This window comes from Argiope bruennichi, chromosome 4 (genome assembly GCF_947563725.1).
Source record: "Argiope bruennichi chromosome 4, qqArgBrue1.1, whole genome shotgun sequence".
Taxonomy (NCBI): Eukaryota; Metazoa; Arthropoda; class Arachnida; order Araneae; family Araneidae; genus Argiope; species Argiope bruennichi.
In genome coordinates this window covers 66,376,541-66,620,333 of record NC_079154.1, presented here as the reverse complement: position 1 = coordinate 66,620,333, position 243,793 = coordinate 66,376,541, and the positions used below count along the sequence as shown (strand labels likewise).

General features: G+C 28.6%; 6 protein-coding genes across 7 annotated transcripts; 3 read left to right on the top strand and 3 right to left on the bottom strand.

Moving 5' to 3' along the window:
- The first annotated feature begins 251 nt into the window (after window positions 1-251).
- LOC129966345 (neurogenic differentiation factor 6-A-like) lies at window positions 252-1,037 on the top strand. Its single transcript, XM_056080766.1, has one exon. The coding sequence runs from the start codon at window positions 252-254 to the stop codon at window positions 1,035-1,037; it is 786 nt and encodes a 261-aa protein (XP_055936741.1).
- A 9,049-nt stretch (window positions 1,038-10,086) lies between these two features.
- On the top strand, window positions 10,087-27,248 carry LOC129966048 (rab-like protein 3). Its single transcript, XM_056080401.1, has 7 exons — window positions 10,087-10,281; window positions 12,669-12,760; window positions 14,006-14,123; window positions 18,379-18,487; window positions 20,059-20,212; window positions 24,657-24,728; window positions 27,005-27,248. The coding sequence occupies exons 1-7, from the start codon at window positions 10,236-10,238 to the stop codon at window positions 27,107-27,109; spliced, it is 696 nt and encodes a 231-aa protein (XP_055936376.1). The 5' UTR covers window positions 10,087-10,235; the 3' UTR covers window positions 27,110-27,248.
- A 7,008-nt stretch (window positions 27,249-34,256) lies between these two features.
- LOC129966789 (blood vessel epicardial substance-like) lies at window positions 34,257-120,719 on the bottom strand. 2 transcript variants are annotated; one of them, XM_056081352.1, is made up of 6 exons: window positions 120,480-120,719; window positions 88,233-88,300; window positions 49,404-49,994; window positions 41,190-41,298; window positions 38,608-38,947; window positions 34,257-36,705 (listed from the first exon to the last, which is right to left on the bottom strand). In XM_056081352.1, the coding sequence occupies exons 1-6, from the start codon at window positions 120,498-120,500 to the stop codon at window positions 36,602-36,604; spliced, it is 1,233 nt and encodes a 410-aa protein (XP_055937327.1). In that variant the 5' UTR covers window positions 120,501-120,719; the 3' UTR covers window positions 34,257-36,601. The 2 variants fall into 2 exon arrangements, with proteins under 2 accessions (XP_055937327.1, XP_055937328.1); XM_056081353.1 differs by lacking the exon at window positions 88,233-88,300.
- A 19,222-nt stretch (window positions 120,720-139,941) lies between these two features.
- On the bottom strand, window positions 139,942-200,314 carry LOC129966162 (popeye domain-containing protein 3-like). Its single transcript, XM_056080558.1, has 8 exons — window positions 200,212-200,314; window positions 170,743-170,980; window positions 167,532-167,713; window positions 165,667-165,797; window positions 164,916-165,024; window positions 164,241-164,393; window positions 162,222-162,318; window positions 139,942-140,942 (listed from the first exon to the last, which is right to left on the bottom strand). Exons 2-8 carry the CDS (start codon window positions 170,957-170,959, stop codon window positions 140,875-140,877), a joined length of 957 nt encoding a protein of 318 aa, XP_055936533.1. The 5' UTR covers window positions 170,960-170,980; window positions 200,212-200,314; the 3' UTR covers window positions 139,942-140,874.
- A 1,052-nt stretch (window positions 200,315-201,366) lies between these two features.
- On the top strand, window positions 201,367-207,880 carry LOC129967108 (uncharacterized). Its single transcript, XM_056081783.1, has 4 exons — window positions 201,367-201,581; window positions 201,694-201,862; window positions 204,599-204,765; window positions 206,597-207,880. The coding sequence occupies exons 2-4, from the start codon at window positions 201,709-201,711 to the stop codon at window positions 207,806-207,808; spliced, it is 1,533 nt and encodes a 510-aa protein (XP_055937758.1). The 5' UTR covers window positions 201,367-201,581; window positions 201,694-201,708; the 3' UTR covers window positions 207,809-207,880.
- A 1,772-nt stretch (window positions 207,881-209,652) lies between these two features.
- Window positions 209,653-216,639, bottom strand: LOC129966132 (zinc finger protein 593 homolog). Its single transcript, XM_056080519.1, has 3 exons — window positions 216,307-216,639; window positions 212,077-212,139; window positions 209,653-209,782 (listed from the first exon to the last, which is right to left on the bottom strand). Exons 1-3 carry the CDS (start codon window positions 216,498-216,500, stop codon window positions 209,668-209,670), a joined length of 372 nt encoding a protein of 123 aa, XP_055936494.1. The 5' UTR covers window positions 216,501-216,639; the 3' UTR covers window positions 209,653-209,667.
- Between the last annotated feature and the right edge of the window lie 27,154 nt (window positions 216,640-243,793).

Here is a 243,793-nt window from a genome sequence, read left to right as displayed (position 1 = left end):
TAATCTCTAAGCTTTAATACAGAATTTTTAAAAAGGAATTTGGGGGAGAAGGAAGGATGACGATTTCATGTTATTAACATTTTTTATTTACTCTTCAGTGCTCAGTATAAATCAAAGCATTTGCAGATCCCTTTATTTTTTTAATTATTTAGTTTCTAAACATTTAACAATTTTTAATTACAATATCATTATTAAATATACTATTAACGCATCTTTATTTTATATTCAAAGGTTGACATTTTGTTGATTTCATGGAAAGTGATGACCAACACAAGATTGACTCGAAAAAGAAAATGCCTATCAGCAAGAAGTCCGGAAGACGCTGGAGATCGTGTAAGAGAGAATCACCATCGAGTAGCCGATTCTACAAAACCAGAATCCGTCGCCACAAAGCTAACGCCAGAGAAAGAAACCGGATGCATAGTCTCAATGCTGCTCTAGACGCTTTACGAGAACGCATACCCATCCAGAAGAAATCTCAGAAACTTTCCAAAATCGAGACTTTAAGGTTGGCCAGGAATTATATAGTAGCTTTGTCGGAAACCTTGAAAGACAGCACGAGGATGGACGCTTTAGCATTTACGAGAATACTCTCCAGGCAAATGTCTACTCCTACCATCAAGAATATTGCGAATAGTTTCAACGTTGACTGCAGCTTTCTGACAACGGATAAACCCAAGTCCAGAAAGCAGACTTTGTCAACTTTATATTTCACTGGAGCCTTTGATTTGATTAGCGACACGGATTCAAATTTCGGATTAAATCTCTTCGATGATCGTCAAATCAACATATTTTCCAATGAAAGCATGGCACTTCCTGCACCCTTTTCAATATTAAGTGTGAATAATTCCTGCAATCCTGGAGAATTATCTCTACCTGGAATTAATTATGTTCATGATCCGAAATTATGTTCGGAAACTGTTGAAACCGTACCGTTTCAGAAAGAAATAACATCGGAACAGCTTCTGTCAGTAACAGAACAGGATTGCTTAAAAATAGATTCTTGTGATTTGGAATTTGACAGTTTCGAAGTGTAAATCCTATTTTAGATAAAATTTATAATGTAGTAAATATACTTACATTGAAAAGTGTATTTCTTACGATATCAGCTCTATGACGTAAATTTAATGTATCTTAATAGTTTTTACAAACAATACAAATTCCATTATAAGTAATCAAAATGCCCATTAAAAGTATCGTACATTTATTATTACAAAGTGCTGAAAAGAAATAGGAGTATTTCAACTATCTAAAGAATACTGGCTATTTTGAATAAAATTCAATTCAGATAAAGAGACAACTAGAATTTCTTATTTTATCACTAGTTAAGTTGTCGTTTGATGAGACATTTAATGCACATTAGCGAATAAAACATTTGATAGCACCATTATCCTTTTTAATAAAATGAAATGATTTAAACAAAATTTATTTTTCTTTTCTTTGCAATATTTCTATATTAGAAGAAAATATTGGCAAATAAATAATTATAAAATTTATTTTTCTCTTGATTCACATGTAACTTTTATTGGGTTTTCAATCTGGCATCCTTTATTTAATGAGTCATTTCCTAAAAAAAAGGTGGAAATGCTCCGACAAAAACGCCTGCGAATGCATTACATTTCTGCCAGTAATAGAAATGAATGTGTGTATTTGTGTGTTGATGTTCTACGAGGTGAATGGTTAGACAGACTTATTCAAATGCGACGTAAATATACTTTAGATGATGTAAATATGTGTATCGAAATATTTTTTGTTTTGTTATTATCAATTGAAATCTTGATATTTTTCTGCAAATATTTCCAAAAACAATACAGAAAAAATTTGTTTTCATATCATTTTAAAATTCATCCCATTTTTAATCATATCAGTGTAATAACAGTTCCATGTTTAATTGCTATGAAATCATGATAAGGAATTTTTTTAAGTATTTTTATTTTACTAATTTCTTTTTAGTGAATTTTAGATCTGTCCATTTTTTTCTACAAATGAGTTATATAAAGTTTTCTTTCCAATGTTGGTAATCAAAGTAATAAGGCTTTTTTTATTTTATTTTAGTTATTTATTTAATTCTGGGAACAAAAACATGCCTCTAAAATGTTTTTTTAATGGTTTAACTTTAAACGTAAGAAGTAATAAACATTTCTTAGACTTGGACTATTTTCAAATATCTTTCTCTGCAATAATAACTGAGTATATATATAAAAAAATCGTCTCCGTTGGCTTGAAATTTATTATTCTTATTGGTACATAGACTTTTTAACTTGAAAATTTATTGTAATTGTCAAAAAATTCCGGACTGAAGAGTATGACAAACCTCCATGTTTCAGACCTTTTTGAATTCGAAAAACTTATTTTTAGTATTGTGAACATAACTAAAAAAATAATGCGGATTAGTTCAGCACATTGAAAACCTTACCTTCCGGAAAAATATTTCTAGTTTAGTAAAATATTCATATCATAATAAAACTAGTTTTCTATCATAATAAATCTAGAAAAATAAAACTAGTTTTCTATTGATGACAAATATTAACAATAATTTCAAATAATAAAAGAAAATAATATAGTCTGAGTAAAAGAAAAGAAAAAGTGTTATTTATCTCATACAATCAATATGCATAGATTTTTTGTCCCACACTATAATAAAATAATACTGATTTGGGGATCCCACCACCAGATAGATCGATAGTCGAGAATACTAAATATGTTGAAATTCCAAATACCAATGAATACTAAGCATTCTTCGAATGTATTTCTGCTTAACATTTTCCTATTATAGGATTCAATAAAGATGACAGCTTTCATCTACGGATTAAACTATTTAATATTTTTTCGTATTCAAATAAGTATTTAGAATTAATCTTGAGAATATTTAAAGCACAGAAAACGTTTTGGTGAACACTAGGACAATTGTATACGCTATTAGAACCTAATATGGATTAATATGACAAAAGTCATAGTCAATATTATATTTTGAATTTTTATAAATTATATGTTATTATCTGCTTATTGGATTACATAAAATATTTAGTTAATATAATTAGTGTATCTTGAATAGTATTCAACTTACGAACTGTGACAATGAGAACTTGAAAGAAGTAAAAGGTACGGATTTATATAGAAACAATTATTGTTATCCCTTGTTTCCAGATGTAGGAAGGAAGGAAGGAATGAGGTTTGTTTTCCGGCGTATGCTCCTGAACGGATTCTTAGCTTGTGCCGGGTTCACAAAAATCAAAACTCGAATATCACAAAAAATTTTTAAAATCTGTCAGAAGCCACAAAGAAAGCCAACATAGCCTTCACTTTATCACGACCCTGTACGGAGAAATCACAAATCCAGTCAAAAGAGAGTGGAACACAACCCAACTTAGCACGGAGAGAATTTCTCGCTGACTCGTATCTACTGCAAGAAAGAACAAAATGTTCACAAGTTTCTGGAATCTGGCAATGGGCACAATTTGGTGATTCAATGAGCCTACATTTATGAAGAACTGCATTTACTGGAAGAGTCCTAGATATTAATCGTAATATTAAAACCTCATTACGTCTAGATAAATTAAGTTTTTTAAGATTGAAAGAAACAAGCCATTTGTATTTTTCATAGTATTTAGAATTTTCCCATTCTAAATCTTGTTTATGTCGTACGATTTTAGTGTAAACTGAACAAGTGTCTTCGGGCGAGATCCAGTCACAAATATTTGAAGAAGTTAACGCTTGCTTAGCTAAATCATCAGCCCGTTCATTTTCTGCAATTCCCACGTGGGCAGGAGTGTATATCAGTTCTAACGAGGAACATGTCTTTAAGGCATCAAATATAACGCGGGCCACAAAAAGGGCACTTTTGGGAGAATGGAAATTTAGGCATCTCAGGGCTGTCAAATTAGATAAACTGTCAGTCAATAAAATATAATCTTTATGTTCTTTGACAAAGTTCATTACAGCCAGAGCTATAGCAAAACCCTCCCCTGAAAACACAGAGTTAATGTTGTGAACCGTTCCCTTAATGACTTCCTTCGAGGAGCAGTTTATAGCCGCCACCGCAGTAGAATTCTCATTCTTGGATGCGTCTGTGGCCAGTATAATTTGATTTGGGGATAGCTGTGATTTGAACTCGGCGAACAAACGTTTAATTGTAGTCGAATCCAAGCTCTTTTGTTGGAAGCCGAAGTCATGGGTTTTAATGGTAAAATGTTCACAATCATCCCAACTAACCGGGACCATAATCGGGATTATTTGGTCCAGGGACAGGTTTTTTTGATGGCAATATTCTTCTAAAGTGCCTGCGCAGGGAAGTCTTTGGAAAATGCGGTTAGAGATTACAGACTTCACCTCGGAAATTGATCTCGAAACTTCAGTGTATTCGCGGGCTGAGAACTGATTAACAAAGAATAACACGTTTTTCTTTTCAAACCTAAGTCTCATATTTATTTCATTTGATATTTTAAATAAAATTGGGATAGGTGTCCACCGTGGGAGTCCAAGAGCAAAACGAAGGATGTTGTTTTGAATCGTTTGTAAAGCTGCAAAACCAGCTTTATTCGTCATGCCAACCGTATGTGCTCCAAATTCCATGGATTGTGTAATGCACGCATTGCAAATGTTTATCAAATTAGATGCGTTTGCACCCCATCTGGGAGCAGCCAAACTTTTGATCACATTTAACTTTTTAAAGGCTTTAGTTCTGATCTGGTCGATATGTGAACGGAAAGACAAGGTTGAAGCAAACTGAATGCCTAGATAGCGAACATTATTAGACCAAGGGATACTACAGCCGTGAAAAAGGACTCCAAACCCCACTGGCGATTTACGAGATGAGAGGTTTATAATATTACTTTTCTGGGGAGCAATATCCATATGCCATTCGTCGCACCAGCTTTCCAGTTTAGTAACACAGAACCGCATCTTATTTTTGATCGCTTCGATATTGTTTTCTTCAACTAATATAAAAACGTCATCTGCATATATAAAGCAAAAAACATCATTGGGTAAAATGCTATATATGTCATTCATAAAAATTGTGAAGAGCAACGGAGAAAGAACACTTCCTTGCGGAACGCCCCTTTCGTGCTTAAAAAGTGAGGAAGACACTCCTCTCCATGAAACAAATGCTTTCCTTTCATGTAAGAATTGTGAGATCCACAGGGCAATCTTACCCTTAATCCCCGATTTTAAAATTTTTAGCATCAAGCCGTCATGCCATACGTTGTCATACGCAGACTTTAGATCAAAAGACATACCATACACAAGTTTCTTATTAGCTCTGGCTGTTAAAATTTTATTGAGCAGGGCTGCAGAGAGGCTGTCACAGCCTTTGTACGGGAGGAAACCAGCATGAAAAGGAGAGAAAAATCTTTTTTCCAAATAATACCGCAAAAGCCTGTCCAGAATAATCCGTTCAAAAATCTTTCCCAATACTGATGTTAACGCGATGGGTCTGTAGGATGTGATCTCTGCTGCATTTTTCTTGGGTTTTAAAATAGGAATAATCTTCGCTATTCTCCAGCTTTCTGGAACAATCGTGTTCGCCCATAAGTTATTGAATAAATCGAGAATTTTAAATTTATTTTCATCGGAAAGACAAGACAACATTTTCTTATTTATCTTGTCCATGCCAGGGGATTTGTTTTTCGTTCTTTTTAATGCGTTTTGGAATTCCCTATAGAAAAACGGACGGTTCAAACTCATTTCATCATAATTTTCTGGATCATCTACTGAGAAATCTAAAGGAATACGCACATTTGGTGCTCTCTTAATTAAGTTAGCTGCAATTGCATTTGCTTGAGCAGTCGGCGCTATCAGAGTAGTACCCGAAGAGAGAACAAGATTGGATTCACAGGGAGACTCATCTTTGTTTAGTAGGGCTTTAACGATGCTAAAAGCCTGATGGGAAGAAGCTACCTCCTGACAAGTTTTCTCCCAAAAACTGCGTTTTTTACACTTAACATATTTTCTGAGAGCTGCCGCCATTTCTTTGTATGCAGTCCAGTTTAAGATGGAGGGATATGATTTCGCCTTTCTTAACAATTTCCTTTTGAGGGCCTTAAGGTAGTTACATCTAGCGTCCCACCAAGGACAGTGCGAGTGTGTTGATTTAGAAAACGAGTACGATGATGAGTTTGCGCTTACCTGGAAGATATTGGTAAGTCTATCAAGGGAAGAGACATCCCCATTACCTTGAAGAAGAGCATTGACCTTCTTTGAGAATTGGCCCCAATTGATGTATTTTCGAGTATAGATAGACTTTGCATCTAAATTGCAAAAGGAAATAAAAATGGGACAGTGATCGCTGTCATACATATCATGCGAGATCTCAATATTAATCTTATTAATTATATCTGCGGAGCAGATGGACAAATCTAATAACGAAGGGGCTTGAGTCCCCTGGTATCTGGTATATTGTTTCGTGTTAAGCAAGCACATATGTTTTGTGCTAATCCAATCCAGGACCCGGTTTGCATCGGAAGATAAATGATCGCTCCCAAGTGCTGGATGGTGTATATTAAAATCCCCTAGTAAAACGAAAGGAGAAGAGATTTGCGAGTACAAGGATTCCAACCAGTTGTCATCAAATTTACCTCCAGGAGAGTAAAGATTGATAACCGTTAGTGGGAATTCTGAATTTGGTCCAATCCATATTTTAACCGCTAAGACCTCCACTGTTGACGGAGGAAGTGAGTGTGACAAAACCTGGGCAGGGATATTCTGTTCTACTGCAATTAACAATCCACCTCTAGTAGAATTTTGTCTTTCAGCTCGAAAGATTTTTTTGTTTTTAAGAGAAAAGGATGCAGACTCATTGAGCCATGTTTCCTGCAAAATTAAACACTGGGCCGCCGAAAAAGGGGGGGCCTGCAGCCAAGGGATCTTATTTTTGATCCCCCTAACATTCCACTGAATAAACCTCATGGAAAAAAATAAATAAAAAATAAAATTAATAAAAATTATAATAAACAGTAAAAATTTTTAATTTTTCCCCTTTTTTTTTTAATTATCTGATACCCGAGAAATCCTCCGCAACACTGAAATGATTTATTTCAGCGAGGGACCGTTGATCGTGCACAACGCCTGGGCTCAGAACGTGACTATATTCAAGATTGGATTCCAGAAGGGCAATTTTAGATTGTAGCGAGTCAATCGTTGCCCTTTGAGTCTCGATTTGTTTCCGGAGAGTAATATTCTCTTCAACTTGTTTCTCTAAATTTCCTTGAGTCTCCCCAATACGTGCAATGCACTGTCTGTTGACTTCTTGGAGTTTTACGAGTTCATTCCCTTGGGGTAGAAGAGCAGAAATTAGTTTTGTTAAGTCTTGTAAAGCCGAGTAGAGGTCCGTTATTTGTTTTTTGGGGATTTCGGTACACTGGACCGGCTGATCGCCCTTAACCTTTTGTGCAAAAGATTGCGATTTCGCTATCCTCCTTGCTTCCTGAAATGATATGTCTTTTTCTCTAACCAGGTTTATAATCTCTTTTTCTAGATTGTAAAACCTACATTTTTTGTCGAGAGCGTCGTGAGTCTCTTCGCATCTAAAACATTTAGTGGGTACCTTACAATCCTCGGCATGTGAGCCCCCACAATTTTTACACCTCTTATCTTGTTGACACCGGAGTTGTGTATGACCAAATCTTAAGCATTTGTAACAAACTTTAGGGTTTTCAATAAATTTGGACACTTTGAAGATAAGTCTGCCGATCTTTATTTCGGATCGATTTGTTTTCCCAATTTCTTCAATAAGAACAATTGGGATAGGTTCTGCCGTCCCCTTCTTTTTAAATCTAACTATTTTTGTTGCGATGATATCCTGTGAAGATAGTTCTTCATTAATTTCCACTATGCTGTAATCCGTGTCAACATCACGGATGATGTATTTTGTTACAATATTCGTATCAATGATACGAATCCTTGCTTCCGGAACACTCTTTACAAAATCAGTTACTTTCTCCACTGAGCTTAAGTGCCGAGTAACTAGAACCAATTTTTTGTATTTGTTTAGGGAAAAAGTGTCTTCTTTGTGGGTCAGTGGTCCGAACGTGGCATTGATTGATTTGGGTTTAATCCATGGCGACGGGCCATTATTACTATCAATGCACAATTTTATTTTGGGGCAACCCCTTTGAATTGCAATGTTTGCTTTGTCCCACTCCGAGAACTCATTTGTAAGAATATAATTTAGTTTCCTATCCTTATATTTCCCCTCTGACTCAAAATCTTCTGGTTTCCTCTTCGTCATTACTGACGAAGAATCTAATACGATGCAGCCAGAATCAAAACTAGTAGAAAACGAAACAATTAAAAGGAAAAACTAGAAAAATCCTACCTTTATTTTCCAGAATCCAGTGCCAGCCACCTTGGCACCCCAAAAATAAAGAGAAAAACTTCAGCTGAAGTCAACGCAAAAACTGAAAAGCAAGCTAGGGAACCACCCCCAACAGAAACGCCATAATGGATTTGTTTAGAGAAAACAAAAATCAAAAACTGCGAACAAACCAATGGCAAAAACAAACACTCGAAACAAGCACAGCCTTCACTTCTAGCTGCCTTCCTTCCACGCACCAAAAATTAATACAGAAAGTAGAGCCGGAAAAACACAACCTTCTACCTTCCTTCCCTACCCCACACCTTCCAGATGTAGATAGCAAGAAATTTCATCTACAAACACAAAAGTGCACACACATACAAAAACAAATAGAAGTTTCAGTCAGTTAACAGTTACAAAGCAGTTCCGTTGATGCGATTTAATCCATATTCAGGTTTCTAAACTTCAAATGAAAAGGTACAATAAAGTGTAGAGTTCTTACATAAAGGAATCGTGATAAAGTAAGCATACTTTTTGCACGAGAGAATTATGTCTTCAATATCATTGATGCTATTACATTCGTGGCAAAGAGGATCATTTTGGAGGTTCAAAACGATTTCTTGGGTACCACAGCTTGTTACACAATATTGTACAATATTGAGCAATATTTTATGATATTAATCAACATTCCACAATATTATACAACATTGCGAATATTCATCATTTTATTACAATATTGTACAATATTTGCGTGCTGCTAGTGTCAACAGTCCTGGTGTTATAATTGTTTTGCTGATTAATCTGGCCAAAATAATATCTTTCCTCCAATTTTTGGACCAGGAAGAGAGTGCTTTAATGCTAGAGATGTCTTATAAGGAATTGAAATATTTGCTGTTTCTATAATTATTGATTGTGATCTGATGTATCACTTTTTTGTGGCTTGAAATAATATCTTCAGGAGGAATAATAATGAGAAGCTTAAGCAGCTTCATATGTTTACATCTACGCTATGTCTACCTATCAGAGCACTGAATGACATTATCGTAAAATATCTGATTCTAATATGAGGATTAAAGTAGTTTGTTTATATAAAAGATCATTCTTATAATCAATTTTCTTTTAATAAAACCAAAGCTTTTTTATGTAAAAATTTAATGATTAAGTAACTTTCCATAAAAGAAAGGCACAATCAATACGGGACATTTTGAAGCAAAGAACAAAAACCGATTACCAGACTGAGGTGGCATGTCTCGGGCACAGCACGGAGGAAAAAAAAAAAAAAAAAAGAATATGCAAGCATTATATAATATTATCTATTATAGCATTCAGAGTATTGCTTTTAAAATACTGTTCAACTTAGTAAACCATAGAATTTACTGAGTAGTACAGTTTTTATTTTAGTGTTGATTTTACTGTGTTCGATGCTATTCGTAATATTCAAACTTTTTTTTTTTAAGAAAGACTTAATCCACTCTATTTTTTAACCAATACCTTACAAGATTCTTACACTAAATTTAGTATTTTTATGAGAAGATTATATCCATAATTTTCCTAAGTCTTCAATCATTGGAAAATATTGATATATATTGTTCACATTGTCGATGTTACAATGGGTAATTCTCTTTTTTAGGGAAGGATGGTTCGTTTTACGAAGTTGTGTGAATCGATTCGGCAAAGTAATCGAATACCAATTTAACCAATGAGAATCAAGATTGTTTTGGGAGAACTTGCTATTTCTAGTTGTAAAATGGAGCAAATTGATTACGTTCTACCTCACTCTTGCATCATGCATTTTATCCAATCGGATTTTTATCAAACTCCTGTTTCTATCTTTTGCTTTGTTTACGTTTCATGGCATCGGTAATTTGCGGATTATAATAAATGTATTGTTGAAAAGCATAGAATGAAATCTTAGTAACATTCTACGATTTTGAAAAATTAAATGGCTTCTATAGAAAAAGTTAAAATATTAGTTGTAGGTGACTCTGGTTAGTACTATAATTTTTCAGTACTGTTTTTACAATAGTTTATCTTCATTTCTTTAAAATTGTTTATGATGACTTTCCGTTTTCTGACCATATTCAACAAATCAAGAAAATAAATTAACTATTAGTGGATGCAAATGCATCGATGTTTTTAAACTTTTATTTATTTTTATTTTATCATTCTATTATCAAATTGTTTTGTATTAATAGCAATATCATTAATATATCAATTTCTAATGTGCTAATGTCTGTATATTAAATTTTCATTTACAGAGGGAATATAGATGCTAAATTGTTTTTAGATATTAAGTACGGAAATTAATATTTGAGGATTGTGTGGTTAGGAATATTATCTTTACCATGCTTTAAATATATATATATATATATACAGTGTCTCACAAAAGTGATGGGACACTTGTGCTTTACAAAAAGAAACTGTAAGAAAATAAATAAATAAACATGTACAAATTTTTTTGGGTGTGTTTCATATTTAAAGTTAGTAACAATTATTACATAACATACATTTTGTCAAAATATTAAAATATTAATTTAATAAAAATACAATTGTTTAGAACGGAGCAAAAAATGGCTCACATAAGTGATGGGACACTTACTTTTCCATCAAATATTTATCCAAAAATGTTACTTTTTAAAAGGTTTTAATATTTTGTTGGATTTCCTTTTACTTTTAAAACATGATTTAATCTTCTGGAGTGATTTTACCCCATTCTTCTTAAAGCACCGATTTTAATTGTTGTTTTGAAGAAATGGTGTGTTTGCGAATTCTTTATTCCAATTCTTGCCAAATATTCTCTATGGGATTTAAGTCGTGAGATTGTGGTGGTGTTTTTATTATTTTAGGACAGTTATACAGCTGCCAGAGTCTAACGTTGAAAGCACTGTGCTGGGGTCATTGTCCTGGTAGAATTTAAAATTGTTATGAAGGTTCAATTTTCATACTGAAGATTTCAAATTTTGCTTTAAAATGTCAATATACTTGTACTGATCCATTATACTGTCAATAAAAAACAAAATTACCAACTCCAGCGGACGGCATACACCCCCATACCATAACTCCTCCTCCAGCATGTTTTACTGTTGGTACCAAGTTCTGTTTGCGAAATTCTTCCCTGGGTTTTCTCCACACCAAGATTCTACCATCAGAACCAAATATATTAAATTTACTCTCATCAGCAAATATAACTTTATTCCAGTAATCAGAATTCTTATATATGTTGGATTTTGCAAAAGCTAGTCTTAGTTTTCTATTCTTTTCACTTACGAAGAATTTTGTCCTGGCTACTCTACCATGATATCCAGCAGATCGAATTACCCTTCTAATAGTCTCAGGATTAACAATTATTCCATATAATGCTTGTAAATCAGCAGCAACTTTAGGAGCACTCTTTCTTGGATTTTTTTTTAACATTTCGAATGATAATTCGCTTTATTCCATCGGATAGCTTTGATGGTCGGTCAGGTCTTCTTTAATCCTGAATAATATGATTCTTTTTATATCGTTTAATGATATTGAAAACTGTTGAATGACTGAAGTTAACTGTTTCAGCAGTTTTTCTAATAGATTTTCCACGTTCAATATGTAAATTAATAACTAATTTTTGAATTTCAGGCGAAATTTCTTTTCGTTTAGCATTCATGGCTGTACAGAGCTAAAAAACAAAAATTCCGAAACAAACTGGAGAGAAATACTGCAGACGATTTTATAAATTATTGCCAATTGCTTTTGAGTAAAAATAAAACCACCAAAAATATTTTTATTGCTTATTTCGGATGATTTTTGTTGCATATCTAATGGCATCCCATCACTTATGTGAGCTATTTTTTGCTCCATTCTAAACAATTGTATTTTTATTAAATTAATATTTTGACAAAATGTATGTTATGTAATAATTGTGACTAAATTTAAGTATGAAACACACCCACAAAAAATTTGTACATGTTTTTTTAATTTATTTTATTACAGTTTCCTTTTGTAAAGCACAAGTGTCCCATCACTTTTGTGAGACACTGTATATATATATATATTTGGCATTTCATTGTTTGTAGTGATAAGAGATTTTTTTCCAATATTCTTAACACTTATTTATTATTCTTAACACTTATTTTGTACATATATGAATTCCTCTTTAACATTTTATATATTCATTATACGAAAATAAATAATCTGAATTTTGTTTATTGTATAGTGTAAAAATTTAAGTGCAAATGTATAAATGCAAATACGGTTTTATGAAAGGATGAAAAAATTATTATAATTAAATAATTGCACTTTTTACTATATGGATTATAAAGTATTTACTTTAATGCGTCTTTGCTTTAGTGTTTAATTTTTTTAATACAATTTTTATTTTATAAATTTATTTTATTAGGTGTAGGAAAATCATCATTAGTGCATCTTATTGCACATTCTGAAGCTATTAATAACCCATCATGGACTATTGGAAGTTCTGTAGAAGTAAAGGTATAAAAGTATTCTTTTTTTAAATGTTCCTTTTTAACTTAATGTAATATTTGTTGTACTGTAACTTATTTGAGTATAAGAAATAGTATTCAAACTTGTTTTTTTATGATTGTTGTTGATAAATTTTCATTATCATTGGCTGTTATTTTCCAAATATGACTTTATTTATTTCTTTTTGCATTCATTAACATCATTAAGTAAAAGAACATTTCATAATGTTCGTAAAGTTCGTCCTTTACAAATTTTATGAATTTGTCAAACAAAGACAAACAAGTAGAGTCAATTTTATGTTGTAGAACAATGGCTTTAAAACAGAACATGGAAAGGTGGGGACACAAGAAGCTCCCTGTCAATGACCACCAGATTAAGTGTGCAACATGGATTCATTTGAATGCTACTTTATAATAGCACAATAATCAGAATGCATAAATTACAGCATTGCAAATTTGTACTGCATGACATGCACTAGTTACAATTGTTGCTTTAATTTTGATGGGGGGGGGGATGAGCTGAACCAAAGAATGATTTTAAAAAATAATTTTCATCTAGAAGATGATATATTCTTAAATACATTTGCTTATTAAGCCTCAAGGTGAAGAGGTACTGCACTATTTTCATGCTGTCAGTATGAGAATAGTCAGTCAATTAGTACTCGTAGTGAAGTTTCTATTGACAGATTGAAACAAAATTTGAACATAACTACTATTGTAATTATAGTAGTACCAAATTTCATTGTTTATCATTGTATTGACATTTGTATGAAAGCACAAGGTCAACTCTTTGACAGAATTTTGATTCCTAATTTCATTAGCATCTATGGTTAGGTGTATATGAAATTTAATGTGTGTGGTTCTTTGCATTTTGTAATTATCAAATCCACTTGTACATAAAAATTATGAATTTAGTTTATGTGCCAAATTTTAACCATCTATCTCAAAGCATTTTTCAGTTGCAACGTTTATAGACATAACACCAAAACTGTTTTTTTTTTTTTTTTTTTTTTTTTTTTTTTTTTTTTTTAATTCAGGAACATTTGAAATGTGAACATTTGTCAAAATTTTGGGTTTGAGTTCAAATTTAGTTAACATTTTAAATTTATTTTATTTATTCTAACATGATTTAAGTTAAAAAGAAATCTTACTGTGCATGTTAAAAAAATTAAGATGAGAGTTTTCTTTGTTTAGTTTTAATAAATATTAGTTGTAATAAAAAAAAAATTAATATATTTGTATACTTCCATTTTAGCTGCATGAATATAAAGAGGGGACTCCATTTCAGAAAACTTACTTTATAGAGATGTGGGATGTTGGTGGGTCAAACAGCCACCAAAACACTAGGCATATTTTTTACAATTCTTACCATGGTATGTATAATATTGTAATCTTGCCCTTTTTTCCTCCAAAATTATTAATAGACTTTTATGTATGTAGTTGTCATTTTTTATAATATTTAATGGATTTGAAATGTACTTTGATTAAAGAATTCACAAATAATAAAAACATAATTTTTCGTCTTGAGATTTGACTTTGAAATGTCTTTGTAATTCATTTTTGTTATCTGAAAAACTTTTCTTTATATGCATGAAGGACTATGTATCAACATTAAAATTGTTTTATTTATTGTTTATCATAATAATTTTTTTGAAAGTTGAACTTTTAGCCAGCCTGTTTCTATAATCTCCTGAAATGTTTGATGTGTACAAAGCACTCTTTGTAAACTTGTAATCACTGCTTATAAATCCATACTTGTTTTTTTCTAAAGTCATCTGAACATGTCTAAATTGTTTCTGAATCATAATTAAAGTTATAAATAATGTAAAAGGCTAAAAATGCAGAGCAAATGTTGAATTTTTATGTATAGCATACTTCTTAAAGCTGCCATTTATTCTAGTCAATTAATATGTAAAATTGCTATTTAACAGATATGAAATGCATAGTATTTTCCCCTCATTTTTTTTGTCCACAGTTATATTCTTCTAATTTTTTAAGGTAAATTCCTGAAAGGAAAACTACCTAATTCAATTGTTTTCACAATATGACTTTGGGAAAAAATTTTCTCTATCTGTACTGATCATATTCCCTAGAATCCAAAACCACCCTTTATTCAAAAGGTTTTATATATATATGTGAATAATGCTTTGTCCATGTTTTCTTGCTAACAAAATAACTAACATAAATTTGACTGGATTTTAATTGGTTTGGAATATGTTGTAAGGAATGGAAAAAGTTCAGAAGAGTTTGTAGATGGGTAGTTGTCTAGCTCCGAGATTTTTATTTCCCTATAACTTTTTTAATACTGAAGATAGAAGAATAAATAAAATTTGCATCTCATTAGAACAAATAATTTTTGTATTTAAATCTATTCTATAGCTACAATTGCTTAGGAGCTAAAATGTAATTTTCAACATGTAATTTTGACTGTTTCTGATATCAACAATTTATGTTGAAAATTTTGAAAAATATGAAAAAAAAAACTCTACCTCCATGTATTAAAATTGTTTAAATGCATGTAGACAATAGATTAAAATCTGGAATAACACATTTTAAATAAAAATAAAGGAGAAATATTTAATGACAATATTATATAAAAATAATCAGTTTAGAAATTTCCAGAATTTGTATGTTTTTCTTGTTTTTTTTTTTTTTTTAAATATATTTTATATTGTTTTTCTTGAAAGCGAGAGGGTCAGTTTGTTTTATTTCTCTGATGAAATAAGAGAATCGTATACCAGCTTTCCCACCAAGGCTGAAAAATATTTTAGCTAAATCTATCAATTTTCCAAATTATGCAATATAATAGGAAATTAAGATAAACGATTAACACATTTGGTGATTCATTGTTTAAAATAATTATAACTTGGCATCATATGCCAACATGTACTGGATTCTTTTGTACAGCCATTTCTTCTGTCAAAATAAAGTCATGTGCAAAAGCGAAAAATCATTCATGAATCCACTGTTTATGAGATTTCATAGACCATTAGAGATTCAGTTGAAATTTACCAGGTTTCTATTTCTCTGATAGTGGATTTTTTCTTTAAATGTGATTATATACTGTTGGAAAAATTTAATTTTTACTTTGATATCCAAAGAAAATATTTATCATGGAACTGACTTTTATAGTGATTAATCAGCTTACTAACCTAGAGAAAATCATTATCAAAGCAAAAAATAGGTTGTTGCTTGAATTTTGAATTACATTTTGCAATATTCATTATATTCTGAATAATTTTTTTAGTAAAATTCTGCATATTTTCTGCAATAAATACAAGTTTTGTTATTCAATGCATATGTTATTCCGGAGCATTTGTAAATATGGTGGTCCTTTTATTTTTTTATCAATTGCATTGCTGGGAGCATAATGTATTAAAAGATAACCACCATAGCTTATTCAAGTATGGGTACTTATTTTAAATGTATAATAGCAATTAATTGCCAAGGATCTGTTACTCTATAAACTATGTTTGCCACGGGCATGCAGTTAAGCCTGCAATTCACCAATAAGTTCTATATATTCACAAATACAGTTAATATGCAAGTACCAAAGAATATTTTTTGAAGAAAATCTGATGGTATATTCCCTTTTGCACAAGTTAATAATTGTTATTGAAATATTCAAAAGTACAAGAGATAGGATCTTAATTCCAATATTAATTAAGTGAAGCAGGCCATTTTTTTCATCCAGTATAATTAAAAAGAATTAAATGATAAATTTGTATTTTCTAACATAAAATAGTATTCTCTGAATTTTATTGAAAGAATAATTGCAAATGATACTTAATTTATTCCTTCAAATATATTTAAAATGCAAAAATAATCTTTGAGTGTCTTGATAGCTGTTACAAACCTTTGACATTTGCTTAAAAATTTCAAAGCTTTTCAACAATATAGACAAATTTATATTTATATATAATTTTTATAATTGTTACCTTAAATTATTTATTTTTCTGCAAATAAAATACTGAATTATACAATAACTATAAATCATTATATGTGCTTCAAAATGTACTATTTTATTGTTTCTGTTTAGGTATTGATAGGAATTTTAAAACAGTGGATGATAAGGAATCTATTTACCTTTGCCTTCCAGCTTACTGAGAGAAAGTTTTCTCTCCCCCCCCCCCCCACCCATTTTTTTAATTCAATAATTTAAAGTATGGTGAATGAAATATGGTTGATGCAAGTTTTGTACCTTGACTTGCATGCTAGAACATGTGCTGTACCATTAAGTGATTACAATTTCTCTCCTTTCTCAGTGCTAATTTTATAAGTCTGTAATCACCTCTAATCACTTTAGAGATAGTATTGCTCCATAACATGCATGATGAATTCAATTATTCCTAAACGGAATCATAGAGGTTCTCTCCATTTTATAAGCATGTTTTGTATATTGTTGAGCCATATCTGATCACTAAAGATTTGGCAGATCAACTTTGCAAATAATGTTGAAAATTAAAATACTTAATCATAAAAAAACTATTAAACATATATTCTATAAACTATAGTATTTGTATATAAGAATTTTTTTTCTCTGTCCATATTTCGCTGGAATTTTTGCTGAGTAATTAAATAGCTTATTTTTTTGCAATTTCTTAATTAATTTTTAATCAATAATTACTCTTAAAATAATCAATATTGATTTTTTTTATCATTTTAACAAAGAAATGTTAAAAGTTAAAGCAATTAATAATTTAAAGATAACATTTTATTAATTTCTGTAATAAGAAAGCTTTTTTTCAGCCACTCTGAATAAATTTGATAAAATAATTTTTCTGTTTTAATGGGTATTTTATTATTATATTTCTGTGCTACACTCCAGAAAATATTGTAAAAGCTAGTTAAAAACGAAGAAAAGAATAGCATTTTTCCATGTACAGAAGATTCAAATAGTTTTAGGTATTAATAGAGCAACTTTAAAACTGTACATTTAAAATATTTTAAAGGTGCACTGTCTTCAGTTCTTAAATATAAACAAAGCTTTATATTTTTCATACTCTTTTATTCTGGCAAATACTAATCAAAAAGTTAAATTCTTCTGGGACAACTTTTTTTTAAAATGAATTTTGTTTCAGCTAAAGTATGAATGTATACATGAAATGAGGGTCTAATAGCAGTTTGTATGAAATTTACTAATAACAGCCATATGGTGAAAAGCATTAAGGATGTATGATCACAATACCCTCTTGAAATTGTAATTTTTGGCTTGTTTACTGATAGATAAACATAACTTCTTAGTACTCTTCACTTAAAGCAATTAGAAGTAGTAATCAAGAAAATGATAATGGATTTAATGTTAACAGTGAAAATATTTTATTTAAAATTATAATTTACGCCTTAATGTTTGAAATTTGTAATTTTATAATTTTTGAATTAAAAAAAAATCCTTAAAATTTTTTTTAAAAAGTTCATTTTTTTTTTTTTTTTTTTTCTATAATAATGTTATAAAATTGTTCCATTTGTGTGTGTACATGTCGCTAATATTTCTGTTTTTAAATATAAAGACATTCAAAATAATATATCAGTTTTTCTTTGTTTTTATAAAAGTATGCAGTAAAATGAATTTGCTCAAGGTGTATATGTATAACTTTGAATTCTTAACTTGAATTATTTCATTTTTAGGTGTTATTTTAGTTCATGACTTAACAAATAGAAAATCAAAACAAAATCTTAGGAAGTGGCTTGCTGAAGTTCTATCTAAAGATAATCCAGGAAAGAAAAATAATGGTTGGTAAGTTCATTTTTATATATATGGGCATATTTAAGACTATCTATGTTTTTGCTTTTGCCCTTTTTAAAAAGTTGAAACAAACAACTACCACTAATTTATTTCTCTTTTAAATAAAATAAGGAAAAGTTTTTTATTCTGTTTGAACTTTTAAAAGAAATGAAGGTCCTTGCTTGTAAAAAGTATGAAACAATTAAACAAAATTATATTTGTCTAATATTTAAATATGTTTTCTTGAAAGTAATTTAATTGGTTAAAACTTTTTAGTTTTTATTTTGAATGTTGGATTTAAATTAAATTAAATTCTTTCAGTTTAAAAATTATAAATATCTCATTTGAAAAGGATAATTTAAATAATAAATTAGCATGCTTAAAAAATAATTATATCAGGAGTCATAATTTCTATTAAGGCTTTTATCTTCTGATATTATCTACTAATTACCTCAGGCAACCAAGGTCATTCGCTAGGAATATTAATTATATTTTATTTCAGATAAATTGGTTAGGTATTACATGCCCATCAATCAACCAAATTGTCTAATATTAAAGCCATGTTATTTTAATTGTCTTGCATATGCTCTGTTGAATTGTGTATATAAACCCTTTTAATGGAAACAATCTAATGACATCATAACACAATTGAAAACAAAAATGTATGATTCATCTATCATCTAAATTTTATATTATAGTAACTTCACTTTTTTATTCATCTTATAAACAATACGGATATTAAACAGAATTCTTCTTCTTTATCTTTCAACAATGAGTAAGAAAAAAATGGTGAAATATTTCATGAAATTTGAAAATAGTTTTAATTTTACGGTAACAGTGTAACATATTATGGGAAATTAATCAAAAAATTCTAATATAAAATTTTAAAAAAAAATTGGCTCCAAAATAAACAACAATAAAAAACATTTCCATTCATCATTGATTAGCCTCTTTTTATTCTTAATTGATTTTAATATTCCTTAGACTTTCCTGGACAGTATTTTAGAAACTTAGAAAAAACATGTTTTGTTTTTGAATTGTTTACTTCAAAGATATATTCTGAAAATGAGATGTTATATGTATTAAAAGACTAAAATTTCCAAGCATTAAGAAATTACTGAATTGCTCCAGTTTAATTGAAATTACAATTTAACTTTCTAAATAAGAATGATTTTTTCAGAAAACCACTTTTAAAACTTTTGTCTCAGTATTCATTAAATAGATATCAAAATTTTGTAGACTATTATGCATATTTTTTAAAAACATTTCCGTCCAATTTAATATTTATAAAATTATAAATAATTTTATCTAATTTTTAAGGATTCTTTGATTTTTATTTCATAGTTTTCCTTATGTTATTCTGAGGTATTATATAACAATAAGAATATATATATTTTTTAAATATAAGTTATTATTTCAGTTACATTTGTCATTCATGAATTTTAAAACAGTCTTGCCTTTTAAGATCTAGGAAATTTGAACTTTTGTAAAGATTCTATCTCAAAAAGAGAAAGATTCTGAATTTTAATTTGATTAGATATTCTCTTAACATTTAATCATTTTAAACTATTATATTTTTGAAGGTATAATTACGATTCTGAGCAGTTCATTGATAATCCTGTTCCAGTTCTTGTAATTGGTACAAAACAAGATCTTGCAATGGAAGTCTATCCTCCTGGAAGAACTAAACGAACTGCATCGATTGCAGAAGAATGTGGTGCTGATGAAATTTATGTGGTAAGTTGATATACAATATTTTCATAAATTTTCAATACATTCTGTCATTTTTTTTTTTTCCTGTTTGCCCTCATATTGTTGTAGAAACATTTACAAAAAATTTTTGTGACCAGTTACCTTATCTTATATAAATGACTTTTTAAATCATTTTATGTCAACTCATTCTTATGTTGATGTTTTTAAAATTGATTCTTACTTTTTAACTAGATTTATGAAAAATCATATACAATATAAAAGACTTTTTCTCTCTGACAGTCATTACTTTGACATTCCCACTAGTTAAACCTTCCTTTTGGGATATGTTTGGTGATGAGCCATTCTTTCATGTTTAAACTTGAAACTTTCCCCTTGTCAGTATATTATTTGTCTGATTAATCTGCTCCAAATCAATATCTTAATATATATTCTTCTTTATTATATTGTTAGTTTATTTCCTGCATGTAGAAAAATATATCATTATACAATTCAGTGATGTTTAAAGGATTCTTTATTGTTTAGATGCTGTGTATAATAAATTAGTGTCCAGTCCCATATTTGTTAGACTGGAGAGAGTCTACTATAGTTTCCTAAATATAAACATTATTTTTTCATTTCTAAATAAGCAATTTATACAGCTAAGAATAAATATATTTTTGTAAACATTATTAGTGATAACTCATCCAGTATTCTCAGTTTTGAATTGTTTTTTGAAATTATTCTCCAATAAAATTGAATTTTGCTTAGTACTTGCTGTGTGCTTAATATTATGATTATATATATATATATATATATATATATATATATATAATCGAATGAAATTTGGTGTGCATGTTCGTTAGGATCTAAAAGGATTAGCTACTTTATTAAAAAGTTGTACTGTCCCTGGCATAAGGGGGGGGGATAGAAAGCATAAGATTTTGTTTTTGTGCCACAACTTCAAATCGTATCATTGCAAAAAATAAATAAATAAATAAAATAAACTATTTTTACATCATCTTTCAATAAAAAAAAAATTAACATTTCAGTGATTGAACTCCATTTCTGAACAATTATTACTCTTTAATCAGTTTTTCAAAATTAATTTAAGCATAGTGGTGTTTAACAATTCCTTTCTTTGTTGAATTATTTTATTTAATTTTATCTATGCTTTGAGGATGTTACCTATTTTAAATTTTTTCAGCTTTTTTTTTCTTTTTATTATTTTATAGCAAGATAAGATATATTATAATAATACACGAGTGCAATAATTTTCTTTAAATATAGTCATTTAAAATTGTTCTAATTTCCTTTACTGATTTGGTTACATTTATCTCATATTTTAGCACAACTTTTTATTTTGCCCAATCATCATAACAATGTGTTGTTTTACTATTTTTTTTTTAACTTGAATAAGCAAATTTAGATTTTATAAGAATTGATTGTGCTTTTTTTTATAAATGTCTCAATTTTTATTTAATTATTATATATTTTATCTTACTATCTTCAAAATCGTACTTTTTTAAAATTTGCCAATTGGCTCTTTCATTTTGTGTAACAAATTACTGATTTTTGGCTTCTTTTTGATTTCATAATGTCTAGAATTTCAGGCATTTTTATTCCTCTCGTAACTATTATTGTCATATCTTTCTGACTTAAAATTGAAACATTGAATTTTGAATATTTAACTCTGTAGAAAATTTGAACAGTAGGAGTTATGAATACTAATTGCAAAAATTGTCACAAAACCAAAAAATTTTTCTTCCTGAAAATAAGCGCATTCAGCAAAATTTTTAAATAATGTAATTACTTTCCAGCACATTGATATTCTATTGAGTACATATTGTATCTTGCTCAAAGAAAATTTTTTACTTGGGCGTTACTTGAATTCTGTTATTATTGAAATTTGGTTTTTAGTAAGGTATGATATTAAAATACCTACCTATGTTATTACATCACAGAAATATTAAGTATCTGAGACCAAACAACTTTTTAGGAGGTTTTCTCTTAAAATTGTCAGTATCAATTAGAAACTTTGTTTTTGCCATGACTAAATATATTTTTCCAAACTCTAAAGTGGTTTCAGTTTTTACATATATGCTGCAAATGATGAGACCAAGGATATTGTTTATCTGAAAACTTTAGAGAATAGTAATTAAGTTATTTTTAATTGGAGTTGAGGATCTTTATTCTTCTTAAGAGTTTGATTATAAGAATTTCGATTGTTATACAGCTTAAAAGTGTATATACTTTCTTTTTTCTTACATGCATATAGAACTAATAAAAGGAGATGAAGCCACAGGATTTCTTTTATTTAAATTTTTTTTAAATCTTATTTCTCTTGCTGAAATTATTTTAAAGGTAGTTTTTTCCCCTTCCTTTGTATGAATTTTTGGATCATTGAATTTTTTATGGTATTTCAATCAGTTCTAAGTCTTAATTCCTCTGTATTTAAAGTTGTTCTACCAAATGTGACATGTATATATATTTTCACCTTGCTTGCTTACTCTCAATATACTATTAGTTGTCAGTTAAAATAGTGAAAGTTGCAGTCAGAGTGTTTAAACTCATATTAAAATTTATTTATGCTGCCAGAAAAAGATGATTCTTTATTTAAATTATATGTTATATTTTATTATGAGATTTTATTTTGATCAGTTATTTTGTATAGCAACTTCTTCCATGCTTTATTTATATGTATACTGTTTTAGAAAAAGGTTTATCATTAGTTACAATTTAAATTTATAGAAGTAAATAAAGAAAATAGTCTTTCTATTCTATTTTCCAAATTTTCATACATCACTATTAATTTGAAGATCAAATTGTTATTAGAGGGGGGAAAAATACTAAATTTTTATAGAAAAGACAGTTGATGTTAGTATAATATGCTGTTTTCTTTTATTTATTTTTTGAACTAAATTGCCATTCATCATTAGAATAAACCTTGATAGAAACCATTTATATATATTTCACATATATTTTATTGATATTTATTATATATATATTCCTTCTCCCATTTGAATTTTTCAATTATAAGTTTATTTTATTTGTTAATTTTAAAGTAGAGGTGTGTAATAAAAATGCAGTACTTTTTAAATTTTATATTTAATGTGAACAGGAATGTTATGTTTTTTCTGAAATTTCTTAAAGTGGGAACTAGGAACATTGCTACATTGGGAAATTTTCTATGAAAGACTTATTATATTGCTATTTTTCATAAAAAAATTACAAAAATAAATAATTTAGGTTGTTTTTTTTTCTTTGTTTATGTGTGTGTGTGTGTAATGATATTTTAAACTCTAATTTCAATTTAATTAATTTCCAAGGTTTAATCTTAATTTAGCCCATAGTAACTTCATACTAAAATATTCTCATATTTCCTGATCTAATTCCACTTTCTGTACTTAATTAATTCAAGAGAAGCTTTGTAAAATTGCTGAATTGGCTAAAAGTCTAACTTTTCCACACCCCGAGTGAAGGGACAAAGTACTGCTGACGTGACAAATTCTTTTTTAAAAGACCCCTGTGTTTCCCCTGCCTTGTTGGCGCGTGTAGCGAAAATCCTTATCGAAATCTCATTGTATATAAGCACTGTGGAGAAATATTTTCCCTATCAATATCTCAGGTTATATAAGACCAGGGATAAAATGTTCAAGAGCTTTTTCCTTGTTTCTTTCTGTGTTGTGTGTGTTGCTCGCCGCTCCTGCTTGTAAATAATGCTTCTTCTCCAAGATGAAATAAAAAGTCATGAAATCAAAAGTCTCTTCACTGTCTTCGAAACTGCATTCTGTTTCATATAAAATAATGCTCATTTATTGGTATTTAAGTTCTCTCTATTTTATTCTTCAATGGTAGAAATTTTAATATTTTTGAAAACTATGAGAAGTGAAAATATGTTAGAAATCCTGAAACTGCTTTTACTGATAATTTAGTTTAGGATACTGTCGATATGTAGATTTGTTCATTGTTAGAGAATTCACTGCATCTATGATTTCTGGTATATTTATGTAGTGTGTTATATCAGTAAAAGGTTGGGTTTTTTTTTCTTTTAATAAATGTCAACAGTGTTTAGAATGCTAGCCTTATCTATTATCTGCCTGATCATAGTTAAAGCCTGTATAAAAAAAAATGTCTGTCTTCCTTTTAATGTAAAATCTAATGTTTTAAGTTTATCTTAAAAGAAATAAAATGAACAAATTAGAATTTAATTAATTACGGAAATTTGAAATTGCATCTATTCATTTAGTAAGATTTTATAGAATATGTTTATAATAAGAAATTGATCCCCACCTCTTTGGAAGTTTCTTCCCCAATTATGTATTCTTGACTTTTCACAAAACCGCTCCTATTATTCCCCTCCCTCCATTTTTGATATTATATCCTAATATGCATCATTATTTACTATAATGATATTGATTTCATTGAAAATTCTGTTCCTTATTGACTTCTCTAACTGCAAATTTCAATAATAAATATTATGTCTATGTAGGATTGCAGGCAGACTCGTTCATTTGCACCAGGATCTAGCAATGCTGTGAAACTCAGTCGATATTTTGATAAGGTAAAAATATTTTAAAGTTAATTTCTCAATAATGTATCTTACATGATTGTTTAAATTTTCCTAGATTTCCCAGTAATATTTATCAAAGTATGCTTTCTCTTATATTTTATCTTGATGTACTAAGATTTTTTTTTTATTTAGTCATGTAAATTTTTTAAAGAATCACATTTTTATCACATCACAAAATTATCACATTTTTTATAGTTATTTGAATTATTCAATCCAAAACCACTATAATGACATGAATTATAGTAAAATATATTTTATAGATTTGGTAATTGATTGCCGATATTTCAAACATAATTTTCGGCTTAATGTGCATGTATACTATTTAAATGATAATTTAATGCTTAAATACTTATGTTGTGGAAAAGGAAGTTTACCTAAAATGTTTTTCTAAATTATGTTATATAAGTATGTGGTAATTTGATACTTTTTGTTGTAGAGAGAACCACAAATAGCTCTGATCTATTTTGAATTATTACTAATGATTTAATAAGGATGAACAAGTGATTTCAGTCTTACTAAATGTTATTAATAATAAGAATTAGAGAAAGTTTAAAACATTTGATAAAAAAGGGATAATTTTTTATAACTAATTATTTGGTGTGTTTTTTTTTTTTTCAGAATGAAATTATGATTAATTTTTAGAGAAATTTCTGATTTAAAATTAAAGCACTTTCAAAAAGAACAAAATCTCTAACACATTTTAAGAAATTAAACAAGGGAGTGTTTTAACTAATTTCTTTTATTATGATACTTGCATTTGTATAAATTTGCCTTATAGTTTGTAAAACCCAAGAATGTCTGTCTGTTTGTAAGTCAAACAGTATAATAATCAAATGCTCAGTGATAAATCTCCTCTAAAAATTTAAGAAATCTCTTGTTTCTTAATGGAGAATCTAAAAGTAAAATGTACTAAAAATTTATTAGCAAAATCGACAAATGTTAAATATTTTCCTCAAATAATAATATTATTAATTTTTTAAATACCTGAGTAAATACAAATTGAGTTTTCTAAAACACAAAAAGCATGTTGAAAATTGCATGTTGCTTTTGCATGAAACTCAAAAGCATGTTGTTATCTTCTAACTGATGATAGAGGAGAGAAATCTCGATAATTAGGTGAAACCTTCACAGTCTTATCAAATAGAAATACATTGATTATCATTCTTTGGTCCTGTTCTGACACTGTGAAATATTTTATGAAATAATTTGGTTTATTTTGATCAAATGATATTTTATCTAAGGTTTCTGCATCATAATAAATACCCATTATATAAATCTTTAAAATAATTTTAATTCTACTGTATCAATTCTTATACTAAACATTTTAAAATAAAAGAAATCTAGAAAAAATTATATTCTGTAATAAGTAAAAAATAGCTTAGCTATGATATTAAATTTTTTTTTTTTATTTGATAAGATTCTACAACAACAACAAAATTACTGTGCTAATTAAAAGTGTATATACTATTAAATAAAAGTGGAAGTGAAAATCCTATTTCAGAGTTAATATTCAAAGACAGCAATTATTTTATCTTAATTGTAATATTAGCAACAGCCTGTGATTAAATGTTTTGATACATCTGCATAATATTGTAGATTGCTTATTAAATTAAGAAATGTTATTAAAAATAAGGGGGAAATATACAGAAATGTAATTAATACCATTAAATTGTATTTTTTTAATGATAATGCAAACATTCTTTATGTGAGATAATAGTTTTGGAAGAATGACCATCAATCTCCATTAGTAATAGTCCTTTAATCATAAATCCATCATAGTGATTATCTATCTGGCGATTATTAGACCTATTTTTGCTCTCAATTCAACTGTCTGATGCCTATTTCTTGATTTCTTTTATCTGTCTTTTCTTCTTACTAAATGAAGTATTTGATGACCCCTCTCTTAGGCTTTTCTATTAATATTTTATAGCCCCATTAATTAGTTTAGTGTTTGATTAAATGCATTTATAAAAATGTTCAGTGAATGAAGCAGTCAAAATTTTGTATGATAGTTTGTTGACATTTGACACTTGCCATTTGAAGTAATAAGGGAGATTTCTGTGCCATATACATTAGTGTCTTATGTATATAGATTGGTTCTAGAATAGCTAACTTTAATTAAATATGCTGTAAATCAAGCATGTTTATTTCTTATATTTTTGCTTTAAAGTTGTAGTTATATTGACCCTTCGTAATTCTATGATTTAATGTTGCATTTATTCGTTGTTTCATTGCATTTATATATTTTTAAATCGATGTTTGTATAGGTTATTGAAAAGAAATATCAGGGTCAAGGTGGTGGTTTTGTGTCTTCAGCCATAGACAGAAGGCGATTAGCATCATATTCCAACAAACAATCTCATGTAGATTAATATATTTATTAACTGTGTATAAAAAGAAATCTTGTGTGGTATATATGTATTCTATGAAACAAATATTTTATAATCAAACAATTTATAACGAATTTATATTTATTAAAATAGTGCATTATTAAATTTGTTATTAAATATTTGTGCTTGTTTTGATTTTCAAGAAAAATTTATTTCAATTGTTTTTTGTTTTTTTAACTGAGCTTCTGGTGAAGATTTTATTTTGATTATTTGTCTAATATTCATCAAAGGTTTATTCGTTCCTTTCATTTTCATGAAAAATTGATTTCTTTTTTTCTGGAATTGCTAAATTTTTAATTTCATTTTTAAAATTTAATATATTATTCATAAAAATTCATTAATTATATTATTTATTCAAACAGAATGAAACTATGTTCATTAAGCATCAGAATAATACATGTTTGTACACACACTGATTTGTGAAAATGCTGAAATTTTTACATTGTTGCAATATATAAAGAATATATCTAGTAAATATATTATCCTCTTTACTATTACATAAAAAAATATTCATATTTGATAAGCTACTTTGATGAGTATAGATTAAATATTATTAGGAATTATAGGTTCAAAGAAAAATTGATTTTATTTAAGACCCTATTCAATAGTAAGGAGAATGTAAATAACCAGATTTTGAGTTCATGAAAATCATTGTAATTTGAATAGGCTCAGTGATTATAAATATTAAATTAGTTTATACAATCTTCAAAATTTATAAACATTTTCATTACTGTGTTACTATCAGAAATCGTGGGAAAGCTCTGATTTAATGTTGTTGATATTGCTATAGTAATATTTATTATAAACAATTTAATATTATTCTAATCATTCTTTACAAATATTTCTGTATGCTTATGATTCATGAAACATACTCTTAAAAATCTGAAAACAGCAGAAATATCATCTCACTACTCATATTAAATATTTCAAGATATGCCGCAGAATAATTTTATAAAACAAAATTGAAACACTAGCCATACCAGAAAATTTAATTCTGGATCCTGAAGATCCAAATGGAATAATTCATTTGGTATTTTCGAAATTCAAGTTCTTTCATGGGCTTTCAGAAGTTCTAACATAAATATTTTTGTTGTAACATTAAAAAAAATTGTTTGCTTTAAGGGGATGGTAGACTCTAATAGGCACTTTTGCGAATTATACGTTTAGGGTTATGAAATCTTATGCATATGTATTAAAATATAGATACATCAAATATTTTTTTTAAAAATATCTTTCAAATAAAATATTTTATTTTTAAAAAATTAGAAGAGGTATAATTTAAAAAAAAATTTAAAATATTCCTGGCGACTTAATTTTTATTTTTTTTCTGTTATTTTTTTTCTCTTTTAGAATGCTATATTATTTAATTTGAAACAAAATTGTGTATGATTTTGTAATTTCAATTAAATGTTAATTTTTTAAAAAATATTTTTATGCACACTCTGAATTTTCATAAAAATTTTATGTTTTTCTGAACTAAAATTGACTCTTAACTATCTAAAAAATATTGAATTATAAAATGCCCCTGTGTTGTTTTAATGTTTTACCAAAATCTTTATTATCAATTTCATTTAAATTCCACAAAAATTAAGATATCTTGAACATTTCAAAAAATATTTAAATCTAATTAGAATTCATTTTGTGGAAAGTCATTAAGATGTTTTTTCTTCGTGACCTTTAAGTATTCATTGCATTGTGTAATACATTTTATAATGATATTTTAGTTAAATGTAAACATATATTTTGATGATAAAACAAATAAATTTTCATATTTTCTTTTATTTCAATGTCCACTGTCCCCTTAAATATCCCACATAAAACTTTTAAATATTTGATGTTATTTTCAGTAAGCTTCATTGTGACTAAAAGAAATCTAATCAATCTGGCAGAAAACATTCAGTGGGATAATTTAATTTTTTTATGTAGGCATTATTTTGCATCATTATAAATTAATATTTAATGAAAATAATTTCCTTTCTAAATGCAGGTATCATAGTCATGTTATACATATTTCTATATATTCCTCTCATTAGCATTAAAAGAGGTTTTTTTTTCTCCATATTATTAAATATTGTGCATGTAATCATGTGTCATATGCAAAAGCTGTAAAACCCAAATATAAATTTATCACAATTTGATATCAAATAGTTTAAGATCTGATGAAAAGCTTTTTTCCCCCCTTTTTTTTATTTTTATTTGTAGAGATGACTGAAAATTAAGATATGGAAGTGTCAAACGAAAACGATTCATTAGGTATTGAAATAATTTTAGTTCGGTCAAAATATTTTCAAGAGCTCATGAAAATAGAGAAGGTATTTTATCAAAGTTTATCATTAATTGCTAAGTTGGCAAATTGCACAATAGTTTTGAAAGGAAGAAATATATAAATATAATATATAGGAATACTCATTAATGAAAGCTACTTATGCTTAGACATTAAATCCGAGGAGCTCCTAAAAGATAGTTTCAAACTAAAAATAGGCTTCCTATTTTCTCAAATGGTGCAGCAGTGATTCTTTATAAGGATTAGTATCAGATTCCATTCAACTTTTGCCCACAGTATAGAAAATTTGCATGTCTCCGAGGACTAAGTGAAGTGAGTCTGGGCTGAAACTTCAGCTATTTTATAAAATAAAACAATCTATATCGAAATGATTTAAATTTTCCTTCAAGAATAATATAACATAAATTCTACCATTCGTGTATCATTAAAAAAAAAAAAACTTATTTGCCGTCTTAATTGGTAGCATCGGCAGTTTAATTTAAGAACAGAATCAATTCGTTTCATATAGGTAAGAAAAAAAGACAGGTAATTGCCGATTTGTTTATGTCTTGATATTGTGTTCTACATTGCCCTTCCTGTTATACTGAAGAAGTCGTGATGGAGATTATTGATACTTCAAAGATTACTAAATTAATTCAATTTTTTAGCGATATTAAATTTGAGTTCTTTGCTGAGGATGTAAAACAACAGGCTTTTAGAAATGTGAATTTCTTTATAATGGAAGTTGGGAAGGGGGTCAGATAGCACAAATAGCTGTTATAATTTGTCAAAAATCTCCAAACCTAAAGAAAAACTTGGGATATTAATCATTCAGTTCATACCATATTGCTTTAAGCACTGGTTCTTAGTAATGAATAGTGTAAAACTAACTACTTCCTTCGAATAAATATTGGAATAAAAAGTTTTCTAACGTAATCATATTGATAACTTTCAATAAGAATTCAATATTATTTTTTCCCGTTCATTGTGTAATTAGACCGGTAAAAAAGTTGCTGCATTTTTTTTATTTTTTTTAGTTTAAATTACAAAAAAAAAAAAAAAAAAAAAAATCTTTTATTCAACCAGTTTTTTTGAAGGAAATGCAGTAGTTATAAAAGAAACTATCTTAATTTTTTTAGATGCATGTTTGTCGTTTCTTTTCCCTGCTTCTCACATTCTTCAACAAAAGCCTTGTCACTTTGCTTGCAGGATTTTAAAGTTTGTATTTTCTTTCCGACGATGAATCAGCATAAAATGGATTTTATTGAGAATGCATCATTATTTCACCGATGACATAATCCTATATATGGGCAGAAGATTAATGGAAGAAAGAACTGTGGATCAAACAACGGCTTCTACGTCGAATAGGGGGGAAAAAAAAAAAAAAAAAAAACCTTCTGAGTTTTAAAAGAGATCGATTTTGTTAATGACTGGTGTAATGCAGTTTAAATTTTTATGTACTCATATTGCATTACATTTGAGCTATTTTAATGTGAACCATTCCATGATTCTATAAGATTTAAGACCTTCTTTAAGGATACCAAAGATGGTTTCAATGGGTGTTTTTTTTATATCTTTTAGAAAAGATATAAAAGCGAAAAAAGAATATTTGTTAAAAATCAGCTATAATAATCGTGAGATATTTTATACTCTATAATGGCTAATTTTAAAAGTTTTTTTTATAAAATCAAATTCATACATATATATATATATTTTTATTTAGTATTTTGACGGGGAAAAAAACCCTTTGTCACATAGCGCAATCACTTAATGAATCTAATTGCAATAATTATGATATGCTGATAGATGAGGTCTTTTAATTGTAATATTTCTGTAACAAAAAAAAAAATCCTTAAAAATCGGATTATATTGTGAATTTCATGTCTGTTTAAGATACCTTATTTTTGGTCATTTTTATTTGCCAACAATAAATTTAATTTATGTAAATTAATAGATAAAAAAACAATTGGAGATTTAATTTTTGGAGGTTTGGTTTCATTTTTATCTTGAATGCGTTAGCTTGGAGGTGTTACACAACCATTAGCTTAAAATTTCATTGCCTGCTGCTGGTATGTGCTTTCCTTTTTGTTTCCATTACTAGTTTGAGAGTTATTATATGATTATTTTGTGTTATTTTTGTTGTTGTATTTTTACTTATTAGTGGTTGTATTCTAATTTATTGTTTTGTATTTTCCTTTTTGTTAAAATGGTATATCTCTTAGGCCTAATTTCAGGGGATTTTCAGGTCACGAGGAATCGTTATTAGACTGTTTAGTCTGAATTCTTTCACAGAAAAAAATCCCTTTTTTTGAATCCCTGCCTGAAGGTGACCCTTGAAAAAGTCTTCAGGCCGGATTTCTTTTTTTATTTGGTTTAATTTTGATTTTTTCCTATTAACTAGGTTTTTTTACTTTTGTCTCAGTTTATCTGTGTATTAGTAGTTATTGAATTTGCGCTTTCTAAATACTATGGTGCTTTTCCTGTTCCTTTTTTGGTTTTTGTTTGAATAAGAAACAATTTTTAATTGCAATTCCGAAACTTTTAGTTTCGTTTTCAAAATATTTCTAACTTTAGATTGGTTACTTATATATATATATATATATATATATATATATATATATATATATATATATATATATATATATATATATATATATATATATAACTTCTTTTTCTCTTCTATTTCAACATGGAGTAAGTTTGATTTGTTTGACACCCCTATCCCCAAAAAAGATTGCTTTTTAAATAGCATAATTTCGAAAGATTTTAAGTTTTAATACGAAATGATATTTGTTCGCGAAAAATTGTTTGTTTTGTTTACTGCTGACGTGAAAAAGATTGCCTAAGCGAGCCATAAATATCATTATTCTCGCATTTAGCTTTCACCTTGTTGACTAAGGAAATCAAAATGGTTATTTTGTTGGAACCAAAAAAAAAAATATTAACTTTCTTAAAACGTAATCATAAGTTTTGCAGTTTCTAAAAATATTCTTTTATACAAAATAATCAAAATAAATAGCCGTGATAAAAAGAAAAAAAAAAGATGGCTGTGACTAAGCGTATTTTTTTTATTTTAAATAAATTGATTTACAAATTTGAGGAAATTTAATGTATTTAAATCTGTTATATGAAGAAATATATACAGATAAAAAAAACAACTTCCTATTTTTCTTATGTATTATTTTATAGCCAAGAATGACCATCTACATGATAAAACATACTTTAAGAATTTTGTGTATGTTTCAATTTATTCGTGTTTATATCATTTAATTTAGAGTTACCAAATTTGTGTACATTTATAATGTGGAGAGAAGAAATGCAAGCATTGGAGAGGGAGGGGATGATTTTGATTAATTAAAAATTAAGCTAGGTGTTGACATTTTCCCACGATAACTCCAGAAAATATATTTGTATTAAACAATTTTTGCATCATTCTAAAATTTAATTTTTTTAAAAAATCTTAATTTAACAGTAATGTTTATTGTCGCAATAAAATTCCATCCGTTATCATAGCTATATCAATATTAAATTTCAAATCGAATTTTCTTCCAAAGTTGAAAAATAAGAAGAAAAGATTCTGTTGCCTAAACAGTTTGAAGGAAAAATAAGAAATTGAGGTTAGACTACCGCAAAAGGCAATGTGCAATTAAAAAAATAGATTATTACATTTAATTTTTAACAGTAGCTTGCATTGATTATCGCAATAAAATGTAATCAGTTTTCATAATTTCATGAAATATTTTATTTCAAATCGAATTTTCTTCCTCTGTTGAATGATAAGAAAGAAAGATTCTGTTATTATTTACGCAGTTTGAATTAGAAATAAGGAAATAAACTATCTCAAAAGACAGGCGCGCTGTTAGAAAATAGATTACCTACAGAGTTATGCTTTTGATGATCTACGATGTAAAAGAATTTGAATTCCTTAAGAACGACCATGTGTAAAAAGAGTGAGAGCCAGTTTAATGTTTTTAAAATAACACGTTTTTAAGTCTATTACAATTTAATTATTACATATACTCTGTAAAGAGAACCGTACATGAGTAATTGCATTGAAATTAAACATGTTAATATTCCAGGTGAACCCAGTATCGGACTTTAAACACTCTAGGGAACATCATGTAATGCAAGTCTCGGAGCCGTCTATCCTATATCCAACTTCCAAAACCAGATATTTTTCTGTTGATTTTAGTTTTAATCATTTTAATTATAATATAAATAGTTTTGAGTAGTAAGTTTTTATAAATTGAAAAAAAAAAGAGAATATTTAATTTCGGGTCATTTTCAACTAAGTTGAATTTAGCCTATAAAAAAAAATCAAATTTACAATTGAAAAATAATTTTAAACATGATAGTTAAAATGATAAAAGTTTTTTAACATTATTTAAATGTCATTTAATTATAGAATTGGAAGTTTCTAATTATAAGAAAAATACATATGTTGTTAAAATTATAAAATATTATAACATAAAACTTGCAAAAGATAATTAGTTAGAAATGCTGAAAAAATATTTCTGAATTTAAACGATACTTAATTTTATTTGAAAGAGTTCGAGTGTAAGACACTTAAAAATAAATAAATATTTAATGTAAAATTAATATATTTAAAATATTTTTTAAAAAATTCTCGATTTTATGTGGGTTTTCTAATTTATTATTACCCACTAGAAATGAGGGATTTCTAAACAATTGTCTGCTTTTCCTATTTAATTATCCGGCCTTAGGTGAAGCAGTTTGTAGCCTAAGACGGCATGTGGAGCAGCCATTTTTGTCGTAAATTTGTTATTCGGATTTTCCGTTGGATTGAAGTAATATAGACCATGCATTGTAAAAGGGAATTTAAAATTTCGAAATCAAATAAAAACCTTGTAACAAAATGTTCCTTTATTACACTGAGGGAACCAAAAATACATGCAATAAACATTTTCAAATGAGTTTTACGTAGAAAAAAGAAGCTTTTTTTTTATTTTTGGAAACTGAAACATTTCCAAAACTTCTGAGCATTTCCCTTTATCTTGAGTTTCCATCGTTGTGCGTTTCGCTCTCCAAACCAATCAGGGGACAGGAAATTAGGCAAAATAGATTCGTTGCTCTGTTATTCCGTTGTGTTCAAAATTAACGATTTTTCTGCTCTAATAACTAAGCACTTACAGCCTATGTACAATCTCCTCGCTACTACTCTTTCACAAAATACTTTGCATAGACCGCGTCACAAGTTCCTGCGATTGTGATTGGCTTGCAGTGACTCGCTTTGTCAGCAATCCGCATGCGTTACAGTCATGTGATTCAAAAACTAAAGGAACAAAGCTGATATAAAATTATGAAATATATCTAACATTTTTTTGAGATTTATCTTTCTAAATTATATGATGGCATTCCAAAGAATTTTGTTTATCAAAATTCTTCAGAAAACTTCCGAATATATTTTATGAAATAGTTCTCTGTTGTTACTGGCCGACATTTAATAAATTTCAATGATAAAAACAGAGATTTCTGATTGTTTCTAAGATGATAAGGCATTTCCGTAATTAGTACATTCTGTATGAATTACTTTGTAGATGTGTAAATGGTATGAAATAGAAACTGACGTTCAAATGAATAGAGAAAGATTAAAGTGCAATAAAAATGTCTGTTTAGTTATTCAATTTACAAATAAGCATAAAATAAACTCGAGAAGTAGATAAAAATGCTTAAAGTTTTTGAAATATATATAAAAGCTTGATATTTAAAATTTATTATTACAAAAAATTCACCGAAAATTGCTTCTGTTTCTAAAATTACTTACAAATTATATAACTGAAATTTTCTCATCATTATGAAGACTGAAATTTTATCAAAATTATTTCATAATTTTTGTTTTTCTGCGGTAAGACTATTTTGCTAAATTTTTTCCAACCATATATTTTAGAATATTAATTCTTGTACTGTAAATATTAATCAGAATGAAAATTTTAAAAATCTGTTTCATCATATTGAGAAAAAGTACAAAAATTTATTTTGTTTGAAAACCAGCACGCATTTGTAGATAAATTGCATAGTGCAGATTTTTTGACAAAAATGTCGTAAAACAAAATTAAAAATCTAGCTTTGCATTCAAACATGAAGATTATGAAAAAAAGGGCAATATCCCTAGAAAATTAAATTGATTGATGTAAAAATATAGTTTCTTTATATATGAAAAAGCTGTTTATAGAAAGTTAGTGCAGCGTAAATCACTGAAAAAGTAAAAAGTCACACACTTTTTCGCTCGGAAACTACCCAGAGGCGATTGATTGCTTTCACTAAAAACGTCTTTCTGTACAGGAACAGTTTTAAAAAGAAAAGTTTCTTGAGATTGCAAAACGAAAATAATATCCATCAGGCAATTTTTGATATTTTTAAATAAAAGAGCGTTTTTTATTTTTTTTATTTAAGGAAAATATCCAGTTCTTACTAGAGCGCAGCTACCAGGAAATTTTGTAATCAAGTACTATTTTGTATTCTTATTCCAAAATGTTTTATTATAAGAAAATTATTGAGGATAAAAAGATAGAATGTTATTTTATGGTTTTCTTCGTGCTGTTGCTCATCAATTTTTATAATAGTGATATATTAATGTGAGGAAATTTAAGCTATATTAAAACTTTTACCATAATTTGTATAATAACGGCGCAAAAATAGTAAGTATGTTAAAATTGAAACATGCCGAAAAGGGAAAGATTGAAAATATCATCTGATCATCGTTGCATGCAGTACATGAAAAGACAAAGAAATTGCTGAAATCTCCGTAGTTTTATCTGATTTATGCCATGACTTTTTTATCCTATAATACAGTCTTTATTCCCCTCAATTAATATCTTTTCTTTGCCGTGAACACTTTGAAATAGATGACATTTCCAAAATCAAGTATATACGGGAAAAACGCATGTTGAGAAGCTGACAAAGCGAGAGACTGACACTCATTCCACAAGTCTATTTATCGATATTTATGTCATTGGAGTTCTCCAAATTATTGTTCGAATGCACTCAGAAAGTCAGTGAGCACGTCTGTTAGAATATCCCATTAATGTTCATCGCAATTCGAATGTTTTATTGAAAAATACCGAGAGTCATTTGTCTCTCTCTTTCTTCCTCTCTCTCTCTCTCTATCTCTCACACACACATGAAATGCAGTCTCTTGTCTGCACAAGCTTCCTTCGCGAGTGTGAAGCAATGGACGGCAGGTTCGTCGTTCAGACTGGCGTTTCGTTCTGCAATTCATCTTCTTGAAGCTGCTTTAGTTTCCTCTTGCTCCGCATCGGACCCGGGTCTGAGAAATTGGATGTGCGAGAATCTCCTGAAATGAATAAATCATTATCCATTAGACTTTTAAGTGTTTTATATTAATTATTCATTACGAAGTACATTTACTATTTTATATTTATTATCGTATCACCTACTTTATGCTCAATTTTATTTTTTTCTTTCTTATTTTTTTCTATCTTTGATATCTATCATGAACCATGAAAAAAGTATTTATAGGTGGTAGTACCATCTATTAAATATACAAAGACGATTATAGATTTATTACTCCAGGTGGCGCTGTTGAATGTCATCTCGTAATTAATTGATGTAAGCCTTGCTTGACTTGTGTGGCGGAATGTAGGGCTGGAAGATGCCGGAGTAGCGTAATAATTTACTCCCAAAGCAAAATGACCGTACATAGTGTATATAGTTTCCAGTAACTTTCAAGAATAAGTAATTGAAAAGGCAATTTGAAATTCATGAACCGTTGGACCACATCTGTATTTAACTGCTGTTATTTGACAATGTATTAACAATGTATACTTAATGTATTAGTTGACAGCTATATTTAACGGGATCCTATCAAATGTGAACACTGGATTCATTTCCATTGTAAATCTACTCCGGGAAACATAACATTTATACTTCTGCAATAATATACGTAAGCATTTTTTTCGAATTAGAAATTTTGATGAATATCTAACTGTTAGAACGTACGTGAATTCTAAAAATACATTTGTGAATTATGCCTGTCTGTGAACACGATAATTTATTAAAAACGACTTTGCGTTAGATGGATCGAATTTGACAAACGATTTTTACACCAAAATTGTAGATTCATCAAATTTTGAGTGAAATCCATTCAGAAGAAATTTGGTTTCACTGACTCTTCGAAAATATCTTAACATGATAAGTTTTGCCGTTGCCAAAGAGAAATAGATAAATAAAATTTTATAGGTATTGATAGGCACACATATTTAACGTCTAAAGTGTACATGAAGTAAACCATCAAAGAGCTGACCATCAGTCTATCTATACTTTCACAAGCATGTAAAAGTGATAACACAAAATTGCAATGGTTGAAATGTTTGAAATCTGATACGTGATTTTTTGACTACAATGGTAATTATGAACTAAACTTTAGTTTCAGTCGTTCGGAAGAGAAAGAAAACCAAAATGCGCATTCGATGTCCTGATGCTTGTGTCGTAACCACAACAGAGGATTAATCTCCAAAACAGTTTCTAAATATTGTACATTAATAGCCTCTCCAATTACTATTGATCACCAATAAAGAAAGGTTGATAATTACAAGTATATTTATTACAGATTATAAGTAAAAGTTTGGGAGTGATTGCTCCCATTAGTTATAGATAAGTGCAATTTTCCATAGATCATTTTTGAGCGAACAAGCGAAACAACTTAAATAGTCCAAAGAATATTGGTATTTAATTTGCAAAATTATGAAATAAAAAGAATGTAATTTATTTATCGTCTTTTGAAACATTCATAATAAAGACTATCATTGTAAAAATAATATTCAAGAGAATTCAATTAAGCAACAGAAATTAAATTATATAGAGTCTGCAATCCAAATACAATTCCTTCAATTCATCTTTTCATTTGTAACTTAAATATAGCCCCAGTAACTTTTAGTCATACAATTAAGAAAATTCAACTTAATAATTCATCTAAAAACATATCACTACTGAAGATTCTTATCAATGGAAGATTTTTATCAAATTGTATCTCCTTTGCGTCTTTGATTTCTTTGTTGCCTTTACAAATTTGTTAAGAAAAATAATTCTTGTTACAATATATCTAATGAATCCTCAAAGATAAATCCACAAAATTCTGTAAGTAAACTTATTGAAATATCTGGCTTAATTTTAAAAGACATAATCATGATTGAACACTTAATTGATTTTTCTAAACTTCTATGACTGTCTGACTCACCTAGATTCTCAGTTACTATAGACCTCGTCCTGCGTTCTCTTCTCATGGGTTTCTGCCAGGTAAGGGACCTGACCTGTCCCCTCCTGCCTGTATGCAGCATGTCCAGAGAGTGGCTGCGGATGACCGGTGGGCTCCTCCAGAACTCCAAAGAATCGGCGAGAGACGGCTGCTTATCATGAAACCGATGCTGCTCGTTCAAAGAGTACAGTTTGTGCGTGATATCCTTGCCTATAAGGTGGTGCATCACAACTTTCAGAAAAGGATTGCCGTCCAGTAGGCTTAACAGTTCCTTGCGGCCCCAACATAAGAGCTTGCAAGGCTCGATAGCGGTTAGAGTAACCTGAAAATATGAAGACAAACAAAAAAAATTTAACTTGGGCAATTTTTTTCAATTGGATATTTATTTTACTTTCTAGTCAGCCGGCCTCCTGGCTAAAGAATAGCGCGTCTTCGCCGTGATCTGGGTGCCCCGGGTCGAGTACTGGAATGGTTGTTCTCTACCCTGTGTTCTATCCGTGAGATGTGTGAAAGAGCCCCCCTCCCCCTCCCCGTCTTATAAAAAGGGATTGTGCAAGCGAGATTGTGAGTTTCATCTTCATATGAGCTAAAGTTAGATTTCTGTCCTCGGGTACTCAGGGGTCTTTACCCTCAGAAGCTAGTGCACCCCTCCTTCCCGATTTCTTGAACTTGATTTCAATTGGAATTCAACCCATGGAGGATAAGCAAGAACAACAATTTTAATCATATTCTTTTTATTATCATCTTCCAAGTTAAACGTTATAAAAACTTTTCTATATTTGAAAATAGTACAGTTGGTTTCTTTTTAATCTCTCTACTTTATTCTTCTGCAGGTAGACGTCAGAGAATTATTGATAGAAAGTCAACATTTTCAGTATTTCCTTTCCAGGTCATTTGAGGCACAGTAAAAATATTGTCGTTAATCGATGCACCCCCAAAGACTGCATTTTCCATTTGATGATGGATGAGTTCATTGCATGAAGTATCTACTAATGTGCCCATATTTTGCATGTCATAGTCCAATGCATGGTGGTCGTATTTTTCTCAGTGCTTTTATATATGGACTCTTTTATCTCAGTGAGAGTTTACTAATGCTTTACCTTTTAGTACTGTCTAATTTATTTTTATATGTTAGTGATACATTCGAAACCTATCAGTTTTGATGAATGACATACGATCATTCATCAAACGAATGGAATAACATATGAATGAGTTCATTGCATGAAGTATCTGTTGATGTGCCCTTTTTTTACATGCCATAGTTCCATTTTTAAGATGCATGATGGCAATATTTCTATTAGTACATTTCTTTATGGATTCTTTATTTCAGTGAGAGCTTATTAATGATTTATCTTTTAGCGCTGTCTGTTTTTACATGTTAGTGATACATTTCGAAACCTATTAGTTTAGATGAATGACATATAAACGTTATAAATTTACCTAAACAAATAGGTTACGTCATTTAAATATTTAGGGACATAGCTCGCTGAAAAATTCCTAATATTTCCATTTTTTTTATGCCTGGTCATTCTTTAGTGATTTTTTTTATGAAAAAAGTTTAAAGAAATATTTTTTATAAAAGAAAGGCATTTAATATTTCAACTTTTAAATGAATTTTTCAAAAATTAACTAGAACATAATTTTTTTTGGTCAAAAATCAACCATTCTGTATTTTGTTTTAAGCCTGTACCATTCCAGTTAAATTTGATGCTCTCGTTTTAAAATACTGAAAAATTCCAAGATATAATTCAGAATATATTTATCCAAAAATTTTTAAGTGCCAACTCTTTTATTGATCTGAACAATTGCATTTTTAATTTCTCCTATAATAAGTCTACAAAGAGGAAGTATTATAATCATCAAAAAATTCTGCCTCGAAAATTTTGCGAATTTTCAAGTTTCAGACTTTCCCGAGACAGAAAAATCTGTTATGTTGTCTGTGAAAGTGAAAATTAAAAAATGCTTTCAGTTTTGAAGTTAGGTATATGTATTTTGTGCCAAACCTATGAGATTTCTATTAAATTTTGAACGAAATCCAGCCAGAGGAAGTGCCCGGTACTGGATTTGTATTCAAAAACCGGACTATGTATCCGGTTTTTGAGTACAAGTGAACAAAATAACCATTAAATGATTAAAACTTTGTAGATAAAATTTGGTATACAGATTTTGCATTTAAAGTGTAGGGATTTGGAACCAACTTTTCTAGGAGTTGACCTGCTTTGTACTTTTATATGCATTAAACGGGATAACTCAGATTTAAATAAATGAAATTTGGAATACAATATTCTGACTACAGTTGTAGTACAATATCAAAATTTTGTTCCAAGGTCGACAAAAGGAATTCAAAATACACTCGGTAATCTGCTGTTTTCGTATGAGTCACATCCCTGCTAGGAATCGCCAAAGATCGCACGCTAATATTCTTTCTCGCAACTATAGTTCTTTAGTATTATTATATAGCTAATAATGCACATGTACATTGGTTTGAGAGTACACACGGAAATTATGAAGATATATTACTCTCGTATATGTATAGTTTACAAGGTTCTGTCATATCAAATTACCTGGAAGCGTTTATCTGTATTGGATGCGCAAGATTCCCACTCGGGCGAATCCACAAACTCCGTGGGCGACAAATAATGTAAAAGAATCTCCTCGCAAGTCACTTTCATCCTGAAAAAAAAAATGATTTTCTTATTTTATACTTTTTTTTGAGGGACTGTAGTAAATGGTAAAAATTTATAGACAGTAAAAGATCCAGAATAAACAGTTTATTTACTTGTTATCGATTATATGTTTTCGAAATGAAAGAAATATTTGGTTATAAAATACTATATATTATATTGATTAATAATTGATAATGATTCAACGTTTTCTTTTCTTTGTAAATACTTTTATTTGAATAATCTTTTGAAACTCCTGTAATAGTTTCACTTATCAGAAAATGATATTTTCTTTTAGATTCGCCTTGATGCGGTGTTTTTGAAACTGTAAATAATGCTTAAAAAGTGCATAAAAAAGTAGTTACAAATTTTCTCGGAGAAGGCATTCGGATATAAGGACCTTTTCAACAATGATCCTGGTTGATTTAATTACTTAATTTTTTTTAAATGATTAGTTAGTTTTAAACTCTTGATGTATCTGATAGCTCTAATAAAATTATTATTGATTTCATAGGAATTTTACAACCCAATAGCTGAATATAAGATTTTTCAATTATTTGAAAGAAAATTATTAACATCTGAAAGAAACTAAAATTAACTTTTGAATGAAAGATTCAGAGTACAGCACATTGTACAGTTCGTCATAAAGTATCCGGATACTTGTTATTACTCGTAATCTATAAATATAATATTCATGGAAAAAATGACATTTGATTTGAAAAAAAAAAAAAAAAAAATGTCTTCTTTAAAATTATGTTAACTGCATTCGCACAAGAGGCCATCTACATATTTATATTTAGATAAATATAAGCCTAATAAAATAGCCATTTTCGAAAGAAAAATTCTATGAGCCATTCTTGGTGGGATAAAAATCAATAACGTTTGGAGAGAAGAACATATAACTTTGAGTTATATAAAATCTAAAGAGGGACAGATACTTTAAACTTCATAAAAATAAATTGGATGATCTGAGTGGACCATATATTTAGAAAAGATGATGATTCCATATTAAAAAAAAAATTCTTTTAGATAAACCTCTAACAAGTAGGAAAAGGGGTAGACACAAAATGGCATGGATGAAGTCAGTGGAGAAAGACTTCCTGGTTATTCTGGAAAGAACTGGCGCACATAAGTAGAATGCGGTGGAACAGAATTCAGAGGAAGACACTGGCCTACCATGGGCTGTTTAGCCAAACATGATGATGAAAAAATATAAGAATAATCTTCACATTTTCCAATAACAAATCTTTTTTTTTTCCCGTCTCTTAACTAATTCCGCTTGAATAAGAATCGCAGTTTTAAAATTTTAGATAAATCTATTAAAAATAATCGGAGACATATAAGAAAAATTTTTAAGGCATAATAAGGAATTAATAAGCGCAAATTAACAAATAGCATTCTATTAATATTTTATTTTATTAAAATTTTCGTTTCAGTCGTTAATATGGTAATTTTAACGACAAGATATAAATTTATATATTAACTTTTCTCTAAAAAAATTACTTTTTTTATATTTACCTTTATTAGCAAGATTAAATAGGAAATCTATATCCATGCTTTGATAAAGAACATATAAATAACTTTTTAGACATTCACTTTGTTTAAAAATAATCCAAAGTTTTGAATACATTTAGCAATTAATATTAATAAAACAAGCTAAAATTAAGAGTTTTTGGAGCAGCTAAAAACGAAAACTCATATATTTATTTTCTAAAATGTACCTTTATAACTGAAATATAAATGAAGTCATAGCGTTTCGATTTTCGATTTGAGCGTTAAAATTTCCACCAAATGACACTTTAAATCATTTCCATGAATTTGTTGTTCTAAATCTCTTTTTACTATAAAGCATATTACATAAGAAAAAGTTAATGAAATTTTTATAAATGCTCGTTCATTTTTAAAGGTATTTTATGAAGCTTGCATTATTCTCACGATTATTCACGAACCAAAAAATGTTTTTCTATTTTATCAATAATGTTTTATTTATTCATACTTTCACTCTATATAAATATCGCACTTGATACTGAATTGTCCTTTTTGTATTTTTTTCATTAATTTAAAATCTTATAAATCATTTCTACTGTTATAATTGGCTTCCATGCGACTCAAGCAAAGTTTTGCTTGAAATGAAAGCAGAATAGAATTTGTTACAGTCATTGATCTTTTCCCTCCCACCCTGACATCTATTTTGAAAAGAAGCAAAATCTTAAAGCAGTGTTAAAAAACATGTTTTGTTTTCCTTTCCTTTTTAACAATTTTTTTTATTTCTACCAAAGAATACTTTTGCGAAGTTGAGATTTCCCCCAAAAATACCAAATTCAAAAGATTTGGTTTAAACCAAAAAAAAGTTTTTGGTTTTTACTACATATCTTGAAAACTATTTCACGGAAACATATAACATTTGAAATAGTGATGTTTTAGGTTCTAACTTCGACCGGCTTAAAATTTTAATGAGTTTATATTTGAAATGTTTAACTTGGAAATTTAAAAATTAATTAAAAATATAAAATATGCTTCAATTTTTTAAAAAAATATGTAACTTTTGTTTTACTTATTAAGTAATTTAAAGCATAAACAGAATTATTTTCAAAGATTCGCCATATTTGAAATATATTGAAAAAGAAAGCGGGAACTACCTTTTAATATTAGGATTTCTAATTTTCAGTTCTTTATACCTCATCAACTGTTTGCTCAGTATTATGATGCGTTATAAGTACTTGGGCTATTTTAATCTAGAGAATTCAGATATGAATTCGAAATTCTGTGTTGCAATTTGAAAAGATTGAGTTTATGTAAATCTAAATATGGAGACGATACCTTAGAAAAAGAATTTTTTCATATGCATATAAAGAATATATTTCTACCGGATAGGTATTTACAGTATTATTGTGCTGTAGTTAGATTAAGGGAAAGAAGAATGTCAAGATACTTTTTTGTGGGGCTGTACATTCTGCACGTGCATTATTTGAGCATAATTTATTAACATATCATACAGGAAGTTCATAAATGAACATCCCAACTTTGTAGGGATAGTAAAAATAATAAAATACAACCTTGTTATTCATTAAAAATCAAAAATCAAAATTAATGTTTTAAATTCAATGCGAATTCCTCCAGAATTACGAAAGGATGTCAAGATGGTCAACAACTCATACCACATTTACTGCATGTCTAGTGTGAAATTTTGAACAGTTGCAGATATGTGTGTATGGCGATAGACGAGTGGCTGTTAGAGTGAACGCTAAAAGTTTTACAAATGTGATTTATTGCTCGCTGTAACGAATCTGTAATGTTGCTTCCCTGCACTGTTCGTTTCATAGTAAGTCAACTAACTATCGGACTCTCCGACTCGCTACGAAAGCACTCGGATTTAAACCATAAAACTGAATGACCGGACCGCCGCAACAGCAACAATGACGGGTTGAGTCCTAAGGGCCATCACCAGCCAAGGTACAACCCTCCCCAAAGGAAGTACGTCCCGTCATCGATGGGAGGAGTCAGATCCCCCACCTATTTTTGTACCCTCCAGGGTGGCGAGATCCAACCACCATGCCGGAAGCATCTCATCCTCATTTCAAGGTGCCCACCGGGGGTTTATCGTCTCATAGTAAGGAAGAAAATTTTACAGATATTTTAATGACACTTGAATGAATGCCAAATTAATGATTCCATAGTCTTGGCGACTTAAAAATGTGTCGAATTTAAACTTTCAAATGTTATTTTGGTTGTTATTGTTGACGCAAGAGTCATTCTTGTTCATACTGCGCCAAAACTGTTGTTTTGGATTTCCGATAAATAATTAAGTTATACTTTTTATATTCTTTTAATAGCCCTGCAAAGTTAGGATATTAATCTATGAACAACTTGTAACCCGCCATATTGAAGAAAACATTTTGACCCTATTAGAAAAGTACATTAAACAGTATCTCAATATATTCTGAATGACGGACAATGTCTTCAAAATACAAGAATAATAGGGTTAAGCATTTAGAGCTAGAAGAGAAACTATGATCATCAGAATGATATGGCTTCACTTTTTCATTTTCCCAGAGTACATATCTGACTGTTATAATAATAATAATTATTATATATATATATATATCGTGTATCTCGGAAACGGCTCTAACGATTTGGACCACATTTTATATTTAGATAAGGTTTTGCCTTTTAAGTTTATCTATATAGGTGTCTTTCCTGAAAAAGCGTGATTTTATACACAAAAACACTTTTTTGTAACTAACAATTAGTCTTTTTCTATCTACTCTCCCACTGACAATTTCATTTAGCTCCATCTCAGATCCATTTTCATCAATGGTACAACTGAGCATAAGCTCAAAAATAAAGTAATGATTGTTAAACTTTAAAATGAATACTATATTATAGTAGATTGGTTCGAATAACATGTTAAACTAAGTGCATTCATGACTTTTTAATTTAAATTATTAGTTCATTTGTAGGTAAGATTGAAAAATATTTATATGTAATCAATATGTGTTTCGTATCTAAATATTTTCTCCGAAAAAATACAATTTTACAAACAAACAAAAAACTGCCAAGCGGGACTTGATTTTCCAGATATTAATAATAATGTTTGGCATCTTATGCAGTTTGAAATCAAAGAGAATCGTTCTTGAAATCTTTAGTACTTTCTATAAGCACCAATAGTACAAAGACGAATAAAATACAGAGTTGCACATTTTTTTTTTCATAAAAAGGACTGAAAATTATTGTATGGATACTGATTCTCACTATCAAAAACAAGTCTCATTGATTTCTTTATGTTAATATTTAGAGTCGTACCCGGATCTGAAATAAAACGATACACATAACTCTCATACCCACAAACTACATATTCACGAATTCATGCCATAGATTTGGACATCGTCTTCGTGGAAAAGGCAATATCTTAACACATTATATAAAAGACTTTGGCAAATATAATGCTGAAATATTTCTTTACTCCCCCATGCCTGTAATGGGACTTCTAGCAAATTGAAAGAAGATAAAACGGTACTATATTTTATAAATTTGCTTAGGTATTCTCTGTCTTTACAAACGTCCTTTCTAGAAAAATGGTTTGAAAAAAAATTCTTAACATAATCTTCTCTCCTCCTGCTGATTTGAATGCATGGATTTTATTTCAATAAATGTCATTCCAGATCAGACATACTGAATGTTGTCATTAGGCTATAAATATTCTTTGCCGCAGCTGCATCTTTATACGTAAAGGAAATTCCATCATAATATTCCCTAACTGCATTTGCTCGCCTTTTTTTATTTTCATCCTCAATACCTTATAGATGTTCTTTTTTTATGATAGCCTTTAAGACAATGTATATGATAATTCTATATTTTATTATCATTTATCTGCAAATACGGAGCAGTAATATTTAAAATATTAATCTAAAAAATAAACCAAAACTTTTAAAACAATACCAATTTATTATGCTTTAAATTCTTACACAATAATTTTCACTTTTATGAAATTTCAAGATTTTATCAATGGTTTTCATTATCAAATCTTCCTTGCTGCCCCTTTGGCAGAACAATCGTATTTTTTTAGAGTAACTGCAAATTAAGAACTAGTAATGTCCTAATTATTTTGATGTACGGAAAAACTATTGAAGTTTCTGCCTTGCAACAAAATGAAAAGAGGATTTTTGAAAACGCTAGATGATAAGCTGACTGGAATTCTTAAACTGAATTCTTATACTGAAGCTTAAAAGGAAAGAATACTCTGTTAAGGTAACAAAATAGGTTTGACCAGACAAATATCATAAAATCAATAAACATTAAGCTCTGTATGCGCGACTAGTTTTAGCCGATACAGTGCTTCAGAAACTGTACTAAGTAGATTAGTAGCTAAATGGATTACTTCATGGAACACAATTGAATAAGAAAAAAGAGAGTAATTACTCAGAACAAATATTTTGGGAATGATCTTTCTCAGAGAGAAAGAAAATAAGCTGGGCCGAAATGATGTTCAATTTTTAGAGATGCCTCAGTAAAATATGTCAGTACTTCTGTATCACAACTGATCGTCCATCTGATGATTGCTACCAGTAAATAAAGTGTCCGTTGAGAAAATTGCCAAAACATCATGCACAAAGCGTGCTACTTACACGACAGCATCCCAAAAGAACAGCGAATGAATCTGCATTAATGAAACATTAACACATAAGCAAATTTCACACGAGGCCAACTATTGCGCACAATAGAAGGTAACGCCTACTTCAGGAAGATCATGTGACCGCAATAGGGCAATGGCAAATAGTTGTCCCGATGAGACAACTATTTTCCATTGTCCCGTTGGTATCACGTGATGTTCTTGAAATAGTCGTGGCCTTTCATTGCGCGCAATAGATGGCCTCGTGTGAACGCTGCTAAACACTTTTCGAAATGGTGGAACTCACTGATTTGTCTTTTTATCAATATGAAATTATGTTGATTTGTCAAGAGTAAAGCATGCCCATAATAACAAATCTTTTAGTATGGAGTAAATACTGACTCCACATCGACAAGTGATTAAGTATTGTATGCCACTACTTTTCTTTTACTTCAGTTTCACTCATATTTTAGAATGATAGAGCATATCACAAAAGCAGTTGCAATGTCCGCAATTTCATAGTTTATATCACCAATAAACCCTCCACTATTCGCAATCTACTTAGTTGTGGTAAAGAACCTTTATGATATTTATAACTCTTTAATTGAAAATTACTGTATGGTACTTCTCATATTGCAATACTATATACTGAGAATTTGACTGAATATGTTATTTCTTCAATGATCAAGACACTATTGCTATTGATTCAACGCCACTTCTGCTTCAGCAAGATGGGACTTCCTGAACTTGGATAAAGTGAGTTTAATGCTTTCAATCAATTTTTCTGTATAAAAGTGCCAAATTGTAATTCTGGCAATATTTTTTTAAGTACTGTATTTTTTTATGTATTAGCATTTTTTGATATTATAATCTGTGGTTGGAATTCAACGGTTAATCTTTTATAGTATCGCTACACCGGCATTGGGTTCATGCATACTTTAGCCTTAATATGTATGCTACACTGCTATGTATACTACAATGTACAGATATGTACATATACAAGTATTAATACTGGTTGCATCGAAGTAATTGTATTGTCATTTAAGGAATTTAACAGTAAAGGCTACCAGCAAAGTATCTAATTAGTTTTCAGATAGAAAGGGAGGATTAAAAGTTAGTCTTATTAAACTCATATGTTAACTGCATCTTAGGAAAGAGACAAAATCTTATTTTACTCAAATATAAATTACTCTTCAATTATTTTTCATGGCATTTTCCGGTGTTGCATCTATTTAACCATAGTTATCATTAAAGTTCATAGTACTTTAAGCTTATAAGGCCTATTTCAGTCTAATTTTCAGGATTTGAAACAGTTAAAGGTGTATTTGTTATTTGTTTTGGAAGCTAAGTGACAAAAATTGGCTCAATATTGCCGTATAAGCCACAATAACTAGCATCGTTGTGGCTCATTCGGCAGAGCATCTAGTTTAAGATTGGATGGTCCGTGGTTCGAATCGCAGCCAACCGTGTTTCATCCAAGGATTGGAATTTTTTTATTTAAATTGTTATCTATTGTTTATCTAAGATCTGATTAAATATTGGATTGTTCTCGAACATTTTATACGTGTATAAAAGCTGAGTCTCATGAGTGATGGGCAAGTTCTCAGTCTCGTACCGTTGCGAGTTGCTTTGTTCTAATAAACTAATGGTTTGTTTAAACTAAGGGCGTGGTTCTTTACATCTTTGTGACAATATATCTTTAGTAATAAGATGTTATTCTATTGGTTCAAATTGTATCAGAGTTCCAATATCTTCAACGACGAAACTAATTTATCTGTGAAAAATCCTATAATCTGGCATTATGAAAAGGGAAGTGCGTGGTGAAAGCAGCATTCTTGAGAGTAATAACTTTTTTTTCGAATACATAGCAGTTATTTCCGATACACTGAATGATCACAATATATTTTATGAAAAATCAAACTGCTTCTTAAAGAGAAAGATACAATTTGTTTTAAATTTTCAGTTACTTTGAAGAACAGCCACATCTAAAAAAGAGAAGCTCTTACTTTCCAGTAAGTAGAACGGCTAGTCTTTGATCTGTTAATGTGATTCCCTCGACAGCGTAATGTTCCCCAGGTTCTAAGGGTTCTGTGTGGGCGTGCCTCACTAACTGCCTAAACTGGTCCTTGCCAACCTTAAGGGGCGCAAACACTTTGAGGTAGAGCTCCTGCAATTCCGGTGCAATTCTTGGTGGCAGCCTTCTGTAGACAATGTAAGCTGCCTGGGCGCAGTTGGCCACTAGCAATGTGGCGTTCCAGGCGAGCACGTCGGGACCCGTGCATGAGTGGAGGGCGGCCCAAGCTCCGGCAGACAGGAATCCAGCACTGAGCAGGATTCGGGATGCGAACTGAGCCAATGGTCGGCCGACGGTGGGCATAACAAAGGCAGCCGCCAAACAGATCTGCGCCCCCTGCAGCAGGAGGTGTCGGGTTTGCGGCCAGGGCTCGCAGAGTCGAGGCCCTACGGGAGGTGGGGTGGCGAAGGACTCGTTGAGGGGGTGCATCGAGGAGTCGTCGGAAGGGATCTGAGACAGCTCCTCCTCCTCCGCAACGCCATCTGGGGGCACGGGCTGGTCACGCGAGAAGGTACCGCAGCATCTGAAAATGAAAGACAAACATTTAAATAAAAGAATCATTATTCATAAAAAGAAACAACAGCATGTGATTATTTTTCACCTGCGCCTACATTATATAAAATTATCAAAGGAATATAATTTATATATTACAAGGTGTATCAAAAAAGAAATGATAATACAGCTAGATGAACCGTAATACATGTCGTAAAAACAGGGCTTGCAACTCATCCATAGCGTCAGAAAAATAGCTTAATAATCAGATTAAATGTTAGCACGGCGTTAAAGATTAATATTCTGAAACAAAACTGAATTTCGTTAAGTGAATAAAGTTAGAATTTACTATGATATTCTCTTGCATACTGGTCGCATCAATCGAATCGAATACACAGAAGCTATCGTAAGCGAATTTCTTTCTCAACTTCATCAGGTTGAGAATCTCTCTACTTTCTAATGCTGCTTGCAAACTCCCTAGGTTCTCTACCCTCAAGTTTGTCATATTTAACTCAGGAAAAAATATAACCAAGCAATGCAATTCATTACCGGGTCGTGCGATGTGGATTCTCAAAATACTAGACAATTATTATGAGAAATTTAATACATGATTTAATTGACTGAATAGCTGTCTAATTTAACTATGGTAAGAATAAGATACATGCGAGAAATGGACCTCCATATCCACTGACCCTAAATCTATTGACTTTCATTTACTAGAGATGCATGAACTAGAGGGAAAACACCTTTGGATTCTACTGAAAATTATACCTCTGTTATTCTTCAATAAATTTTGTTTATGATAGCAGAAAACAATCGATGAGCTCCTTAAATATTTATATACCGATGATTATATTGTATTTTGCAATTTCTCACATTTCCTCTTTCAACAACGGTTTCCGAGTGACGCGACTGGACTTTTTCCACCAATCTAGAACAAATGTCTTTAGCTATAGGAATAAGTGGAAACTTCATGTTCAAGTAGACATTTGAACTCCCATGAATGTGTGATTTTTTTTGGTACGTAAATAATGTTTTAACTTATTTTGAAACATTTCTTTTCTGAGTTTTCTTCTAAATTCTTCATTCTAAATGGATGGAATATGTCATTTAGTTTTAGTATTGAAATTGCTTATCTGTGCCAAATATTAAACCAGATCTTTCAAACTACTGTCCGATGATCTACCTATTAGTGCATATGGGAACAAAATAACTCAAGACATGACAAGCAAAATAAACAATATTTAATATTTGACCTTCGCATTAAAGCCGAAAGCGACCCAAAAAATTGTTAGACCCTTTTCATTAATATTACGAAGCTAAACACAACTGCTATATTGTGTAGGTACAAAATAAGATCGAAGGTAACAAGGGTAATGTTCACAGTTCTTTTTTAGACATTATTAAATCATTAATCTTTGGAAACAACCATTAAGTCAATTAATCAAAATGGATCGATTTACTTAACCTAAAAGACAAAAAAAAATTAATTTGCTAAATTGTGTTCTAGAACAATTAGCAATTATTCAATTTCGAATGAAAATGAAAGACTTCAAAAGAAGGGAGAATTGGAGTCTCTAATTTTTTTTAAGTAATCTTTATAAAAAATTTCAAAAGATTCTTTTACTAATTAATTACAATACTACAAATTAAGAGGTTTGATAGTTTCTTTTTACAACACGCTTATAGATAGTAAGAAACACTGATTTATAATTATCGCTGCAATTTCCATTAACTTTATTGACTTAATTCTCTTTTTTACTTGGCATTCAATACTTAGCAAAAGTTTTTGTGATGGAAAAATGGCCGCTTGCCAATCCAATTAAGACACCAATCAGTAAAGACGGACGAAAATCTAATAAATAAGCTCAATATCAAGCATTAGGAAACTCAAGGCAGAATATCACTTCATTCTACTATTTAAGGGCAAGGAAAAAATCCTAATCAAATTCACTAGAAATATCCTTTTTGTTATTTACAAAAAAAAAATCATAGTATATGGATAAAGAGAAAATTAACTGAATTTTATTTTATACTGATACTGTTTATTATCATCTTAACTAATTATTCTAGCCAGAGCAAATTAAAAGATTTTGTAAAATCTTCACCAGTAACAACGGACATTTTTATTAAATTTCAGAAATAGGGAACCGTAAAGAAAATAAAATTTCATTAATAGAAAACTCAAATAACATGTTACCAATACTTTTTAGAATTTTAAAAAACATTTATAGCACAACTTTCTTTCACAAGAAATGGTTTTTTCAGACCTATTATAAATTTGATTCAAAATGACGTGAGATCCGTACTGAAATAGTTCCCTTGTAGATAGATTTAAAACGTGACGTTAATTTATCAAATAAACAAACTGTCGCAAAGCGTTTGCAGACACTCATTCTTTCTAAATTTATCCTTCTTGAAAAGTAAAGTGCATCATTATCATTTAAAAGGTAGACAAAATAAGCCAGGTAAAATTTCATGAATTGAAAACGATAATTTTCATTTAAATCAAGATTTCATCTGTTTAGAATTTCTTTTTATTGGTTAGAACTTTTTTTTATGTTGGGAAACAAATTAAAAATGGAGAAAGATTGGGCAAACATTGGTAATCAGTTACGAAAAAATACCCATGCAGACTGTGTTTTTTTCCCAGGAGCATGGGAAAAGCATTTTCATCTTATTTATTAAATAGATTCAGGGGCATAGGCTTTTTTATTTATTAAATAAGTTTTTATTTATTAAATAGGTTCCTCTATTAACCTACTTATTTAAATAGTTAATAGAGGGGAAAGGTAGGAGAGAGAAAAAATGCCGGTTCTTACCATGACTTGGTCAATTTAAAATATTAATATTTTCATGGTGTCCAATTTACAATCATGATCGCTTTCTATCTTGTATATAATTTATAAATGATTTTCTTTTCAACTGGAAATTGAAAAATTGCATTTCCTACAAAGTCTAGTGTTACACCATACGATCGAAGAGGTTAGGAAATATTGAGAAAGTAATGAGACAAAAAAATGTAAAAGTATTTAATAAATTCTAAAACACAAAAATGAAATTAAAAAATTACGAATGATAATTATATATAAAAATTTTATCAAGATCCAACTTATTACTTCCTCGTATAGATAGTATAAAGAAAGTATAATAATCATCCAAAAAGTCGAACTCAAGATTTTGATTAATCTCCATGTTTCAGACCTCCTTTTGTTCGAAAAATACATTTTTGAAAAATATCCGCCTGTTTGTTTGTGACAATGATAATTGAAAAACGATTTTAGCTGGAAAGATGAAATTTGGTATGGGGTCTTTGCACCAAATTTGTAGATTTCTATCACATTTTGAGTAATAGACGTTCAAAGGAAGTCTGTCTGTCCGACTATTGTAATTTAACAAGAAAATTACATAACGAAGATGGCTAAATAGATAATGTTCGGTGCACAGATTCAACATCTATAGTGTAAACATCCATCAAATTTTGAACCAAACCCAATGAGATGTTTACCGTCTGTCGGTCTATACTTCTAGAAACATATAAACGCAATAACTCAAAAATGCAATGAGTTAAATTTGGTATAGCACTTTTGTAACTTTCATTCAGTTGGGAAAAATGCATCTAAATTAGAAATTCGATTTTAGGATGTTAGTAACCGCAAACTATGATTAATTGCCAAATAACGGATTAAAATCAATAAAATAATCAACAAAAAGGCTGAATTTCCGCCAATGATTAATATTTCGTAACTATTGTATGCCTGTGGAATGCAAGATGTTCTTTGGTATAAACCTTTTTTAGAGAATATGCGAGAAAGTTTTTGGAAGACCAATCCCACTGGTTTTTACGTATAATAATACATTTTACTGAGTTTCTTTAAAATAAATTTTAGTCCATATATTTACTTTCAGGAATTTTAATTGAATCCATTTTTTTACAACATCACAAATATCGATTTTATCAATACGGTTTTTAAAGAAAAGAACAGCATTAATTAATTCAAAGATTCATCATTTATGCCCATTTGAATATGATTTGAAACCAACTTTAGTATTCTAAATTATCTTTCACAGAATTCTGAAGAAGATAGTAATATTAGAATGACTCGAAATTTTGAACATTGAAGATGGATCATTTTTTAATTTAAATGCTAATTTTAAAATATCCATAAGATTAAATATTTCTTTTACTGAATTTAAAAGCATTTTTAATTCAACATACAAACAGCCTTATGCTCCAACAAAAAATTCTGAAATGAGATTTTGCATTGATTTTACTTGGTAGAAATCAAATTTATTCAGTAGAATAATTATTTTGAAAATTGTACGATGATTAAAGATTTAAAATGAATTTGTTCAAATCATAGAAAGCATTCTAATTCATCTACCACTATTATAATGATACATTTTTCGATACATTTTACTTAAATAAATTCAGTGTAGAAAAGTAATAAAGTTTTTACGAACGTGTATTTACGCGACTCATTCTCTAATATTTTATTTAAAAAAATAGATTTTCTGATTTGAAAAATTTAGGTTGAAAGAAAAAAAAGTTTTAAAATATGATAGAAACTGGATTTTCAATCATTGAATTTTTTTCCCAAATAACAAACATCAGAAATGAATACGAACTATTAGATATCGAATCACTCAAAATAAATTCGAATTAAAAACAGCATTTTGACAAGTTTTTCTCTTGTCCTTTGAATAAGAAATTCAAGGCACTAGAGTAAAAAAATGCTGATAAATGTGATTAAAAACTTTTTACACTACAGTAAAAAAAATGCTGATGAATTTGATTAAAAACTTTTAACTCGCTGGGTGTTATTATGTCGACAAAATCATTTAAAAAAGTTTATAGACATTGAAAAATACAGGGTTCGCAAAAAAAAAAAAAAAAAAAAAAAAAATCCCACTTCAGAGGGCTCTAGAATGTTTCCTATTGGTCGAAATGAGATAAAATTTTAACAACATACAATTCAAATGAAGCATTTGGTATTTATTAAATGAAAAATGTTAGTACCAATTTTCAACAATAAATGGCGTTAACACAAATGGTCTTGGTTTGTATACACTGAAAATGTGAAACATCATTTCCGTTATGATGCATGATTATTGACATCATCTTTTAGATAAAATGAAAACGGTAAGAAAAGATTCTGCATGAGCATTAGTTAGTTCTCAGCACATCATGTCCGCATTACAAGAAAAAGAAACTAGTTCTAAGGCTGTTCTACCAAAATCATCAGAACTCTGCTGCTGCTGCTGCTGCTATTAAAAAATTCCATCATAGAAAGCGGATACGAAGAGATCCAATGTCTCTATATGTCCTATGTAAAATGATACAAAAATTTAAAACTATTGGGTAATTTGGTTTTCTTCCAGATTGAGGACGAATTCAAATCCCGTCTTCTAGCATTGGAAATATCGCTACGACAATTGTTGATGCTAGTAGTCAGTCTCTACCGGGTAGTGTGCTAGTTGTTTCCCGTGTATTGGATACGCTGTATGTCACTGAACGAAAATCTTACGAAGATTTTGCACTTTTATCCCAACAAAATGTAATATGTGCTGTCGAATTTGGGCAGCGGAAAACCTGCGCTGTTAGGATCAACCTTACATCCTGACAATATGGTGAAATCTTACTTATCTTTATCTGTAAACCGCATTTTTTAAAAGAGATAATTTATATAAATACGTACCGTCATAGAACAACGGTACCATGACATACTGAGGGATTCTGTAGTCTCAAAACCTCCACACCGTGGATGTCTTCAAGACATCAGTTCCTTGCAGGATGGCGCACCTCCTCACTAAGATTGTTGTGTAAAGCAATTGCTAAGACAGCATTTCACAGATGTGCGGGCATCAGTCTCATTTTCCAACAGCATGGCCTGCTCATTCGCCGGATATCACCCCTTGCTACTTTTAATTGATTATTCATCCTTAAGGCTTTCAACACCATCATAAAATTTATTGACACAGCCATTGTGTTGCTCTTTTTATTTTAAATATTTTCTCTGTCTAAACTTACTCTTAAGGTTAGGATCAATTTCTCTTGCTTAAGTAAAGTTTAAGCTCATTACACAAATAGTAATCAAATTTTCTTTATAATCTCAATTTTTAACAGGTTAACAACCAAGAAAATGCTTGAATATAACTACTAATACATAACAATTAAAATGCTACTTCCATAATTCTAAACAGCCTAAGCACGAATGGAATGAACACGAACAGAATTAAATAACTGATTTCTCCGAACTATAGTTAAAATTTACTGGTAGAAAAATCACAATTATTTTTACTCTAATCTTATATCAGCCTTTTTCTTTGACAGTAAAACCGAAGAATCGATTGGGCCGTGGTTGCCTGATTAAAATCTCGGCTTCGGAACCGGAGGGTTTCAAGTTCGAGACCTGATTCCACCGGAAAACCGTCGTGTAAACGTGTCTAGTGCACGTTATATCCGTCGGTGCCAAACATCCTCTCACTGGCGTAGTGTGGAAGTTGGGAGAGGTTGGGCCAGCTCAGGTGTCGTCATCGTCATTTAATAGCGGTTCAAAATTACGAGGTCCGTAACCAAACTTTTTAACTACACTTTTTGAGATTAAATTCTAAACTGTTGCGCAGTTTCCAACAACTGAAGTAAATGAGAAGAAAAAAAGAACTTTATCGGCCCTGAGGTATTTCCTCGTAAGTTAAATGAAACGGCAAGTCTATGATCTTTCAAATCTTCTCAAAATATTAAAATCATTACTCTTTCTTCACCACAGATTTCTTTTTCAAAATATCCGAAAGATAGCGTTCTTCGCATACTTATCATCGACAGAAAACTCCCTAACAAAAGCCGTTCGCTCGCTTTTTAATCTTTCGGCCTGGCTCATTAAATCAGATATGCCACACCTACCACAATTTCCGAACTTTCTTTTTTCTCCCCAATACACAACCCTCTAAAAATTTTTCTCCCTTTTTTTTCTTTTTGGTCGGTGGTGATGGACGGAAATTAAACGGCGCAGAGAGAAAGATAGCGCGTGACGAGAGAAAAAGAAGTGAAAGAAGTAAAAAAAAAGGAACGGAAAGGATCACCTAAAATATTAATTACTCGGACGGACAGGCAAGAGTTTCGCGGGCGATTTGCCAAAGTGCTCTGTCACATGCTATTTGTGACTGCTCTGCAAATATGCATTTTTCTGCGGAAATTCCTTTCCTTTTTATCGCCCTCGAATTGCTCGTAAAAAGGGAGAGGTTTGAAGAGATTCGAGGACTGAGAAGTGAGGGAAAGAAGGTCAGTCACCATGTGCATGGTAATGGGTAACTTCTCGAAATTTTCTCCTGCAACTCATGAAAAGTTTTCTATGATTACAACAGTTTAAATACATAAAAGGAGTATTTTCGAGGCAAGAATATATCAAACCGTACGACAGAAAATGTCCGTGGCCACAGTTATAAAATCATACCAAGATTTTAATAGATACACAAAAGAAAAATAATGTTAAAGTCTATTTTTTTTAAAGAAAATCTCCCTGTATTTTTTAATTAATATGCATAAGCTGTTTTAACATGTTGTTATAGAAAAGAATGAACTATTGCTGTTATATCTAATTCTTTTTATATCGGAAAAATTTATAATATTAACATGTTATAAAAATATAATCTGCTCTCTAAATAAAAATATAAGTTTACGAGTCCAAATTTGTTCTTTATAAATGATTTCTTTATAATGGATTTATTTTAAATTCGAAACATATATATTTGGCATTATCTTAATCCAAATTTATATAAGTTTAATGTGAAATAAGAGGAATTTCAAAAATTTACTATCTAGAATTTTATATTGAAATTTGCAAATTTTAAAATGGTTTTCATTTTTCTTTCACAGATGGCAACCTGATAAATTTATAAATAGCATCGAAAAATCATCGTTTTTAATTCCTCTTTATTACAAAGAATTTCCCATTGAGTAGATAAATGGTTGATGATGCGACGAAGTCAATTAAATTGAACTATAGGAAGACGATGAGAGTGAAGACTGCTTAATACTAACACATTATAAAACAATTAGTAGAACCCTTGAGTTTAGTTATATTAACGCCCCGTTTTAAAGCTACACTAGGGCTATTTTGGGACGGACCTCGTGATTTTGAACCGCTGTCAGATAACGAGGACGACACTTGAGCTGGCACCCCCCTCTCCACACCACGCCAATCCAGCGGGAGTAGAATCCTTGAATACTGTTATATATTCTGCTTTTGTAAATGTATTTTGAATGCGGTATTTAGAAACTATGTGATGTGTCTTTACGTTATTATTTTGATGACATCTGAAAAGCAAGCCTGCTTTACTATAAACAGCTCATAAAACTTTCTTTTAAATTTGGCACATATGTATTTGGCTTTCGACACATATTATAGTATATTTTCCATTATTATAGTATCTGTCTATTATTTTAATTATTTTTATTCTATTATAGTATATTTCTAGTGTTCTTTATTTATACTATCTGAATAAATTTTCTACTGTAAATGTATTTCAGGAAGCTCGGTGACGTAGCTTCGTGCTCCCAAAGCACATGTCCGAGGTTCGATCCTCGGCTGAGCAAGGTCGACTGAGCCTTTCATCCCTTCAGTGGGTCGATAAACTGAGGACCAGGCATGCTTGGGAACTGAACACTGGGGGTTCCGCGTTGTGCTGGTCACCTAACCGGGACGTATGCCTTGTATCCCAGAGCCCACGGTCAAGAAAGCTGATATGGGCACTATAGGTCTTGGACCACATAGACTGTCATGCCACTTAATAGTTTTTAATATATTAACTTAGTAATAGTAACTTAGTAACTTTAATAGTAACTTAGTTTTTAAATATATTTCAGACAGGTATCGAAATTTAGATGTGGGCAGTTAAAACCTATTTTTTTTCTGACAAAGCTTTATTTTTATTTTGAGTTCATTAAATTTAGTAAGCTGTTTCATAAAAAAGCATGATTGATTTTTCAGAAATCATCGAAATAATAACTTTAAAGATACATCATATAGTTTCTGAATATCGCATTCAAATTTTGATGCCAATTTTTTTTCCCCTGTTTCGAAAGTTATATCAAACAAAATTTCCCTTTCTTATCAATTCGTTGCTTATTTTGAATTTCGTTGCTTATCAATTAGCACTTCAGTTTCGAAAACCGTTCTTTACATATGTAATTTAAAAAGACTAGGGGAATTAAACAAAAAAGGGTTTCCAGTGTCACAAAACTTTGCCATCCACTAAAAATCGTCAAGATATCTTGATCAACAGGATTGTTATCCAAGAAATTACTTCGCACATTCCTCTTTAAATGTGTTTTATCCTCTTCTCCCAATAAAAATTGTGGACCTAGAACAGGTTCGTGAATCCATGAGAGACCAGATTTTTATTTTTGACATTCCACACATAAGCATTTTGTACACCATAATATAGAGAAAATAATCTAATATCATTCTGGATATCTTTTTTCTATTAAAAACAAAATTTGACACATAACTACAATTTTAGTAAGGAAAATATATACCAAATTTCATTTAACTCGGTCCTTGCCTTTTTTGTGTTGTCTCCTTTATATACATGCAAATGCAATGACATACCGTCAACTTTTTCACGTATTTGGTTCAAAATTTGATACATTGTTAATACTGTATAACAAATATTGTTGATCAACCTCTTTTCGAGATATTGTTATCATGTTCATTTGCATTTACATCATTTACATTTACACAGACAGGACGAACTTTTTATGGATCGGTTTCGCTCAAAATTTGATAAAGCTTTCAATTTTGTGTAAAGTTCACATACCAAATTTCATCCATATAACACAAAACACTTTTGAACTACCGTTAATCGACAAACTCAAGGATCGTCAAAACCTCGAATACGAGTTTTTTGACGATTACCTCTTAATAAACTTTATATAAAAAGTAAAAAGTTAGATATTTAAAGCAAACCAACTCATTAACTATATTATACCTCATCATGTATCTTAAAGATTTTAACCTTCTCGGGTTTTTTTCTTCGCAGTTCATAAGTATTCTCAGCGCTTAGAAAAAAAAAATCAATTACCAAATTACCAGAGAAAAGAAATTTCCATTGATGTTACAAAGATTGCCTTGCCTTTCGAAATCTCAACAGAAGGAAATGGTGGGTGCTGCTGAGTGGAGGCGCATCCATTTCATCATCGCCCTCCCTTTGTTTGGAAAACATTGCCGCCATCCTCATAAATAGAGTGCCTGCCGGCGCCTGTTACTCGCATCGAAGTAAATACGTCATCCGGGATCCTTTGTGTCCGGGTGCGATCCCTTTCGTCCATAATTCATTTTTACTCCACTGGGCAAAAATACTTCTCTTGGTGACGCCCGCCGAACATAAAATTGCGGAAAGACCTGCTTTAAGCCCGTTTAAGTCTAATGAGGATCTGCTTATCATTTAACCAATTCTTAGTACTTCTTTAAGAAGAATTTTAAACTTCTTTATGTGTGTGTTATCTCTGTCTCCCCTAATCATAAAATGCAGAAGAGAATCAAGATATTTTGAAATCCTTAGTAATCTGCATTGTGAGGATCTTCTTTTAACAAGAGAGTCAGTTAAATTTCACATTTCAGCCCATTTTTAACATTTTAACGGTTTATTATAGCATTTTTTTTTATTAACCTTATGAAAATGTATGTGCCTTTATTTACCTATCATGATTCCAGGCTGTCCGATATCCTCTTTGGACATAAAATTATTGAAGACAAGGGTTGGTTATATGAATATTCTAATAAATAAATAAATAAGTAAGAGTATTAAAATTTATAGGACAATAACTTATTACACTTGATAAAATATTAATATTATTTTAATAATTTATCCTCCAAAAAAAAGTTGTATTTCTTTACAAACATTTAATTGGCAACTCGGAAAATGAAAGTATTTTAATCGACTAGCTTGCTGCCTCCTTGCAGCATGGTGATCTTGTCAATTGTCTAGTCTGCTAAAAGAACTATAAATTTTCCATCAATAAATGTCTCTAGGGGAAGCTTAAAGTCGTTTATTAACAGAAGTCGGCTACTGACAAAGGTGAAAGAATGTGGGTATGTATGTGTGCTCTAAGGACAAGACCTAAGCTTAACCTAAACCTAGAGCTACAAATTTGGTACAGATATTCGGAAGTCATATCATATCACTGACTCTCCGACCTGCCAGAAGGCACACAGATAAAGAAAACTGATTGACCGGACCGCCGCAACAGCAACACTGGCGGGAACTGTGGTTGAGTCCTAAGGGCCATCACCGGACCGATACAACCCTTCCCGAAGGAAGTACGTTCCATCATCGATGGGAGGAGCCATATCCCCCACCTTTTTGTGTAGCCTCCAGGGTGGCGAGATCCAACCACCATACCGGAAGCAGCTCATTCTCATTATGAGGCCCCCCCCCGCCGGGGTTAGATATACTTCGGAAACTGGTAATATGCACCTAGAAACGATTTTTCAAAAATTTAATTAATTAAAATTAAATGAATTTTGGCATTTTTCCACATTTTATTTGTAGCTGACAAAAACAGGATAGCTTTGTATTTATTGTTATTATAGAGATATAATGTATAAAGTAGAACGGGAACAGCTACATATTTTAAAACAGAAAAAATAATAATACTATGAAACGCAAGTTGCGATGTTTATGTTAAGTTACGAGTACATTTTTTTAAATATCTAATAAATATTTAGTTTATCCTTTTTTTAAAAAATATCATATGAATAATTTAATTAAATAATTAAGTACAAGAGAAGTTAACACACAGTAACATTAATAATAACTTTTTGTTAACTTCTGCGTTTTCTGAAAATATAATGTAGCACTAAAATAATTTTTAGATCGTTTTGATATTGACTTTTCAATTATGCCATTTTAATTGTCGCGGCTGCTTTTTTTGAATTTCGGCACTTTTTAAAGGAAAACTATTTTTGGGATAGTTTTATTATCGATTGATTATAGATTTCATAGTTGAACTGAAATTCAAACCCTTTTCATTGTTCTGATAAATATTTGATCGCGTGATTTCCTTCAGTTAGTGAAAACTTAAGGAAGAGGAATTCCGTGTAATATTTACGTAGTTTGCAAGAGGAATAAAAAAAAGAACAATTTCAGTATTGCGAAAAATAGAAATTACATTATCTGAAAAATTGCATTTTTAATTTCCCTGTGATGTCATGGAAGTTCACTTAATTAGGATGATTCAAACTTACAATGAAAAGAACAGGTGTAAGGTTACTAAAATTACATGGTTTTGATAAGTTTCACAATTTGATGCTTAAAAATATTTTCTTGAATTAATCATGAATATTCAGTCCTACTACATAAGAGATTTAATTGAAAATAAACACAACCAATACTCCAGGAGAATCAGTTTGTCGCCAAAGGCAATTAGTTGGTAGCATATGGAAAAGACACTGCTAATATATCGAAAGAATTGTAGTATTGAATGATATTTTATCATATAATTATTTTTTTGAAACTTATTTAAAACATGCTCTTTGAAATACATGAAAACACTGTTTTAAGCCGTAAATTCTCAATCTCCATGATGACCTCTTTAAGAAGACAACAAAAACAAAAGTGGGCAAGATATTTTAAAAGAAAGAAAATGAAGATAATACTTCTAAAATTATTTAACCTACAATGCATCGTGTAACCATTTGGCTACGCGTGTTTATTTCCATTTATAAGCTTCACATGACTGTTCCAAAAGGCAACAATGTGTGTTAAGAAATATTTTTTTTAAATACTTTTTTATAAACATGTGTAGAATAGACCAATATAAAGTAATAGTGGTAATAGAATTAGATTTAAACTGGAAGCTTGGAAAAACAAGATGGCTGTTGTATGAATAGTTTTATCATTAAAAATACTATCAAAATATTTTTTTGCTTTGTAAAAAGGGATTCTTTATTTATTATTTTTTTGATGAATTATCATTATGTGATTTAAATCACTGAGATGTTGTTTAATTCATAATGTAGACATTGGTACATTATCTTAAAATTTCATAAAAAGATTTAAATTTTTTTTTTTAATTTTCTTCTATTATATGCAATTATTCAAAGCGCATGTATTTTTTGTGTAAAAAATATAAAATCATGCATTCTCTGGTTAGTGTAAGAAAAGAAATAATGTGAAAGTAAAATACCACTCTTAAAAATAGGTAAATACATTAAGTAAAAGTATATTTTAATTGCTTAAAATTCCAAATTTTGTGGGATGAAAAGTTTGACTAAAACTGGTTAGGAAAATTAGATTTTAAATATAAAAGAGCTTTGATTTTTTTTATCTGTATAAATGAAAAGCGCAGTTTGACACAAAATCATGCCGAATTTTTAACGTCATTTGCCAACAGCTCGTGTGTACAGTCTGTTTATATGATTGCGGGAACTCTGAAACCTCAATTTTTCTTTTGCCGGGGAGGGGGGGATAATATACAAAAATAAGTTTAATTCCAGCATCTTCGATTATAAATCGAAATTGGCGAAAATAAGAAATTAAAGCAAATGAAAGCGTTGAAGAATAATTGATAAAAAAACTCCAGACGGAGTATTCGAAATACAGTGCAAAGCGTTTGTATGTATAGTGCGAAATTCTCGAGTTACAAGAGCAACGCCGATTTTCCCATTAATTTATCTATCCACTTTGAAGTACAGCTACACAAAATACTCAATCATTATTACTCAAGTATAATCTAAAATAATATGATAAAAGTAATATTATATCGTTAAAATAATACGGCATCTTTTTTGTGATAAGAAGTATCAAATTTGATTGAAATGACTAAATTAAATTTTATTAATAGCAGTCATCTCTACGATTATTTCAATATTATGAACATTATATTGATCAATTTCAATGAAATGCATTTTATCAAAATAGGATACAGAAAGTAAATTCAATTTTGAATTTTAAACATCTTAGAATTATATATATATATATATATATATATATATATATATATATATATATATATATACTTGTTTTCTAACATTTACATATACTATATCTATCTGCTATCAGAAAATTTTAATTTTTCCAATTGATGTTTTAGTTATGAATGAAAAATTGATGTTAATAGTTAATGCAATTTAAATAGTTTAAATTTTCTATTAATAATGAATATATTTATAATTTCTTATAACTAGCAGAAATGCATAGCTATATGGCGAGTGAACGGGAGTATGCCAAAAAATCACAGCTTGATTCTGAGGTCGGCGAGTACAGCGAGCAGGGATATACAGTATTTGTTAGTTAGAATCCTAGTATATAATAATCATTAATTCAAAACTATTCTTGGCATGAGAGCTGAAAAGGATTCAGTTCTATATCATTTTTATCAGGGGCCAAATTTTGATTAATGAAGACTATAATCACAATTTTATTTGAGCTTCTGATTTTTTTGGATAAGGCAATTATTCTGAAATTATCTAGTATGAATGCTCTAATATTAATAATCTTATTTTGGCAACACTTCTAATCAACAGACTTAACAACCTGCCATTTGTCTAAAAAAAAAAAAAAAGAGTTCATCTTCACAAAAAAAAAAAAAAAAAAAAAAAAAAAACCGAAATGGCATCTTATACGAACAGTTCGTGGTGTCCGTCTAAGTAAAAAATGCACACTCATTTTAAATTTCTTTTATCTTTTTCAAATAACCTGAATTCTTAAATAAGCGTTGTTTTAACTTCAGGAACAAATGTCCAATTTTAAATTCGAGTAGTATATAAGAGAATCTGTAAATTTTTAAGATTACGAAAATTTTCTTAAATCTACCACCTTTTGTTTACTAAATAATTATTCGGTTTTGCAACCATTTGATTCGCTGGGATAAATGATTGCTAAAAATTTTATTAAATATTGTTTTTATTTTTAAACTTTTGTCTGCTGTTCAAGATGTTTTTAAACGTGTCATTTTGATAAATTGCTCATATTATTTTAGAAGCCTTATATTTTTCAGCTTATTGTGTTAAATATTTCTTAAATTTTGTGTGTATTTTTATATCTACAATTACATCACAAGAAAAATACATTAGTTAAAAAAATAATAGCATTTTATTTATTATCTTTTTTGTCATTCTTTTGTTCTGAAATTAAACCTTAGTTCTAATCATGACAATGTTTCAAAAATTTTATGAAAAACGCGCTTTTTACTAAAACCAGATCACCGTTCCTATTAGTAATAAAGATGAATGCGTATGTGTATCAGTTCCAGTATGTTTTAGCGCTCTACAGACCAGACCGTTTGATTTACAGCTACAAAATTTGGCACATATATGTCCCTAAGAGTGTGAATGCGCACTTCAGAGAGATTTTTTTTTTCGAAATTTTAATTAATTAAAAATTAAACTTTGGCATTTTCTATGATAACTTCTAAAAAGTTATACCACAGAAATAATTTCTGCATTATCATAAAATTCAAAAAAAAATATTTTTAATAAAAATTATAATATTATTTTCTTTGTTGCCTTAATTCAGTCGATTTCTTCCATATCACAATCATTTTCAAAAATAAAAATACTCGCCAACTAATAAATTTCGTGATGACTAATAAACCATAAAATAAACTGTGGTATTACATTTTTTTAGCTTCAGGATCTACATAAAACTAATTTTATAGACTGTTCTTAATGTAAATCATATATATGAATATAAATTGATTCTATTATAAATGTTACACACTTTCATTTTCTGATATGAAATAATAATACAAAAAATTCTACTTGGAAAAGAAAGTATGTACTTCTGATGACTTTTGACGAATCTCGGAATTATCCTTCGAATTCATCACCAATCAATGATACCAATTCATACTAAAACATATAAAAATGATGCACCAGTTTGATTTTGGAATCCATTACTGGAAAATAAAGGATGCGATGCAGAGTAACACAAAGCAGAGTAGCATATTAAATCTTATTCATGTTTCTGTAGCGACACACACATACCACACACATAATAATGCTGCACTTTTGTATGGCCATAATCTAGTAAAAGTTCTTGAATTTCAAAATCAGGATATTCATATTGCAAACAATTTCTTCTTGATGCAGCATGTTTGATTCGATTATTGGAAAATAAAAAAAATACTACGAAATTCAGAAAGCAAATGTTAGAATAGAAACTTATGAACATATCTTCTTTATGTGTGTGTTATCTCTGTCTCCACTAATAATAAAATTCATAGGCGGATTAAGATATTTTGAAATCCTTAGTTATCTGCATTGTGAGGACCCTCTTTCAACAAGAGAGTCAGTTAAATTTCACATTTCAGCCCATTTTTAACATTTTAACGGTTTATTATAGCACATTTTTTTATTAACCTAATGAAAATGTATGTGCTTTTATTTATCTATCACGATTCCAGACTGTCCGATATCCTCGTTTGTACATAAAATTATTGAACATCTGTGTCCATCATAAGATCCGAGATTCATCTTTATCATCTTTATCTTAACTAGAATTAATGAAAAAGTGTGAACATACACGACTTCATGGAAATATTATTATACTCAGTGGAGGCATAAAACCATTCGTAGTGTTGGAGAATCAATAAAAGGCCGACTATAAACAAATACCCCGACTATTCTCAAGCGACTAATATCTCTTGCCATGACTAAAATTTCCAAGCTATTTTTTGACTCTAGAGAAATTAAAAGAAATGTAACATCATAACTGAACAAACACTGGCCTCGACACATTCGTTTCTCTGTTATATGTTTCCGCTGTTTTCATTAGCATAAACAGGCTTCAAGTAATATGTATTAATGTCAGTTCTAGAGCTTCACAATACTGTCTTTCTTTCAAACTCATTACTTAATTGAAATGTTGCTTTACAACGAAAGTAAAAGAATAGAATTAATGAAAAGTGTTCTATACAGACGAAATATCAGACAATCCATGCAAGGCAATTGCCAGTTAAGTTTATTATTGATGTCTTGCAAATTTTCCAAAACATGGAATCTACATTTTTTTTCTATTTTATCTACATATATATCTACTAATTTACATTTAGTTGACTATTTTCAATTCATTTGTTGAGGTTTGACTTAATAAGAATTACTGAATGTTATAGACGTTTGATATTTTTATTTAGTATTAAATTCGACGAATCTTTTTCATTTTACTTTCTCGTATGTGAAAATGTTTTCTGTTCTAAAGCTTTTGGAACATATATATATATATATTTTTTTTATCAAAGCTCATTACTTAATTGAAAAGGAATGGAATCGACTAAAAACTTCAGATAAAATCCGAAACTATACAGGGTAATTGACATTAAAAATAATTGTAAAAGTTTTACAAATTTTACAATCTATGGAATCTGGATTTCGTTCACCAATTCATTTACCGAAAATATACTATGTAAAGAAGAACAATTGAAAGGGATAGATATTTCATATTTGCATTAAAAACTAAATTTGATGCTTTTTCTTAATTTTACTTTCTCGTGTACAAAAGTTATAAAAAGAATGCCACATCCGTCAACAATTTTGACATCGAGACTGGGACTAAAAGGAAGTCTGAAATGTCACTAAAGTCTCTAAACTTTTTAAATTATGTTTGTGCTTCTGTTTTTCCGTGAGTATGAGAATATAGTTATTGAAAAATGCGCATTACAGGAGGAAAAAGTTAAAATGTGGTTATTATATCAAACTCGTCCATTTGTATTGAATTTTGTTTCAAATCCAGTTAAAGAGGTGAAATAATTTTTTGTACACATAATATCTTCCATTACTCTGCTGTAAAAATGTAAATGAAAATTCTGTGAAAAATATTGCGGAGATTTTAATCATTTTTATTTGTTAGTCTGCGCATTGCTATTGATATATAAAGTATTATAAATATTTGTTAACACTTATGTTACTATGTAGTTTCTCCATGCGATGAAAATATAAATGTATTTATGTATTTGTAGGCATCTTATTATAATAAAAAAAGCATATATATATATATATATATATATATATATAATATATAATATAATATGCCGTACGTGGCATAGAAATCGCTCTTATTACTTATAGTTGAATGGCAACAGTCAAATGATAACAAAGCATCATACAAATGTTTCAGACAGCTTCGTTTTACAGTTGCACTTAATTCAATATTCCGTTTAACTAATTAACGGAGCTGCAAAATATAATTAAAATTTCTAGGATGTAGAATTTCCGGATATTAGAATTATCTGTTTCCCTAAAAACTTTATTCAGTCAAAGAAAAAAATATGTAAAAAACAGTTCAAGATGTTAGAAACAAGAATCAAACAAAATTTTATTGAATGCAAAATTAGGCTTAACAATCTCCAGATAAATAATCGCTATAACTTGCCTATGAAAATTGGTTTTAATATCTTCTAAAGCAATAATTTCCCAAAAGTGGTTTTTTTCATTATATTAAAATTCAAAAAATTACCTTTTTAATGATATCAATTTCATTTTTGTATAATTCTTTTCTTTATTTTGAATGCATGTATTTTAAACTTTACTTTGGTTCAATGTGATGAAATTCAAACACATCCATCAAAAATCAAAACACTTACTTTGCCAAAGTTAAATTTAAAATAAAATTGTCATCTTTAGGAATAGAAGACAATTTTTCACATCCGCTTTTATTTGTTAGTATATATATTTTTTTAATATGCAAACCAGTAATTTATAGTAAACTGATTAAATTAAAATCATGTCTTACAGTTGCATCAAATAACACGTTGGAATTTTTTTAATCATTCCATATTTAGCGTTTCATTGCCAATATTATTTTTAGAATTTAAATTCAATTATTAAATCAAATATATATAGATTCATAATCAATTATGCATTCATAATAATTTATATATTTGGTTTTGATTCATTTGAAATTTTATAATATTTACGATAATAAATTTGAAATTAAAAAATAAAAATTCGGAAGCAATGAAATTAAAAAAAATAATCCTTTTTTACCATGCTTATAAAAGTGTTCTAGTAAAAACAGTTCGGCTTTGCAACAAATATGATACAAAAATGTTTGACATCATGCTAAATGCATTTCTATTACTAAATGCTATTCTATTTTTCTAAATGCTATTCTATTTCTATGAGAAATAATATATTTAATTATTTCTTAATAATAATTTATTTAATTATTTCTTAGCAAAATTCAATTTTAAGGTGCTATGAAATTCTTTTCTTCCCTGTTTAATAAATTTTTTGGAGTGTTAAACATCCAAATTTTCTTAAGGCTGTGTCCCCAATTTGACTTTTCCCACATAACAAAACTAAGCCAGGTAGAACTTAGAAATTGCTCACCATCATACATCACCTTATTTCTTGAAAAACACTCGGTAGTATTTGAATTCAGTTGACTTTCAAAAATAAAGTTCAAATCCATTGAAGTCTGAGGGATAGGAAATTACTGTCGATATTCATTTACACCTTCTTGAAATGACCGTTCAAATGAGAATGACAGTTCTCTCTAATTCCATCCGTCCGGTGGCCAAATAAATGAACAACCAGTCAATTATCTTAAAACTGGAAGCTTTTGGCGATGTGTTTATTCGGCCGGAGTATTGACATTCCTGTCTGTTAAACTGCCAATATAGAATGCATTTATTTAAAAGCTCACTTCGTTATTTGATAAATCTGAAAACTATTAAAATAACGGAATCTGTTACAACAAATTATTGTGCGTAAAAATTTAAAAAGTGTTTACAATAAGAAATGAAGGCAAAAGTGAAAATCTTAATTTTAAACTAGTGTCTAAAAATACATTTTTTTCTAAAAAAACTTACTTTTAATTTTGGCAAAAGTACGCTGTTAAATTGTTTTATAGAATAATGAAATTTGAATTTCATCATAACAAGAAAACATTATTTTAGATTTTATATTAAATCAATTTTTTAAAAAAAATTATTAAAATTAAAGAAAAACTTGCTAGAAAATAAAATTGGTATCATAAGGAAGGTAATATTTTGAGTTAAAAAATAGTGTGCAATTCATTTTCGTTCAATAATTCCTTCGAAAAATGTAGCTGTGAAATATATATAAAAAGAAGAAAATTGCTGAATTTTTAATTAACATATTTTAAATGATTTTTAGACTTAATAAAAAAGTTAATAGTGAGCTTCCTCTTGTTTTGGAGAATACAGGTGCTAAATTTCATTAGACTGAACAAAAGCTTATTGTTTGTAACGTATAAACGAAAAAATCATCTTTATATATAGAGAGATTTGAGAAAATCATCATGGCTGCAGTATCCTTGTGGGTGTTTTTAACTTAATAAATCTGAATAGTGACATGAATAAAAAAAAATCTATTTTATAAATATGAATATTTCTGGCATATTTGTCAATTTCAACGGCATTTTTCAAACTTCACACCTTCTAAACACCGACTAAATACGCTAGATATTTATTATAACACATATTTTTTTTATTTCTCTGGAAATACAACAAAAGTATTTTCTGGCAGTGCTCCACGGGAACAAGATCAGCACTTGACTAACGCTGAACTTTTTTCCCACCTTTTCTCCGGTACTTTTCTATGCCACTATTGTACGGAAAGGACTCACTCTTTTATCTTTGGCATTTCACGGGGGAAAGTCTTAAAGACTGATCTTAATCTATTTCTGTCTGTGGTTATGGGGGTACATTTCAGTCTCTGTTTATAAATTAGATTAATGACTTCTCTCACTCCTTTCTCGAAGGACAGCAGTGGCTCAGAACGAAATGGTAGAATGCTTTTGAATGGGGTCTGTAGAGAATTATTTATGAAGTTCGAGTATCGAAGACTTGAGAAAAGGTTTTGTGCCCCATACTGTGTACAGCAGCGACTTTAGGATTTAAGATACAGAGTAAAATAATGGTGTAAAGTCTTCACTTAGTGAAAAAGGAGGTATAAATAATATTTAAATTTTTAAATAAAAAATGAGTATATACAGGCTTTATTTATATCCAAAAAGTGATACTACTAATAAATTCACATTAATTCATAACACGTTAATATAAATAAAAAATAAAACTTTATTTTCTAAATTTTTGCGAGAAAAAAAAACAATTCTTATATTTACGCTAAGAAAGACGAAAATCTTATAACGAGGCAAATATTAATTTATTGTTATTCACAGTTGGAATATTTCATTGTCTAAGTAGATAATGTATAACCTCCTTTGTTGAAATCTGCAGTTATTGTATAGCATTTATTTTTAATTTTAATACAGGTAGTTACAGTTTATTATTTTTTTTCTCGTCCTGGATAGGTGATAGATATGTATAGATAGATAGTATATAGATGATAGATAGATAGATTTATTGCGTCAATTTTTCTTCCACATGTGTGCGTAGTGTTGACTTGGGAGGGCAAAAATTCATTGATGCCATCCTTTTATAAATGCATGCATAAGGTAGCTTGGTGAGAGGTCCCAGGTATATTATCCGGTAGATTGACTTTAGAGACACCTACCAGTTATGTTTGCCAATAATTAATTGTGAAAATATATATTATATCTTATAATAATGGAAAATGAGATAGGATAATAAAGGAACAGAGGATTTATTTGAATGTTATTTCACGACCTGAATTTTTTCACTTATAAACCTGAGTAGATTTACTTGCTTACATTATTATGATAATTTGCATTAATAATGTGAGACCTGAACATTTTTAAAATGTATTTTATATTTCCTTTTTTATTAAAATTAATTGATTAAAAACTGTAATCATTTTTATTAAAACTCCTACGTACGCCTAGTCAAATATATATTAACTGAATAATTTTATTAAAAATTTGTCAAGTTATTAATAATAATGCAATTCAAATATATATTACGATGCGTTGCAACATAAAAAACACTAATCTAAAAAGAAATTTTTAAAAGTTAAAGTAACTGAAGGAAATAATTGCATCCCAAAACTGTCATTCATATCCTCGAAATCAAATGTAATCTAAGTTGTATCATTAATTTTCATTATAAATTTTTAGCATATATATAAAAAGAAGTGAGAAATGGAAAGGAAAGGAAAGGATGAAATATAAAATTTCAGTAATATAATTTCAGCAAAAATATTCTCCAATTGTTGTGGCTGAAAAGATTACTGTACAAATGCTTGCAACAGGTACAAAATTCTCAAGAAACGAAGAAAACTTGTGAAGAAATTCAAAAACGATCTCAGTGAATAATTATATGCTATTATTTATAATTGAAAGTACTTAATTTTGAATCACTAATTTATTTCAAAATTATTAATTAAAAAAAATTCAAAGTTCTTGGAGTATAACAGTAGCTATAATTATTTTCATAATTATTACATTTAAATTACAGTTTTTATCAACGGCTGTTTATCGTTATCATCTTTACTCTGAAAAAAGACAAAATTGAATTGTACAGAAAAAAAACGAATAAAGAAAAATTATTTGAAATTATCAAAGATCACTTTTGAAATAAAGTAAGAAATTCGTTTCAAAGTTTAAATTCGTCAAAAGAAATACAAACTCAAATCCTGTAAACAAGTGCACTAAAAAAACGATAGATGTATAAAATTTGGTGCATTTTTTATTGCTATAATTTTATTATTAATATATTTGATGTCTTACATATTTTTGCCATCATTACCGAATAAAATTCACCACTCCGTATAATTTCTGACCACTGATCGTCTGTCCAATTAATGCGTTCCTTTGCCCACTGTAATCTTTTTATACGCTACTATAAACTGAGATAAGGACTTTTTTTCCTTGAATTCTACATCTTAGTCCAACATCTAATAATCTTCTCTCGATGGTTCTTGAATGACAGAAACGTCAGCATCATTCAATTGACTGCTGATGGCCGCTGATGACTTCTACCTTGGAGACATAGTCTTTTTATTCTTCTGACATCAACAAATGTGGTGCACCTTTTTCAGCTATTTCCTGCTCTATTTTTTATTGAATTTGTCTCCTGATATCGTAAACAAAACTTTCGGACACCAAATATAGTCATTCAACCACCTACATGTCTTGTAATTTCAGCATAGGAAAGACCACATTCATATAACACAATAATCTTAGTTATCTTTATAGATGTCCAATCTATTCTTTTATTTGATGTAATTGCTTCTTGACTAAATATTAGAAATATTTACAAAAATTCCTACTACATATTAAAAAGTTTATCAAAATTTCTAACTTGTAATTTGATTACATAAAAAACAGTCTTCATTCTATGGAAAAGAAGCCCAATAACGACTTGTTCCAACTTTAAACATGATGTCAGCTTCGGCTAGCAGTTATTGACATTTGATTGGTTCTCAGAACAAGAACAGTGATTTGTCAGGAAAGTTAGAAATTACAATGCACTTCATCACTGTATTTTTTATTCAGATTAAAGTAAGAATAATTTTTTTGTATTGCAAATATTTGAATTTTGCTTTTTGTATTAAAATCAGCATTAAATTCTCTTTAAAATGATACATAAGAGTTTGTATTTTGTGAAATGTAACATTTTTTATAAGCATACAAAATTAGAAAACATAACCATTTTCAAAAATGTCCACAATTTTGGCTACCACTGTATAATGATATAGATAGGAAATTAGTAAAGTACGTAATACAATTAACAGAACTGTTTGAGAATTTTAAAATAGGATGAATTGTACTTCTTTCAAGATTTAAAGTTTAAAATTACGTTGAAGTTAGAATTAAAAAGTTAAGTTATTAAGTTAAAATATAAGTTAGAAATTAAGACACAGTTACAGAAAAAAACTCTAGAGCTTAAGAACTTTAAAAACTCTCTTTCAGAACTTAGATCTTCAATTTCTTGAGCCAAACTAAATTTTAAGGGAACAAATCCAAAGGAAAGGATTTTTTAGCTAAACTGACTATGCATTTATGTATTTTAAGCTTATGGAAGTGATTTATTTTAATTCTCTGCCTATTTAGTCAAAAACTTATTCCCAATTGTTGACAGAAATGTTCCTGAACTATTTTGGTGGGAGCTGTGAAAACCATTCCCTGTTTTTCTTCTCACTCTTTCTTATAACAAATTAGTGAAACCACTAACTAAATTTGTTTAAGCAGCATACTTTTGTCAACAACAACTCTTTTTAACTCTTTGCTCATCCTTTAAAAAAGCAAGTATATGATTCGTTTAATAATTTCAGTTTATTTTGCACTGGAGTTACCAAGCAATGTAAGCTTATTAAGATTACTTACTACTGTATTACGCATATGGTTCATACCCAATTTTTGTGTGATAAGCAGAATGTTTTTATTTTATAAATTAAATTATTTTATTCATTGGACCAAGTATTTCTTGCACGATTGCACCTCTGCATCTAAAACTTTTCTTATTGTCGAAATGTAGACTTACACATGAAACGTCTAAATGCAATTTTAATGAATAGTAAGAACTATTATTTTCTTAATTATTCTGTACTAACTATCTATGACAACAGCTTATTCGTCGAGATTAATGATTGAATATTTTATACAATAAAATTCAATGAAATTGTGAAATAACTCAGACCATTATTGAATAAAAAATTTTCTGGTTCAAAAAAATTCAGTGTACTACGATACGAAAACAATATTCAGGCAATAAAAATAATAATGTATTTTTATATATCCAATAATATTATATTGAGGAATAGCAGCGATTAAAAATGAACACCTTTTTAAAAGTTTTACCATTTCTTTGCATTTAAATCTTTTCTTAAAGACAGCAAATTTCAAAAAGTATACTAAAGACGTGCTTTAAATAGAAACCTACTCATTATGGAAAATGAGTAACAATGGAAGAATAATTCAAGGTAAAATATTTATAGCAACAGTGAAAACGATTTAAATTTATTTACAACAGTAAAATATAATTTTATAATACATGTTTAAAAATTAAAACAGATTAATAATTATACTCCAATTAAATTGGTATCATTGAAAAATTAATTTTAAAAATGTTAAAATTATGTAAAAAATATTTTATATATTGTAATAATTTCCGAAATTATGGTGGGAAAAGACATCAAAACTTAAGAGAGTTTTAATCAATTAAAATCAGTATTTTTTCGGCCTTAAAATGATATACTACTTAATGTCAAATAAATGAAAAAAAGGCAGAACTATAGACAATCATTTTTTTTTTTTTGAATATTCGTTTTATTCAAAACTTAACCTACAAAATGTAGTGTAAAGTTTAATGATGCAAACTTCATATAAATTGGTGGCAATTAAATGAGTGCGGAATCTGTAGATAGATGATTTTCACACATTCTTTTATTTTTTTCAGTTTGCTTGAAGCACCTAACTAGTACTATTTTCTTGTTGTTTATATTTTCATCTTTAATTACTGAGAAAGTTGCATCGATAGGTTTTTTTTAATTTCGCTTTTATACAAATTTGAAAAAGGAAAAAGGTAAGCGCATTTCAGACATATTTTATTGCATTATTTCTAAAAAACTTTTTTTTTGCAAACACAATAGAAATTGTATGCCATATAAGGGAAAGAAAGGCAGTGTCAAAATTAACTTGCCAAATTTTGTTTTGGTAATTTATTTACTTAAAATACACTACGAACTGGTCGTCCAGTTACAATTGATGAGAGCCGTATCAATGCCATTTTCGATTCAGCTCGTCATGCCACAATACGAGAGATTGCAGAAAAGCTTAATATATCGCATCTACATGTTCAAAAAAATTAAAACAGAATAAAAAAACTAAAATAACTTGATTTACTGGTCCCTCATCAACTCAAGGAGATTCATTTAACGCAACCCATTAGCATCTGCGATTCGCTTCTAAAACGAAACTAAAATTATCCATTTTTGAAACGAATGATTGCTGATAATGAAAAGTGAATAGTTTATAACAACATTAATAGAAACAGATCACATGTGAAGCAAGATAAACCAATCCAAACAATATCAAATGCTGAGATTCGCCAGCAAAAGTTTATGCTATCAGTTTTCTAAAGGATTTGTCGTACTTTGAACTTTTACCAAGAAATCAAATAGATAATTGAAACTTCTACGTTCAACAACGAGGCAAATTGAACCATGCAGTTCGAAAAAAAGAATGGACAGAATGGCAAATCGTAAGAGAGTTGTTTTCCAAAATAATAAAGCAAAAGCCCCCACACATCTTTGTCACTTGCCAAAATTTATTGGGGATAGGTTAGACCGTCTTATCGTATCCACCATATAGCCCTGACCTTTTACCTTCCGATTTCTATTTATTTTGCTCAATGCAAACTCTTTAAATGGTAAAAAAATGTAATGACACTGATGATGAAAAATATTATTTAATTTAATTTTTTTTTGCAACAAAAAATCAGAGGTTTTATAAATATGGAATTATGACGTTATCTAAAAGATAGGAAAGGTCGTCGACAAAATCAGACAATGTCTAGTGTATTTAAGTTATATTTTGATATAAAAATTTTTGATTTTTCCTTCATATTTAAAATCTGAAATTATTTAGTTCCAAACCCAATAAATAAAAATAATAAAGCATTATTTTTATTTCATTATTTGTTGTTTGAACTTTAATAAATGAAATTGGCATTTGATTGAAAATTGTTTCCTTTTTTATCATTTATATTTGAGAACTAATGGAACGGAGCAGTCCCAATGGGAAAAAAATAAAAGCATTTTCAAGATCGAAATAAGTAATTAAAAAAAATACATAGTCAATCAGAATCTTTAAAAATAAAGTTTCTCTATATTTCTTTTCCTTCAGGTTTATATATCATCTTAAAACAAATGACTGATTTGGGAATTTGCGCTACCCTTTTTAAATCAATCATACCAAACATTTTAAATAAATTTTTAAAACAATAAAAATCGAAAAAGTTGGGTTTTTTGCATAAAAAATACAATTGAAAATTCATTTTCATGAAACTCTAACAAATGTCTTGAATTTCTTTACTTTAAACAATTTTCCATTTGGCTCCATGCCCTGAAGAATTTTGTTTGTTCGAACTTTCTTATTCTGAATTCTTAAACACTTTTACATTTGCAAAACTTAGGAAAAAGTTGACGCCGTCAGAATGGGTGTTAAAACTTTAAAGCTGAGTCTATTTCAGATTTGCTTCTGACTATTTGTCATTTAAAGTAATGTCTATTTTTTGACCAATTTGTTTTTAGCTTGAATTGAAATTTAATGCACCTATTGTGTACTCCTTATCAATTTAAAACGAAAACTTTCTAGAATGAATATGAACATTATATCATTAAACAATAAGAAGTATTTATCTCTTCTTAGAAATTATTATCTTTCCTATTTAGAAAAATTTTCATGTATATTAAATAATTCTATTTGTTTTTTTTATACAGTTCAATCGACATTATCTGAAATGAGCTTTCTATTTATATAAATCATATAAACATTTGTTTCTATGATATTAAAAAGAAAGATACCAGAGAATCTGAAGAAAATTTTATCTTGAAATGCAATACGAAATCCATAATTCATATTCTAAACAAAGATCATGATAGGAGAATCTCAAATAAGAAAAACAAATGTAACGTATGTGGACTAAACTTTTCAGATCTAGAACCCTTTCCAAATAAAAAACAAATGTATGCGGGGTAGATATTTTACGGCAGTTGATTTTATTTCTTACCTATCATAAAATAATTATGACACCATTTTTTAAAAAAATTATTCCTGTAATAATGGCAATTTGAATTTGTGGCTTTTTTTAAATTTCCGTACCTTTTTAAAAGTATGTTATTAATTAATTTGAACGCCAATTATTATTTCCTAATACTATTTTTTGAATTATCATGACTGATATGACTCTTCAGCATATAGTTAGGATTTAGATTCATTTGTAGTAACATTATAGAACTAACATCCTGGCAGGCACTAGGGATCATGCATAAAAAAACCCATTAAACTTTGTAAAAATTGCACTAAAGTATTAAAATAACATTTATATTTATATATCCTCACAGAATAAGTTTGTACCCCAATACTCATTTTTCAACCAGTTTATACAAAATTCTATGGCGATCAATGTGTTTAAAAATAAATTTAAGTAACGACACATCAATGTCTCCCTCACCCCATATTGAATACAGTAAGAGTCAAAAGAAAATATCCGTCCATAGAGGGAATTTTGGAATACTTTTGTTGATGTGGTAAATTTGGCGTGATTTACATAAGTATGAACCGACTATATTCATACTAAATTACAATTCATATCTTTTAAAAGATTTATTCCTAAAAACTGAAATAAATCCATATTTTTTCTATGTCTCCTGCTTTACCGAAGCGATTTAACCGCTACACATGAACTATATCTCATCGTATCAAATACATTTCAAAGTCTGATTACCATGCAGCAGATCATCCAGTATTCAGCAAACCAGTAATCCAACCACTGAACGGGAGCGAGAACACGTTTCTGAAATTATTCTAGCTCTCTATCGATCTCGGGCCAAAAGTCGGGCAGGCATATTTCCGTCGTCGAGAAATACTCCATGAATTTTAAGTGGGAACTTCTATTCACATTCATAAGCAACCGTCTGCACGACTTTTTTTTTTCTTTTTTATGTTCCCGATCTTTTCAGATTGTAATAAGTTCCGGAAGAAAATGGGTGCGAGCAGATTGTTTCGTTTTGTGAAACATACTATTAATAGAACATTCAAAAGAAGTTAATTATGTAAGGCTATTTTTAAGTTGAGTAAGCATCAGACGAAGAAATGAATATATAATGTTCGTTTAACCTTTGAATAATTATAACATAAACAATTAATAATATACAACAGATTTTTTATAATTCAAATTAATTTCCATCAGAATACATGTTTTCATTCATTGGGTTATGAGACATTTGAAGATTTGATGGAATTTTGATGAACTTTTAAAAGAGAAAGCAAATAATTTCCTCCTGACTCAGTGAAGCTCGCTCTCAAAGGTTAAGAAACATTTGAAACATAATGTTTAAAGCTCAAGGGGGCTTCAGTCGACAATATAAGAGCCATTAGTGAAAGAGACAGCGGTCAAGTACCATTTGATCTGTTTATCGATGTTTGGAAATTCCATTCGATAGCTTTGTTGGCAGTGCTTGGACAATAACGATCAACATTCCGAACAATTTCCATAATTGATAAGATTTCGCAATTGTATATTTTATGACATGTAATATTTTATGATGTGACATGTATGTAATATTTTATGACACAGGTATTCAAAATGTGCATGCATTTTCTGAATATCTTGCAGATATTTAAAGTTAATGAAGCCCTGTAGCAGTTCGTTCATTAGAGTATATAGGATGTTGTAAGTTTTACTATAATGTGCGTAGATGCCCTATGGGATTGTTTAGATTTTGTTTTATCCTAATTAATTTTGAATAATAGACAATAAAAAGCAATAAATAAATTTTTTGACTTGATTTAGTCAAAATTAACAAACAAGTAACTATACAAACCTTGAATAAATTTTAAATAAATATTTTTCTTACCTTCTTTACTTCCATTTAAATATTTTTACTAAAGTGCATTTGAACTCTAAAAAAACATCCATATTCATATGATAATTAATTTTGAGTATTACACTTTACTATACCAATAAATAAATAAAATAAAAATTATATGCAATATGCTACTTTTATATTCATTTACAAAAAAAATTTTGTATTTAAATATTTTTAATTCATTATTTATTACCAATTCCTTTCATCTTTTATATATATTCAAAACAGGATAGTGAAAGAAATGTTCTTCAGCTGGAAAATGTTTAAACTTTTCTTATCTAACGTCTTTGGAAGAGTTTAAAATCCCAACAACATAATGAATACGCTGCGAAATGGCTACGCTTTGTCACTGCGCATGCGCAACTTCCGAAATCTGTACTATTCAATATCGCAGTACCCTCTTTCTATGAAGTTTTATTTCTCTACGAAAACAGTCACATCGTTTTCCCTGTGTTCAAAACTTTGAAAAGAATAGTGTAAGATTATTGATGAGTTTGTATATCGCATGTAAAGTTGGATAAATAAGACAAGATTTATACATGGATAAAAATGTGGGATGTTGCAGTTCAGCAGTGCTTGTGCATGATGCTACAGATAAAAGTTGTTTAGAAAATAGGATTTCACTATCGGATTAATTAGTTATTATTGTCGTCGTGATTTCATCCAATTCCAATGGGGAAAATATTGAAATATGCCAGATTTAGAGAGGAATGATGCCTATTAATTGCCTATTTGAACCATTTCTCTCTACAAATTCCTTTACTGCTGTAGCTTTCCGGAACATAATAACCACATATGATTTGGTTAAGATGCATTAATCATAAAATAATTATTAACAGAATTCAGAGTCCATAAAATGTCATACGAACAGGGAATCCATAATGAAAAGTAACGCAAAATCCTGTCTTTTTCTTTCCTTATAATGCAATATTTTCAAACTGCCTGCTGAAGCTACCATTATTTATATCATAAGTATAATCAGAGAATTCCATTTAATGTTTTACGCTTTAAATAAGTGGACTTTATATCCTGTATCCTTGTTTGGTACCTCAACTATGAAACGGCACAATAACAGAAGTAACTTTTGACTCTATCCAAATGATGGAATGTCAACTAAAAAAATATAAATCTCATTAGTACTTTATGTTAAATGCTGCCAAGCGGAAACAAAATTATTTCCAGGAAAAGTCAGATCACGCAGCAACCTTACCTTTAATATATAATTCTGCATTCGAAGCAAATGTTCATAAATTATAGCTCAATGATTAAATTCAGTTGTAAGTTGGTTTATCTGTATTCGGTAAAATAAGAGCACCTCCTGAAACCTACTGAACGGAAGCAATAATCAGAACTCTGAACTCTGATGTCGCATTTATCTATAACTGTTTTAAGATAAGCGGTTTGCAATGTCGTTTGTGTTAATTTAAGGTTCTCTTGTATTCATGATATACGAAATATTGAACTCTAATGGTGGTTTTATTCATAGCAGCCATAATAAATTAACGATGTTAAATTCAATGCCAGAAATATTATTGTCGAAGTCTCCAGGAACGAATTACTTCTAGATTTACAGCAAGTTCCAATTATTTAAATGTAAATCATTCATCTTTTTTTCTAGGGATTTATTTTTACCTATTTACGGATAACATATTTGCAGGAACATTTGTGCTGAGTTTAGAGCCCATTTATGTATATATTTTTTTAAATACATTATTATACGATAAATATTATTAAGAGTGCATTATATGATGCAATATTCTTTTGTAAATTGTGTAATGACCATCACCAACAAAAACCAATTTTTTTTCCATATAGAATGCTTTAAAGAAGAACACGTTGCCATGAATGTGTTATGTGATAAAATAAAATGGACATGACAATAAAAATATCAAATCTTTGTTATATAATTTTTTTTAAAATTTTTTTGTCCATTATTATGTAAAAAAATGCTTATTTGTTTATTTAACCTTTAAAATTTTCTATTAACACTGTAATTATCAAGCGCGTTACTTTATTTTCAGCATAAATAATTTAAGGTAATAATAATAGTGTAATTGACACTTTCATCGCGGCAATGGCGCGCCTTTCTCCTACTCTCTGCGCTAAGATATATATGCTTATTATATATATGTAAACTTTATTTTATGTGAAGCAGGATGCAGTTTTGTAGACAGTGAAGATACTTTTGATTTCGCGACGTCGTTTTATTTCATTTTGAAGAAGCAGCCATATGTACAAGCGATGAGCACACAGGGCGACACAGAAAAGGAATGAGGAAAAAGCTCTGGGACATTTTATACCTGGTCTTATATAACCAGAGAAATGGATAGGGAAAATATTTCTTCATAGTACTAATATATTACGAGATTTCGATAGGGATTTTCGTTACATGCGCGGACAAGGTAGGGGAAACACAGTGAGATTTTAAAAAAGAATTTGCCTCATCAGCGTTATTTTGTCTCTTCATGCAGAATATGGGAAAGTTAGGCTTTTAGCCGATTCAGCAATTTTATAAAGCTTCTCTTGAATTAATTAAGTAGAGAAAGTGGAACTGGATCAAGAAATAAGAGAATAAAGTTACTATGGGCTAAATTAAGATAAAATCTTGGAAATTAATTAAATTGAAATCAGAGTTTAAAATATCATTACATATATATATATATATATATATATATATATATATATATATATATATGTAACATTATTTGTTGTGAAGCAGGATGCAGTTTGAAGACAGTGAAGAGACTTAGTAATTTTTAAAATTCGATTTATTCTCTCCGGGAGGCAAGCAAGAAGGCACGGCATCGCACGTCCGCCACAAAGTGTTGCAAAAGCAGAAGTAGGGAAGAAGGGCGAAATAAATTATCCCTCGTCTTATATAACCTTAAATTTTGATAGGGAAAATATTTCTCCACAGTGCTAATATATTATTAAGATTCTGATAGGGATTTCTGACGCATGTCAATCACATGTAAAGGAAACACAGGGATCTTTTAAGAAAGAATGTGCTTATTGGACTTATGGAAAGACTGGAAAGAATGTGCTTACTGTGCTTTTTTTATCTATTCACGCCGAGCGTTTAGCTGATTCAGCAGTTTTATAAAGCTTATCTTGAATTAATTAAGTAGAGAAAGTGGAATTGGATCACGAAATAAGAGAATATTTTTAGAATGAAGTTACTATGGGCTAAATTAAGATAAAATCTTGGAAATTAATTAAATTGAAATCAGAGTTTAAAATATCATTACATATATATATATATATATATATATATATATATATATATGTAACATTATTTGTTGTGAAGCAGGATGCAGTTTGAAGACAGTGAAGAGACTTAGTAATTTTTAAAATTCGATTTATTCTCTCCGGGAGGCAAGCATGATTATTTACAAGAAGGCACGGCATCGCACGTCCGCCACAAAGTGTTGCAAAAGCAGAAGTAGGGAAGAAGGGCGAAATAAATTATCCCTCGTCTTATATAACCTTAAATTTTGATAGGGAAAATATTTCTCCACAGTGCTAATATATTATTAAGATTCTGATAGGGATTTCTGACGCATGTCAATCACATGTAAAGGAAACACAGGGATCTTTTAAGAAAGAATGTGCTTATTGGACTTATGGAAAGACTGGAAAGAATGTGCTTACTGTGCTTTTTTTATCTATTCACGCCGAGCGTTTAGCTGATTCAGCAGTTTTATAAAGCTTATCTTGAATTAATTAAGTAGAGAAAGTGGAATTGGATCACGAAATAAGAGAATATTTTTAGAATGAAGTTACTATGGGCTAAATTAAGATAAAATCATGGAAATTAATTAAGTTGAAATTAAAATTTAAAATATCATATATATATATATATATATATATATATATATATATATATATATGATGCGCTGCAATAATATAGAAAAACCTTGAGTAAAGGACGAGTTATTTCATCCCTCGCGCATAGCGAATATTCCTGAAAGATGAGTTATCTCGTCCCTCGCAATGAAAGGGTTAATAACGTAAAGTCTAATATTTCCTGAAATGCTGGAATACTTTACAATTATTTATTGGCTTTTTAAAAAATGTAATCATTAAAAATATTTTGATAAGTGCCCAATCAACATCGAAACATCCAGATGCTTCTGGTAATACAGGACAAAAAAAAGGCCATCAATAGTTTTTAATTATTATTATCATTATTATACTGTTATCATTGGGGATTTCTATATTTAAGTGCAACTACAAAGATTCCGAAGACTAGCCAACTTGCAGTTTTTAAATTACTTCAATTTCTGTTCCTATTTTTTCAATTGTATTGTTTTTCAAGACTATTTTTTACTATTTATGTTCAATGTTGTCTACAGAATAGCAATGACAGAGAAGTATTTTTGGGGTTATTTAATCCTTTCTACTTGTTTCTATGCTCATAAAGTTTTGTCCATGTCATATATATATATAGATTGATGAAATATTGAAAAGGGGCATCTATTATTAGTCTCCCACGGTCACCTTCTCAAAGACTAATAAGTCAAACTTGTAAGACATGGAAAACATGTTTTCATCTTCGAACAATATAGGCTAGCTCGCCGGAAATAATAAACCGCTTTCCTGACCCTGCTCATGGGAAACAAAACTCTTTATCTTTGTCGTATTCCTCCCTCTACAAATTTCCTGTGTTACGTGTCCAAGTAACAGATGACCTCTTCTCAGTCGAGGATCATCCCGTCACGAGCAAGACTGGAACAGCAAACGATGTCATATTGCACATGCGCAAGATGTTATAAAAGATCTTAACATTATTTTTCAAAGAGACAAGAGAATAAAAACGGATAAAAAAATTATATATCAAGAAATAACTTTATTGAATGTAACTTGCTTCATGAAATTGAATCTTTTTGTTCTCATAAAAAATTTATTCAAAATAAATCATTTATAGCATTTCAATGTGAAAATCATAGACAGGTGTTTCAAAAGAATGTACATTGTTAAATTTTCTCTGTGTGATATCTCTACATAAAAGTAATTTATTAATATTTGTGGCATGTCATGTTTAAAATCATCCTTTTAAATTTCAAAAGCATTAATCAAGAAATTTTTGCATCCATACGAAATTTTGCATATTTAACGAATTTTTCTTTTCTTTCACCTATGTATTTAGATTAGATTATTTTTTAAGCAAAATGTTTGTTGAATTAAGTAATATAAAATATTTTTTTATGTGTTTTATGCATTTTCTAATAGTAACTATATATTCATCCCTAATTATTTAAAAGTTAGCAAATAGAATTGGGAAATGATTAAAGTTGACGAAAAGGATGTCACAATAAATGAAATAAGAATTTATTTCTCTAAAGATTGTCAGTCAGTCTGTGTTATTTTTAAAACATAAATTTCCAAAAAGAAGAAAATTACAAAATGTCCTTAAAGAAGATGAATAATTCTGTCGGAAAACATTTTGGCTTCTGTGGAAATTAAAAATGAAAAATTGTTATATTATTATTAATTTGTTATATTATCCTTGTAGTGTAAAAAGATCAATTTGTAAAAAGTTTCTTTCATATTTGCAAGGCACGCTTCCTTCAATAAAATTAACAGAGATACGCTTATTTTTATATTTAGAGGAGCTAATGAAAAATGCAGATGGAAATGTTTATTTTAGATATGCAATTTTTTTCAAAACAGAAAAAAAAAAGAAGCCCTCATATGTAAATATTTGAATAATAGTACATCATCCAATTATCATGAAGAGTTAATGTTGTTCGTTTTGATAGTATTGTAGTTATAAATTACGACTTTTCTAAGTGTAACTATACAATTGCCTATCTAATTTAATGAAACTTTGCAATTGGAAGTGTACGTTTAGGTGCAATATTTAAAGAAATAAGCTTTTACTTCATTTTATGAGGGCAATCTATTAGTTAACAATATTATTTTTTCTGTGAATAGTATTTTTAGGTAATTTTTGCATTTAAGAAAAATATCTTAGTAAGGATTTTTTTTAAATTGAAAAAAAATAATGTATGCAAGTTTTATTTTGTCCGAAAAAAAGAAAAAGTTTAATATGCATCAAATTTTTCTTTCTTTTCCTTCTTTTTTTTTTTTTTTTTTTTTTTTGTTGGACATTGTGAAATGCATTTTAATTTTTTATTATATTTTAATAAAAATATCCATGATATTAAGTATTATCTTGGCATGCCATCAACATCATATTAAGTCCTGTGGAAACCCTTAGGCACTGCGAATCTTAGAACCTCAGTTCTTTCCGCTCCAGCTTCGAAACTCAGATATATTTTTTAATAGAATTCAATTCACTCTTTCCATAAAACATTTTTAAATTGCAATTTTTAACAAACTGAAATTTAATTGCCTTTCACGTTCAAGATAACTGTTCTAGAATCTCTCTATAAAAATATAAAAATTCAATTTTAAAACCAACTTTAAACATAATAATAAAAAAATACAAAAAATTCTTGAAACTATAGAGCTGGGCATTTTTTTAAACAATAAAAGCAGTATATCATTTTAGAATCATAGAATAATGCAATATAAAACTCAAATAAGGTAATTAATCAGAAATTTTGCTAGAATAAGTTCTGAAATTTAACCGATATGTGATTTTAATTTAAATGAATTCCAATGTGCGGCTCAACTAAATGAGAGCACAAAAATTAAATTTCCTTAAAAGTTATTGAAAGAAAATACCGGGACCCTTTAAAGTTGCAAGACTTTTAAACAAATTCCTACTTTCCCTAGTTGATAAACTAGCTGAACATGTTATGCATAAATACTAATACAATTTGGGATATATCGAGCTATTCCTTTCTTTTTCCTCAAATTATCTTAAAGAATTCTCGTTATTTTTTCCGGGGAAAAAAACTTATGCATATTTTTTCTTCTGGTTCTGGCTAATATAAGATTGTTGCTTTTGATGCAGAATTTCTGGTTCTGATTACGATTTCTCCAAAGTTTGTTCATACGTGATAAATCCACACATAAATTATCTTTGAAGTATCATTTTAAACTTAAATTTTATTTTGAACTTTTGGATGAATGATTTCCTCGGACATTGTAAAGCTGCTTGACATATTCAGTACATATATATTGCTTATGATAAAGTGATATCTTTCAAGAAATGAAAAATCTCTGGCGCAGGCGTATTCTTTCAACTTGGACTCCCCTCTCCTTGCACAGGCGGGGAAAGAGAGAGTGTTCGCGTGACTTTCTCCAGTGACTGCGCGCCCGTGATGAATGACTAAAGCGCGGTGTCAGTGGGGGGATCGATCGTCTGCTCTCTCTTAGCCACCCCGCCAACTGCGGAAGACGTTTCAGGTTTGTTTTTGCTGGCGTGCATTGACCGCACGACCACCTTGCGTCGGAGAGCGTGTCATCGGAATAATTTCCCTTCTCCGAAAGACTTTTAGAGCAGCTAAGTTTAAGTTCTAGAAAATGTTAATGTTGATCTGTGTTTTGAATTGCAAATGAGAGCATAGTTAAGATAAGATGCACGGAGAATTTATCTATAGGAAACTGCCTGAAAGATAAATTAAGGTTCAGAATTTTTTGTTCAGAAGCTGAAATTAAGATAGCCACCAATGGGTAGTATCAGCAAAAAGTAATATGCACTCATATTATTTAATTACTTCACAATTATCATAAAATAACTAGTTGCTTTTGGCGACCAGCCGGCTCGCCAAGAGTAATGCACTTTAAAATTTCCAATTAAATATTTGTGTACCTTTGTCTCTAAGCTTCTCCAGCAAAATATTTTTAAGCTTTGAATTTTGCTTGTTATATAACTATATTATTATAGAAACCTTACGATATTCAGTTGATTGTACTAAATTTCTCTCTAATTTGCTGTTAGATTTCGTAAGATTTAAATTTGAATTTGAAATGGAAGAGATAAAACTTAAATATGAAATATATATATATATACGTATATGAAACTTTTTTCCGTCAAATTATGTTTTAATTTGAGCTTTTATCAATGTGGTAATAACTCGTTGATAAAAGCCTTTTTTTTTTTTTCTCGAGCAAGGGAAACGTGCACGTGCGGTGAAAATATAAATATTAATTGAAATTGGTGAAAATATAAACGTGCATGTGCATTGAACGTAAAAAATATAATTAAAATATTTTTTTTAATTCATTGAAAATACACGATTCTATTTTCGGAAGTTATCGAGAAAAACGCCAAAATTTTGCTTAATTTTTAATTAATTAAAATTTTAATTCAAAATTCAAAAAAATCGTTTCGATGTGCACATTTCCGACCTCCAAAGTATACATATGCCAAATTTGGCAACTGTAGATCAAACTTTCCAGCATGTAGAGCGCCAAAACACACACATATTTACCTTTATTATAAGTATAGATATAGATAACATCATGAAGTTATCAGTATTTTAAAATTAAATTAGTGTCAACAAAAGTTATAATATTTACTGACCACGCCTTTTGCTCTATTTTGATGCTATTTTGGAAACAATTCATTACTTTTCGAAATGTTTACAACTGTGATTATATCATTAGAATATTAAAAAGCCACTATTCCATATATGGACTAATATTAATTGATAAAAGACAGTACAGTGACAGTAATAAAACATATTTAAAGTAAATCACATATTAAGTCAAATATTACAATTAGTAATACATTAAAAATAGATTTTTCTACTACCTAGTATAAAAAATACATAATCTAACAAAAGTGCTATACATGTAAAATAAAGTGTAAAAGAAATTTCAGGAAATCTACTGATTAAAACTGTGTCTATTTGTTAAGCAATGCAACCTACCTGCGATTGTCAATGCTTATAGAAGCGAATATAGTATGCCAATTATTCGTGTAACAAACATTGGAGTACTGAAAAAGAAGAATGAACGATATAGATGTCAAATATTTGTACCATTTCATCGCATTTTAATGGAAAATATATAATGACAAGAACTTTCAAAAAATTTCAAGCTATTTACTACGTATTGAGAGGGTTTCAACAGAAATGGAAGTATTACGAAATAACTATATACTCAAGCTCTAAACTATAAAAAAGATCAAAGAACGATATCCATTACACTATAAAATCATGAAAATATAATAATTTGCACTTATTATAAATCATTCGAGATGTAAATATATTAAATGACATTTAAAGCTAACGTTTAGACTTATATGTCAACATATTCTCAAATAATGAGTACTCATATATTTTATTAGAGTTTCCTTAAAAATATTATTTAAAAAATGTAAGCAGAGGATGAAATTATTTGTCAGGAAAGCAAATGACTCCTTATATGATGAAAAAAAAATTTCTGCATCAAGCCAAAACTCATCCAGAAATAAAAAGTTAGATCTAAATCTAAAATATAAACTGTTTTTGTAGAGAATATAAGTGCAAATTCCTTTATCCTTGTCGTCTCTGCAATCGATTTGCGCAACCCAATGTTATTCTAATAAAAGAGCATTTTCACAAGTACCATCTTTGCTTTTATTATTGGAAAAAAAATCTATTTTCTTTTTCTTTTTCCAGATAATCCAAGCTTGTAGGAAAATATTGTTTTTCCCCTTTTGCAAATATTATGCTTGCATTATTTCCAAGATAAAACAAGAAACGATCTTTTTCCTTAGCAGATAAAGCAGATTTGGATTTACTTCATCGACATATTTTCATTATTTGTTGTCCATTTTTTTTTCTTCTTAGATTCAGTTGGGTTAGACTGGATAAAGCTTTTTTTTTTTAAGGCTACACCTAAATAAAATTTTCCTATAGAAGACAGGATAGGAATATTCAATTACCTATTATCATAGATTTTTTAGCCACCATTTGTAATGTAAGTAATTTATTCGCTCACATTTTTTTGCCATAGTAATCTTAAAGATATCTAAAATCACAGTAATTAATTTACTATTCTTATACATATGGTTATCTGGATATATTTCATACTTTATGGATTACGTTTTTCCATTCCAACGTAATTGCTTACAGAGAAATTTTCAATTTCTGAAAGCGTTCTGCCACGTTTAAATCCATTAAATTTTAATTTTTTAGATTATACCATGTGATTCCAGAAATAGAGATATCAAGAAATATTTTGGCAAATTACAATTTTTGCTTGCATATTTTTTCCGAAAAACTTCTGTATTAGCGAGATAGAAAATTAAAAAATATTTATATATCATCTTTATTAAAATATTTTCATTAAAATGTAGCAAATAACTGTAATCTATCACACTTCTTTCTTATAAATTAACGTAATTAGTATATTATTCTGTTTTGTTTTCCATGTATAATCAACAGTGTTGTATTCTCTTGACTATACAGAAAAAGAGAATTACTCACATTTAAAAAACACCACTTTAGAAGTATAATTATTTTAATGAGTGAGAAAATATAGTTCTAGTAATTTGTATTTTATTAAAAGGAAAACTTTTCGGGGAATGGTTTTATTATTTTTGCAGTAGTTATGGCGTAACAAATTAGTTTAAATTAGTTACATAGCAATCTCTCAAAAAGAAGTGGTGTAATTTATAGATATTATAGACTATATATTATTACTTAATGGTGTATATTATAGACTTTCCACTAAATTAAAAAGTGAAAATAGTTATTTATAATAATTGCGGTATCATCTCAAAATTTATCAAACTACAGTTCATATACCTATTTCTTAAAATGCACGCTGAGCATTTATGTACTAGATGTTTCAAAACTTCTGGTACAAACTTTAAAAGTAGATAGGTCATATCTAGACAAGGGCAGATCAATTATCAAACTGCGAAATACTACAGACGGTAGATGTTGTGTCCATTATATTTAAGAAATATGTTTAAGGATTTAAACTACAGAAACTGCATTCAAATATTACCACCAACAACAACAATGAGACATTGTGCTGAGTATAATTGAACTAACAAAGCACATTGCGCAAAACATCAAGCTTCATTCGCGTGGCAGCTGCAGATACAGAAGTTGTGATAAATCATGCCCGATAGGGCTATGGGAAATAATTCGTAAATCTGGATATTTTACATCAAAAATTAATAGTATAATCAAGCGCTAATGAGGTAGCATTCCTCATTATATATTGAATGGTGAAAGCATATGGGTGATTTAAGGTTTGCAAACAAATGAATCTATTTCGCAGAAACAAAAAGGTCTATGTTTATCTGAATATATTTTATAGCCATTTATGTGGCATCAAGTTTATATCAAGAATTTCGAAGGACTTTATATTCATGATAAATCCTTCAATGAGCCCGGATATTTAATATTTTCATTATATTCGATGTATATCTTTCTCTGTACCATCTCTTTTTTTCAAAAATGGTTAATATCCGAAAATTATTCAAAAATACTTTCACATGGCTCAGTTTTCAACTGGTTTCAATTTCATACTCCATTCTCATTTCCATGGTGCATTCAAAAGAGTTCTCACAAATATCAAGGATTTATTCTTTCATGTTTTGCTTTAAATTTTAACTGAAGCAAGATATTGATTGTATTTGCTTCATCTGTCTAGCTATTAAGGCAAAGTGTAAAAATAAGCGTGACATAATTAAATATATGAGGAAACCTGTTTGAATGACATATGATACTGAAAAGAATGAATAAAACCTAGTCTTTCTTCACTTAATCAGCTGACCAGCAGCGATTAGTAAATCAGAATGATGCAATAAAAGCATCCCTCATGATTACCGGTATGTATAATTATTTGTTTTGTTTCACATGTATAATACCTGCTTCCCTTAATAATTTAATTTTTCCTGTTTCCTTCTATTTGAGCATGTACATTAACGAAATAGTCTCAATTTTTCTATTTACTCAATAAACATTTAATTTAGAAAGCAAACAACATCCAACAAAGAAGGAAAACAAAAGTGTTTTAAAAGTTTTTCTCCATGAAAAAGATTTTCATCAGAAGAAGCATGAAAATAAATAATAAAGAAATAATTAATGTCAGATAAAAATTTATTGATACATTAAAAATGATTGCAAACAAATTTGAATATTTTTTTTGCACTCAAAATTAATTTTTCGATACCTATTACTTACAAATTTTGAAAAATCTGTAAAAAAGGTGATTGCAAAATTTCTCCCATCTCAGCATTATTCGGCACAATTTTATTTAGGATTGTGAAAATTAAGATTTGACTTACAAACACATGTATACATACGACGTATACTATACGCATACTTTTGAAAAAACGTAGCTTTTCAAAGAATATCAAATAAATGGTTCTAGTACCACATGTTCTGTTAAGTGCAGTCACATTAAAAAGTGCCTCAGTACAGCTGTAAATAAATATAATGCTAAAAATAATAATTTTTTTATTCTTTCTCAAATTTGCTGTATACAAATAAAAAATATCTTAACTGTCTAACTTTTGATCCGAGAAATTCTCTTATCAATATTTTGAGAGTTTCCCACATTTTAGTAGTTTCGAAGTGCATCATTTTCCTTCTATCGAAAAAAAAATTGAAATTATGTCAATTTGTGTGTATATGAACATCATAATTCAGAAACCAAAACAGTTAGAGGAATGTAATTCTGTTGAGATCTTAATCTCAAAATTGAATCTTGCATCAAATCAATCATCTGTTGTCGTCTGTATGTTCGTTTACTTCTTTAATTAATTCGGTATTCATATGAATATTAAGGAAAAAGTCATTGATATTATCGCTAAAAATTATATAAAAAAAGTAAATTTTATTTTAAGCGTTTTTATAAATTCCCAATAAACAATATCTCCATTTCAAATATTTTTATGGTAACTTAATGATTTTTTCTTCCTTATGTTTAAACACAGTTATCCAAATTCTTATAAACGAAAGTATGTGCGTCGAAAATCAACTGAGAAAATCAATTTTATATTAAATACTTAGTAAAATGTATTTGTAATTTATTAATTGAACTTTTGTTGTTAAAATAATTTGTGTTAAATTAATTTTAAAAAAATACTCTTTTTAATTAAAAATAAGTAATATCTGAATTAAAATTAAAAAAGCATTCTATATAAAATTAAAAAAATTAATAACAATTTTCAATAACTAATTGTTAATTTATACAAAATTGATTGAAAATTAATTAATTTAAACTACTCAAAAATCATCACTACTTATTGCAGAGCTTTAAGTGCATCATTCCTACAATAATTTAATAAGATCTGCCACTGCAGCAGAAATGACTTAATATCTGGATATAGAAGAAAATGAAGGCGAAATTCTAACGCTTAAGTCAACATTTGAGAGAACGGAGTGTATTTAAACTTTGAATGGATGCTACTTTTCTCCATCTATATTATATTCTATGGCCGCAAGTTTTTGCGGAATTATAACAGTTCTTTATTTCCATAATAGCGTAATATTTCCAAATAGAGAAACTTTATAAATAGTTTTATCATTGGATTGCGTGTTAACTACTGCTTCTGATTTCCTTCATGCAGTTTCAACGTAAAAACGTATGTAACTCAAATCGTTTATCTTAATAAAATTGTAGTACTAAGAGCTGCTACAGCTATATTAGTGTGTTTAATTTCTCTTTCTCATGAGAACTGACTGAATGGATACGGAAGAGAATGAACGTATATTCTTGTTTTGAGAAAAGTTGTTTCGATTTATTGTCACTTTTGTAAATATCTAAATTATCCTGTAAATTCCTATGTGGGTAAAAATGTTATAACAAATTGTAGATTTTTAAAAAATAACAAAGCTTTGGGCTGGTTTTTCAAGAATGCGTTTTCTCCCCATTATGTTGCTAGTAAGAAACAGAAAAAATAAGGACATCAAGTCCTTAATCCAACACTTTTTCGTAATTTTGTCGTGTTAAAATATCGTGTATATATATATATATATATATATATATATATTCCTAATTACTTTTTTTTCATTTTCAAATAATGATATCTTTAATATATCTCTGATATTGAGAATTATTTAAGAAAAAGAAGCTTATTCAGCTTAATAAATAAAATTAATTATATAAATTAAAAATTAATTAACAAATCAAGATAAGTTGTGGTTTGAAATAGATACTAGATCAAAGTTCTTGTTTCAACGAATAATAACTTATGCCTATTTATTTTTCAGCATTATTGTCCCAAAACAATAATAATAAATTAATCAATAATTAACATGATTTAAAAACACGTTATTGGGTGTAAATGTTTAATAAGATTTTTTTATGGTTTTTGGAGTTATCAGCTTAAAATGAAAGATAGTGAAATTGGACATCAAACATGATTAATTTGAGGCTAAATATACTTCCAACGATCGTCGAAAAGGTTAGATAATGCTTTAAATCAAAATGAAATATGTTGGCATTAAAGTTTTTATGTCAATTTTTTTTTAATTTTTTTCTTTCTTTTTTTTTTTTTTTTTTCTTTTTTTTTCTTAATAGCTAATTGTATATATGAATGCTTCATGACAAACTCACATTTAAGTAAAACATTAAAAATTGTCATTCATTATCTTTAATTGATGCATTAAGTAAATGTATTGACTTTCAGAATTATTTAAATGAAAAACAAATCGGAGCTCAGCTTTCATGAAGGTTAGAAGAGATTTCTTTTGGTGTGTAAACCCATTGTAAAAATATTGTATTGTAGTAGCATAAGTTCACGCCAATTCTACGTTTAAGAAAACACTGTGAAAGTAACAAAAATTTAGTATTAAATCAGAGTTTATGAGAGGACTGAAATTAATAATAAATATAATTAAACTAATATTTGAAATATTTTAATTAAATAAATGGCTTGAAACAAAATTCTGTTGCAGTTAATTTCAAGCTCATGATGCGAAGATAAAACAAATGTGTGATGATATCTTAATATAAGCGAAATTCCTTGATATAGCTTTACGAAATCCTTACGAGAATACCCAATTATAATCAAATTCAAATCCAGTTTAACAAAAATCTACAGTTCTTTAATTCCACATATCTATATATTTAAAACAATTAGGAAAATCAAACAATAAGTATCTTAGCTGCATTACTAATTCAATTTCTATAATTTTTATTTTATATGAAAGGTCATGATTTCTAAATACGTCATCAGTGGTCATTTGTTCAATACCACCAACTATTTTTGAAAAAACAAATCTCAAAGCCATTAAGTCTCAACACATTTTCATTGGAGGCGGGGAAAAAAACCCGATAATTGTTACTTAGATTCAAGCACGGCATATCGATTTTATTATTTTTTTTAATCATTTGGAAGTTCATGACATTTAAATAGTCAACAATTGCCTATGCCCCTCATTTTGGAGAGATATTGTAAAATAAAAACTTGATACAGCCTACAGTCCCAGCAGTTGGACTTTCGCCTATAAATTTCGGTAATTTTATATAGCTAATTAATCAGAATATTCTATGTTTACTGTGAAAGTGTAATTTAAGAAAATCGTTCATTTGCTGTGATAAGACATAGTTCGTTACATCTGGCTGACGCGATTAAATGAATGCTATTAAAATGATGTGAGAATACTGATCATTGTAAGTGGCTAGCACCTATTAAAAATAAATTATCTAAATTATATTTAATAAAATTAATTTAGTATTCATTATCTAATTACGAACATATAAACCATAACACAAAAATAATAGTATTTTTATTACGCGAAAGGGGGAAAAAATGCAGAAACCCTGTGAAAGGCATAATCTACATACGCTTATAATATTCTACCATGAATTTCAGCTGAAATTAAATTCATACTTTACGTTTACCGAGTCCTAACAAACTACTAGTGATCCGATATTAAAAGCTAGCAGAGCGGCAGATGATATGGAGAAAATCGATTTATCATTGCTTCCCATTTAAACAATGCCTTGTTAATTACAGGAAGCATCCCGCTTTCTACAATGGCTTCATTATGCTGAACTAGAATCCAATCTATCACACCCCATTCGCCATGCTTAATGCACATTTCAGAGAGGATTGTAATGAAGATTAGCAGCATTTGCAAGTGCACTGGCTTGTTAAGCAGCTATCTTTAGTTAATAACCATGCAATCGAAAGGCGATAATGTCATATCATTGTATCTGTATCTGATATACTTTTATATTATGTTATATTATGTAACCTGTTATTGCATAATTTTTATTTAATATATTCTAAATTCGAGAAGTTATATTAAGAAATTGAAGAATTAAGTTTGTGCAGCTTTAAAATAGCTGATGAGAGGGGGGGGGATGCAAAAGGGTATAAGGACTAAACAATTATTCTAACGCAATCAATAGTTCAGACTTTGCCTCTATTTTTTAAATAAGTCCATTTTGCTCGTGTATAACTGGATAAAAAAAAATTAAAACATAAATATTAAAAATAAAACAAGGTTTGTATTTTAATTAAAGAGATTAATGTTTTAAAATAAAATAAGGTTTTAATTTTGTATTTTTAATTATATAAGTTCATAAATCCAAAAATTCAACATGAAATTCTAATATAATTAGCAAAATTCGTAACAGATTGATTCAATGTTAGTAAATTATCATATTAAAGACAAAACATATAATTAGATCCTTTCATATTCTGAATAAATAATGTTAATTAAAAAACGAAGCAATAAGTGGTGTTTATTACCTCCTTACAACATGATATTTTTTCTCTAATACCTAAATGGAATACATATACTTTTTGAAAACGCAATCGGGTTTTCATCCGTGAAACCATTTATTAAGATCTTGAGATACTTGAAAATTGTATGCCATTTTCTTAAATAAAATTTACTAGCTAAATTTTATACAAAATTTAGAATTCTACTATTCGATGCAAGATATAAACTCGTTATAAAGACAGACTTGCAGTAATAATCAAAGAATATAAAATGAGATTCTACATCACAAGACAAATTTCAACTGTAATCAAAGATTTCATCAAACAAATCATTTAAGACGGAAAAACGGGCTGCTAACATAGTAGCCGTCTAATAGGGGTTCTTTGTAAATGAATTACATTAAAGAACTGGATATACCAGATAAAGCGTACAATATAGGATTAATGGAAAACAAATTTACAATAGTACAGCTTCCGCCCGATGTTAGCACAATATTTGAGGGTGCACATCTTTGGGTAAAATCCTTTGTATACTTTATTTACTACAAAGACTTGTTGTTTAAATCCGTCCTACATGCTATTGTATCTGTCATGTCGCTTACATCATGTAATGAAATTAATTAAACAACCACAATGGTACGTTAGTGTAAATTTGCATTTCATTAAACCTGTTTGCACGTTTGTCTAATGTATCCTTTTATTTTATTCACTGGCAAACAGCATTCTATAATAGCCACCCTCTGCGTTTGCGATCCCATATTCTATAATAAATAACTGGTTTCCGTATTCCTGGCTTTCGCTTAAAGTTTCTGCGCTGCTTTTGGAATCGACATGTATCTTAAATTTTATACATGTGTGAACGTTCATTTTAATGTAATTTTTTTTATAATATTGATTTTATTTAAAATCTAAGAAGTAAGATGAAATTTCTTATTCTTTTTTCATTACTTTTATTACTTTTAGTAAGTAAATTTACTTACCGAAATGTTTTAAAATGTCTTCAGTACTTTAATTCAGAGAAAATAGCAGTAATTAAATGACATGCTTAAATCTGAAGGGCTAAAGGGGTCTACCTCAAAATCTATAATTAAATGAATACATGCTTGAAAAAAATGCTTTTAACAATTAAAGCAGAAAAAATAATAAATCACTTACGATATCATTTCGCAAAACACTCATTACATTTTTTAAAAAAAAGGATACTCGTAATGTTTGTATTGATTCCATCAGAAATATATGCCATTTGTTTCTTCAACTCTAAGCTCGATTACTTCCAAACAATACTTCTAATTCCTCCCTTTCCCAAATTAGATTCTCCAACTACCACTTAAAGAAAAGTTTCCTTTGATGGAAACTTTCATTAACTGTAACCCTAACCGAAATTCCGATACCAGTAATGCTTAATGGCTTTTGGAGCTTTGCACGACAGAAAATACGAAATCGATTTCTTTTAGGAAGGGAGGGGGGAAGCAGAATTGGTGAGAGGAGTGAGGGCCGGTCTGTTATTACTTTCGGGTCCCCTTCTTCGCTCAGAAAAGTGTCATTTGATTATTTTGCAGCGAAACAATAATTCCGTGAGAAATTGCATTGGACGCATTAATCACTCAATAAATTGAATTTTAATAGGAATTTCGCTTTCTTCTGTTATTTTTTGATTGACTCCTTCAATTACAGGAAGCTAATGGAATCTTTCATTTTTTTTTTAAAGTAACTGAATGATCAAAGGAAATGAGATGTTAAAAAAAGGGATGAAATAGTTTATTTAACTGGTTCAAAAAGAAAACTAATAAATGAGATCAAAAGGAACTAATGTTCATTTAGAAACAATGTAATGTTTAAGTAGTTTCTGTAAAGAAATAACAAAAAAAGGTGGCAGTTTAAAATTTGTAATGAACTCACAAAGCATTAATTAATTTAATATTCTGTCAAATAATTACGTAAATTTGAACCTTACACAAATTTTCAGCATCGAGTTGGTAATATAAAATTACATTTCTGAGTAATAAATTTTTTTAAAAATCTACAGTTTTGTTTTTTTTAACAAAAAAATGCCAAGCATAACAAATCATGAGCGTAAAATTACGTTTGTGAGAAATGACAGGAAAATTTCAGCAATTGTGTTTTTTTTTTTTACGAAATATGTAATCTGACAGTGTGCTGACACAAGCTATTATATTATTTACACTTTTGACATTTTAAATACGCGACTTCTTTGCAATATTGAAAAACCTAAGAATTTATATTCTTATTAAACACATTATTCACATTAAATTCTTATGAAACTGACATTTATTTGACAGTGTGTAGAAATTAACAATTATATTATTTACACTTTTGACACTTTAAATACATGACTTCTTTGCAATATTAGAAAACTTAAGAAATTAAATTCTTATTTAACACATCATTCATCTGCATTTACGTGGATAGCATATAATCCAAGTAAATGCGGCTTATAAAAGTCTAGTAATAGTAATAGTAAGTCTAGTAATATAAAAGTCTAGTAATAGTCACTTAACCCTTTAAAGGGCCATTTTTTTCTAGTCATATTATGTTAAAATATTTTTAGGCTTAAAATTAGAAAAAGAAAAGGGATTCATTTAACTTATTAGATAAATTTAATTTGATTAATTAATTAATTTAGTTAATAATTAAGTAAAAAATAAAGACACATCATTTTGTGTAAAATAAAAAACTGGAGCATCTAAGTTTCTGTCTTTGTAAAAAAAATTGTCAGAACATATGCCAACCTACATAATTTCATACAAATATTGATAAATTTGGGGGAAGCGTACCCCCACGGCCCTAGAAAGGGTTAAATGCCATCAAACTAGATAGAAATTATATTTATTTAGATTTCATTAAATTATTTGCTTCTAGTTAGGAAAAAAAATAAGATTTTTATTTTAAGTTCGAAATGAAATTATCTACTTTTTCTTTAACATTATTCAATCATGATGTTATGAATTGTATGAAGATATTGAAATAAAATCATTCTGCATTAAGCGGAAATGAAATACTAAAATAATTGTAGTTAAAGAATTTTGAGAACGAAAGGGCTTTTTTTAAAATATTTGCAATGGAAGATGAGGAAACTTCTAGTTTACTCTTTTAAATAACCTTTCTGATAAACGCTTAAGACACTTAAAAAATGTGAATTTAATATGGATTTCAATGTTATTGATAACTTTCACTTCTCCATTTATCGATTCTATTTTGTAAAAATATAAATGCACCATCTTCGATATTTACATTTTAATGCTTCAAATTTATTTTTCAAAGTGCAAATAGGTCATGACAAAACAACGTTTAAATAAGAAAATAATGTGAAGCTTTAAGATAACAAAGTATATTATAGGTATACAACTCAGATTTAAAGAGTGGGGATTTTTTTTAACAAAATAATCATAATTTTTTAAATATTTTTTAAAAAAAATGTTGCTAAAATGCAACGACAGGTTGATACTCCACAGTCAAAACAAATCTGTTACTTAAATATCTTGGGAAGAGGAGGTAAGATTTATGGCTGTTAACGCCAACCCAAAATGTTGTTGCTGTTGAAAGGTGTGTTTGTGCCAACTTTCGGGAAAAACTATCTTTCTTTGATGTTATGCAATCTCTCATTGGCCTCATGGACAAACAGTTCTTTGAGTAAGGGTTCAGCCTGCATTAAAGAGTACGTTGCGAGACAAAAGAAAGATGCTTTTTGGCAAAAAACACTGAAAGTAAGAAAAATGTATTTCAATTGTATTTCGTGAATATCTACCCTCGGAAACTCTTAAGAAGTTGTTAATTGTCGGAAATTGTTAAAATAGTTTTTCGTTAATGTTAAATAAAATACTAGAAATATGAATGAAAATATATTGCATTACTGATTCTTCCTGCATCAGATATGAGTTTTTCAGAGCTGTTTCTGTTACTAACTTTCATAATTTATCGTAAATACGAAGATAAATCTTCTGATTCTAAAACAGCATTCACATTATATATAATTATCATTAAAAACATTTATCCTTTAGGAAGAGGATTATCAGAGGGATTTCAAAATAACTCTGCAATCATAAAATTCTTCACTTCTTAACTATCCTCATATGCATATTTCGTCACAAATGTCACCGCTTCTTCTTAGCATATCAATCTTCTTACCAGAATCGCCTTGATTCTTAATTTCTTAAACAAAATTATGTTTCATATAGAATAATGACAAATATCTCTTCATATTAAACAATTGGATTTTATATATTCTAGCTATATAAGTTATTTTTTAAGTAAGTTATAATTTGCATTATTAGGACGTGGAGCAGGATAGTTGTTGTTTTTTAGGAAGAATAAATCTCCCAATAGCATGTAGAAAAAAAGCAGAATCACAAAAGTCAATTTCACCCGGTAAAAAGCACTGTAAAATCACTTTGTTAAATAAATACATACGTCCAAATATTTTATAAAGAAACTTTAAAAATGAGTTTACTTCATATTTATCTCTATGGATGGAATCAAATTTATCTGAAGGCATTTTATAAGATGAACTCCTGTCCAGCAATCATTACGCCATGCAATGTAGTTCCAGCACTGTTAGGTCGTTGTCATATAAGACATAAACCTGAGATGTATATAATGTGATATTTTGATAATATTGAATTGAGCATGGTATTATTATATGATAACATATTTTACTACCATATCTATCCTTCTTCGGTTATTTCTGTAGTGTCATCCCAAAATTTTGACATACGGAAACTTGTAGAGCTTGTCGCATGAAGTGACATAACTGCCAAAGACCTCTAGGATTTTCCAGAAATCTTACGGAATGTTCATAATTTCATGTATAAAAGGTATCGAGCATTCTCGTTAAAATATTTCCACCAACCTTTTCGAATTTCTCAAATGTACTTACTTTAATTTATAATGAAGAATATTGCTCAAGGACATCTCATTTCACAGGCATTCTATACTCTAATACACGACGTTCCCTCGCCGTGTTTTGGCAAAGTGGCTTGCATTTATATAATCCAATAAAAAGACATAAGCTTATTTTTCATTAATTGCATATGCAATAAAATTCTGACTAACAGAAAAATTATACTATGTTTCACAATTTTATGTTTCATAATTCCACCGACTATATATTAAGTTTAATAGATAATTAACTTATCTTTATATAAAGCCACTAGATTTAAGGGAAGTCAATAATTTCCAACTTTCATATTCGTTAAGTAAGTTGTTTCATTTATTGAATATTCAGTGAAAAATATTTTTAACTAGATTTTTAAAAAGCAACAAACTAGTAAACTACTTATATTGCAAGCTTTCTGGAACTATTTTCCATTCTAATCCTCACTATTAAAAAAAGAAAACTTTAATCAATGTAGGATTCACAAATTATCTGTTGTGGAAAAACGAGAAGTTCGTTATATGGGACATAAAACAATATCATTTATCTAATGTTTTGTCATTAAAGCCAATTTACCATTTTTTTTCAAATTACTAAATTTTTTATTTGCCAAATTTTATTTATTTTCAATTAAAAACTGCTGCTTTATCTTGGAGAGAATTTCTGCATCAAAGTGACAGAAACTTTTCCCGTCAGTGATTTTACTATAAAATATTGATAGGGATTTCTTTGCCACTTGTAAACCTAGAAAAGAGAATCTTAGGAATCTTTAAAAGAATGTTGCAAACATTAGGGATTTTTTTTCTCATCGCTCGAAGGGAGGGAAATGCGAAAGTCATCAGTTTTCTAGAGCGAGTGTAGAATCAATTGAATAAAAAAAAAAGTGTGAAATAAAAGGACCTTTTAGAATGAAATTAGAATGGACAAAATTAAAATAAAAAATTAGGAAATTAATGAAGATTTAAATTAGATTTAAAGATATCATTACACACACATACATACGTATATATATATTATATGCAAAAGTATAAAAGTATCTCACGCTTATTATATTTAATTTGCATTTTATCACACTCATGAATTGCTATTTGACACATAAATAACTGTGCTATTTAATATCAAAGTGGTAAAAGTATAAAAAGATAAAGTAACATTAGAATTTTATTTCTATTAAAAAAATATTTCAAATTCTAGTCATATAAAAATGTTGTACAAGATCTAATTCATGTATCAAACATTAGTCCTAAGAAAGCAACAAAAAGCAAACGAATTATTCCAATATTCCTTGTTATAGAGCTTTGTACATCACTTTGACCAACAATCAGAACAAAACAGAAACAGCAGGAAGTATATCTCTAAAATTTTCTTGCATACTCTCTAATATAGGTGTTATTCCCCTTTCCACCCCCACCCCCACCACTACACATAATATGTGTGACCTTGGGACAGGGAATGCCTTGTATATATTATAATATACCTTGTATTAATTGCATATAATAGTTACGAGATATTGATGTTTATATTGAATATTGAATCTAGTCTTTGACTATATTTATCTTGCAAGTATATAGTTTGGACGCCTTTTCTTTCAAATAAAGGGTGATAAAAATCAAATTAATCAAAAAATAAAGGCAAAGGTTGATAAAAATCAAATTAACCAAAAAATAAAGGCAAAGGTTGATAAAAATCAAATTAATCAAAAAATAAAGGCAAAGGTTGATAAAAATCAAATTAATCAAAAAATAAAGGCAAAGGTTGATAAAAATCAAATTAATCAAAAAATAAAGGCAAAGGTTGATAAAAATCAAATTAATCAAAAAATAAAGGCAAAGGTTGATAAAAATCAAATTAATCAAAAAATAAAGGCAAAGGTTGATAAAAATCAAATTAATCAAAAAATAAAGGCAAAGGTTGATAAAAATCAAATTTTGACACAGAACTATAAAATCACATGCCAGTTTCAGATTTTTTTTATCCTTTGAATTCTTGAGTTATCGCATTTACATACTTGAAGTATATACTGACAGATGATTAATCCCTTGACGAATTTGGTCCCAAATTTGATACGTATCTACAACTTAGATGCAGATATATATCAAAGATAGAGTTCTGAAAAGTAGAGGTTCGTCAAAATCTCGAGTTCGAATTTTTCGACAACTAAATATTTTCTCGGTACATCGAATACGAAAAAATAAAAAGGACAAATCAAAGTCTCTCTCTCTTTTACTTTACTCGCTTTTTCTATTTTTTTAGTAAGTTCACATCGCTTCTTTTAATCATATCCTAAAATGAATATCATTAACTTGTCCGGCACTTTTTGGAAGAATGAAAGAAAATTATTCTTTCCTAGAATCACCTTGCAAGTTTTTGCAATAAAATATTCCCATTCTGTACTTTTAATGAACATTCTTTTAATGATGTTTTGCCCTGCTCTTACAATAATCTTCACGGGATAAGAATAAAATGACATTTTTTTTCTAGGAGGACAATAGGGTGAAAGAAATCAAATTCTGAACTTCATATGACTGCAGGAATTTAAAACCTACTTCCGTCCGATTCGTCATAACAGTTATCAAAGAATTTAAAAATTGTGACCATAATGGTTCATTCTGCAACATATCCATCTCTATAGAATGATCTGGAGGGTGGAGCTGAAGTATAAATGCTCCTCTCTCCCGCTGCGAGCAAAAAGTTAGAAACCGTTTAAAAGCGATCATTAGTGCCCATTACGAACATTCTAAGAACCTGAAGTTCTTGATGATGTGAGAGAATGTTTAAAAAAACGTATGAAAACTGTATTTCTTATAATGTCCGGCGTGGAAAAAGAAAGCTCTTTCTTGTGAAAATTAATTACTATTTTAAGCAATGAGCCGCAGGTTTTGCTTCCTCTATTTTATTTTTACATTGCTTTCCTTTTGTGAAATGTCTGATTACAAGAGACAGATTTTTTTATGCAATTGATCCCCGTCTTTAAATAGTAACTACATAAAAAAAATTCATCCGCAAAGAAAATTTTAAATATAAAGAATTCTTACCATTTTTGAAACAAATCAGTAAAATTCTTTTTTTTTTTTTTTTTTTTTTTTTTTTTTAAGAATTAGTGTTCAACAACTGAAAAAAAATGCAGACGCTAAATATTTTCATATATTTTATTAAAAACCTCCAAAGCAAATATTTAAAATATTGAATTTTCATAATCGATACCCTCTCGTTTTTATTTTAAGGGAAGGTTTTTATTTAAGGGAAGGGATTTTTTGTGATAATTATATCATATGATGCAACTTATACTTGTGTTTAGTAAACACTTAACGATATAATATTATAAGTAATTATATTTTTGATTGTTTCCAAAACATTTCATTATTTTAATCAATAATTTGCCAATTCTTTTGGGTTAAAATAAACTTAAAGTAGGCTTATACTTGATTTTGAAATATTCATTCATAAAATTTTTGTTTGTCTGATATTGGATATGGAAATAAAGAAACAAATATATATAATTTTATATATATAGTTTTTTATAGTTTTATATTCTATATAGTTTTCTTATTTTAATTGCTGATGATTATTTTTATCTCTCTCACATATTTTGTTGATAATTTATCTAAATAATAATCTTGCAATGACAGACGCATTTTTATTTCTTGAATTAATTTTTTAAACATCCCTTTGTTTTTGTAATATAATATAGCGTTACTTAACTAATAATGCTGCCCATCTCAATTTTTCCAAGTGCAAAAAAAAACTGAATTTTTTCGCAAGTAATAACGAATATTTTCGAATTTGTGTTCACATCTAGTACAAAAATATGATGTAATATTCATAATAGATAAAAAAAATAAACTCAGAAATATTTGTTACATGTTGTGAAAATTTCAGTTTTTTTCCCTAGCTTTTGCAAAACTAGGAAATTTGAGATCGGCGATGCTATTTATTAAGCGACGATACAAATTTAAATACAGCAATTTTAACAATTTGCCTGTTATATTTGATTATATATTTACTCCACATGCCTTTCGCTTTTAAGATTATGATTTACTATTCTTGATTATTTGTTTCTAAATTGGTTAAATTAACTGAAGTGACTTGTTACACGTGCTTACTGGATATTATGCGTGACTTTTACAATAATTGCTACTTATTGTTCTATTTAAAATGAAATTTTTGAAATAGATTAAATATGTTTGTAATAAATTTAAGCTTGTATTGCGTTTTCTTTATAATAAAATTATCTTCAAGCTAAAAAAGGCACAACTTGTGGTTGTATCGATCATAAAATTTTATGATTTTCTTGCTAAAACTTCTGTCAAAACCTAATATCAAAACTGATATCAAAGTTAGATTTGTTAACGCATATTTAAATAAAAACTACTTTCCCGGCATTATTAATTTCATTTCATTTTTTTTTCTTATTCTTTTATTTAGATATATTCTTTAATTTTAAAAATTAAGATATAACTAATTTTTAAAAAAATTTCTTCTTTTCTCTGTGAATTACCGTCTTCCATGAATTAAAATTATAGTTAACGATTCCGTATTGAAAAAATTATTCAGTTTTCTTGAACAAGTTTACTTAACAATCTGTGCTCAGTTGGGAATATTCTAGTATTCTAATTTTATACTTATTTGCATATATGAATCTAAAACTTTTTACGTGCAAAGAAATATAAAATTTTTAAGGGTGCATTTCATTTGCTCGATCGATGATGAAAGCTCTTAGAATATTTTGGATCAAGAATGTTTCTAAAACAAAGCGTAAAATCCATTTTTAATTCTAAAATATGAAGTTTCCTAGTATTTTTATTTACTTATTGATTATAGGTAACAACATTTCTAATTTCGAAGCATAAAAATTCAATAGAACCTGCTATTTCCAAAAAAACTTAATATTGTATATTGCAGAAAATTCCTCCAATTCTTAGCGGTCATAATTTTCTTTAAATTCTACTTTAAGTTGCTCATAAAATTCATAGTTTATCGAAGCATTATTACAAATGCTTCGCATAATCTCAACATATATATCATGTCATACATTAGAAGAAGAAAAAATTATCTTTCAAAAGCTTTTAAGACAAAAGATAAAGATGAATTAATATAAAAAGAAACATTTTAAATAAAATGGTTAAGTTAATTGTAATTTAAAGTTAACTATTAGCTAAATTTGGAAACTAATTTAATATTCATAATGTTACAAGTTAACTTTTAATAAAGCATATATAATGCATAAAGTCGGAGACATTATTAAAAGAGCTGAACTGACAGGTACAAAATGAATGAAGGGCAATTTTGAAAAAATAAAACATATTTCCATCTAAGAAATGGCATTATTTGATTTTTAAAAACTTCTAAAAAGCCTTCTGATTTTCTTTCAGTATTTAAATGAGTATAAATTGCCAAATGGACTATTTAAGAACATTTATCTAAACTTTTCAAGCTTAAGCGATATATTTACACAGAAGCAAGGAGATAAGGGTTAAGTCAAATATTTGCGCCACTTATTAACCTAGACAGATAGACATTCTTTTCTCTGTTAACCAAAGCGAATATTCTACTAGTCCACATAATAGATGCGATGAGACAACTCATTTTTTATCTTTCATCTGATCTGAGAACACAGACTAGACTGAGTTTTATTCTCAGAGTCACATTTCGGGAGGGGGGGGGGGATATTCGGTGTATTGTTATGTCTAGTTTATCATTATTCCCCTCCTTTATATTTGGCCCGGTTCTCATGAATTAAATATTTTATAAAGTGAGCTCGCCAATTTTCTACGGAAATGAAGACTGGACTTCAGTCTGTCCTTGCTCTCATTGGCTTCTTGCCTGCAGACGTTTTCCGATTTAATTTAGATATTCGGAAAATGAAGGGAGAAAACTGATTCAGAAAGATTTCTCATCCCATAGTTTGGACTATGAAGAATTCTGACACTCTGTTAGAAGTTTAAGTCTAAAATCTATCTTTCAATATTTATTTTATTTTTTCTTCGGACGCAAATTTTTGTTATTATTAATCATTTTTGCCTGTGATAAAAGTAAGTGATAAGGAAGACTATAAATGGATATTAAAACTGAGGCTGTTTTATGAAAAAAGAAAAGCAAATAATGTATCTTGAAAATAATCTATTTTTTTTTTCCTTTGGATTCACCAATTTGTGCTGAAGACTTTATTAGTAGATTTTATTAGTACTAGTATTAGTACTAGTAAATTTATGATAAAACTTTATTATTTTCAAATATATTATGTTCATCCTTTGAAAGAAATTTTATTTCGGTTTTATACAAGAAATAAAGAATCAGCAATAAAAATCAAATAAACTCATACTATAAAATGGAACTCTTTACAAAAATATAGCATTTAATAGCTCGCTTTTTTTTAATCATTTTCCACCATATAAAGAGTCAAAGAATGATATCAAAAGATCACATTACTTGCTGAATCCCAAAATTCCAACTGAAAAATAAACTAAATTCTTAATGTGCCTCAGTTCACCATCCATGAAAAGCAATTGATTTTATTTTTACTTTCAAAGAAACCTTTCATTTTTGTTTTTGAATCCCCAATTCTTCCAATGCAGCTTTATATATCTGAATGTTATTGCGACGAATAAAAAAACTTCGACCGACTGATATCTCAAATATGTTCGAGAAGAAGGAGACATTGAGATTGAATCTCTAAGGCATGGAAAAAAAATCTTCAAGTCTTGCCAGAGGGAAGATTGCAGTTCAATATAAAACCACAATTTGTATTTCTCTGTTTTTGTGGCAACATAGCTGTGGGCAAAATAAAAATCCAATGGTTAGTTATTGCTCTTTCACTGCTTGATTTGTTGCCCACTCAGAGGGGAAATGAGAGCAATTCCGTTGCCTTTTCAGCGAAAGATATGACTTCGTCAAAGGACTTGAAAAAAGAGCCAAAAAAACATTCTGAAATAAAATTTGAGGCAGATAAGTGGTATTTGGTCCTCAAAATATAAAATTTAATACTTCTCTATCATTTATTATTTACTGGTAAATTTTTATTTCAAAAAATTTGAATGAATAAATTCTCAAATATTGATTTTTAGAAATCCCTTACTTTTTTCTTTACAAAAATTATAAAATTTGCAAAATAAATAAATAAATAATTTTTTACAAATTCTTTACATGTTTAAATGGTGATTTAAACGATCAAGCAACATAGCTGTGGAATAGAAAAAAAATCCAATTGCAGTTATTGCCTTTTCCCTGCTTGATCTGTTCCCCACTCAGATGGGAAATAAGAAAAATTCCATTTACGTTGTTGTTGTTGTTCCAAAAGACTCGAAAAGAAAAGAACCAGGTCACATTCTCAAATAATATTCGGAGAAGATAAATAATATTTGGTCTTCAAAATATATGTAATGCTGCCATTTCATTTATTTTTTACTAGTAAATTTTTACTACAGAAAAAAATTGAGTGGATAAATTTCCAAATATTAATTTCAGAAACCTCTTACTTTATTCTAAAAAATAATAAAATTTCTAAGATAAATAATGTTTTGTAAATTATTTACATATTTTAACAATAATTTAAATACTGTCATTCAGAAATACAATTTTATTTTGATGTCTATAATTATTTCCTTGCAAGTTCTGTAAATCCTGGAGTTTTGATCACGAGAAATCCCTTCCAAAAAAATCATCCTAAAAACTCTCATCTGTATTTACAAAAACACTCAGTTTAAGGGAAAAGTAATATTTAGATGTACTATCTTTACTTTTAATATTAAAGTTTTACTTATATTAAATGCGCAAATAGATTATAAGAAGCATTATAAATATTTTATTTTAATAACATATCTATATCAGCCACAACTTTTACATCACTAGTGGGGAACGAAAATTTGAAAGTTTGGAGAAAAGGATGGCAGTCCAGATGTTGCTCTCATCACCTGACCATGGTTCAGATTTTTATTCGTGCATCCCTAAATAATCTTCATGGATTCTAAACAAATCATTAATGTAGTTTAAATTTAAAAATTTATGATAATTTAAAATATATTTTATATCATTATATATCTCATTAGATATTTAACAGTATATTATTCTTAATAGATATTTTTTTTTCAATGTAGATATTTGTACTTACTTGCTTTCGTTATGTTAATGTTTTAATATATTCAGCTTTCCTATAAAAAGGTTAATTTGTTTTCTATTTCTTTGAAAAATGGGGAAGGTTTCAGGATTCTGAGTAACAAATCTACAATGATTGTGTTTTTATGCTGTTAAATTATTTTACATTGAGTTATACTGAACTTTTCTATGTCTAATTTTTTAAATGTATTTAAAAGATCCGTCAAATTAGTTCGATCATCATTGCCGTTGAAAAGAAACATAAATCTAGTAAAAGCAGCATTAAAAGCTCATTTTTTTCTGGTATACAAAAAAAATGATATTTTATATTTTAATTATTTTCTGCTTTTTACTGTTCAATTTATTATTTATTATTATACATCTTATGGAGTCTTAAAATCAATTATTTTTGAAATTTTTTATCCGCCGTGGATGTAAATTAAAAGTTTAATTACAGTAAAGCATTGTTTATCGGTCAAAATGATGTATAAATAAAAAGATACATAATCGAATATTTCAATAAACGACTTATTTTAAAGTTCTTTAAAATATTCTTTGTACATTATTACACGATAAAATAATGATTAAATTTTTAATTAAACATTAATTATGAAAGTGGGAAAAATCATACTCTTATTGCAAAGCTTGAGAACTAGTTATACATTCATAAATATCAGTTTTATTTTTTTTTTAAATGCTTTATCTTTCGAGACATTTTAAGTTTATGAGAAACAAACAGAACAATAATTCAAAAAAAAAAATTCGGATGCTCAAAGATATGTGGACTTGATTGAAACAAATGAAAATAATGATTCATTTGTTAGACTGATTAGTCCGATGAAGTGGACTTCCATTGTTCTACTTCATTTCCCAGACATGGGATATTTCTAAATGTTCTACCCTCTCTGTGCCCTTTGTTTTGAAAAGATAGGGAAGAAAAGAAAAGTATCCAATTTGCTTCCAATGAAAACTTTCTCCTTCAAGAGGAACGAGAATATAATAACTGAGAAAAGTGTTTTGGAATTTCAGAAAGGTTGAAAACGACCTATATCCGAAGCTTTATATCTTATAAAAATAGTGAATGTAGTTATGAAATGAATCAAGACTCTGGAGAAATGGTATATAAATATTAGCGATGTATTAATGAGAAAAGATCAACAGTGGTGTATTGTAAATAAATCGTTAAGTGATCGTTAAGATCTCAAAATATTAAAAAAATTTGCTATTATTAACAATGCACAAATGTACAAATTTTAAAATTTTAGAACTATAGAAAGACAATGAAAACAAATCTTTACAAACATGAAACAAATCAAGTTGAATAAAAGTGCATAAAAATGTGAGAAAGTGTTAACTATAAATAATTATCCTACTCGACTGGGGTCATTTGACGCACTACGCTATTCCAAATTTTTATTTCGATGTATAATTTTTTTATTTAGTAAAAACGCATATTAATGTCAACATGTGCTTTTGCTTCCTGAGTCCGAAATATTAGTAAACTGAGAATTCACAATACAGATTTTTCTTTCGGTGTTGCAAGCTGCATATAAAGTATGTTAATACTTCTTTGAAAAATCTATCACTTTTACTCCATTGCATAAAAACATTTGTTACAATATTAATTTTCGAAAAATGCAATATTTGAATTTTCGCTTTAAAAATGTCATAAAATTTTTTTAGATGACTCTCTATTACACAATTGCAATGAGTTATATAACTTAGCACTGTCGATTTGACGGGTGTGAAATAAAAAGTTGCATGATATCAGACGATTTTATTTTGAAAAATTAGAAAACTGCTCTGAAATAAAATTTACCAGGTCTAGTCGTGTTTCCTGTTACACATTTCCTTTCTTCGTCAGCAAAACTCTTAAGAGAAATAAGAATAAAAAAACATCGAGTACTCTATGATTTCTCCATATCCTTTATTCATTTCATACTTTTTTCCCTCTCAGTAAATACATTTATTTGTCTGAGGTATAAAGCAGCCGACAACTCAACAGAAATAAGCTAAATAGCGAAAATTTTATTAAAAATTTTAATATGCCCAAGTATGTTAATAAATATATAAATATCTTTCAATTCTCTTTAAAATTATCAGAGTAAAATAAATATTTTTTATCTGCATTTAAAACATCTGATATTTACATAATTTATTCAATACTAAATTGCCGACATGTGAAAATTTCTAATTCTATAACAACAAAAATAAATACTCATTCTCTGGAAATAACGGATATGGTTTTAATTTATTTTTATTTAGAAGTCAAAAATACGATCTTTATAAAGTAAAAAGTCTTTTAAAAATCATTTTTAAAACATCTGAAAATATTTTCTGTAGAACAGTCACGGAATTATTTCACAGACAATTGTACGTTTCAAAAAGTCTCGTTTATTTTGGAAAAAGAAACTATTTTGTGGCTTTACCTTTCTTCTAGATTTTTCCATTCCGCAGTGAAAGTTTCGTGTGGAGTGCTGAATAAACATTTGTCTGACATTTTTTTTGGAAAGATATGTCGAATTCAAGAAACTGGATTTCGTGTGAAGTACATGAAAAGTAAAAACTTTAAGATCTATTTTAAGGTAGGTTAAATGGGATGGTAAAATAATATAAAAGCATACAAATGCAAAAATTTTATTCATACTGCCTAGAAGCTTAATTCAAAATTTTTTTAAAAAATAACACTATTCTTATTTACTTATATGAAAGGGGAATTTTTTTCTGTTTATCGCTTTATATAATCACTTTTAACTGTTTTTTTTTAATTTTTTATTTTATTTTGGATCGCATTTTGTTGTCATTTACCACAACAAAAAAGGCAATGAATTGATTTCTTCATTTCAAAATCATGTTAAAACCATTTTCATTATAAAAATAAAATGTATAAATTTTATCATAAATATAAACATATATAAGGAAATCAGCTTTTGAGAGCCTTTAACTTTTGTAAAATTGTTACTAATTGTAATAAACATCACAAAATCAGATTTTACAAAAGTGATGCTTGATTTATTGTTCAGCTTGATCTCATTGCAAATCTTACAGGTTAAGCTGCCAACATGGATGGATATGATACGTATGCAGTCGTCTGCTCTTCCATCAATTTATCTATTAATTCCTTAAGTAACTGCAGAGACCCAACATTTCTCTTCACGGCTCATTTCAGAAAGGTTTGAATCTTGATGACGCTAAGATTAGCTGAATTTGCGAAGAGAAATGAGGTTGCAAACATTCAATTCATATTCTGCGGAATAGTTCTGAATATATCTGACGCGATTAACAGTATATTTGTCGTCTTAGTAGACAGATTCCTTACAGAAGATTTACATAACGATGTTGGGATAATATTAACACTTCATAAAATATAATTTTTTAATTTATTATATTTATTATTTTTCACTACGTTTGCTTAGTTAATAGAGTTTTTATGAATATAATATTTATATTCAATAGTATTGTGCAGAAAAATGGATGCCGAATAGTCTGGAATCACGATTGATATATAAAAACACTTATATATACAAGGGGTGTTCAAATGAAAAAGTGCGAAACGTCGTAACAACGAGACCGTTAATATATTTGCCTATGCCGCTGTGAGAGAATGTAGCGAGGCATCTAGGGATGAGATTGGAGTCTTCGGCGTAGATTAGAGCATATGCAGGCGCAGAATAGAGCAGAGGCTCTTATAAAGAGCGTCTTCCAAATGACGTCGCAGTGCATGTGAAGATAAGATGGCATTCAAATTAACTCCTATATGTACTATGAAACATTCCGAAGACTACGCAGATCCATCAAGAACAAAAGATCGGGACTACTCATGGAGGATGTGGTTTCTCTCCATAATAACGCGCGTCCACACGTCTCAGGATCACACACACGGAACTGGCAAGGTTCAAGTGGGAGCAGCTGGACCATTCGCCCTACAGCCCGGACATGTCTCCCTGCGATTTTCCTGTGTTTGGTCCCCTAAAAAAAACATCTGAAAGGGAAGTGCTTTAACTCGGACGGCGAACTGAAGGATGCTGTGAAAGACTGGGTCTCGTCACGGCCGCAACAATTCTGGGAACAACGAATCCTTCGACTCGTTAATCAATGGGATCGTTGTGTTCATGCCTATGGTGTATAAATAAAGTCTTCATTTATACCCACAGTATCGTTTCGTACCTTTTCATTTGAACACCTCTTGTACATATATATTCACACATATATGCATATTCACAAATTTAATAAAATAAAAAAATATAAGTCTAAAATAAATTAATAATAACATGTTTAAAATATGACGAAAATTGCCTATCTTGTTAAAAGAGATGCATCATAATGTGTATTGTCTAAGATCACAAAATACTTAAATATGCCATTGACTACACTAAACAGTCTGGTAACGCTGGAGTATTTATTATCATCATTTAAATCAAAGCATGAGACGAATTTTATTAGTATTTATTTTTCTTTTAAGATGCTGTAATCTGAAACTGTCGCTGAGGTACACGACAGAGTAATGCTATAAATTATAGCTCCCATTACAAATATACACGGAGTTCTAAGTATTTAGTTCAATACAAGTCTCTGAGATAAATCAAGAGTTCGTATATGCTTCAATTGCAGATTAATATAATGCCGAAATGTCTTAATGCCGATATTGTATTTCCGAAATTGTCTATTCAGGAAAAGACTTATATATGTTAGAAGGTGTTATCCTAAGAAAAAAAAGATCTAAATATCTGCTACTATAAGGTCGTTTTTGTAGTCAAACACTCTTTTTATTTCCTCATATACGAAGTATACGAAGAGAAAGTACTGTAATCTAGAGAAAACTAGACATTTTGACTAATCATTATGTTTTATACCTCCCAGAATATGCAAACAAATTTTTAGAATTATGTCTAACTGTGAACATGGTAATTCAAAAATACTTTGAGCTAGGCGGATTAATTACGTGCATGACCAAATTTGTATATTTCTGTCAAATATTGAACGAAATCCATTCAGTATCCGAGTAACGAAATGAAGAAAGCCACACGGATAAAATTTGGTGCACATATTTAACATCTAGTGTGTGTGTGTGTGTGTGTGTGTGTGTGTGTGTGTGTGTGTGTGTGTGTGTGTGTGTGTGTGTGTGTGTGTGTGTGTGTGTAATAAACTTGAAACCAAATTTCAAGGAATTGCCTATCTGTTAATCTGTACTTTTACAAGCTTGTAAACGCAATAACTTAAACATATAAATTTCAATAAATGATTTTGTGTTTAATTATAGTTCTGTGCAAAAATTTTGCTTTAAATCGGTCGGAAAAGGCGTCCGAAATAAGCATTTGGTTTTCTGGTTTGTATTAGCCGCAACCCAACACTTAATTGCCAAAAAAATACCCTACAAAGTTTATTTATTAATAGGCTCTTTCGTAACTATTTTTTGTCACTGGTATGCGCTAAATAATTGACAAGTTCTTTTATTAGAAATTTTGCGAGAAATTTCAGTGTAGATTATTCCAGCAGGTTCATTTTTCACTAGTCGATGATGTCTTGTTTCTGTCTCATTTTCAAATTTAACATTTTGCACACAACATCCACATTTGCTTTAAGTTTGGAAACACGTTTCACATGCTTTACGACGTTTCGCATATTTCCTTTCTGCATGCATGGTATCATGATAGGAAAGTACTTTTACAGTAAAAAGCCACTGTAAAAGTACTATCATCACTATAAAGTCACTGAGTTTTTTATTAGATAGATATATTTAATTTGCCTCTAGATGAAGATACATTAATAAAAATATAAAAAAGGAAGAAAGAAAACCGCTACTTTAATGCCTCTCCCTTTCTTTAGTATTAGCATTCACAGTAAAATGAATATGTATTCACATCATTATAAAAATGATATTTTACTATTATTTTTATGTTGAATTGAAACATTGTGAAAGGATTTTTTTTTTCATATGTTGAAAATGAAAAGCTTTAATCTTTTGAACAAATAATATTTTTAGCTAGGTCTGCCATTATAGAACTAAATCATCGGAGAAAAACGATGTAATTGAATAATAATTTTTTTCCTTCAGTTAAAGCAAAATTGACTTTTCAGGCACTAACGAAAATAGATTCCAAATCCCATTTAAAATGCAGCATAAGATAGCGTATTATATGTAAATGAAGAAAAGAAAGGCAAGAAAAATAATCCCCTCCATTTAATATTTATGATTCTAAAATTATCCAATTAATAAATTCTGGGATGAACTTTTTACGAGTTTATCCAGCAATTTATGGCTTGAGTAAACTTGGTTAATTATTAGTAAAAATATTACATATTCAATTGTATGTGTTCTATAATTAACTAAGAATCAAAATGTTTTAAACGATTAAGCTTATGTTTAATACTAGTAGTCTCAAGCGACTAATTGGTTCGGCGGGAATATTGGTTATATTTGGTTTCAGATTATTGTTTTTAAATTTTAATATTTATAGTTCCTCCAAATTATCTGATGTTAAAATTGTAATATTTTAATTATCCTAGTTCAGTTCTATTTATTATATACATGAAACTTTTCTAATAGAGACATGATAGTATTGTTAAAAATGTAAATTACTATTAAATGCTATTAAAATCCTAAATAACTGGTTTATCCAGTTTCCGAATTTTGCGATATTCTAACTTTGCTTTTTATAGTATAAATTACACTGATGTACAAAATTCTCCTTTTTTAGCTTTAATCAATGGTAGAAAATCACGTCATTTAATATTTCACGAAACTATGAAATATATATTGTTGGAAATTAGGCATAAAAATATTCTTCTTTAAATTACCCAATTTCAATAAAAATTTCCATGTTAATAAAATCGGTGTCATCAAAAAGGCAATTTTTTTTATATTTTAAAATAAAATAAAATTCATTTTTGTTTACTAATCTTTTCAGATGTCATTGCGGAAAAATACCAAAATTCGGCTTTAATATTTAGCTATTTAAAATTTCAAAACAAAGTCGCTTCGACGTGTATATTTCCACTCTCCAAGATACATGTCAGCCAAATTTGGTAGTTGTAAGTTAAACGGTCTAGCCTGTAAAGCACCAACACACACATTCTTTTTTATTTTTAGTTTAGATTAGATGTGAAACCTTAATATCACAGAAACTGCGTAAGTTAAATTAAAAAATATTGGTGGTTGTCTGCACGCGCATTTTCAATAATTTGAATGAATAAAACCCCAAATTTGCAATCCAGTTTTACTGTAAAGTTTAATTCAAGCACAAAATTTCTCTAAAATTAGCTTTTTTTTTTCATTATTTTAACAGAATGTTACATTTGAAAAGATGTTCACATGGTGGTTCTTATTTGAATTCTTAAAATATCAAATTCTTATTTAATCAATTTTTAATTAATTTTTATAATAATAAAATATAACTTTTCAAGGCAGTTCCGCATCAGAACCCCATTAGCCATGATTGCATTGATTACATTTATAATTAAATTTATAAATGTAACTTTCGGTTAAAATAATAAGTCTATATATTTTTATAAGACCTGTTGATTCAAATCAAGAATATTTCAACAAAGTACCATTTTCTTGAAAGATTACTCTGGTTGAGGAAAATCAGTTGAAGATTAAACAATATTTTTAAAGACAAACTCAATAAATATAAATAATTTATTTAAAAACTAATTAAAAATTGAAACAAAACTTTCCATAAGCTCTGAAAAAACATAAGAAAATATAATGTGAACACATTTCTCATAAAGTAGCTTTAAAATTTTTTGAAATTTTGCTACACAAGAAAGGTTTTTTTTTCCACATTTTTCGATCATATTTTTGTGCTTTTTAAGGTAATATTTCGACATAATTAATTTTTTTACAGTTCTAATCAGAAATGAGGATATTTTCTAAATATGCTATTCTGATTTATATTCTTTTATTGTAAAAAAAACTGTTATAGATTTACTTATAAAAAGCATCAGTAAATGGAACATTTCAAGGTTATTTTATCAAAATATTTTCGAAAGTAAGTGTATATATTTATGACTTTCATTTTTTATTTTCAATGATTTTTTATCATTAGTATCATGTTTCGTCCCGATCAATTTAAAATCTAATAATCTTATGGTTGATCTTAATCATTTATTTTTTTTATTTTCAGATTGAATAAAAAAACATAAATTCTTATTAAAAAATAAGAATAATCTTGAAAATTCTTGCGGTATGCGATATTCAACAAACCGTTTTACATAATGAAAAAAATTCTCATTTAAAGCGAGTTTTTTTTTTTCTAAAAAAGGAAAGGACATCTTCTATTATATTATTTTCAAAGGAACTTCTTTGGCAAAATCTAGATTCTTTTGTTTTAATGAAGACTGCTATCGAATTTTTTCATTATCTACCCACCACCTTTGGAGACTAGCTATATCAATCTAATCCTTTATGCATAATTTTATACTCATGGTTCCTTCCAAGAGCATTTTGAAAATAAAATTTTTGCGTTATTTTAATAACCTTTCAATGTATATTTTTTGAATACCAATATATATATGAATCTCTCTACAGGAATAATGTTACAAGACCTTTGAGTAGCGTGAAAAAGATGAATGTGCATGTTTTCTGTGCGATGTCTTAAACAGTGATGTAATTTCACTTTCATATTCCTTATATAAAAAAAACTATAAATTCTAGCATTAACATCATTCGACGTATTTTACTTATATTATTTATTAGTCGCCTTTGGCTATCAGCTGATGTGCCAGAGATATTGATTATATTTAATTTCAATTAAATCGTTTATATTTCACTTCATGTGCATGATTCCATCAAACTGTTAGATATTACAGCCGCGTTGTTCTGATTGTTTTCTGCATTTTCTGTTCATTTTCTATGTGAGCCTATCTAATGGAGACCAGTACCATGATATCATAACACTATTAAAAAGTAAATACCCTTTGATCTACTTTTGTAGAATTGTAAATTCACTTTTTTATTCGTCTTCCAGATAAAAACCTTTTACTTGCAATTAAGCATTTGATGAAAAAAGAAAATGAAATAATTTGAATTTCAGCACAAAAAAATAAATTATTTTTGGAAATTAAGCACAAAAAAATGCAAAAATTCAGGAAAAATTAGTCCAACTATTAAATTGATATCATTAAAAAGACAATTTTTAAACTTTTGAATTTTATATTATTTTTGTGTAATAGTATTTTTTGAAATTATCATAGAAAACACCAGAATTCTCTTAATTATTAAATTTGTAATTTAAATTTTAAAAAATCACTCCAAGATGCACATTCAAACTTTTTTGGTCAAACAGTTTTGTGTGTAGAACGCCAACATACATCTGGATTATATATAACACGGTCAGTTGGATTAAAAAATACTGAAAAAAATTAAAGAACGGCACACTTATTATATTATTTATTATCTTAAATTTCATAAAAATGTGATGAAATGAAATAAGAAAGTAAAAATTCAGTACAATATTGCCAAAGAATATGACAATTATGTAGAGCCTTCATTCTTTTAATTTTCCGGTTTGGAAGAAAATCACGTGATGAAATATTTGCACAAACAATAAATGGTTCAAATTTTGTTGTAACAACTATAAACTATGTTACAAATCATGCTTAAAAATATATTTTTAATATAATTTCCGAAATTAATGACAAATTTCCATGAGAGCTAAACAGATATTACTAGAATGTTTTTTTTTTAATTTAAAAGTACTATAATATTATTGTTCTGTAATAATATTTTTGGAAGCTATCGATGAAAGGCCCCGAAAATATGCAGATTTTTCATTCATTAAAATTTCTAAAATAAATTGCCATGAGGTGTCCATTCTCAATTTATAACTATGTTTGCACCTACTTTGGTACCTCTAACTCAAATGGTCTGTCCTGTAAAAGAAACAACAATCACGCATTCACTTTTAAAAAATTGGAAAAAAAATTGAAGTGTAGCACGCATTATAATATGTGAAATTGTTTCGCTGCTGCTGTCAACCAACAAAAACTACTAAGATATATGTGCAAGTATATGAACTAAATACACTGCCAATCGCTATCTTTGTATGTTATTGAACAAATAATAATTTTATTGGCAAATTAAATGCTAAAACGCATGTTTATCTTTTTAGTGTTTTTCTATTATCGTTAAGTGCGTCGGGAAATCGTAATCGTATATTTACCTTTTATTGTAAAAACTATGATTAATTATTCTCTTTCTACCTGTGGCATCTGCTTTAAAAATGTTAGCTTTGTTCTGAAAAAAAATTATTTTAATTTTACGAAATAATTTGCGATTGAATACAACTTTTTAAGAAGCTAAATAAAGCTGAAATAATTACCATTTATTTCCCATGCAACATAACGAATAACAAGTAAATATGTTGCAGCCTTATGGATAAATTCTACGCTAAGTCTATTTTTGCAAGAGAATAATAAAAATTTGCAATTACTTCCCTTAGGAAAGAAGAATGATTTATAAAAATTTGCAAACACGAAACACTAACCACAATTTCAATAATGCATGCAAATCAAGCAATTTTTTTATTTTGCGCGTTTATCAGTTTAAAGCATTAAAAAATAGTTTTTTTTTCTTTTTGCGATTATAAATCTTTATAATTAGGTAAAAATTATCAATTATGATAAAAAGTGGATTTTTTTCTAATAAAGATATGTGATAATTGATTCTTAATGCTTAAAGAAAATTCAAAATTTTGAAACTCATCAACAAGTATTCATCAACATGACTTTTTTCACTCTTACTATAAATAATATTTTTAAAATCCTATTTCCTTAACCTTCAATAAATAATAATTAACACAAACTTCACTTTTATTCAATTTAATAGATACTTATTATATATATTGTTAATTTGCAATATTTTTTACATTAGAAATTAAATTGAATGTTTGCTAAATTGAGAAAAAATAATAAACATATTTTGATTACTAAATGCTATTTTAATAGCTTTATTTTATTTCCAAATAATATTAAAATTTATTTCATTTTTTAAACTAAAAAACTTTAAAAGTCAATAGAAGTAAAAAAAAATTACAACTACTATAGATATTTTACTGAAATCTTAATGTAATATCCACACTTATTTTTAATTTGAGAAGAATTCATTTTCTTTTCAAACTATATTTTGCCTTTATAATATAGAATTAAAAATAAAAATAATTCAACCTTGAATCCAAAAGCAAGTTCAACAGTTACATTAAAAAACACTTTTTTTTTCAAAAGGTCACCTTTCAAAAAAATATTGAGGTTCATAAAACAAAACGTTTCTATTGTATTTGAAATGCTAAGTTAAATATGATGATTAGACTAAATAAGTGTTTTTATATTATAAAAAGTTAATAAATTAATATTATCGATAAAAAATTTTATGAACGTGGGGAATTAAGAATACAAAATATCTATTTTCTACAAAATTCCTCACATCAAATGTTAATGAAAAATTATACATGTTTTTATACATTTCGAAAAAAGCTACTCGTTTTTAAATTTCAAAAATAACAGATATCTTACCTTTCTGAATTCTAGTAACATCTAGAAAGAATCACTTCCGCAAATTAATTCGTTCTTTTTTATCATAGCCAATCGATCAAATTCAGGTTCTAGAATTTATTTTCACCCATTCAGCGCTCTTGTTGCCATCTCACATCAGACAAATAATATCCATTACATTCGCGAATGAGTTGGTATAACTTGAAGAACTAACACTCAATATTATTCTGTCCCAGGAATCGACTGTGCATTTGGATCTGCTGTCACTGGGATAGTGCGAAACGCAGATGATACGGAGATCGTTTGGCGCAGGAGTTGCGCATGCGCAGTGGCATTCTACGGAGCCTCTGGCAGACGATAATATTTTTGCAAGCTATTTTGCGTGAAGTAATCGTAATTTTAGAAATATTTTTTAACCTTAATGAATCAATTTGAATACTGAGATGTAAAATTAATAAAAAGAAAAGATTTCTTTTTTGCTTTATGAGGTCTTTAAATCTAGCTCATCAAATTTTCTAAACATCAAAAAAACAAAGTTTATGGGAAGTTTTCCAAGTTTGTTTTTTTCTCTTGAAGTATTGAATTTATTATGAAAATAAAATGTTAAAGAGTCATTTTCAAAATGCAAAAATTAAACAATTCAGTCGATATAAGCGTTTATTATTATTATTATTATTATTTTCCTATTTATGTGCTCTTAAACTAATCAGATTTGCATGAAATAACACCTTTTTCACTGATCAGTTTTCAAAAAATTATCCAGTAGCCCGACAGTTAACTAATTTTCATATATTTTTACACTTTTAAATGCCAAATAAAATTTTCGAAATAAGTCTTTCTAAAAGAAGGAAGAAGAATCAATATGAGACGAATTTAATTTTAACAGACTACATCAGATAATTAATAATGTGGCGAATTAATATTTTCAATTATAAAATCATCAGACTTCATTTGATATTGTTTGTGGAATAATGCATTTAAGTACCAAAGAAAATTTAGTATATTTTTGTAGCAGTGTTAATAAGCCGCGTAAAATGCTATCATAAATTGCCTATCCCTGTTTTTTAGTCATTTATAAATTCCTTAATTTTAAATTTGTTTGTAGATAAATTTAAATCTTTGAAATGACCTATGCTAATTTTAAAGAAAGTAATTCATTCTTCGATCTTTAAATCGGTTATCTATTTTTTATCATTACTGAAATTTAAAAAATGTATGAAAAATGCTTTAAGGGATAACTTGGGGGATAAAAATAGGGAGGGATAAAAATGCTTTATCTTTAAGGGATAAAAATGCTTTAAGGGACTTTTGATTGTAAATTTTACTCACTTTTACAAGATTATGAATTACTCTTTATTGGCAAAGCTATATTTCATTAAACATTAAACAATACAATCAATGCTTGCCCATGTGATGCACGAATAATGATCGCGACAAGTTAGTTGAGGAATTCATCGGGCAGGTTTCGGGACAAAATGGTTAGGATATCACTGCATATCTTAAGGCAACATATAATTAGGTAGTAGACGATATGTGCTGTTGTTTGTATTGTGATTATAATAGAAATTGATTTCATTAATCCTATTTACTGCTCTTTCCTACCAAATCTCGAAATATTTCAGTGTCTTCAAAATTACAGCTGTAGGTTTTACAGAATTACCTAAATCATTCGTATTTTCAAGACATATTTAATTTATATTCAAAAATTTAGATAATCAAGAAATTCAAATTCGCAAAATGTAAAAGAATGCGTGATGAAGTGAATTTTAAATAATACTTTAGACAGCAACAATTGTCCTTAAAATATTTTTGATACCTCATCTTAAACTTTAATAAGCTTAATATTAACTTAAGACTATGGAATGTCCACAGATAAGCTTTTGAGGATTAGAGAGAAGATTTCATAAGTAACAAGAGATTATTTTCTTTCAAGAATGCTGAAATTACTCCCAATTTTTTTTTCTCGGTGGCAGAAACATTCGGTTCTTTCTAAAATGCAATTTCATTTAATAACCTTATTGAAAGTAGAGAGATAATACTGATAAGATTATGGGATTTTTCTTCTTCTTCTTGGAAAACCAGAACAGCCAATTAGGACTGGATGTTACTGACTGTATAAGAAATGTAGATCAACATTCAGTTTGATAATAAATAAGAATACGTGCAAAATTTTTAAAAAAAAAACCCTTCATGTTTAAGCATTTATGATATTCATATGACCTTTTTAATTTTAACGTGTTAACTATTTTAATATAAAACATTCAATACCCTTATTTTTAATACCCTTATCTTTATAAATACTTAATGCTTATTAAGCATATGAATTCCAATTTTCATTTAATTTGCATGTGCAAGAATAACTCCAACACCTGTAAGCGAACACAACATTTCGGAAACATTCCGCCAAAAAAAAGGAATATTAATGGAAAAACTAATTAATTTTTCCGCTTCTGTTCCTGAATTCTTTCCAAATCATTTAAGAAATAAATGAGTTTCCAAATATACTCCTATATTTAAGAAAAAGGAATGAAATTTCCAGGGTATTTATGTCTTTTTCACCCAAGATTCGGTTTTCTTTCGCCGATTTTTGCTTTCCATTAATTTTATAAAAGCATTTAGCTTCCGGCGTTTCAATTCTTCTTTAAAATTCTATCACAGATTTCATTAATACTTTTCGAATTTTTACGAACTACCTTAGGCACAAATACATTTAACTATTACATCTGAGCCATTTTTAAAGGTACACTTTTTGCTTAAAAGAAAGGTTTTTCAAAAAAAAAAAAGTTAGTAGCTAAAAAAGGCTTGCAAAAAATTGTTCTGTTATCATGATTAATCTTATGTTTCCAGGATTCAATATTATATTTCATTCTGATACCAATACGAACTTCCCCTTGATTTATCATAAGAATCTTTCTTTAAGTTTAATTATATTCTCGATATTGCAAAACCTTTTTACATTCTTAAATTTTTTGTAGATTAACAGTAAGTTGGGAAATCTAAATCTGTATTCTCCCTCTTGTCATTCATTCTTCTCATTTCTCCCCCGCCCCTTTATGAAGTAGGAACAGGGTGGTACATTAAGTAGAGACAAAAAGTTCGAATGCACTAACGGTAATAATAATAGAAATGTGCAAAGATGCATGTACAAATGGAAAAATAGAATTTCATCTTTAAAATAAATAGATAAATACAAATAATCAGCAAAGATATACTGAATACTTGAAAAAGCAAAAATTCCTTGGAAAAAGTTGAACCTGGAATATTGAAAGGAGGAAATTCATTGTCATAGCAACAATTAATTTAAATTTATGTTATTTATTCCGAGGCTACGATTTGCAAAGAATTCAAAAGTAAAATTAGAGATCATAATTTTAATTCATATTCAGAATTGATATCTCAGATTCTAAATCCTTATTTATTTATTATTAAAATTCTTGTAGTTGGGAGTTTTAAGTCTGAATAAGGGACTTAAGAATGGAATAATAGTAACAATTATTATTACAAATACAAATACAAAGGTACAGATAGTAACAAAATATTAGTGAAAGAATAAATGTGCTATGAAGACGGTATTTTTAAGCTAATCAAGCTGGTATAGTATTGCCTATGAACTTTGACATTTATTAGCATTGATTTTTGCAGTATGAAAGAATATATACCGCTACCTGTGGAGCACATCTTTATAAATGAAGACGTTTTATATAGATTCGTTAAAAGAATGTTTTGAATTTTAAAATGATTTGGTACGAATCCTTTATAATTCAAATTTTTACTTCTTAGACATATCAATTATGAAAGCAAAATTTTTTCTTTTTTATAGAAAATAAGTAACAATAAATGCATACCACAAAAAATAAGAAATAAGTTCTTCAAAGGACTGTAATCAATTAATTGTCCCCATAAAAATGGCAAAAAGAGCTCAGACAAAAATGAAAACTATTTAATAAAAATATTCCAAAAACAATCCTCAACGTTGTAAATGTTAGCAAGAGAAACGGATAAAACTAATCAATTAATTGCAAATGAGTTTTGAGAAGGTTTCCAGTTTAAAAATTAACAAAATAAAAGATAAAAGTTCGATTTTTTTATTGTGTTTTTCTTTGTAGCGATTCATTTTTCCATAAAATCGATATCATTATTTTTTACATAAATAATTAGATGGCTGCAAATTATCGTTTGCTCATAAATAAATAATTTTTAAATCTACTGGCAAAGTATTATTTTTAAAACAATATTTTTAATAAAATGCATTAAAATTATCTATTTGTAATTATAAAAATATTAATTTCATTTCTCATAAATATTGTACAGAATTTAAATTCTACCAGTTAAAACGAAATTTTAAATAGTTTTCAAAGACAGACGATTGGTTTGTACTTCTTTTCAAATTTTTAATTACATGCGTTGAAGCAATGTTTATTCATGTCTTACGCACATCGCAATAACTTACGAAAAACGTAAATTATAAAGGGTAAATATATGTTCTCTTTAGACGTCTAGAAAAGTTAACTTTCATGCACCCCATATTTCTCATCAGTTACGTTTGCTTTGTTTTGAATGTAAAATGCTTTTGATTAAAACATTCATTTCCGCCTTTTGAGCAAGACGCAAGCGAAAGTATTTGTGAAAATATGCGTTCCTTTATTAAAAGCGTTATTCTTTCTTAAAAGGTTCGCTACATTATGTAAAATTAAAGAACGAAACGCGAAAAGGGCATTTCATTGCCCTTAAAATTAAAAGTGATGTAGCCTAAAGGTTTTTTTTTTTTCAAACATTAATAGTGAAAGTTCTTGCCATTTTTTTTCTCCGAAAAAATCTCGAAGTAAACTCAATGGAATTCGCTTTTTCATACCTAAAATGCACAAAAAAATCTTTATATTTTTTGTATTTAACTTTTTTCATATGTATCAAAATATCTGTGTGATTTGTGCTTTTATTAAGAAAGGTAAAAACTATAGCAAAGTTTTAATTATTTGCGTAACTAAGTGTAATTATAAATAATAAAAATTAAAACATAGAATAGAAAATAAAGCTATTTACAAAATGAGGGTATTGGGGGTTCTGGTATATAATCACTGAAATCAGTGAAGAGTCAGAAAGATAAAGTAATTTTTAATAGATGACATATATTCAGTTATTACATTCCGATGTCACAATTGCAAAATTACTAAATTTTGAACATAGCGTTTTAAATAAAAAAAAATCCATTTTTTTAAAATTAATTCTAGAAATTTAATATAAAATATAATCTTGACCAGTAGTTCACTTCTAAACCATTAGATATACACTTATATTTCCAGTTGAGAAAATATTTTAAATGACGTGAAAAATTATATTTTATGTTATTTGTGTCAATAAATGCAATGCTGAAATCTCAATTTTTATTAATACTAATATTTATATGGACTAAATATTTATATAGTATTAGACACATTATTAAAATATTTATATACAATATCATTTAAAACAAAAAAGGATTTTCATATACCTGCGATTGTAACTGGCTGTGTTCTGAAACTTTGATTATCACCATTTTACAACATTTTGGACCATTGCATTTTCATTTAGACCATCTGTCTGCCTCAAATAAACTTAATCAATCAAAGCTTAGTTCGAAGAAGAATGTAATTTTTTGTTGCTGTTGTTGTTGTTATAATGTAAAATACTAACTATTGGGTCACGATTATATTGGATACTCTATATAGTTTTCTAAAACTACAATTAAATTAACTAAATGGTCTAAAATGTTGGCTATAAAAGACTCACCATTATTTTTAGAATCCCATTTTTATAATTTTAAATCTAATAATCGTGTTTATGAGCTGGATTGCTTATTAGAACTGTAGAAAATGCGAATACTATCAGCACAAGGCATTGTATATCTTCACTTTATTATTCGATATACTAAATGTAGCTCAGGATATCTTCTTGATGCTGTGAAGATATCTCAACAATATTGTAGATCATTTTGTGTTATTAGGGAAGTACGCATGTTCGGCCTTAAAACATTACTTGCATCCATTTAATTTTTTTTTAAAAAAAATTGAAATAATTTCATTTAGGGGAAAAATTTTTCAAACTAAAACCTTCAGATATTTATTTATAAAGGATATTAAAAATAGATCTAAAAATATTTTATTGTGTGAAATTCTCAAATAAATCCGATATTATATGTACCATTTTGATAAATAAGCTGAAATTAATTTAAAACTGCCAAATAAAATTTTCAAATAATATCTAATCAGATTTATATGTTGAAAAATATATAATCATTTTATATAATGTTAAACTTTGAAATTGCATAATGTGAGAAGCGGGTTTACATAATTGATTCTTCCCTTTCCTTAAATACTAAAAACAATCAGAAAATTGTTGTACTGTATTTTTTAAAAAAAGTTTTAAATGAAAAACCTTTTAAAGGGCGTCCCAAAATTAACTCAATATCTGAAATCGCCACCATTCGTGCAGTAAAGAATTGCCAGCCCTATTAAAAAAACCATTTGACAGCTGATAACTTAGGGTTAGTAAACATGGAGCGTTACACAATAAAACAACTTGTTTTCATTGTAGATCAAAACTTTAAAAAATAATGAAAATCTATAGGACACGGTTCGAAATTTTGAAAATTGACCCCTTAGATCGTGTAATTTAACATCATCGGATTTCTCTTTATTGGAGGTCAAAAGTCTATACCAAAATGCACACAAGCATTCGGGCATTGAAGGAGAAAATTCAACACTGCATCAACGAAATTCAGCCACATTTATGCAAAATGGTCATGGAAAATTTCCACAGAACAGTACATATGTGCCAGCAAAGCTGCGGAGTCCATTTTCCTATGTGTTATTTCATACATAACCCTGTCCTGTGTACTTTATGATTCGATAAAAATATAACAATTTAAAGGTAAAAAAACTGTGTTTTTTACTTAATTCAAATCTTATGTTAACACGTTGTTCTGTCGGGTGACGCTCCATTTTTGAAAATCCTAAACTATCAGCTGTCAAATGGCTTTTTTAATAGGGTTGTCAACATTTTACTGCATGAATGGTGGCAAATTTAAATCTTGCATTAATTTTGGGACGCACTTTATGAGTTGTAATGATTATAATTAGATTCTGTTTATCCTGTCCCGTTTCTCTATGTCATTGTAACAAAACATTGTATGTTAACAATAAACATTGAAACTCTAATAAATCTATCTAATTGAATTTTAATTGCTTTATTAAATATACATAAACTCACAAAGGAATAACGAGTGTAGATGCAGGCATGGAACTAAATACCATGCATAACAGAGTATTCCAGCTAACCATTCATTTCTGTAATTACAGACAGATCAATCTTCAGAGAGGGAAAAAATTGTTGACAGCCTGATTAACTGTCTGAGCAATGCGTCACTTTTATCTTTCAAAAGCAACGAATGAGTGAAAAGAATAAATGCATTCAGAGAAGCACCCTGATTTTGATTTGTTCGTCTGCCAAAACAATTAAGGATTCTTCATTCAATGGTGGCATATAAATCGATGGAAAACCAGACACATTTGTCTGGTTTTAGTGAATAAAGTATTACAAAAGAGAGAATGATGTGTAAACAGATGAAAAATAAGACATATGAGATAACGTGTAAAACAATATTAATCATATGTGAATTAAAAGTTTTCAGAATAAAACCCGGATTAGATGAACAGAGTGATAAGTTTTGAAAGATTTCCTGTTTGTCTTATATTGAAACGTTTAAATCGATTTTATATCGAGATATTTTTTAGATAACTGAAGCTCTTTTACGTTTCTTCTACAATAAAAGGTATTTATATAGAATGCAACATTTTTATTCCTTGTAAGAGCATTCCATGAAGGAAGAGCGTAAAAAATCCCGAAAGAGAAAAGAGCAACTGTAAGAAGTAACATTAGATGCTTTTCCGCGAGAATCTGAAGAAGTATAATGTTTCCCTTTTTATTACATTAGCAGCGTTCTTTCATGTTGTATTTCTTATATTTATTTTAACAAAAGACTTTATTTTGTACCATTTTGTTGCGTTTTGCGTTTAGTTGACTCTGAATACAATTACACACGTCTTTTACAATAATTCTTTCGCCTATATCAAATAAATCTGCTTGTCTTTATTTGTTACGATGCCATAAATCATTTTTATTAAATAATATGTTATGTTATTTAAAGCATCCAATGAGTTCAACAGAAAAAGAAAATTCGTAATGTGTACCTGCTAAAAAAAAATTTAATTCATTATTTTGAGCACTCACTTTTGAAAAAGAATTGATAAGTTAAAAAAGAATATTTTCTATCTTACTTTTTTTTTCAAACACGAATCTTTAATTCATCTTTGTAAATATCTACCGTTGTAACTAATATATTCAAGACATTTGATTCATTGGACAAATCAGCTTTTGTAACTACTTATTCTGGTAGTGTACCAAGTAACACTGAATTATTGAAAAAAATACTTATCCAACATTCTATCTTCAAACTACCATACTGTTTTGGCAGAACACATTACTCCACAGCAAAATTAAAGCACACCATGTCTACATATATGACTGATTTTAAAAGAATTTGGTTTCTACACTACAGCACGACCACCCATCTCCTTTATGACAGATTTAACATATATAGCTTTCCTTTATGTACGGAGGATATAGGGTAGAACAGAGACCTTCAATATTTTGATCTAATCTCAACAAGAACATGAGAGATGCGAATGCAACATTAAAGTATAAAATGATTTTTAAAAATGAAAATAAAATATACTAAAAATTTCTGAATAAGAATGCATTATTCAAAATTTTCTTCCTACTATTATTTATTAATTCAATCTATATCTTAAAACATCTGATTTGAAAGGCTAGTTTCTCTCCTTATAATTTTTTACATCTACCAATTTTTTTATGATTCCTGTGTTCTGTAATTTCCTTTCTGAACTACTTGATATTTCATTCTTCCCCAGAAAAAAAATTACAAGATGGCGTTATTTCATTCTACATGTTTCAGATAGTTCAACAACTCATTGCTTATATTCTTACACTAGAAACTTGCATCTTTCAATCTGAATTCGCATCTAAATATTTTTAGAAAGGCTACTGAAGATAATCAATATTTCACATCTATTGTCTTTATACATTCCAAATACATATTTTTAGACAGATTTAGACCTTTCAAATAATCAATCAGAAGGCGAATTAATAGAAATTATGATATTCAAATCTTCAATAAATAATCAGTTTTTATTTCAGAAAAATTGAACTTCTATGAATGCGAATGGTAATAGTATACTAAATTTTATAAACCCAAATTTTAAATATATAAGTCCCTGGTGTTCGATTTATCGTATTTGAATCTTTTTAAAACATAGGCCATGCAGATGATAAACTAACTCCTTAACGCATTTTGTTTTAAATTTTTTAAGTGTCTGCAATTTAGATATTAAATCTATGTATCAAATTTTACCTACCTGAGTTTTTTCGTTTTGTAATTATCGTGCTCGCTTGTACTCGGACTCCCGGACATACATACTTCCTCTAATCCTCTAAGTAGATTTCGTCCAAAATTTGATAGAAAGCAACACATTTGGTGTTAAGTCCATATACAAAATTTCACCTGTCTAGCCCAAATCATGTTCGAGCTATCGTATTCTTAGAAATACAGACATAATTCAAAAAATTTGTTTTTTGGATTCAAAAGAATCTACAGTGTGCAGATTCATCAAGTATGAAGTTCGAATTTGTTTTACGATTACAATACTTTCTAATCATAAAAAATTAGAAAATAAAAATTCTGTGTGTCAAGTACATTTTAGTAAATATAACTAATAAGACCGGGAAGTGCATAAAAATTTGGCATCACAAATTTTTCAGCAGTTGACTTACTAGCTCAGATAGGAAAAAAATATAATTAACTATTTTATTAGAGCATCTTTTGGGTATCCTATAAATTATTTGTGACATAAACGTCAGAAATTGACAACATTATTTACGATAGCATATTATCTAACTGAACAATATTAATATGATAAGGCAAAACGCCATGTAAGCATGCATTTCATTATCGTGTATGCATTTATCAGTCTATTTTAGATTAACTTTGAGCGTCTGTAAGAAGAACAGCATTATTTATTCCCTCTTATTTTGTTCTGTAATGGAAAAAAAACCGGTGCCATTATTATACTCCTTAAATCTTTCAAATTTTCTTTCAAGAATTTGATGAGATTCCTAGGGGAGACTTGTTGGAAATAATAGCGACGCTGGGACAAAGAAAAAAACGTAAAAGACTGAATCTTTTATTAGTTTACGAAATTCGGACATGCTGAAGTGACAGGCTCGTCCTCGCTTGTTTTTGTACTTATCCAATCTCAAAACAAATATAAAAAAAATGTCTTTTCTGAAAATGCGGGTTGTTTTATCGCTTTTAATCTTCTCAAGCCGAGCTCCCTAAATTCGATTTCGGAATTCTAATTGAGTTGGAGAGAAAAAGAGCAGTTTTGTTTTCGAAAATTTCCTCTGAAAGTGGGTTTTTTTTTCTTCTTCGCGGATAATAGCAAGAAAAGAGTGTAAAAAAAATAACAAGATAGAAAACACTCATTGATACTTAATTATCGGATAAGACAAACAACTTAAAGGATTATACTTGCGATTTTGCGATACTTAATTGAATCTTACTTAATTGCAATTTTGGGTATTGCAGGAAATTCATCAATGGAAAAAATATACACTCTTATTAATACCAAATAATTAAAATTATTTCCCAAACCTGAAACATATTTAAACAATCAAAAAGGACTTAATTACAGCAGTAAATTGTATATGCAGGTTGTATACAATTGAAAATTTGCTTGAGTACTTGTTGAAGATAAAATGTACTTATACTTTTAATTACATTTCTTTTCTTTTACTTGCATGCAGAGAATAAAAAGAGAAAATATCGCAATCACGGAAAACTCAAGATTTTGATGAAACTCTATATTTTAGACTGCTCTGAATAATTAAAATAAAAATACTTCTGAAATTCTGTCTGTCTGGGAATACTGTAATTTTTAAACATAATAAGTTAGAAGTATGAAATTTAATACTTAGCGTTTGGTTTTCTTTAAAATATGAAAAAATTACACTAACTCTCTGTTTTCTATTCACGTGTTTGCGAAATCTATAACTCAAAATGCAGTAGGTTAGATAAATGAAATTAGATATGGCACTTTGGCATCACCATTCTAAATTTGTCTGATTTGTCAAAGGACAATTCAAATGCATACTTTATTCCTCTAACTGTACTACGAATTTTTAACCCTTTAATTGGCAAATGGCGATAAATTGTATTAAAAATTTACACATTCTTAGAAATTTTTAATTAATTAGTAAATTAATTCTTAGATTTCTTTATTTATTCTAATTATTACTCAGAAACCTGTGTACGAAAGTATGCTTACAATATTCACATAAAGTATTTTGATTTGTAAATCTCCTATAAAAGCTTAAAAAACGTTTCTCTTGAGAAACCGTACCAAATAAAAGGTTAAATAGCACCATATTGTGTAAATATCTGAAGAGTCGAAGGGAGAATTTTCTCACTATTTCTGAATTTTGCAATAGAAGTTAATTTGGTACTTCTATTGCAGCTAATCTCTAATATTTGCTTTATAATAATAGGAAATCAAATTTTTATCTTAAATGATGTATAGTAAAATTATTCTATCAAAAAATATGTTTTATTCAAAAATAGTAATTAATTTATTTTTCTATAAATTTAATACAAACATTAAAATGCTTCAGATCAGATTATTAAAAATTTCGAGTAACGAATATTATGTTCACAAACTAGTATACGTGCAAGTTTTTTTATTGAAATTAACCAAGAATACCATAAGATCCATAAGACTTTTGTATCTCTTCTCTGTTTTCTGTTCCTCTGCTATCTCTGCTAAATCACTAATGGCTCTCTATATGCTTTTTTATTTTTTCTACGATTAATTCTCGATTCCGGAAACCTCCAGTTATTGCTTACGAAAAAACTCTGAATATCTTCGAAATGTGTCACAACGTTTTCATCATAATTGCTGAGATTTTCTAACCTGTAGCACCGGAACTAATCCGTTTTTTATTACTTTTCTATGCTTTTAATTTGCCCTTTTTTTAGCTTTTTTATTTCAAATATGTCCTCAACATTTTTTAGTACTTTAATAAATTATAAATGAGCCCTCACCAGACTATATTGAATCACATAGTATCTCACATTGAAAGGAGCTAAATCTCTTCCTTTCATGAAAATCCCCTCTTCAGCTCTATATCGAAAGTCGATTTTATCGTTGTTTCGAGGCGGGGAACATATTGATTGCTGCCAATACGTAGTTCGTAAATTTCCTTAATGCACATTTTAAAAAGTGCAAGGGAAATTTCAAATGCCCCGTATATTTAGTTTCCCAACTTTACTTTGTTTTCAATAGAGTCATTCTGATGTGTAAAAACAACAAAATTGCATATAACAAACACTAAAAAAATCGTTATTGCTTTTATAATTTCAATATTTTCTACAATTTAATCATTTTTTTAATTATCAATTTACACCTGAAATTTTAATAATTTGCTAAGACTCCTTTGTAATAACTTTTTGCTACTATTCCAAATGCTTTGTAGATTGTTTTTGTTTGCATTACCTGTATAGATTTGAATCTTAAAAGATATTTACAGATGTTGTTGTTTCATTCATTTCATATTAAACCTTTAACCCTGATCATCCACTAAATCAGTCTTAAAATAAAATTGGCGAAATCCTATCAATAACAATTCATAAATATTTTTCCCTCTTTCTCATATGGCAAACAATGCAAGAGGACACCTCTTGTTATTTTGAAACTCTTTCGATGAACTCCATGAAGTACGTCTGGCAAATCTCCGCCACATAAAAGGATCCCCCTTAAAGATTTATCACCTGTCTGAGACAGCTCATCCTGTGAGAAGTAGACAACCTGTCAGCGGGCAAAGGAATCATCTTCTTCCCTCTGCACAAAAATCCCTGTCAGGTGTTGCTTACTCCTTGTCCCGTTCTATTCCTCTTTTGTTAGCTGTCGATTGCTTCGAAGATGCTGTTTTTCAGTTAGCGACCGCAAATAACAGAAAGCTGTCAGCGGTTTTGTTCGATAAGTTATTCTTATTTCAAATATCGATCAATAGTTCCCATTAATGCATGGCTTTCTGGCTTCCGTTTCGTTTTGTGAAAATAAAAGTTATTATTTATTCCCGAGGAAATCGGAAAAAGATTAATTCGTAACAAAAAAAAATTCCATTTGATAAATAGTATTTACTGTGTATGATGTTTAGTTTTAATCCATCTTGTCTTGCATTGCGAATCTACAACTCTTTCAACTTTTTTCAGGTGTATGAATATTATTACGAATCTGTAATTGCACTTCCTTGTAGTATCAATCTTTTAGTAAAGAAAAATTGTAAAACTGGTTTTGAGAAATTGTTAGTTTATTCAGAGTAAATTAGAGAATTTTTTAAACAATGAATTGCTCAAAAATCCGCATTTAATTTGGATTGAAAGGAAAAAAATTATCAATCCTGAATTTGCTGAATGGGTTAGAGAAGTTCCGTAAAATCCGTTTGCAGCTTACTTTTCGCTTTATAAGAAGACAATAAATTTAAGTAATAGGATTAAACAGGCACTTACTAGTCATGCCAAAAGAGAAAAACATACAAATCTATATGCCGTTTCAAAAGAGTCGTCACTGATATTGGATTATGCATTTAAAAATAATACAGGAGAAGATGACATATCAAATCCAAAAACATCAAATTTAATACCTGCAAATAAGCCGATTTTGAGCTTTTTAGTTCAATAACAATCATTTAAAGCTGAACTTTTATGGGCATTAAAACTTATTCCGTCATATTTGTCCTTTATTTCATTCATTGATATATTGGAAATATTTTCACATATATTTACTGATAGTGAAATAGCTAAAAAATATAGATCAGGCCTTACGAAAATTCGTACATTATTTGTTACGTATTAGCTACATTTTTTCAACAATCTCTTAAAAATTTTTATACAAAGTAACATGCTCTGATGAAGCTCTGAACTGTACTTCATAAAAATGCCAAATAGATTTTATTGATTTTTGTTACTCTTCGATGTTAATAAATCAATAAAGTATCCACAAGATATTGGAATTCAATATTTTTAAGGCATACCACTGCTCAAGAGCTGTTTGAGAATCCTGAAGTTTTCGACATAGAGTTCACTTTTATAAAATTAACATAAATTGGCCAAAAATAAATTTAAAAATTATAAAATGTCAAAGAGCTTTCTGCAAAATGACTAAAATTAGAAATCTAGGTACTTGTGGACTACACATAATCCATGGAGCACTTCTACTGGATCCATGGATAAATCTACTGGATGGAAAATACGTAAGTATACTCTAAGAGCAATGTATAGAATTTTTAAAGACAGTCCTGTTAGACGCCCTGATTTCCAGGACCATTTTCCTTTTAACTCTTCTTTTAAAGTTTGATTCAATTCGCTGAGTAGAAAATGTCGTTATTTGCGAACGTGCTGTAAAAGTTTTTGACAACATAAAGAAATACATAGATTTCAGTTAAAAAAACTTTTCCTGAATCTGCCACGAGTTATAATATTATAAATGCTTGTCAGTATAAATTGATTCTGTTAAAATTAGCTTCTTCTCTTACATTGCTAATATTCTTCAACTATTTCTTAAAAAATTACAACCATCTGAACCAATAGTGACTTTCTTATAGGAAAATCTTTTCATTCTTGTTAAGTAGTTGAAGAAAAATATTGGTAAAAAAAGCATGATTGAAGAAGAAAAAAACATTAGATAACTTATTTTTTATAGAGCATGATGATCCTACAAAAATCAAAGATTGAGCAAAAATATTGATATTCCAACAGTGACTACAAATTACTTGATTACTAGTGGAATTATTGAAATTGAAAAAAGACGCTTTTCAGCAGAATGATTTATAATTAAAAAGAATACTATTAAAAAAATTTTGTTGTTTTAAAAGCTGTATCCAGCTTAAATCCACATTTATCGAAGAACGAGCGATTGATGTGCTTCAATTTCTTTTTCCAAAGCACCAATTTTCCCGGAATGTTCAGAATGTGCAAAGATCCACTAAACAGTGATTTCCTGGGAAAACTAAAAAGTTATTACAAAGAACAGTGTGATCCGTTGAATGGAAAAATTTGTTTGGGTAATTTCTATTGCAATGTTTTGAAATCCAAAAAAAAATTCCTGATTTTTGAGAAGTTGTGAAAATAATTTTTTTGTCATATGGCAATGCGGTTGTGGAAAGTGAATTTAGTATCAACAAGAAAATACTGGTTGAAAAATCTGAAAAAAGGATTCTTTAATTGGTCTAAGAATATGTACGATTCATAAACTTTTTTGGAGGTGTTTTAAATGTTACTATTTCAAAATATTTGTTTCAGTATGCTAAATTGTGAAGTATTATGAAGTTTTAGAAAGTTGAAAAAAGTTAAAGAAAAGGATCCAACAGATGCGAAGCAGCATTGCAAATGAAATTGTTACAAAAAAATTTAAACTGTTGACTGAAAACTCTGTAGAAGCTGTAGAAATTGATGCCCAAGTATATGAATTGGCAGAAATAAATAAAAAGTAAAATAAAAAGTATTTTGCTTTGCAAAGTTTTTTGTTAAATAATCATTCAATGTTTTGTATTATGGCAGCAAAAATGCTATTTTGTGTTTATTACATTCGAGTCCTTAATTATGCATAACTCACAATTAAAGAGCATGAGACATGCTTTATATCTTTTCCCTCTCCCTTAATTTATAATTTTTTGTCTTACTAGGTTATACATAAAGAGGAATGGGGTTTTTTTGTATGTAAATATAAACATTTTTTTAATATATTATTATTTCGAATAATGTTAAATTGTAACTTTCTTTCCTTGCTTTTTCCAATCATTAAAACGATGGAGTATTGTTATTACATTACAACCAGCACATGAGGATATTTCCTCTTATATTGCATATACGTACAGGGAAAATACAAGGAAAATGTATTGAATTTTTTTTCCAGATTTCAATGACAACCTTGTTATATTTCCTAATATAAATTTTCTTTATTAAATTAGAAAATAAAATTAAGATAATTTATTTTATTTTAACTTAAAATAAAGTAAAAATGAGTCGTTTCTTCGTCAAAACTCAGTTACATCAAATTTTTAAAAAAAACGCATTATTTTTAATATGTAGTAATTGAATTATGAAAGTTGAATTTAGAAAAGATAAATCTAAGCTGAAAGACATCAAAACGTGTTGAGAAGGACTCCTCCACGACTGCAATAAAATAGGCGGCATTGTTTTGTTGGCAACAGAAGTTTCATGACTTCATATTTCATGAACCTCAAAATTCTAGTGAAATATGCCTGGGTTTTATTTGAGTTTTTTTATAATGTAATTATTTGGCCTATTTTTCCTTAATATTATACTCGTGCATCTTCATCACACACTGCAATTTTAATATTTGCAAGGTGGCATCATATATAACGAATGAATCCAGTGTAATTTCAAATTTTTGGCCTAAGTAGATATTCTTTTGTGTAACAATTTTCGAAATTTTAACTACTTTGTTCAAATTTCGAAAATAAAACATTCTAGAACATTGAAATGTCACCAAAATTTTTTTTAATTTTTGAAAATGATGTCTTGTATGATGCAATGCGTACTGATGAAAGGGAAAGGATACAGTTATCGCTGGCACCAATATTATGGGATCCCATGTGTACAAAACCTTAATGCCAGCTTTTAAAGCGAAATCTTGAGAGGGCGAAAAAAACTGATAACCTGGGTGTCATTTACGGTCTCTATGTTACTGCACATACCTTCCATGATGCAAAGTGATAGTCGTACTTTTTCCAAAGATAAGTAATGTATCGAGGTTTAAGAGAAGGCAATTAATGAAAAGATGCCCCAGCGATCAGTCACAAGGAGGGATGAAAACATTAGTGGACTTATGACACTTATTATAAAGGTATAAAGTATTATAAAGGTAAAGTAAAGAAGTATTATAAAGGGACGAAGAAATAATATTATGCTCCACTGGCCATTTATACTTACTAGACCAATGAAGACGAGCAGTGACAAAAACAATATATTACATCCCAAGCGCCAATTATTCTTTCTATGTCGCAGGTGCGATAATGATTAATTGTTAGAAAATATTTCCTAGGAAAACTAAATTTAAAAATTTTAACTATTTTTTCATATAAATATTTTTAAGAACTTGATAACTATTACACATATAACATCATTTTATTCATTCCATATATATATATATAGATATTTCATATCAATTCAGTGCATTTACATAAATTGCAAAAATGTTGACTTTCACTGCACAAAAAGATATATGGTAAAAGACCCAGAAGATAACTTGAAAATATTTTAAAATTGAAGGCTCAGACCATCAACTGTTTTTCAAAAATCAATTCATTGCATTAAAAATGGTTGTTTCTGAAAACAATGAATTGGTATGAGGGAGGGGATATTGCATGCATTAGATGGCTGGAAAGAATACATTCAATAAGAAATTTCTTTTACAATAACAAAGGGAAAATAAGACATTAAAAAAATTCTACAACTAGATTGTATGTTAAATTATCATTTCAACACCACAAAAAATTGAAATTCATTATTACTACTAAATTAAAATAAGTTTTCTACATTTATAGAACTGACTTAGATATTCGGATAAATGTTAGTGCCAGTGCACTTATTTTTAAACACATGAATACAACTTTGCAAGAGACAAATAATACACTTGTGAAGTAAATAATACCATGTCGCCATCTATATCAGGGCTTATAGAACTGAGCATCACCAGTTAAATATAATCGCGAAAATTTTAAATTCCTGTGAATTGATTATATACACAAAATTAAGTGGCGAGAAAGAGTGATGAAAACAAAAATATTCATATTTATTTAACCTTCTTACTCTCTCTCTACTTTATTTGCACAATTTCATCACAGTTAAAGAAAAGGGTAACATTAAATTCGGGAAGACTCCATTTAGATAGTGGTCCCTGGATCTTTTATCGTATGAATGTATAAATTCCACATTACCTCAATGAAAATTGCAAATTTTGCCGCTATATTTAATTCTAACATAATTTTTTTCACCACGACAAAATTGTATTTGAGAAGACTCGGTTTAGATAGTGGTCTATAGATCTTTTAACAGATGAATTTGTAACTTCCATATTTCCTTAATGAAAATGGCAAATTTTGCCACTGTATTTAATTCTAACCTTTTATATCTTTTTACCACGGTTAAGAAAAAGGTAAAATTAAATTCTGGAAGACTTGGTTTAGATAAAAGTATATGGATTTATCAACGTATGAATGTGCAACTTTCACATTTTCTCAATGAAAATGGCAAATTTTGCCACCGTACTTAATTCTAACTTTTAATTTTCTTCCCATTATCATTAAGAAAAGGAAAAAATTAAATTTCGAAATACTAAGTTTAGATAGTGGTATATGCATCTTTTAAGTTATTAATGTGCAACTTCCTTATTTTCTCATTGAAAATGGCAGTTATTTTCGCCATATTAAATTTTTATTTTTTATTTTCTTTCCATCACAATTAAGAAAAAGATAAAATCAAATTTCGAAGGAATTGGTTTAAATAGTGGGTTTCAAATCTTTTACCGAATGCAACTTCCGCATTCCTTCTTCGGAAATGGAAAATTTTGCCCCAAACGGCAAAATATAAAAGTTTGGAAGGAAAAGTCAGCTTTATTTGGCAATATTTTGTGATTAAGTCTTGGTGTCAAAAACAAAACGTGCTCATAGGATATGACAAATATAAGGCCAAATATGACCGTATGTATAAATATAGTACAATATGAGGCCATGATAAAACGGGTGGATAAATTTAGTTTCTTCTACATTTCGAAACAAAATAATAAATTCTTCAATAAAATTTAAAAATTCCTTCTTAATCTTTTCTTTTTTTAAAAAAGTAGGATATCTAATTTTGAGCAAGAAAAAAAAACATGAATCGAATAATTATAAATGTAAGATGAAGGCAATAATATTTTAATCAAAAAAAATACAGAATAAATTAATCAAATTGTGCTAGCTTTATTTTGCACTTATTTTTCTTATTCCATATATATATATATATATATATATATATATATATATAATATCTTTTACGGATATTTAGGTATCTCTAAAGGAATGTTCTAAGCATTAGGGATTTTTATCCTTTCACTCCGAATATGGAAAAATGCTCAGACTTGCAGTTTTATAGAGCGCGTGCTAAAAGTAATTAAATAAAAAATGGAATTGGATCAGGAAATAAGAGATCATTTTAGAATGAAGTTAATATAGGCTAATTTTAATTAAAACTTAGGAAATTAATTAAGATTTAAATTAAATTTTAAAATATCATTATATATATATATGTGTGTGTGTGTGTGTGTATAAAAATGTAAACATATTTTAATAGATGTTGGCGAGAAGAAGTGTCTTTTAAAATTTTAACTTCGCTTTATTTCACTACGGGCAACATTTGATGTACAAGAAGCAATTAAAAAACTGACACCCATTTACATCGTGATACAAGTACAAAGGAGAGCGAAATTCTTTCCTCCACAGATTTTATAATGAAATTTTATAAGAATTTCGTTGACACGTGTCTATTTAGAAAATGGAATCTTATATAGCTTTTAAAAAATGTTGTAAGCACTAATTAATCTCAAGCTTTGCCAATGGAATAAGAAAAATAAGTGCAAAATAAAGCTAGCACCATTTTATGAATTATTATTAAATACGTACATTTGAGATCTCGAAAATTTCAGCTGTTTTAGACAGTGTTCTGTTTATAAACCCTGGTATATATATATTTATATATAAAGCCTTGATATATATGTAAAAAATATTTAACGTTAAACATCAATTCAACATCAATACATCAAATTCAACATCAGTATATCAATTCAACATCAATACATTGATTAAAAATCAATACATCGATTCAACATCAGTATTAGACATCATCACATGATCGATTATTTTCTGTATTAACTACCTAAAGCATGCAGTAAAATTCAAATAAATATTTGTTTATAGTAGAAAGAAAAACATTAAATATGATATTTCAAGAAATAAGTAATAACACATTCTGCGCAGTTGGTTTCTTGTCAACTTCGATTTTCCAATTCCCTTCTTCTTTTTGATATTGGTCTCTCAAAAAAAATAAAGACTGGGGTTTTACAGCATTTCATTTTAGACAAAGTAACTCCAGCATGAAAGCAAACTTTGCAGGGCTCTTTCCTTTGGGAAAATGACAACTCCGCTTCCCCGCAAGATTGCAAATGTCTTTCTTCACATCTGTTCCTTTTCAATCCGTCAGAAAAGGCTGCATGTGCCCGTGGGCTCCCAAAGGCACCAGCTCTCGGCATCCCAACACTAAAAAAGAAAGTAAAATTCACGCTTGAGAAGACAAACAGGCAACCACTCCAAAAGCAAATAGAAGCACGTTTTCGGAGGTCTCCCTCAAGGTTTAAATCTCGTCTCTGTTATGTGCAACATTTACATCTTTGACGTGTCCAAGGTTTCATTGGAAGGCTTTAATGAAAAGTTTTTATTGACGTGAAAATGGAAATATCTTAGAACAAAAAAAAGTAAAATTAGAAGAAAAAATAAAATAAAAAAAAGCAAAAAGTTGTAAGAAAGAAAAAGAAATAAGCTCTCTATAAAAGTAAGAACTGCAAAATGTAAATTCCTTCCTCTTTCCTACTTGGGGGGAAAGGAGGAATAAATGAAGTTTTTAAGCAAATAACCGAAGAGATATTAAAGAAGGCCATTTTAAAAGGAGAAAATGGGAATTTTATGCATGGGAAGAAGGAATGGGTCGTTTCTTTCTATAACATTTAAGAAATAATATGCAATCTTTTTTTTAATGCTAGCTTCACAATATTTTAAATCATTTCACTGCCTAGCACCTTTTTCTCCCCTTTCAGAGAGGATAAGGATATTTTCTGTAAAGATAATGTAAAGGAGCACTGAAAATTCAGAATGTAGCAGAAACAGTTAATGCGTCGTATTTTCCAAATGCTGCTGAATATTATACAATTTTTATGCCATACGCATAAACTGCATATTATTTCAATGGCTTTTCTTCAAATTTAGAAAAATATTTCCATTCAAATACTTTGATTCTAATAGTCACTGAAAAAATATAACTTTATTTAAAGACATATTGAGAATTTTTCCTTGTGTATGGATATAAAATTTAACTATTACATTCAATTCATCGATAGTAAACAAAATTTTAAATATTTACTGTTGCTGAGAACTGAAGATTCATATGATAAATTGATTATAAGAAATGTAAAAAATTATTCTATTCAACGATTAGTTTCTAGTGATTGTAGATTCATATTTTCGAAAATGAAGATGATGTATATACAAAAAATTTATTCCTGAAAATATGTTGAAAACATAATAAAATGCACTTTTCAACAATGGTTATAAATTGGTATTAATAATAAATGCTGGCTAATGATTAAAAAATGCATCGTTAAATCACCACTTTTAATTTAATTTTAAAATTGCGTGAATACAAGAGAACTAAATCATTCCTTCATTATCGCGCTTTAACTTTTTGTTCCATTTATAATCTGAAGAAGAATTTCTGTTTCCTAGTTGACAACGATTCAGTTCCCAAATTAGCTCATGTGCATTTCAAAAAAAAAAAAAATTGAACTCAATACTTTTAATTCAATATCTTTTTCTTAAGTTTCATTTTTATCATGTTTTGTCAGCAAATAAATTATTATTATTTTTGCTTGTATTTAGATTGAAATATATTTGCATTTCCCTAAAACTTATTTATGTTCACAAACAATTAAAAAAACTGAAAATATTACATAGAAACAAATTAAAATTTCCTGTTTCCCCAAAACTTATTTATGTTCACAAACAATAAAAGAAATAGATAACTTTTTGATTCTTGTTTATAATTTCACATACATAATTAAAACAAGCAAAAGAAAGATTTTAATAGATTATACAGTTTTATATTCCATTCATGTTATTCATTGCAGATTATATCAAAAATCCTAAGAGAAAAATAGTTTCATTTGAATAAATCATTGAAAACATTATTTGAATTTACTTAATCTTATAGAAAGCATTTTAAAAATGAAAAGAGAAATTTGAAATAAAATTAAAAACAACGTCTCATTTTCTCGCTGTTTCAACAATGAATAATAGTTCATTTCAAAAACTTGTAAAGAAAATTGCACAGAAAAAATTTTGTCGTTTTCAGGGATTAAATAGTTTATTTTATTCCAATTACAGTAACAGCACCAATTTTATTTTTTGCTCTATTTTCTGTATACTACGTATACAGAAAATAGAGGAATCGTTAAAAAATTCGAAGTAGAGATTTTGACGAATCTTTATACGTTTAAGATCTCTTTGAATCCTAAAAACCCATTTTTGGAAAATATCCGTCTGTCTGTCTGTTTTTGAGCTAGATTATTGAAAATAGTAAACGTTCTTTACACTACATTTGCAATTAACATAATAATTACAAAACGAAAAGTGCTAGATGAATAAAATTCTGTACTCAAATTTAATACCAATAGAATAGACATCTATTGAATTTTGAGCCAAATCCAACTGCGGGAAGACTTCTGCGGGTCTGTATTTTCAGAAACAAATAAACACGGGATAAAGTGAAGAATAGCGTGCCCCCGAATTTGTCACCAATATGGCGACCCATCGGAACGCTCTTCTAGCAACCCTAATGTAGTTTCGTTTACTATTTTTTGCAATGGTTGAGTTGTACATAAACTACAATTATATTAAGAAAAATGTTAAATTAAAAATATTAGAAAAATATCGAGTAAAGATTTTAATTTTGTTCTTTATTATAATTAAAAGTTTATTAAATAAAGAAAGTTAAGCTTATAATTAAAAGTTATTTTCTTCTTTCTTTTTTTTAATGTGAATATGAACAGAAAATATTTATTCTTTTGCAATTTTTAATTGTTAGTATGCGCTTTAAAAAATCGTCTGCATTCTCACTTTAAAAGACAGCTGCAATGGAACTCTTCGCAGTTCTCGTAATTCTTTTGGTGTTCTAACGGTTGGTTCCATTCAAAATTTGTATTCGAATTATGTATTTATGTAATTATGAATTCGAGTATTTCGAACCTGTAGAATGGATGAAGGGTGAGTTAAATATATATATATATATACATATATATATATACAGTGGCTCAAAAAATTGAGAGTACACCTTACTTTTACTTGATAAATTTGACTTTCAATATAAATAACACATTACCTTGAAGTGCAAACATGTTTTTATTTTTACACATAACAAATGGTTTAATTTAGTGTAAAAATAAAGAAAAATCAACGAAAAATTTCTAAATTGAAAAGTTTCAGAAGCATTTTAAATAAACATACGCAGAATTTTGCCTCAAAAAATTGAGAATACACCAATGAAATTATTGCAATATCCCGCATAGAAACAAAGTGTCACTATTAAATTGCATGTCATTTGGCTCTTATAATGGCCTCTAAACGTCATGGTACCGATTTTACCAATTTTTGGCGGTATCTGAAGATATTTTACACCTTCTTCTTGCACCACTTGTTTTAAATGGGTTTTGTTTCTAATTTTGTATTTTTGAACCACTTTTTCGAGTATGGCCCACGAATATTCAATGGCATTAATGTCGGGGTACTGTGGTGGTGTGTATAACTGCTGTTTACAATGAAAAAGACACCATATTTTGACGTTACGTGCATTCTGTTTGGGGTCGTTGTCCTGCTGGAAAATGAAATATCCATCTAAACCAAATTTTTAGCACTTTCCTTTAGATTGCTGCGAAGTATATACAAGTAAACCATATCATTTATAATGCCATCTATAAAAATTATATTTCCTACCCCGGATGAAGCCATTGTGGTTACAAATCATGACGGAGTCACCATCATGTTTAACAGTAGGACTTAAATTTTTTTTATCCAAAGTAGTATTAGGCTTTCTCCATATAGTAAGATGGTTGTCACTGCCAAAAACGTCGAGTTTTCTTTCATTACTAAATATAGCTTTCTTCCAAAGGTTATTGGTCTTCAACTGATAAGTTTTTGTAAATTTCAAATGCTTTTTCTGCATTTGCAAGCTGATGAACGGTTTCTCTCTAACAATACGACTTTTATATCCAGCTTGTCTAATGGCATTTAGCACAGTTTCAGCACTTACACTACTGCCGATGATTTGAAAAGATTCTGTAACAAGTTGGATGAACCACATGGTAGCAACAATCTAAAGGAAAGTGTTAAAAATTTGGGTTTAGATGACAATTCCATTTCCCAGCAGGACATCGACCCCAAACAGAATGCACGTAACGTCAAAATATGGTGTCTTTTTCATTGTAAACAGCAGTTACACACACCACCACAGTACCCCGACATTAATGCCATTGAATATTCGTGGGCCATACTCGAAAAAGTGGTTCAAAAATACAAAATTAGAAACAAAACCCATTTAAAACAAGTGGTGCAAGAAGAATGGGGTAAAATATCTTCAGATACCACCAAAAATGGGTCGAATCGGTACCACGACGTGTAGAGGACATTATAAAATCCAAATGACATGCAATTTAATAGTGACACTTTGTTTCTATGCGTAATATTGGAATAATTTCATTGGTGTATTCTCAATTTTTTGAGGCAAAATTCTGCGTATGTTTATTTAAAATACTTCTGAAAATTTTCAATTTAGAAATTTTTTGTTGATTTTTCTTTATTTTTACTCTAAATTAAACCATTTGTTATGTGTAAAAATAAAAACATGTTTGCACTTCCCGGTAATGTGTTATTTACATTGAAAGTCGCATTTATCAAGTAAAAGTAAGGTGTATTCTCAATTTTTTGAGCCACTATATATATTTACGAGTTGATAAAGTTAGGAAAAGATGCTTTTTTGAAATTTTGTATTGAGAATGGTTTGATATCGAACCGGCAGAATGGATGAAGGTAGAGTCGAATATATTTTTTTACGATTTGATGAAATTGGGAAAAGTATGTTTGTTTGAAATTTTGTATGGAGAATGTTTCGTTTGCTTCTTTCTCCGTTCTTTCTTTTCTTTTGGTTATGTACTTTTTCTGTTATTCACACAGTCCTTATGTTCAATGTGCTAGCGAATCTACTAGGTTCCCGCTCCCGCTGCTAGCGAAGCCGTAGGATGTTTTTTTTTTTTTTTTGAGTTAAAAAATTCTGTCCGATGCCTTCTACAGATGCCGAAGGCATCTGTAGAAGGCACCGGGCAGTCGGAAAAAAAAACCAATACTTATCAGTAAAAAGTCCTAATTATATGACGGAAAATGGTAACCGTAACTGTTCCGCGGTAGTATTTGTTTATTTTGTCCGCCATCTTTATTGGCGACTTGGCATTGTTGGCGCAGCAAGGGGCACACTAAAATTCACTCTTACCTAACCACGATAATTGAAAAACGCAAAAATTTAAATATATCAAATTTAGTAAGCGATTTTGTGACTGAAAGTACAGTTTTGTGTCAAATTTTTGTTTCAATCGATCGAGAAAAACGTGTCTAAAACACAAATTCGAGTTTTGGATACTATTAACCCCTTCCCAGGATTAATGGCCCAAATAACTCGTCTAGAATGACTGATAGATTCAGTAAAATTGCTAATTCACGCCAAAAGGTAATATTTCGTAAATATTGTACGCCAATGTTATGCCAGGAATTCCCTGGCGTGACAAATTTATTAAAAAGTAACGAGAACGTTTTGGCGAGGAAACTGCCGTGGTTTTAAATCGTTGATCTGCGAATGTTCTTAAACAAGTGTTTTGCAAATTTCTGGAACACCAAACCCTTTCTATATTCTTCTTCATTAATCTACATATTTGTTCTTGAGCCAATGCTTTTTAAAGCTTTTAAAACATCAGACCTTTTTAAATCCGTTTTTATTGTTTTGCAAATGATACTTTTACCATTATACTTTAAATCTTTTAAAATGTTGAAATAATAGAAATGTTTCAATACTACTTACAAAAAAATTACTTTGTTATTTTCCTAAGCAAATCAATGTGCATTTACGAATTCACATTAATCAAGTGTAAAAAGGATGTACCTACTGAAGAGAATAACTGCAGAATCATCTCTTAAATATTCGTAAATACAGAAGTAAAGCGAAACTATCTTCGCAAAAATAATTACTTTCTTCTGGATGATTTCCAAAGAGAAGGAAAATAAAATGTCCCATAATTTTCTGAAGACATAAACATACAATGTAACTGTTTTCGATTATTAAGTAGCAACACGTAACATTAGTATAATTATTTTAACATGTGAATAACAAAAGCATGTCAACATTTTAATAGATTTTCTGAAATAATGGAATTTAAACGGAAGAATACATTTTTAAAGTATCTTTTTAACAGAAAATTTTTAAGATGTTGTATAATTGTTACATGAAATTGTAAATTCGTTTCTGAAAGAAAATTTATTTAAAAAAGTTTTTGTGACGGACGAAATCTAAAAAAGCAGCATAAATAAAAAGGGGACATTCTTTTCTTCATTAAAAAAATTCCTTTTTTACATTACTAAGAAAAAATTTATAAAATTAATTTACAGCAGTAAATTTTATTAAAATTTGACCTGGAAGATGCATGTAGAAAAAATTATGAAAATTAAAAACTATTATTTCCTTGGTTGATAGTACTTTACGAGTTTTCGATTTTCATTACAGCGACTATTATTTCTAAAACTATAAACTCATGAAGCAACATTAAAATAGTAACTTTCAAAAAGAAACTTCACCTGCCAAATTATTTCCATTGACTATTGCTTTCACAGGCTTATTATTATTTATTTATTTATTGCAAAAATTCAAATTACATATTTGCTAAAAACAAATAATTTGAAAATCAATTTAGTGAGGCCGAACTATGTACTATATTTCTTCATTTTTGCATCTATTAAAATCTAATTTACAGTTTATGATTTACACAATGTGTTCAAAACAACAACTGGAAATTTTTAAATATAAAATTCACAACCTTTTCACTAATATCACTACTGTGACATGAATTTCAATTACGTAGCCTTTTAGAATCAATGCATTCTTAACTTATACATCAAGTTGCCAATGAAGAAACTGAAATTTGAAGCTTAAATAGGCAGATGGTAAGAGCAACTTTTAACAAATAGAAAATGACGCCGAATAAATATATAGTCGCAATGCGATGCAATAATAAATTAATTTTAAATATATTCTTACTAGACTGACATAAAAATTGTTAACGATGTTTTCAACAAGCAAAAAAAAAGACAATTTATGATGATGTATATTGCTGTGTACTTCTTTGTATATTTATGAACCTTTTTAATACAATGTAGTCATAAATAAAAAATAGTAAAATCGTGTAGTAAACAGCACTTTCGCTCTCTGTTTACAAATTAAAAGAAAGAAAAATAAATTCAACCTCATAAGTTTCTCGTTTGTTTTTGTAGAAAAAATAAATTTATGACTGCCATGTATATTACGCATTTAATATCCGCAAAAATGAAGACGCAGTAAAAATGACTTCTTCCATTTATTTTATAATACCTCAACTTATGCGTTTTTATCATATCTAGAATAGTGACATTACACTGACTGTTGCCATCAACAATTAGGCCTTTAAGGCTAAAAGCAATAATTTAATTCTTGTAAATTCAAAGAAATCAAATTAATATTAGAATGCAAATTTAATTGCATGTTTAGATTTTCCTGTTTGGGGCACCGTGGAATAAAGTTCTAATGTTAAAAGAAACCAATGGTAATTTTTATTTTTATTGTAATAGCTGATAGCTCGGATTGAAAATATTTTCATGTCTTTTTTTATTAAAGATATTAACTATTTAATTTATTGTCACGAAACCTTCAATTACATCTTTTTTTATGACTCACTATATTAGTTGTGGGTAAAATTTAAAATATTTATTGCAAAATGTGCAGATATCACATATGAAATCAGTTGCTGAGACTACATGGTGTAAATCTTCGGATGTGAGACAGTAAAAATAAATTTAATATTAGCACATGATGGCATGTCAATATGGATGTAAAAAAATGCTTTTTTAAACATACTATATAATATTATTAATAAAAACTATACTTTCATATAAGATGGCATAATACTCAAGAATCATTTAATCGTCTGAAACTTAATTTTTAATTAAATAGGGAACATATTATCTAACGAATAATTTTAATTAAACTCGGAAAATTACAAACTGTACCAAACGATTTTTACAAATTTCCGAAAGCTGATTTTTTTTCTTTAAATAATTCATCATTTTTAAAGAATGAAGCAAATTTTAATAAAACATATCGCGGAACAACTCGATGGCACTTAAATACAAGTTTTAAATACTGGTATACTCGCCAGCACTTTCTTTTTTATTTTTGTATATTAAAAAAAATGCTGGCGAGTATAGCATTCGAAGGAACAGAATAAAATATTGAATGTAGGTTTTATACAGCACTCACTTTGGAATGAGGCGAAAAACAATAGTTCTGCACTCACAGTTGCAGTCATAGTGAAAAATTTCACAATTTTCAAGGCAATTCCTGCTTTTTTTTTTCAAGAAAACGTGATCCTCATACTAAAAAACTTAAAGTGGAATAGGAAAAGTATTTTTAGCGCAAAAAAAATTCACCCTCACATTATAAAAAGATAAATATAATCGAAAGATATTTTACAATAATAATACAAAAGACTTTAAAATAAAATCCACATTTTTTTTTCATTTTGTTTCTAAAGATAGGGTGGAAAACTTTTATCTTGTTGCTTGCATGGCTATTGAAAAAATGCTATATCCGTCGGAAACAAAATAGCTATATGTAACTTATCTTGATTCGTCTCAGGATATATTTTCTTCTCCAAAAACTTCAAAAAAGAAGAGTTCAGAATCCGATGTAATAATAGAATTGCCAAGAAGAAAAAGAAAAATGTATTTATTCTGTTACATCTCTAAAAGAAGATCAGCGACATTTTGAAATCGGAACACACCACTTATAAGTATTCTTTAAAACTTTCTATTCCTCGAAGCTAACCATGTTTTAATCGAAATTGGAGCTTCTTAAACTATAAATCTTGATCAAAAAAGAATAGTTTAGAAATTCCGTTCAGATTCATTCGACATTTGTAACTAAAAACTGAGGAAGAAGTCATTCTGATTGCAAGAAATTTTTTTCAAATGTAACTATTACAAAAAATTATTTTCAATTCAGTTTTTATTTACCAATAATTATCCTTCATTTACTTATTTACTTCCAAATTTTAAGGAATCGCAAAAACTTTCCTCGGTGGAAAAATAGTTGAAATTCTGTTTTGAACATCATCAGTACGGTCCACCTTCACAACTATTCCTCACATTGAAGACCGACTAGATAAACATAAGGAATTCCTATGTTCAATAACTGCGCCTGTAAACAAAGTTTTGTTCTGCGAGGAAACACAGTACCTTTTTCATTAATATTTATTAATTGTCAAATCGTTAGCTTCATAGAATATCGACGTTTGTCAATCAGTTTTCATTACTTTCTGATTCAAAAAGGAAATCATTTTGAGTAAGAAATCAACATACAGTAATTCAATATTATCAGGAATATATTCATCTTGAGACAAGCAAGATTTTATATTCAAATCAGAATCGTTTTCTCATAAATTCCGCAACACTTGTAAAAGAAATTTCTGAAAGATTTCTTTTAGTGAAAGTTCTTTGTGGCATCATGAGGGGAATATATATATGACGAATAAGTGAAGAAATGAGTGAGTCAAAATGGGTAAAGCTAATGCTTTCAAATATAAAAAGAATTGTAGATGACCAATAGGTGCTTTTTACCATCGTCTCTGTTTATTTATAATCCTTCCAATCAAATTACATTTAAATGCCTGTGAAATAAAAAAAAACAAATATTGCGTGATAATTTTAAAATACAATAGAAAATACAGTAAACTCTCGAGTATCCGGTTCGCGACTATCCGGCTTCCGTACTATCCAACCTAGTTTTCTTTTATCGTAATTGTTAGGCATTACAGAATTTATGTTAAAATGTGTATAGTTTATATCTTTAACTTACTTTTTCACTTATAAATTCTTGAAACGTGCAGTGCAGTATATAAACATATATAAACTACCAGCACAGGGCTCTCAATTTTTTTCTTCTCACAGTACTGGCAACTGCTTCTATGATTCACCGCGGCTTGAGATAAATGGAAGAAATGAAAAAATACATATTATAACAGTGAGTTTCGGTATAAGAACGTTGTCTTCTGGTATTGGTGGGCAAAGAGATGAGTTTATAGAAATCCGACTTATCCGGATTTTTTTGTTATCCGGCCTGCCCTTACGCCACATTAGGCCGGATACTTGGGAGTGTACTGTACGGTATAATCTGTACTATTTTTTCGATAGTCAAAATAACCGCAGTTCATGTTTCTAGATATACACATTTACAGTGTAGATAATAAGGAGCAAATATAAATAATTTTCTTTCTGCAAATTATTAATTATCAGAAATGTCAATGAATAAATAAAGAATAGAAGAATAAGAAAGAAGAATATGAAAATTTGAAATTTGTTTGAGGTCAAAAGTGACCAAATGCTAAGCAATGACAATTAAATAATAAAATTCTACATAGACAAAATGTTTTGTTTTAAAATTCTACATTGAACAAACATTCTGTTTTAAAATTTTATAATGAGCAAATATTTTGTTTCAAAATCCAGATGCTTCTTCCCGAAAAATCGATAACGAATACACGTGCGTTATTTGTCGACCGTTGCAAGGTTCATTAGACTAAAAGCTCAGTTCCGAATCAACGCCCGTGGGAATTAAACTTATGAATTAATTTCTGTCAAAATAGGTCACGAGTCAATTGTTAGAAATTCCGGCAAAGGAGCGAGGAGCAGAATGCAGAATAGAAGGTCAGATTCGACCATTTTCGTAATTGCAGAAAGAATTGATCCATAAATTTCGCTTTGGGGGAATGTTCGAAAGAATGGAAACTGGGGAATTTAGTAATGAGATGTTTGGATAGTAGATTTAAAATTACGGAAAATCTTTCGTAACTGACTTTCATTTAAATGGCAATGTCAAAATGACGGCACATTTGAAAGTATGAATTTAATTCTGAAAACTAGGTATATGATTTAAAATAAATATGTGTTGGGTTCGTGTAGAGGAAGTGCAGCATCCTCTGTATCATTTTATGCATTTGCCATATATTTTAGTGTGACTTCATATATATTTCCTTAGTATCAATCAATATCATTGAAACATTGAAAAATATCTACATCATCTGAAAGACAAAATATTCAGTTGAAATTGCAAATGCAGCGGGAAAGTGCACATAGGGCCATAGGGGAAAGTAGTGGTATAGTTAGAGCGGATTATTAAATTTGGAAATGGCAAAAATCACAAAATATAAAAGACGAAAATGAAAAAAAAGTTATCGAAGTTTTCTTCAACGTGTTAAAATCAGACCTATCAGAAATCCTATTGTTTTGCAGCGAAAACAGTGTACAATCCAGGGGAAGTGGTCTACTCTAAAACTTTCTCGCAGACTCTCTAATAAAGTGTTATACCATAGAACGCTTCGCATGCCATTGGCTTACAATAGTTACAAAATATCAACCTTTGGCGTGATTGTAGCATTTTCACTAAATCTATCTTGTCATCATTGGCGATTAAGCCCCGGCATGCGGTTAAGAACATCCGAAAATCGAATCTGTATTTTAGATTCGTTTTTACCAATCGATTGAAACAAAAATTTGTTAAAAAGCTCTACTTGCAGTCACAAAATTTTATATATTTAACTCATCGCGTTTTTTAATTATAGTGTTTATATGCTTCTGAAAGTACAGACTGACAGATGGTCAACCCCTCATTCACAGATGTCTACACTATAGAAGTTAAATCCGTGCACCGAATTTCATTCAAGATTGCTTCGTTTTGTAGTTATCGCTTTAATTTTTATCGGAACAGCGGGAATTGACTTCCACTGAGCTGATTTTGCACAAAATTTGATGGAAATCTACAAGTTTGGCGTAAAGACAGTATACCAAATTTCATCTGTCTACTTTGTCACAGACCGACTGACATTTTCCAAAAATGTGTTTTTTGAACTCAGGAAAGTCTAAAACGTTGAGATTCGTCAAAATCTGTTCGAATTTTTTGACGATTTCTATACTTTCACTATACCACGTATACGAGAAAGTAAAAACTAAGCGTTAACGTATTAAAATATTTAATACTTCTTGAAGACAAGAATTTGTGGAAATAACACACTCGCATTATGCGTACTTAATGTAGCATAAAGAAATTTGTGATTTAAGATTATACCTATCTTCATTTGAATTTAATTTTTTGAAATTCAGATCCACGTAACATCAGGGATAACATCGGAATTACCTACCATTTTAATAATTGAATAACACAATTAGTAATTATTAGCCCTCATAATGAGTTCATTCATAATAAATTTAAGGGTGTCTTTATTTGCTAGGATGTAGAAATATTACTATTATAAAAAAAAATTGAATAAAATGTGAAAAAAAATTAAATCCTGTAAACGTTATTAACTCGAGCTCTTAAACTCACTTAAGCCCTTAACATCATTAAGAAGAAATCCTTTGTGTAAGAGGATGGTTGAGGGAGGAGATAATAGTTGGGGTTACTCAAAAATAAAAAAAAAGATTAATGCAAAAGCATAAGAGGAAATAAAGTTGCGAACTGCTGATTTAGAATACCAATAATTAGAGAATAGGTACAAGAAAATAACGTCCACATTGTAAAAAAAAAAAAAATGCTTTCCTTCTATTGAAAAACTACAAAATTTTCATAAATGATTTGCTGCTAAAGGTATCTGCCGTAAAATTTTTATTTCAAAAGTGTGCTTATATTACATATATTTTAACTAAGCCACGTTTTGGCATATATTTCAACTTCCGAAAGAATTTAGCAAGCTTAATTTTTTTTTTTTTTTAATATTTTTACCTAATATGTAAACAATTTCTCATTTACAAAAAAAAATTGACTTATCGACTTTTAATAATTTATAACTTTATGCGTATCCAAGATTGTTGATGCCTTCTCCTATAATTTAAGAAATATTCTCACAATATCGGGATCTTTTCCGTGACTTCGCCCATTCTGATACCTTTTCATTTGCTCTGTTTTTAACTCCCTTAAGAATTACTTATCCCATTTATCAGCTTTTCCACATTCATCTACGTTTTTATTGTCCGTCCTGTGTTCAAAATTTCTGACGGGTAGAAAGTCATTGAATGATAAAGTTTGATTAAATTTTTTCTGCAGGAAATTTTGCGATTTTTCAGAATTGCACTTATTAATTTTCTAATGATCATGTAAAAGGCAAAAAATATTGATTTAAGACAAGAAAAGCAATGAAACTGCAGAATATCACGATGGGCTGATTTTTAAAGATTTTTACATTGGGAAAAATTGATTGATTGAGAAAATGATTGAGATTGATGAATATGCTTTCAAATATGAATTTTTGATGATTCAATCTTTAAACGGAATATATTACTAGGAATACTGAAAAAAAGATATCATTCCGCACATAGTTATGTATAAAAAAAAAATTTCAAATTTCATAAATTATTTTAAATATTTTTTTCTGTGTTTTTGTAAAAAACATCACAAATTATATATCAATCTTCAATTCACACAACATTCCAATTTCATATTTTCACTTTAAAACGAGTGAAAAATATCCAATTACATTTTTTAAGCTTCAGATTGTAATAAAAATAGTAATATTTTAAGAATTTTGCATCCATTCCTTTAATTGCTTAAATAAAATTTCTTTTTGCAATCGTGTCCCATTACATCATAACGCGATTTTTAAAAAAATAAAAAACCTAACTATCATGGTCACTAGGTCTGCAGACACTTTTTACAGGTAATGTGATTTCACTTTCTGATTCCTCATGTAAATTGCGCAAATAATAAATAGAACTTTTAGTATTAAACGATGGAAGAAATTATGAATTTAAATATTTGATGTAACAATTAAAACGTTTGGAATTTCATCGCAACAGTGAAAATTATTTTTGAAAATTATGCCAAAAAAAGATTATTTTAATGTCAAAATTCGGGGGGGGGGGGAATTGCAAGACAGCTAAATTGGTATTATTAGAAATATAATTTTTTGAATTTAAAATGTTGCGAAAACAAGTTTCGTTTAGCACTATTTTCGATAGTTATGCTACAAAAACTTCAAAATTATGCCTAATATTTAGATAATTAAAATTTTTTAAAAAACATTTGAAACACATAAACTCAATCCATTATTAGGAAAATCACTAACAATGATTTTCCTTATTATTATAAATAGCTTTCACTTTTGAAATGCTTACCACTTTCTTCCAAGCTTTGCAATAATATGTATAGAAATGATGATATAAAAAATAATTCAAATTAAGCAATAAAGTGAAAAGGAACGCTTAATTCAACATACATTGGAAGCTGCTTACTGTGATTGCTTTAAATGTTGTTAATCGCTTTATATTAACCAAGTCCTCTGGTCCCAAACAAATTTTAGATAATTAATGGATTCTTCATTTTCAACCTACGTAGAGGGTTGACTTTTATAGAATTTTTTGTCCCCTCTTTTTGTAAGGAAACATTTGGGAGGCATCTTTCTCATGCGATGGAGTTCACATTCTTTCGTCTAAACTAGACCGGATATGACAATGGTTTAATGGGAGAGGTTTTGATAGATTGGTCTGGGTATAGTGATAAATGAACGAATAAACTGCCTGACCAAACATGAAATTTATTAATAAAAAACTCTAGACCACCTGCAATTTCATTTCGATAGCAAAATGGATTGAAATATGCATTTATTTGAGTTGTAAAGATAATGTTTTTAATAATAATGTTAAATTTAATAATTAATGTTAATATTTAATTACAATAGATATAAAAATTTACCTAAAATGAATTAATGCAACGCAGTTGAAAATTTTACAGGTTCTCTACAAAAATTTTCAAAATCGCAAACTTTTTGTGATTTAAAACATATTTAATTTTTAATGCATTTTCCACACGGAATTGCAAATTCATTGCTTTTCTAATTCAAAGTGAAATATAGATTCAAACTGCACATTTCAATTAGCACAGCATTTTTCGAAACCAATTTTTTGTGAAAAGAGAGAGCTTACTTTAGTTTAACAGGGCATTATTAAATTATAAAAATAAAACAGTTCTAAAATTTGTTTAATAATTGTTTGTTAAAAATAAAAAAAGTTATAAAATAGAGTTTCCTTAACGTACTAAATAGTAGAAAGTAATCTTTTTTCTAAAAATATAGACACCAAAACAAGCCCATAAAAATCCAACACGGTAATAGAAACACCTTAAATAAATCTGAATTTTATTCAGATTTATAATGCATGTTTATTTTTTATAAATGGGTAGGAATTTTCATGTGTATGATATTCCATGTGGTTTAAAATCTTTGTGGCAGCTTTTTTAGCTTCACATATTTTCACGATTTTATTTTGATCTCCATATTTTATGATGAAAATATTATTTCTTATTTTTCGTACTTTATAAAAATTATATTTTTATCATTTTTGTTTAACTTAATAAATATAATCTTTAAACTGATAAATTTTGTATTCGATTTTTTCCCCTCAATTTTCGATGCGCTAGATTTTTGAAAATTTTACTCGCTTGTTTGATCTCGAAGGCAAAAGTACAAATTTCATATTAATTATCAATTATTCAATTAATTTAATCAGTTTTATTTAAGTTCCATGACTCCATCTGATGCTGAAATTAAAACAATATATTATAAAATAAAGACCTAAAATGTAGAAAAATTAATAAAATGTTTTTAAAAAATTATACTTTCTAGCATTCTAATAAAAATATTTTTTGAAAAATTGTTTATGAAATTTATTTAATATTTATCATCTTCTGCTATTTTGCATATTTATATAATTTTTTGCTTCATATATTATTAGAAACAAAAGTAATAACAATAACAGTTGAGTTTCCTATGTCAAAAGTTTGTAAAAGAGTGTTATGACTATATAATCTTATTGCTCTCCACAGATCATGATAAGTTTCACAGTTTCATGGTAAAGAAGAGAGTTTTGCATATATTTTAATGGATGGGGAATGAATATCAAGTCAACAATTTCCTATCTTAGCAACAAAAGTGGCGATCATTCGGAGGGAAAAAATGACGGTTCCAGAAAGTACAAGAATTATGTCGATATCTTTATTAGATCTGATCTATCGATTTTTCTAAATAATCCCATACCTTGTGAAAACGTGAAAAAAAAATCGAGTCAGTCCAATAAATTCATTCTTCGAAGCGCCAGCTCAGGTGTCGTCCTCGTCATCTGACCGAGGTCCAAAATTACGAGGTCCGTCCCAAAATAGCCCTAGTGTTGCTTTATAACAGGACGTTAATATGACTAAACTAAAACTAAAAAAACTGCAGAATGGTCAATATATTTGCACTTTGTAGCTGCAGCAGAACTCTGTAGCTCAGTAGCCCCATTTTAATAACGATTTCTGTTTGCATATTTACTACTGATTTCTGTAAATGTTATCTTTTCATACTCTCTCACAGTTTATTCATTATCTTGTTTTGTGCGTTTTTTTTTTTTTTGTAGAATAAAGCGTCATTATCTGTTATTAAATTTGTTGGGCCTTTCACCATACAATTTCCATAATAATATATTTTTTTGCAAATATTTTATTTACATTCTAGGCTTTTATAGTATTTTAGAAAATAAAATGTTGACATCAGAATTAATGTATAAGATAAATGCTAAAGAATCTTGTAAATATTCTTTTCAAATCTACTACCAGATGGCGCCTCTTGTAATGGATCAAAATTTAATTGCAAATAATTGGTTAAATGATTATTTTAATGATGAAATTATTGTTATGATATATTGAGCTTTATACTAAATTTCACAACTCTAGTAGTTCAACAACTGGGAAACAAATGAAATTTTGATTAAAGCTATCCTCTTTTACAAGCATAAAAACTTACAATGTTAAATAAAAACATACAAAATGATTTTTTTATGTCACCAAATATTTAAAAGAAAATGAATAACCGTATCTCTAAAAAGTTAACCCTTCTTTATCATTTAAGCCATTTGATATCGCTTAATATTCTCTTTCACCTTCGGCCATTAATTAATTTTACTCAAAACCTGATGGATGGCATCTCTGAATAAAGTCTCATGAATGTTAAATCCTATCAGCTGGACACATAGTGAATGATTTATGAGTCTCGGAACTGTCACAACAACAGCAATATTCAAGAGACCTCACTTCCATAATTCATCAGCGGCGCACTTTACACTCACTTGCTCAGCAAAACACAGCGGAAACCCGAGCGTGTGCCTGGCAGAATATCTTTCTTCTTTGTGACAAAGAGCCTGCCTTTGCGCAATCAAATAAATTCACCAGCCTTATTTTGTGTCAGTTCAGCTCTTCCTTCCAAGTACCACCCAGCTTTTTTTATGAGCGTTGTGTGATTAATTGGCGTTCTAAAAATGGAATTAAGAGTTCCAGGATTATGGAAAAAAAAAATCGATGGATGCGAGTTACTGGCTTAACTCCTCCAGGATGGAGAAAGAAAGTGAGCAATATTTCTTCGAGGTTTAAACTTAATGAGAGGGAAAGGTCAATTTCTTATCTTATTGTGCAACTTTCTGTCTTAGTTATATGTGGTGTATTTAAACTGTCTGAGAAGGAAATGAAGAATTATTGATATTGGGTCGATTTAGAAAGCTTTCTTTTCTTGAATTATTTTATCAATTAAATGTTTCCAATTCATTTTGTACCTTATATAAAGTTTTCTAGAGTAAGACCATATTACGTTTTCAGCATTTAATTATTTAATTCTTTTTTTATAGTCACTTTCTAGAGCAATTCGAGGGCTACTAAAGATCTTGAAGAAATCGTAAACTCATCAAGCTTATTCTAGCTCGATAATGTTTATAGGCTGGATATTATTTAAAAATCGTTAGATGCGATAACCCAAATTAGAAATAAATATTAAGTTTAAAAGCAAAAAGAATAATTAAATGAAATAAAAAAAAAAGAAGGCAATGAAGAATCAGGTCTGAAGACTTCATCAAAGGTCATTGCCTTCATCACCCTCAGGCAGGAATTCAAATCAGGGATTTTTTGCTAAAATCTTCTGGCAGGATTCTTCATTTCCTTCTTTTTTATTTCATTTAATTCTTTTTTTATTTTCCTTTTAAACTTAATATTTATTTCTAATTTGGATAAAATAATTTGTGTTTTAGATGTAGCAGCATTATCGTGCTCTAAAATACAATGCATCTTTTTTAATAGTTTTGAATCCGGAAATATTTACTTTTAAGTAAATTTCATATAAATTACTTTAATGTTTGTTAGATGCAATAACCATAATTCTAAAATCACTCTGCAAGCCAGAATGCTGGACCTAATGCAAACAAACTAGATAGGTTAGTGTTTGACAAGAAAAATTATTTTTTTTTTAATTTTTAGATTTTTAATTAAAAGTTATTTTAATTTTTAACTTTTTATTTTTGCAAAAAACTTCAAAGCTTGTCATTGCACAAAAGCCATCTTTTATGTAACAATAAAAAAATTAACTTTTCAATGACACCAATTTTATTTCCGTACAGTTATTTTTCTCATTTTAATAATTTTTAAAAACATATTTTAAGTATCTTTTGAAAGTTTTATCCTTCCAATTATTGCATTTATGGTCTTGTTGGTATGTTTATGGTCATCTTGCTGCATTGGATGCAGTTAATTGCGGAGGAGTATATCAATAAAATGAGTAACTTCCACAACCTAGTACTTTACTTTTGAAAATTATGTTCATCTCGATTAAAACCGCACGGATAAAGAATAAAAAAAAATATCTTGAATATTAAATACCTTCGTTAGCTGTCTAGAGGATGAATTATATATCTCACAAAAACGGAAACGAAAATATTTGCCTCGTCACCGTAATTCAACAGAAATGTTCTCAATATTTATTTGTTTAGCAAAGCCATAGCGGAAACCTCAAGGTATGTGTTTGGCAGATGAATATCTTTCACCTATGTAGCGAAACGCCTCTGGTAAGACTCCATTAAATAAATTCAAAAGTGTAAATAAGAGCTCTAAAAAGCAATATTTATAATCATTATTATAGACTAGCACTTTTTCGTTTTAAGTAAGAGAATTTCGTTTTTAAAAGTGTGTGCATTGTTTGCAAAATGAATGGGTAAGTAATAGATTATAAAATAGGCATGAATATCAAACCGAAAATTTTAAAAAATTTTAATAAATTTTAATGAGGGGGTGAGGGTCACTTTGTTGCGAGAAATTCACTTTTTCCCATTTGAATGACTATGATAATTATTCTCATATTTTCCAGATAATATTTCATTCGAAATTTTATTGTGTGAAACAAAACTTCTTAAATTGTAAAGAAGAAAATCTTGAGCATTAAATGCAAAAAAAGCAGCATTTGAAGGTTCTTTATTGGAAATCAGTAAAAAGTAAAGTATTGAACAAAATTATTTTAATTAAAAAGCTCCCATGGTGTATTGCAAAATAAGGAGAAAGAAAATATTTTTTTATAAGTTCTTTCTCTTTTTATTGGCAAAATAATTAATAAAACCATAATAAATTGAGCCATATAAAAAGACTAAATAGAAAGAGATTCTTGAGAAATTTGAAAGAATCGCCTAACGAAACAAAGCGTACTGAAATTTAAGTGCATCATAAAGAATCCTGTATTTATGCTTTATAAATAACATAGAAAATAACATTAACGGAATTAATTAATGATATCATAATAAAATGATAAATGTCACCCCTAATATGATCCAAACGAGTGATGTCTCATCTTTTTCCATTCTGATAAAGGTGCATTGAATCGAAAATGGGCGTGGCGCATTTCCTATGCATCGCACAATAATATGATTTGTTTCTTTTATATATATATATATACTTAATAGCGATAGAAAATTTAATTTGTTATTAAGGACTCTTGATTTTACTTATTTAATGGTTTTCAGCGTAGACTACTTCAAAGATGCAATAAAGATTCTCAGACAAAAAATAAAAAAGGTAAAAATTTTAAATATAAATATAAGAAAATAAAATTTTAGATTAGGATAATAAAAATAAGAATGCAGGACAAAAAAAATTACCAACAATCTGGATTCTTTCTACAAAAATATGGATTAAAAATTAACAAAAAAAAAAGAAACTCCAATACATTAGCTCTCACAACATCATTATCTTTATCGTGATAAATAGATCAGGAAATGTGTTAGCATTTTTATGATTTTTTTTCTCAAAGCCAGAGGGTAAAAAAACATAGAAAATTAATTTTCACAAACATCATTATCCTATTTACTTTCTAGTATGGCAAAAAAAATGATGTATTCCTCACGTCATTTTTAACCAAAAGAAACACCACTTAAAAGTAACAGGACAACCTACTTAATTAATTATTCTTAGCGAGTGATTAAATTGTGTTATCACCATTACTGGTTAAAATAATCACGAGCTCTATATGTGAGTAATAATCAATAGGGAACAGCAAAATTTAATACGCATATTACAAACAAATATATTATTTAATACGCAATATATTATTTAATACGCATATTACAAACAAATATATTATTATTATTCAAGCTGAATAGACTTTTTTTATTAGTGCCTATCCTTATTGACATGTTTTGAAGCAGATTAAATGATGGCTTTCTGTAAAGGCTGACAAATTCCGGGACACTGTTGTTCGTTAAATCAGAACGGATGCTTTTTTAGAACTAATTAATTTAATATCTGGGGCTTAGGGCTTTTGAAAGATAATTAAAAATAAGCTTAAAAAGTAAAAAATAAGGATTTTCCTCTACAAGAATATTTAATTGATTGATTTATTATTTATTTAGATGATACTTTTCCTGTTTTTATCGTAGAGAAGATTGTTAAATTTCTTTTTCCATCCTTTAAAAAAGATTGATTTTTCCTATTTCCATATTGTCATTATCTTTTCGTCATTTCTTTGAATATTAATATTTTATGTTGTCTACGGTAATTTTTATTCTTTTTTAACTAAGTAAGATTTTTTCTACCACGTTTTAGTCTAATTAGGCGGCCACCTAGTTTTCGGGAGTATTAGTAGTATTTAATTTAAATTAAAGGCGAAACTTTGCATTTAATCGAAATTAAATTCTTATGCAAAATTTTGTTAGACTGTCTTAAGCAAATGCTAAATTTTCTGTGCAAATAAAAAAAAACATATTTTCGTTGACGAATAAAAAGTTAAAAATAATACAACTTATTACTGATAAGAAAGACTCGTGCCAGAAAAACTCAAATTTTTCAGTGGGATTCGGAGAAAATTGGTGCTAATTTATAAGTTTTTCGAAGATGATTGCGTTTGCATAATTTAATACTTTTTGATGAATGAAAATAATTTGGGAAAAGTCAAAGTTTCAGATTTGTTACGAAAAATGATAGTCAACGGGTCATCACTTAACTTAAGAGCTTCTAATTAAATTTTTCCAGGCTTTATTGAAATATCGCCAATATTTTGAGAGGCATGATTATACGCATTAGAGAAAAAAAAGGGGGCTCACCTGACTCGGTAACTTTCTTGGCTTCCTCCTGGGAAGCAATGGATCCAGTGAAGCTGGGAAGACGGATGTCCAAGTGAGATCCTTTTTCAGTCACCATCTAGTTATAGAAATTATAAATATCATAAGATTAAAACTTCTTTTTCTAAAACATATAAAATATCTTTTATTTCGAAGAATTAAATCTAAGTGTTGAAAAAAATCGACGATAAATGTCGCTCGATGGTTTAATACTGCTGTGAATTTCTTAGCGTTACGGCATTCAAAATTTTAAAAACTTAATTAAACAAAAAATCCGAAATTTTGATGAGGCGTCTTGAAAATATAAAAAACATTAACAAGCAGGTCATAAAAATGCCCTAACCTTTGCATCATTTCTAAACACCAGCAAAATTGGGAATCTGAAATTAGTAACTCCTAAAAAACTGTCACATAATTTTTTTCGTTAAACGTGGTAATTTTCTTGACTAATTTAAAGTACACAATGTACATAGTACCACAACTAAACTAGAATTTTTCTACAGCAGTATCTCGTCAAATATGATAACCCAATTCATTTTTCTAATTTTAAAAGCAAAACGCTGTTTCCTAAATGGCAGACGCTAGACTAGTTTGATTTGGCAGGATTTGGCATACAATGACAAAAGTCCGGTACTGTACATTTAGCTTTACACTTTCTTCTATATATAAACGCTACTCGATAAATTTAAACTATGTATAAACGCTACTAGATAAATTTTGACTATATATAAACGCTGTTAGAAAATTTTTGACTATATATAAACGCTACTAGATAAATTTTGACTATATATAAACGCTACTAGAAAATTTTTGACTATATATAAACGCTACTAGATAAATTTTGACTATATATAAACGCTGCTGGAAAAATTTTGACTATATATAAACGCTACTAGATAAATTAGACACTTTCATTTTGCTGTCCATTACGCGTCTTGCACCTTTTTGTTTGCACTAATGCCTCGGTGACCTAATGGATAAGGTCTAGGTTCAGAAACGAATGGTTCAGGTTCAAAATTCAATTCCAGCAAAATTGTGTCATGTAAGTAGACCTTGTTTACATTAAATCTGGCGAGATCGGTTGAACCGGTTGATGTTATGAGAAAATTTGGAAGAGGGGAGATAGCTTGTGTCGCTTTCAACATCGGTTCAAAATTTCGAGGGTTGCATACATAAAGCAAAATATCCTTATCTTTGTTCTCACATAAAACTAAACTAATTTGTTTGTAATATAAATTATAATTTAATGTTGGATAACATGTAGTTAAATGATATACGTGATGTTATATGTCACATATTATGACTTCACATGAATGCCCCCATTGTTTCTCAAAAGATTTAAGATTATTGTTAAAAAAATTTGTTTTTGTAACAAAGGATTGTGGATTAGGAGCTCCTAATCTTACTGCGTGTAATTCCCGTAAAACAAGTACGAATTTCAAATTTAAATAAAGATCGAAAAGCAATTATTTTTGTAACTTCTCCTAATAATAATAAAAAAATTTCCTAATGCCATTTATTAGAGATACTAGTATTAGCCCTAGAATGAATGACTTTATATAATTTTTTTACTAAAAAATGTGTTTTTTGAATAATTGCATTTAATTGAAGGAAATTATTAAGCAACAATTTCAGTGACACAAATCAAAATCAGTGACAAAATAACAATTTTCCAATAAAAACTTTAAAAAAAACCTTTTTATCAATATATTTTTACAATGCAATGAAAAAATATTTTAATGGTATTTTTAATAGTAGAACTATCCATACAATAGTCAATTTGGTATTTTTTTCAAGCTTCCAGAAAAAAAATCTTATTCTAGTACATCTATTGCCATATATCGGTCTTTTCTACAAATATTTATCAAAAAGGGTTTTCAACCATTCGTTGCTGCCCTTTGGAAAAGCCATGTGAAGCTTATAAATGGAAATAAAAACTTGTAGCCAAATGGTTACACGATGCGCTGTATGGTTAAAAAAAACTGCTAAAGGGGAAATCACCTTGTCGTTCATGGCGTAGAGTTTCCGGGTGATGTCAGTGGAAAGCAGAAGAGCCAAAACATTGGACAGGTGAGTCTCTTTAATCAGGAGGTATTCAAGACTCTGACGCTGCCAGACTATGGCACGGCAAGGAGTCGTTGCGATAATAGAGACCTGAAAACACATTAAAAAATACTTCATGCAATGGCATTCATTCATTTTCTTTGTTTAAACATTTGCTTTGTGTATTTGTTTTGTTAAAAAACTGACTGCAAGAATATGATTGCAAAAACTAATCGAATTTCAAGAAAATTCGCCAGCTAAAATTTTTTAAAAATGCGAAATTATTATTATAAAAGTTGTCATTAAATAATATTTTTTTAAAAAAAAGTGTTGCATAATCTTAAAGTAATTTGAGTTTTTGTTCGAATAAAATCATTTTATTAATTTATCATTTCTTTTTTTTTTTAATCTCACTCTAGTTTTCCTTCTAATAATGAAACACATATTTAAAACAAAGAGAAAAATGTTATTAAACAGAGGAACTCAAAACGATGTTTCCTTTCTTTTTTTCGGAAATTTTATTGATTTTAATTTATATTGTAATTATTCGAATTTTTCATATTTAGCACTTAATTTGCTTTTATATTTAGAATTAAAAAAGAATTACTTAAAATAAATTTATTCAAAACTCACTTTAAACTTCTCTTCAACTCCAGATCTGCTAGACTCGAATTCAGGAGAATCGAGAAACTCATTGGCATGAATCTGATGCAAGAAATGTTGTCCTGAAATCACGTTAGCCCTGCAGAAAGAGAAAAAGAGATGTACATCTTAATATTAAAAAAAAGAATACTTAAAACATATTTGAAACTTATAGTCTCTTTAAAGATGAATACAATAAAAGAATACTTACAAGCATACATAGTAAATGAATACTTACAAGTATAATAAGCATTCTTGTATAAAAATATACAGGAATACTTATTATGCTTGTTACTCAATACTTACTTCGAAGATTATTTAGTTTAAATATAATAATATTTAAACGTAATTTATCTATATTTAGTTTTTAAAATATGTTTTAATTACATAATAGTGATAAAATAGGTTAAAAAACAGATATAATCGGAATTGTCTGAGGTAAAAATCCGGTTATTAAACAAACTTCAAATTTCGAAATAATATTTTTGAAAATTTATCAAAAGTAAAGAAAAAGTTGTACGGAAATTTAAAAAAAAAAGAATTCATCTTAAATTCTGGAGTGCTTATTTTTCAGAATTTTAAGAAAACCATTTTCTTTTTTTTTTAAATCAAGTGCAACTTGGTTTTGAAATGTAAGTTAATACATTTCATGAGCTTATGGAAAATATTTAAAAAGATATCTATTGAATTTATTTCACGGACAACCAAAAAAGTTTTAAAAAATAAGCTCTTTCGTACATACTTTCCTCTGACGAGCAGACCTAATCTGTCAGTCCTGGTAAGCCCCTGCATGGCATACGCCTCCCCGGGATGCAAGTTCATCATCTGGGCACATTCAGGGCCTACCAATTTCTGGAAAGATAGTCTTGACACCTATAACAAAGAAGGCATTTATATATTTTATAAAAAGGTAAAAAAACGACTTAAATGCCTCAAGGAGGAAAAATTCTTAAACTGATTCAAACAAAACGATAATTAAGTTCAATTAAAAAAATATTTTAAAACAAAGATTAATCATAACATCTTAACTCTAGGATCTCAGTTACAGAATTTTTAGTATTAATAATTTTTTAAATAAAAATATTTTGTTTTAATCTTAAAAACTTCGATGATACTCGGATTTCATGAACTATGCTTAAATGCTTTGACATGAGGGTAAAATAAATGATGAAAGCTAATTTAAAATTTAATACTGTCTCATCTTGATAAACGTATAAACATTCGTCTGCAATCAATAGGACAGTTCAAAATAACTACTTGGCGTGTTTGTAATTTAAATAAAGTAGCATATTTTCTTTAATCTTTCAAAATTTATTGATCTCGAATAAAAATTGGAAAAGGCTAAGTATTTTCCAATGCCTTACAAAATGCAGATTAAAAATACGTTGTAAAATACTCTAAAATATTTATACATTGTAAAATGCTCTAAGTTTTGCGAGCGTAAAAGATTATTCTTTGGGAAAGAAAAGATAAGTACTTTGTTATGTTCTCTTTTATATATCTGATCTAAAATCTTTATTACTCAGCCAAATGCATCATTGTGGACCATTATATTTGATGGTAAATCACTGATTTAAACTTATGGCCTTCTAAAACGCTAAATTATTGAATAATTCAATAGTTGTTATAATCTTGTTACGCAAAGCTATCTACTTTCTTCAGATAATGTTTGTCTGGACATTTTTAGTTAGTAAAATTTTGTTTTAAACTCTTTAATCAGTGTCAGCTTAAAAAAACCTAATTCGCCGAATCGATTGCAATTCTGAGTGTAGTGTCTACCTATAATAAAATGAATAATTAAATGTGTGTATCGACTGCAAGGTTATATTATTCAAAAATCTCTTAAATATAATTATTTAAATTGAGTTTCAACTCCCCTCCACCTTCATCCTAACTTTTTAGGGGAAGGGGAGGAGAGAATATGAAAATTCCTGCTTAAAAAAATTGGAAAAGTGGTGTTGTTTTGATATTTGCCCTAAGCGTCATTTTATGTTGGTAAGCCTCTGCTTATAATTGTTTGTTGCAAAAGCATTATACTGGCTAACTGCAAAATGTGCAGAGATAAAATTGAGAATTTAGATTTGTATTGCCGATGTTAAATACACCTACTGACAACTAATTCATTTGTTTAAATTTTCGTGACATAACAGAGTTGGAAAAGAACTAGAAGAAAGAAAAAAGAAGAAATTATTATTAGAAAGAAAAAAGAACAAACAAATTTTGCACATGTTCTATTTTCAGCATTCAAGTACACAAGAGGCCTTTCTTTTCTATATTACTTCATAACGGAATTCCTGGTCGCATTTCTTACAATTGCTGATATACAAACCTGAACTCGAGAAAGTTGGATTTGGTGAAGCTGAGTGACATATCATAAGGTAGAGCATAACATTTTACTAAATCTGCATAATACATATATAGAAGCTCACAAATTATCTGAACATCAACGGACTTCAGTGTCCGCCCTGTATAATTTTCCCTTGTTAGGACATGAAATTTTGAGATCCTGCATCTACCTCAAGGAATTAAAAATGTCTGAAGATTTAAGCAATTTAAAATTTTTATAATATTTGACTTTATAAACTTATTCAGAGAACTGAGATTTACCTGAAGTGGCTGGAAAAGTGTTCTGTATACTTCTTCCAGTTCCAAGGGCAGCTTTACTTTCCTCATGGAGTACAGGATGTGCAGCACTTGACCCAGATTGAGAAGAACGAAGAAGAAATTCCATGAGAAGATGTTGGGAGAACACACAATATTCCATGCCCAGATAGCAAACAAAAAGAAGCCTATTTATGAAGAAATAATTTGCGTTTAGTAAGCCAGTTTAAGTTTAAAAGAAAAACTTTCTTATTTATATAAGCAGCAATATGAAGAAAGAAATGTAAGACTTTTAAACAGTAATTCACCGTAAAACAAAAAAAATTATGAGAGTTATGAATTAAGAAATATTGTTAATTTTTTCCACAATGTCAAGAATTTATAAAATGTATGTAGAATTTTTCAATGTTAAAAAATTAGTGATATGTGGCATTAAAAATGTATTGACATTTTTAAAATAAGAAAATGAATCTGTCATTTTTGTTGAGACTTTTTACCCAACAGTGCTTAGAGCACAAACGAATATTTAAGACAGCGAGAAAAAAAGTAGAAAAGAAAAAAATGCCAATTTTCAAGACAAAAGTTATATATCAAAATATACACACATTATAGTCTACATTTAACGAGCTTCCATATAACGAAATTTCTATATTAATGAAATCTGCAAATCCTTGACTGTGAATGATATTTACATATTGTTAGCTTTCCATATTACAAAGCTTTCCATATTCTTTTTAACAAAATTTTTTAAGTGTTTCGCGTTTTCTCATCTGTCGACATTCTAAAAAAATCGACCAAACTGCTTACTGTGAAAAATGGCAACATCTGAAAGACATAAGAACTGACCAAAAAGATATAGAGTTAGCTAATTTTCTCCATCCTTTAGTTGATGAAGGCATTGTGGCTGCTGCATGATATATTGCAAAGTGATACGAAATGTAATGACGATATTATAGTGAGTAATGAAAATGATAAAAAAGAGGTTATTAAAAAAATCACTGAAAAAAATTTCTCTGATTCAACATAAAATTGTTTTTAGTTTTACTTTCAAAAGGATTTAAATAACATAAATAATCATATATTATTTTATTTCAATTTAAAAATGTACTCTTGAAAAATTATGTAAATTTTATTCAGTCTTTTGTTTCTAAGGAATCATAATCAATTAAATATTCTTGACTCTCCAACCTATTTTTTTTAAAAAAAATCATTTCTATATTCTATGATCAAATCTATGAAGGTATGAAGTTTTGAAAATCACTATTTTCGGACAATCAATAGTTTATAATTTTAGGTTAATCTACTTGGGGAAATTCTAGACGCTGATTGGCGTATCTTCTTTGAAAAGGAGTGCTTTAAATCGCGCGTTTTTTAAGATATTAATATTGTTACCGATTCTCTTCTTCCGTCGCGGGGATTCCTTTCAAGATTTGATGGTCAATGCAGAAATAAACAGTCCTTTAGTAGAAAACAACGTCGACGTTTATTAACACAAAGGTCACCAGTGCACAGACGACAAATATATACAGCCGAGACGAAGACGGGCAACACAGCAGCACACTACAACAAACAGTAGCCCACAAGTCATAATCGGTAGTAGTAACAGCCACAGCAGGCAAAGTGGCTAGACAGAATTCAGCAGGAGAGTGAATCTTTGTAGCTTCACTCTACGATCTCTCCAAACGGCTGTAATTCTCCACTGTCTCCTCGCTTTATCTGTATCCAACTGCCGACATGCTACTACACAACTGGCTACTCCTCACAGGACTCTATGCTGCTTCCACAATGAACGCCAGGACTCGGCACATAACTCAGTTCAGCAATCGCTTGAGTTCCACACAACGCTGGACTATTCCACCATTGCTTCGTTATCCTCTTGACGACTCGTTTCACGACTCCGACTGTCTACGATTCCTTGCAGCTTGAGACTTGCCGGCCTTTTATAGTTCCCGGGAGGTGGGCCGAGAAGGTTCGGAACCAATCAGGAGTATTAATTCTGTTAAAATTCTAGAAGTTTCCAGTATTTTGTTACGAAAGTTGCCAAATTCGTAGCCAAGTCACCAAATGGTCGCCAAGCTTTAAGATTTTTGACGCGGCACCCGATCAGTACTCACAGGACTGATCGTAAAACGGTCTTTCCAGGGATTCGATTAACCGTGCTGGGAAGCAACTTGTCAGGTTTGTAACAATATTCAGATTTTCACTTAATTTTAGTCACAATAATATTGAACCTTTCTTGTTATTTAAAATGTTAATATATCAAGAATATTGTATTAAATATGAGCTCATAGGACTGAGAGTCTATATAAAAATATAAAATTCGTATATCATCAGAACATGAATTAATTCAAGTTGCATAAAATAATATGCCGGTAGGACTATTTTTTCCTATTAAATATATATGTTTTTTCTTAATGGTTTAAAAATTAGTCTTTGGGCCAGTAATATGTTTCTATGAGAATTACAACCTTCACAACAATTAATTGTCTTAAGTAACGATGACCAAAAATAATCTTGTCATTTATCATAAAATTTATAGCATAATATTTTCTTCAGTTGAAAAATGTTCATATTACATAAAAAGTTATGCATTGTCTAGCTAATTCTTAAAGCCTGTTTAACTTAATATAATTAAAAGGATATGTTCACAACTGGGCAATAATATAATTGGAAAAATTTAAGTTTCTTCTATTGGACCAAACAAATGTTGCATGAGAAAATTCTTTTATCATTAGACAGGAAACTGATATATTAAAGCATTAAAAGCTCATTGACCTCGGGATGCTACTCTGGTGACTTAGTAATTACCTGAAAGACGGTATCACTCTCCTGTCCTGTTGCATCTCGACATATGTAATAGACAGGATTATTGCTGATATGGGAAGATAAAAATAGATTTAACATTGAAATTTAAAGTAACAATAGATATTAATTTCTAAGACTACAAAAAAGGGAAAACACTTTCTAATTATTCGCAAATTTTTTTTTATTTTAAGACTATTTTCCAAATATACAGTCTAAGGTTAGTCATCTTAGCATTGTATTCTTCCCCGGTCAGGCATGAAATTTATGATATTGAATTTAATCATCTTGTAATTAATTATCTTAGAGTTAATAGATAACGATCAGGATATTTTCTGTATGAATCATTCTTAAAGCTCTATAAATTGAAGATAGATAGTCCAATTTGTGAGTTGCCAGGCAATCGTCAACTCACCCCCGATGAGCAGGGAGTGCATGAAGAGCAGGCCCTTCTTCCCACCGGGCGCCAGGTATGAGACGATGAAGCAGATGTTGGCCAGCTGATACAGGACGTGCTGGGGCTGCTGGAACTCGGGACTACATATGTAAGCCAGCGTACCATTGGAGGAGTAGGTCACGTTGGAAAATGGTGCCGCGGAAGAGTATGACATGTTGGAATACATCGTCGCCATATTTAGGGATACTTACACTGCCTGCAATGAAAGGAAAATATAGAAGGCTATTAGTTAATAAGTAGCTCGAAATAATACTATTTTCACAAAGGATTTTTAAATTTAGTGAACAAATACATGTTTGAACCCCAAACATTTCGTTGTGTATCTAACAGAAAAGAAAATGGAAGGGAAAAGGAGAAGTACTTTATAGATCTAAGGTAATGATGGTACAAAAATTATACTACTAAGCCTCAAAGAGTTTACTTCCCATAAACAAAAATTCCACCATAGCTGATGAAAGATATCATTTACGACTGAATAACACTTTGATTCAACTCCCAAACATTTGACTGTACAGGAACAAGTCTATCATCACCATAAATCACTTCATCAAATCTTACTTGAAAAGACAACAAATTAAAAGAAATCGATTTAGCAAATGAGAAGGCTCCAAAATGCGTTTTGTGAAAATAATCGATACATTTTATTGTAACTCTTATAGCCATCAAACTTTTCATTCAATCTAGAGTATATCTTTATTTACTTATAAAAAGATGAATGTGTGTGTGTGTGTGTGTGTGTGTGTGTGTGTGTGTGTGTGTGTGTGTGTGTGTGTGTGTGTGTGTGTGTGTGTGCGCGTGTGCGTGCGCGTGTGCGTGTGCGTGTGCGTGTGCGTGTGAATATCAGCCTTGGACCAAAAACATGTTCTATTTTATTGCTATTTACAGCATTTGCTATCTTTACTGCTATTTACAGCAATCTCATGAGAAATAGTAGATTGCAATCTTTAATCTCTTTTAAGAATTTTATGGAACAGACAGGAAATAAGAAAAATTATAATAAAAATCAACAGAATTAAAGCTTCTAATTAAATTATACATCTATAAAAATTTGAAGCTTAAAACATTTTTTCTGAAGAAGCTATCAAGATAAAGTTACATAAATTAATTAATTGAAAATTTTAGCAACCATTAATGTCGTTTAACCACCTGATAGCCAAAAACAGCTAAAACGACCCTTATTTTAATTGATGTTTCAAATGAAGGGATGACTTCAAAATATTCTATTATTTTTACTTGTATAATTGGCTGAATGCACATATTTTATCTTACCAACTCATTTGCAGTACATCGGTTTATCCATTTGTATTCGTTAAAAATTTCATACTCTACTTATTTCATGCCTTTCCTTCCTTTAAATGGAAAAAATAGAATTAAAACTAATACAAGTTAAATACAATATATTATGCAACTTTACTTCTGTCAGTATTACTAGGCAATCCTTGACGATTTTAACATTTTTATTGAGCATTTTTCATGCTCCAATTAATATGTTGTAGATGCTTTCTTAAAAGATGAACAATTTCATTTAAACTTGAAATATGTGCATCCATTTATTCTAGTCAATTATGCTAGTTGAATAATCCATATAATTAAATCTCGGATCAATCTAGTTTAATAAAATAATACGCATTATTAAAATATTCATTGAAAGCCAGAGCGACTTGAATTAACCCGAAAAATGAGGTAAATTTGCAGGTTCCTCAGCAATCACAATGGTAAAAATAGAACTTGACATCTTTTCAGGTATCTATCTAAACGTATCCTAAAAATTACTACAGGTGTGTAATGATGGAGATACATAAGCCAAGTTCAGAATCACGCAAATTAACATTATAAAATAATAATCGAACTAATATAAAATCTTCTGTTCATTTTTTATAGTTATTGACATAGCTAGAAAAAAATTATTTATTACAATGGCATCCATTATTAATCAAAACCAAGGTGATTTAAATGAACCTTAAAAAAAATGGAAGGGGAGGGAATTTTTGGAACCTTCTTGTTTTATTCAGTTGATGCCCTCTCCTCATACTTTTTACACGTCCTTATTAGATATTATAAAAATGATCTCACTTTTGATAATATTTTTATATGGCTTGATCAATATATTGTTAACACAACTTTCAGATTCATTATACATTCACGCTAGAGTAATTCATCTGACAAACAAATATATGTGAATTATCCCAAATTCATCTCCTAAGGCTATTTAAAGACTGGAGATGAAATTTAGATTGCACATGAAGTATTCATAAATGCTACACTTTTCTGTAAATAGTAATAAATTATTATCCTGATTACCTCATTATCCTGATTACCACATAAAATGATAAATGGAATGCTATATTTATCACCAAACGTGAATGTTAGATAATCTGTAGTTCACTAAGTTTCCATATGATTAATTAGAGTGGCCATCAGGTAAATACTGATGGTTGTGGCTTCAGATTCAGATTCTGAACTCCGTATATCTCTATTAGAGAAAATTCGTCTAGCTTTAATGATAATTAGACTTGAATCTTACCCCATAGAAAATAAAATCTGAAATTTATCCCCTAGATAATTTTAGCCTTCTTATAATCTTCCTTAAACGTCACGTGTCGTATGTCTTTTCGTTATATTTATTTTGGATCCTGCCTTTTCTTAAAAATATGAATATTTCGAAATATCGAAGTATATCAAATATATTGATCTATAGGCTTTTGCTTAAAATGGTACTTGAACTAATCGTTTGTAATGATGGCTGAGGCTTCAGATTCTGATTCTGAATTTCGTATATCTATCTCTATTATGTAGAGAAATTCATCCAGCTTTAAAAATAATTAGACTTGAATTTTACTACATAAAAGATAAAGTCTGAAATTTATCTCCTAGACAGTTGAAGCCTTCTTATAATCTTCCTTGGACGTCATTTGACACAGTTCTTTTTGTTATATTTATTTCCGATCCAGGCATTTCTTTAAAATATAGTTATATATTTCGATATATTGATGTATACCAAATATATTGTAGTCTTTTATACCAAATATCTGTAGACTTTTATTTAAAATGGCACTTGAACTCCCATTGTTCCTCAAAATTCATTTCGAAGCGGAAGTTTTGAAAAGAGATCCTTTTAAAAGTATGAGATTTATGTTCCAATCTAAATAATAAAATACTTTCTGTATTCATGCATAAGTAAAATTCCACAACTGAAAGTATGCATTAAATATAAGATATTCCATTCCAAAAGCGTCCATTAACCACTTAAACTATTTTATACCAGAAAAAGTAGAAAACTTTCTTCTTCCAGAACATCGCTCTCTCTTTAAAGATTTTTCTCAAGAAGTTTGAAAAAGAAATTCTCCATTGGAATTGATCAAATAAATTATTTATCATCCTCTTCTATTCAAGTGGCACTATTTGGCGACAGAATAAATGGACTGCTCGGAATCGAACAGGCGAGCAACATGAGTGAAATGTAAGCTGCTCTCTTCTTCTTGAAAGGGCAACAATTTTATTCGTGCCGCAAGCATCTTGGAAGGAGATAAAAGATAAAATGGGAATTTTCTTTCGAAATCTGACTTTTTTTTAACAATATAATGAGCAACGGAAATATGTGTTATGATACTTTACATGGTCTGAAAGATATTGACATTTTTGTCTAGGAAACTACAAAAAGAACAGGTGAAAAAAAATGGATGGAGAGATGGATTCTATCTGATTATTTCATTGAAGCAAATTCATTTCAACTTAAGTTGTAACTAACGCAAATTATGAAAATAATGTAAGGAAAGAATATTTTCGCTCATAAATTCGAAGCATGTGTTTAATATCCTACCCATTACATTTTTTGACACCAGAAATAAAAGCGTAAAGATTAAATCTTCTACAACAATTGAACACATTTATTACATTTAAAAATAAATAAAAGAGAGAAAAAAATCACATATCATTTCAGAATCTGACCATAGCACGTAACAATGTCCTGGAGATCTTGGCAAAAAAAGGGATCGAAATGACAAAAGAGTAAGACGTCACATTTTTGCTGAATAATCTTTGTCTTTTTGGCTAAGATGCTGTCGTAAGTTATGAGAAAATTTATTTTTATCGAGTATTTTGATTATTTGCAAGTGGAATTATCAGGAAAATATACTTTTATATTATACATGAATAGGCGATAGAGTTGTTCGCTAATTCAGAATTCAATAAATAATAGTTCTAAAATTAATCGTCATTTTATTCATCTAATTGTTACTTTCTCGATCACAAAAATGTCGAATATTTTTTTTATTTATCATGATGGATTTCTAAAATATTTCTTTTATAAAACTTTTTGAATATAATTCATTTTATATAGCTTCCACGACGAGAGCATGCATTTGTTCTATTTACAAGACACGTCACTCTGGCGCAATCTTTGTTTCTATCTATATACTGCTATCTAGAATGAAATATAACTATATTTTTTTTTCTAAAATTAGATCTTAATGCAGCTAAATCCCAAGAGTCTCATAAAATATAGATTCGAATATTGATAATCTTTTAATGGTAAAAAAAAACTGAGAACATTTTTTTTTACAAATATCTTTGTAAATTTTTAACAATGGAAGAAAAGGTCAATATCTGAATAAAAAAAAGAAGCTAAATAATACTTAATTTCCCTTTTAATTAAATGTAAAAACTAATTGTTATGAGTTATTATGCAGCCAAATTGTTCTTGCTACCCTGTCGGATTTATCTTGTCCCCCCCCGTCGGCAAATCTCTACCGCCTCTGCTTTTTAACTCTATAGTATATATTTCATCACGAGCCCTTATTGCCCTTTCCTTATGTAATGGGACACATACCACTAAAGAATCCCTGCTTTCTCCTTTACTAATTATATCAGCAAAACTTTCTTTTCTTCTTTTCACTCGCATGTCAATCATAGCCAAATCCAAAGCCACAAGCACATCGTCATCTATGACTTTTCCAAACAAATCCCAGTTTAGAACCATATTAGTGTTAGTTACCAGTCTCAACACAAGTGCAAGAAATGATATCCACCAAGTATTCAGTTTTATTAGAATGCGGGAAAAATCATTTACTGGCCGTATCAAATATAGTTGAATATGAATATTCGCCTATGCCTGATACAATAAAACCAGATTTTAAACCAATCCTAACAATTGTATCTAGGATGTAAATGGCTGAGATAAGACAGCTTACAGAACCAGTTGGCGATAAATTGCAAAGTTACAACTCCTATCACGAAAATAGTACATGATGTTCAACGAAATAAAATTGCAAAGTTTCGAAACACCTTATGTACATTAATGCTAAGAATAGAACATAAAAAACGTTCGTTTCTTTGCTGTTGATTTCCATGATTGGTACGCGAAGAAAAGTGTCACAAAGAGAAAAAGAAAGAAAAAATCAACTAGTTATTACAAGATACGTTTATTTTCGTTGTTTAAATTGCTCTGTCAGTTCTAACCCTGGTTTGAATTTCACATAGCACAATTTTTACCATATCAGGTGACTCAATAACAAAAACGCATGAGAATATTAATAGAGAGTCGCTTATACTGGTATTTGAGGTATTCTTATAAGAAATGTCTACCGTGCTGAGGACAGCTGTATAAGTGATGGCCAAACTTCAAAACCATTATACCCGATTTTTTTTTTTTTTTTTTGATGGAATGTTTCCGTCAAATACTGTTTTACATTTCCTGCCTTATGCTGAAAAACCCATATTGGAATTATATGTATTCTCTAAGACAGAAGTCTCTTCTTTCGTCCACGTTTCAAGATGTCACAATTTCAGAAATGTTGATTTTAAGTGTTTTATTCTTAGCACAAATGTCCACGACAGGTTTTATTAAAACTAAATCAATGATATTTCACAACTTTATAATTTGTTTTCCTCCTTATATTTTATAGTCTTCAAGAAAGGAACGTTAAATCCGCAATTTACTGTCATGTGGTACAATAAACCATCTTATTACTTAGTGCATAACCCTTTACTATATTTAGACATCCCTTTTATGATTATAGTTCCAGACGTTCTGAAGTTAAGAGGAGAATACAGGACTTAAATAGATGCCCTATAGGTATCTACAAATTCGCAGTTTAGCTTCTTGTGTTTTCAGTTAACATGTTCACATTATACAGCTGGAAAGAAAGAAACTATTCACTTCGGCATATTCCATCAAAATTTTAATACATATCTATAATATTATTATAAACTACGACAAAGTTCTCTGTCAAGATCATTCTGTTTTTTAAATCGTCATATTGATAGACAAATACAATTCAAAAATAGATTTTCTGGACTCAAAGTGGTGTAAAAATTCATCAGAATCTTTTTCCTTTACAACAGAAAATAAAACATCCATTAACTCAACTAAAATCATTTGATACCAGGAAACAGAGAAAATTTACTTCCTAAAGAATATTCCATCTTTTCTATTGACTTCGAAACGATCTTCTCAAAAATTTCGGCATCAAATTCTCCATCCGATTTGATCAAATAAATTATTTATCGCCATTTTCTGTTGAAGTATCAAGTCTAGTGACAAACTAAATGGGCTATTTTGAAATAAACCGGTGAAAATCCTGAGTGAAATGTGAATTGCTTCCATCTGCTTCTTGTAACTTGATTATCATTCGTATCGTAAGCGTCTTAGAGAGAGATACAAATAGTGTAATATAAGGGGATTTATAAATAATATGTTCAAGAAAAAAGTTTTTCTTCTTTTAAAATATATGAAATGGGCTGAGGAGGAAATATGTTTCGTTGTAACTGACAAAACTTCGGAAGAATTTGGGGAGACATCACTTCATTTTAGTGAGGTATTAGAGAAAAAAAACTGGAGAAAAATAAATAATGATAATGATTCTCATCTGCAGGTACAATTCAAGGAAACGAATTTCAAAAAATGAACAATTTTCATGACATATTTTATTCATATATGAATTTTTATCTCTAATAAATTTTAGAATCCTTAAAAAATTGAGAAATTTATTTGACTCATTACAAAAATGATTAAATAAAATATTTGCTATATATATTCTTCAAGATAAGAAAAATGAGAAAATGCAAAGATGTAAAGATTATCCTATACTGAATACTTAATATTAAATCTTTCAATTCATTCAATTTTTTTCACGCTTTTATATACAGGATGATTATAATTAAAGTTCCACTTTGAAATGGTCATAAAAGGAAAACTACTGGGCTAAATGTTATCAAACTTGATAATAGCTTAAAGGAAGTCATTGTAATTTCTTTTCTGACAAAAAAAGGTTCATAAACTCACCACCAGGGGGGAAATGGTGCTGTATGCAATATTGTTAAGAAAAATAGGACATGCAGAAATTAGTTTAAAATGTGTTTAATCGCTTCTGAATCGAAACTGTTTGTGGGGTTATGTAAAACCGCAATGTCTTGTAATTGGCTTCCGGCAGGAAAAAGCAAATTATTTATGCAGATGCCCTTTACACATCTTTTGGTTTTCTATAAAAAAAGTGAGCCTGTTCGACAGAGTTCCCATTGTTCCTAATCGACAATGTCTCTAACCATACAAGACCATGCTTCTCTCGTTAAATGTTATTATGAATGCGATAACACTGAACGGCGTGCTTTGCAAAGGTATTGTTCAGTAAAAGGAATATGCCGAGGAATGTGGTAAAAAGCTCTTGATGAAAATGCAATAATGTGGTTTAACTTGCTTTCAGAAAATAATAAATACCACATTGAACACGTTTTTAACACATTTCAGAAACGATTAAACACATTTCAAAACACTGTCTTCATTCCTATTTTGTTTAACAATATTGTATACAGAACAATTTTCCCTCCTGGAGGTGAGTTTTTAAACTTTTTTTGGTGGAAAAGAAATTCCCATGACGTTTTTTAAACTATTACAAGTTTGATAACATTTGGTCCAGTAGTTTTCCTTTTATGACCATTTCAAAGTGGAACTTTAATTATAACCACCCTGTATTTCAATTTTAAGTATTAAATTAATTCTTTTCTGTAGCTTTGAGACTCTTTAAATGTTATAAAGAAAATATTAATTATTTATTCAATAATAATGTCTAAAGTAATTTTCTTATGAAAAAGCTTTACAACAAACTCATGAGTTATTTCTATACTATTAAAGTAAATATTTGTATACATGAATTTAAGATATAAATTTAAAATTATTTAATAAGAAGCCTCCTAATTTTCAACAAAAATGATTAAGCAGTTAATAAAAATAATAATATATATAAATTTCAATAATTAAGGAAACCAATAATTAAATAACCAAGTTAACTATTAGTTCAATTCCGTCAGTTTTACCCTCCATTTATCCCATATTACCTCCATTTTCGAGAGAAGTATAAAAAATGCCAGTTCACTGTATATTTTTTATGATAAAAACTACGACAGAGTTCGCCAGTCCTAACGTCTGCATTGATTTTGCCAGTTTTTATTTCTTTCAAAAATTTATGACATACGTCATCAATGGCCGTTTTCCCTTCTATCTTCCATTTTGGATAGATATTACAAAATAAAACTTTGACACAATCCCCAACCTCAACATACAAGAGTGATTTCACCAATTAATTTCGATATTTTGGAAACATAGCCAAGCAATCCGAATTGTTCTATATTTATAACACAGTTATTGTTTAAAATAGTATTTTCAATTGTTGGATAAGAATTAGTCCCTTAAAGTTGCTGATGTTATTAAATTAATATTATTAATATGATGGACGAACTGCTAGTCGCCGAAGACGGCTAGTAATAATTAAATAAATATTAGAAAAAAATATAAAAAAATTAATAGATTTTAATAATTATAAAAATAATTAAATTAAGAAAATTTTATAAGTATTTAAATTAAAATAAACCGAAACGTAATTAATAAAAAATCGAAATGTAGGAATGCATTTATATAATGCTTTCAAAACACACCAAAAGTTTCAACACCAGGGTCCGCCAGCAACCTTAATTTACTAATGACAGTCATTTAATCCATCTAAATGCTATATATCAAATTTTGTTCGAATCCATCAAGAGATGTGCAGTTATATAAGGTTCAAAAAAACAAGCAAATACTCAATTTTAGACAAGTTACCCACTTAAATTTCTTACATCTACCTTTAATCTCAGAGCAAAAGCAACTATAGTCATGAAAGTGTGTAGAGTCAACTTTCAGATACCTGCAGCGATAATTGGCTCGTAGGATTAAAGTCTAATTGCATGTTCTTTTAAAGTATGTTGTGATGTCATATCCTGTTCGTTTCTTACCATAAGAGGGAGTCGGTTTCTAAATAAAGGTGTCGTTTTGCACTTGATATGAGCTACTTAACCATGAATTGACGCCATTTAACGAAAACTTATGAAATTAACCTAATTACTTGTAACTAGCCGCTTTTAGCGATCAGCTACTTCAGCATGAATATTGGTCATTTTACTTGTATTGCATCTATTATTAATAAGTTTAATGTTCATGAATCCATAAAAATGTATTTTCGATCTTCAAATTGGGGTAGACGTTAGAGCCGTGTTGTTTTAAAAGTCTTACATCTGTTCTGTTCACAGTGTAAGTTAATATTCTAATGCAGTCAAAAGTCATGATACCGTAATTTCATTAAAAATGTAACAATATAGGTAATAAACCTTCTAACTCTATGTTATCTTTCGAAGAATTGCAATTTCACTTTTTTTTTCCTCGTATTAACTACACAGATGATAAATGGAATCTTTCCCTAGTTTTCAAAAATAAAAAAATAAACGGTTAAATATTTGATGCAAATGAAAACGGTTTAAATTTTATTGCAATAAAGAAATATGTTGCTAAAAGCTGTTATGCAAAAGTATATTTTTTGGAAATTTAAAAAAATAATAATAAATAAATAAATAACAAATTATACGATGAAATCCAAAGAAAAAAATTATTATACAATAAATAAATATCATTAAGAAGACAACTTTAAAAAAAACTGTATAAAAATCATTGTTGTCTCAAAATATTTTCCGAATAATTTAGGGAAAAAGCTAAAATATCACTTAATTTTTAATTTTAAAAAATTCTGATTAAATCTTTTGAAAAAAAAAATCACTCAAAGGTCAAAATTTTTATCCTCTAAAGTAAATGTACCAAATTTGGTAGGTGCAAGTCAAACAGCCTTGCCTCTAGAACACCAATAAACATATATTTTGCATTATTTATAGAGATTAAAAAAAGTCATAAAATATGAGCCATTACCGTTATTTCTACAGAGTTAAGAAAAACAAGAAATATAAGTAGTATGTGCTTGCTAAATTTAGAAATGCTCTTACAAAACTTTGCCATCGTAAACGTTTTAATCTAGCTGCCTTTATTTCGAAATTTTAATCAAGTTGTTTTACACAATATTATAAGAAATGCGATAAAAAATGCCATTAGTCTAATTGGATCGCTTGTTAATGCAAAGCTCTCAAGGTTTCGGATTTTCTCCCCTAATGTGCTAATATGGATAGGGAGGGTTTATTTAGGGTTAGAAGAAAAACATTAAAATCGATTAAAATAAAATGATGCGAATTTACTTAAGATAATTTTATATACAGAAAAGAGAATGGGTTCGTTAGGGAGCCGACAAGAACCTCGTTACACTACGTGAAAAATGTAGAAGGCGGCAATATTTTTTTTATTATTAAATGGAGAATAAATTTTTCAAAAATTTAATGATGGTTAGTTATTGCATTTAATGAGCAACGCTTTGAAGATCAATTTATAAACAGATTACTGAATTTAAAACTTGAAACTAAACAAAATACAAGTCGATTACTATTAAAATTCAGTTTTGGCAACATCATACTCTCAAAAAAACAAAGGACACTTCTGAATAGTACAAATAAATATCTTATTAACCGCTTGACTGTTTTGCCCGAGTGCCATACGTGCATCGATTTATCGAATTTTGATACTTGTAAGCAAAAAATAAACCATTCATAACGATTATAATTCAAAAACATAGATAAGTCAAGTATTCAATGGATTTCCATTTGAATCCAAATAAGAAAATATTCTCAAAATAGATGGTGTCATCTTATTAGATAGTAAAGAAAATAAAACAGTTAAAGAGTTAATAGGGAATTCTTCCACCATTAGTTTTGATTACTTCAAAGATTCGGTTTGGCATCGAACCATGTGAAGTTTGAATTTATGTTTGACAAAAATGTTCGTACGTCATTCAAAGCTCTCCAAAGCGCGACTGCAGATTCAAACTGCATGCTTTCCTTGTAAATGCGATGAACAATCCTTGCCCATATGTTCTTCCCAATGTTGAGGTTCATGCTCTTACTAGGCTAGGGCAAAATCTGAATATTATTTGCTGCAGATCAATTTTTAATGCCCTTAACTGAATTGATGCTCCAACATGTGAAAAAATCCGGTCATTTCCTCCTAGTTCAACGTCATAAAGAAAAAGATATGAATTCATGACTTAGATATAGTCTATGTGTTTTTGTCTACCACTCAAGAACACTAGACTTGTTTTTCCTCCGTATCTGACTGCCAATCAAACCTTCAAACTTTTTCCTCCCATCAACTGGATAGAATAAGTCTCTTTTTCATTACCATTCAATGCCAATAATATTGATAGCCATCTTGGTCCTCTAAATTAAATTTGTCTTTATCAAAAAAGGACGGAGGCCCATTCTGTATTCTAGGATATGTTATTTTAGTCTACAACAGTCGATATTCATTGTGCCGTTCAGTCCATTTAGGTTGGTGCTTCCTTTATTTGAATTGGAACTTATTAGAACTTTTTTTTACTTGTTTACTATTCCCCTTCAAACGTATATGATGTCACTATACCTATGTTTCAATCCGATTTTATTTGCTTTGATTTGATAAAGATCAAATATGATCTCATAAGACTTTATGGATAAAGAAGATCTTATTGTGAGAAAACAAAACTTCTAATGTTATTATATATTTACATCTAAAGTATATACAGCAAATAATATATTATTTTATTTTTAAGCACATTGCTGCAATGTGCATGAGATTTTTCTGCTATAACTTTCTTTGATTAATATGTAAACAATCAGATCTTAAATATTGTTGACAAGATAATAACCAGTCTAGACTGGCACATCTTCTAGCTGAGTAGGGTGCACATTCAAAAGCAGTTCAATTTACATACCTAAATCTAGGTCATTTGAAAATAAAAATAGTTTTCAAACGCAGTGTTTTAATATTGTAGTGAAAAGTAGAAATTGCCATGACTATATTTATAGTCTGGGATATGATCTGCAAATTTTGATATGTGTGATGCGATATAAATTATACAAAAATCGTCCAAAACACATTAAGAAACAGGCACTAAGTTATTTCATGCGTAATAAATATGTACTCTAAGGATTTCTGAAAATTTCTATTCTATTTTTAATTAATTTTTAAATTTAGTGTATCTCCCAATAATTTTGGAGCATATCATTGTACATTAACCATTTAATACACTACTTTAAAAAAAAATTTTAAAAATCTTCAATGTTACGCATTTTATTTCCATAAAGTCTTTAAATTCTAATAAAGTTTTTTTACATATTTATGTATATTTATAATACTTTTCATGGTTAGTTATTGCATTTTTACAATATGGCAGTATTCAATATACTTTTTTTGCATGCATATTATCGCTGTTATACAATTAATAATGAATTTTAAAAATAAAAATAAAGACAAATAAATCAATTCTAAAACATTTTTATACTGCTATCCTTGTATTAGAGGTTTGCATCTCCTTTAAAAAATTTTTCAATACTCTTTTATAAAATTCTACTAAGGTATTGCACGCCTATAGAATCAAAATTCAAATAAATTAGCCAATTAATTGCTAATCCTGAAAATATTAAATTGTATTTTTTTCAGTAAGGACACAAAAATAAATTAGCCAATTAATTGTAATCCTGAAAATATTAAATTGTATTTACGGAATTGTCCTTACTGAAGCAAGGACACAAAAGTAAGCAAAAATTCAAAACACTAGTACATTCAAGAAATGAGTGAAAAGTCGTTTGCGAAATGAAAAACAAAATAAAATAAAAATATAAAAGAAGGGAAAAAAATCCCTATATGCTATTTATACTTCTTACTTTATCACCTGATATTCGCTTCAGCTCTCAAATATTCTAATAAATTTGGCGTCAAAGCAATTTTTAAAATTTCTCATCTATTACGAATCAGTCCTTTGTTTAGAAATCAGATGCTTCAAGGGTCGTCTTTTAGAAGTTGAAATTCAGTAAGATTCCCTTAAATTTTTTGCAACTTTAGGTACATGCAAACAAGACACTCCTTGACAATCACAATAAAGGTTTCGAAGCAATTCATGAACGATGGTAGAGGTTGAAAACATCTTGTTACCTATCATCTAGGAAAACGATATCCATCGTTTTACTGAATGAAACGACAAAAAAGAAATTTTGTGTAAGCCTATTCATTTGTTACAAAATGAGATAGCCTATCTTAAATATGTTTTCCATCTTCGTTGTAGAGCGCTTAATCTTCTAATTCTAGAAGCAGTTCCAACAATGTTAATTCTATATACAAAATCAATCATTTATTTAATTTTGCTGTTGATATCTAAATCCATCAAAAATTTAACAGTATTCCTTTTAGAGCTTTCGATATTTAGAGGAAACACAGCGAAAAATTATATATATCTTTTCCCAGATAGAAAAGTCTAAAGAAAGTACCGTTTTTTATTACTGCTTATTTACCATGAGCAGTTGCCACAATTCTACAAGAAAGACGCTGTCCGAATGTAAGTATTCATTTCTGACATTCCACAAGCGTAGTAGTGCAAAATTCATGAATCCAGTTCGTTACATTTTTTGCATTAAAACAAATAAACAATCAACACGATAGTTTTCGGACTCAGAAAAATTCAATGTAGGGAGATTCCACAAAATCTCCAGATTGAATTTTTTGATTATTACAATACTTGTTCTTTGTATATTTTGTATTAAAAAAAAAAAGAAAAATGTAGAATTAAAAATAAGCGACATGTCAAATTTAAAATGATAGCGTTGATGAATTATGCGTTAACGTTATAATTCCAGTATCATTAATAAAAATGTCCTTTATTCTTTTTAGATAAAATCATAAAATATAAAAAAAATAATTAAATAATAGAAATAAATAAAATAATAAATAAAAAAATATAATAAAAAAATAAACATAAATAAATAATTTAGATAAAATATACAATCAAAATATAAAATATTTGACAAGAAAAACAATATTTTATTATTTTAAAATTTTCTTTCGTTTTAATTTATGTTTTGTACATAATCTGAAATCATGGGTCTCATTCGAAACTATCACAATAGGTAACGTGGTCTGTCATGTCTCTAATTATAAAAAATACTGTTAATGTTTATAAATAATATTTTTATTATTTATAATTATGAGCATTTAACCACTTTTGAATAATAAGTCATTTTCATAATTAGACAATAATTATATCATCATGAGCCTAATTGACCTTCCAGCTTCACATGTTCTACACAATCTACCAATCAAGTAAGTACAAGTTCTCCAAAAATATTTAATCAATTTCGGTATTTCGAAGAAAAAAAACAGCCTCCTATAAAAGCGATGCAAGTTAAATGTAACTGTTGACAAAAACAAGGAACTACTGTTTCGATTGAATTCGACAACATTCTATCTTCAGACGGAAAAAAAATCCAAATTGAAAATGTTCACGGAAAAAGCACGGACTTGAATCTTAATGCAAGTAAATAAATAAATAATCACCCCCAGTCACTCATTTTCGTGTCGCTTCTACTTATGGCCAAACGCCACACGAGTGCTTCGCGTGCAGCCATTGATGAGCCACGTGCAAATCGGAGATCTCATCTGTTCTGGTTACGTGACTAGGTTTCATCAAGGGTTTTACTTTGTTCGATATTAATGTTGTTTTCTGCTGATTCAGGGAAGTTTCTTTAGAAATGAAGGAGTATTCTATACTAGTAGGCTGAAATCAACCCGTCGGACAAATGATGTTTATCAGTCGTTTGATTTCAACATCCAAATAAGAGTTTTTCGGAAATTTCATTTGATAGTTGATATCAATTATTTACTTCAATTCGGGCAAGAAATGAAATGATGTCAGCACTAGTTTTCACCCAAGTAAACTTTTGAGAATTTATTGGAAACACAGAGCAGATTTTATGAAAGCTTCATTAACTCAGGAATAAATTTTTAAAAAGCGAAATTTGGAAAAAGGGGTTTTATTTTTTTTTCAAAATTTTAGCCAAATTTTTGTAATTTGCTTACATATATGTTATATGGAAGCAAATAACTAATAAATATTTCATTCTTTCGGATCGATATCTGCTCTGTCTTTTGAAAAAACTGATTTTGACGGGAAAAAAACAATATTTTTTTTAAAAAAATTGGTGTTTTTTTATGGATCAGAATTTACTGAACGCAAATTAATCCTATTCCGAAATTGTTGTTCATTAATTTAGAATCGATCATAAATGTAGATTTTCAAAAATAAAGCATTGAAAATTGAATTTGAAACAGAAAAAAAAAAGTGTCACTTTGTAGTTTCAAATTCCAATTCCCTTCCCCTTATCCGTGACTTGAGTAACTTCGAATAATCCAGGTAGCCATTTCAACAATTTAAACTAATAAAATTGCTGTCATATGTTTTTTTTTCATGTTTTATTATTTTCTTGACAACTCAACTGGACTATTAAATAATGAAACATCTATGCTTTTATCGCAATCTTTTGTCTGATTACCGAAGCGAACAATAATCCACTTGATTCTTTTTAAATAAAAGATTTTCTTTATTCAACACTAGCCACTTCTGGCGACCAGCCTGTCTACCGATATTAATGATTGATACAATTTTCAATTAAACATTTTATATAACTTGATCTTAATGGCTTCCTCCACAAAATATTTTAAAGTTTCAAATTGATAGTCATGTTATTCATATTACTATAGAAACTTTACACCGTCCTGTTCATTATACTATGCATTTCACTAATTTTAATAATCCACAGGGTGTGCGTCTGAGCCTTATTGCTCTGTATAATTAAGGGCAAATTTTTAAATCAAATAAAGATAAGCGAATGAAGTTTAAACACTATCACGTATTATGCTTTAGTTTAGATTTTCAAATTTTCCTTAATTTTCATTTTTACTTTATAACATTACATACGATAGAATACATATTATATATTTTTGACATTATATTCAATAATTATAATTAAAAATTAATAATTATATATTAGTTTTTGTGTTTTATTCACAATTTTCACAATCTTTTTGGATAAAAATAATTATTTTAATTCAAACGGATTAATGTTGTAATTCATCAAACTTGATTCAGTGTTTATGTTGCTTGATTATATGACGCTGTTATTCCTCGATATAAATGTTGAAACATTTGTAGATTGAAAATGATATTACATATTGAACGCTTCTCTCTTCGATTAATATAAAGTATTCTTCATTTGAATTGAATGAGATGTTGACTTTATAGTAGAAAAGAATCTCTTAAAATTATTTTTTTTTTTTTGAAAATTTAAGCATTTGTTGCCATTAGTATTCTGGAATATTTCACCGTCAATACATTAGAATATTTCTGTAGGCTTAGAATTTTTGCAAATATTTCAGTATCACAGGAAAAAAACAGATGTAACGTAACTATTGCTTCAGTTAATTTCTTTTATTACAAAATGATTCTTAACAAATAGTTGAGTGCTTTAAATAGACTTCTTGACGCATATGTTAAACTTTAAGGACTTTCCGTATGAATAAACACAGCATATTTTTCTGTGTTTATTTCAACTCCTTTTAACTGAAAATAACATTATTATGAGATTTAATGAATTAATTCATTAATAATTTTTAATATTTGTAGTGGTTTAAATATAAAATATTTATACTAAATTTAAGGAAATTAAATTTTAATAATTCTGTTTCTAGAGAGGAATATTTATCCATTCTCTAGAAATAAAAATTCCTGTGTTTCTTTCTTCGTGTAAATTATATAACATAATTGAATAAAATTTCCTTTTTAGTAAAACGCACAATAAATAAGTACCACTTAACTACTTAGATAATAAATTATTAAAATACTTTATTCTTTTTCAGCAACCTTATTCCTTTCAAACATACGTTTATGCAGTTTATTTTGAGAAAAAATTATAGGAATAATCAGAAAACCTGTTATTTAGAACAGCTAGTGAAATAAAACTTTATTTTGGTGAATACTGTACTCAATAATTAAGTAGTGTTAAAAATTTCCCAAAGCAGCTATTGTTTTTAAAAAATAAGGATGAACTTGACGTCAGCAGTCATCCATCTTTTAGTAGTTTAAGTAAGGGTTTATAAAAGTGGATGAGAGTGAAATAAAACCCTGGCTTTCCTGGAATCCCTCCAAGTCCCAGAAGAAGCGCTTTCTGTTAGCATAATAAACATTAAATTGCGAAGGCCGTGCCAATAGTTGCCACCTGTTGCTGGCAAAGAAGGAGGTCAGATTTTCCGATATTGTACCAACTACTTTTTTAAAAGAGAGATGATGACAACTTCGATTAAAATGAGCTTTATAGTAAATTTATTCTATGACGCCTGAAGAATTGGTATATGCAATGTGAATACTGCAAATATTTATATTTTCTGCTTTGATGAAATTTCGATTACAAATCAAATGAATGTTAATTATATTTGCTAAATAAACTGTCCATAAGGAACAATTGAACAATATTCTATGAAGCAAGCAGAACATTTTACAGGAATTGTAAGTGATAAGGAATATTTAGTTGGGAAGATGGCATTGCCATAATAGTGTAATGATGTATTTTAGCTGCCATTTACAGTATGAATATTACAAATGTTTATATTTTCTGCTTTGATGGAATTCCGATTACAAATCAAATGAATGTTAATTATATCTGCTAAATAAATTACCCGTAAAGAGCATTAAACAATATTCTATGAAGCAAGCAGAACATTTAACAGGGAATGTAAGTGATAAGGAATATTTAGTTGGGAAGATGGCATTGTCATAATAGTGTAATGACGTATTTTAGCTGCTGTATACAGTATGGATATTACAAATGTTTATATTTTTTGCTTTGAGGGAATTCCGATTGCAAATCAAATGAATGTTAATTATATATGTTAATAAACTGCCCGTAAAGAGCATTAGACAATATTCTATGAAGCAAGTAGAACACTTTACAGGATATGGGAGAGATAAGTAAAACTTGGTTGGGAAGATGGCATAGAGGCAATGATGCAATTATGCATTTTAAGATCCTACGCTGTGCTGCTTATTTAATGAACTGGTCAATTTATTTTCATATTTCAATACATTTTTAACATTTTAATGATTTATTTTAAGTTAATTTTTAATTTAATTAACTTTGTGAAAATATATTGATTCTATTCATCTATTTTGATTTCTATTTGCCAGGCTTTCACATTTGTGCACATTATTAACAGTCATTAATCATCAGAACATTTATAACATTCGAATAATTAAATAAATGTAGTGAAACACAAGAATCTGATTAATTATATTCGATAAAGTGTTAATATTATTTAATATTTTGTAATTTATATAATTTGTTCTTTTTAAAAATTTATTTATGTAGAAACTAGGAAAATAAATTTTTTTAATCAATCTGATTAGTCATAAAACCGCCACAACATAGAGGCTCTAGTAGATTTTGTCAATTTTTTGAAAATTAATTTAAATTTTACGGATTTTTAATATGATTTTCAATCATTAAATTAATTTATCTTCTTCATTAAACACATCATTCATTCTATGTAAATAACAAATCATGCCAATCGGAAAGAAATTAAATCTTTTTTTTTTTCGAAATTACTCAAGAGAGTGTCATTTTCTTCCATTAGCTCATATCCTTAAACTATACACTGATAAATAAAAAGACCATGTAAGATTTTGTACGTTTTGAAAGTTATTTAGATGCATACACATCACTAGATTTTACAGTCGCTTTACTCTAATATCCAATCACAATATGCTTTCAACTAAACCTGTTGTCAAATTGGTCATTTCCTGGTAAACATGCATTATATAACTCTTAATAGTTCTAATTAAATAAATTTTACATATTTTTTATCTAGTAGTTATCCCCTATTACAGTTTTAGTTTAGTTCTATTTTATACTGTAAAATGAAACCTTTAATCTATAAATAATGATCAATGAGAATATGTAAGAGATTGCTTTTTAAATGAGAACTGTAAATATTTTGTTAATTAAATAAAATTCCCGTTACATGCCCACCAAACCGTTCAATGACCAGAATGGTCACGGATACGGGGGCATGAGACAGCGTTCTGTTCTGTTTAAATGAGATCTTAAGTCATTTTCAAAAATCAGGCCAACTGATGCCATATGTCAGCGGTAATTTATATACAGCACAAGAACCTCTTAATCAATTTCCTTATTGATGGCAAGATTATATTATATTCTTAAATGATAAATTATTTTATAAAAATAGGTTAACACCTACCGTACACAAATAATCTTTAAAAGACAATCATACATTACTGATGATTCTTCAAACCAAGTAAAATATTTTCAACCCACTAAGTAATTATAAAATTTAACAAAAGTTAGGAAAAGTAGCTGAACAAGAATTCAATAAAGTCTTTTCTCATAATATATCAGTAATATTACAATAATGATTATAGGAAGATTTAAAACAAATTCAAATATCAATGTTTTGTACGAAAAATACCTTTTTCTTTGACAGCTTACTACCAAAAATAATGCTGTTTTAAAATTTAAGCGAAAGTGAGAATGTACGATCAAATAATGTGAATAATTTCCAAGAAATTGTTCAAAAGAAGTACAGTAGAACAACCAATTTAGGCACAAGTACTCAATAATAGATTCAAATATATTAAGGCCTAAGCAGTGCATACTTCGAATTCCACTCTTAATAAATTAATCAATTTGATTTTCACGTTTTAATAAAAATTTACCTTGCATCAAGATAATAATTTATTTAAAGTTAACCTTTTGCTTTCGTAGCTTTGTTAAAATCATGTTTATTTATTGTGGTTCTTATTTGCACGGCAATCATATTAGTACACAATATTATTTGAGCAGATACTTAGAATTTAAAACTGCTATAATAACCAAAAGAAGGTAATAAAGCAGGTAAGAACCTAATCAATTATCCTTGACGAAGTGTTAACATTATTCTAATAATTTATAATTCATATAGTTTGTATATCTTACAAATTTATTTATTTGAAAACAAGGTTAATAGAATATACCAAAGGCCCAAACTCAGCTCAGTGGACTTAAGTGGATGCCTGGACAGTCTAATTGGAAATCAACCACTTCAAGTACTAAATATTCTTAAAGCATAATACATTTCATTGAAAATTTAAAAAGAAAAGAGTTATTGGTCTCAAATTTCAAAAATAAATGTTTAATAACTTCTTTAAAAGCAATCAGTTCTGCATTTCATCAAAAAGAATAAATGTTGCCGCATGAACTGGTATGATAATTTAGTTTATTTAAACCATGCATTAAATGGTGCATCCATAATGTAGTTAGTTAATGAATACATAAAAAAATCATAAACCTATGTAAATTTAACTGATTAATGAACATCGATGAAGAGCAGCTGCAGAAGATCAATACTGAAAAAGAAAATTTTTACAGAATAAAAGGGGAGATAGATATGGCCAACCAGGCAACAGGAGAAAAAAAGTAGCTCTGCTTAAATGAATGTGTTAGGAAATTAGTCATGTTTTTATTTCATTTAACTTTTTTTCGTCTTTGTAAAGTTCATACATGTAAAGAAGGAATTTTGTAATCGATTTTTCCCTCATTTTGTCATGAATGTTATCTACAAAAAAAAATCAGGGTAAATATCAAAAAGTGAATTCTCCCTTCACTTTTTTAAAGCTACAATCCATCTATCCTCCCCTTTCTAAAACTAACAAGTGAATTCTAAGATTGAAATTTCAATACAACAGATAATAATCTGTAAAATATTTTTAATTGATGGAAATTACATTTTAATTTTGCAATGAGAGAAGTTTTAATTTAGTTATTAAACTTATATAAAACATTTTTTTTTTTGCTGTCATTAATTGCTAAAAACATTAATTGCTACAAACAGTCCAGAAATAAATTGAGAATACAAAAAAGAAGCATTGCACAAAAAATATACATATTATTAATTGGACTAAATTTTGATGCTTGAACAAAATTGACTATGTACTAAAAATTTTGAAACTAATGATTTAGACCATTATATTTAGCTGTTAAAAAATAAAGTCGAATGATTTTCTAAAAATGTGAGAATTAATTAAGATTATTTATTATTTTATGCAAATGCGAATTTAACGAAAATTAAGTTAATTGAACAACATTTAATGTATTAAAAAGTACATATTTAAACTTAATACGCAACTGAATAACAAATTAATAGTCACATGCTTTTACGTAAAATGAGGCAAAATTATATAAAATGCAAAACTACATAAATTTAGAAAGTAGAGTCATAGAAACCATATAAATTATTCATATACATAAAAAATACATCGCATGCCATGAAATATCTGAAATATAAATAATCATTTACTCATAACAAAAATGCAAAGGGAAAAAACTAGCATTCATAAGCCAAAAGATATCTAAAAAGATTACATTTTTAGCTAAAATACCATATTTTATTTATACAATGATTTTCTAATAAAGTTCACACATTATTCACAGGGTCATTATGATAATTCAATTTATTAGATGATTAAAAACTCTATATATAATTATGTCACATAAATTAATAGTTACAAATATTTTAACTCTTAAAATAAGAAAAACTACCAGTTTATTATGAAGTGCATAGTTAAAATATCATCTCGTTTTATATATTAAAAACATCTTCTAAACCGTTCAGATGATAAATTTAAACCTGAAATAAAAAGGATTTTTACATTTAAAATTACATTAGATGGAAAGAAATTTTATACTCATAAGTTATAAAATCGTATACCACCTTTCAAAGTTAAGAGTAAAGTGGGATTCTTGATTAGAAAAGGTATCTAAATTACAATTATAAATTCATCAGTAGAAAAACAAATTATTCAAAGACTTAATGAAAAATATTTGACTTCCTTTTTTATAAAATTAAAATTTTAAAGTTTCAGGATAATTGCTCCAAGGTGCACATTTCCAAACTTTAAAGCATATATGAACCAAATTTGGTAACTTAAAGCCAAAAAGTTTGCTTTATAATATGAAAACAGACAAACAATTACAACATTCTCTTTTTACATTAATGGAAATAGCTGCACAATGAATAAGGAATATGGGTGGTTCCTTGATTTAAAAGTCGCCATAAGGACATATCATAAAAAGGTTTTTAAAAAATAGATTTCCGAAAATCCCTTCCAAGTTTTTAATGAAATTTTGCTATTCTCAGAAAACTTAATACATAACTTTAAACAATTAAAATACTAGTACTCATAACATGCCAGTGACTTTTACATTATCAAACAAAAAAAAATGCATTTCTTTTAATGCTCTTTGAAAATAGGTATAATACTTCATTCCAAACGTGTCAAGAAATTCAGAAGTCTATATACAATCAATATGGAGACTATAAAATTTTATCTCCATACATATTGTAAGAAACCCTGAGGCACCTTGTGTAATTAATCTATAAACTATCTTCCTTTCTTTAAAAAGATCCAAAAAATGTCAAATATACCAACCTCCCATCAATAATACCTAAATATTTAAGAAAAACCTTAGTATTTCAGAGATGGGATTTTGATCACCAGATCCTAATCTGTATCCTCCCTTCTATTTAATCTGCTCTATATTTTACTCTTATACTTTCTCATTCTGACAATATGTTTTTAAAATAATTACTTAAATTGGAATTAAAAAATGTATGCTAACCCGTGTATTCTTTTAATTCCCTTTCCTTTAAATGGAAAGGGAATTTACTTTTTATTTATTTTTTTTCTTTAAAAAGGAATTTACTTTTTATTTATTTTTTCTTTCTTTCTTTTTTAGAATCCTTGCTAAATTAAGGCGTTGTAACATATTTCCTAAGTCTGAGTTTATAAGGGCAAATTAGCGCCATTAATGGATTTCGCGTCTAAAATATCTCTAAGGAAAGAAAGACGAGCACAAAGGAAAAGTTCGTTGGGCTGTATAATTTAAAATGAGGGTTCATGAAATAGCCAATAAAGTGTAGGGTGTGGCATCATAAGACGACGTTTTTAAAGGAGAAAATGATACTTAAAATTGACAACACATTGTACCACTTTACGAGTACATAAATATACATTTATGTCTGACATTTCATGTGACAAAATGGCATGACCTTCCCGAAAAGCGGAAAAGCAATTAATTTTAATAATAATACACAGTATATCATTTCCCGAAATAAGACCTCGTTAAAAAACTTTATATCAGTGCAATATAAACTCTGCTTTCTTATTTTGAAAGTTACTTCAGACCTTGACGTTTTGAAATATAATTACAAATTATGCTCTTGGTCATATAATATCGCCATGAATTTGTAATATTGTTTCCCAACGCAATTAGATCTCTGGTAAAGAAGACAGTTTTACAGATAGCTCTGGTGGATGTTGAATGACATTGGCAAACATATGGTGACAAAATCAAAGATTCTAAAATATACAGGGATCTTAGAGATAGATCCATTAGGAGGCAAATTTTGATGATCTTTCTAGAATCTTCTTTATCGTATTACGGAAACTATAAAAAGGTGGGAGACAGAGCTTTATTGTATTAGTCGATAAGTCGGTCGTGTACTTAATAGCCAGTAATATTGCCGCATTGAAAAGAGGCAGTCGACTCTCCATGGCCGAATGGTAATAGCACTGATCTCTTAATCAGGAGACCGTAAGCTCGAATCCCTCTAGAGACAATGCGATTCACAGTCTGTGTAAATATTTAATTCCTTGATTTTATGTTTTCCTTTATTTCATGTTCCAGAAGATTCTAGGCATTTCTTTAGTTTACCAGACAAGGGTTCTGGATTTTCCTTACAGTTTCCAGAAAAGTATTCTGGAACTTTCCCTGCTAGTATAAAAGCAGATCTGTCAGTCACTGTGTTCTGAGTTCAGAGTTGAGTTAATAAATTGGTTTAGCTCTACTTCTCGTGTGTGTCATTGAGTTCCACACTAAAGTACCTACGTGACAATATAGTCGAATCAGTAGGGAGTTGAGAGTGAGTCAAGAATGAATCTACAGTTGAGTTCAACTCAGGTGAATAAATGAGTGAGTTCCCTTTGAACACTTTGTGTTATTACAGTTATTTATTACCGATTTGCAGCTTGTGTGCTACTGTTTACTGTATTTACTGTTCTTGTGTACGCTTCAGCTATGTTTTGTTATAGTATGTTCGTGTCTGCGTGTAGGATAAAGCCTGGTCTTTGTTATTGAACCTGTCGGGCAGTTTCACTGTACACCTACTACATCAAACCCTTGGATTTTTCGGATTTGGATTAAACTAAAAAGTTGAGCTGGTTGAGAGAATGAGTACTATTTACAAAACAAAGGTGAAATTTTAGTGAGCAAGAATGACACTTCGCAAATAACTACTTGATGCCGAAATTATTCTAGGATATTATGAAATCCATCTTCTCAATACTTCTACAGAATTCTTGATTTCATGACTCAATCTAACAAATCTATCTTCCACTCCAACCTACTTACCAACCAAACTTCCTCTAATATTTCATTTTTGTGAAAACTTAAATATAAAACCTGTTCTAATGCTGATATTTGTTATTTTGGAATATTGTTTTTGAACTAAAATAAATGTTTTAAATTTATTATTATTACAAGTAAATATCTACTTAAGCTGTTCAATAAAGAATGACATCATAAATAGGTAATAAATATAAATGACTTAATAAGAGCATAATATATTTATTTACGACATAAATAAATAAATAATAATTAGTACTTATCCTCCAAATTTTAATGACCAAATTTAAATGGTCTTTCTCAAAATGCTTCCGATTACATGCAATGGATTGATCCCTTTTTTTTTGCATTCTTCAAACACATGCTAGGAGAGCCTCCCAACCCCCAGCCCCCTTTTTTTGCTTGGCTTTTTGACCACCATCTCGGAAGATGGAAAACGATTATCCCAGTGGACCAGAGGATCAATTCAATCTCGTGTCACATCCCTTTTTAACATAGATGAAAGTGAAACAATGCCTTCTTGCCTGTCTGCCATGACCGAAGCAGTGACACCAAAATTGTAAAACATGCACCACCATTCTTTACCTATTCCGCGACTGACGCAATATTAATTTTTTTTTTATTCTTTTAGTCGCCTCTAAAAAAATTACAATCCTTCTATTCTTTACTGAACAGTCCTTGTATATATACATATAAAATAAAAAGGAAAAATCAAAAAAAATCTGTCCGCCAATCCTGAAGACTATCCAAATTTGCCGATTTGATTTGTAGCATGTAAGCAATGGTCATTTACCCGTTTCTAACCTCCAATTTCATTGGAAGCTTCAAAAACATACTCATCAATGTACATTCTATATGGAACAAAGCCGCAACGAAATTTCAGAGCCACAATTACTCTGCCATTTCAAGTTCTTGACCCCTAAATATATCAGCAATAGTCATCTATCCCGATTGATCAAAAATTTTAAGAAGTATTGAAAAATAAAACCTTTGCAAAATCCCCAACTTCCACAATTGAACGGATTTCGCTAATTTAATTCGATAGTTAATTTCGCAACTTTACATCCGTACCTAACCAAGCAGAATGATCTATGTTTACAGTGAAAGTATAATTTGAAATAGTATACCATCATTTTTTTATGATAAAATGAAGTTCATCAAAGTAGGTAAATATTACTAAATTAATGCAATTCAGATCTAGGGCGAATAGCTGGTCGTTGAAGGTGACTAGTATAATTAAATACATTATTATAATAAATAATTGATTCATACATCAATATATTCTTTTTTCTTCTCAGCATTTATTCCACTCTATTAAGAACATCTATTTATGAAAATGCTTGTTATTCTAACTATTTGATGCTTCAAAACTGAAAATTAGTAGAAAATCAAGTAAAAAATTATCAACCTACTCGAATTTCCCCTTTTTTTTAAAGTAGCTTTTGCATGTTCAATTTTTAAGGGGGGGGGGTCATATTTCTTCTGATTTGTGAGTTGGCCAATGATAAAATAAAATATATTATCGGTGTCTTCTCAAAAAAGTTTACATTTTAAAAAATAATAAACATTTCTAGGATAAAACGTTCTAATTTTATATTATACTACTATTTTTTGAGAAAAAAATGATTTTCAATACTTAAGGCTGATACAGCAGGTTTTAACGTTATTTGATCGAGATGAAACCTCGTCTATCTTATTTTTACACCGACTGACAACGTTTCAGGGCATCCCTTCAGATTCTTTTCCCTGCCACCTTAGAGTGCATATACTAATCAGAAATTTTAAAAATTCAGATTGTTCAAAAAAGGAATAAAAAACCGAATGCACGAATTTAATATAATTCTTTTTGGGATATATTTTTGTGAGCAATGCTATTTATGAGATCTTGCTAATATTTTATAAAATTTCATTTTAAAGCTTATACTTTATTTTTTCTTTAAAATTGCACAGTGCTCTTTCATATGAATTTGTTGAATTTATGACATAATTATTTTCAAAGTTAAGCAAGATTCAAATTCTTCGACTTCAGTTTATACAGAATTTTCAAAACACTTATCTACTGGCTGGAATCGAGGAAGATATTTCCATTACTAATAAACATTTTTAATAATATTTTGCTATACTGGCAATAAATTACAAATCAGTGGAATGGTCTTTTCGAAAAGAACTGATATACCCTTCATTTTCAAGCAATTGCAAACGTCCAGTGGAAGTCAATCAAGTGGTATGATCTAATAAAACGATTGTGTGTATTATAGTAATTTTTAAAAAGTTAGTTTTTACATTAAAACTATAATTTATGAAACTATTCAAGCAATGCCGAATATATTAACCAGTACATAATATTTTATTAACAGCAAAAGATTTTTAGCTGTGTTTCCAATACAATACGCTAAAAATAGATTTTGCGGATAAGCATGCAATTTCCAACAATTATTAAAGGCATCATAATATTGAGATACATATGGTTACATAAAAATGAAATCCAATGCGGTGGGCTATATAGTGAAAATCATAATCGAATATCCCGACCCGCCCTGTGGCAGACCGGATCTGAATCAAAATCAATCTGAATAACCGGACGGCAAGATAGTTTGGGCGGGAAATAGGGTTGAATCCTAAGTCATCACCAGCCACAGTAAAACCCCTCTCGAAGGAAGCACTTCCATTCATCAGTAAGGGCAGTCAAATCTGCACCATTTTTGGTTGAGTGGAGAGAACCAACCACCATTCGGATCTCCTCATATTGAGGTACCCCCACCCCAGAGATTGCTATATGTTGAAAAGTCCAACGATTCAGTATCAAATAACAAAGCTTTATTTTACACGAAAACACGATATACAAAACATATGAAGCGTATAAAAATCAGCACTTGCAGAGAAAAACAACATACAGGAAGCAAATCGTTATTAAATAACTGCAACAGCAAGAAGCGCTCGGAAATCAATACTCCAAAGAGGGAATTCAATCGACTACTGGCTTGAACTCAACTCAACTTATTGACTGACTCTTTCAATTGCGCTTTTTATAGCTCCCTCAAAAGACCATTTAAGCCTTCAGAGCTCTAATGAAGCTATAGCCAAAATTCTTGAATATTCTGAGTCCTTCATTTTTGTCAAGGTCATTGACTAGTCGTTCATTCAACATTTGCTTGAGCTACCTGTAATTCTACATAACCAGAAATCTAATTATATAGGGAAGAAATATTACAGACTTATAAAAATAATTTAAAGAATAAACATATTTCGAGGAAAAGCAGCCAATTGCTTTACTGATAACCAAAAAAAATGCGGACCTTAAAAAAAATGTAACAATAAAAAATATATGGAAAATTCCTTCTTATAATTTCAATTGAGAGCCTTTATTGATATATATTATGATTGTAAATTTTATTACCACAATGCAAAGAAGCTTCTGATAATTTTAAAAATCTAACATAATATGGCAGATCAAATGTGAGAAAACTCCTTTTTTTTTTCGTTGTTTTGCGTTTTTCATATTATAAATCTTAGCACTCATAAACATATTTAATAGCAACTCTTTAAAAGGGAGAGGGAGCAGTGGGGGTGCAAAAAATAATCATTCCTTAATTTATTGGCCAAGCTTACACTTATAAATTAAATTTAAACAATATATTAAATAGAATTAAGTTAAAACTCAATATTGTTACGGAAATTTTCCGAAATATAGGATTTGCTGCTTATTTCAATGGATATATAGTGAAGCAACCCAACAACCTTTATAACATAGCATGTATATAATATTCGTATTCGTATAAAGGGTCATCAAAATATGGAATAAATTTACTCTAAATTTTCAGTGTTAACACTTTTAATTTTATTTTTTTATATTTATTGAATATAAATATAGCTTCACTGAATATTTTCCATGCTTGCCAAACCACCATTACTTTGTAAACTCTTTCATTAAATATGATGTAGCAATAGATTTTATATACAATATTTTTCAAATTTTCATCCAAAAATAAATTTTATCAAAAATTATATTATACCTTCCAATACAGAAGCTGGATTATGAGCTAAAAAACATAAAAATGCTTATTTTTTAAAAAATCGGCAGCCTTCATCAGAAGAGTTGGCATTTTTACTGCCTCACCCCCACCCACCCAAAATGAGATGCTCGCTACATCCCTGGATTTGATGCATGCCGACTCAACAGAGTTGACAGATATTTATGTCAGTAATATAAAATATCTGCCAGTCTCTCAAAAATAATCTATTTCTGAACTTTATTCGATTTGGTTGAATATGAATTTTACATTCTCAAGAAAAATCGTCATTTAAACATAGCAACAAATAATGGTTTTTCTGATTTCGCAGAGGCAACAAGTTTTTCTTCCCGTAACTATATTATTCCAATCAAATGCTTATAAATATTTAGCGAAAATACGACTTGACAAATAAAATTTCTAGCTTTTAATCCATTTCCTTTTACACTGCAATCATATTTATCTAAACATGTTCGATGCGCATAATAAAATGTTACGTCCATAATGCTTTTAAATTTTTCCGACTGATGACCAATATGTCGACTCGGGAAAAATCCGGGGGAGTGTTTCATCCCACTCATTCCCCCTTCGCCATGTCCCTGGCTGTCATCAGTAAACCATATTTCTGATTAACTACTACTTATTCGGCAGAGGAAAACGATTTTAATAAAGAAACAAAGAAATAGAGGATGAAACTTACCATTCGGAGTATCTGATCTTCCTATTTAAGAATTTGATTTATTTGTTTACGTTGAATTATCGAGAGTTCTCTCTAAGAGTCCGCCGGTAGCAGAATGCTTTCTCCAAATTATTTTCTTGTTTTTTAGTAGATGGCAGCACGAGCTACAGATTCGATGACGTTTTGGCATGCGCTGTTATGTTGTTTTCATTTTCAACTTAAATGTGTTTTTTTTATTAGAAAACAACGTTTTCTTGATACTATCTTGTTGTGTAGAAGAATATATGCTTACTCTATCTTCCTTAAGTTTAAATATAGATAATGATGTAATTTTAAAGAATATGTCATAAAAACGCTAAGCGGTGAATATTTTGTACAAATATATAAGAAGAATGTGTGTAAAAGATTAATAAAAATGTAATATGTTTATAAATATGAAGAATGTGTAGATTTAATTTTTAACTATATGAAAGTTGTGAATTTCAATTCAATTCATGTTACAGCTTTGCTTCGGTCCCTTTTCACTCACAGCAACATACAGAGATACTTGCTTTTCTTATCTAGAAAACTATTATTTTAAATCAAAATTCAGAAATTTGAATTAGACATTAGAATATAAAACAATCTGAAAGTTTCTATTTTCAATATATTTTATTGAAAGAATTCGGAAAATGTTTCTGACGTCATCTTGCTTTCAAATAAGTTCCTGGCGCCTCATGAACTCCTTCAGCTTTTAATATGGACAAAAAAATTTACTACTTTTAAAACCTAGTAAAAACTGAGTAAAGATATTTTGTTTTAATAAGAAAGAAGCCTTTCTTTCAAAATATAGCAGCTGAACATCAAAATTTTTAAACTTCTTCGCTAAATTTTGAACTTTGTTTTTTGAATGACATGTAAAATAAACATCTAAAATTGAAAAAAAAAAAAAAAAAATTATGATGCATGTAATTTTAGATGTGTCAAATCACCTAAAGAAATGGAACCCATTTTACCAGTTTCTGTATCTCTCATCTGCACGAAAATGTCAACATTAAAATTCTTGTCGTTGTCCACAGTGCTGATTAGAATAATGTAAGAGATAAATTAAAATGCTCTTCATTGAAAAATAGAATAATCAATTTTTAAAAAATTTTAATGAAATTAACTATTGCTAATAAATAACTTTAACTTAGATCACAACTTTGGTCAACTTTTGTAATTTCATGTAATTTTTGGATTATCAAAAAAAAAAAAAAAAAAATCCGTAAACTGGAACCATATCTGTAACAAGAAAAAGCAGAAGAAAAAAAAGTGAAACCAAAAATGTGCCGAGAGATGTAAAGTGGATGTTTTTCGTGGCATTCTGTTGCAAAAAGAAAGGACAATTTTTACCCCAGAAAAATATATGCGTGTCAGTTTATTTTCATTTTTAATGCACAATTGGCATTTAAGAAAATAGGTTTAGTTTTCTGTATTTAAGAATCAATTGATATTTTAATACTCATTTTTGCTTTTTTGCAGACTTAGGTCCTTTAGATGACAGATTTCAACATGGATTTAATGACAGATCTTCAAACTCAAAGCTTACAAACATTCTGTTTAAAATGCATTGCTTCTAATTTTGATAGGTTCTTTACTTTATTTTATTCATCTTCAAATGAAAGATTTCGAAATATATATATACTTTTACGTAAGTTGCAGTAATTTTCTGTTTTACAAATTTAACACTTTTCTTCGATAATTTTGTTATCCTTGAAATATGTATGCATTTAAGATCATTTTCTGTTACTATATAAATGATATCAACTCTCTCGATGATCTGTTCTTGAGTTAGATGGAATTAATTAGTAACTGCATTTAGTATTTAAATCAATGGTTGCTCTATTTGTTAAGCTGCTGATTGTCATTCTTTTTAATTCTCAGCAGCATTGACAGTTAAATCATTAATCATTTAAGTTTTAATTAAAGGAAAATTAAGCAAATAAGTTATTAATTATTATATATTATCTTCTATGGCAATTGGTTCAAAAGTAACAACATTGTTAAATATTCAAATGTCTAAATAAAAATAAGTTTAGTGGATAATGCAGATCAGATTGCATATATATATAGTATAAATTTTTCAATGAATTTTTGGTTATTTATTTTTACAAATAAATGAAATATAGTTTTGAAATATGTTTAAATTATTTAGATGCACTGATGTGCAATTTTCACTTTAAAAATTGAGTATGAAAATTAAAAAAATTATTACTTTCTTTATAAAATCTTTGAATGATTATTATGTATCCCTATCATATTTAAAGAGTATTCTACAGTTATTTGCATTAATTTATTAATCATTATCAAGCCTTTCAAAATAATCAAACATATATTAAATTTGGGGGGGGGGGTCTTTTTAATTTATGCAGATGTTAGTAAATTAGTCACTTGATTAAAAACTTTACATTATTTAAGTTTTTGTTTCAATCATTAACATGGTAATTTTGCTGTAAGAAATGATAAAAAATGACTGAATAAGAATATGAAATATAAGGATTTATTTTTATATTGCAGAAAATGTTTAAATAAGGCTTTCAGGGCATGCTGTTTAAAATAATGAAGAATTTGAGATAACTTTAGAAATTAATATTAATAAAACAAGATTAAATTTTAAAGTTTTAGTGCAGAAAAATAAAATATGCTTATTTTTTGCAGTATTCCTTTATGATTGCAATATAAATGACATAATTCTGTTGATTTGCATATTCAGGTTTCCACCAATTAATATTTTAAATCATTTTTCAGATTTTTTAAATATTTTATTTGTTTTTAATAGGAAAAACATTAAATAAGATCAATTAATTTGATGAAACTTTTCAAAGATTTTGTTTCATTTTTTGAAAAGTATTTTGTGAATGTTTAGTGAACATTTCATTTTCTATACACAAGTTGTTGCTTTTGTATTTTGTTCAATAATATTTCATTTATTCATACTTTTAACAGTATATGTATTTGTACAGAATTTAGCTTCTGTGCTTTTTTTTTTCCCCTATTAATTAAAGATCTCACAAATCATTTCTACCACTGTTATCCACTCTCATTTGTCTCATATGAAACTTCAAATGTAAGCATAGTAGAATTTATTATATGTACAAATTTTTTCTCCCATACCTTTGTTTATTTTTAAAAAAATAAAAATGTATGTATCATAATCTAAAGCATTGAGAAAAGACATGCTTTTTTCCCCGTATTGGCAATTTTTTTTTAAATTCTTTATCCAAATAATCTTTCTGTAAAGTTTGGTAATATTTCCAAAGAAATATAAAAGCATGCTGTTCTGAAAGTTTTTAGTTATTGTTAAATCGCTTAAAAACTATCTGATGAAAAGGGATAAAGTTTGGAATGATGAGGTTTTAAATTTTGCTTCTTCGAATGGTTTAATATTTGTGCTAGTTTATATTTAAAAATTTTAACTTGTGATTTTAAAAATCAATTAAAAAATATAAAATATACTTTCACACTTATAGAAATGCATAATTTGTCTTGTTGAGTATTTTAAAGTAAAATAAGAATCATTGTCAAAGATCCATTGTATATTTTAAAATGGGAATTCTCATTTAACATTAGGAATTCAAGTTTTCAGCTGTTTATAAGTCATCAACCATTTACTCAAAATTGTGTATGCATTTTTGTTATTTCTATCTGAAGAATTTGAATATGACTGCATAATTGTATGTTGACATTTGAAATAATTAAAATTATGTAAATCTATAGATGGAGACGACCGGTTCTATAAATAAAGAAGTATTTAATATATTAATAGAGAGCAGATTTCTATAGCAACAAACAATTTTATTGTCTGATAATTAATTCTGAAATAATGAGCAGTGCCCTGATACTTAGATATTAGGATTTTGTTCTTACTAAATAATTGGTTTCTGTTTTATTAAATTGATCATTTTACCTCCCTGTCATATTCAATCATCTCGTATGTGATAAAGTTTTTGACTGCTAATAAAAAAGCCAGAATAAGAGCTCCATTAGAGGTACAATGAACCTGATAATTTCCTTATTACTTAGTATACATTCCTTTAATTATTTGAATAGTTTTAATTCATGATCCTGATTAATTAGGAGGAACTCTTTTGTAGGGAGCTTCATATAGTTATTTTTTTTTTTTTAATTCAGCTGGTATTTCTATTCTTATGCAAATTGTTTTTTATCTTGTTTGTAAAACATTTGTTTAAATATTTGTTACTATTTTTAATTTTGTCTGGATTAGCAAAAGTAAATACTTTTGTTAAAATATTATTTAAATCTCTAATAAAAACCATTATTAAACTTGCATAATTTTAATCTTATAGTATTTTGTTGTTAACACATTTAATTTCTCTGTAATTTTATGTTCAAGAAAAAAATTTCTTAGTCCTATTTATTTTTTTAGAAAAAGTTTATGGTGTTCATCTCCTAAAAATGGTTTCAGAGGAATTTAATCTGAGGGATGAATATTTAAAATTTCTAGTCAACAAGTACAGTCACAAGCTAAACCTCATATACCTCTTTAATTGTGATTCTTCTGCCATTGAAGAAAGACTGCAAGAAATTGGAAGTGTGCGTATATTTTTCTGAGTTTAAAATTTTTTAAAAAAATAACTTCAGAACATTTATTTTTTATACTTTTTACTTTTTTTTTTTTTTACTTTTATATTTTATACTTTTTACTGTGGTATTTTATCCTAAGTTTATGTGCTTTATTATCTTTTACTAGTGAATTAAAACTCTTCATAAATTTTTGTGTAATATAGAAAGGATATATAATTAAATGGAGAAAAATGTAGTCTGCAGAAATCTTTTTGATTAACTAGGAGACATTTAATAAATATGAAACATGTAATGCTTAAAATTTAAATATATTTATAAATCTCCCCCCCCCCCAAAAAAATGGTGTAGAACTTACTCCAAATTCTTAAGAAAATGTATCCTGTATTTTCATATTTTAAATCATCAATAATATTTCAAAATTGTTTTGTATTGCAAGAATTGATGGCTAAGTATAAAGTATTCAATAGGTATTGTATAATTAATTATAAGGGCAAATTATTATGTTATTTCCATCAAAGTTTATTTCTAGAGTTTCTGTATTTCTTTCTGTATTATTTTGTTATAGATTTCTCCACCTAGGGAAACAAAGCTTGCAGGAAGTTCTTTTTAAAGACATTATTAATAAATTCAAACTAAACTATGCATAAATGTAACTATCACAATTTTTAATTTTCCAAAGATGCTATTTTCATTATTGTAAGTATGTGGAATGGAAGGAATAAGCATAAATCACATGATTTCACTTATTACTATAGCATGATTTATTGTTTAGATCTTGGCTAATTATTAATATGAAAATATTTATAATTTTTAGTTTAGTGATATGTTGTCATATCAAATAAGTTACATTAATGTAATTATTATATATTTTCTGTAATATGGATATAATTAAAGAAAAATTATTGGAAATATTTTATTATGCTTTACATCCTTCCTTGCCTTCAATATAATTATAAATCAAAATGGAATGGTAATATACCCATTAACCAGTGTCATGAAAATAAAATTTTCATTTACTTACATTGATTAAATATACAAACAAATGTGGCAAAAATTGTTTACTTTTTTAGAAACCAAAATTTCAGCTATATCACTGATTCCTTGACTTATTCAAATTTTAATAAAATTAAGTGATTCTGAAAATCTTTCATGAAAAACTTATTTTTCAGAAGTTTTAACCAAAGTAGAAATTATGTATATTCCTTTAAAGTAACTTAAAAAGGGTTAGTCTTAAAGAAGGGAAATCTATCTAGTTATTGCTTCTTATTAATATTTTGCACTTCAAACAGTTAAAAGTGCATATGCGAGTATAAAAATTCCATTTAGTATTTAAGAAATTTAAAAAAAGTATAGGTATAGGTTTTGTTATCATTTTCATATTAATTGTCCGAATTATAAGTCCTTCAAAATGGAAAACCATACTCGACATAGAAGTGCAAATAATTAATAGAATAGCCAATATTTAGTCATATTTTTTTAATCTCTTTGAAAATTTCATTGAATCCTTGTTAAATATTTTTGGTTTTTAAATTAGTTTTAATGGAGATTTTGTAAAAAAAGACCTATTTATAAATGTCTGATGTCAAAAAATCTCATGCCAAATAGCAGCATAAAAGCCAACAATAAATATTTTGTTCACATTTTTTTTATCAGATCATCTTAAAATAATTCTTGAATTAAGCACCTAATTCAAACCTTTTTTTAATAAATTTTGCTTCTTTGAAATTTAGTTTTAAAAATATTTGCAAATATTAAAAAATACCTGTTTTTATTATTATATATATTTTTATCTGTGGTATTATTTTATTTCATGTTTTTAAAAAGAATTTTTTGTTTTCAGATTGTAAAATCATTTGAAATGCCTGGAATCAAAAAATTTAACTGTGATCACTTCCTGAAGTATTTGTCAAAAGTTCAAGTTTTGCAACTAGCTAATACAATTTTTTCTGACAACTCTATGGCAATAATTGCTAAAAACTGTCCTGAATTAAAGAGCTTAGATGTGTATCAATGCAGCAGAGTTAGTGACAAAGGATTAGAAATTTTGTGTGAAGCTCCACCACCTCTTGAAAATCTAAATGTTGAACACACATCAGTAACATACAGGGGAGTTGCATTGGTTTTGAAGAAAATTCCATCTTTAACAAAATTGTTTTTTGATAATGTTCCGAGAGCAATATTTGAAGCTACTGGTTTAAATGAAACTTCTGGAATTAGCAATTATATAGTGCTTAATTTAAATAATTTAGTTATTTTGAATAATCCAATGCGACCTGAAAACCATTTAACTACAATTTTAAATGTGTGTACAGTTTCTTGTCCTTATGTTCAAAATCTAATCGTAAGTGAAATAATAACTGAAGAACAATTAGATTTGATATCAACTTTTGAAAATTTGGTTATTGTTAGCCTACAATGCAGCACAATAGTGAATCCTAAGTTATGCATTAATAATTTTCTTGAAATTAGAGGTAGTAAACTGACTAGTTTATCTCTAACCTCATTTTCACTGTCAGTAAAATTATTGGCAAGCTGTTGTCCTAATTTGGAAAGCCTTGGTCTGCAGTATCCATCTTTTGAGGATACAGATGACATATGTTCAAGCAGTACAGATTTAGGTTTTTCTCGTTTGAGAATATTCAATCTACAAAATGCTTCTTTGGAAATGAATGAAAGTCAAATTTCATTCATTATCTCATCAAGTCCTAATCTTGAAGAACTTCATATGGTTTATTGTTTCTTTTCAGAAGAAATGAAAGAGATTATATTACAGTATCCTAAAAAATTAACCTTGCTGAATTTAAATAATACAATTGTGAGTGCAGATTTTGTTGAAGAAATCATACGTGTTCATAATGATTTAGAAAGGCTGGAACTCAGAAATTCAGGTATTTCTTCTACAGAATATGATGACCTTATGGATATGGTTGATGAAATGGAGAAAAAGGTCAATATATCTTGGGCAGATTATACAGAAGCTATCAGGGAACTGTATCATTTAGATGATTCAGTTTTCAATACTATGCAAAAAAGATATATTTTGAAGTTATAATTAAAGGTTTCCTGTTTTTCATATGTTATAAATGTATTTTCTGATATTGACAAATAAAATAATTTTTTTTTTTTAAGAAATAATAAATGTCTATTATTATTTTAAATGGAATGTATCTTGATTTAATGTTATATAAGTGAAATAACTGAAGTAATATTTTCTTATTAAAACAGAAAATTGATCAAAGTTTTTAATATTCTTCCGGTTAAAAATTTTGCATCACTTTCGCTCGGAAGTCAAAATTTAACTATTTAATAATGAAAATGCTAAAAGACTTTAATTTTACTAAAACTAATCTTATTACTAAATTTAAAAGCAGGACGTTATTTTTTTTTTTTTTTTTTTTACTGGAGCAAAACTGAAAAGCATTTAACCAGAAGTTAAATGAGCAGTTCAGAATAATATTGATAAATGTAGACAAAAAAAATTTAATTTCCTTTTATAACAATATGAATTTTTTTGTATTTTAAAAATAAGTCTTTTGAAAATTTTTCTCAATAATATAATTTTTAAAATATCACTACTATGATGCTTTAAAGTATTTTAAATTTATTAGTTTCTAAGAAAATAGCTAAATTATATTATACACTAATGAATATTCAGTACCCTCAATAAAATTTTATTTTCTGAAAGAAAAAACATTTATCTATAATTGCATGTATAATTTTATTTTGATCATTGTAAATATCTTTATAAAAAAAGCTTTATAATTTTTTTTATATCTTTACAAAAAAAAATTATGATGCCTGTGCTTCTAAAATTAAATATAATCTAAGGCCTGATTTTTAATATTAGAATTACTACAATGGTTTTGTATTGTCATGAGCTATAATAAATGTTTACCACTGGAAATCACAACATGCACTATCATTCATTTTAATAAATACATTAATAAGTAAAATTAACTTCTTAGCAAATTAAAAAATGAAATGAATCATGCATATCTTCAAAACTGTAGACCTATAACCTCTTGCAAACCAGAAATATTATGATTAAATGTATTCAAATTTATTGAATGTATTATTACTGTCTGATATTTTTATCTAAAAACATAAATTTTGAAATTCTTTTTTTTTATGCTGTTAAAAATTTAAAATGAGAAAAATCTTAGTATTGCAGATATAATAATATATAATTAAAAACAGTATTGTGGACAGTTTTTTCCCCTTGTAATGAACTGTTTAAAAAATATTAAACTTAGAAAAATGTTACTAAAAAAAACAAATTTATTTTCATTATCATTTTACTATATTTACAAATTCATTCTGTCTTATTTAGATTTAAATACTTTTTGTGCACATATTAACATAAAAGCAATTTTCATGTGTATATAATTGGAATATTTTAAAGAATTGTACTCTTATTTTTTGTATTGATAGGAAATAATTTTTAAAAATCAGTCATTAGCTTTTGATTTTTAAGGCTGTGTACCTCACCCAAATAGATAAAATTTTCATATAAAATTGAAATCTATTACACAATTATATTTCAGAAGTCAATATAGATGCAAATTACAAAAGTCACAGAATTAATTTACATTTCTTTTTTCAAACCTCACAACAATTTTCATGAAATTGATTTTCACCCTTCAGATGACCGACTTGATTGTAATGTGTAGTTCTTTGTGACTTACATGTATTTTTCTGTTCTTTTAAAGGTTTATGACATGCATATGAAAAATACAGCTTACGAACTTTAAAAAAAAATAATAAAACACCTTAATGTTGATAATTGAAAACAACACAATAACTGATTGCTTGGAGGGATAATTAAATATATTGTAGTTAAGAGCAGTTGATTTGTTTGCTCATGTGTATTACTTTAATTGAATAAAAGGATATAAATATACATAAATTATTTTATTTGCTTTTCTGTGTTTCCATTTTTCTCTTTTTTGGAGCAACGTAAGTTCCTATACCTCCAGCTGCTTCTGCTTCCTTTACAGTATAAGGTTCTGCTTCCATAGCCTTTAACCTGCAAATTAAAATAATTTTTAGTTAGAAATATTTTCAATTATTTTGCATATCACATTAAAATGTAAAATAATTATTGTAAGAATCATAAATTGATAATAATATTCATTATTCTGTCATACTTTCAAAATTGCAAAAAAAGAAGATATCCAATTTTTTTATTGCACATACTAATAAATATTTTGATACTATAATAAAAGTGCATCAAAAATATGGTTAATAATAATCATTTTAAATAATACATAACCAATACTTAATCAAAGTGTGTACATTTAACTACAGTACACTCCCGATTTTCCGCGGAATTGGGTGGCGCGGCCGCCGCGGATAACAAAAATCGCGGATAATCCGAAAATAGCTAAAAACAGGTATAGCAAAAGAGAAAACGGTCATTCCAACTTTGAAAAATCATTTTATGTACAATAAAACGTAAAATAAACGGCAGGAAATGTTTAACTCACGCTTAATATTTTAGTATATCACTCAAAACTAACCTAAAATGCATTTTGTTAATGAAAACAGAAAAATGCTTTGTACTTACGAGAGGCGTCAAGGATACACAGAAAAATTAATACATATGTACTGTTTTAATATTGTAATGTATTATGTAATTACAAAAGCATAACTGTAAAACTGCACCTTTTTAAAGAAATCAGTCAAAAAAAAAAAAAAAACTTTGTGTGGCAGGCGCGGATAACCCGCTCTTGGATAATCGGGAGTCTACTGTACATTTAACTTTTGAATTGCTGCATAAAGGGGAGGCACAATTTTTAGATATTCTCTGTAAGCTTAAAATAATGTAACTGAAAAATCTGCATTTCTTCGAATTAATTGCTAACAAGTTCCTTTTGTAAAACTATCAAATTTCAGACAGCTGAAATATATATTTAATTTTTGGTAAATGAACAGAATTAATCAGATCTTTATTTTTCTTCGTGATTCAGAAAAAGTTCATTTTTTAGTAACTATCAAAAGTTCTTTATCAAATAATTCCCAGCATTTGAATGATACATTCTGCAAAACCCAATAAAAATAAGGCCATTTGAAAGTATATAAAGCTTGTATTTCTTTGAAAGAGGATTTTACTAAAATTTGGTTGAGTTTTATTTTTAAAAAAAAGCCATAATTTAGTTTATTGTAATCTTGGAGTTTTAAAGATAAATCATAAATGCAGTTTGCAAATAAATTAGATATCAAATTTCATACGGGAATTTTTGACTACAAGTGTAGTTATGTATCAAATTTTTGTTTCCTTATGTTGAGAGAAACATCTCTAAAACAGAAATTCAATTTTTGGATACTATTACTGCATGCCAGGGATTAATCGCCAAGGATGACACAATAAATTCAGTAAAAAAGTTAAATTCATGCTAAGAGTTCATACTTCGTAACTATTGTACTAAAGTGCCAGCATTCTCTGTGGTATGACAAATTTATCACAGATTATACAAGAAAGCTTTGGGGTGACCATTCCTGCTGGGTTGTATAAGACAATAAGTAGTTTGGGAAAAAAGATGAAAAGCCTTTAAAAGAATATCTGGTTTTAAATACTATTCACAATGCCATGAAATTAAAAGTTTTCCTTATTTTATTATGAAGCTTACAACTTTAAAGTGTGAAAATAAAAATCTGAGCTGCCTTGCATAAAATTGTGGTCTGTCCAAGGTTCACGGTTTTTTGCAAAGGGAAGGGAATAGTATCTTATTTACAAAATATGCAAGGAAGTTTCAGGGAGATTACTCTGTTTTATGTAGACAGTTTATGCTATGTAAGAAGATAAAAATAAACTTTTATAACAGCAAACATTTATAACAAAATACAATTAGCTGAGATATTCAACATAAACACATTTTAATAAATAGCATGTAACATTTTTAATACAAATATTAGAAAAAATATAATTTTAAAAATATATATATTATTATTTTGAAGAACTATATCTGAAATAAATTCTGATATAAAAAGATAGCCTAAGCTATCTTAATTTTGAAAACTGAAAAATTTTTTACATTAACTTTAGTTATTTAAAGCCACAAAAAATATTTCTTATTCTTTCACCATTTCTTATAACTATTTTTACAAGAAATAAATACATACAAATATTTAAAAATAACTTTAAAAATGTAATAAAAAATATAACCAGTAAGTAGAATAGACACTTCATGGCATAAATAAAATTTTTATTGAAATATTTCAGTTATCTTCCATAACATGTAGTATATTCAATTGCTTCCATCAATAATTTTGATTTACAGAAGTATATAAAACATCCATACTACTTTTTAAAGTACTTACCGTCTTTTATGGACTTTTGTCCTAAAATGTGCCTGCATAGCATTGTCATCTATAAAGTATCTCCTACAGAAAGAAAAAAAAATTAATATAACAATCATCATTCTATCTATATTTCAACATATTTAACAGAAAACTGGATTTTCCTTATTTCTGTTAGCCTTTTTATTCACTTATTTTCTTAAAATAAAATTTAATAAGGAACATATATTAAAAATTTACAATATCTCTTCCCTGCATAATTTCCTGGTAAAGAAGAGTATTTTTTACAAATAGATCAAAATGCTTTTGAAAAAATGTTGAGTTAATGCCCTCTCCCTCCGACTTTGGCGATATATGGAGAACAAAAATGAAGTACCCAAATTATTAGGAAATCTTGACAAATTCTCAGTTCCTGTATTTATTTCAGAAGCTTCATTGTCACAGATACTATAAAAAGGTTAAAATAATCAGCTGAGTTGACCTTAATGTGAGTAAGTGAGTGAAGTCTCTCCAGCAAGTTATCTCTACACTCCTCATGCTGTTCACTGTAATTGCTGTATTGTTCTTTGTCCATGATGTATGTCATATTTCTATAGAGAATAAAGTATTGCTAACTGTTACTGAACTGTTGGATTTTTTCACTATGTAACCCATGGACCAGAGGTCACCCAATGGCAAGCAAAAAATTATATACAATCAACTAGTTAGCTTTATATGAAGGTGTTAATCATAACACTGAATAATGAAATTGACAGGATGTCAGACTATGAAAAGGGGGAACAATGTTACAAATCTGTAATACTGCTTCCCTGCACAATCAGTTCCCTTGTAAGAAAGAAAGCTTTATAAATAACTAATGGATCATTGTCCTAGCCGAGTCATTCACCCCCTAGCCTTGGTGACAAAAATGAAGGATCCAGAATTTATTAAGAATCCTAGTAACATTACATAAGGATTCGAATTCCAGCATTTGTTCTTGTGCTTTCTTTATCTAATCATGAAAATTATGAAAAGATTACAGTAATCAGTTGAGTTGAGCTCAAATATGTAAATGAGCAAGTCTTTCTGAACACTAATTAATAGGAATTAATTACTGGAGAAAAACTAATTAATAGGAATTTCCCACATACGGCAAATGCTGTTTTGTGTATATAGTTACCTGTATATCATGTTTATGTGAAGAATAAAGTGATTATAAATTAATGAGACTGTTGTATTTTTTCCCCATACAAACTGTGTTTTTGGATTTTCAATACCAATATAATATGGATAATAAGATTTCGAAATATAATTTTAACTTATTTCTAATCAGTTTAAAACATGACACTTACAATGTACATTTTGAGACATGTTGTGGCTTATCAAACCTGGTCGACAGTAACATCAAACCAGGTGAGTCCAAACGCCTTCAAATAATGTAGCACAGCCTCACAGTGTGCTCATTGTCTCCTAATCGACGAGTTCGAGGCATGTAATGATCCCCATAATTTTCAAATTATTTTATCATAAGAAAAAAAAAATGTTTCTGATTAAGATTACTATTAATTTGGTAAGCATTTTTGTCTAAAAGCAAAGTAACAGTATCAAATGGTACCACATCTTAGCATATTCACTGCCATGACTTATGCTTCTAATTTGTATCAATTATCTGCTGTTTATATCTTAAACAAATCCACTGGCAAACCTTTGATTTATCTACATTCCACTGGTGACATTTTGTCTTAACCGTTATATTTGGCGTTAGACCAACATAACTTCTTTGATGATCTTTTTGACAATCAATCACAAATTGCAATAAACTTTCTATTTTCATTTATTTGAGATTAATGCAATAGTTATTACATGAGTGTCATTTATTGAAATAGATTACTCTTGCTTTGCAATTTCTTAATAATGGCAGAGAGGGGATCATCCAAATAGATAGTAAGTTTAAATTAATTTGTTAGTAGGTAAAAATCACAAATGAATCATTCAGTAGTCAGCATAAAAAAATATGATTTCAATATATATATATATATATATATATATATATATATATATATATATATATATATATATATATATATATATATATTTCATTATTATAAATTAAAATCTGCAGAGAATATAAAATTTCTTCCTATAAAAATTATATTCATTTTTTATATACACATATACTAAAAGAAATAATTTAAAACTTTCAACAGAATCCTTTTTACTAGCATTTAACAAGAAATTTCATATAATGAAGCTCAATAAGGATGGTATTTTAAGCCTATCAATAATTAATACTTCAGAGAGCAGGAATGTTTACTAGTTTACTAGTGCAGATACTATTATTCTGAATAAAATAATCAGGATTATTTCAAAAAGAGAAAAATGCAAGGTTTTAAAGACACAAGCTTATAATAAAGGTATTGACCAAAATCAATTGTTAATTCCATAAAGAAATAAAAACAATGTCAGCAGTAAAGACTTTACTAAACAGAGAGGAAAGATCACTTTGCATTAAAAAAAATTCACTGTGCTTATAAAATTTACATATGTACATTTGTTAAAAATTTGGATGGATGGGGCATTCAGGATTTCAATCAAATGCTTTATATTGAGGATTACTTAGGATATGATAGAGTCTGTTATTTGTATATTTAATAATGGTATTGTTCCATTAGTGATGTGTTAATTTCACTGTTTGACTATTATTGTTATTCCAAGTTGTCACTAATCATCAGCAGTGCATTCTTCCTTCACAGTCATGAAAAGATCTGCTATAGATATCCATTAAGATTTATTGAGCTATCAATAAGAAATAGGATACTTTTTTGTCTAGAATCCTATTCATAGAATTGTAACCTTAAATATTAAACAGATTCCTCTACAAAACAACAAGACAGCTACGTGTCCAAATGTATTCAACAATTAACATATATGTAAGGCATGTATTGAGCAATAAACAAAAATAAATTTTATAATCGTTTATCACTTTACCTTCTACAAGAAAACTTATTAAAGAATAAAGCCTTTTAACATAAGAACAAAATATATCAATGAAAAAAATCTATATACTTCTATATATACTGCCAGCCTTGGTATTAACAATATATTATTAGTAAACATAATCATGTATGGCAAATTTAATTATGAAAGAACTTATTAGTGTATAATCCTTAGCAATTTAATCAGAAATTCATAACTGGCATGCAATTGATTGCCATAAATCATCAAATCTTTAGTAATTTCTTTTTCACAAATAATCACTCACATGTGGATAAGACATAAATACAAAAAAATTGGTAATTTTAGTTTTTTTTTTTTTTTTTTTTTTAATAGTACATCTCCTGCTACAATATCATGCCAACCATATGGGAAATTGTTCTTATCAAGTGTATTTTTAAAAGTATCTTATAGGTTATAAATAATAATTTTAAATACAACAAAACTTAAAAAGGATAAGAATTTCTCCTCATTTATAACCACTAATTAATGTCGATTCTTTAATAAATATCAATCAGTTGAGTGCTATGTTTTAATCTTTACAGGAATTTTATAATTAAAATTAGTTTAGGACCAATATACTATTTGTAAGATTTTTATTAAAATTACAAAAATTTAAATAATTTTCAAAAGAATCATTAATATATTTAATACTAGAAATCTATTATAAATTATAAAAAACATTAAATTAGTAAATTTTGATATATAATTCCTTTTTACTTTATTATTCTTTCCATTTAGGTAGATTCAGGAAGATTTTTAATCATGCTAATAAGTGCACCTTATCTATAGTGGAAATAATATTAAAATAATTTGCATTACTGAATAACCATTATTTATTACTTAAAAGAGATTATGATTTTATAGACATAGCCCATACATACTAAAAACTCAGAAAAATTTCTAAAATAATAATTTTTTCTTTATAATTCTTATTATTTATATCAAATAACCACAAATAAATAAAAAATGCAACAAACCAGTATTTATTAAAAATTATATTTTATTTTTAATATTTTATTAAAAATTAAACAGGGCATCCCATTACTTAATAAGATGAAGCATTTGGCATATTTTAAAATATATTGAATACAATTACTGATATTTATTGGAAACAAATGAGTAGATTTACAATATGACTAACGCTGCTATCAAATGAAATAAAAAGTTAAATAAAAGTTTTTTAATAATTCCAAATTAATTTCAAACGCAATAAAGGAAACATAAATGAATTTTCACATATATTTCAAAACTGATATAGTAATAATTTTCACTTACGCACAATGTAGGCAATAATGTTGAGCTGAACCTGCGACATCTAAATCTATAGGCTGATTTAATAAATTTTCTGCATTTTGAGGCTCTAAATCATTATCAATTTCATCCAAATCTTTGGTTCTACGTTTGACTTTTAATTGCTTTCGTTTGGCAGAATAACCATGATTACCTTTCTTTCTTGAATAACGCGTCATTTTCTATATAATCACACAAGATAGTCTTTCACTGTGCAATATTATATCGTCACGTGGAAAAATTCAAAACAAATTGAACGAGATGAAACGGTAGGCACCATAGACATCAAACAGCAAGAAAGTTGTCTTTTATCATCATCCAATCAGATTTCAACGTTTAGAAGCTCTTTCCCTGTTCATAACAGATTATATTCAAGGAAGGCTGATTTGTTTTCCTAGTGTAAAGAAAACTGAAATGAAATGAGTATCAAGTAGAAAATTTGAATTGCTTGGTATGAAAATAATTTTGTTTGCAGTGACAGTTTAATCGATTTGTAATTTTAATGTTCTGTTTTGAAGTTGAAAAGCTATTATCTTTATATTCAGTGTGGATTTTTCTGATTATATCAACTTAAATTGCACAATTATTGAATCATATCAATTTCATTCCTGGTCAAATACCGGCATGCCTCCGTGGGAGAGAAATTAAATGTTCAAACACAGATTTTGAATGCTTTTAAAAGCAATCAAATTCTTGTAATTTTGTTTTAAAATGAATGCTATTAGCATGACTGCCGAAGCTGTTGGATGGACCATCCAAAATCTAGAGATGGGATTACAGGTTTTTCTGGAGTGCAATTACTATACTGTAGCTTACCTGATAAGTGTTATTGGTTCTGTGGCGGACACTTGTACTGGAATAGCCTTATCCTTTTATCTCATATTAAGCTGTTATTATAATGACTTTTTAACATTTTCAAATGAGCTGGCAATTTGTGTGCTTTTTGTTTATAACATTATTGCTGATTTTCTTACAGAATGTATTAATCAGTTGCATTTATTTATTTGCACTACTGCAGATTTTATCCATTCTATCTATATTAGTATCATTAACTTATCAAACATTACCATTTATTTCTTAATGCAGATATTTGAAAATTTTATATATTTTGCAAAACTCATTTTTGAAGCCATACTGCTTATTCTTCAGTTAGGCCCCAATTTACTTATATTTCTTTACAAAGGTTTAATGTATTGTTTTTCTCAGTTATGTGATATTGTGCAACATGTTTTGTATTTTATATGGGAGAATTTGTATCAGCTTCCAATAGAATGTCAAAAGCTAATTATTAATATACCTCTTAAAGCTTATTTTGGCATTTTTTTACTTATCTGTACCTTTTATTCATATAATGCAATTAAAACATATATGAAGTCTTTCTACAATTTTATTTCAAACATTTTCCTCATATTTCTTGATAAAATATCTTGTTTAATTTTCAAATGTGTAATGATTACTGTGAAATTATTCATTCGTATTGTTTCATACATTAAAACGTTTTCACTGTTTGACCAAACAATATCCAATTCTATATCTAGTTCTAATAGTCATAATCCAAGTTGTTCAAATGACAATACTCGTTTGACTGTGAAATGCATGAAGAAGACGGTCCGTCTATTGAGTTTACCTTTCCGTAAAATCAAGGAAGAACTTAATGAAGAGCAGATTGAATTGCTTCAGAGAGAATTATCAGAAGAAAAGATGAGACGTGTTTGTATAATTTGTCATGACAGAGAACGGAATGTTTTATTATATCCTTGCAGACATATGATAATGTGTGAAGAATGTACAATAGCTTTGCAAGAAAATTATCATGATTGTCCTCTTTGTCGGCATGAAATTTTAAATACTCTTGTTGTGTACACCTGAATTTTAAAGAGTTTAATTATTTACCTCATACTTGTTTATGTAACTATTTTTTCGTAAGGAAGGAGAGGCATATTAGACAAATGCCATAATTTCTTTACATAATTATTATTTTTTTATAAGCTTATATATATTTTTATGATTATCAGCAGATGAACTTCATTAATAAAAATTTTATCATCTTGTCAGAAATTAACTTAAATGTGTTATGTTATGCACCTTCTCATTTAACTGAACGAATGTCTTTGTTTCAAGTTGGTTTACATTTGTTTTGACTATTACAACCTGTATTTTAAGATATATTTTTTATTTTATAATTTTATATTATTATATGTGTTCTCAAGATGTTCTATGGTGCATATGAGGAAAAAAATACTTCATTATGTTATACAGAATGGTAAAACTATTGAAACTGGTATTTAAAAGATTGTCTATTGAATGTATAAATGGAACTATCCAATGTAACGAATTCATTGAAACGCAGTTTTAAAGCTTTCATATATAGTTTATTGTAAATACATATATATCTCAGTACTATAGGAAAAGTTACAGACAGAAATACCAAATATTTTATATTGCATATTTTGTTAGAAAATTGGTTTTTAAAGTATTTGCAATAAATAAAATAAATCTATATTTGTGTCAATATTTTATGTAGTGATATTATTCATTGAAAGTCTGAATAAAGTTAGCAAAAAAAGAGGTAAATAATATTTAATAGAAGAAATAGAATTATAAATATAATATGGATATCTAAACCATTTCTTTAACCTAATTTTATTATACTTTACATAAAATAATTTTCTTATGATGAATAAATAAGCTTTTCAATATTCATTTTATCAAATTTGTCTGAAAGTTTTTAAACTATCCTATAAGAGTTTTCATCATAAATCCTAATTTTTCGTATATAAATTATATCTGTTTCAAATAAGCATTCTTAATCCATCTTTTCCTTTATAGTGATACTATTTAGTGCTCTCCCCCCCCCCCCGTCATCTTGGCCAAGGTTCATATTTTAAATCTAAAATAAAGAATTCCTGCAACCTAGCTATACTAGTCTGGTATAGAGAATTATAACTGCAATTTTGATGTCTTTGACATTAGAAAAAGTGCAGTTTTTTTTTTTAATTTGAAAGACATTCCTTGGTTTTATTGACCACAAGAGCAGGGATCTGGTACTTTTGATAGCTTAATGAAATTCAAAATTTTGCTTTGAATTTTAATAACACAATGAAATACAATAAATTATGTGTACTCAAGTGGGCAGTGGACAATATTTTTAATGTTAAAAAAAATTCTGCAGTTTAGCCAGCATACTGAAAGTAAGGTTTCTTTATGCAAGGCTGTTATCACACAAAATATTTGCAGAAAAAAACTAGGCAATTTTATTGTTTAAAATAAATGTTTTGATTAAAATGGAAGATGTAAATTTTCATAATTTTTGCACCAAGCAAACTTTTTTTGTTACTTCTTAATTAATGAATCCATTATTTAGTCTAAACTGCTAAATTATATTTTATCTTCTTTAATAGAGAGAATTCTTTTAGCATTATCTTTTAGAAATCCCTAATCGTTGTTTTCAGATTGTGATTTTAATATTAAAAATAAGGGAAATGCTTTTCTATTTTTTCAGAGTATTTAAAAATAAAATTTGTTGTCTTTTCTGATTGAACATAAAAATACCATCTTCCCTCATTTAAATTTAATCATCCAGTATGCAAAAATATGATAATGTTATCTATTATTGATTTGTACATCACAAAGATTAATTATGTAAGACAAGTGAAATTAATAGTTTAGTGATACAATAAAAAGTGGCTAGTGGAGGAGGGGGGGGGGGTTACTCTATGGAAAAGGTCAAGTATTTTTTCTTCTTTTTTTTTCCAATAATGCTTTTAATAAAGCAGTTGTGGTTTTTATCTTGATCTATTTTACTTAAGACTCACATTTGAAAGAAAGAGTACATGATGTAATCTGCACAATTGTTCATTTATTATTTTAAAGAACTAAAATAATTTATATTGAAAATATTATCTTTTTCTCACAAAACTCTTACAACATCCTGATAAATTTCTGTAGTAAAAATGTCTTTCCCATCATAATAATCTTTGCAATTAAAATAAATATAAGTTATAATAATTCCTTTTTATAAATAAAATTAATTACTAATAATTTATTAGAAAATGTTTGTATATTATGGTAAATGTTTTAATAACAGAATTTTTTTCTTTTTATTTAAATGGCAGTTATCATTTGAATTGACATTACAGGATCAAATGATAAATTATTTGCAATGTATTTTGAATCTGCTTTATATTATTTTTAATTTTCATTATTTTAAACATTTGTAAAAATAAAAGTGGGAAGGGGGAGGAAAATTGGACTCAAAGAATTTTAGTGTTCATTTAAATAATGTCAGGATTGTATTTTTATTGAACTAAATTTAATTATGTATATAAAATTTTTTAATCTGTTTTGAAGAATCTTTTTCTAAAAATATTCTAAGAATTTCATTTTGTTTGAAGAACTGTAAAATATATTAAGCGCTAACATTGTTTATAAAGGTGTTAAAAAAAAAGATGTAGCATAAAAATTTAAGATTTTTTCCCCTTCAAATTTAGGACTGTGAATTCAAAATTGTTCTTAATTAAGTTAAATTTACTTTTTAATTGCTTTTATTTTTTATGTGTTAAAAGTTTTTAACATTGTTCTCTAAAAGCAAATGCTTTGTCTTTTTTTTAAATTTGTAATATTATGGACAGAAGTTCAAACATCTTTAATATTCCAATGTCAAACTATTTTTAATCATTATTTAGATGCAATGTAATAAATTACTAATTCAAAGCAGTAATAAATAAGTGGTAATATTTCCATTACATCAAAGTATGTAATGGAAAATACTGAAACTCATTAACCGATAAAATGGGGAGGGGAACAGCAAACTTCTTATGAACACTTATCTTAGTTTAAGCAACTAGAAGATCAATATTTGAATGAAGTACTTGCGTATTAACGCCACCGCAGCTACAGATTTGGCGTTTTTTGCACTAATGCGCCAATAAAGAGCAATCCTGTTGTTCACACACACTTAAAAACCGCCAAATCTGTAGCAGCGGTGGCGTTAATACACAAGTACCTTGAATTGTATTAAATTTTCTGAATTAAATAGTACATAAAAAAATTGCATCATCACTGGAGTTTATAAACTTTAAATATTGAATGGACCTCAGACTAGTTGTTACTGTTTTTAATTTATAAAAATAATGATAATATTCATAAAATTTATATAAATTGAATACCAAAGAATGTATATAGCTTATTTTATTGAAATTTTGAAGTAAGATATATTTGAATTAAAAGGCAACATATTTCAACTTATGTTTCTAAATACAAATTCTCAATTTATAACATTTCCATAACATATTATTCAAATAGATGACAAAAAAATGTTTACAGCTGTGAATTCAAACAACAGATCTATTTTTTTTATATAAATTATAATTATTTTGAATTACAGATAGCAAATATACAGATTAACAATGGATTCTGAGCATTGATGAAGAGGCATACATAAAAATTGAAAATGTTTAGGCAAGAAAAGTGATGAGACAATTTTTAAGGTAAATAATTTAATTAATGGAATTACATTAAAAACAATTTTTAAGCTAAATAATTTAAATGCCTCATAGAAATTTAGATGGGAGAAGACAGATAAGGTGTTTAAAACTTCAAAACTATTTGAAAGTTTTATTTAATCAACATTAAAGAATCAATGTATTTTATTGAGAGTATGAATATGGAACTTTTCTTTCCTAATATTGAAATTTATCCACAAGTTTGCTATTGAAAAAAAAAAAAATTATAGTTCTGTATTATTGTTATTTTAAGTCCTAGCTTTATTCATTTTGTTTGTTTTTTTTATTACAATTTCTATTATTAAAAAAATATTACTTTCCAAGATATAAAAATTGGAACTTTGTACTTATTTTAAGCACAAAAAGGTTAGTACGCAGCACCGACCTTTCCAAAAGAATTATAATATCCAAAAATCTTTCTTATGCTATTTTTATTCAATATTTTAACTACTTTTATAATTCTTACTTTTGCTGCTAATTTTTTATGAAGCTTCTATTTTATAAGATGCTAAAAGAAAGTCTTCCATGTTTAAGATATGATAAATAAAGCTCTTATAATCTAATAAAAAAAATGCCAACTAGCATCAAAGAGAAATAAGGGACATAAGATCTAATTTATATTCGATTTTACTTTTCATACAAAACAAACTGTATAAGCTTTTTTTTGAGGGGGCTTTATTAAAATATAACATAGCACATTTTGTTTTATTCAAAAATACAATGAGCATTTTCTACAAATAAAACTATGTATTTGACTAATGTTGCATGACTACAGTCTTCGAGATCTCAAAACAAACCGCCTTCTATAATTTAAAAGCACAGTCAACATTTTTATAAGAGGTTTTATAAACAATTTATATAATCTTACGATTATCAAAAATATTATAAATGTAAAGTATGTCAAAGCCGACAAAAGGATGATAATAAGAACTAAAGCTATGCCCCCAAATCCAGATAAATTCCAATTGTCCAAGATCTCGTGGACATAATTGCTCACCTGAGACCATAGTAAAGGAATCCACGATTCAAATACATCACTTAAATTGTAATGAATCTTTGTACTAAAGCACAATATAGAATCCCAAGAATAATTGCACAGCTTTTCTAAACTAATACAATAATCAATAATAAAAGTACACAGTTCATTTAAGAAAAATCTGTTAAAGCTCAAAATGTAAAATGCTTGTTTGATTACAGAAAATATAAAAGAAGAAAATTTCTTTAGATGAACTATATTGTGGATAAATCCTGTACAATTATGCATGCATATCAATCTCAGCAGATGTATAACATTTTGAGTGTAACCTGCTAATTTTGAAACATTGTAGACAGCACACTGACTAGTTGCAAAAACAGCTACAAGAACAAGGACGCGATCTCTATTCATAATAGAAATGTTAGTAGAAGCTCGCAAGCAGATAATAAAAATATTTTTTAAAGTTATGTTAATTCCTCCTCAATCCTGTAAATGTGATGAAACATCTTGCTTGATATAACAACTGTTTGTGTTAGATTAAATGTTTTTCGTGAAGTTTCTTCAAAAGAAATTGGAAATCGTTACCGGAAACATGCCGCAGTCTTTTCCAAAAAGATAAGGATTTGTACATGAGCATTATAACATAAGGTGCAGAATAGTAATTAATGGTTTTCTGGCACAAGGATTTCCATGCGGATCTTGTCCATCATTGCAAAAACGTATCTTTAAAAACTGAATGCAGCATATCACCTACGATCCATTTTCAAGATTTCTCCTCTCCTCGATAACATCATTCCTCCCTCTCAGATATTCCATTTCCGCTTCTTTATTTGTAAACAAGTTCGAGGTGCTGCCATATAAATATATAAAATTAATCCGTTTCAAAAACTGTTTTCATCGAATAGTATATTCCATTTAAAACTTCTCAATTCTTTTCGACTAATCGCGTTTTTTCGGTTATCATTTCAATTGTTCGGTATCCGAACTACTAAAGTACAATATTTCTTACTTGGTGCGCTAATTAATTTTTTATGAGAATTTTTTGACCACGAATGTTCAAAACACAGTGGGGTGAAAAAAAAAAGCCATTCAAAATATTTTATTTCAAGAAATAAATATATTTATATCACCAAGGTCATGATAACTTTTAAGAATATAATTAGAGCAGGCGTCACATAAACCATGTGATGCTTACGTCAAATTCGCTGTAATAGATCTCTGAACGATTTTCGATTCTCTGCTTATTTTATATTTTCGAGATCTGAATGTTACGATGCTGTACAATAAATAAATCAACTTGCTAATATGGTTCCTTTTTAAAAACCAAAATACTTTTTAAAAATAGCTCTAAAAAAATTTTTTAAATGTTAGTAATAATTAAAATTATTATCTATTATAAGTAAAAATATTATTAATAAATATGCAAATTCAACACTAAGAATTAGATCAATATTAGTTGTAATAAAATAAAAATATACTTAAATCTATGTAGGTTGTTAAAAAGAAATTAAGAGGATTAATAAAAGGACATTGTTTTCAAAAATTTCATAAACTAAATAGCTCTTTAAAACAGGCACAAACTAAATAGATAAGATTTGGTTTAATGATGGATAGATAAGATTAAACAGTATCAAATATTTTTTTAATGAATAATTGCTATATAAAAGCCTTCTTGAAAGCTAAGAAATATAGTAGCAATCATTTCTTATTATGAGCTTATTTTTTTATTATTTACTAATCGAACTCTAAAACTTTCAGGGGGACTGTGAAAATAATTAAAAGTGAGTGTGAAGCGGTGTGCGATGATAGAACCTGGAACCTTGTGGTTAGTAGGCCAGTAACTAAATCATTATGCCAAAGCGATCATTTGGATAGAAGAGTTGTTAAATGGCTTATATGCTATTCACCACAAGTGTTATGGGATAAAAAGTTAGAAAGGGTGAGGGGAAAAAAACATTTCCATGTCTCATTTTAAACTTATTTACATAAACAATTTAATAATGCAAACTCGTTTCTTTACCTCTTGTCTATAATACAAATCAACTCATAAACCTTAAACTAATCAAAATCCAATAATCAATTTAAGCAAAAACCGCGGAGAGAACAAGGAAAACATATAATTACAACAATAAAATTGATTCCTTTTGTGTGTGTGCGCGCACGCGCATGTGTTTGTGAGTGTGTGTGTTTCATTCTTATTTCAAACACAATATTAAGTAAAAATATAGAATTTGCAACATATTTAAACACAATTGAATAACTTATAAGCATTCAATTAAAAAAGAAATAATTCAAATTAAGAAGAATTGCATTTTATAAGTTAAAATAAATGTAATTAGAGAAATTTCAAGTAGAATAATACATTACATTAGAATTTAAAATTTGGAGAAGCAAAATAGAAACAGAGTAAGTAATAAGACTTTTGTTATATTAAGTAATAATTAATTTCCCAATAAAATTCTACTTAATTTCCAGGTATTCTGTAAATCAATTCTCTATTTTATAAATATGTTCAAAATTAATTATATCGATTACGGAATGAAAAAATAATGAATTTTTCATGGTCTCTTTTGATTATCATCAATTTTGATATTTTTTTACTTTTTGCCTCTTTCCTTGAGATTCGAAACTGGGTCCTTTAATTTAGCGAAAGGTGTTCTACCTTGAAATGCAAATATGTATCACGGTAAATGTGTGTTTGACTTAATAGAAAGTATCAAGCATTTTGACTTCTGATTTTCAGTTGAGTTTTCTTTTTAATTAATGACATTTTTTTTTCCATTTCTAGTTAAAAAATATATTTTAAAGTAAAAGTATGGTAAGAATTTCATTCTTAATTAGAATTTCCTATTAAAATGAATTAGATTCAAAGTAATTCTTATCAACAAAAGATACTGTTTGATATTTCTACGTTTCTTTTTTTTTATTTTGATATTTTGAATGCCATACAATATCGCAAAGATATCATAACAATATTGGTAGATATTTTGTGCTAATAAGGATAGCTTTTAAATATATAGTAAATGAAAAGGTAAAATAAAGTTCATTTGTTTTAAACATAATAATTAATGCCACCACATTTTATCAATAATAAGAAGCAGGAGAAATTTAAAAAAAATTGTGTGTATATATATATATATATATATATATATATATATATATATATATGTTCAAATTTTTGCAATATGGAGTTCCCATACTATACGATATTTAGCATTTAATGAAAAACAATTCCAATGAACTTTTGAATGAAATCTGAATAATTAAGCTGAACGCAATATGTTTGTGCCAGAATCTTAAAATAGCAATGTTTTTGAAAATTTAATTATTAGATTACTACATATATTACTACATATTGTACAATATTGTTGATATGATATTTTGCATTTCTTATTTATTGATTTATTTATTTGTCATTTCGAACGAGAGTTTATCTTTATTCTTCCTTATTCCAATGACTTCTTTAAATTATCAAGATATACCCAGAAATGTTCAATGGGATTGAGATTTGGGATAGAGCTGATTAAAAGAAAGCACTCCAAGGAGTCCAAAATAAACCTGTAGTCTTCATAATTTTTTTAATATTGTATTAAGTTATTTCCACATCATTAAATGTTAAAAGTCTACTACATATACTATTCTAAGAAACTATATATTCATTTTCTCAAACTTGACAAAGAAATCAGATCATAGTTTATTTTTTTTTTTCATGAAGTCATTTTGAATGCTAAAGTCAACAATGGGCTTTTCTTTTGAATGAATACTCATTAACAATAAAGGTAGGGTAGCGGTAAGTCAAAGGATCTGATTTGTACAGCACTAATACACACACAAAAAAAAGCACATTCATCTTTATTATTAGTAAAGATAGAGATACATGATATCATTTAGGGGAATGGTTCAGATATACAAAGTTAGATTTCATTTTTTTCTTTCTATTATCTGCAATTCATATCATAATTATTGTTATTAGGAAGAGCATAATTATTAAAAAGTCGTAATAATTAGAAAAATTAGGCTAATTAACCAAAGATTTTTTAATATATTTTTCAATGTAACATCCAAAACATGAAAGGATATCAATAAAGAGAGGGAAAAAAGAACTTTTGAGTGAAATTTAGAAAATAATGCCAAGCAAACGCAATGTTTGGAAAATAATGAAATGCAAAGGTTTTTGACAATTGATAATATCATGAAACAATCTTTAATAAATTTCAAAAAATACTCGTTAATTAAGAATATTAAGAAATACTCCTTAAGAAAAAAGCTGAAAATCATAAAGATGCATCAGAATTAGATTTCATAGCTTCAAGAGATAAAAAATAAAGTCACAGAATTTACAAACGTGATTAAACTAATTAAAATTAAATATTGGTACAATTATAAAACCTAATCGTTGTTAATAAAAATATAGTTATTGGGATTAAAAGGATGCGAAATCATCCAATTTTGAACGTTCAAACAGACTAGAAATTTCATAGAGTTACTTAAAATTATAGTTCAATGTTCCCAGCGAGATTCATTCACCCTTAAGTCGAGGACTACAAAAGATGATCCAAAGATAATAATCATTCCTTCAGAAATTTTTGAGTGGAGATCGTTATTCGTTGAGTGGAGATCGTTTACTTGAGATCGTTATTCGTGTTAGAAGATTATTTTATTTGAGAATTCTGATTTCTCAATGCTACGGGAAATTGTTTTAATAGTTAAGTAACCTATTATTATTATTATTGAAATGGATAAGTTGGGATCTTTAGAAGCAAAGGTTATTATCTCCTAATACCAGAGAGTTAGAATTAATTAGTATAAAAAAAACTTCAGTAAACGGAGAAAAATCTGAAGAAAACGCTTATGAAAAATAGGTGTTTTTTTCCCCTCTTCTTCTTTACCACAATTTTAAGAGACGAAATTTCTTGGTGATTAAAAGTGAGCGTGCTCCAAAGGTAGGTATGCTCTTTGAGTTTAATACTTCAAACGGTGCACGAGAATACGTTCAATGTCATTTCCTTGATTACAGGAGAGACAGTCTGGCTTATTATAAAGTCCAATTTATTCAGTAGAGCTGGGATGATGATCATACGGGTAAATAGACATGCTGTTATTACATCTTCTCTTTTATTTTTAAGCCATGAAGTAAGGGAAAAATAGAGGGAATATCGCTTAGAGCTTCTTAGTATTTGCTGTTTCGATAAATTTGGTGCATATTTTGAAGCGAGATTTTTTGATAATAAGAGATTAAATCTTCAACAGCAATCCACTCAAAGTATGGGTACAACTCCGTGGCCGTTTTTTGCGAAATAATCTGCCTTTTCATTCCGAGTAATGTTTGAATGCCCTGGAGTCCATACCAATACGATTTTATTGATTGAGATTTTCTAGTTAGAATTGTATTTAGCTATTCTGTGAACAATTCTCGAGGATTTAAAAGATAAAATTTTCAAGGCTTGAAGAACAGAAAAACTATATATTAACAACTATATATTATTTCCTGGAATTACGAGCTTAGCAATGGCAAGATAGATTGCTAAAGCTTCGGCTGTGAATACGGAATTGATAGGATGAAAACGATAACTAAAGGACTGAGTGTTTTAAAGGCCTATAATAGAAGTGCTAAAATGAGATTTAGATGCATCTGAGGCGATGACAAACTAATCTTGAAATTCTTTGTTGAGAGTTTCTTGAAAAAGAATTTGGGTGACAGAAAGAGGTTGCGCTTTATTTTGGAAATTGAATTTAGAAAGGAATATTTCGCAAATTATATTTCTATAGATAGGAGGCCGATTTCGTTTCCTATAGATTCAATAAACACTAAATTTCCGTCTCCTGTTGCCACCATATTTTCCTCCAAGTTGCAACAGAATTATCTGCATGCCTAACTTTAAGAAGTGCCAAATTTTGCTTCTTTCTGCCAAGAATTTAAATTTTTTTTTTATTACGAAATAAAGTAGTACTTAAAAATTTAAATCTTTTTAAGTGTTGTGCTCTCTGGCAATTGCAGACGCTCATTTTGTTTTGCTTAAAACATAAATAATTTCGCCATGTGAGGCAACCATGGATGGATTAGGCCTTAGTCATTGCGAATCTCAGGGGCTGTTTTCTCCTAAAAACTACAAAATCAAATTGTTTTGTTAATTTAATATTTATACAACGAATCCTAAAAAAGTAGAACAAGAGCTTATTTCCCTAAATATTGTTCCTAAACATATATTTCCAAACAATAAGATGAGTCAATTTTATGAAAGTATTTTAGATTTTGTAGAAATTAATAATAAATTTTTTTAATAATAGTTTTTTTAATTCTACCGCTATAGTGTAAAAGTATTAATTAGAGAAATGTTTGTTTTACTTTCATCTATACACACACAAAATTTTGCACTTCTATGAATGAAAATTACGGATATGCATTTATTTCCAAATTTATAGGGGCTTTTCACAAATTCAGATAGAATTATTGATTTTAGAAATGCAAATTTATCCTTTGCATATAAACCGTCATGACAATATTTTTCTAGTAGTATATGATTCATTCATCAAGACTTGAAAGAAGTTTAATTTTCATGCTTTTTGTTGTTCACTCTTGTCGACAGCTACCTCCTTCACTTAATTAAAATGAGAAAAGATATTTGAGAAATAGGACATTTTAGTTATCTTAAAGAAATAATGTAATTCCAGGCTAGAAATATAAAAATCCTTTCTTATATTCATGTGCCTGATATTAAAACATCTAAAAATTACGCTTTTAAATAGTAGAGAATGTTTTGAAATGTTGATGATTTTTACAGAATGTAATTATAAAGCGGCACGTGTATGTAAGAATAAATACTGCTTTTCTTAGGTATTGATGAGGTTCATACTGAATGTATGAACCTCGTCAGTAACCTTCATATAGGCGACAGAGAAGAAGAAACTTTTGAGATTTTAGAACTTTGATTTATTTCATCATTTGTAGGTATATTACATACAAGAATTGATGATAAAACTGACTTCCATTTACATCGCGATACAGGAGTAAAAGAGAGCAAAATTTTTCCTTCGAACATTTGACTGACATAGGGATTTCTTTGATTTGTGTAAACTTAGGAAAGGGAAATTTAGGTATCTTCAAAAGAATGTGGTAAACATTAAGGATTTTTATCCCTTTACTCGGAGCATGTGAACCTGCTGAATTCAGCAGTTTTATAGAACGCGTGTCAAATTAATTAAATAAAAAAGTGGGAATTGGATTAGGAAATAAGAGAGCGTTTTAGAATGAAGTTAATATGGGCTAAATTATAATGAAAAAAGGAAATTAATTAATATTTAAATTAGATTTTGAAATGTCATTACAAATATATCAAAGATCAATAAGCAGAGTGTTATATATAAACTTATATAAAGCTCAATGTGTGTGTGTGTGTGTGTGTGTGTGTGTGTGTTGGCGCTCTACAGAAAAGACCATTTGACCTACAGCTACCTAATTTGGTACGTTTATACCTTGGAGGTCGGGAATGTGCACCTGGGGTCCCTTTTTTTGAAATTCTAATTAGAATTTTAATTATTAATTAAAAACTAACTTTCCTGCCAAAAAAAATCTTCATTTCCTCACCGCCAAATGAGTAAGGCTTCAGCATTTTTTTCCCACGCTAATGAGGCTTAGGCTTAACATTTTTCGGCCGATTATTTCAAACGATTCTGTTTATTTTCTTAATGTCTGATGCATTTAAACATTAAACGTTGTTAATTAATCGATCTTTCAGATTCATTCTGAAGTACTTTTGATTTAAAATAAAACAGAATAAAGGAAATTAAAAATTTCTAATCTGCATAGCGTTACCCCAACTGGCGTAGAAAAATTCACGCATTTGCTTTAGCGTAACTGGCGTTGAAAATTCACGCATGCGCATTGTGTTCTGATCGTTTACATCTATTTCAACGGAAGCAGAATTATTTTTAGGTTAGTTGTATGCTTTTGTAATTAAATTGTATTTATGTTAGATTAAGTTCATCGTTTTTAAGTAACTTTTTTTATCTGTTTTCGACCGATTATTTTAAACGATTCTGTTTATTTTATTAGTGTTTGATGCATTTAAAATTAAACATTGTTAATTAATAGACCTGCTCATGATGAATCTGAAAAAATTTTGTTGACAAATTCTTGAGATATTACATAAATTAAGAAAGATATTCTTTAGTGCCCATAAGGTTTAAATGCTCAATGACTCTGTTTTCAGTAATCATATTCCAAAAAAAAAATAATGCTTTGTTTCAGTAAAAAATATTATTATATTAATTGCAGATTAATCATTTCCACTTTAATTTAAAGCATAAATTCTACAGGAGCTAACAGAAAATTAGAGAGATACAGATTACTTTATGACTGAAGACCTTTATAATATTATAAGTGAATTGAAATTTGAAGTTTTAAAATATTTTAATGAAGAAGCTATTAAAGTAGGAATTACATAAAATATTTAATTATTAAAATTTTAACGAGCATTAAGATTGGCGAACCGGCTGGTCTCCAAAGGCGGCTAGTGTTTCATAAAGTTAGTTGTTGGGGCTGTTACAGTACATTAGCAAGTTGATGTTTTTAAGTTTACTAAAATATATAAGTTAATATACGTTATTATGTCATATAATATAATATAAAGCAATAATGTGCAACAATAAAAAGATTGCACTTCCATTAACCAAAACAAAAAGCATAAAATAAAATTCCACTCTTTTTCAAAAATTTACTTCGGAGATTGTGTCTCTAAACATGCATTGTTATTCTTACTTTTTGTTATTTATTTATTTATCATATAAAATATGAATACATACTATAAATTATTCTATATCATTTCTCATTAAAAATTATTTTATACCTAAAATCATTTTTACCACTTAATTTCAGTTAAGAGGAATTCTATTGTAAAATAATAAAGTAATAGGTAATATAATAAATATTAAAGGATGAAAAAATTAAATTGAATTATGAAAGTTATTTATTAAAGTTTTTATCTCTCTAAATCAAAAAGAATTATTAATTTTATATAGAATACCATGAATGTGGAAGAAAAAAAAAACATCATAATAAGGAAAAATATTTTAAATAATAACCTATTGCAATCAGTGGAAATGGTCATAAGAGAAAATAAGTTTTCAAAACTTGGCAGCACCATTGAAGATTTCAAAATCAACCCTTGTTAATAATAATGTGTGTGTGTGTGTGTTGGCCCTCTACAGGTCAGGCTGTTTGGCCTAGACTCACCAGATTTGACACAAATATATCCTGCGGGCTTGGAATGTGCATTTCGGAGCAATTTTTAAAATTTTAGTAGAATTTTAATTAATTAAAAGTTAAGATGAATTTTGGAGTTTTCCTCCATACTTTCCGAAAATATTAAAAGTAATCATACGCCGTTTCAAAATTTAAAAAATTGTGCGTTAAATTATATCAGTTTAATAAAAATACATTTTTTTTTTTTTTTTTTTTGAATTTTGCCAATTTAAATAAAAAAAATTACCTAATTTTTAACAACAGATTACACTGTTGCCTTGAAGTTCAAACTGTTTTCATAGCGTGATTTTTTTCCATTTTTGAAAGCCAAAGAAGAAGGATTTTGTTTAACTTCCTATCCCGTGATTTCCGGAGGTTGACAGTCTGTTCATTTTCTACTCCATCTCGCTTTTTTTGGAGTTTAGAATGTTTATTTTTACGATTACAGATTTTTATTATATCATATTATTATCGTGTAAAATATAGTATCAGTTCACTTTGTTTGAAAAATATTTGAATTTATTTGCAAACATCGCATCTAATTAGTGATTTTAAAAAATTACGCAGTTAGAGGGTTAATATTTGTGTAGTTTTACAAAGTGGATAAAAAAAAAAAATACTGAAAGTATAATACCATGAAATTTAGAAGATAGATGACGGAGATTTACAATTTTAATAGTGCTATTTTATGCTATCTAATTAAATATTTTGGGAAATAATTAATTAAAAAATAAATAGCAGAAGTATCACAGTACCTAGAAATAGGTCCCAGTATGGCATGTGCAAATTCCAAGTCATAAATGTTAATAATGTATGACTACTTTGTTGAGAAAATCATTTAGACACAGTTTCTCGAAACACTTAATTTTTAGAAACATTAATCCCAGCGAACCAGCTGGTCGCCAAAGGCAGCTAGTATATATATATATATATATATATATATATATATATATATATATATATAACACTCTGTATTTCATGATTCAATATGTTCTGCGATCATTGAAAGGTGTTTTTTTAGTTTGAATTTTAGTTTGAATTGCCAATAAAAAGCTTCAATAATTGCTCTCAAACTATATCTGATGGCGTAGCGAGATTAACGAGCATCAGGAGCATAATATAATTTTTTAAAACTTCATTTGTCATTAGTGTTTAGTAAATATAGATGGCGCCAGTGGCATGTTATTATTCCTCCTTCTCTCTATGCTATTTTATTTCGGAAAAAAATGTAAATATACTAATGTTTTGCATCAATGACACCCATAAAACTGATGCCCGGTATATTTATACCTTCCTCCTTGGCCCGTAGTCTCTATATTGCGTATGTCGCAAGGTGCAAAAAATCAAACTATGACCTTTAATTGAATATCAATTTCAACAGTATAAATAATCAAGGGATGACAGATACAAAGAAAGTAAGAAGTAATAATCTAATACAATGCATAATAAAAAAATAGGTGATGCCGCTTTTTTTTTTTAACTATTTGACCGATGCCGATTTTTTTTCTCGTGTATAACATCCAAACCTTAATTAATAGTAGAAATCAATCATTTACTAATTCGGTCGATATTCTCTACCATATTTTAAATAATCATAGAAAATTTGACCATGAAGGAAATAACATATTAATATTCTTGTTCTCGAGTCTGTACATAATGTATATTTTTAATATTGTTATGAATTAGTACTGAAATTTCCCTTATGGTAAGAAAAAAGAGATTTATAAAGAATCCAAATGCATGCTAAATGAATGATTCAAAATCTCCGACATTGCTGATTTGGAGAAGAATTTAATGTCTATTGAAAAAATGAAAGAATGATGGCCCTATTTCTACTAGGAACCGAGATCTAGATATTCCTTTAGAGAATTCCTCGTGACGCCACGCTCAACAGGGTAACTGTATACACTCATTTCCATAAATTAAGGATAATTCAGAGTCAAGCGGAAATCGAACTCTAAAATACATATATCACCCGTAAAATGACTACACACATCTTCAAAAATCATATGCAAATTGCAGGAAGCCACCAGATGACGTCGATAGTACGTCGCAATGACGAGAGTGTAAGAAAGGGATGTATACGGAATACAAGCAAAGAAGTAAAATTGTTCGCAAGCGCTTTATAAGCATTTCAGTACAATAACCGAATAGTTATGACACAAAGGATGCATTTGGATGAATTTTTACGTGGTAAATTATCGGCCGTCTGGAATGTGGGTACTCAGCTGGAAGTATCCAAGGAATTTGGAATCGTCCAGAGTGTCATCTCCAGGCTTTGAAAACGATTCCAAGATGATGGTAATGTAAGTAGACGTTACAGCACAGGTCGCCCCCGAGTTACAGTGCCGAATTAGGACCGGTATTTGGCAGTTACTCCAAAAGAAACAGATGGAACACAGCATCAGAACTGTCTAGTTAGCTCTCTTCAGCCACTGGTACGGCAGTTTGAAGACAGACCGTATACAGACGCTTAGAGCAGATTGGTCTACATGCTCGTAGACCTATCAGATGTGTTCCACTTACTGCAACTGACTGTCGCCTGCTGTTAGCCTGGAGTAGAGAGCATGAATTGTGGACACCGCAACAGTGGACTTGTGTGATGTTTTCCGACGAGTCCAAGTTTAGCTTGCAGTCTAATTCACGTCGGACTTTCATATGAAGAGCGCCACTGTCGCCTGCTGTTAGCCTGGAGTAGAGAGCATGAATTGTGGACACCGCAACAGTGGACTTGTGTGATGTTTTCCGACGAGTCCAAGTTTAGCTTGCAGTCTAATTCACGTCGGACTTTCATATGAAGAGCGCCAGGTACCCGTTACCACCAAGAAAACATCATTGAACGACACCGTTACGGTGGTGCAGGATTGCTCGTTTGGAGAGGAACTATTCTGGCTTCCAGAACTGACCTGCATGTTCAAATTGGAACTATGACAGGCCAAATCTATCGGTACGTACATGTTGTTCCAAATCTGGAACAACATGTACGTTTGTTTCGGGGCGCAGAATTCATGTTTATGGATGACAACGCCCGTCCTCACCGTGCAAACATCCTAAACGAATGCCTTCGATCGGAGGATATCACCCGTATGGACTGGTCAGCATTCTCACCGGACTTGAATCCAGTAGAGTATGTGTGGGACATGCTTGGCCGACGAGTTGCAGCCCGTCAACCACCTTCTACATGTCTACCGGAACTTCAGAGAGAATTGCTTGATGAGTGGTGTAATATTCCCCAAAATCAGATCGATAATTTGATACTCAGCATGCCTAGGCGTTGTACGGACTGTATTGCATCGTCCGGGAGACATAATATGTATTAACCATCATACCAACCATGTAATATTGGTTTTAGTAAATAAGTTTTTGTAATTTGCACCAGGGAGCAAAAAATTGCAATTTTTATTAATGATATCAAACATATAGCATCTTTTTTTGCTCTTTACCTTTTGTTTAATAAATAAGCTTTACAAATAAGTCACATTTGTTTTGCTTCTGACTCTCTTTTCCTGAACTTACATTATCCTTAATTTATGGACATGAGTGTAAATCGAGCAGTTCTGAGGACGAACTAGTCACCAAGTTTTGTTAGTGGAATGAGTTATGCATCTATTTACGCTAATCGTTATACATGTTTCCTAATTAGCGATATATTGTCTGCTTCTGTTGATAGTTTCTACAAATGCTGCTCATTATGAACATTTTAGAGGTGTGTTTATAACTTGTGTTTTATATTTTTCTGGCATTCGCATAGAATAAAACATTGCTTTCCGTTATACACTTTTCTGAACTCCATTTACAGAACTCGATGGGTGATTTCTATCGCTATATTTTACTGTAGTTGTTATTTATGACACTTGCCATTTAATCCACGTTTGTGCAGTAACTTCTGCGGTTAAAGGCCCCTGATCACCCGAGGGCAAAAGTTTGACTTCTAGCTCATATGAAGGTAACACTCATACACTCGCTTGCACAACCCTTTTTTACAGGGGGCTCTTTCACACGCCTAACAGATAGAACACATGGTAAAGAGCAGCTCTTTACCATGTGTTATATCTAACTTGCCTAGGATTACATGATAGATTCAGCAAAAATGCTGTATTTAAGCTAAAGGTTAATATTTCGTAACTATTGTACGTCAGTGTCACGCAAGGCTTTCTCTAGGATAACACCTTTATTAGAAGGCATGCGTTTAAAAAGTTTCCTCTCCCGCTTGTTTCTTTTTTCCCCTCCATTTATTTTATTTACAAAGCTTCAATACTTATTAAATAATATATGTTAAACCACTTTTCTTCTAACCAATTGAATTGCTCAAAGGTAAAAAACTTTGGGTTCAACTATTTCATCCATATTTCCGCAAATCCGGAAATCGGTAATGTACCGCTAGCAACAAAATCTAAAAACTGTAAATAATTAATACAAATATTTTAATAATACCCATGTGATTTTACAAAAAAAAATACATTTTTAAGTTTATTATTAACTATAGCTTTAATGTGATATTGTTTTTATTCCGACAATACTATAAATTGCTTGATGCCAAAATTGCAGACTAGAAATTCGAATTCTTTAAAGAAAAGATTTTGCATAGGTTAAGAGAGTAATAAAAATTTCAGTATATTCTGAAAACTCGTTCCAAGATGGCATTTGTTGCAAAACTGAAAAACTGCAAAAACTTTCAAAGATTTTCGAATAGTTGTGGGAGCAGCTGCACTCAGTTAATAAAAGCGGATCTATTTGTAAACTTCTGCATATTTAGAATGTGGATGTTTTCAAAGCTAATCTTTTGTGTCAATATGAATATTTTCCAAGAAAGTCAGAAAGGGGCTTAAAAAAAAGTCTACGCCTTTGAATTCGATTTAGAATGCTAAATTTTGTGAAAATAAAAATTTAAAACAGGATGTTTTTATTTGTAATCAATAACTTTGCTATCTTACCAAAAAATAAATATTATTTTGAATTGTTGTTTTAAATATTATTTCTTCCATTATATTGTTGCGAAATATTTCATTAACGAAAAGAATGCCTTATGAATCGGAAAAATAGATTAAAAAGCAGTTTTAGGCAGAAAAGTAGTTTTAAAAGGAATTTTCAAAAATTATTCTTTGCCCGTTTTGAAAGGATAAAATCCAGTGATATTATAATTATGCAAATTCGAAATATGCAGCATTGATTAAAATATCTACACAATCGATATGACTGTTTTTTCAGAATTCTTTGATTTATAAATTAAATAGTTTGTTTTCAGTCTTTGGTATTTACAAAGAGAAAATATTGTAATCTCAGCTTGCATCTACTCTGCTTGGATTTTATGCAATTTTCTATAAATGCATTGTTATAGCTCCTTTTTGAGATGTCATGATATAAAAGTATTATAAAACTCAAATGTATAATATATCAATGCCATGCGACATGCGTGATGAAAAAAAGCATTTAGTACTCTTTACAAGACAACCGTTGGAACTTGAAGTATCCAATTCGGAATGTACTTATTTCATAGTAGGTTCTCATTAAGAAATGGTTTTCCAAACTTCAATTAAATTTCATTATTAAAAATAACCAAAATTTCAATGTCTTCCTCAATAACTTAATAATTATGCTATTGCACAAAGAATAGTTTTTACTTTACTTCCAAATTCCAAAAATTAATTTTGCTGTACAGTTTTCTATTTATTTTTGTACAAACCTTTTTTTTCCAGTTTTAAAACTTTTTTTTCAAAATATCTTTAAGCAAATTTTACTTTACTAATTAATTTACTTTTAGAAAGGAAAATAAAATAAAAATAACTTAAGGCTAAACATTAATATACTATGATAATTCTGATAGTATGTCTATGATGATAAAAGGTTGGAATCTTCTTTAAATTTCTTTTAACTGTGAAAAATAAAAAATAAAAAAAATAATGCAACAACGAGCATTAAATATATTTAAACGAATCATTATAATTTAGATTGAATTTAACCTAAGAATGCTAACGAACATAAAGAGAATAATATTTTTTTAAAAGATAAAGATTGCTAAAGAACGAAAAAACTTAGCCTTATGTAATTTAACAAATAAAATTGAAAAATGAAGAAAATCTGATGTAAAATGTAAATGATTATTGAATCATCAAACGTGTTACTTCCAAAGTTACGAGAAAATTGTTCTAACAATTACATAATGCCCAGTCATTTCATATTTTGACTGCACATCATATCATTGACTGCTCTTTAAAGTCATAACTCTTTATGTCATAATTGTTAGTTCTAAGCATCTTTATTTTTTAGGTCACTTTTTTTTAGATTGTGAACTTGAATTAATTTATAAAAGTAATTAAAACTATTCTTATAATAGTACAAAAATGCTTCTCTAGATTTTTTCCAAATCTCAAAAAGCAAAAATTCTATCTGACTTCATATAGTATTTAGTGTGATAAAAATATTCCCTTGAGGCAAAAAGACCAACAAAATGCCTCGGTTTTCTTTGTGTTTTTCGCTTACTTTTAGTTCATTGAACAGTCTTTCTTTCCACGTGGCTATTGTTTCCTCGTCCCTCCCTTTTGAATAATTCCGTCTTCATAATAATCATGATGCTTTTTATATCTCTTGATGTTCAGAATAAAAGTTTTTTTATGCGTTTCTATTTTATCAATACTAAAGAATTCCAAGTCATTGGAATGATATACAACCAAGTTCTCCAGTTATGGGCTTGACGTAGGATAGAAACTTTATTAATACGAGGATAGAATTTAAGGTCTGCTCTCTTATGGGATGGAACGATCGCTAGAAAGACGAAAGAAAAATATTTTCTATAAGTTTTTATGTCCATTTAATTGAACTAATATACTTCAATAGTACTAATATGTTGCATTTTATTGTACAAAATCAACATACTTTTTAGCTACTTGGGTGTTTTTGGAATGTCCTTTAGGAAAAGCAACAAAATATTTTATTCTTGTTTTACTACAAAATATTCTACTTTAAATTAAAAAAAAAGTATTTTATGTCAAAAGGGAATATGGTATGTTTGATAAAGGTTTTATATTCAAACTAAGCCCCCCTCCCCATTTTTTTTTTATCTAGACAGGATAATCTATATTTATCTCAAAAACGCTTTTTTTTTTTTTTTTTTTTTTTTTTTGAAATTTAAACAATTGAGTTGATTTTTAATAACAAAATTTTCTTGCAAATACTATGCAACATAAGGAAATTTTTATTGAAGATTCGCGAGGATTAATAAAGTATTAACTACTATTCTCCTTTGGTGATTAGGTATCTTGCTGGGATTAATCCTTGCTAAAATTCCAATATTTTATGTAGCTTCGTAGCTTCTTCAGTAAATTATTTTAAAGCAGCAAATTTTGATAGTAATTTAGCTCTTACGATTATAGAAAACTTATTCAGTTCTGTTCATTGTATGGTTTCAATTTTCTATTCTTCAATGTTAGGACTTCCAATTTGAGTGAGAGTGCTTAAATTTCAATCACAATAACTTTTTGCTGAAACCAAACATATTTTTTAAGCGCGAGTACAGAAAACAAAATCGTTTGGCATCGAAGTTTTCATGTGCACTGTAGTATATTTTATATAATTTATTCCACATTGAAAAGAATGATTCAATAAAAAATTTTCTGATAAATCATAGAATTCAGTTTTAAATTTTACTTTCAAAATGATATGAATGACGTAAATAATATATTATTTTGTTGCAATAAATAAAAGCGCTTCTGAAAAAATTATGAATTGTAAGTTTCATGCAATTTGTTGTTCCTGAGAATCATATTCATGGAAATATTCTTGATACTTTTACTTATAAATTAAAATGAAAGTTTTTATCTTATGAGATCAAATCTGACCGTGTTATGAAGTTTTGAAGATCACTATTTTAGGACAATCAACTATTTCATAATTTTAGGCTAATCAGACTTGAGAAAACTCTGGGCGCTCATTGTCTTATCTTCTTTAATTCTTTCGCTGTCTTTTCCTGTCCGGGAAAATTTCTCCCCAGCAGTCCTCTGTTTTTCGCTGCGTTCGTGTTGTTTTCTCTGTTCAGATTAGTATATATCACTGTATACTAATTACATTATATTAGTATATATTGTTACGAATCTGTGATGCGGCTTCCCAGCATAGTTGGTTCCATAGGAGATCCCAGAGCTTGGCGACAAACTTGGCGAACATTTGGTGACTTGGCGACGTATTTGGCGACTTTGGCGCCAAAATAGATTATACACGAAACAACGAGAATTTTCCTGATCCGTCCAGTAGAAGCCACGATACGCCTCGAACGTTCCTGATTGGTTGAGAGGTTTCTAGCCCCGCCTCCTGAGACCTATAAAAGGAGCTGCAGCTGCCCGGGAGTGGTCGTGAATTGATTCGCAATCGGAAGCGACAGAGAAGAGTAGTCGTGGACCAGTGGAGTCGAAGGGTAGTCGGAACCGACGGTAAAGAACTGGCCTTCCAGAGATAAGCGGAGCAGCGACGGAGTGAAGCTAGTGCTGAACTAAGCTGTTTGCTACTGTCTGCAGTAGAGTCTGTTGTATGCTGCACGTCTCAGCTGAAGATAATCGTCTTCTGTGCTGTATATAGTTGTCGTCTTTGTGCTGTAATGTGTGTCTTTGTGCTGTAATGTGTGTCTTTGTGCTGTAATGTGTGTCTTCGTGTAAATAAACGTCGTTGTTTTATTTTCTACTGCCGCCTGGTGATTGAGCGTTCTTCACACCATATAACCCCCACTATCCAAACGAACCCCGGAAATTTCGTAACAATATTATTAGCATAGTAGAGATATCTCTGTTCAGATTACTTTCACTGTACAGATTAGAACAAACGAAAATAAAAACTCAAACATATAAACATTTACAAAGCATTTTAAACGTTTAAAAATTTTAAAATGTAGAAGAACGCTTGATGCGCGTTACAGCCGCCCTGCAGAAGTTTCACTTGAACGCCCTAGAAGCGTTACGGACGACGAAGAGGTTAAAAGGAAATCCTTTAAAGTCGCGTGCTTTTATAAGAGAGTAATGATTAAACTTTAATCTCTCCCTCAATTTTAATATATATAGAATGGATCTTTCTTGTCTTCTAAAATATCAGTTTTTCAGAATATATTTTACTAAATATAACACATAGGACCAGGAATCTGTATAAACATATAAAATCTGTAATTCAGCAAAATTATTTATCGGCTGAAAATTCATAAAATAGCATTCATTACTTCATTTAGTCCAATTTTCATCTTAGAAGTATATGCCTTTTATAAATTATTTAGAAAACAACCGTTGGTCCCAATTAAAATGGATATCTTGTATATATTAAACCATATTTGCCTCAAATAACACATAATGATTGAATTAATAATACAGATATTTTAAGTATGACAAAAATCTCTTTCTTGCACTTATTTTTCCAGAAAATATGTTTCATATTTATCTATTTCTTACAGATACGCGTTAAAAATATACGTTTCTATACTTAGTCTGCAGTGAGAGTTAACTCGATCTTTTAATTTGAGCTTTAGTCAGCTAATAGAAATTCGTTTATAGAAGCTAATTTTTTTCCCTACAAACACAATGTGCTCGTGCTGGTTAAATTTTATTTTTATATTGTATGAAATATATCGTCGGAAAATATGTTTAAGATAGTTTTTGAAAAACTGAGAAAATATACAACCTAATAATAAATATCATTGAAAAGATAATTTAAAATGATGCAAAAAAATCCTTTTTATACTGTGATGTTTTTGGAAATTATTGTGGGAAAGACGCTAAAATTTCACTTAATTTTTAATTAATAAAAATTCTAATTAAAGTTTCAAAAAATCTCTCCAAAGTACACATTTTTACCTTTTAAAATACATTTGTACAAAGTTTGGTTGTTTTAAATCAGACGGTTTGACCTGTTTATCGTCGATGCACAAGCGCACATTCATTATAAGTTAAGATGAATCATTTACACATACGTAGTATTGTGATAACCAACCAGGAAAGATTTGTTTTAGTAAACGACATTTAAATTAGTCAAAACATAGGAAAGGGCAACTATTTAAATTCACACATTTCAGGTGTTTTACATTATTAATACGAAAAAATAAATAATAACACTTTAACTTGAACATAATTTTGAGGCTTCCTGTTACTTACTTAAAAAATCATACAAAATTTAATTAATTTTTTATAAACTTCCGAAGGAGAATGAAAACTACTGTCTTCCAATTTTATGCTGTGATTGAATATTTCTGCTTTCGAAATAAATTTTGTATCATATGCTTTAAAATTTTTAATATGCTTTCTGTGATTTTAAAAATCATTTTAGGCAATATTCTAGCTTTTTAAGAGCTTTTGAAGTATTAAAATGTGGTGCAACAGAGTTTCTCGCTTCAGTCTTTACTTATAATTAAAAAAAATGCGCGCGCGCGCGCGCGTGTGTGTGTGTGTGTGTGTGTGTGTGTGTGTGTGTGTGTGTGTGTGTGTGTGTGTGTGTGTGTGTGTGTGTGTGTGTGTGTGTGTGTGTGTGTGTGTGTGTGTGTGTGTGTGTGTGTGTGTGTGTGTTGGCTCTCTGCGGCTAAATCGCTTGATTGACCGAGAGCTACCAAACAAGGCCCATATATACTTTGGAGAATGGAAATCTGCATGTCGGAGCGATTTTTTAAAAAACATTTCCATTATAACTTACAAAAAAAAAAAAAATAGTGTAAGTTTTGAGCATGTTTTACAATAACATTTTTTGGACAAAATAAAATTAAACCAGCATGTACAAAACCTCATACAAGTATTGTGGAGTTTTGAGCATGTTTTACAACAATATTTTTTTGCACAAAATAAAATTCAACCAGCATGAACACATTATATTTGTATGAGAAAAATAGCTTTGATCAACGTGTTGCCACCACACTGACAACTAGTTTAAATCAAAGGTTAAATTAACGTTCAATACAAAATAAACTGAGAAAAGTTGAATTTTCAGGACATTTCTGCATGAAATAAAATAAATATGGAGCATGATAATTTGTCGAAAAATAAATGCAAGAATGCAATAAATGCAAGTATCTATATAATTAATTCAATAATTCTGTATTATTTAATGCAAGCCTGGTATAATATATACAGGTTATCCCCTTCAAGGGAGGGCAGCAACTAATTTCTAAACCTTTAGTAACATGTGTACTCATAAAAATACTTGAATGAAGTAGATAATTATATTTTATGCAGTTTAAGTCAATAAATGTTCAGATGAATTTCAGAATGTAAAATTTTTAAATACGCTCTCGATTCTTTGAATCATTTTTAATAAAATATTCTTGAGATACCAATAGAAACAAGTTCATTTTTCTGACAAAAACTGATTTTAGTATAAATATCTAAATATCTCCATGTTACTAAAATGCAAAATTTTAGACTTCTCCTTACACTTATGAGTACCGGAATTTCTCTAAGGCTGAATGGCCTTAACTAATGAAATTTTTAATTGCTCTAAAACAGTAAGATTCAAAACTTCATGACTCAGTCAACAAAAGACTGAAAAACGCTTTTTTTTTAAATTTATTTTTTGCTTTTATTTAAAAGTCGGAACGTGAAAAGTATTTTACTGAAATGGATTCATAGGATCAAACGATTGTATAATAGTTAGATTTCAAATTTTCTTCAATATTATATTTATTGACTGAAAAAAATAAAATATTTTTATTTAAGCCATTTAAGCTTTTTGTAATTAATAATGGAAACAGAATTTTTTGATAAACCAGATAAGTTTTCGTATAATGATCCTTCAATA

What these genes read in the sequence shown, in the direction of transcription:
- LOC129966162 (XM_056080558.1), bottom strand. Translation starts at nt 170,959, where the DNA reads ATGGCGACGATGTATTCCAACATGTCATACTCTTCCGCGGCACCATTT. An exon ending in GGTCTGCTCGTCAGAGGAAA is followed by an intron (nt 165,025 to 165,666) that starts GTATGTACGAAA and finishes CTCTTTCTGCAG; the next exon opens with GGCTAACGTGATTTCAGGAC. An exon ending in CAAGAAAGTTACCGAGTCAG is followed by an intron (nt 140,943 to 162,221) that starts GTGAGCCCCCTT and finishes TTTCTTTTTTAG; the next exon opens with TGTTGGGATGCCGAGAGCTG.
- LOC129966345 (XM_056080766.1), top strand. Translation starts at nt 252, where the DNA reads ATGGAAAGTGATGACCAACACAAGATTGACTCGAAAAAGAAAATGCCT.
- LOC129967108 (XM_056081783.1), top strand. Translation starts at nt 201,709, where the DNA reads ATGACAGATTTCAACATGGATTTAATGACAGATCTTCAAACTCAAAGC. An exon ending in AAATATATATATACTTTTAC is followed by an intron (nt 201,863 to 204,598) that starts GTAAGTTGCAGT and finishes TTATTTTTTTAG; the next exon opens with AAAAAGTTTATGGTGTTCAT. An exon ending in GACTGCAAGAAATTGGAAGT is followed by an intron (nt 204,766 to 206,596) that starts GTGCGTATATTT and finishes TTTTGTTTTCAG; the next exon opens with ATTGTAAAATCATTTGAAAT.
- LOC129966789 (XM_056081352.1), bottom strand. Translation starts at nt 120,500, where the DNA reads ATGTTACTAGAATTCAGAAAG. An exon ending in ATACAGATAAACGCTTCCAG is followed by an intron (nt 38,948 to 41,189) that starts GTAATTTGATAT and finishes TCATATTTTCAG; the next exon opens with GTTACTCTAACCGCTATCGA. An exon ending in TATAGTAACTGAGAATCTAG is followed by an intron (nt 36,706 to 38,607) that starts GTGAGTCAGACA and finishes TATTCATTTCAG; the next exon opens with GAGATTCTCGCACATCCAAT.
- LOC129966132 (XM_056080519.1), bottom strand. Translation starts at nt 216,500, where the DNA reads ATGACGCGTTATTCAAGAAAGAAAGGTAATCATGGTTATTCTGCCAAA. An exon ending in CATTATTGCCTACATTGTGC is followed by an intron (nt 212,140 to 216,306) that starts GTAAGTGAAAAT and finishes TTCTTTCTGTAG; the next exon opens with GAGATACTTTATAGATGACA. An exon ending in ACAAAAGTCCATAAAAGACG is followed by an intron (nt 209,783 to 212,076) that starts GTAAGTACTTTA and finishes TTTAATTTGCAG; the next exon opens with GTTAAAGGCTATGGAAGCAG.
- LOC129966048 (XM_056080401.1), top strand. Translation starts at nt 10,236, where the DNA reads ATGGCTTCTATAGAAAAAGTTAAAATATTAGTTGTAGGTGACTCTG. An exon ending in ATTAGTTGTAGGTGACTCTG is followed by an intron (nt 10,282 to 12,668) that starts GTTAGTACTATA and finishes TTATTTTATTAG; the next exon opens with GTGTAGGAAAATCATCATTA. An exon ending in TCAGTCGATATTTTGATAAG is followed by an intron (nt 24,729 to 27,004) that starts GTAAAAATATTT and finishes ATGTTTGTATAG; the next exon opens with GTTATTGAAAAGAAATATCA.